This window comes from Lontra canadensis, unplaced genomic scaffold (assembly GCF_010015895.1).
Source record: "Lontra canadensis isolate GAN:19392208 unplaced genomic scaffold, GSC_riverotter_1.0 scaffold80, whole genome shotgun sequence".
In the NCBI taxonomy this organism is placed as follows: Eukaryota; Metazoa; Chordata; class Mammalia; order Carnivora; family Mustelidae; genus Lontra; species Lontra canadensis.
In genome coordinates this window covers 9,279,967-9,568,324 of record NW_022631074.1, presented here as the reverse complement: position 1 = coordinate 9,568,324, position 288,358 = coordinate 9,279,967, and the positions used below count along the sequence as shown (strand labels likewise).

At 38.4% G+C, this 288,358-nt stretch overlaps 7 protein-coding genes and 1 pseudogene across 11 annotated transcripts in view; 2 read left to right on the top strand and 6 right to left on the bottom strand.

Annotated features, from left to right (window-relative positions):
* Positions 1-539: 539 nt before the first annotated feature.
* Positions 540-1,469, bottom strand: LOC116882069 (olfactory receptor 5AC1-like). Its single transcript, XM_032882263.1, has one exon. The coding sequence runs from the start codon at positions 1,458-1,460 to the stop codon at positions 540-542; it is 921 nt and encodes a 306-aa protein (XP_032738154.1). The 5' UTR covers positions 1,461-1,469.
* A 9,591-nt stretch (positions 1,470-11,060) lies between these two features.
* Positions 11,061-11,984, bottom strand: LOC116882068 (olfactory receptor 5AC1-like). The gene has a single exon (XM_032882262.1). The coding sequence runs from the start codon at positions 11,982-11,984 to the stop codon at positions 11,061-11,063; it is 924 nt and encodes a 307-aa protein (XP_032738153.1).
* A 17,084-nt stretch (positions 11,985-29,068) lies between these two features.
* On the bottom strand, positions 29,069-29,983 carry LOC116882067 (olfactory receptor 5AC1-like). The gene has a single exon (XM_032882261.1). It carries the CDS (start codon positions 29,981-29,983, stop codon positions 29,069-29,071), a length of 915 nt encoding a protein of 304 aa, XP_032738152.1.
* A 26,963-nt stretch (positions 29,984-56,946) lies between these two features.
* On the top strand, positions 56,947-120,759 carry GABRR3 (gamma-aminobutyric acid type A receptor subunit rho3). Of its 2 annotated transcripts, none has more exons than XM_032882252.1 (9): positions 56,947-57,071; positions 66,387-66,505; positions 73,185-73,252; positions 75,589-75,812; positions 79,940-80,022; positions 81,692-81,832; positions 87,904-88,056; positions 97,301-97,497; positions 120,712-120,759. In XM_032882252.1, exons 1-9 carry the CDS (start codon positions 56,947-56,949, stop codon positions 120,736-120,738), a joined length of 1,137 nt encoding a protein of 378 aa, XP_032738143.1. In that variant the 3' UTR covers positions 120,739-120,759. The 2 variants fall into 2 exon arrangements, with proteins under 2 accessions (XP_032738143.1, XP_032738141.1); XM_032882250.1 differs by lacking the exon at positions 120,712-120,759 and adding an exon at positions 101,648-102,273.
* On the top strand, positions 120,720-145,141 carry RIOX2 (ribosomal oxygenase 2). The gene is made up of 9 exons (XM_032882253.1): positions 120,720-121,183; positions 131,603-131,722; positions 132,817-132,945; positions 137,104-137,207; positions 140,364-140,466; positions 140,898-141,069; positions 142,796-142,884; positions 144,175-144,261; positions 144,703-145,141. The coding sequence occupies exons 1-9, from the start codon at positions 120,746-120,748 to the stop codon at positions 144,859-144,861; spliced, it is 1,401 nt and encodes a 466-aa protein (XP_032738144.1). The 5' UTR covers positions 120,720-120,745; the 3' UTR covers positions 144,862-145,141.
* CRYBG3 (crystallin beta-gamma domain containing 3) lies at positions 145,073-254,679 on the bottom strand. Its single transcript, XM_032882249.1, has 22 exons — positions 254,342-254,679; positions 237,486-237,552; positions 220,255-220,682; positions 205,306-211,564; positions 203,971-204,015; positions 203,099-203,214; positions 202,006-202,153; positions 196,842-196,978; positions 195,421-195,535; positions 194,246-194,281; positions 192,081-192,214; positions 188,555-188,681; positions 179,487-179,629; positions 179,252-179,378; positions 178,349-178,381; positions 172,791-172,900; positions 169,119-169,245; positions 156,998-157,137; positions 154,216-154,339; positions 148,900-149,058; positions 147,502-147,661; positions 145,073-146,766 (listed from the first exon to the last, which is right to left on the bottom strand). Exons 1-22 carry the CDS (start codon positions 254,488-254,490, stop codon positions 146,678-146,680), a joined length of 8,973 nt encoding a protein of 2,990 aa, XP_032738140.1. The 5' UTR covers positions 254,491-254,679; the 3' UTR covers positions 145,073-146,677.
* LOC116882075 lies at positions 218,745-218,869 on the bottom strand (annotated as a pseudogene).
* Positions 254,680-278,328: 23,649 nt separating the features above from the next.
* Positions 278,329-288,358, bottom strand: part of ARL6 (ADP ribosylation factor like GTPase 6) — a 47,309-nt gene continuing 37,279 nt past the window's right edge. For 2 of the 4 annotated variants that reach the window (XM_032882246.1, XM_032882247.1), the window contains one exon: positions 278,329-279,433. In XM_032882246.1, the coding sequence (XP_032738137.1) occupies positions 279,400-279,433 (34 nt within the window). In that variant the 3' untranslated portion in view covers positions 278,329-279,399. Of the gene's footprint in view, positions 279,434-283,135; positions 283,372-288,358 lie in introns of those variants that run through there. The other 2 variants (XM_032882245.1, XM_032882248.1) reach the window with 2 other exon arrangements.

Sequence of the window (288,358 nt, the reverse complement as noted above, 5' to 3'; positions counted from 1 at the left end):
TCCACAATTTTCTCTAGAAATTTTCATTTTTTTTCTTAACTTTATCACCAAACAGTACATTTCTTCTTAAGAAATATTTTTCCAAGAAGCAGAATTTTATTTTATTAGTCAACTGAAGTAACTATGTGTGGCAGAAAACAACAAAGCCTTATTGATTTGCAAGTGCAGAGCAATGGGCTGGGCTCATTCATGAACTAAAAGACTAACTCTATATGCCAGCCTCTATTACAGCTATTTCTCTCCATAATTGTCTGTATCGTTCTGAAATTTTGGAAAGTCCTAGAAAATAACCAATTTGCAAAAGTTAAGTGCTTCAGATAAAAATAAAGCACAATATTTCTAATTAAGCAAGTTCTAGAGGTAATGTTCCCAAACTTTCACTGGACCCATTCCAAGAAAGCTTATTGGGAAGCTGGGATGCTTCACACACACTTTATTAACTCCTCTGACCATTAGCCTTCTGGTGGAATGGCAGTCAGGACTTGGGGTGTTTTTTCAGCAGATGATAAAAGAGAAACATTTTGAAAATTGACAACTATTTATTTCTTCATTATTCTCAAGGCACCTATAACTTCTCTGTTCCTCGAGCTGTAAATAAAAGGATTTAGCAGAGAAATTATTATTGTGTAAAATAAAGAATACATTTTGTCATGATCATCAGTGTGGTCAGAACCAGGACGCACATACAGGAAGAAGAGTGTGCCATAGAACAACGGAAGAGAGAGCAGGTGGGCACTGCATGTGGAGAAGGCTTTGCTCCTGCCCTTTTCAGACTTCTTTTTCATGATGGCAAAGAGGATACAGATATAAGAAACCATGATGGTCATAAAAGTAAAGACTTGTATAAAGGCCGAAAAGATTAAAACCAGAAGTGTATTAACTGTAGGATCAGTGCAAGAAATTTTGAAAAGTTGTAAAATTTCACAGTAGAAGTAATGTATTTCATTGGACCTGCAGAAAGTTAATCTAAATAACAAACCCACATGAGTTGCTGAATGTAGAAAACCCATGAAATATGAAACACCAATGAACTGAGTACAGAGGTTCCTGGACATTAAGACTGGATAAAGCAAAGGGTTGCATATGGCTATGTAGCGGTCATAAGCCATTACTACCAGCAGGAAACACTCTGTGGTGGCACTAGAACCAAAAATATAAAACTGAGCCATACAGTCAAAAAGTGATATCACGTGATTCTTGGATAAAAAATGTGTAAGCATCCTGGGAGTTACAGATGATGAAGTACAAGCATCTGCAAAGGCTAAACTGCTGAGAAATAAGTACATGGGGGCGTGAAGATGGGGATGCTTCCAGATGAGAAAAATCAGTCCAAGGTTGCCCACCATGGTGGTGAGGTAGATGACCAAGAACACCAGGAACAGGGGGATCTGCAGCCCTTGAAGATCTGTAAGTCCTGTGAGAACAAACTCAGCCACGAGTGTCTTATTTTCTTCTGCCATATCCAACCTGTCCAGATGGTAAAATAAAAGAAAGATATTATTGAAACAGTCACAAAATAATCATAAAAACTGTGTATTTTTTGTGTAACTGATGTAAAAGGTGCTTCTCATATGATTACCAATTTTTAAATTTTTACCTTTATATATGTCCTTTAATATACATTCAAAAATTTCCATAATAAAAAGTTTTAAGTGATAATTCACCTAAAGTAACAAGAAAATTAAATACAAATCCTTCTCAATCCAACAGAGGTTTTAAGAACTGTATATGCTCATCTACACATTATATGAAAGAAAGAAATTTCCCATTTTACCCAAGAAAAATGTAAATAGTTAAGAACAGTCAAGAGTACCTTAATTTCTACTGAACTACAACATAAAGATATAATAATCAAAACATTAAGATAGTGGAATAAGAATACACAAGAGGGTCAATGCAATAATAGGCAGCCAGCTCAGAAATAGATTCCATTATATACAGAAATGTGGCATAAGACAATACGATGCTTCAGTTCAGTAGGAGAAAGATGATGGATTTAATGGATTGTGCTGCCATTCTTGGCTATCTGTCTGGATATGAACAAGGTTAGGCTCCTAACTCACAGCATGGATATTTTCTAAGAAATTTGGGAGACAACAATATAACATAGTGATTAGAGAAATTCTTATCCAGAAAAGAGTATTGGACAGAGTCAGAGGGCATATAATAGGTTGGGAAATACATTTTACAGTGTATATGGAAGATACAGATTTATGAATAACATAATACGTAATATGAGAATAACATAAAAATAGATAAGAACAAGGCAAACAATCTAAAAGAAGAATGAATAAAGGATATGAACAAGCAAGTTTACAGATGAATAACCAACAAATAAAATGAAAAGATGCCTAGTTTTCTATGTGTCACACATAAACACACATGTGCAAGTCCAGGCATGCACACACAAACACATACACAGATACTTCCTTTCTCACATATCAGATTAGCAGAAATTAAAGTGAATAAATACTGCTGACTGAGGTGAGAAAAGTGCTCCTTTCATGTTAATTGTGGATCTATGAATTGCAACAGTCTTCTAGAAAGAGCAATTTTATATGATACCATTTAAGTTTTTAGTAAATACATATACCCTTTGACTTACAATTTTGCCTTACATATATACCCTAGAAATAAAAACACAACTATACAAAGATATATATACAAAGAATATCCAATACATTATTTTTCAAGGTGGCAAAGACCAGACACATCTACAGTGAGATGGCTAAATAAATCATATTTATGTACACTTATGTTTTGTAATACAATTCAGCCATGAAAAAAAGAGTCATTCCACTTGAACTGGGAATTTTCATGATGTAATTTTTACCTGAGAAGAATATGATACAGAGAAGTGTAAATAAGATTTCATTATTGTAGGATGAGCAATGCATTTTTAAATCTTCTACCTGGAAAAAATGTGGATATTAGAAATTAAGTTGATAGCATTGGGCTTTCTAGAATAGAGGTAGAGGTAGAAATGAGGGAAAAGGAGAAGAGGAAAAGAGACAAGTCAAAATAAAAGTTCTATGAGAACAGCAGCATATATATTATGATCTCTTTCACATAAAATTATGTAATTGATTTATTTGTGTGTATGTCTATGTAGGCCTTTATACATACATAAAGAAATGTGTGAAAGAGTCTCCAACATGTTAATAATGGGGAAAAGAAACAAGAATGATGAAATCCTATTGTTTTCTTTTTCAAGATTTTCACTGAAAAATGCATTATAAAATTAGGATGCAATTATCTGTTAATTTTTGCATGTATATATCAGTTAAGGACAGAAATAGTCTTCAGAGAAATTAACATTTTCTTTTAGAAATTGTCAATGGGAGACAACTTTTAACCATTGAGTGTAGATACAATTTTTTTAATACCCCAAAATTACCTGTAATTGTATAAAATAGGGATTCAAATAGAAAAAGAGTTTTTTAGAGGGTTTTTTTCAATTTTAGTAATATTTTTATTAATCTTACTTCTCCATACTTACTTTTTAGTCACTGTTGTGAATTTAACATGTGATGTTTGTATGAAGTAATGACATTGATTTTTTTTTCATGATTTATAAATAGTCTCTGAAAGAAGTCTAAAAAGGAGTTTTCCAGTGAATACAGTTTCTTTTATATTACCATAAAAAGAAAATGGAAAACATTCAGATATACAGATTGTTATGGTATTTCCTGGGATGAAAAAAACATTTTTATAATTTTATAGTCATATCTCTCAGGACTGCTAGAACACAAAAAAAATTTTTTTACCATTAGAATATATTTGAAAAATTGAGTTTGTTTAATGTAGAAATAGGAACAAAGGCTCTTTTTCAATGAATCAGTGATCAGCGTAAGAGAAGACTGTGAGATATTATTCTACCCCCACTAAAAATAAAGGAATAATTTATGAGCTTTGGAATTTTTACTTTTGAGTGTATACCCACCAGGAACCCCAATATATACAACACAGACAAAATATTAATTGAAAATTTAGAACATAGGAGATTTTTGCTCTGCATACACTGGTCCAACTTTATAGTCTCAAATAACCAAATGTTGGTTTTCCTAGTTTTAGTTCCTATAGCGTGTAACTTGACCAATTAGTAATCTCTGTGAATTTTTTTTCTCAAGTTATGTGATAAATGAGACAAGGAGCAATTTTGAAGTTACCACCAGTGACTTTAGCCCATATTCTCGTGATTTCATGAAATTAAAGAATTTGTGTTGTACTCAGCAACAAACCTTAGACCAGAAGTTCCCAGTCTGAAAAAGTTACAAATAAGTTAGATTTGAGCTGCTTAGCTTATATCTCAATTAAGCAAACTTCACGTTATGAAATGAACTCTGAATTTTTCTTACCACAATTATTGAATTTTTCTATTTTTCTGTCTTCTGTTAACCAAAGTTTATTATTTAAAAACTCCCTCCAGGGATGCCTGGCTGGCTCAGTGGGTTAAGCCTATGCTTTCAGCTCAGGTCATGGTCTCAGGGTCCTGAAACCGAGACCCACATCAGGCTCTCTGCTCAGCAGGGAGCCTGCTTCCCCCTCTTTCTCTGCCTGCCTCTCTGCTTCCTTGTGGTCTCTTTCTCTCTCTCTCTCTGTCAAATAAACAAAGAAAATCTTTAAAAAATAAAATAAAAAATGAAAAATAAAAACTCCCTCCAAAATGTGTTAATCTATCGAGTAAAAATTCTAACCAAAATATACATGTTCAGACAGACATTTACTTCTGTCTGTCTAGATTTTAGTTTCTGATTTAAAAAGAAAAAAGTCCTTTCCAGGATGTTAATTTCTTACTTAGGTGTTTGTTATCATACAGACAAATTGCAACACTATATTAATGAAAATCTCTGCTCTCTCACCTACTTCCTGTATATCATGGGAAATTGGAAATGTTTTCTTGAAGTAACATAAAAGGTACAGAAATGAAGCAGTATTATTTGTGCATTGATTTTCCTTAGAAACTCCAAACTGGAAATAGATAGCATTTCTTCCTGCAATCTGCAAATCTATTCTTTAAAAAATTCTGAAATTCCCTTAATGCTTCAGAAGGATTCCCAACAGGATGAAGTCAAAGTTGTTCTACTGGGCCTTGTGAGCTAATCCTCAAATCATCTACACACCAATAGTTATAACAATTAAAACGGTACATTCTGTCCTCAGGGTTTACCATAGGGGCATGTTTATAAAATGTCACCGAATAGAGTTTAGAATAAGCTTGTTTTCCTTCCTCTTGTCTCTTTTAATGGTCCCACTACCCAAATACATTCTTGTCCACTTGAAAATCCCAAAGGTACATTAGAATTAACATATCCAAATCTGAAATTAAGATCTTCCTCCATTCCATCCCCAAACCTGGTATTCTTCCAATGTTCCCTGTCTCAGGGAATAGGGTCTGCAAACAAGTATTTGTGCACACCATAAATCAGGAACATATTCATGAAACTAACTTCTTCCTCAATTCCATTTTGACTACTACCTCTAGATGTTATGTACCAAAGATGTCTTAAGTCCAACTATTTGTACAGTTAATCCTAAAATCCATAATGCATTCATCTCCTGCCTGGACTTATTAAATAAATTCCTAGCAACACTATCTGTATCTGCTCACACAGTCATCCACTTCATTTTCCATTTTCCACACTGATGCCAGACTGATTTTTATAAAATGCACACCATTTCAACATCATCCCCTACACACTCTCCCCACTCGACATGTATAAATAACTTCTCATTCCACATAGAATAACAACTACAATTGGTAATCCTAAATATCCATTTCTGGATATTTCTGAGAAATAGACCCAGTAATTAACTGTATACAGTTGAGGAAGATTTTTTGTATTACATGCATATATTATTTACAGTAACACTAATTGAATTCACAAATAATAGCCAATATTTTACTGGATCGACATAATAGAAGTTTAGTTCTCCTTTATGTAAGTATGAAGTACATGTTCTTAACTGAACAGCTGTTCCTTCCATTTGATGATTCAGAGTAGCAAACTCTTTCCAACTTGTCACTCAAGCATTTTCCACACATGATTTCCTTCAGGGTTTGCGTTTTCATTTGAATCAAGCTAAAATGGGAAAGTTCAAGGGGATTCCAAATGTGAGGTTCTTATGACCCAGAAATGTAAGTGATATACATCACTTTCAATCCTAAACTCAATCATATCACTATAGTCAACTGAAAAGGGGGTCTGTGTGTCTAGGATGAAAAGAAAATGGATTTGGAGGTCACCTAACAGTTTCTTCTCCTGATTTGACTATAGTTTCTGATTCTCATTTACCTGTTTTACCCTCCTTCCCCTGTAGACAATACTTTCAACATCTTCCCAAGGGAGTCAAATCCAATTCCCATCTAGCCTGTAATCCAAGAAAAAGCTAGGATCTCCAGTTGATACTCTGGTCTCTCCATCAAATCCAGGTGTAGCTGTTCTGTGTCTGGAAACCAAGAATTTTTTTAGTATTTTGGCACATGTTATAATTACACATTGACAATATGCAATTTTTGTAGGATTTATCTGTCATCCTCTGGAGAACATGAACTTTGCACAATATCCAGTCTTTATCAACATAATATTGTCAATATAAATGAACCACCCTGTGCTCTACAAAATGTCCCCCAAATAAATATTCCTTCTGTCCTCTTAACCCATTACATTCTCTTCTTAGTAAACTTTACGCCACTAAAAAGACTTACTTTTTTTGAGGGATCTATCCACCGCAAGAAGACCTCTGTCCTTAATCTGATTTTCTGACTATGTTACAGATTAACAACATTTTGCTGAGTTAAACTGGATATTGGATGTTCAGAAGCTGTTCCCAACCCCAGTGTTTAGCCTGTCTCTATTCCAGGGATCTCACTATGTGGCCAGCAAGGCTACCCTTGTGTAGGCATAGATATAGGGTGGGTCTGAAATATCTGGAGATTTGGCAGTTGTCTCTGATCAGATGTCAGAAAGTGTAGAATGTCACCCCAACCCCAATTTCTCTGTGGGTTCTCTTCTCCTACATGCTCATTCCTACTCCCAATTTGTAGCCCCATCTCTGCCTTACCTGTCTGGCTTGAGTGAAAACAGGTACTGGATGAGCTGATTGTTGGAAGATTAATGACCTCACTTGCTAATTTCACAGGATTTCCCACACTGGCTTTGGCTGATGCCTGACAACCTTCAGGTTCTTTTTCACACTTGACTAGAGACTCTGGTCATGTCCTCCCACATCTGGTCTTCACAAATATATCCCAGGCTATCTCTCTGAACTGAGTTATCACTGTTGGAATTGGTCTGTTCTCAGGAAAAAGTGAGTCTCGAAAATTCAGAGTCCAAGAAGGGGATTTAATTCCTTGTCCCTCGTCTTGCTACCTCCCATTCTTTCTGTCATGTGATGTCTTCAGCCTGGAGATGACCTAGATCTACGATTCTAGTCAATGATTTGTTGAGCAATGCATGGAATAGGTACAGCAATATCCACTGCATTCTACATGGCAGAAAAGAAATTAATTTAAATCTTTCCATCTTTGCCTCTGAGATGGTATATGAAAATATGGGCATAGCATGTGAAATGTTGGAAATAGAAAGACAGTTCCTAAAATGGTTTGTCCTACTAATAACCTCACACTCTTATGGACTGTTCGTGTTTTCAGCTTTTGCGCCGAAGTCTGTTGGAACTTGTGATCTGGTCTCTTAAATGGAATAGGGCTTGTCTATCCTGAAAGGCTTTCTACCTCTTCCAGCTTTCTTTGGTCTGGTAACCCCTTAGCCCCTCTTTTATACTCTCTCTCTACATGCCCCAACCCATCCTCTACAGTCACTTTTGAGGAGTAAGTCTCTCAGCCACTCTCAAACACTACAGGAATTTCCAGGTGTTGGCCATGCAATGCAGTAATGGGAAGCATCCTCCAGAACTAAACATCAAGGCTGTCCTGCCTGCAAACTCTGCAGGAAAAAGTTCATTGTGATGTAGCCAAATATGGAAGGAGCACAGTGAGAAATAGTTTTTTTTCCAGTGACTGAAATGGGAATCTGGGCAAAAGTTCTTCTCTTCTCTTCTAAGGCTACTTATGATGGGCAAAATAACTGCCATCAATGACATGAACCTGAAAATACATTAGGTTGCATGAAAAGGAAGAATGGGGGTGCCTGGGTGGCTCAGTGGGTTACGCCTCTGCCTTTGGCTTAGGTCATGATCTCAGGGTCTTGGAATCAGCCTCCGCATCAGGCTCTCTGCTCAGCAGGGAGCCTGCTTCCCCCTCTCTCTCTGCCTGCCTCTCTGACTACTTGTGATCTCTCTTTCTCTATCTGTCAAATAAATAAATAAATAAAATCTTAAAAAAAAAAAAAAGGAAGAATGAAGGCTGTAGACAGAATGACAGTTGCTCATCAGCTGACCTTGAAATAAAGAGATTTTCCTGAATTATCTGGAAAGGTCTAATGTAATCACAAAGGTCCTTAAAGTGGAAGAGGGAGGGGGAAGAATCAGGGTCTAAGGAAACTGTGACAACAAAAGGCAGGTACCAAGAGATGCAACCTTGCTGGCTTTGAAGCTGCAAGAAGGGGCCCATGAGCCAAATGATGTAGACAACTTCTCAAAGTCAGAAAAGGGGAAGAAACAAAGTCTTACCCAAACCTTTCAGAAAGGAATTCACCCTACTTTGATTTTAGTCTAGTGAAATTTATGTCAGACTTCTGCACAACAGAACTAATATAATACGTGTATATATTTTTAAAGCCACTATTCATGGTTATTTGTTAACAGCAATAGAGAATACAATACCTCATACTATTAATTTGCCTCCCTGCCTTCCAAATACCAGTCCTCTCCAGAGGGGGAAATTAAAAACAACATATCTCATTCCTCCTCTACTGTTGCCATCCTCTGTCTTCCTTATAACCTCCCAGGGCCAGAAGAGGTAAACTTGTCCCCTTTTAGGACATGTCCTCCTTGTAATAGGGTAGAAAGTATAAGACCCTCTAATCATGGAAGAAAACAAGAAGAGGTGATATCACCAAACCTGGTATATCCCTAGTGAAAAGAAGGAAATAAATAAATTTAGATAGTCTCCATTTAAAGAATCCCTAAACAGCCAAGAACTAGCTTTTTCCAACTTTAAATACCATGAAAAGAAACATAAAATGGGATATTTATTTATTTATTTTAAAGACTCTATTTATTTGTCAGAGAGAACAAGCACAAAAGGGGGAACAGCAAAGGGAGAGGGAGAAGCAGGCTCCCTGCCCAGCAGGGAGCCTGCTGTGGGACTCAATCCCAGGACCCTTAGATCATGACCTGAGCTGAAGGCAGTTGCTTAACCGACTGAGCCACCCAGGTGTCCCTAAAATGGGATATTTAAATTGCATGGTTTAATATTTGCAAGAAATTTATCCCCAAGGACTAAGGAACTTCTGTGGTTGTTTCTCCAGGGTAACTGTGAAGATGGAATTTCACCTATATATCACCTGTGCTGACAAAAACATGGAGAATGTAACAATTTGCTACTGGATTACACCCCACCTTAGTAACAGTGTTGTTTTAAAAAATAAAGAAGACATTGACATATATTGACTATAGACAGATAACAATTATACATAGCCAATACCTAAAACAGTCTGCATCGCACATAAAGGGAGAAAAAGAGAAAGTTTTGCCACTGTTCTGGAGTGTAAAGTGGTGATGACAGAAAGTTAACAGAGACTTGGCACTCACAGAGAGCAACATGGTTCGAATGAGCCCACACAGCAGAAGCGGGGCTCGGATGCAGTGAGAAGAGCAGAGTCTGAGGAAACTGAGCCCCAAACACACAGTGCTGAAGCCAGTCAGCCCCACCGCCGGCTTTGCTGTTCCATGAGACAACAAATTGTGTCTATCCTCAAATCAAAATAATAGGGATGTGTCATGAATATGGGGATATCTTTTCCTATTTTTCACTACAGTATTCACAAGTCTATATGTAATAAAGTCAGAAAGCCAGACAGAAAACACAGAAGACTTTTGTAAGGAAAAAAAAATGGTTTAAGTTACATAATTATGAGATGATCAAGTACACCTGCTATTTCAGGTTGTTGTCAATTCTGGGGGCGGGAGAGGAGGGGGGGAATGTATTCAACTGGTATATTTGTGCTGGAAAGAAGGTGCCTAGTGAGATTTTTCAATAAATTAAAAAGTAGAAATTTTTAAAGAGCTCAGAATTATTCATTATATTGCAGGAAGTAATTATTTTAAGTATTTAATTGCTAAAGTGTTGTATCTTTCAGTGAATACAATGCAAATATAAGTTAATTTTCAAAATTACTTATAAACCTCCTAGATATATTCATATTAAATGAGGAATATATGTTGTCATATTTAGTCTAACAGTATTACTTTGGCATATATATTGTTTGCATCATTATAAACATCTATCAAAGATATTTATATCTACAAACTCTTGAAAATTAATTGTTCAAGAATTATCTAGGAGGGCATGAGTAGTTTCTAAACAGAGGATTTACACAAGTTAATTCTTCCTATAAAAGAATATAAGTTCAGGGCCCCCTGGGTGGCTCAGTTGGCTGGGTGTCCAACTCTTGATCTTTGCTCAGTTCATGATCCCAGCATCATGGTATTAAGCCCTGCTTTGGAGCCCATGCTCAGCAAAGAGTCTTCTCTCCTCTTGCTCTGCCTGTCTCCCCACTCATCTTCTTTCTCCCTCTCAAATTTAAAAAAAAAAAGAATATAAGTTCAAAAAGTTTTAAAATGTGTGTATCTGTAAACACAAAGCTCATTAAAGTTACAAAGATACAATAATTTGGATATTCTGTTTCATTTTTATCCTTGAGGATGGATTATAAACAACAAGAGCACAAAGTAAATGGAACCTGTCTTTACAGTGCTCATTAATTATTTTGATGATCACAAGAACTTAGGATAAAAACAAGTCTATCTACTCTGAATTTTTTATTCATTCATTTAACAAGTATATTAAGGCCCTACTATGTGCTAAACCCAAGGACCCATGCTTTATTTAAACAGAATAAAATCTAAGGAATAGTGAAAGTTTTCCTGAGAAATATTTATTTCTTTATAATTTTTCTCAGTGCCCCTAAAACTTCCTTGTTTCTTAGGCTATAAATAAAGGGGTTGAGCAGAGGGATGATAATCGTGTAGAACAGTGAATACATTTTATCCTGATATTGATCCGGGCCAGACCCAGGACGCACATACATGAAGAAGAGAGTGCCATAGAACAAGGAAACAGAGAGCAGGTGGGCGCTGCAAGTGGAGAAGGCTTTACTCCTGCCCTTTTTGGACATCTTTTTCAGGATGGCAAAGAGGACACAGGTATAAGACACTATGATGGTCATAAAAGTAAAAGCTTGTATAAAAGCAGCAAAAATGAAAACCACCAGTGCATTAATAGATGGGTCAGTGCAAGAAATTATATATAGCAGCAAAATTTCACAGTAGAAATGAGGTATTATATTGGACCTGCAAAAGGTTAACCTAAATAATAACCCTACATGAATTGTGGGATGCAGAAAACCAATTACATAAGACAAACTTATCAACCAAGTACAGAACCTGTTGGACACCACCACTGGATAAAGTAAGGGGTTGCATATGGCTACATAGCGGTCATAGGCCATCACTACCAGAAGGAAACATTCCGTGGTGGCACTGGAACCAAAAAAATAATATTGGGCCATGCACTCAAAGAGGGATATCATTTGACTTTTGTCTAAGATGTTGACAAGCATCCTGGGAGTCACAGAGGATGAGGAACAAGCATCTGCAAAGGCCAAACTGCCAAGGAGTAAGTACATGGGGGTGTGAAGATGGGGATGCTTCCAGATGAGAAGAATCAGTCCGAGGTTGCCCACCATGGTGGTGAGGTAGATGACCAAGAACACCAGGAACAGGGGGGCCTGCAGCCCTGGAAGATCTGTGAGTCCTGTGAGAATGAACCCGGTCACCCACGTCTTGTTTGTCTCCATCATATGCACAGGGGCTGATCACTACCAGGAGAGAATATGTAAAGGAAAATTTTTTTAATTATTTTCTTTTATTTTTTCAGTATTCCATAATTCATTGTTTATGAATCACAGCCAGTGCTCCATGCAATATGTGCCCTCCTTAATACCCACAACCAGGCTCACCCAACCTCCCACCTCTCCCCTCCAAAACCCTTAGTTTGTTTCTCAGAGTCCACAGTCTCTCATGGTTTATCTCCCTCTCCAATTTCCCCCAATTTACTTTTCCATTCCTTCTCCTAATTTCCTCCATGCTATTCCTTATGCTCCACAAGTAAGTGAAACCATATGATAATTGACTCTCTCTTCTTGACGTATTTCACTCAGCATAATCTCCTCCAGTCCCATCCAGGTAAAGGAAAAACTTAATCAAGGATCAGGAAAACTTGTATTATATGTCAATATCATATCCCTCTATTTCTGATGGCCCTTACTCAACAAATATTAAAGTTTAGAGTTACTCTTTTTTAGAACACACTAATGATGTTAAATATAAGTAGTTTCAGGAAGTAAAATTCATTAAAAAGACTTTTAAATGTGTGTATATACTAATTTATGTGTATCTGTGTGTGTGTGTGTGTGTGTGTGTGTGTGTAAAATACTTGAAGAGACACTGGTTCAGGTTCAAATGTATTTTCACCTTTTCTCAGGCATTCTTTCATATCTTTTCTATTGAATAAAAACTGGACTATATATTTGGTATTGAAATATATCATTCTCTCTCTCTCTAAGACATTACTGTATAGAATAATGAGAGAGTAACTTAAAATCCCATTTCAGCTATTTTCTGTCTATTACCATTATGTCATTTGAGTCTATATTCAACAAATTCTCCTCAGGTTCCTAAAAGACCCTTTTGACTTTACATTCTTCAAAGTTACTCCAAATTTCTAATAGAATCTTTAATTTTCCCAATAAATTGTCATATGTGAACATAATCATTCATTCAGTTAACAAATATTTATTTAGTGCCTTCTGCATTATCATTCTTAGCTCCATCACACGTAGATCTTCTAATTCTGGTGTCATACTTGAGAAACTAAAATAACCACTCTTTCAAGACTAGAGAAGAAACAAAAACACTAGCCAGCTTATTTGCACATTTGGAATGGATCTGAGAGCCCCCATTAAACATGCACATGTATACAATTATCATGTAGTTAACCAAAAATGTTTTTAACATTTTACAGGCTCATAATTTTTTTAGAGGCTCATAATTCTAAAATGATTAATAGGATTTTTTTTCCTGCTCTTCTTGAGATTGCAAGTGGGACTATCAAAGTCAGGGTGAATGAAACATTACAAATGGAACCACAGTTGAAAAAATAACCAGTGTTTTGAAAATGTGGATTTAATGTAAATAGTAAAAATTATAAAGTCTGTTTAAAAGGTAAATCAAATGAGAAAAGATGAACCACAGTAATAGGCAGTGACTAACATAAAGACCGTCAAGGCAGATAACAGCCCCTAACTACAAATGGATCCATGAGGTTTATGAGCCTGGGAAGCAAGGGAGAAGGCTGGGTCCTGTGGAGACCCAAGAGAAAAAAACTCAGTCCTCATCTGAACATAAAATGTTTTATGTCTCCCTTAGTATCTAAAGCAGGGTCTACCCATTTACAAACAGCTGATCTAAATATATAACCATTCAAGGGACTATTTACCACTCTTGGATTCACAGCTTCCGGGCTTTGATGACAAGATCATCCAAGTGGGTGTCATTCCAACACATACATTTACTTCTACACCAATTCCACATAGCTGAAGATTCCCTGTATGTGCTAGCCTAAAATATCTCAAACCTCCCATTTGGTAATTCAAAAGAAAGAATAACAGTATTTGTGAAAAATTCAGTTCTGAAAAAATAATCTTTGAACAGTAAAAATATAGAGAAGAATTGGGATATTTTCTATAAAAAGGCACCTGGAGTTTCTCTCTTTAAAAAGGAGGCTATATTGAGGAACAGAGTTCTTCATCTCCAGTTGAAAAAGACAAAATTTGGGATTGATTTTAGACACCAAGAAACACCAGCAGAGAGTCTGGTCACACTGGTAGTTATCATCAAATAAGCACATTGCTGTCAAGTCACTGCAAGTACCAGATTATCCTTATTCACACTCTTCTAAGAATACAACAGTAAGGTGTGGGTCTTGGCAAACACGGTGAATTCTTTTCTGCAGATTTCCTGACAAGAACTATGTAAAAAAGAGCCACACTGAAGGGGAAAGTATAGACTCTCTTTAAAAGTCTATAACTCTCTAATTCTTATCTATTTGAAAATTTCCCTACTTCTATGAGGTTTCCATAATAAGGTGAAAGAATTAATTTTACTTTCAAATCATATTAGGTTTATTCTATAATTCATTGTCCTGGCAAAGAAAATGTTAACAGAAATGTAATAATGTTTCGAAAGCTGGAGTCTCAATTCTGCCTCTAAATTAGTAAGTGAGGTGTCTAAACCATTTTATGACCTTCATTTTAAGGTTCTCTTCTGTAAAGCACTAGATTTGCTGAGGTGCATTTCTGCTCACAGTCTGTGAGATTCTAACTTCTAGTGTTATTCAGTAGGTAACATAGCATGGTGGTGAAGCACACAGATGCTTTAATAGTTTGAACCCTCATTCTACAATTATATAGTCTCTTGCCACAAGGGGGTTAAAGTAATCGAACATAATTTTTATTTAGCTGTTCAGTTAGGATTCCTTTCTGTTCCATTTGATAGATAAAACATCTCAAAAAAACTTTTCAGATATTTTGACAGCTCATGAGAAACTCTTGGTACTAAAATGATATGTTCTGTCATTTTTGGTGGAAAGAATAATGACAATAAAATAAAGCACTGTATTCTCACCCAGTTTTTATAAGAAGATGCAGAGATGTCATAAGAAATAAATTTTCATGAAGAACTCATAAGATACAAGAAGAAAGATGTCAAAGACAGCTACTTGTCTCATGTTAGTTTTCTTTGAAAAATGCAGTTTGGAAGGAAAGATATTTATTTCTTACCATCTTCAAACCTGTTTGCAAAGAGAATATTGAAATTCCCTCAATGCCACCAAAAGATTCCCTCTAGAATGAAGTCAACCTACTGGGCATTATAGTCTAGTCAACAAATCATTTTTAATGTACTTTTTTTAGCTATTATTTTTATAGCTTGTTTCTTCTGCAAACAAAATCAGATTAATTGGAGCAAAAAATTAAAATGTAGAAAAGCACAAAGAAACCAACTTGTTGTAATCTCACTAAACACTATGAATACAGTTAAGTTTTTGGTGTATATTTCTCCTATGATTTACCCATGTGTGTAGTTACTATTTATATATATATATATATATATATATATATATATATACACACACACACATACACATATATATATTATATTTATAGAGAGATACATAATTTTATATGAACATTTTAAAAATAAAATAATGCCTCTGTTATACATGGTTTTTCATAAACTACATTTAACTTAATAATACACCATTTATAATTTTATTTTCTTAACTTTATTTATTCATTTATTTGAGAGAGACAGTGAGCATACACATGCACGACAGAGAGAGAGCACACAAGCTGGGGGAGAGACAGAGGGAGAGGGGTAAAAGACTCCTCACTGATCAGGGAGCCCAACCTAGTCCTTGATCCCAGGACCCTGGAATCATGACCTGAGCCAAAGGCAGATGCTTAACCAACTAAGCCACCCAGATGCCCCCATTTATAGTCTTCTATATCATTACTCTTGACTCTTTTTTTTTTAATTTTTAATTTATTTATTTTTTAAATTTTTATTTTATTTTTTTCAGTGTTCCAAGATTCATTGTTTATGCACCACACCCAGTGCTCCATGCAATACGTGCCCTCCTTAATACCCACCACCAGGTTCACCTAACCCCTCATCCCGTTCCCCTCCAAAACCCTTAGTTTGTTCCTCAGAGTGCACAGTCTCTCATGCTTTCTATCCCCCTCCAATTTCCCCCAACTACTTCCTCCTCTCCATCTCCCAATGTCGTCCATGTTATTCCTTATGCTCCACAAGTAAGTGAAACCATATGATAATTGGCTGTCTCTACTTGACTTATTTCACTCAGGATAATCTCCTCCAGTCCCGTCCAAGTTGATACAAAAGTTGGGTAATCATCCTTTCTGATGGAGGCATAATATTCCATTGTATATATGGGCCATGTCTTCTTTATCCATTCTTCTGTTGAAGGGCATCTTGGCTCTTTCCACAATTTGGTGACTGTGGCCATTGCTGCTATGAACATTGGTGTACAGATGGCCCTTCTTTTCACTATATCTGTATCTTTAGGGTAAATACCCAATAGTGCAATTGCAGGGTCATAGGGTAGCTCTATTTTTAATTTCTTAAGGGATCTCCACACTGTTTTCCAAAGTGGCTGCACCAACTTGCATTCCCACCAACAGTGTAAGAGGGTTCCCCTTTCTCTACATCCTATCCAACAGTTGTTGTTTACTGTCTTGCTAATTTTGGCCAGTCTAATTGGATTGAAAGAATAAACATTGTTAAAATGTCTATACTGCCTAGCACAATCTATACTTTCAATGCCATCCTGGTTGAAATTTCACCGGCATTTTTCAAAGAGCTGAAACAAACAATCCTAAAATTTGTATGGAACTAGAAGAGACCCCGAATTACTAAGGAAATGTTGAAAAAAAAAAAAAACTTGGGAGAATCACATTGTCTAATTTCAAGCTTTACTACAAAGTTATGATCACCAAGACAGCATGGTACTGGCACAAAAACAGACACATAGACCAGTGGAACAGAGAGAGAGACCAGATATGGACCCACAACTCTATGGTCAACTAATCTTTGAGAAAGCAGGAAAAAATATACCATGGAAAAAAGACAATCTTTTTAATAAATGGTGCTGGAAAAATTGGACAGTTATGGAGAATGAAACTCAACCATTCTCTTACACCATACACAAAGATAAACTCAAAATGGATAAAAGACCTCAACGTGAGGCAGGAATCTATCAAAATCCTAGAGGAGAACATAGACAGTAACCTATTCCGCATTGACCACAGCAACTTCTTTCAAGACATGTCTCCAAAGGCAAAGGAAACAAAAGTGAAAATGAACTTCTGGAACTTCATCAAAATTAAAAGCTTCTGCACAGCAAAGGAAACAGTTAACAAAACAAAGAGGCAAACCATGTAATGGAAGAAGGTATTCACAAATGACACTACAGACAAAGGGCTGATATCCAAGATACATAAAGAACTCCTCAAACTCAACACGCACAAAACAGATAATCACATCAGAAAATGGGCAGAAGACATGAACAGACACTTCTCCAAAGAAGACATACAAATGGCTAACAGACACATGAAAAAAAGTTCATCATCATTAGCCATCAGGGAGATTTAAAACAAAACCATGTTGAGATACAGTTGACTCTTGAACAACATGAGGGTTAGGGGCACTGGTCATTTATGCTGTTGAAAGTCTGTGCATAACTTTCAACTCCTCAACAATGTAACTACTGTAATAGCTTGCTGTTGACTGTAAGCCTGACCAATAACACAGTTAATTAATACATATTTTGTATATTACATGTATTATACACTATATTCTTATAATAAAGTAAGCTAGAGAAAAAAGGTATTATTAATAAAATTATGAGAAAGTACATTTATAGTTATGTACTGTATTTGTTGATATTCTAAGCTGACATCCTTTGTTTACAAAATGCATAGTCTGTCAGTACCTACATTAATATTGTCTTATGATATAAAACACTATAGATGTTATATGTGTGACTAACACTAGACATTGAATACAAAAAGATGTGAAAAAGAAATTCATATTTATTTGCAAGAATACAATGCATGCACTGATACAAAGAAGTAGCAATATTATTGCTTTATGGTAGCCTACTATAATTAACATGACTGCTTCATGGTAGTCTAGCCTATGTTACTAATTTTTTATGGCATACCATATTATCACCATATTCATAATATAGTATTAGAAACATTGTTACATTTTTTAAAAACTACTTACCTGTGATGATAGGCTGAGAAGAAGTTTCTCCAATTATGAAAGAGAAAGAGACATATTATATGATAATGTAATTCTTTGAAAGCAAAGTTGTAAAACTAACAAGTTATTAATTTTATATTAAATATTACTTACCTTATTCCTGTGTAAGGATAAGCTGTCTTCTTCCACACAGGACTTGCACATGATGTTCTACAGGATGAGTACATAAATGATGATGATGACAGGAGAATATCTCACACAATTCTTGCTGTACAGCTATTAAGGTTTTCACACAAAGACACATAAAAAAAAAAAAACAGATTTTTTTAACAGTTTGGCATGGTGATTACTTACTGTCCATGAAGTAGAGGTTGGTCATCATACAGGTATTCATCCTCATCTTCACGTTAAGTAGGCTGAGGAGAAGGAAGAAGAGGGGGATTGGTCTTGCTGTCCCAAGGTCACAGAGGTGGAAGAGGTGGAGGAAGTAGAGGAGGTGGCAGGAGAGGCAGGCCCACTCTTATCAGATCTCTAAAAAGAATGTATAGTAAAATATCAATGGGCTGTGCAAGGTCTCTATCATTTTATTTCCCTTACTTTCCCCTTTAGAGTGATTCCCCCCCCACTCCCTCCCTGCATAGCCCACCCTCTGGCACCCACTGATGTGTATGGTTTATCTTTTTAAGGTTGTATATGTCTTTACAAATTGTACAGGGTTGCTTTGTGTATATGGTTTTAAAATTTGTGCTTTTTAATTAAAAATAACATTGTGTTATAGAAAAATTTTAGAATATATTGTAATTTCTTTCTCATTTTTTTGCTTTTTCATTCCTCTAAAAGTGTTGCTACCCAGTACCAATCCTCCTTCTACCAGTTGCTTTATTTTCAGTCCCCATATCATGGAAGGGTGCAGATCATTAAAGCCAAAAGCAGTCTTAAATAATTTGAACCCTTCTGCCAGATGGTCTAGTGCTAGTTTGTTTTTTGGCATTGTTTCTTCTATGTCTTCTTCCTCATCATCTGAAGCTGGTTCAGTAGCACTCATCTTCATCAAGTTGTCTTCTATTAATTCCTCTGGTATCAGCTCTTGAATTTCTCTAAGATCCATATCTTGAGACCCTTTACCTACCATTTTTTTTTCTTTTGCCATACACAGAATTTCTTTCATGATTTTCCTTGACTAGCTCTGTCATAAATCCTGTTGTGCAAAATAGCTGAACAGTTTTTTCCAGCAGATATTGTTTGGGGCTGGGTGGCTTTCATGGCTTTTTCTATCACAACGGTGCCATCTTCCGTGGTATAATTGTTCCAGACTTTTATCATATTTTCTCTTTAGGGGTTCTCTTCCAAACTGTTGATAATCCTTTCCATAGATTATTGTGTATAACAAGACTTAAAAGTTTTTTGAACCGCTGATCTAGAGGCTGAGTTAGAAGCACTGTGTTTGGGAGCAAGAACACACTTCAGTGCCTTTGGTGAAGAACTCATGGAGTTCTGGGTGGCCAGGGACATTGTCCATATCAAAAGAACTTTAAATGAAATCCCTTACTGTCAAGGTACTTTCTGCCTTCAGGAACAAAGCAAGAATGGAACCAATTAAAAAAAAAACAAAAACAAAAAAAAAAACAACAAAAAAAAAAAACTCTTCTCTTTGTCCAGGCTTTCTTTTACAACCAGAAGACAGGGAAGCTGGTGTTTCTCTTTTCCCTTCAAGAGTCAGGAGTTAGCAGCTTTATAGATAAGGGCAATCCTGATCATAAACCCAACTGCATTTGTGCAAAACAGTAGATTTGGCCCATCATTTATTGCCTTAAATCACAGTGCTCACTTCTCTTCCTTACTAATAGATATCCTTTCTGGCATTTTGTTTCCAGAATAGGACACTTTGATCTGCATTAAAAACCTGTTCAGGCAAATATCTTTTTTCCTCAATGATTTTTTTTTAATGGCATCTGGGAACTCATCTGCTGCCTTTAGTTGGCAGAGCTGCTTCTTCTGTTATCCTGACATCTTTTAAGCCAAGCCTCTTTCTAAAATTATAAAACCATCTTTTGCTGGCATTAAATTCTCCAACTTTAGATCTTTCACCTTCCTTTTGCTTTAAGTTGTCATATGACTTTATTTTTTCTGAAATCAAATTAGAGTATATAGGCATGCCTTTCTTATAGCACTTCTGCACCAACATAAAAGCTGCATTTTTAATATGACATAAAAAGGTATTTTGCAAAAAAAAAAAAAAAAGCAAGGTTTTTGTGTCTGCTGGCATAGCTGTAATGATGGTTTCAAGAATTTTCTTTTGGGGGGGTGGCTCCTGCATGACTCAGTCAGTTGAGCAACCAATTTTGGCTCAGGTCATGATCTCAGGGTCATGAGATCAAACCCCATGTCATCAAGCCTCATGCTAGGTGTGGAGTCTGCTTAGAATTCTCTCTTTCCCTCTGCCCCTCCCAGCTTTCACTCTTAGTTTCTCTCAAAAAAAAAAAAAAATTATTTTCTTCTTCTTTTTTTATTTTTTTTTTCCTGACAATGGTCCTTACACTGCTTTAAATGGTGGCAATCACAGCTGCAGACCTCATTCCACTGTACATTTTAAGCAATTCAACTTTGTGTTGTAGTGTCATGATTCTTCTCTGCCTCTTCGGGACACTAACAGTACCACTACTGGTACTTCATAGGAGTCCCATAGTGTTAGTCAAGGTTTATGGTGATTGCCTTAAACACGAAAAATACATGAGAACCAAGAGATCAGTTTGTACTGCAATATGCAATTTACTACAGAAACCAATTGCTCATGTAGAGATGAACATGGTAGGTTGTTTTAAGCAAGTACTCAACACTTGAGCTCACTGCAACAGCAAAAGAAGGTGACTATGAAATTATAGTAGTGCAGTATGTACTTCAGTTAATTTAATGCAGTTATGATTTAATGCTGCTTTCTCCTAACTGCCATTGGTTCCATGTACAGTCTCTAATGTTTGGTTTGGATAAACCTTAATTTTTTATAATGGATTTTTGTACATTTTATGGTAGTAAGTGATAAAATAGACTAGTATCACATATATTTTATGCATCTGTAACATATCTTTTTCTTAATTTTTTTGATACTTCCAGTCTATGAAGTTCATCTGAGAGTTTTTTCAAATTATCACAAATCTACAAAAAATTTTCCAACATATTTCTTGGAAAAATATATATATACATATACACATATGTGTATATATCTATGTATATGATTAAACTTGGCAAGAAATATGCCTGACCTGTATGTATTTGGTAGAAATGAAAATACTACTGAGGGGTATAAAAAATGTGTTTATTATGTGAAAATTCATCATTTTATCAAACAGAAAGACTTGGCTAGAAAAGACATTAATTTTTCTAAATTCACTTATAAATTTAATGAAATATTACATAACATCATAGAGAAATAGTTGAACTAGAAAATTAATTCATCTGTAAGAGCAAAGAGATTTTTTTGATGCCCTAAGAATTCTTCTAAAAAAATAAAGAAGGGAGATGTCCCATGACAGGTTTGCAATATATCATAAAGTTAACTGTAATAACTGAAACTATGCTTGATGTTACCAAGATTCACTATGGATACAAATTCACTAAAATTTGAATATCTACTTCTAAACATGGGGAAGAAGAGTAGCAATGTTGACTAACTTTGGAAAGAGACAGATTTTGTTTCACTGGGCTTTGTCTCTATGACTTTGATCAATAACAAACTTTCTAAGCTTTGACGTCCTCATTTGCAAGATGATATTAATAATGTGCCCTTACAAATCCTCTCACACTATTGGTGGGATTGCAAGTTGGTGCAGCCACTTTGGAAAACAGTGTGGAAGTTCCTCAAAAAATTAGAAATAGAGCTACCCTATGACCCAGCAATTACACCACTGGGTATTTACCCCAAAGATACAGATATAGTGAAAAGAAGGGCCATATACACCCCAATGTTCATAGCAGCAATGTCCACAATAGCCAAACTGTGAAAGGAGTTGAGATGCCCTTCAACAGACAAATGGATAAAGAAGATGTGGTCTATATACACAATGGAATATTACTCAGCCATCAGAAAGGATGACTACCCAAACTGTATCAACATGGATGGGACTGGAGGAGATTATGCGAAGTGAAATAAGTCAAACAAAGAAAGTTAATTATCATATGGTATCACTTATTTGTAGAACATAAGGAATAACATGGAGGACATTAGGAAAAGGAAAAGAAAAATGAAGGGGTGGGGGGGAATCAGAGGTAGAGATGAGCCATGAGAGACTGTGGACTCTGAGAAATAAACTGAGGGTTGTGGAGGGGGGAATGGGTTGGCCTGGTGATGGGTATTAAGGAGGGCACATATTACATGGAGCGCTGGGTGTTATACATAAACAATGAATCTTGGAACACCATATCAAAAACTAATGATATACTGTATGGTGACTAACATAACATAACAAAAAACAATAATAAATAAATAAAGTGCACTTACAAGGTTGTTGCAAGAATCAGATGAGAGGGTTAATGCCAAGCCCTTAGCACTATACTTGACAGATTTAAAAAAAAAAAAGGCTTATTAATTGGCAATTTTATCTATTTGTGATAATTATTTTAATTATGCAGAAGTAAAGCAGTTAAGCTCTTTTGCTAAAGAATGGTTTTGGAGAGAGAAAATTGAGATGTGTTTATAACAATTTATAACAATGGCAGTTTAATTTTTTACATAAAATACTTTTACAGTTAGCTCAATCCATCTGCAGGTTGGCACACAGACCAGTAAGTAGTGTGATTTATGTGGAGTCACAACTTCTAGAAGAAAGAACTTATAAGCATAACACACTTTAAAGAGAAACCTTTATTTTAATGAAAATTACAGATACATTTCATAATTAAACATTTCACATTACATCATGAAGAAAGGACATTTTTTTCCTAACCATGATACCACTTGGCCATCAGATAAAATGAATACTATTCTTTCAATACCATCAAATAACCAGTCTATATTCAAATTTCTCCAATTGTTACCAATTTTTTACAGCATTGCATTTGTTTATTCTACCTATCAAGATTCTTGTAATCCAAAACAGTGTCATTTCTTTCCCCTTTCTTTACTTTTTGGTTGTTGCTATTAGTCATAATGGCGTTCTTATTTTTTCCCCCTAATGAAATGACATGGAGAGAGTGGGCCCGTTGTATTATGAAATTTCCCACATTCTGGATTTTTCTAGCTTCCTTATTTGACTTGTTCTCCTACTCTTTGCCATTTTTCCATTCTCAGTGGAATTTATAGCGAAAGGTTTGATTAAACATTTTGGTAAGAATTCTTTATAAATGATGCTAATAAATTTCATATGGCATAACATCAGGAAGTGCAGGGAACCTGTTAGTTTCACTACTGGTTGCATTCAGTGTGATCCCTGGGTTAAGGTATTAATAGTCACATCTCTCCACTATAAAGTTTATCTGTTTTCCCTTACATCAGGCAAGTAACTCGTGATATGATACTTTCACACCTTCCAGCTATCCAGGTTCCCATCCATTTATTTAGATAAAGTTCTTAGCATTCTTTGATGACTCTTGCCAGAACCAATTATATTATTAAGGATTTTTAAATGGTAATTTTTTAATTATGTCATTTGTTCTACATTTTCTTAAAAATATTTTATTTGATGAAAAAGAGAGAGAGAGAGCAAGAGATCCCAAGCAGGAGGGAGCAGCAGAGGGAGAGGGAGAAGCAGGCTCTCCACTGAGCAGGAAGCCTGATGTGGGGCTCAATCCCAGGACCCTGAGATCATGACCTGAGCCAAAGGCAGACATTTAATCAACTGAGCCACCTAGGCACCCCCTGTTCTACATTTTCTTAATACTTTAACACAACTATAAAAAAGAGGAATGTAGGAGAAATGTTTTGACATTTATCATGAAAAATTTTAAACAAATGTCCAAGCATTTGTTTAGTTTTATTTGACCTTGCCAGAACATAGTTTCATAAGCCCACCTTCTTTCTTGGAGGCAAATTGTTAGTGATTTTAAAAGGCTTACTTTGAATAGCTTTGTAATTCATTCCAAAAATATATTTAAGTGTCTGGTATAGTAGACCCTAATCAGGAGTTTTCTTTGAAAGGAAAAATGTGAGTCAATAAAAATCCATGTTGGGTCAAGCTCTGTCTTGTCAATGTTTCCTATTTCTCACTTTGTAAGAAACTGCCTTTTCTCTCTCATGAGTGATCAAATTATTTTTTGCCAGAAATATTCCATTTGAGGCAATGTTACTTTTCAAAGCCTTCCTCCCAAAGAGGGATTTTACAGACACTTGCTTTTTAAGGTCTCCTAAGACTAATATTTTAATGTACATATTTAATAAAAATATAATAATAATTATCATAAGAACATATTTTTTGTACTTTACTTTCAGCAAAAACACATTCATACAAAATTTCTTAATTTCTCAACAGTATTGGAGCACCTGACATCTCTCACATTACCTTACATAATGAAAAGAATTCTGGTGTGGACACATTGACCACCTGTGACAGTGCAGTTTGTAACAGTGTTTCTTCTCTTAGCTTAGCCTCTTATTATTTATATAACTTTAGAAAAGTAGGACCTTAACTTCCTCATAAAAACAAAACCTATATTTGTACAGTGATTTGTGCTCTGTAATGTACCTTAACATATACTGTCTCTCCCAATCAGCTAAATAAGGCATATTATTATCTCCATTATCTAAATGAAGAAATTGAGGCAGTGCCTATTTAAATATCATCAAACACTCATTGTTTTCTCCTCCGTATGACCCAGAAGATTTAATAAAGACGCTTGTAGTCACTTTTAGCTTCACCTAAGACTCAGGAATAAAAGAACAGATCGTCTGATTTGACACACACTGCTTTTCTGTTAGTCCAGGTGGCCTCATCTGTAAAAGGGAGAAATACCACCTCCCTTCCATTTTTCCAAAGTGACTGAAAGGATCAATTAAGATGATTCTGATGAACGCACTCTAAGAGTCCTGAAGTAATATTTAAATAGGAGGTAGTGCCTTAGTCCATTCAGGCTTCCATAAAACATACCACAGACTGGCTGGCTTATAAACAACAGAAACTGATTTCTCATAGTTCTGGAGGCTGACAGTCCAAGGTCAAGCCGTTAGCATCATCACGTTCTGATGAAGGTCCTCGTCCTGATTCATAACATTGCCTTTTCACTGTGTCCTCACATGGAGGAAGAGGTTGGGGATCTGTTCAGAGCCTCTTTTCTAAGACACTGATCCCATCATGAGCTCCCCCACATGACTTCAGCAACGTCCACAGGGCCTACTTTTTCATATCATCATCTTTGGGGGTTGGGATTTTAAAATACAAATTTGGGGAGTACACAAATATTCAGATGAGAACAGGTAGGCTTTCCTATTAAGAAATCAAATTTCAAAATCTAAAGTGATCATTATGTATGTCTGAACAATTTTACTGCTTCGTCTTTCAAAACGTAGTCCAGGCCCACCTGCCTCAGAGGTGTGTGGGCTGCTTGTGAATAGTAAAGAACCAACCAACGATCTACTGCAACCAATATCTGTGGGCTCATGCACACAAAAGTTTAAGAATAAAAACCTCAAGTGAAAAATCTTCACATTGTTGGCTCTTCTTCTGCTTCACTAAACCAATTATGAATGTTATATAGAGTCTATACTCTCTAACCAAATAAAGTATGTAGACACTTTGTAATAGCTTCACTAACATTCAGTGGGTTGATTATACTATATGACAATATGGACAAGAATGGAGAACTGTCCAATATAAATAAAATACCTGCTGAAATATGAAACTCTAATAATGCAGGAGAAACATTTGTTAGGAAAGAATTGCAAGTAACTTTTTGTGAGCTGTCTGACTATGCATAGCCTGTCTCCCCAAACTGATTATCTGGTAGGAATTCGAAAGAAATTAGTGCTACCTACAACTTTTTTATGAATGAATTTGTTTTCAGACAGCAAAGTGCAGATCGCTGTTCACTATCCCATAGATAATTGTGTCAGACTTCCAAAACCAACTGAAGAAGCAAGAACCATACAAAGATTCTATTTTCCCCTTATGCCAGTAGTTTTCAACCTGAGCTATACTTTTATCACCTGGAGGGATAAAGGTCGACAAATAGCTGGGTCACATTTCCAGGATAGCTGAATTCACTGGTCTGAGATTGGATCAGAGAATTTTAATTTCTAAGGACTTTAGATGATTCCAGGAAGGATTGAGAATCACTGCCTTAAATTTTAAAAAAAGCACACCGTTGGGGCACCTGGGTGGCTCAGTGGGTTGAGGCCTCTGCCTTCGGCTCAGGTCATGATTCCAGGGTCCTGGGATCAAGCCCCATATTGGGCTCTCTGCTCAGCAGGGAGCCTGCCGCTTTCTCTCTCTGCCTGCTTCTCTGCCTACTTGTGATCTCCATCTGTCAAATAAATAAATAAAAATCTTAAAAAAAAAGCACACTATGCAATAAACATAATTTATGCATAATTATTCCCTTTGTTCCATCAAAATGGGGGGGAATAAAGATAAAAACGTTATCAAAAATTGCATAAACTATGATAAAGTAGCCATTTGGCAAAACAGTCATTGTAATAGTCATACAGGGAAGTTTCTATACTCAATTATCACCTAATCTTCATTGGAAGCTTGCCAAGTTTCACATGAGGCTTTTCCCTAGTGACTGTCAACACTTGCTGAATATTAGAATCACTCAGAGTGGTTTAGAAAACTACCCACTTCTTAAAGATCCTAGTTTGTTTGGTTTGAGGTGGGAACCAAGAGTGAGAACCATGGATCCATACCACCAGGGTGAGGAAGAAGATATGCAAGACTTGATTGGTGGCATTTAGTCACTAATTCTGCTACTTGTTATCAATAGGGCATGATGTATTCAGTTTTACAATATGTCATAAACCCAAGAAACACCTGAAACGCTGTCATTCTCATGGATTATGCAGCTAGTAGTTGGATTCCAAACCATCTTTTGCATAACATATAAAACCATGAAAAATAAAAGTTTCTGCAAAGAACTCACAGTACCCTATAAAAACCTAGCACCATGACCAGAGCTTCAGAGGAAAAGAAGAAGCCAGGAAGCACATCTAGAGGCTTACTTCCATTCTCTTAGCCACAGGGCACACTGGTGGAGCAAAGGAACATCTGGATTTGGCCAGTACCATCTCCTTCCAAGTGCCTCTTCAGCCAGTGTTGGGTTTCACATAAGACGTTATGATCTAATAGAAGCACCATAGGGTAGTGGTTAAAAGCATGGACTCTGGCACCATGCCGCCTGAAATAATAAAGGTGTAAAGAAGACAGAGAACATCTATAATTGACAGCAATTGTATGCAGCCAATACATGTATGCAGCCAAAACAGGCTTCATGGAAAAAAAGAGAGAGAGAGAGTTTTGCCACTGGCCTTGACTGTGGAGAGGTGGAGGTAAGAACTTCCACAGAGATTCTGCACCCACAGGGAGTAACCTGCTTCCAATGAGCCCACACATCAGAAACAGAGCCAGATGCAGCGAGAGGAGCAGGGCTCTGAGGAAACAGCCCCAAACACAGTGCTGAAGCCAGTCGGCCCCACCTCAGGCTTTGCCATTCCATGACTCAGCAAATTGTTTCTATCCTCAAATCAAAATAATAGGGTAGGTGTTAGAGGAATGGCCATGTATACAGAAATACTTTTTTCTTTTCTTTTTCTTTCTTTCTCTTTTTTTTTTTTTTTCCCTACAGTGCACCAAGGTCACTACCCATGGTTTATATGCTCCTTTTCCCTTCTATGGCCTATAAGAGACAACTAAGGGTTATGAGAATTGGCTCCATCAATAACATACTATGGATCCAACTACCTATTTTTCCTTTGTTTTTGACTAAAATATTCACAGAGCCATATATAATAAAGTCAGGAGCTCAAAAAATGCAAAAGGGCCAGACAGAACACATATATATTTTCTATAAAGAAAAAATCAGTTAAGTTGCATAATTACAAATTTACCAAGCACATCTGCTCTTTCAGGTAGATGTCCATTCCAGGAGAAAAACAAAATTCAATTTGTATATGTGGGTCAGATACAAGATGTTTAGGAAGATTGGTTATAAATTAAAAAGTAGAAGTTTTTAAAGAACTCAGAACTTTTCATTACATTGCAGGAAAACTAACTTTCTCTTATGTAATTGTTATGTAATTGTTAATTCTTTATACCTTTCAATGATTGCAAAGCAAATATAATTTTCAAAATTACTTCTAAACCTTGAAGAGAATGCCTCATGAGGTTATATACTGTCACAGTCAGTCTAACAATATTACTTTGATGTACATATTTTTTGGATAATTATAAATCCTCAAGAGAAGGTTTCAAAAAATTCCTTGCTCAAGAATTATTTAACAGGCATGAGAACTTTTTAAAAAACTTTTTAAAAAGAAGGTTTACAGAGATTGAGTCTTCCCTTAAAAAAACATAAGTGCAAAAGGGTTTTAAAGTGTGTTTAACTGGAGGGGTGACTGGTGGCTCAGTCAGTTGACCTTCTGCCTTCGGTGCAGGTCGTGATCCCAGGGCCCAAGGATTGAGCCCCACTTTGGGTTCCCTGCTCAGTGGAGAGTCTTCTTCCTCTTCCTCTGCCCCTCCCTCTGCTTGTGCTTTCTCTCTCAGTCTCTCTCAAATAAAAATAAATAAATAAAATATTTATTCTAAAAAGTGTGGGTATCTGGAAACACAAAGCTCATTAAAGTTACAAAAATATATAATTTGAAGATTTCATTCTAGTTTCATCCTTGAGAATGGATTTAAAACAACACAAGGTAAGTGAAGTCCATCCTTACGAGGCTCATTAATTATTTTGATGATCACAAGAACTTAGGATGATAACAAGTCTATCTACTCTGAATTTTTTATTCATTAACTTAACAAGTACATATTAAGGCCCTACTATGTGCAAAACCCAGGGACACATGTTTTATTAAACAGAATAAAATCTAAGGAATAATGAAAGTTTTCCTGAGAAATATTTATTTCTTTATAATTTTTCTCAGTGCCCCTAAAACTTCCTTGTTTCTTAGGCTATAAATAAAGGGGTTGAGCAGAGGGATGATAATTGTGTAGAACAGTGAATACATTTTATCCTGATATTGATCTGGGCCGGACCCAGGACGCACATACATGAAGAAGAGAGTGCCATAGAACAAGGAAACAGAGAGCAGGTGGGCGCTGCACGTGGAGAAGGCTTTATTCCTGCCCTTTTCGGACTTCTGTGTCAGGACGGCAAAGAGGACACAGGTATAAGACACTATGATGGTCATGAAAGTAAAAGCTTGTATAAAAGCAGCAAAAATAAAAAGTACTAATGCATTAATAGTGCAAGAAATTGTATATAGTGGCAAAATTTCACAGTAGAAATGAGGTATTATATTGGACCTGCAGAAAGTTAATCTAAATAATAACCCTACATGAATTGTGGGATGCAGAAAACCAATTACATAATACAAACTTATCAACCAAGTACAGAACCTGTTGGACATCACCACTGGATAAAGTAAGGGGTTGCATATGGCTACGTAGTGGTCATAGGCCATCATTACCAGGAGGAAACATTCTGTGGTGGCACTGGAAGCAAAAATATAAAATTGGGTGATGCACTCAAAGAGGGATATCATTTGACTTTTGTCTAAGATGTTGACAAGCATCCTGGGAGTCACAGAGGATGAGGAACAAGCATCTGCAAAGGCCAAACTGCCAAGGAGTAAGTACATGGGTGTGTGAAGATGGGGATGCTTCCAGATGAGAAGAATCAGTCCGAGGTTGCCCACCATGGTGGTGAGGTAGATGACCAAGAACACCAGGAACAAGGGGGCCTGCAACCCTGGAAGATCTGTAAGTCCTGTGAGAATGAACCTGGTCACCCACGTCTTGTTTGTCTCCATCATATGCACAGGGGCTGATCACTACCAGGAGAGAATATGTAAAGGAAAAACTTAATCAAGAATCAGGAAAACTGGCTTGGAATGGTAATGTCTGCTCCCTATTTCAGTTGTCAGTTTCTCAACAGATATGGAGGTATAGGTTTCTCTCTTTTAAAAACACACTTAAGACTATGAAGTATATAAAAATAATTTTGAAAAAGATTTTTAAAAGAGGGCTTTAAGCATATATATTTAAAATTGAATATATTAACAGTGAACTGTTTTCCAGAATTAAGAATAAAAAAATACATTTTAAAAGAAAATCTGTAGAAGCAGCAGTGGTTCAGTTTCAAAAGTGTCATCACTCTTTGTCAGAAAATCTTTTGCCTCTTTTCTATTGAATGAAAAATGGGCTCTATCTTTGATATCAGCAATATACATTATTCAGTCCTTTTAAGACATTAATAGGTTGAGGTATAAGATAGTAAATCAATATCCCATTACTGTTTTATTATCCATTATCATTGTTATTTGATTATATATTCATCAAAATCACCCCAAATTCCTAATCAAGTCTTTTGATTACACATACTATGAACTCCTCCAAATTTTTAATTAATTCTTTTTAAATATCCCCAACAAACTCTCATATGTGAACATAATCATTCATTCAGTCACCAACTATTTATGGAGTACCTCCTAAGTTAAAGCACTGTCATTCTGAGCTCATAGAACCTCTGTCATTAAACCAAGGATGATAAAATACCCCTCTTTTTTTTTTATAATTTTATTTTTTATAAACATATATATATTTTTCCCCCAGGGGTACAGGTCTGTGAATCTCCACGTTTACACACTTCACAGCACTCACCATAGCACATACCCTACCCAATGTCCATAACACCCCCCCCACCCCCCCTCCGCCCAGCAACCCTCAGTTTGTTTTGTGAGATTAAGAGTCACTTATGGTTAAAATACCCCTCTTTTAAGAGGAGTGAAGAAACAAAGACACTACTGTCTTATTTGCAGGTGTGGGAAGGATCTAAGGGCTGTCATTTTCAGGCCAAATAAGACATTTACCATCCAGTTAACTGAGAGTGTGTTAATATTTCAGAGGCACAAATTTTTAAAATGATTAAAAAAATTTTTCTTTTCCTGCTTTTTTTGAGATTACAAATGGGACTATCAAAATCAAGGTGAATGAAACATTACAAATGGAACCACAGTTGAAAAAATAACGAGTGTTTTGAAAAGGTGGATTCAATTTAAATACTAAAAATCATAAAATCTGTTTAAAAGGCAAATCAAATGAGAAAAGATGAACCACAGTAATAGGCAAAGACTAACATAAAGACAGTCAAGGCAGATAAGAGCCCCTAACTACAAATGGATCCATGAGGTTAATGAGCCTGGGAAGCAAGTGAGAAGGCTGGGTCCTGTGGACACCCAAGAGAAAAAAACCTCAGTCCTCATTATCACAGTGTATTTCATCAAAGACAAATTATGCACAAGTCTTAACATAAAATATGTTTTATGCCCTCTCTTACCATCTAAAGCAGGGTCTACTCATTTACACACAGATGATCTAATATATAATTATTCAAGGGACTATTTACCAGTCTTGGATTCACAGCTCCCAGGCTTTTATGAAAAGCCTACCCAAGTTGGTGTCATTCCAACACATGTTAACTTCTATACTTAGTCACCAATTCTGTACAGAAGTGAAGTCTTTATTCTCCAAGTCTCTGCTGGCCTGAAACATTTCTCTAACATGCCTGCTTGGTCATTCAAAGGTAGGAAATGTACCAAAAATTGAGGGAAGACAGGGTTTGTGAAAAACTCAGTTCTAATGAGACTAATGCTTGAACAATAAAAATATATGGAAAAATTGGAGTATGTTCTATAAAAAGGCACCTGGAGGTTTTCCCACCTGTAAAAGAGAAGCTAGTTTGAGCAAAACTGTTCTTCTCCTTTTTCACTAGAAATAGGAAAAGAGAAAATTTGTTTAAGACTTATACTAAACATGAAGGAACACCAGCAGTGAGGCTGGTCACAGTGGCAGTAATCATCGAGCAAGCACACTGCTGTCAAGTCCCCGCAAGAACCTGATTATCCTTTATAACAATGGGTGGTGCCTCTCAATACCTGTGGTGAACTTTTTCTTTTTTTGCTATTTCCAGCGAAGTATCATCTTAAAGATTCAAATTGAAGGGGAAGTCATAGACTCCCTTAAAAAGCCCCATAACTCTATGATTCTTAAGTCAGAAATCTTCCTCATTCTGTTTGAGTTCCAATGTAAGTTAAATGACAGAATGAATTTTAATTTCCAAAGACACAAAAAATACTAAAAGATTGTTTCTGTAATTCATTATCCTGGCCCAAAAAAAAAAAAAGTTAATAAAAATGTAACAAAATTTCAGATGCCTTGAATCTCAGTTCTACCTCTAAATCACCACATGATTATTAGCTTTATGACCCTTGTTTTGAGATTCTCCTCTAAAGCACTGTATTTTCTCAGATACATTTCTACCCACAGCCTGTGTGACCATGACTCCTCTCTGCTACTTAGTAGGTAAAATGACATGGTGATGAAGCACACGTGCTATAATATTTTTGCAAGGGTTCAATTCTTCATTCTACAAACATATATCTTCATATCCAAAAGTTTTCAGAGGAAATAAACATAATGTTTATTATCTATTTAATTCAGGATATTCCATTTGAAAGCTAAATCATCTGAAAAATATTTTTCATTAATTTTGTTACATCATGAAAAACTCTTGGTACTAAAATGATATTTTCTATCATGTTTTCATGGGAAGAATAATTGTAATAAAATAAAGCACCGCATTCTCACCCAATTCTTGTAAGAAGATGCAGAGATGCCATAAAATATAAACTTTCATGAAGAGCTCTTAAGATACAAGAACAAAAATGTCAAAGCCCACTATTTTTCTCCCATTATTTTTCCTTGAAAAATGCAGTTAGGGAGGAAAGATATTTATTTCTTTCCATCTTCAAACCCATTTATGAGGAGAATACTGAAACTCCCTCAATGGCACCAAAAGATTCCCTGTAGAATGAAATCAACCTACTGGGCATTATAGACTAATCAACAAATCACTTATAACATTCTTTAGTAACTATTATTTTTGTACTTTATTTCTTTTCTCTGCAAACAAAAGCATTACAGTTTAATGGTAGGAAAAAAATGAAAATGTAAAAAAGCAAAAAAACAACAAATTACTTTCATTTCACTAATCACTGATAAGTATAGTTAACTTTTTAGTATATATTTCTCCTATCATTTACCTATACATGTATTTATGTATACTTTATTATATGTAATTAACATATATTTATATTTACATAGTATATAAACATTTTATAGGTAAATATAAAAATAAAATTATGGCACTACTGTACATAATTTTTCATAAACTATTTTTTATTTAAGTATGACATACAATATTGTATTAGTTTCAGGTGTACAACATGGTGGTTTGACATTTGTATACATTATGAAATGAGCACCATCTAAGTATAGTTAACATCTGTGATCATATATAGTTATTAAAATATTATTGACTATGTTCCTTATTTATACTTTACATCTCCATGACTCATTTATTTTGTAATGGGAAATTTATAGCTCTCAGTTGCTACTGATTTAGCCCATCCCCCAATCCTTTTCCTTATTTGTTCCAAATATTTTTGGTGGGATCATTAGGATTTCTATGTATAGTATCTTTTCATTTACAAATAGTAAGAGTTTTGCTTCCTCTTTCCCAATTTGCGTGCTTTTTATTTCTTTTTCTTGTTTAATTTGTAAGGTAAACTTTCCTATTAAGAAAAAAAGAAGAATTCAAAATCTAAAGTGATGGTTATGAATATTTGAGCAATTTTAGTGCCTTGTCTCTCAAAATGTGACCAAAATCCCATTGTCAACAGAATCACCTGGGAGTCTTCTGAATAATGCAGTATCTCAAGCCCACCAATGATCTATTAAATCTAATATCTATGGGCTCATGTACACTGAAGTTTAAGAACAAAAACCTCAAAAGAAAATCTTTGTACCATTGGCTTCTCTTCGCTTAACTGGCCAGTTATAAATGCTAAATAGAGGCTATTCACTTCACTCCAACTATATAAATTAAGTAACTCATGTATGCTTTTAATATCTCAACTGATAGCCAATGAATTTATTTATATACTTCATTATAATAAAAACAAAAAAGGAGAACTGTCCCTCATAATTAAAATATCTGCTGAATAACAAATAGCATGGAGGACAAGGGGAGATGGAGAGGAGATGGGAGTTGAGGGAAATTGGAAGGGGAGGTGAACAATGAGAGACTATGAACTGAAAAACAATCTGAAGGTTTTAAAGGGGTGGGGGGATGGGAGGTTGGGGTGGTGGATATTAGAGAGGACACGGATTGCATGGAGCACTAGGTGTGGTGCAAAAACAATGAATACTGTTACGCTGAAAAGAAATTAAAAAAAAATATCTGCTGAAATATGAGACTCTTAGAAGGCAAGAGAAATATTTCTTAGGAAAGAATTCCAGTTAGGTTTTTGTGAACTGTCTATATATGTATAGCCTTCACCTCAAACTGATTATCTGATGACATACTGAAAGAAACTAGTGTTATCTGTAATTTTTTCGTGAATATATTTGTTTTTAGACAGCAAATTCCGGGTCCAATTCACTACCATAGAGATAGTTGTGTTGGATCTCCAAAAACAATAAAAGAATATTCATATGGGATTAAATGGTAATGCTATGTATAAATCTTGTATCATTGCATTTAAGATTTTATTTATTTATTGGAGAAAGAGACAGTGAGAGAGGGAGCACAGCAGAGGGAGTGGGAGAGGGAGAAGCAGGCTTCCCACCAAGCCGGGAGCCTGATGCAGGGCTCCATCCCAGGACCCTGGGATCATGACCTGAGCAAAATGCAGATGCTTAACAACTGAGCCATCCTGGTACCCCTATCATTGCATTTAAAACAACGAAGGTCATATCTTTCCTTTACTAGGCATTTATTTATTTCAGCACCTAAAATTTCAGCACTTACCAGGGCTATGCTCTGTGGTTTCATACATATTCAACTCACAATCACTGGTGGTTACTAAAATTTGTGAGTGATACGCTTGCTACATGGTCATAAGAATTTCAGGAATTGAAATGATAATGACTGAGAATTTTCACAAAATTAATATCAGACACCAAACCACAGATCCAGGAAGCATAGAAAACACCACACAGGAAAAATTCCATGAAACTATACCTAAGCATATCATTTCAAACTCTACAAAATCAAAGATAAATTTCCAAAAGAAGCCAGAGGAAAGAACACCTCACCTATAGAGAAATTAAGAGAAGAATTACATATATATCAATGCTTTGGCATTTATTTTGTGCAGCTAAATGCCTGCAGAGGCTTTGAACTGATTCTAGCCACTTTTTGAATACATGCCCTAGATAATACCCCACACAGTAAAGAATGTTAAGTTCCTCTTTGACTTCCACCATACTCCTGGTGATAAACAGTCTCTCCTAATTCCCAGCTACTTCTTGTGCACTCCTTAGATAAGACCCCTCAGAGCTTACCAAAACCTCAATATTTTTTATTTGAATTGACCAATCCAGCCTTAGGTTGGGGACCCCAGAAACACTTTAACCAAAGACCTCAATAAAGGCATAAGCCTCAGTTCCCTTTGCTAGCATTCTGCCTGTACCCTGCCTTGATATCCTTGTGTGGCTCCACAAGCATGTTGTATACTTCCTCCAGGACCTGTGAGTAATAAACTTTTCTATCTCACTTTCTCCTGTGGTCTTTGTTGACCAGTGACTCACCATCCAACACTCCACATAAGGCTCTACTAAACAAATGTTAATTTAACAAAATTACAACAACCCAACTTCTCCTCAAAAACCATGCAATGAATGAGTATTGAACGAAACATTTTAAGTGTTGAGAGAAAAAAACATCCATATGTACCCTGCAAAATATCCTTCAAATGTGAAAGACAAATAAAGACATTTTTAGGCAAATAAAAATTGAGGGAATTTGTTCCCAGTTGAGCTGCCTTGTAAGAAATGTTAAAATTCTTTAGAGGGAGGGGAAATGATATAGATAAGAAACTCATATCTACATAAAGTAAGGGAAAAGATCAAAGAAGGAATAGGTGAAGGTAAGATAAAAACTTCTATTTTTGTTATACATAATTGATCTAACAGGCAATAGTGTATTTAAAATAATAACACCAACAATGTATTTATATATCATCTATGTATTTCATATGTATATGAACTGAATGACAATAATTCTACAGGGATGAGAGTCAGGAATAAGGATTATTTTGTTATTGTAAGGTACTCACACCACCCATGAAGTAGTATAAATGTACTTGGAAGTGGACTTGGATTAGTTGTAAATGTATATTGCAAACTCTAGGGCAACCACTAAAAAGGTTTTTTTTTTTTTTTAAAGGAAGTATAATCAATAAGCTAAGAAGAATGGTTGGAATCATATAAAATGCTCAATTAAAACCACAAAAACCAGAAAAAACAATAGATGACAAAGTGGGAAGAACAATGGCAACAAATAGAAAACAGTTAATGACATGGTAGATTTTTTTAAATTTTAATTCCAGCGTAGTTAACATACAGTGTCATATTACTTTCTGGGCCCTCTATTCTGTTCTATGCATGCGTGTCTATTTTTGTGCCAGTACCATCCTGTTTTGATTAATATAGCTTTGTAGTTTATTTTGAACTCTGGGATTGTGGTACTTCCAGTTTTGTTCTTTTTCAAGAATGCTTTGGCTATTTGGGGCATTTTGTGGTTCTATAAAAAATTTAGGATTATTTATTCTAGTTCTGTGAAAAATGTTTTTGATTACTTTGAGAAGTAGGGATATTTTAACAATATTTGTTCTTCCAGTTTATGAACATGGAATATCTATTTGTTCATGTCATCTTCAATTTCTTTCATCAGTGTTTTATAGTTTTCAGAGTATAGGTCTTTCATCTCTTTGGTTAAGTTTATTTCTAGGTATTTTATTATTTTTGATGCAATTGTAAATGAGATTGTTTTCTTAATATCTTTTTTTGCTGTTTCACTACTAGTGTATAGAAATACTACAGATTTCTGTATATTGATTTTGTATTCTGTGAACTTAACTGAATTCATTTATCAATTCTATGATGTTTTGGTGATTTCTTTAGAGTTTTCTATATAGAGTATCATGTCATCTGCAAATAGTAGAAGTTTTACTTCTTCCTTACCAGTTTGGATCCCCTTTATTTCTCCTTCTTATCTGATTGCTGTGGCCAGGGACTTCCAGTACTATGTTGAATAAAAGTGGTGAGAGTGAACATCCTTCTCTTATTCCGGATCTTTGGGAAAAGCTCTCAGTTTTTCACCATTGAGTATGATGTTTGCTGTGGGTTTTTCATATATGGCCTTTATTATGTTGAGGTATATTCCCTCTAAAGCTATTTTGTTGAGAGTTTTTATCATGAATGGGTATCGTACTTTGCCAAATGCTTTCTCTTCATCAATTGAATTGATGATATGGTTTTTATTTTTTTTCTTGTTGATGTGATGTACCACATTGATTTGCAAATATTGAACTATCCTTACAGCACAGGAAGAAATCCCATTTGATTGTGGTGAATGAATTTTTTAATTTATTGCTGATTTGTTTTGCTAATATTTTGTTGAGGATATTTGCATCTATGTTCATTAGAAATATTGGCTTGTAGTTCTCTTTTTTTATAGTGTTTTTACCTGGTTTTGGTATCAGGGTAATGCTGGCCTCATAGAATAAATTTGGATGCTTTTATTCCTTCTATTTTGGGGATAGTTTAAGAGAAATAGGTTTTTACTCTTCTTTAAGTGTTTGGTAGAATTCACCTATGAAGTCATCTGGTACTGGACTTTTGATTGTTGGGAGTTTTTTGGTTACTGATTCAATTTCATTGCTGATAATCTGTCCATACAAATTTTCTATTTCTTCCTGATTCTATTTGGGGAGGTTATACGTTATATGTTTCTAGGAATTTATCCATTTCTTCTAGGTTGTCCAGTTTGTTAACATATTGTTTTTCATAATATTCTCTTATAATCTTTTGTATTTCTGTATTTTCGTATTTCTGTAGTGTTTGCTGTTTTTTCTCCTCTTTCATTTCTGATTTAGGTTATTTTAGTTCTTAGGTTATTTAGGTTATTTAGTTATTTAGGTTCTTTAGTTCTCCCCCCCCCCCTTTTCTCTGTCTCTTTTGGATGAATCTGGCTAAAGTTTTATCAATTTTGTTCATTTTTTAAAAGAACAAGCTTCTGGTTTCATTGATCTGTTTTAATACTTTTTCAGTTTCTATTTGGTTTATTTCAACCCTAATCTTCATTATTGCCTTCCTTCTACTGGCTTTGAGGTTTGTTGTTGTTGTTGTTGTTGTTGTTGTTGTTCTTCTTCTTCTTCTTCTTCTTCTTCTTCTAGTTCCTTTAGGTATAAGGTTAAGGTAAGTCTGTATTGCTATAAACTTCCTTCTTAGAACAGCTTTTGCTGCATTTCATAGATTCTTGGGCCATTGTGTTTCCATTTTCATTCGTCTTCATATATTTTTGACAGTGTAGATATTAACCCAGCTATATCAATAATCACTTTTACTGCTGGTGTTCTAAGTGCACCAATTAAAAGACAGAGATTACCAGAACAGATCAAAAAACAGAAGCCATCTATATGTCGTCTAACAGAAAACCATTTTAAACTCCCAGAACTACTAAGTGATTATACTAAGGTTTCAAGATATGAGGTTAATATACAGGATTTAATGTTTTTCCTATGTATCAGCAATGAACAAGTAGAATTTGAAAATAAGAACTAAATACTGTTTACATTATCACACAAAAAGTAAAATACTCAGATATAAATCTAATAGAATATGTACAAGATATATATGAGAAAATCTACAAAACTCTGATGAATAAAATCAAAAAAAGAAATAAATAAGTTGAATAATAAATAAATGGAAAGATACTCCATGCTAATGGGTAGAAAAATCAAAATTATTGAGATGTCAGTTTTTCCCAATTTGATCTTTAGACTTAATCAGTTATCTCAGAAAGTCATTTTGTGGATATCTACAAACTGATTCTAAATTTTATATGCAGAATCAAAGACCCAGAATAGCCAATACAATATTAAAGAAGAGCAAAGTTGGAGAACTGATGCTACCTAGTAAGCTACTTACTGTACTTAGTGCTTACTATAAAAGTGACAGTAATCAACACAATATGGTATTGGAGATATAAAAGACAAATAGATCAATGAATAGAACAGAGAGCCAGAAATATACTCACATAAATATAGTCAACTAATCTTTGGCAAGGTAACAAATGTAATACAATGAAACACAGAGAGTGTCTTCAACAAATGGTGCTGGACAAATTGGACATCCACATGCACAAAAATTAATCTGTTCACATACTTTACACCTTTCACAAAATTAAATCAAAATAGATTATAGACATAAATGTAAAATGCAAAACTATAGATCTCCTAGAAGATAACATAAGAGAAAACTTATATGAAATTAGCTATGGTGATGCCTTTTAAGATACAACACCAAAGGCATGATCCATGAAAAAATTGATAAGGTATCCTTTGTTAAATTTAAAAATTTCTGTGCTGCAAAAAGCAATGTCAAGAGAACAAGAAGACAAGCCACAGACTGGGAAAAAATATTTAGAAAAGACACAGTTGATAAAGGATAGTATCCAAAATTTACAAAGATCTCTCAAATCTCAATGATAAAAAAATAAACAAGTCAATAAAAAATGGGCCAAACATCTTAACAGACACCTCACAAAAGGAGATATACAAATGGCAAATAAGAATATAAAAAGATGGGGCAGCAGGGTGGCCCAGTTGGTTAAGCATCTGCTTTCACTCAAATCATGTTCCCAGGGTCCTGGGATCCAACCTTGTTTTAGGCACCTTGCTCAGCAGGGAGTCTGCTTCTCCCACTCCCTCTGCACCTTCCCCCCAGCTTGTGAGCTCTCTCTCTCTTTCTCTCTCTCTCTCTCTCAAATAAATAAAATCTTTTTTTCACTTTATTTTATTTTTTCAGTGTTCCAATTTCATTGTTTATGCATCACACCCAGTGCTCCATGCAATAAGTGCCCTCCTTAATATCCACCACCAGGCTCACCCATCCCCCACACCTCTTCCCCTCCAAAATCCTCAGTTTGTTTCTCAGAATCCACAGTCTCTCATGGTTTGTCTCCCCCTCTGATTTACCCCAACTACCTTCTCCTCTCCTTCTCCCAATGTCCTCCGTGTTAGTCTGTATGCTCCACAAGTAAGTAAAACCATATGATAATTGACTCTCTCTGCTTGATTTATTTCATTCAGTAAAATCTCCAGTCCCATTCAATGGAATATTATGCCTCTGCCAGAAAGGATGAATACCCAACTTTTGTATCAATAAATAAAATCTTTTTAAAAAAATATATAAAAAGATGGTCCACATCATATGTCATCAGGGAAATGCAAGTTTAAAAAACTATGAGATCCCACCACAAATCTATTAGAATGGCCAAAATCTGGAACAGTGACAACACCTGGCAAAAACGTAGAGCAACATGAACTTTCATTCATTGCTGGTGGATATGCAAAATGGTCCAGGCTTTTTTGAAGACTGTGTGGTGGTGTCTTATAAAACGAAAACATTCTTACTATATGATCCAGCAGTTGCACTTGTTGGTATTTATCAAAAGAAGTTGAAAACTTATGTCTACACAAAAACTTGCCCACAGATGTTTATAGTAGCTTTATTCATAATTGCAAAAACTAGAAAATAACCAGGAAGTCCCACATTATTGGTGAATGGATAAATAAACTATGGTACATATAGACAATAAACTACTATTCAGTGATAAACAGAAATGAGATATCAAGCCATGAAAAGACATGGAAGAAACTTAAATGCATATTACAAAGTGAAAGAAGCCAACTGAAAATCCTGCATACTCTATGGTTCTAATACATAATATTGTGGGGGGGGGACAGAACTAGTAAAAACATTGAGTTGCCAGGGTTTGAGGGGAAAGCTATAAATAGGTAGAGCACAGAGGATTTTTAGGTCAGTGAAAATACTGCGTATGATACTATAAAGGTGGATACATGTCATTATTCATGTATCCAAACCCAGAGAATGCACAACACCAAGAGTGAAACATAACATAAACTACTAACTTTGGGTAACTATGCTGTATCTACATTAGGGGTCTCAATTATAACAAATGTCCCTCTTCTGGTTGAAGATGTTGATAATAGGGAGATTACGCATGTGTAAGGGAAGTGACTATGTAGGAATTCTTTGTACCTCCCTCTCAACCTTGCTGTGAACCTTAAACTTCTGTAAAAAATTTGTCTTAATTTTTTTAAAAAACAATCTGGAAATGAACAGTGGTGATGATTGCACAATAATTCCAACATACTTAATAATTCTGAACTGTACACCAAAATATAGTTAAGATGGTAAATTTTATGTTTTTTACAACAATTTTTAAAACTGAAGAAATAATCAGTCATTTTTCTATATGCTAGCAATGTACAATTGGAAGCCAAAACTTTTAAATCAATGCTATTTATAATAACTCCAAAAACATAAAATATATAGGTGTAAAATAACAAAATATGTACTAGATCTATATGCTGCAAACTATAAAACACTGATAGACGAAATCATAAAAGACCCAAGTAGAGGCATAAAAGATCTAAGTAGGTGCTTGTTGATTAGATGATTGATTCTACCACATTGATCCAGGTTTAATGCAATGCCAATGAAAATCCTAGCAGAATTTCTTTTTTTGTAGAAGTAGAAAACTAACTCTAAAATTTGTACAACAAGGAAAAAAGAACAAGAATAACTAAAACATCTTTGAAAAGAAGAATAAAGTTGGAGGAATTTAAAATCTATTTACTGTGAAGCTACAATCATCAAGACATTGTAGTATTAGCAAAGAGATAACATAAGACTAACAACAGGATAAAATTTCTCCCGTAAGCAATGGGAAAACATTTTTGCCAGAGAAAGGATACTAGAGAAAGAAATATCATTAATATATACTATCAACTGCATAGAAAAGAGAGTAACTAGAAAGACTTGGGGCAAGGAGGCTAATTTAGTTATATATTTATATTAAAGGCAAAAAGGTCTAGTGCCAAAGGGAATACAAAGGAACTGCAAAAGAAATTTTGAAGGAAAAAACAATTTTTTTAAAAAAGAAAATCTTGAAAAGGGAAGGATCAAAGATGATTTCAAACTTTCGAGACTGGGAGACCGGGAGAATGGTGATAGCATGATCTAAATCATGATGTTGGAAATGCAGACTATATTAGTAGAGAGCAATAAGATTGGCAGCTAACATGAATTATGATTGCTATATTTCAATGGACTAGACATGGAGCTAAATGCAATTTATTTTGATAGAAAGTTTCTGTTCCACAGTGTTCACTTATTTTTTAATATTTTTATTAATATATAATGTATTATTTGACCCAGAGGTACAGGTCTGTGAATCATCAGGTTTAGACACTTTACAGCACTCACCATATCACATATCCTCCCCAAAGTCCATAACTCAACCACCTTCTCCATAACCCTCCTCTCCCCAGCAACCCTCAGTTTCTTTTGTGAGATTAAGAGTCTCTTATGGTTTGTCTCCCTAACAATCCCATCTTGTTTCATTTTTTCCTTCCCTACTCTCCAAATCCCCCCACTCTGCCTCTCAATTCCTCATATCAGGGAGATCATATGATATTTGTCTTTCTCTGATTGACTTATTCCCTAAGCATAATACCCTCTAGTGCCATCCATATCGTTGCAAATGGCAAGATTTCATTTCTTTTGATGGCTGCGTAGTATTCCATTGTATATATGTACCACCTCTTCCTTATCCATTCATCTGCTGCTGGACAACTAGGTTCTTTCCATATTTTGGCTCTTGTGGACATTGCTGCTATAAACATTTGGGTGCACATGCCCCTTCAGGTCACTACATTTGTATCTTTAGGGCAAATACCCAGTAGTTCAATTGCTGGTTGTAGGGTAGCTCTATTTTCAACTTTTTGAGGAACCTCCATACTGTTGTCCAGAGTAGCTATACCAGTTTTCATTTCCACCAACAATGTAGGAGGATTCCCCATTCTCCACATCCTCACCAACACCTGTTGTTTCTTGACTGGTTAATTTTAACCATTCTGACTGGTGTGAGGTGGTATCTCATTGTGGTTTTGATTTGTATTTCCCTGATGCTGAGTGATGTGGAGCACTTTTTCATGTGTCTGTTGGTCATCTGGTTGTCTTTTTTTCATAAATGTCTGTTCATGTCCTCTGCCCATTTCTTGATTGGATTATTTGTTCTTTGGGTGTTGAGTTTGATAAGTTCTTTATAGATTTTGGATGCTAGCCCTTTATCTGATATGTCATTTGTGAATATCTTCTCCCATTCTGTAAATTGTCTTTTGGTTTTGTTGACTGTTTCCTTTGCTGTGCAAAAGCTTTTAATCTTGATGAAGTCCCAATAGTTCATTTTTGCCCTTGCTTCTATTGCCTTTGGCAATGTTTCTAGGAAGTGGCTGAGGTCGAAGAGGTTGCTGCCTGTGTTCTCCTCAAGGATTTTGATGGATTCCTGTCTCACATTGAGGTCTTTCATCCATTTTTTGAGTCTGTTTTTGTGTGCAGTGTAAGGAAATGGTCCAGTTTCATTCTTCTGCATGAGGCTGTTCAGTTTTCCCAACACCATTTGTTGAAGAGATTGTCTCTTTTCCCTTGGACATTCTTTCCTGCTTTGTCGAAGATTAGTTGACCATGGAGTTGAGGGTCCATTTCTGGGCTCTCTATTCTGTGTCAGTGATCTGTGTGTCTGTTTTTGTGCCAGTACCATACCATCTTGATGATTACAGCTTTGTAATAGAGCTTGAAGAATGGAAGTGTGATGCCACCAACTTTGGCTTTCTTTTTCAACATTCCTCTGGCTATTCAGGGCCTTTTCTGGTTCCATATAAATTTTAGGATTATTTATTCTCCTTCTTTGAAAACTATTGATGGTATTTTGATAGGGATTGCATTAAATGCATAGATTGCTTTAGGTAGCATAGATATTTTCACAATATTTTTTTCTTCCAATCTATGAGCATGGAACGTTTTTCCATTTCTTTGTGTCTTCCTCAATTTCTTTCATGAGTACTTTATAGTTTTCTGAGTACGGACTCTTTCCCTCTTTGGGTAGGTTTTTTCTTAGGTACCTCATGGTTTTGGGTGCAATTGTAAATGGGGTTAAGTCCTTAATTTCTCGTTCTTCTGTCTTGCTGTTTGTGTATGGAAACGAAGCTGATTTCTGTGCATTGATGTTATACCCTGACACTTTACTGAATTCCTGTTTGAGTTCTAGCAGTTTTGGAGTGGAGTCATTTCGGTGTTCCATATAATGTATCATATCATCTGCAAAGAGTGACAGTTTGACTTCTTCTTGGCCGACTCAGATGCTTTTTATTTCTTTTTGTTGTCTGATTGCTGAGGCTAGGACTTCTAGTACTATTTTGAATAGCAGTAGTGATAATGGAAAGCTCTGCTGTGTTCCTGACCTTAGCAGAAAAGCTCTCAGTTTTTTCCCATTGATAATGATATTCGCTGTGGGTTTTTCATATTTGGCATGAAATTGAGGTATGTATCCTCTATCCCTACACTTTGAAGAGTTTTGATCGAGAAAGGATGCTGTAATTTGTCAAATGCTTTTACAGCATCTATTGAGAGTATCATATGGTTCTTGTTCTTTCTTTTATTAATGTATTGTATCACATTGATTGATTTGCAGATATTGAACCAAACTTGCAGCCCAGGAATAAATCCACTTGGTCATGGTGAATAATCCTTTTAATGTCCTGTTGGATCCTATTGGCTAGAATTTTGGTGAGAATTTTCACATCTGTATTCATCAAGGATATTGCTTTGTAATTCTCCTTTTTGGCAGGGTCTTTGTCTGGTTTTGGGATCAATGTAATGCTGGCCTCATAAAATGAGTTGGGAAGTTTTCCTTCCATTTCTATTTTTTTGGAACAGTTTCAAGAGAACAGGTATTAATTCTTCTATGAATGTTTGGCAAATTCCCCTGGGAAGCTGTCTGGCCATGGGCTCTTGTTTCTTTGGAGATTTTTGATGACTGCTTCAATCTCCTTATTGGTTGTGGGTCTGTTCAGGTTTTCTATTTCTTCCTGGTTCAGTTTTGGCAGTTTATATATCTTTAGGAATGCATCCATTTCTTCCAGATTGTCAAATTTGCTGGTGTATAGTTGCTCATAGTATGTTCTTATAATTGTTTGTATTTCTTTGGTGTTGGTTGTGATCTCTCCTCTTTCATTCATGATTTTATTTATCTGGGTCCTTTCTCTTTTCTTTTTGATAAGTCTAGCCAGGGGTTTATCAATCTTATTAATTCTTTCAAAGAACCACCTCCTAGTTTTGTTGATTTTTTCTACTGTTCTTTTGGTTTCTATTTCATTGATTTCTGCTCTGATCTTTATGATTTCTCTTCTCCTGCTGGGTTTTGGCTTTCTTTGCTGTTCTTTCTCCAGCTCCTTTAGGTGTAGGGTTTGGTTGTATACTTGAGACCTTTTTTGTTTCTTGAGAAAGGCTGTATTGCTATATATTTTCCTCTCAGGACCACCTTTGCTGTGTCCCACAGATTTTGAACAGTTGTGTTTTCATTTTCATTTGTTTCCTTGAATTTTTTCAATTCTCCTTTAATTTCCTGGTTGACCCATTCATTCTTTAGTAGGATGCTCTTTAGCCTCCATGTATTTGGGTTCTTTCCAAATTTCCTCTTATGATTGAGTTCTAGCTTCAGAGCATTGCGGACTGAAAATATGCAGGGAATGATCCCAATCTTTTGGTACCAGTTGAGACTTGATTGGTGACCCAGGATTTGATCTATTCTGGAGAATGTTCCATGTGCACTAGAGAAGAATGTGTATTCTGTTGCTTTGGGATGGAATGTTCTGAATAGATCCGTGATGTCCACCCAGTCCAGTGTGTCACTTAAGGCCTTTATTTCCTTGTTGATCTTTTGCTTGGGTGATCTGTCCATTTCAGTGAAGGGGGTGTTAAAATCCCATACTATTATTGTATTATTGTCAATGGGTTTCTTTGATTTTGTTATTAATTGGTTTATATAGTTGGCTGCTCCCATGTTAGGGGCATAGATATTTAAAATTGTTAGCTCTGCTTGTTGGACAGACCCTTTAAGTATGATATAGTGTCTTTCCTCATCTCTTATTATATACTTTGGCTTAAAATCTAATTTATCTGATATAAGGATCGCCACCCCTGCTTTCTTTTGATGTCCATTAACATGGTAAATTGTTTTCCACCCCTCACTTTAAATCTGGAGGTGTCTGTGGGTCTAAAATGAGTTTCTTGTAGACAGCATATTAATGGGTTTTGTTTTTTTTTTTTAATCCATTCTGATACCCTGTGTCTTTTGATTGGGGCATTTAGCTCATTCATATTCAGGATAACTATTGAAAGATACGAACTTAGTGCCATTGTATTGCCTGTAAGGTGACTGTTACTGTATATAGTCTTTGTTCCTTTCTAATCTACTACTTTTAGGCTCTCTCTTTGCTTATAGAACCCCTTTCAATATTTCCTGTATGGCTGGTTTGGTGTTTGAAAATTCTTTTAATTTTTTGTCCTGGAAGCTTTTTATCTCTCCTTCTGTTTTCAATGATAGCCTAGCTGGATATAGTATTCTTGGCTGCATATTTTTCTCATTTAGTGCTCTGAATATACCATGCCAGTTCTTTCTGGCCTGTGAGGTTTCCGTGGATAAGTCTGCTGCCAATCTAATATTTCTACCATTGTATGTTACAGACTTTTTGTCCCGAACTGCTTTCATGATTTTCTCTTTGTCATTGAGGTTTTTAAGTTTTACTATTAGATTATGGGGTGTGGACCTATTTTTATTGATTTTGAGGGGGGTTCTCTGAACCTCCTGGATTTTGATGCTTGTTCCCTTTGCCATATTAGGAAAATTCTCTACAATAATTCGCTCCAATATACCTTCTGTCCCCTTTTCTCTTTCTTCCTCTTCTTCTAGGATCCCAATTATTCTAATGTTGTTTCATCTTATGGTGTCACTTATCTCTTGAATTCTCCCCTTGTGGTCCAGTAGTTGTTTGTCTCTCTTTTGCTCAGCTTCTTTTTTTTTTTTTTTAAAGATTTTATTTATTTATTTGACAGACAGAGATCACAAGTAGGCAGAGAGGTAGGCTGGATGGGGGAGGGGGCAGGCTCCCCGCTAAGCAGAAAGCCTGATGTGGGGCTTGATCCCAGAGCCCTGAGATCATGACCTGAGCTGAAGGCAGAAGCTTTAACTGACTGAGCCACCCAGGCACCCCTATTTTGCTCAGCTTCTTTATTCTCCATCATTTGGTCTTCTTTATCACTAATTCTCTCCTCTGCCTCATTTATCCTAGCAGTAAGAGCCTCCATTTTTTATTGCGCTTCATTAATAGCTTTTTTATTTCAACTTGGTTAGATTTGAGTTCTTTTATTTCTCCTGAAGAGCTTTTATTTCTCCATACAGATTTTCTCTAATATCTTCCATGCCTTTTTTGAGCCCAGCTAGCATCTTCAGAATCATCATTCTGAACTCTAGATCTGACATATTACCAATGTCCATATTGATTAGGTCCCTAGCCATGGGTACTGCCTCCTGTTTTTCTGTGGTGAGTTTTTCTGCCTTGTCATTTTATCCAGATAAGAATATATGAATGAGAGAATAAAATATTAAAATAAATAAAATAAAATAATAATAAATAAAATTTTAAAAAGGGTGGCAAAGACCCCAGAAAAATGTACACTAACCAAATCAGAAGAGACCCAAAGCATAAGAAATAGCATGGAGGACATGGGGAGATGGAGAGGAGAAGGGAGTTGAGGGAAATTGGAGGGAGAGATGAGCCATGAGAGACTATGAACTCTGAAAGACAATCTGAGGGATTTGAAGGGGCGGGGAGTGGGAGGTTGGGTGAGCCTGGTGGTGGGTGTTATGGAGGGCACATATTGCATGGAGTACTGGGTGTGGTGCATAAACAATGAATTCTGGTACACTGAAAAGAAATTTAAAAAATTAAAAATTAAAAAAAAAAGAGAGAGAGACCCAAAACTAGGGGGAGACAAAAGTGGGAAAATATATATATAGATAGATATGTCTATCTATATATATTAGATTGATGAAAAGAACAGAGCCACCCACTTGATTTTGGGTATATTTTGTTCTCTTACAAGAAATTGCCTCCCAAAATTTTAAAGAAAGAAAAACTTATATATCTACAAAAATAAGGGTAAACATGATGAAGGGTTGGAATATGACTGTAAAGATGAAAATTTTAAAAAGTTCTAAAAAAGGAATTGATAAGTTTGTTGGAAAAAGAAAAAGAAAAAAAAAAAGAGGAGAGAATGTGCTTAGGCTGACTAGAACAAAGCCATGTGCTAGACTCAGGGTATATTTTGATCTATTAGAAGAAATTGTATTCTAAAATTTTTTAGAAAAAAAAATCTGTTATACAAAAATAAGGTTAAATACAATTAAAGGATAAAATATGACTATAACAATGAAGGTTTAAAAGGATCTTTTTTAGAATGGTATTGTTAAGATAGACTAGTTTAAAAACATTTAAAGAAGAAAGAATAAAAGTTAAAAAAATAGAATAAGAAAAAAAAATTTACAAATTTAACTTTGCAAGACTAAAGGATCATGGAGGGAAAGCCACAAATTCTGTGTTGCTTTCCCCTAGCTCTGGAGTTCAGCTGTTCTCCTTGATCAGTGAGTTTGGTCTTGGCTGGATGTTCTTGCTGATCTTCTGGGGGAGGGGCCTGTTGCAGTGAGTCTCAAATGTCTTTGCCTGAGGTGGAATTGGACGACCCTTGCCAGGGGCCAGGCTAAGTAACCTGCTCTGGTTCACTCTCGGGAGCTTTTGTTCCCTGAACGCTTTCCATACAGCTCTGGAGGACAGGAATGAAAATGGCGGCCTCCCAATCTCCAGCCCAGAGGAGCCAAGAGCTCAGGGTCCTACTTTTTAGTGTGCCCTCAGAGATAAGCAGTCAATCACTCCCATCTCCCTGGTCTCTGTACATGCTCTGTGCTCACCTGGCCTGTGACCCAGCATTTTTACCTCTGGCACACAGCCCCATTTGGAGTCTCCAAACCCAGCAGACTGCTGCCACACAGCTCCTCCCAGAAGAGGAAGGTGAGTCTCCCCAGATCTGCCACTTGTGGGGTCCCTGCTTGAAGAGCAGTGGCCCGGCAGTGCCTTGGATCACAGTTCAAGGTAACCCCAATCTGAGAGCTCACTCCTCAGCTCTGTCTCTGTAGTCAGCTTCCCCACTCTGATACCTGGGAAATCTGTCACACTCAGGCACCCCTGGTCTTTCTGTGACCCCACAGGACCTGAGACCACACTGTCCCCAAGAGGGTTCCATCCCCGCTTTGCCTCTGAAGTGATGTCTCTCAGTGGAGCAGACTTCTAAAAGTTCTGATTTTGTGTTCCGCTGCTCCACTGCTTGCCAGGAGCTGGATTTTTCTCCCCCTCAGTCTATCTTCCAGTCAAATTGGAGTCACTTCTCTGCACATCCTGCCTTTCAGGAAGTGGTCAATTTTCTGTTCCTAGAATTGCTGCTCTTCTTCTCTTCTATCTCCTGTTGAGGTTGTAGGTGTTTGAAATGGTTTGATACTATCTAGCTGAGCTCCTGGGACCTGATGTCATATCAGTCTGCGAGTCCCTACCATCTTGCCTCCATTCCAACCACAGTGTTCAGTTCTACCTCCTAGCAGTCCCAGAGATAAAACAAAGTGCCATTCTTACATGTAAGTAAGAAGTGAAACCTTCAAAATACGCTCACTATTCAGAGAAACCACATCATTAGTCGATCTACATTCAAGGTAAATAACTGCCTTTTCCTCCGATAACAGGGACCTTTTTTCTTTGAGTCATTTGGCATTATGTTATTAATCCTTTCCTTTAATTTTGTCTGTGCTGTTAAGCGCAAATCATTGAGATTCCCCTTTCTCGAGGGAGAGGACACGAATAGTGGGATCTGGATGAGTATGTGTAGTCTATGCTGCCATCTAGTGATCATATTGTACTATTGCATGGTGGATGAAGATTGCTCTGCTTTATTTAATGTCACCCACTTTCCTCTAAAGCTGAGCAAGATTCTTCAGTCTCCTCTCCTTCCTCAGCTCATTCTGTATCTCAGAATTGAAGTTTGGAGGGGCGAATAAAATGGTGGTAAAAAGGATAGAAGCTTTACTGGGGCTTGGTATTTCAGGGAAACAGAAGAGAAAACACCATTTCTGAATGAGAACAAAGATTCGGGGGGGAGCAAGTGCCCCCTACTGGCTGCTCTTGGCATGGCCAGGTTATATTTCCAAAGAACCAAAGTAAAATAAATGAGAAAACAGATGCAAATGAAATGTGTATAATCTCTCCAATCTCAGTTTCTTCATATATTGAAAAGAGGAGGGGATAGTCTAAATGATCTCCAAAGTTTTTTTTCCATAACAACATCCTACAACTCTATGATTTTCATCTCAGGATATTCACGCAGATACATCAGGAAATTTCTGGAGGCTTGGACTTTATGGTTGTTTTTCAGATGTTCTTGACCCAGTCTAAATAAGATTTTCACTTCACTTTCCTTTTCCCTCTTCACTTTCCTCACCGATGATGAATATATTGAGGACACAGCTAGACTGAGTTTTCTCTTTGGCTCCCTGTCAAAGGGATAGTAACTGGCTGATATCATCAGGGTGGACAAAGAGTGAACAAGAGGCAATTTATTCGAGGGGAACTTAAACCATTACACAATTCTCCAGTGACCCTGTGATTCATTTTGTTTCCTTGTAGTTGCCACTTTCTAATTTTGACAGATGTGGTTTTCTGCTTTTCTCTTAAGAAGCTTACTGGGCTTTCACAGAAAGTACTACAGGGATAATGTTAAGGAGTCAATTCAGTATCAACAGAGACAGATGTCATATTGTAATTGAACTGAAACCCTAAGACCTTCCATAGGCCAACTTTTTGTAGCCTAGGCCAGTGCCTTATTTTTATTTTGATGCAAACCATTTCCCACTTAAAATTCATAGCTGACAAAATATAAACTACTTTTATTCCTCCCTTAATGTTACTATTGATATGGGTAGTTGGTCTAGCAAAGATAATTCAGCAAAGTGGTCAGAAGGATTTGCACCATTGATTCATCCCTACAATGTGGAGAGGGGCACACCAATGTGATTTAAGTGGTAGTGGAAGGCATATGATCTGCCAATGTGTCTAAAAAACATGTGCTCCAAAATAGCTCCACTACCACCAAAAATGTAGACAATTTCTGCTTTAGTGCCTCATTCCTTCAGGTCAAAATACTGCTTCAAAATCCCCTTTTAATGTCTTGCTTGATTTTTTTTAAGATTTTATTTATTTATTTATTTGATAGAGACAGAGGTCACAAGTAGGCAGAGAGGCAGGCAGAGAGAGAGGAGGAAGCAGGCTCCCTGCTGAGCAGAGATCCTGATGCCGGGCTCAATCCCAGGACCCTGAGATCATGACCCGAGCCAAAGGCAAAGGCTTTAACCCACTGAGCCACCCAGCTGATTTTTTTTAATCAGCTACCACTATTATGCTATGAATTCAAAAGTTCAGCTGTCAACAACAACAACAACAAGTCTAAAGATGATGGGACATAACATTTTGATAGGGAGGATGTGTAAAGCAGAGCCTATAAATCAGAATTTCCCAATGGGTGTTCTAGAGGAGCACTCTATTTGAGGAATATTAGTAAGTCCTGTAGATTGTCCCCTCCTGACGATGCATGGGGGAAAAATGAGGCACAAACAAGTCAGCTGTAAGAGAATGGGAACAGGGGACAACAGTAGAAAAGACTGTCATCCCGAACAACTCCTCAGTCTCATAGTTACTAGAAAGTGAGTAATAATCAACAAAGCCAGAGTAGATTACACATTGACCTCATGGTACCTGGTCTTGTACATATGTAAGAAGAAAGGCAAAACATGTCTGGTCATGTAGTACATGACCTACAGTGAGCAAGCTCAAATGAAAGGATTGTCTGACTAACTGCTGATGCTCTCTGGGGAAGGGGAGATAACAGAAAAAGGAAGCAGGCAGCATTCTGCCCTGAGTGAGCTGGGCATTCCCAACTGCTCGGTTTCAAGGATGTATATTGTCCTCTCCCCCAGAGGCCTGTTGCCAGTACATGTTTTTCTTAAGGCTATATCTAAGTATGCTTGGTAACTAGTATAATTTCTCATAAGTTATATTTTAAGCAGTACGTTGTTCTGAGGGACGGTTACATTAGATTTTTTTTTAAAGGAGATCTGAGGCCAACCAAGTTTGGGAAACAGAATTCAGGAAAACTTAACAAGCTCTTTTAATAAGGCTTTTGATGTGCTAATAATCATTCAACAAATATTTATTAAACACAAACTATTTCCCAAAAATCGTTGTGTTTGGAATACTCCAAGGTACAAAGAAAGATTGCTCTCTTGTACAGCTTACATTCTAGCAAGGTTAGACAGAAAACAAACAATAAACATAACAATTAAGCTGTATAAAACATGCTAAGGCCATAAAAGGTCAACTGTAGCACGGGTTGTTGGAAGAAAGGGAACGTACTACATTTTTTTTTTTTTGAAGAGTGGTCAGGGTACGTTCCATTGAGTAAATGACATTTGAGCAAAGATAAGGAGTTACCTGGATACCTGGATAAAGAGTGTGTCAGTCAGGCAAGTGTAACAACCTATTTCCATCTCAGTTTCCTGAGGTGGCAACATTCTTGCTAATGTTCAAGGAACAACAGAGGTCTGTGTTTGCAGAACAGCTGATGGGAAGGGAAGGAACAGTAGGAGTCAGAGAAGCAAAGAGGAAGAGGGAGTTGTAGATTATGTGGTGCTTTCCTAGCCATTGTAAAGACTCTGTAAATTGAGAAAAAGGGGAAGCCATTCCAATTGGGAAGAGAGAAGTGACTTTACTTGATCTTTATTTTGAAAGAATCACTGGTTGTCATGAATTAAATGAAACAGAGCAAGGGAAGAAGCAAGCAGACCACTTAGGTCACTGTTGTAAAAATTCAAGCAAGATGGTGACTGAAGACCAGAGAAGTGGCTGAGGTGGTAGTGAGAAGCATTCGGGTCCTGGATGTATTTTTAAGGTGGATTGGACATGGAGTGTGGGAGAGGAGTCAAGAAAGGACAGTATTGTTATAAGTTGAGATAGAGAAAGTTGTAGGTGAATCAGAACAGAAATATTAATGAGCTCACTTTTGGACATGTTAAACTTAAGATACTTATCAGACATCCAAGTAAAAATATTAAGCAGGCAGTTGGATGTGTGTCTTAGTCCATTCAGGCTGCTGTAACATCAATGGGGTGACTGATAAATGACAGAAATTTGTTTCTCACAGTTCCGGAAGCTGAAAGTTCGAGATCAGGGTGCTGGTGTGGTCAGATGAGAGTATCCTGGGTTGCAGATTTTTCATTGTACACTCACATGGTAGAAGGGGTGAGGATCTCTCTGGTGTCACTTTAATAAGGCCACTAATCCCATTTTTTGGAGGGCTTCATCCTCATGACCTAATTACCTCCCAAAGGACCCACTTACTAAAACCATCACCTTTGGGGGTTAGGATTTTAACATATGAATTTTGGGGGCCACAAACACCGAGACCATAGCAATATGAGATGGAATTTTGGAAGAAAGACCAATGATAAAAATTGGGGAGTTGTTGGTATGGTTTTTAAAGCCTTGGGACTGGATGAGATCCCTAAAGAAGTGAGTTAACAGGAAAGACCAGTGCTACAGTACTGGGGTACTGAGGGTGGCACCTTTCCAATATTAGGCAGTCTGATGCAGGAGAGAGAATCAGGTAACAGGACTACAGAAGAATGACCAGAGAGGAAAACAGGAGAGTACAGAATTCCAGAAAGCAGGTGAAGAAAACGTTTCAAATAGGAGGGAGATCAGGTGCGTCAATACTTCTAATAGACCAAACAAGATAAGGACTGAGACTAGGGACCATGGAACGAACAACCTCCAAGTTGTTATAGGACAGGAATACTTCCACTGTACCGTGTAATGTGAACTATAAATCCCTGAAAGGGTAGTAAAAATCTATTTCCCAAACTCACCTAGCACAAACCAATTTTTCACAAAATATCTCGTGTAGCCATGAACTACTTTGGGAAATACTGGTGCAGATAATGGTACTAAGTGAAGAGAACAGACCTATGTAGCATAGAGTGGTAGGCTCAAGGGGTCAGGTCCTGCCTCCCTCCAGAGCACTGAGGGGCAGAACAAACTGTGACCACAAGGAGGTCCTCCAGCAGCCAAAGTGACAGTAGTTTAAGACCGACAACTCTTCTGGCATGTCTTCTGTTGACAGGCTCTTTGCAGAAGAGGAAAGCTTAGTGGCCCAGAAATACATGAGAAAAATGCTGACAAAAGAAAAGGAGTGAAAGGAAACCGTCTGGTGAATGGAATCCCCAGGCCAGCAGGGGGCGTTCCCACGCCAACCAGTCCTTGTCAACGGCGGACCCAATAGGAAGAGAGAAACCATACCAGAGGATCCTGCTGGAATATCCCCGTGGGAGGAAGACAGGCTCACTTGTCGCTGGCCAATGAGAGACTGTCACAACTCTGGCAATGAGAAGCCCCTACACTTCGAATTCTCAGTTGATTCCAGTGGACTGTTCATAACAGCCCCTCCCAACGTTCCCCTTTCCTCCACAAAGGTGAGTTCGTCCCCTTTTTCTACGGACTTGCAGATACCTTGCTGGGGTTTGCTTGTCCCGGACTGCAATTCTCTCCCTGTTCTGGAATAAACCTGTGTCTGACAGTAAAATAACAGACAGTTTATTTCTAAGGTTGACACTTCTCTAGCCAGTAGGGAAATTAAAATTAAAACTACAGCCGCGGGGTGCCTGGGTGGCTTAGTCCTCAACCAGCTGCCTTCTGCTCAGGTCATGATCCCCCAGGTCCTGGGATTAAGCCCCAAATCGGGGTCCTAGGATCAAGCCCCCACAAGGGGTCCTGGGATTGAGTCCCACATCCACATCCCTGCTCAGAGGGAAGCCTGCTTCTCCCTCTCCCACCCCCCAGCTTGTGTTCCCTCTCTCGCTGTGTCTCTGTCAGATTGAAACAAAAACAAAAAACAACAACAACAAAAGAAAAACTACAACAACCATTGGATTAGGTAATATTTAAAAACCTGATAATACCAAGCTTAAAATAAGATTTTTAAAAATGAGGACTCTCGTGTTTCGGGGGTCAGGGTGTGAATTGATATATGGGTTTTATGAGCAATATAGTAGTATCCAGTAAATTTGAAGGTGTGAAAATTGTTCAGCCTCCCAGTTTTACTTCTAGGTATGTACCCTACATACCTAGAAACTCATACACGTGTGCACAAGGAAATATTTACAAATATTCACTGCAGAATCGTTTATAATAGATAGTTTATGATAGCAAAAGAAATAATGTCTGCCAATAAAAGAATAAGTTAAATGTTAGTTATTCACACACACTGAAATGCCATATAGCAATTAAAAAGTGACTTAACTAGAGTTACATCTATCAGCATAATAAATCTCTAAGCAAAATGTTAAGAGAAAAAGTAGGTTGCAGAAGTAACAGTATAACAGGTGACCATTTTTTTAAAGTTTCTGAAACATACAAAAGGTTTGGAAATATTTTGTATTAAGCACATATTTTCAAGAGAAAAGGCATGGCTAAGAAGCTTACAAGAAGGTTTTATGACATTGGCTAAGAGAAGATGTAACCTAAGTAAAAATAAATTAATGTGCCAAAGCAATAACATAGGATATAAGGTGTCAAGGAGACAAAACAATTCCAGGAAATTTAAGAATTTCCTTCAACTCCAGCTCTGAGAAGAAAATGGTATTCTTCCTCAATTCTGGTAAACAGGTCAGCTATTGCTATCTGCTCACTTTGTGATATTCCTGTTGGAGAAATTTAATTTCACTGACATACTCATTCTTTGGACCTTTGCATACATAGAGGAAATGTTTCCAGGGAATATTTCTACTCTTTGGGTGCAGAGAACTTTTAGGAATGTGTATGATCACAATTTAACAGTGACAGTGTTCCTTACACATGGCCCAAGTCTAATTTCTTTCTTATTTATCAGGCTGCTTAACATATTAAATCTTAAATTGAACCACTTATGCTTTCAACGGAATACACAATCATCTTAAAATATGATTATTTGCCCAACAAAAATAATAATTTATTTTTTGTATGCGCTATGGCAATCTGTATGCATTTAGGGAGAGAAAGATTAATTTCTGGTTAAAAGGGAGCCATGAGAAAAAAGGTCTTCAAATGAATAATTAAAATTAAATTAATCATCTTTGTTCTTTTTAAGCATATTATTTTGCTGGATCATTAAATATATTCAAATGATATTGTGTTGGATTAAGGGGATTTAATGCCTAACCTCTCTTCTTTGTCTGCTGAGGACTGCGGCTGAGGGTTCATTGAGTAGGGGATCAGGCATCCCACTAAGAACCTTTCCTGGAAAGAGGAACTAAAGGATGGAAACTGAAAATGAAAAGATCTGCTTTGTTCTCCCTAAACTGCAGATGAGCCAGACAGATGTTTGCCTATAAGTGATGTGAACCTATTTAATCTACTAAAACAAAAGACACCGCATTGAAGGCAATGCCTCTCCCTTTTCCTTGATACCTTTACTTTGCCCTCTATTTCCTTTTCCTTTTACTTGGCACTCTATTTCCTTTTAAAGAGACGCATGAAGAAGCACTACGGATCGCAATATTGGCAGCATCCATCTACATTCCTTTCTTTCGGAAGAGATGATCCTGGCTTCCCCGTTGGTCTTATTCACCAGCATCTGGATTGCACTGATGCCGGATAATTGTGATGCTTCTGAAATCACGAAGTCCCACCCGCAGTGCTCCTCTTCAGTGAAAAGATCCCGGTAAGAGAGTCATAGTATATCCTCTCCTCAGTCATTGCCCTCCTGCACCAGCTGCCTCAGACCTATGGGAAACCTAGAAACAAATCTCCACAGGTATCACACATTTGTGGGTGACTGTCTCTAGAGATAGCATTCACCCATCAAAATAAATCACTTCTGGGTAGCATCAGGAAGAGCAGAAGCCTGGGTCTCTCTCTGGCAATTGTATGCTTATTTTTGAAGAAAACAAGGGCTTGCATAGAGATCTTCTTTCAGGGAATGTATTTCTTCAATGAATAATGCATTTATTACTACTGATAATGACACAAGTTGAAAGTTTCCCCAAATTTGTTTGAGTAGATATTGGTCTAAGCAACAACTTCTAATGTCAAGGACTTCAAGAGTAGATAGTTCCATATATCGATAACATAGTAATGGAAAGCATTAAAGCCATTTGTTGCCTTCCAAGGTGAGTTTTCGTACCTCTGAAATATTACCCTGAATGTCAATATATTATCATTATTATCTTATCATGAATAATTGAGAGCATGTGCGCACACGTTAGCAAAGGCACATGAGCTGGTAGAGTGTTCATCCTGCTTCACCCATGGGTTTTAGTACTAGGGGTCCCAGGCAAAAGGAATGGTTAGTCACCCTCCCACGCAAGTGCCTTTAATAGCCAAAAAGTGACTTCTTGCCTTGAGGGAAGTCTCTCCTTTTCACCAAGCGCAATACTTTGAAAAATACCCAGGAGGGGAAATTGAGGAATTTAGGTGAGTTACATCACCCAGCCAACCTTGGCAATGAATGAGGTGACAGCTGTTTCAGCCAGATTGCCCTCTCATCTTGAATATTTATGAGGCACTCCCAATAAGATCAGGAAAATGAACATGAAATTTTAATAAATCCTTGTGAAGCCTCAGGTTTGATGACCAGAAACAAAGGAAGCGGCGGGGAGCTAAGGGGGTAGGCAGGAAAAATTTACTAGACTCCTGATTTCTGCTCTGCTCTTAAAAATCAAGGGCCATCTTTCACACTCTTTTTCCATGCTTTTTTTCCCACACTCGGATCTGAGATAATATGAAGTTTTGTCCAGTTTAGCCACTTTCTGAGTCTTCTTCAAGGCAGTTAGGCAAGCAATATTTGGGGAGCATAAGGTTACACCACCAGACTGAGGAAAAGAGAGATTGTCATAGGAGCCAACCCATCACACAGACCCACTATGAATGGCAGAGTTGCTGCAGAAACATCTACTATGTGTGGTCTTTTAGGTGTTCTTTAAGAGGCAAGAGGAGAACGTCAGTTCTTTGTGGTGAGGTGCGAATTTTTTTGTTCTTATATTGGAGGTCTCCTTGTTATCTATATTTAAATGAAGAGGGAATCTCAGGGTGTCTGCTTCTCGGGGCCAAACATGTCTGTTTTCACTTCTCCATATCCTAAGTGAGGTACCCTTTTCAGCAACAAGCTAGAATATAACTCATTGAAATTTCTATTAGTGTCTTTTGTTCTTCAGAGAAAAATCCTCTCGGGCAATATAGATTGAATAAACCATCAACCATGGTTCAAAAGTAGCCACTTAGAACGAAAGCCATCATTTTCCCTGAGTGAACCGAGTAATCCAGCCAGCCAATTTCTGAGCTGTCACTTGCCAGTCTCTCATGCAGATTTGAAGGCATTTTTGACAAAAACACAGAAGTTACTCTATTAGGGTAGTTTCTGGAGTAAGGAGCCCAGGATTCTTCAGACCTTAGTATGTGAAAAAATACTGTGAGGTTCTTTGCCCCTCACCCAATCTGATTATCAGTAACTAAGTAAGTAATGAATTAGTTAATTAATAATCCATTCTTTTATAACACAAGAGAACTAATAGAATGAACATTGAAGAAAGGCATGATCTTTCTTTAAAAACTATGAAGTGGATGTATTTACATAACCTGGCATTCCTGTGTATTATTTTGAGCTGGTTTTCATACAATCAGTCCCTTAAATGCTTTGCTATTAATTATTTTCTTTCAGAATATCATCTTACTCTTTACCCAAATATTCCTCTTTTTATCCAAATATTGTGAAAATTGTTTACCTAAAGATACCTTTTGTTTCTTAAAAACAAAACAGGAAGAGAAGGGGAATTGGCGAATAAAGTAAATTTTGGCTGGTGATAAATGTCCCTGTTTTACCTAGGGAAGAGATTTGGCTCCCTGGTGATACAAAGAGGATTAGGCATATAGACTCATTGAATATTTATTCATTCTTCCAACAGTTGTATTGAGTGCCCTTTTATATGCCAAGTGCCAGTCGGGGATTAAGGATGCTAGGGGAAAGATGCAGTGTCTCTGGCCTCAAGAATAGTGAGTAGAGTGCAGAGTCAGCCTATATTGGCTTGCAAGAGCCAAGTGTTACCATTTCCAAGAAATCTGTTTGCTAGCTGTTGAAAATAAACATCATTAAAAATTAAACTATGTGTATAATTTATAAACATACAATTAAATAATTAGTTCTTAAAAAGGTAATAAGGGGCACCTGGGTGGCTCAGTGGGTTAAGCGGCTGCTCAGGTCATGATCTCAGGGTCCTGGGACTGAGCCCCACATTAGGCTCTCTGCCCAGTGGGGAACCTGCTTCTCCCTCTCCCTCTGCCTGCTGCTCCCCCTGCTTGTTCTTTCTCTCTCTCTGTCAAGTAAATAAGTGAAATCTTTAAAAAAAAAAAAAAAAGGTAATAAATACTTAAAACTCACCACTTCCTTATTCCTTTACTATATTTTACTATTTCCTCATTCTTTCAGTTATTTACATCTATCCTGTCTGTAAGATAGATATCCTATCTATTACATTAAATCATGTTAAATTACATTATATTATGTTATATTTTATAGCACTACACTATGCCGTATGCACATCTCTGTCATGTCAGTACCTTGAAATCAGCCACATGGAAGTATTGACATTATGGAAATCAGCAAACACTACAAATAGGGCTGGGTTTTTGTTTTTGTTTTTGTTTTTGTACTCCCGGAGAACAACTTGCTAAACATTTACCAGCACATCTGTGAATCTAACATAAAGGGATGGTCCTAGGGATGTCAAATGGAAGTGCTCCTGCAAGGAAGACAGAAGGCAGTGGTAGAGGTTGGGCCAACTACAGACAGAGTGCTCCTCTGAAGCCCATAGCTGGTCATGTCCAGCCTTTTCTTGTTGCAAGAAAACTTGACCCCGGTGTTGCCAGATTCTTTGATTTTGTAAAAGATGCAGGAAAGTAAGATTTTCATGTGAAATTTTCCAATTTAATGTAACATATGGGCTATGCAAAAAAAAATACCTGCAGACCAGCTCTTAAACTGGTCTAATTTGCTTATTTCACAAATAGGGAAACTGAGGTCTTATCACAAGAGCTCATGATTAGATAGAGACCCAAGTAAGATATAGAAACTGTCGTGTCTCAAATGGGGCCTTCTCTCTCGGTGGCTCCTCCACAGAAATGTTTCTCTGTATGGATTTTTTTCCTTTATAAGAGACGGTATGTTGACTAAAGTCAGGTATGTCTTCCCAGAATTGGAGAATTCAAGAACAGCTCAGTCAAAGCCACAAGATTTGCTCTATAAAATGCACTATATCCTCCCTAAGAAAGTGCAAAAGCCTCAGGGACCTAGATATAAGCATCAGATCCAGAAGTATGAAGGTGGTCCTAGTGATCAAAAACTGGATCACCTAATGTTCCTACTTTATTGCATTCATGGATTTGCATCTATGTAGCCCAATAGGACATTTTTGCTTCATTTATATTTTTAAAAGGAAAATAATAAATTTATGCAAGGAGTTTTTTAAATGTTGCCTACACATTATTTGAGACTACTGGATTCCTTTGGTGTATTGGTTCGTAACAGAGCTCCAGTGAGAGAGAAAAAACAAACAAACAAACAAAAAAAAAACTCCATGTTAAGCAGCAGGACATGCTTCTGGAATGACAAGGAGAATGGAATGATAAGGTGGAGAGTGGTGCCTGAATCCTTCTTTGGAAAAGATCCAAGATGGCAAGTTCAACTTGTTCCAGATAATTTATAAAGCATTTATTACACAAATTCAATAACGGAATTTTACATGGAAACAACAAAAAGAATCTCAATTATGTTTTCCCTTTTCCAAGTTCTAATCCTTATTCATATAGCTCCATGATTTTTCATGTTTAAAATTATAGTATAGAAACTATTTTGTATTTTTTTAACTTAATCACTTTCTACATTGTTTCACGGACATGATAATGGTTGGTAATTTTAATCACTCCATAATATTACTTTGAATTAAAGGATCAATTTTTTTTTTAATTTTTATTTATTTATTTGACAGAGAGAGAGATCACAAGTAGGCAGAGAGACAGGCAGAGAGAGAGGAGGAAGCTGGCTTCCTGATGAGCAGAATGCCCGACGCGGGACTTGATCCCAGGACCCCGGGATCATGACCCGAGCCGAAGGCAGAGGCTTTAACCCACTGAGCCACCCAGGCGCCCCTAAAGGATCAATTATTATTGAACATTTGTTTTCAGTTTTGCACTGTTGTGAATCACAGCAGTAAATATTTTTATGCATGTAGTTTTCCCTGTACCAATAAAAATTACGAAATTCCTGGAAATGAATTATGAGTCAAAGCATATGAATTATCTTCATAGCCCTTGAAATTGATTTCTAAAAGGGTTTTGCAAATATTTGCACTGTCACCTACAGAGTGTAAATGTTTCCATTTTGTCATATCATTTTAACATATCATTTTAACATATCGTTTTAACATGGTTGGCTACTGAGATTTTGTGTTTGGGGCTCATTTAATAGGTATAAAATGGTATTGTTCTTAATTGATATCTTGCTGTTAACTCTCTACATTAAATGTTTTTTATTTTTATTTTTTAAAGGTTTATTTAGTGTAGAGAGAGAGAGAGAGAGTGCACTCACACACACAGGAGGAGGGGCAGAAGGGGAGGGAGAGAGACAATCCAAGCAGACTCCCTGTGAGACCAGAGCCTGATACTGGGCTAGATCCCAGGACCCTGAGGTCATGACCTGAGCTGAAATCAAAAGTCAGATGCTTAACCGAATGAGTCACCCAGGCACTCCTAGATTAGACATTTTTTTTTTTTAGTATGCTTGTTAATTATATCCTTCCTTGGGTAAATAGTCTATTTATGTCAGCTTACTTGTTTTCAACTAGTTTCATCCTAGCAAATTAATCAAATATATAGACCCTTGGAAAAGCAGCTTTGTAAATTACCTGCTGAGTGTTAGTGACTCAATTAAAATGAGTTTTTGTCATTCCATTTATTTAACCCCAATGCCTCAGAATGACTTAGATGTATTTATTTTTCCTCATCTGGCTCTAGTACTTTTTAATTCTTTGCATAACATATCCTCCTCAAAGACTCCCTTAATCTCTCTGAATCCACTCAAAATCCAGTCTTTTCTTCCCCCACTTTCTTAATCACAAAATTATAGTAGAGTTTCTGATACCAAGAAGAGGGAGAGCATGGAAATAAGTTTCCTTTTGTTTCATCCAGGAAGGAAAAGATTCTAACTCAAAGCGAAAAGTGATGACTATTACAAGACTTACACCTACTCTTCCTCAGTATTTGTTACACTTTGTGGGCAAAGACAAAGAATGAGAGTTCTCATGTAAGACTCTTCCGTGAAATGAGATTTCTTTGCTCAACCCTATCAGCACTGAGCCTTTTAGAAGACCCTCTTCTCAGACAGATGTTATCCAAAAACCTTCTTTCAGTAGCTCCTAAAAATGAACTTACTTTTTCTAGAAAAGGGGAGAGGGCAGGAGACACAAAGTGGTTTAAAGTGATATATAGATATATCTATATATATATATCTATATATAGATATATAGATATATATATATAGAATTAGACCAGAAAGTTCTGAGCTAAACCTGGTGCTCCATCATATATTAACCCCCTTATTAAGCATATTTGCTTCTCTTGCCTTTGTCCTATTTTGGTCTTCACTTTATTAATTTTTATGTATATCTTATTTTATAAGCCAGGGTCTTCATGCCAGGACACCTATACTCCTAAAGGTACATGCAAGCTATCAGAGGGGCATGTGGGCACAGATAGTTTTAAAACAATCAATTTCTGGATCTTTGACTTCCTCTGACCTCTTTCTTAGAATTAATCTACCTGAAAACTTGACTGCAGTCTCCTTCATGATGGCTCTGTCTCATTTGGCAAAATAAAGGCATACCTCTCCCTCTTCCTGAATATAAAATCTTCCTAGGTACAAAGAGATCATTATAAATATTATTGTTGATTGGTAGTGCATGACGCTAGTGTAAATAACACATGGTCTTCCAAACTAGGTGACTTTTTTTTCTTTGTTTTCAATAAAATCGAAGAACCTAATTAATTTGTCAGGTTACAAATCACTAGAAATAATTATTGATGATAGATCACAATGTGAGTTTTGGAAAGTAAAGAATTTAATTAACTTATAGCTGAAACAATGTTGAAATAGAATTTCTTCAAAATTCATGTATGTAAAAGTTTTTTTTAATAATTTCATCTATAAAGTAAAGAATGGGAATATAATTTATGCTAGATCTGATTTCATTATAGCAAGGAGTAATATCCATATACATGATGTAATTAGGGAAAACATACAATAATTTCATCAAGAAATACCTTTCTAATAAATTTTGTTCATAATTTTCATAAGTATCAACATTTATATGAATTATATTTTGCTTCATTTGTAATAGTCATAGATGCTAAAAGAGTTCATTTTAAAGTGAATGCATATATTCTTGCAAAGAAATATATGAGGTGATAAAATTCTATGAAGAAAATAAAATGGAAATACAAGTTCAAAGAAAACAAAGAATGATAGAAAATTTCTTATTTTTAAAGAGAAGTTTGTTTCGTGTATTTTTTTAAAGATTTTATTTATTTGAGAGAGCGAGAGCAAGTACAAGTGGTGGGGGGTGGAGAGGAGAGGGAGCAACAGACTCCCTGATGAGCCCAGTGTGGGCTGGCATCAAGACCTGAGCCAAAGGCAAATGCTTAATCAACTGGAGCCACCCAGGCACCCCATTTCATGTATTTTAAAATGTATAATGTGAATATATAGAGTGATTGAATACATTAAGGGTAGGAATGTGAGTTTTCTTTTAAATTATCAATATTAGTCGATATTTGAGTAAATTTAAATTTTATAATGAGAAAATTATAGACCTCTTTTTAAATGTATGAGTACATAGGTTTTCAAAATTCTTTTAGAGGGTATATAAGCCACACAATCCTTTTTGCAAAATAGGTAAGGTAAAGATAAAGTAAAAGATAAATAGGTATGAGACATCTCACTGTGTATCAGAAGAGCCCTTGAGGTAAGAACAGGTGTGTGTCCTTTCGGTACAGCCAAGAGTGGGCTTTTTAAGAGGCTCTGTGTTCAGTGTTCTTGGGATTCTTAATTAAGATTGATCCTTTCCAATCTCATGATGCTTCTGAAAATGTATGCTCTGAAAAGACACATGAGTGATGACCACTTAGTTGTATTATATTACCAAAGTAGTTCACAAATTTTCATGAGTTTTCACCAAATTCACATTTCATTTTTCCTAAGATAGTAACAATTAGCTAGCTTTGATTAAATGTCTACTATTTTCCAGACCAGTGGTTCTCCTAAAAAATTGTTATAAATGCAAACTCTGGGCATGGGTCCCAGCAAACCAGGTGATTCAAATGCATGCCAAAGAAGATAATATTTATCAAATATCCTGGCATGAGACCTTGAACATAGTAGGCTTTTAATAAACATATTAGCTGCTATTACTTTTTCAATAAATAGCTCACTCTTGCTCCTGAAAAGAAATGTTCTAACTAATTTGAGATCCTTGGAAGAAATAGTTCTATGTATTCAGTTATTTGTAGGATATAATGACTTCATATGTATAGAATCAAACTCATTGTCTTCTACCCAAGACAGATTTCATCTTCCAACTTCCCCCATTTCTCTCAAAGGCAAAAATAAATCTCTAAGGGTCTGTACCGGAAACTTTCCTATTGAAAAACCATTCTGGATGGTGATAGATGCCCATAAGCCTAGACATATTTCTTCATCCAGCTGTTTCAGGATGTGAAATTCTCACCATCACAGGCACTTTATTGAGCTAAGAAATTGCATCTACAAGTCTTCCATTAAAGTTCACCATGCTTTCTGGAGAAGACATTTATGAATGCAAAAGCATATCAGGAATTCAGAGTAACTGAAATTCACTTAGTAGACCCCTCGGTGTCTGGCTTGTTATTGCTTCAGCTGCTGCTGCTGACAGTGAGGTTGGCAGGCATCTTTCTCAGGGAGGAGCTGAGCAGAGTTGCTAGCACCTGGGACAAGAGGATTGCTCCACTTCCAGAGGAGCTGTGTTTCCGCAGACATCCTGCCTCCACACTTAGCAAACCACTGCGAAGTATGGATCACAAGACCAAAAATGAGTCAAGGAGATTCAGCAACTTTTCCAAGTTCACAGACCCAGGGAGTAACAGAGTAACTCCCAGCTCAGACTCTGGGGGTGGGAGGAGGGAGTGTTGCAGGGAGGACACGCAAGAAGCCACACCCTACTTTGCCTTTACCCCAGAGAACTGTAGATGAAAACTGACTTCACCTACTTCACAACCGTACCAGACATCAAGTACAATCCAAATACAAAAACAAGCACAATGCCAAATCCATCCATTTTCGCTCTGGATTCCTCTCCATTCCCATTGCCACCCCTCAGGTTCTAGAACCTCCTACAGACATTCTGCTCTAATCTCAACTTGCACGCACACTTTCTGCTTATCTTGTCTTTGTAAAACACTATTTTCATCAGTTTACAATTTTGCAGTGTTTTTTGGTTTTGTTTTTATCTTTGTTTTTGTTTTAGTGTCTTAGTGCAGAAGTTGTTTGACTTTGGTGGCCCCAAGAATCACTTAAGTAACATGTTTAATGCCGATTCCTAGGCCCTGTTTCCTCGGGTTCTGGTTTAAGTGATCTGGGGTGGGATGCATGAATCCAAGGTGGTAGTGACAAGGTTTTCCTGGTCTAAAAACCTATATTCTGAGAAACATTACCTGCCAGTGCTTTACATCCAGACTTGATCACCTAAGTTGCTCCAAATTTTGGGTTACCTTACCTGCCCACCATTATATAAATAAAGAGTAAATGTTGTCAGCTCTTTAGTTATGTGTAGTATAAGCTGAGAAAATGAGCTTTAATGGTTATATTTCAGAGGATACCAAGTTGAATGCAGAAGGCTAATCTAAATTAAATTACCCAGAACATGTATATCTCAAAAGTATTTTCCCCCTTTTGGAGGGATAACAAACAAGAAGCCAGAATGAGGAAAGATGACAGTACCAAAGCATGGCTCCTGCAATACAAGCAACTTCTCCATATAGAGGAACACGACTTTGCAATGAGACCTGGATTTGGAGGTAAGTATTATCTTTACAAAACTCTTATGCCGCAATCCCTTGCACTGTGAAAATGAAGTAGAAAATTGAAGCAATTAAGACCAAAACACAAGACCATCAATTAAGAAATAAAGCTTACAATGATATTCTCTTGAATGAGAAAAATTGATAAATTTTAAATTGATCAAAAAAGATAGATAAATGTCTCTAGTATGTATCCACACTATTTACTAATTATAAATAGTGTGTGTTCGGTAAATAGTGAGTGGGTAGATCATGCCTATACAGCAACTTATTCTCCAATTAAAACCTATAAAATGGATTCTGTGATGATAGCCATAATATCTTATTGAATAACTTTATGAGCTTGAGTGCCTGGCTTTGGTGAAAGGACTAACGCACCAAATGCCATGGCTTCCTATGAAAACCTCTGTCCAGATTTTTCTTTTTATTACTTCCAGCACCTTCCAGATTGTTGGAGTGTCAGGCACTGGGCTGAGCCTATTAATGCCCTATTCCACCTTCCCAGTGCCTCGTGAGTAGGCACTATCATGATCCCTAATACTCCAGTGTGGGAACTGGGGCGTAGAGAGGTTAGGAGATTTGCTCAAAGCCATGGAAAAACCAATATGTGGTGCACCCAAGATGCAAGGGCAGGTAAACAGGACCTAAGGAGTCCATAAAAGGACATACTCAGAACAAAGTCTTTCCTGCCCTCAGATTGCTTAACGTGAATCCAGCTATATCCCTGAGGGTACCAAGTTTTCCAGAGATCCACAGGATGTGGTGGAATCAAGCAGTGAATCTGAACTCTCCGCCTTACTGCTAAATCCATCCTGACACTTCTGTCATTGACCTAAGTCTCCACTCCCACCATTCCCAAGCTAACAACTTTCCAGAATATCAGGTGTGGCTATAGCAGAAGTGATTATGAGGCGGGGGGGAGGGGGTGTCCACTCAGCTATAGAACAGGTGCAGCTTTTTCATAAACAACTCATACTTTAAGTTTTCAGAGTGAGGTAACACCTGTGGCACTGGCTTTCTTGTGGTTATGACCAAGGGAAGCGCAGCAGGCATGCGGGTACCTCAGAGAACTCACTTGTTAGCAGGTAAAATAAAACAGCAGGTCAGGGAGTTGTGATGTTGAGGGATGTTTGTTGTTTTTTAATTTCGTGGAATCCATTGGGTTGTAATTCTGAGGGTCTGGCTTTGATTTTATTAGGTTCCTGACTAAAACATTAACAAGAATCAAAGTCACAGAGGGGTTCTTAACAACAGATTGCAGAGCCCCGCCCCCACACCCAGGTGGCAATTCCCAGATCTGGGTGGGGCCAACAATATGTTTTTCTAATCAACTCCTGGGTGATGCTGATACAGCGGGTCTGAGAACCACATTTGATAATTGCTGAATTAGATTCTCAGCATCACATTAAATCTTGGGGCATTTCATTTTGTGGTTTTCCAGAGTATTTCTAACACTTATTAAAATTAATTTAAGCTTTTAGAAGCCTCGCAATTAATCAGGTTTAAAGATGTGTTTGTCTTTACTTCCAGGACTGCTCCTTTATCTTATTTTCTTCAACATCACTGCTCCTCAGACATGTCTTCTTTACTGGAATTCTCCCCAAAATGCCTGAGCCCTCAGCTGCCATTCCCAACAGACCGTTTCTTTCCCACAACAAAAGTTTGCCCAAAGTTTGGAACATGTACTCTACAGCCATCACGCAATAATTCTGTTCCTTGGTGTCCATGATTCTATAAAAAGTTTCTAAAGTCTCTCCTACCAACCTTTAGCTGGAGAAAATGTTACGAAGATAAACTTGCCCCGCCGCGGGCCTTTCAGGCACTAGAGGGCGCCAGTCGCACAGAAATAGCTTGCACCTGGCCTCCCCGGAACAGCAATTAGAAGCTCAAAATGATGTACGCTCTTCAACACCAGTACATAAAACCGCTTTAATTCCTGTCACTTTAGGTTCCTCAATTAAATGAATTCCTATCGTAGAAGAAAGGGTTCTGTGGGTCTATTTGAGACCACTGAAAGCCAGAAAGATTGAGAGAAAAATGGCTGTCCTTGAATTTGGACCTTGAAACAAGCACTCTAGAAAGGCTTTATCACTCAATGTAGTTCAAGGCCTGGCAGCAGAATCACCTGGGAGTTAGCTAAAAATACAGAAGCTCAGGCCCCACACTCAGGCTTTCTGAATCAAAATCTGCATTTTAATAAGATCCCCAGGTGATTTGAATCCACTTTACAATTTGAGAGACACTGGGACAGAAGACTGGGGGAGGACTTTCTGCTCTTACCTTAAAACACTTAAATCTTCATTCTCCCTCCCCTAGATCATCCCAGTCCCCCAGAAAAACATAAAACTGACCTTAAATTTCCACTTCTTTTGATCTGTTTGAGATACATGTTAAGATTTTATTTTGAGTGGGAATGCTTTATTAAAAAGCAATTATTTTTCCTGAGGCTACATTGTGGGGTTATTAAAGATGCAATTGAAACGTGCGACTTAGTGGCAGGTGGCAAATCATCCCACGATGAAGAAATTTTTCTGACAATCATGGACTGGGGCTAAATGGTGTCCAAATGTCTTATGTGTTCAGTCAGCTCAGGCAGAAAAATCCATAAATTCAGGCAGAATTGTCAGCCTGGTGGTTCTGTGAAAAACAGTCCTTAACCATATCTTGTCTTGGTCAGAACAGCTTCTACCAGTGACCCATTTCTCTGTTCTCTTAAAGCTGCCTTCCCAGGAAATCAGGCTGCAGGATATACAAGCCAGGCTTAATTTATCTTCTTCTTTATACGTGTCCATAATATAAACACACGCACATACTTCTTTCCTCTTGAGCTAAATGTAACTTCAGCACTTCTCCTACCTTAATGTGTTTTCCTAATTAGCTTTAACATTAAAACCAGCTGCTACTGCAGTGTTTTTTACTTTTATAAAGCATTAGAAGATTAATTGACTCATTATGTGGAAACAGGAGGATATAAATTTAGGGGAACTTTTTGTTTAACTTGGGTTATAAATTGCAACTCATTTTCTTTATGTTTTTCCTACCCTTTACATCTCTCATCACCGAGGGCTTTTGGTTTCAGTCTTAGAGATGATGATTTCTTTGTTCCTTTAAAATGAAATCAATTGAGCATCTAGATCCTGGTTCCTGAGTCAGGACAAAAGCTAACGTTGTGAAAGCCACCCATGGAATCTATGTTTGTCAAGCACAAGGGCTAGTCTGGGAGCCAGAGGGACCTGGCTGTGTTCCTTCATTAACTAGCCTTGAGTTTCAGGCAAGGCTGCTAACATCTCCAAGTGAGTTACGTCATAAGTCAGAGGGAGCTAACATGGGTTCTACCTACCTACCTAACAAACGGCTGTAATGATAATATGAGATAATATATTGTATCATGTATTTTAAGTGCACTATACACATAAGATATATGACTGTTATTTAACAATCTTTATCCCAGCATGGATAAAAAAAGACTGATGGTCTATCTTTTTGTATATAAAAAAGACTACAAATGTGTGTGCCACTACCTATGTATTGATCCTGGGTAATTAACACATAATGATAATGGCTAATGTTTCCTTATTTACACTATATTCCGAATGCTTTATATATGGAATTAATGTGAGTATTTGTGAAATTGTTATTGTTGGTGGTGTTCTACACATTACTGATCCAACCAATGCTAGACAGTTTGGTCAGTAAGGTGTTTGAACATGTAGTCTCACAGCAAGGCTATTAGGTAAGTACCATAGATTTATTTCCCCTATTTTACAGATAAACAAACTGAGACTTGGAGAAATTAAAGGATTTATGGAAGTTTTGGCTTTAACTCAGGTTTAGTAGCTAGAAATTCCATGATTTTTAATCCATGCGCTTTATTACTACCCTCTCTCTGAGACTCAGCTTCTTATCTGTAAAAGGAATGGTATTTGCAACTATAGCCTGCTGCAAAATTCTGTAATTTTACATCTTGCTTTTACATAGCCCTCCCCCTCACACTGTCCTTGAGAATATATAGATTCCTAGACCCCAAAGTAAGGTACACTTGGGCATGAAGTCCAGAGGAGCCAAAAATGAAGTCAGATGGCATCTGAGGGCAAACGCTTTTCTTCAAAACGGAAGCCCTCATTCCCCAAGAATAGAATTGAATGGATGAAGAAAGAAATCAATAATGTTTCCAGGAATCCATTCCTAATAGACAAGCCATGTTTTTGCCCCACTCTTTACCCCAGACCAGTCTTCCAACAACCCTGAGGGTCTAGTGCTTTCCAGTGGTGGCGTGAATATCTCCGTGTGTGGTGACTTTGTATGACTTCCCCAGCCTTGCAGGAACAGTCATTAGCAATTGGGCTCTGCTTACAAGTCACAAGACTTGACATGCAAATTGTTCGCAGGTTTTTTCATAAAATAAGTGCTCTGTGAGAAGCACTGAATCATTTTCTCGTCAGGAGTAGACTGATTATCTAAATGTTTGAGTGCAGGATTGGGACTAGTAGCTTGTGTTCCTATGAACAGGTTTGCATTTTTGCTGAATTGCAATAGCAATAACATATATTTTGTACCATTTATGGAGCACCAATTAAGTTTAGTAACTGTATTTTTCTAGTCCTCAAAAAGTCTCCACGGTGAGTACTGCTACTAGGATTTTATAGGTGAGGAAACTAAGCTTAGAAATGTCACTTACCCTGGATCATGGATGAGGGGTAGAGCTGGGTTCAAACTCTACTCTGTGACTCTATTGCCAGAATTTTAACCAGGACATTTCTGCTACCTCTCTAAGACTTCGCCAAGCCTTTCAATCCCTTGGACTATTGGAGTTAATGGGAATATTTACTCATCCTGAAGCCATCCTGAAAGGCCATGAATTTTTATTTTGATATCTCTCCTAATTAAAGAAAAAAGTAAACAAAAGCATCAGAGCTGAACTCAGTATGTAATAGAGTAATCCCCAAAGAGTTCCCAAGTTAATGCATAACCATAATTATTATTAAACAATTCTTAAATAGAATTGTCATAATTAATGTATAGAAAGTAATTGATCTAATACTGCAGGAAGTCGTTGGTGGTTAAGATGCAAGCAAAGTGTTCCTAAAGCCCAGAGTGAGAAATGTAGTTGGGTGACAAGCCTAGGGCCTCTCCAGCTGGAACCACTGTAAGTAATGATATGAGGGCATATTATGGAACATAAAAGGAAATCTGTCTTGATAAAGTGACGGTAACTTCAGCCAGTTAATGAGGGGAGTCCTAGATGGTGAACAGAGACTGGTGAGGCAGAGCTCATTTTATAATGTGTTGTGCATTTATTTTTTATCTATTTTTTAAAAAGATTTTATTTATTTGTTTGACAGAGAGAGTGAGGGCTCACAAGCAGGGGGGAGCAGCAGGCAGAGCGAGAAGCAGACTCCCTGATGAGCAAGAAACTATGACTCAGAACTGGATCCCAGGACCCTGAGATCATGACCTGAGCCCAAAGCAGCCACTGAAATAATTGACCATGTGTTGTGCATTTAAAACACGATCATTAGGCACTCTGTTGAATGATCAGCACATGTATGTCCCATATCACAAATCCAGACATTAGTTAGCCTCAAGGAGCAAGTTTTCTAGACCAACCGTGTCAATCTTAGAATCTTGACTAAAACAGCCATCTGGAATCCACGTAGGCAAGATGTCTGTTTCTTCAAAAATAGTTGAAAGCATTTTTTTAAATTCAGAATTCTACAGAGACAATAAAATTTCATTGAGAATTGGTTACTATGAAAAGAAAACGTATGAAGACTACATGTATAAACATATAAATTATTTAACATATATACACCAAATTCCATGCACGGTACTAAAGAAGAAAGTTGTTATCATCGGTTTACCCTCACACAGGAACTAATGAAACCCTTGGTGAGGTGTAGCAAGGAAACACCTTGGTCTCGGTCTGGTCTAGATTCTCTTATGGCATTGTCAAACTTGTTCTCGGGACCCATGAACTGGATTCATTGAGACCCAACTTCAAACAAATCTTGGCACTTATCTGAGTTTTCTCCAATTCTGACTTTCAATACATTCTCATCAAACACATTTCTAAGGATGTTTGCTTCCTCCCAACTGCAGATTATGGTTACCGATGTCCTGCAAAGAGACAAGTGTGAATGTGTGGCATCCGTGCTTAGCACTGTTGTATCTACCGTCTCTTGTCTAGCCTGCCACGCCCTGCCAAATGAAAGAAGCTGATTTTCTGGCAAGGGAGAAAAGGCTCCAACATTTTCAGAGTTATGAGTTCCATGACTACTCCAGTCCCTGACTATAAAATATGATCCTTACAATCGAGAATACATAATTCTATACACTCTTAGACAGAGTTTTGAAACATTGTTACATTTTAAATCACTGCTAGCTAAAACAAAAAACAAAAATTGGACTTGCTACTTCTATACTCTAAGTATACTATAAGAAGGAAAATATTGAGTTGTTTCTAAGCAAATGTGCAATGCTTATTGAAATAACATTTATTTACACGTGCCTTTTTATTGTAATCGACTATATAATAATATATCAATAGATAATGGAGAAGTTTATTGTTAAAAATTTTTTAATTAATTCACTTATAACATTGTTCTATCTCTGCTTTGAACATTTCCAAAATAATTTTAATGATTTCTCAATATATCATTCATTCTTCTTTCTGAAGTGTCTCCAGTGCCAGTAGGTATAGATGTCCAGGTTGAAAGCATTGACAGCATTTCAGAGGTTAACATGGTAAGTTTCTCTGAGATACTGGTCTTTTCCTGAAAGGATAGAGAATAGTGTCAAAATCACTGGTGTTTTAGTAAACCAATTTAATCATGTATGTTACTAATATGTATTTTTCACAGAGTTAAAGTTACTTTGCTCTCTATTCATTTCTTTCTGCTTGAATTTAGATTTTATATGTTACTTTATGCAAATACTACAGTTAAAGATAAAATGTAAAAAAAAAAAAAAAAAGGTAGGAAATCTCTTTAGGAAACCAGACCTAGAAAATATAAATCAATTAAATTGGAAGATCAGTAATCTTTTTATATATGTACTTAATATTTTTATTTATAGTGATTCCTCCAACTAGTCATTGACTAACTGAATGAAAAATTATAGAACATATAAAAATTCCAGCAAATTCTAAACAAACTTTCTGTGATTTGTTATATTTGTTTCAACCTTCAGTTAATGTTTTCCTAGTGCTTATTATTATCGAATTCAGTATTTATTTCAAGTTTCACTATGAAACTTCCTTCATTTTAACCACCCTACTCCTAAAGGGAATAACACCAATAGTACTCACTACTCAAAAATACCTTGTTTAGAAAGTTTTGGCTCTTCCTTGACCAAAACCACCTTCCACCAACATTTTCTTGAGTCTGTTGTACTCCAGGAACAAGTACTCTTTTCCTCTTCACTGGCATAATCTCTAAATTATCCCTGAATGACCCTGTCTGCATCTAAAATCTCATTGTCTCCACCCCAGTGCCCCTAAAACTAGGCCTCATCCTTCTCTCCTGAATAAGATGAACTATGGGACTCAGTATCAGCTAAAATGGCACTGGATTCTCCATGCCCAAGGTGAAAATGCTTTCTAATTATCAGTGGCCCCCAGTGTTGGCTTCTTTTTCTTCTTATTTCTCATCTTCCCACCCTGAATTCACTTTCAGTTCCTTGAAGTTTTACCCCACTCTCCTCTCAACATGGTGTTCAGCCTGATTTCTTGTGATGGTGCCCACTAGTAGTGGTGTTGATGTGTCAACTGAAATGTACTAATGTCTGCTATTTGACTACATAAGCTCAAATCAGATTGAGCACCTAATTCTAAATATATGCTTACTAAAGCAATCCATGCAGTAACCCACACAACTCCCTATAGAGCAGTGTTATGAGAATGAATGAATCATTCTATTTATTTGCTCTCACCCTAATTCAAAATTACACATGTCTGATGTTCCCAGATTAACCTAGAGCAGTAATACAATGTACCTCTATTCTGAACCTTAAAAAAAAAAAAAGCTCATCATTAATTGGTGACTTATCTGTAGTTTACTGAGTTTTGTCTTTCACTTATATAATAAATGTCAAAGTTCTGTCTCAAGTGCTAGTTCAAGAATAATTTGAGTATTGTTGGGAAATAAATGTTAGAAGTAAACAGTTGTGCAAGGTGAAACATATCGTCATCATCCACACCCAATGACTTGGATGTAGCTGGGGGAGTTTTTGTTCAAACAAACAAGATGTTAAATGTAGCATCTGAGAGCCAAACAAAGCTCAAAGTATTGACCAACCATTTTTTTTTTCCTAATAAAATAATGCTAATATTGCTCTGCCCATCCACCATCTTTATCTCTTCACAATTGGGTTACACACTAAGAATCCAGTTCCCTGAGCCATTTTGGCTCAGAATCTCAGAATACTAGCTTCTGGGGAATGTGCTGTTTTAACAGATTCACAGATAAGTCTTTTGCACACTAGATTTTGAGAACCACCATTTCTTGGTATTCTTTCTCTCTCTCTCAAGCTGAGGAAAATTGTCTCCCTCTTGGGATCTCTGACAGCATGCTTTCTATGAACAACTCTAATAAATGCTGTATCCATTTTTGTGGGACTGTAGTTTATTTAACTTGGGGTCAGGGCTTCTTTAACAAAAAAAAAAAATGAATTTATGGATAGAGAAATCATTATAAAGGTAAATGTTTATTTACAAAGAAACAATAAGTCAAAATAAAATACTGGGCCATGTAGTTCCAAACCCTTTAGTTCCAAGATCTCTTTAGGTGATTTACCAGTGCTTATGTAGAAATATTTCCTAGTTATAACCTGGCTTCCCTTCCCCAATTTGAATTCTCTCTGGTTCCTAAAAATCCAACATTCACCAGATTCCAGGTGAAGGAGAGGCTTTGCAATTCAAGCTCACTGGCTTCATCCTAAATCTTCCTGAAAATACAATACAAGCCATTCACTTTATAGGTCATTAATACCCGTGCCAATCAGTCTAGGACTAATAGTATTAATTGATCATCCTGAACCATAGTCCTACTGGCTTTGACTTGTCTCTTTTTCTCTCTGCCTAGGACTTTACAATGACTTTTTATCTCAGACATTACTGGAAAGATGAGAGGCTCTCCTTTCTTAGCACAACAAACAAAAGCATGACGTTTGATCATAGATTGATCAAAAAGATTTGGGTGCCTGACATCTTTTTTGTCCACTCTAAAAGATCCTTCATTCATGATACAACTGTGGAGAACATAATGCTGCGCATATACCCTGATGGAAATGTCCTCTTCAGTCTCAGGTAAGGTGGGCTGTGTACCTTCTTTGGCTTCCTGGGCTGTCTACACCAAAGCTTAGTGGATCTCGCTTCTGACTAAACTCACAATATTACTGTTTGTTTAGTCATGTTGAAGATTGGGACACAAGCAGAAAATGTGATTATTCCTTGTTCTAACTTTCACATTTTAAAAACTAGTTTTCTACTCTACTCAGCATATCGTTGGAAAATAATAGAAAATAAGGTTGGACAGATTGGAGCTGGATTATGGAAATCCCTAAGAGTCTGGCCCACGATTTTATAGGTGCACAAAATTGCTTTTCTTTTTTATCAACTGAACATGACCAAGCAGTCTTGGAACCTTGGGTTAATCAAATAGTTTTCTTAATTATCTCCTTCATTTTTTACAAGAAGGTATAGTCATCATTCAAATTACCACACATTTGTTTACTCCCTTTTCATTTTTTTAATTCAAAACATTGTTTTCTGACACTATGCTATAACAGCCCTTCATCTTTAATTCACAATATGTTTTTTTAGCCTAATGATCCTGTGCATACTGAATAGCTTATCATTGGTAATTCTAAAAATGTCTAGTAAATCCAAGTAATTCAATGTTTTTCATGTCTTAGAAATCCCAGAAAGTCTCCAGTAAGACTCTGAAGGAAAAAAAAAAAAAAAAATGGCTCCCCAACGGATTCCACATCCTAGTCCTTGGAACGTGTGAAAATTTCTCTATTTGGGGGGAAAACAAAATCTTTGCAGATGTGATTAAGTTAAGGATCTTGAGATAGGAAAATTATCCTGGATCAATTGGTTGGGACCCAAATGCTATCAATCAATCATAAGCCTCTTTGATCAAGAAAGGCAATGTGACCATTGAGACAGAGATTGGAATGATAAAACCACTAGCACAGGTCTGCCAACAGCTGCCAGAAGCTATAAAAACCAAGGAATGGATTTGTCCCTGAGAGCTTCTGGAGGAAGAGACCCTTTCTGACACCTTAATTTTAGCATAGTGATACTAATTTCAGACTTCTGTCCTCCAGAACTGCAAGAGAATAAATTTCTGTTGTCTTAAGCCACCAAGTTTGTGGTAGTTTTTTACGGTGGCAATAGAAAATTAATACAGATTCTTTTTGTTCACCAGAAACACCATGTTCACTTTAGGACAAAGATGCTGTTGCCATATTGCTGTCAATGTTTTTAAAAATGCAATGAAAGGAAAGTATTACTTTTGATAGAACTTTTAAGTCAGGAGTACCTTGGGACTCGAATACGTACTGGAGTCAGGCCTCACTAAGAATCAGAAGCAGAATGGCAGCTTCTGGCCATGGAATCAAGTGTTAAAAACTTTTAACTTTTTAAAATTAATTATTGTGATGAAAGAATTAACTCTAGTAGATTGTCCTTACCCTGCACATTCCAAAGAATGATTTCTGGCTCAGTCTCCAAGCCCTTGAAATATCCTGCCTGATAAGAGGATCTTTGTTCACCCTGAGGCTTTGGGCCATAGCAGACAGTCTATGCTAACAACGGGATTTATGGAGGAGGTTTTGAGCTACTTGGTATCAGCTTGACCTCTGGACCAGCTGGAGACCAAGGTCAGCTAGACCTATGGAACCAACTCTCAGTTAATACTTTGGACCCCAGGGCTCAGGTAACTTCCCTGGTTGGCAGTACCCCACGGTCATACAGCGATGTTGGGACAGTAGCACTGCCCACGTAACTCCACTAGAACAGGACAGCTGAAATTTCCTTTGGTCTCTACTGGACCCTGTTCTCTGTGACTTTTCCATTGTTGATTTTTATCTATGTCTTTCTCATTGTAATAAACCATAACTGTGTTAGTGTTAACAGGTTTGATGAGTTCTGTGAGTGCTCCTAGCAAATCATGGAACCTGAGGGTGGCCTTGGGGAATCCCCAAACATAGAAGGACTCAAAATTGTTGTCCACACAGTTATTCTATTTGACAGTACAGCCAGTCCAAGCCTGGAGCCAGGTTACCTGGTTCCAGGCTTTGTTCTGACACCATTGACTGACAAAGCTTCTGTCTTTGGCCAAACTCTGCTGGGCTCCTCTGAACTTTCTTCTCACTTAATCCCTGACTTTTGAGCATCTGTGTTTGTCTCTCTAAGTGCATTCAGCCAGAATCTTCCATCCGCAATATCCAATCACCCTTCAAATCTGATTAGATTCCTCATCTTCCACCACCCCAGGCAATGTCTGATCACCCTGGCCTGCCATTAGCAAGAATCCTTTTAGGAACTTTTAGCCAGAACTCTCCACCCCCACCAACTACTTGTGATGTTTCCTCTGAGTAATGTTTCTGTTCATTGCCCCTGGTTATAACCCCGCTCCTTAGCTATAATTTCTACTTTTCCTTGTTGTATTTGGAGTTGACCCCACTCCTCTCACCCTTGTTAATAAACCAAATTACAGTAGTCTCCCTAAATAAAATCGCCCTTACTGTTCTTGAACAAGGGTCATGAGTAGTTTTTTCTTTTTTTTTTTTTTAAGATTTTATTTATTTATTTGACAGAGAGAGAGAGAGATCACAAGTAGGCAGAGAGACAGGCGGGGAGGGGGGTGGGGAGGAGGCTCCCTGCTGAGCAGAGAGCCCGATGCGGGGCTCGATCCCAGCACCCTGAGATCATGACCTGAGCCGAAGGCAGAGGCTTAACCCACTGAGCCACCCAGGTGCCCCATGAGTAGTTTTTTCTTTACCACCACTTATTTAACCACTGTGGTTGTTAACTTATTCATATCTACTATGAAGGAGGTAGACTCAAAGATTTCACAGGTCCCTTCTGTACATGTCTACTTATATGTGGATTTTTTCTGTAAATACAATATGGTAATGTGAATGTATTTTCTCCTATGATTTTCTTAATATTTTCTTCTTTCTAGCTTTACCGTAAGAACACAATATAAAATACATATACAAAATATGTGTTAACTGACTATGTTGTCAGTAAGGCTTTAATAGTTAAGTTTTTAGGGAGTCAAAAGTTATACATGATTTTCAACTGTGCAGAGGTTGGTTCCCCCAACCCCTGCATTGTTCAAAGGTCAGGTGTACCAGGAATATACCAAAATGAGTATGTTTTGTGACACAGTGTCTTCCAGATACCTCCTTGACTTTCATTTTGCTGCATGACTATTGAAGATAAATTGGTTCAACTTCTCTGATTAGCTTGGGGGCATGGGGGTACCTGGGTGGCTCAGTAGGCTAAGCGACAGCCTTCAGCCCAGGTCATGATCCTGGAGTCCCAGGATCAAGTCCCGCATCAGCCTCCTTGCTCAGCAGGGAGTCTTCTTCTCCCTCTGACCTACCCCATCTCACACTCTCTCCCTCAAATAAATAAATAAATAAAAGCTTTAAAAACAAAACAAAACATAAAAACAACTTGGGGGCACCACAGGTAAGAGCAGCTGTTGCCTTTGTTTTGTGCAGACTTGCTCAGGGGCCTTTTGTAAACCTCTGATCTGCTGTTGTGTATACCAGAGTCTGTACTTTGAGGCAGGATCATAGCATAGCAGCCTCTGCCTAAAGCCAGAAAAACCTAGGAGAATATAAAATTTGAAAAAACAATTCTCATCAGTATGCAAGCCTTAATGGCACCTGAATTATGCATTGTGCACATAAATCTATAACTGAAAATGCTCCAGGCTTTCTCCTTCCTGCTGGAAAAAGAATTTTCTCAAGTAAACTTGTTTTGTGAGAGAAACCTTTACCCATAGGTTTTTATTACCACCATTCCAGCCCTTTATGACTAGAAACAAAGTTTGGATCTTCCAAAGAGCAGAAAATATTTAAATCTACTTAAAAGTCGTCTCCCTTTGAAGTATGTTTTTCTGAAGACATCAGAGCCAAATAATACAGAGGGCATGGACTAGGACACGATGAGATCAGGAACAATCTTTAGAGCAGGAATTCCTGCGTTAACCCTGTGTTTTCAGCAAACCACACACCTCCTGGGTTCGTCTCCTTAGATGTTACTTCGATGGAGGATGGCAATGCCTGTTTCCCATTATTTTTGAAAGGCACACAAAACAAACACCACAGTAAGGAAGCTTCAATATTGCATGTTTATTTGGCCATATGGTGACATGATCTGCACTTTTTGTTCTCTCTTTCCTTTTATAGGGTAACTGTGTCAGCCATGTGCCTTATGGATTTCAGCAGGTTTCCTCTTGACACTCAAAGCTGTTCCCTTGAACTGGAAAGCTGTAAGTCTTACTTCCTGATGGAGTGAGTACTCATGATCTGAACATACCATCACATATCTGCATGTATATAAGCATGTACTTACCAAGCATTTACAAATCTTGATATAAGTTAAATATATTGATTCAAAATAATTACTTTTTTCTTTTTTAAACCAAAGATGATGCAGATTTTCTCTCAAAAGAGAACACCCAGGGAAAGGATGTTTTCATAAGTACGTATCTGTAGTTTCCACCTGATTATAAAGGAACAAGTTCCCTAAAAGGGTATATTCTTGCTAATGTTATTAACATAGACTGACATACCTTCCAAATTTGGAAAGCTCTGGAATTCATTTTCCCAAATAAGTTACAATCTTCCATTAAATGTACGTGGGCTCCCCAGAAAAAAAGGCAGCTATAGACATAGACCCTCTAATCAAAGCTGTCAGGGGGCTTCTGAGCTGTCTCCTTGTCAATCACCGGTGCTGAGCCTCAGTGGTTTTGACACCACATTTTAAAAGCTGACTGCAGATTTTTATAATTTGGCCAAAACAATGGGAATCTCAGTGGATGCTCCTCCCCAAGTGCATGAGGAGCTTTCTATAACACTATTTGATTTCAGAAGAAAATTCATTTTTGTTTTTGTTTTTGTTTTTGTTTTTTCTGGTGAAAAGTTCCTTTTTATTGACACATTCAGTTTTTAAAAACTGTCCCTTGGTCTCTCTTCATCCCCTCATCCCTCCACATGACAATCTCCATTCTTTTTATAGATTTCTTGTCAGCTAGATATTAAGTACCTTAAAACAAAAGAAACTGAGGTTAAATGAGCCTTTCTAAGGGGATTTTTTAAATTAACATATACTGTATTTTCAGGGGTACAGATCTGTGAATCATCGGTCTTATACAATTTACAGTACTTACCATGGCACTTACCCTCCCCAGTGTCCACTACCCAGCCAACCTATCCCTCCACCCCCCTCCCCTCCAAAACCCTCAGTTTGTTTCCTGAGATTAGGAGTCTTTTATGGTTTGTCTCCCTGTCTGGTTTCATTGTGTTTTATTTTTCCCTCCCTTCCCCTATGATCTTTGTCTTGTTTCTCAAATTCCTCATATCGGAGAGATCATATGGGAATTGTCTTTCTCTGATTGACTTACTTCGCTTAGCATAATACCCTCTAGTTCCATCCACATCATTGAAAATGGCAAGATTTCGGGGTTTTTTTGATGCTACATTATATTTCATTGTGTGTGTGTGTGTATACACACACACACACACAATGAAATATATATATATATATATAAAATCACATCTTCAGAAGAAAATTCTTTATCAATTCAGCTCATTTTGGAATTTCATCCAAGAGAGCTACAAAACTGGAGGGCCTTGATGACCTGGGGTCAGGCCTCTGGCTTAGAGCAGGTGGTTCTGTGTGTGACAGGAGTGAGGGCACACAGGGAGGGGAACAGTGATTTGGAGAGTTTTAACAGGATGTGTGGGCACAAGAAAGACCACCACACTATGCCAGTGATTAGGGCCCAAGTTTTGGAGATTATTCTTTTCTTTTTTTGGTATGGGTATTATTAGTCTATCAGCAAACATTTTTCAGGATCCCATATCTACATGTCACCGGACCAGTCATCTCATGATTCTGGTGATTCCGGTGACAGGAATACTATTCTCTTGTTTTAGATGCCTACAATGAAGAGGATCTAATGCTGTACTGGAAACAGGGAAACAGGTCCCTAAATACTGATGAGCATATTTCCCTGTCTCAGTTCTTCATTGAGGACTTCAGTGCATCCAGTGGATTCGCTTTCTACAGCAGCACAGGTGCCTTATATTATGTGGACAGTTCATCAGCATTTACTGAACACCTACTGTTTGCAAAGCACCACAACCTGTGAAGAGACCTGAATCCAAACGCATGTCCCGTTTGGCCAGCATCCTCTTTCCTTCTTCACAGGCAGCCTCCTCCTCCTTTCCAGTACATGACTTCTCTTCCTTGTGCAGTCACCTCTGAATAAATGGCTTGCTTCCACGCCTGGCCTCCGCAGTCTACTCTGAACACAGCAGACTGAGTGATCTTTGAAAACATAAAGACCACAATCCTTTCTTACTTAAAACCTTCCAGTGTGTTTCCACCATACTTACAACAAAACTCAAGTTTCTCAAATGGCCTATAAGGCCCACATGATCTACCTCTGACTTCACCACTACACCCGCCCCCTCCGCTCTCTGCACACTGGCCTTCTAGCCCGTCCTCACACACACACCTATCTCATTCTCCCCACACAGCCTCTGCTTCGGCCTTTTCCTCTCTCTGCCTGGAATGATCTTCCCCCAGTTTTCTCATGACCAGCTCCCTCCTCCCATTCAGGGTGTTGTTCAAATACCATCTCACAGAGTGCTTTCTTAACCATCGTGTCTAAACTAGGCCTCATTCCTCACCATTCCCTGTCTCTATTTGTCTTCACAACACTTAACACTACCTGAAATATCTCTCTAGTTGACTGCTTTCTTTCCTGAGGGCCTGACTAGAAAGAGTGCACGAAATCTGTCTGCCTTGTTCACCATTTCTTCCCCAGCACCTGGAATGGGCACGGCACGTGATAGATACTCAATAAATATCGCCATGCTTGCTTCAGCAGTAAATATACTCAATAAGTATGGCTGGGGGAGTCAGGCAGAAACACAGAAAGTCTGTTCAATATCAGGCCTATATTGTATACTCTTCACTATGACAGATATACTTGCCATTTGGCAACATGGATTCTTGGTACTTTTTAAATTATACTTGATCCCTGTTGATTAAAGTTGGAAGTAGCTTCCTCTTCCCTGTTTACTCTGGGTCATTTAAGGAAGAATCCTTATAAAATGCCATTTCAGATTTTTGAAGCCTGGAAAGTGTATGCTGCCACTGAGTTTCAGAACCGTCCTGCCTAGAATCTTTTTACCTACTGACTTTTCTCCCTGGAGGTGCTCTATTCTGCCCTTAGACTCTGGAGCGGGTTATCCGGGTGTTATCTAAAAACCTGAATCATTAAGAGAGCAATAAAAAATGTACATCACAGGGAAGGTAAAGGTCTTTTTAGAACCAACAGCTATGTAACCATTTAGATCCAGAACAAATGCTCTGTTTCACTTACTTGTCTATAATGCTTGGGATACAGCAGGTAATGCTACTAACTGTAATAATGCTTAGGGCCTTGTCTTATTATATAAGTAACACACATATTATTTGTTTTAATCATTTGTATACCCTTGGTACATAGTGGCTGCTCAATAGGTAATTGCTAAATGAATGAATGACAGGTAAATAATTTGAAAAAAAATTCAGAGACGTTTAAAGAAAAAGCCTTCGTAATCCTACCTCCTAGAGAAAAACTGTTATTATTTTTATAAATTTCCTTCTCCTTTTTGTTTTCTCTCTTTGTATTTCTCTATATAGATAGATATAGTTGACCCTCAAACAACACAAGTTTGAGCTGCACGGTCCACTTAAATGTGAATTTTTTTTTTTTTTAGAATTTATTTATTCATTTGACAGAGAGAGATCACAAGTAGGCAGAGAGGCAGGCAGAGGGAGAGAGAGAGAAGAGGAAGCAGGCTTCCTGCAGAGCAGAGAGCCCGATGCGGGGCTCGATCCCAGGACCCTGAGATCATGACCTGAGCCGAAGGCAGAGGCTTAACCCACTGAGCCACCCAGGCGCCCCAAATGTGAATTTTTTTGATAAATACAGTATGGTTCTGCACATGTATTTTCTCTCCCTTATGGTTTTTTTTAATATTTTTTTCTCTAGCTCACTTTATTGTAAAAATACACTGCATAGTACATAAAATGTACAAAATATGTTTTACTCAACCGTTATGTTTACTGAGGCTTCTAAGCAGCAGTAGACTGTTAGTAGTTAGGTTTGGGGGACTGGAAGTTTCTATGTAGATTTTCAACAACACCAGGGCCAGCACTCCTAACCCTTACATTATTCAAGGGTCAACTGTGTGAGTATTTTTTATCAGGATTTTTAATGCTCTGAGTCCTAAATTTAACTAATATTTAAACAAAGGAATGCATACAATGAACAATGATACATACCAAGTATAATTTATAACTATTTTCATTTTGCTGTTATGATGAAATAACTTTGGCACATGATAAATTATGACTAAGTCTCTTCAGTGTTTGAAGCTATTACAATGTCATATATATGAAGCATAGAAATTCAAGAGTATTGCTTCCTGCACAGAATATATGCTGCATATATAAAATGGCAATGTCTCTTCAGATTTTGAAACACAAGTATCCAAAATATACATCCAACCATCCTCTTAAAAAGAAAAGTTTAATTTTCATTTCCAAATTCTTATTTCACCAGTATGCCATTCCATTGGCCTCACCATCTTTTTATTTGTCCTAGTCAGGCTTTTTAAGCCCTACCAGACAGGTCCAACACTAGCTGATTTTTTTCTTCTTCTAGTCATGTTTTAGAGTCTACCTAAAGCCACACAGAATACTTATATCATAAAGCTTATATTGTAAAACTCAGAAAGATGCTTTTAAGTGTTTTAAAATCCACTAAAAATTCTTAACAGTCCAGTATGGTTACAATTTTAAGAAAAAACATTTTTATTTCTAAGAAAATTTTTAAAAAGAAAAGAATTAGGTTTAAATATACATGGTTTGTATGGCATGACAGAAAATTATCCATAATAATTGTTTAAAAAAGTTTAAATAATGTTATAGAAGAATATATATATAATCCCATATTTGTTATTTTAAAAAGCACTTACTTATATAGGGGAACCTGGGTGGCTCAATCAGTTAAACGTCTGCCTTTAGCTCAGGTCATGAGCCCAGGCATATAGACCTGGGATATAGACCTGCATCATTCTCCCTGGTCAGTGGGGTGCCTGTTTCTCCCTCTCCCTCTGTCACTCCCTCTGTTTGTGCTCTCTCACTCTCTTTCTGTCAAATAAATAAATAAAATATTTTTAAAGGATTTTTATATGTGGTTTTTGAATGTCCAGAAAGATTAACAATTGATACTTCTGAGAGTTGAGTATAGAGTGGCAATATTTTCAATTTTATTTCAACACATCTGTATTTTTAAATTGTTACAACATATACATTTTTAATAAGAAAGATTAAAATGTGTTTTAAGACTATAAAAATATAAGAGTAAAGCATTTTGGAAGTTGTAGTCAAATATCGTTTTTTTAAGATTTTATTTATTTATTTGAGAGAGAAAGAGTAGGAGTGCAAAGGGCAGAGGGAGAGGGAGAGAGTCTTAAGCAGACTCCTCACTGAGTGTGGAACCCGACATGGAGCTTGATCTCATGACCCTGAGATCATGACCTGAGCTGAAACCAAGAATGGGATGCTTAACCAACTGCACCACCCAGGCACCTCCAAATATCAAGTTATTAATCATATATGTGTTTATTCAGTGATGCTTAGGTTTCAGAAAGATTAACACAAATTTATTTTAGCTTACAAGTATATGATAGTTCTGCCTCACATTATCCACGGATTATTAAATATGGGCTCTTGAGACCTAAACCCAAATGTTTTTCTTAGATTAGTATCCTTTTAAACATATGAGCTTCATCAGAAACAATCTGTTTATATTTATATTCCTAACAACCCCCATAACTTCTGTATAGCCAAATCAGCTATACAGAAAAAACTGCACTTCTGGTTCTGGTTAGAAGAGCCAGAAATAGAGTTATAATTATACAATTTTAGTTTCCATTTGATAGCTGAACCATCAGTTCCCACTTTTTCCTTGGCATCTTTACCACCTCCTGAGAACGTTAACAAGCAGGGGAGGGCTTCTGCCCTTTCTTGACTTTCAATGTCCCTCACAATCATGCACTATAAATTTACAAAGAAAAACAAAAATGACTCCTGCCCCTAAAGAATGCATTGATAATTACTCTTTGTTGCAGCATAACATAGTAGCTAAAAGTTCAAGTTTTGGAGACGGACTGCATGAGTTCAAATTCCGCCCCTGCCACTTACTAGAAATGTAGGCAAGTTGCTTAGTCTCCCTAAGCCTCAATGTCTTCATCTTTAAATTGGTTTTATAACACTCTCTACCTCATAGAGTCGTGAAGATACATGATTTAATACATTTAAATAATTTAGAATTCTGTCTGCCATAAATACCTTTGAATACTGTCTGCCATATGGTAAGTGCTCAGGAAATATTAGCTAGTAGAGCTAGTATTAGCTCGTCACTGTTTTCATCAACAACATCACCAGGATCCTTTCAAAACAGAATGAGGCTTTTAGTGTCACAGGCCATTGAAGGTGAGTCTCCACATATAAAAACCTTCTCGAACATTGTCTCGAGACTGACTCCTCAAGTCTCCCTAGGGGAGACTAGGGATGGTATTGTGGTTGAAGCTATAGGCCAGGAAGAGCTCAACCACAATACCATCCCTAGTCTCCCCTGCCCTGAAGAACCACACAACAGAACAGGATTTCTCTTGCTCGGTTGACAAAAACAAAGTTATTATTCAGAAAATTATGAATAAAGAAAGGACCCTGTTCATAGTTAAAACCATATAAACTAACAGTGTCTTTCTTTATGAAATTCTTCCAGAACTTTTCCTTATCTCCTTTAATCTCATGATAACTGTATGAAGGTATAATATCAGAGAGGCTGTTATCCCACTCTACAGCTATAATCAAGATTCTCAGCTGCACACAATAATGGAGTAGGACTGTAACATGGGTAATATTAGACAATGAATAGTTCAAAAAATAGTGTATATTCTGACTTTACAGTGCATTTACAATGCACTATGTAAAGTGTCTTTTATTTCCCTTGGGAATGAAATTTTTTGTTATTCCTGGAACATATATCAGCTGGTGGTGAGAGAGAACTCCAGAAAAGATAGGGACAAGAAGGGTCATCAGCATGTAACTGAGAATAGAATACTAAGAGGAGAGTCTGCCAATTCAGGGTGGGTTTGCTAGATTTATGTTTGGGCTGAATGCCTAAAAAGTGACCTGATCCATCTAATAAGTGTGCCATCTTGAGTTTCCTACGAAACTACTACTGAGACTGGTACAAAATGTTCTCTAAACCCTTTTGCAATGCTCATGATTTTGCTTTATAATTTTTAACCTAGTCTCTCTCTTTTTTTTTTTTTTGGCTTTACACTTCCTTCCAGCCAGTGTGAAAAAGGAAACCTGACAAAATTGTGTGAATGTGACCGCAATTGTTGCTTCTGATCAACATGAATCAATCGATATTACCAACATGAGTTTATATAATTCCAACCAGAAGCAAAGAAACATCATGATTTGATTACTTTTTTCAGATTTATTATAGATAAATTAATGGTACCCACCAGCCTCTGAAATAATACTGTTTACAGATACTCCTTTCACCCACTCCCATTATGAATCCCTTGCTATCAAGATTCCAACTTGGAATCCAATGACTCAGTAGCTACTGTGAATCTTTTCCTTCAGATAAAATATTCCCTTTCATCCGTTAAAGCTAATAAATTGTTTATTGGCTATTGCCCCAGTCATTAGTCATGTATTGAAGACTTGCCCACTTGCAGAAACAATGCAAACACAATATATTTTGGAGAAAGGTTTTTAAAGGCCATTCCACAAAATATAATTACCAGGCATTCCTGAATAACAGCTATGAAATTTAAGGGGAATCTTCGAATCACATAACGAAGCAGACTACAGGTCAGTTCAACAAGCACTGATGGAGCGACAGGCTCAGGCCCTGTCCTCCTGCTGGGTAAACAAGAGTGAGTGTGTTCAGTTCCATTTTCCCTTCGAGCTTAGAGTTTAAAGAAGCACATGATTTCACTTAGTGTGATGTTTACACGAGGACACCTGTTCTAAGGAAAACTCTGAATTTTTCTCATAGGTTGGTACAACAGGCTTTTCATCAACTTTGTGCTAAGGAGGCATATTTTCTTCTTCGTGCTGCAAACCTATTTCCCAGCTATGCTGATGGTGATGCTTTCGTGGGTTTCATTTTGGATTGACCAGAGAGCTGTTCCTGCAAGAGTTTCCCTGGGTAAGTAGCTTTGTGAAATGTTAATATCAGAGAAAGTTCAAGAAGATTAAAAAAAAAAATAAGTGGAGAGGAAAAGAGTCATGGTTTAGTAGGGGTGGTTAGAGACACGCATTCAGGTTACAACATTTACCTTCACAACCTCAGGGGCAAACTGTAATTGGACTCTTTCCTTGGGAACTGAGGCATTAGGTACGAAGCCTGCACCAGCTGACCAAAAGGGAAATAATAAGGAGAAATTATGAAACTACGGAGCATAAACAGCCTCACTTTAGAAACCTGTCTCCTCACTTTCAGGGAAACCTCCTCATCCTTGCCCCAACCTACTTCTCTTTGTGTGATAAACTTTTGCATCATAAAAAAAAAAAGATCCTTCAAACTAACTCACGCTGTACTATTGGTATTTTAATACATGACTTCTTGGGTAGGGGGCAATGTTCATTAGAAATCAGGGCTTAACCTAAACACCAAAATCAGAACCAACCACAGTGAAATTCCAGTTACTGTGGTTCTCTACTTGGCAAGAGATTCAGGGGCGGGGGGTTGGGGGGAGACATTGCCAGCTTCATTAAGTCATCACACAGGTATGATTATCTACTCCATCTAGCATGCCACATGCCACTGTCACACATACTGATTTATGGGAACGATTTCAGGCCTGCTTAGCGGTGACTGAGCTCTTATAATGTGGAAGATGCCTGGCTAAGCACTTGGATAACCTGTTACTGAATCAGAACCCGAGAGTCAATCCCACTTGCCTTCTCAGTTGTTTTAGGGCAGAGCTCCCTCATTTCAGCTGATTTTGTTCTTTGACCTGTAATGCTCTAGCCAGACAGAAGATTGTTATAAGTGCTTCCCAATCATTGTAATTATCACACAATTCATTCCAGAAAGGGTGATTTCTAAGCTAATGTTCACAAATTATATGCATACTTCAAAAGATCATTTGAAAGACATAAATTGTCATTAATATTAATAATTTGTTCACCTCTTTCCCCTATTAAAAGCTTCAATCTATAAGCAGTTGAGGCTTGACTATCTTCATGGGAAAAAGTACCACCTGAATGAGTAATTAAATTATTGCAGCTGGGCCTTCACATCGGAGCAATCGCGCCCTGACCTCGCTACGCAGTGGGGCAGGGGAGAGTTGCACAGGAGATGAGAGGCACATTTCCAGCCCTCAAGACAGAATGAGAAAGACGTTCACTCTCTAAAGGTTTATGAACATGATTTTCAATCAGATTCCTGAAGCTGACGGCTCAGCTCTTACACTTTGAAAATGACAAGTAATAAAAGCTGGTTCCAGTGCGGGCTGGGGAGAATGGAGAATACTAAAGTGCCTTTAAGTGGCCCCTGAAATTCTATGCTTCTTGCATCTACATCTGATTCCCTAAGGTGTTGGGAAATTGCTATGCAGATTTATGTAAAATAATATATAAATCAGAACTGTCTCTCTCCCCTCTTAATAAAGGGAACTGTAGTATTCCTATTCCACTGCTATCCTCTCAGGCTTTTGCTTCCTAACACCCTCAAGTTTTCTCAAAGATATTTTGTGCTCTGGGGGCACCTGGGTGGCTCAGTCTGTTAAGCATCTGACTCTTGATTTCAGCTCAAGTCATTAGATAGAGCCCTACATCAAGCTCTGTGCTGGGCCTAGAGCCTGCTTAAGATTTTCTCTCTCCCTTTCCCTTCCCCCCAGCACACATTCTCTCTCTCTCTCTCTCTCTCTCTCTGTGTGTGTGTGTGTGTGTGTGTGTGTCTCTTAGAAAAACAAAATAAGATAAAGATATTTTGCACTCTGCTTTACTGGCTGTTTCCAAATACTGGGCCAACTGATTCTCCAGAAGTTCCTTCTAACTGTGTATCTCATTTGCCTTTTCTCAGTTGTTTCCCCTTCATCACACCCTGAAGTATTTAATACTATTAAGCCTCCTCACCAAATTCAGAACCAAGGGTAGTGGTCAAAACCCCAGCCTCCTTTTTCTCATCTGCAAAATGAGATGATTAATACAGCCTTCTAAGGTCACTGTATGAAATGAATGGGAGCTTTCGTCTCAATGGCCTGCCCATAGTGTTTGATAAAACTAAACTAGCAATAAATTTGTTTGCAGTACTCTGCGCTAGCCTACATTTTCTCCTCTTTTGGACTTTTCTTTCACTTGTCTTCCTTGCACTCCTTGAGTCTGGGATAACTCCCTCCCAAGGTTTTGCTTGTTTTTGATTCTCTCATCAAACGGAGCAAGCCTCTTGTTTCTGATTACTCTCTCTATGGAAAAAAAGAAAAAAAAAATCCCAATCTAAGTCTTTATCTCAGATCATTCTCTCAGGTTCCAGATAGTATTCCCAGCTGCCTGCTGGACCTCATCTCCAGGTACTGCAAGCGCGCCACATGTTCAAAACCCAGCAGATTGTTATTGCCCCGGCTCCACCATCCTTGCCTTAACTCAATTTTTTTCTCTTGGTTTTTCTTGTTCTTTTAAGGGCCCCCAAGGTGTTGAATCTTTCATATCTGGATCCTCAATTTCCTTCTTAGTCTTTAGCAGTCATTCTTAGGTATTATCAGGAACCCCAGAGAGATTTGTTTTTGTGGGTTATATCTATCATTATTAGCCATGTTGGATATTAAAACAGAATTGTTTAAAATATGTGTTAGTCCATATAAAATAACAATAATCATCTCATTACAAGTTAACACATTCTATGAAAAATAACTTTTTTCTAAAACAAAAAAATTAGTGAGAGGAGAATTATTGTTTTACATTTTTGCAGATCTTTAATATCTGGCCTTCTGGAGAGCAGTTGGATTCTCATCTCTGCTTCTTCAATCTGTTGTAAAAGTTTCAGTTGAAATACAGGGGGGAAAAAACTGGCCTTGCTCAGATATGTGGTTGGAGAAAAAAAGCCACATTTCAATAGTGTTTTCCAATAATTGTGCATAGTCTTCTGTGACACTGTACCAAAACTCAGCAAGTGACAGTTTCTTAAAGGTTAGTTACAGTGTGAAATCTGAAACCATATCAATGAATTTTTTTCTATTCTATTAGATTAAAATGCATTGATCTACCTTGCATTTGACTGGATCTTTTTACCTAGGCATCAATCATTTGAAAACTATTAGTGCACTGAACTATATCTTCCCAAAGCTCACTTAATTCACTATACAATGTTAAAAAATCATATTTGGGGCACTGGGGGGGGTCAGTCAGTTAAGCGTCCAACTCTTTATTTTCGCTTAGGTCATGATCTCAGGGCCCTGTGTTGGGCTCTGTGCTCAGTGGGGAGTCTGCTTGAGATTCCCTCTCTCCCTCTCCCTTTGCCCCTCCCCCTGCTCACACTAAATAAACAAACAAACAAATAAATAAATAAATAAATAAAATATTTTAAAAAGTCACATTCATTAATGTCACCATTAATCTCATGAAAAAGTGTTTGAGTAGTGGGAAGCTCTCAAGCTTATAGTGATGGATAGGTATTTAACATCATTCGAGTTTTGATTTGAAAGCTCAAATTTTATTATTAGATAACAAATATCAGGGTTGTTTTACTTCAAGTGAGAGGCTTACATTACTCAGTTTTGAGAAATGTCTGCTAGATACCCAAATCTGGACAACCATAATTTGTCTGTGAGTTGTTATTTTAAGTGAAAGTGGTGTTCCATTTTTCAGAATGTCTGGTGTTCAGTGTGTAACTCAATGGCCTGAGTCCTTTTCCTCCAGATAGCCATTGCTCTTTGGTATGCAAAAGTGCCTTCTATATATCTCTCATTTCATTAACCAGAATATTAAGAAGGCATATACACAAGGGTTATAATGTAATAAAATTAACAACTTTTCCTGATTTTTTTATTGTGATGCTAAAAGCTAAAGAACGCAGTGACTGTTAGATTAGTTGGGTGCTTCTGCCTTAATTCATGTGAAGGCAACAATAGCTTTTCTCACCAGTGCTTCACACCATTGCAAATATCAACATAATGAAAAAGGTAAATAATATCTTAGTGTGAAACCCATCTTCACTACACAGACCCTCTGAAAATGTCTTGGAGAGCCCAAAGGGCTCACTGACTACACTTTGAGAACTGTGGCTATAAGGTATCTAAATCTTCAGAATCAGCCTTCTTTATAATATCCTTGTGCTTTCTTTTCCATTCCTCTTGCCCTGACCAGACCTGGGACCCTTGTTAATTTTCCCTGGATTCCTCTAACCTCTACCTGCCCAGGGTCATCTTGCAAGGCTGTGAAATCTGACCCAGATGGGAGTAGGGAGCAGAAGTCCAGCCCAAGCTCCATGGGACATGGTTTGGGGTGACATCCTTCAGAAAAAGCAGGTGAAATCCACCAAAAAATTTATTAATTTGCACAAAGCTGTAGTCTGGGCTTGTAAAGGCCTTATAGTTGCTCATTTCATTTCCTACTCTTCTTCCTGCAATTCAACCCTACTACCAGAGTAATATCTCAGAACTCAACTGTGATCACAATATTCTCATCTCAAATGCCATTGGAATAAATACTCTCAGTTTGGAATCCAAGGTGTCACTTGAAAATTGCCAAATGAAATAAGGGACACTTGGTTAAATTTGAGTTTTAGACAAGGATCAAATAATATTTTATAAAAGTATATCCTAAATATTGCATGGGATATACTTATACTAAAACATTACTTGTTGTTTATCTGAAATGCAGATATAACTAAGTGTCCTGTATTTTTATTTGCTACATCTTCAACCATATTCCTGCCTCAGTAGAGTTGCCCTAAGCTTCAACTAGTTTGAATATTCAGTGTTCTCAAACAGCCACCCATGCCTAACTGTTTATCTTCCCTATAGTACTTCGGTACTTTTATTCTTGTTCTTACTCTACCTAGGATGTTCTCTCTACCTATCGTTCTCTGTCAAAGTCTTGCCATTTCTCAATGGCCACAAGCTTTTACTAATAGCTCCAGGCAGACATGGTGTCTCCCATGTTTGAACTACATGGTGCTTTGTATCTCTCCTAAGGTGTCTCTTCTACTTCCTCTATTTTGTATGTAGCCATGGAGTGCCTTGGTAGCTTATCTTGTGTCCTCTATTAGAAGGTGAATTCCTTAAGGACAAGGATCATTATGACCACCTTTTTTGTTCCTGAGTGACTAACACAATACCCTGCACATATTTGTGCTCAATATATAGTTGTTAAATTGCCATTGTGTAGCCTACCATGTTTTTAGTTAACTATATTTTAGTTACTAACTGAAAACAATGATGATTCATTGCTGGCTAAGACCTTTCCACATTTGGACTCATTTGTGAATTAAGGATGAATCATTTGCTGGTTAAAATCCTTTCACATTTGTCATGTTTCAAATGAAAAACGATAGAGGCTAAACAGCATCTAAGTATCCCTTGTGACTTAAGACATACTAGCTACCGTAATTTGGAATGTGAGATGGGTTAAAATACTAATCTATCTTTCTGTTTGATTTGGTATAGAGAGGAAGTGAGACTATTAGAAAGCTGTCCAATGGTGTCCTAACCCTCATGGAAGGATGAGTAATATTGTACTTTCATCTCTTCCTTCTATGTCCTTCCTTTCGTTGACTCCATTTTCCACATTTGGCCCCTCTGCATGGGGTATGCCCCCTGTGTACAGCATATTAAATCTTGGGGTCATTTAATGACCCCTGTTTGTCAGGAAACAGACAACTAAAGTGTTCAGGCATGTCATCACTGATAAAGAAAAATGTCTCCTAACAGGGAATATGACATATAACTGAAAAAGTAAGTACTTAGGAGCAATTCATTTAACCATCATAGAGGTTACCAGAATTCCAGGCACTGGACTCTGGCACCACCTTCGTGGGATAATGGTTGTGGTTTCTGGCCATAGAGCGGTGGTAGTAGGATATCCAGCCTGCCTTCCTTTCTCTCACATCACTTAATATTTTCTTTCTGCTTAGGCTTACACGGAAAGTGTCTTTACTCATTTAAAGGCGAGTGTGGATACCTATCCCTTCAAAAGAACTGCCCACAACACAACTACTGAAGGGATGAACTGACTCAGTAGTTCTACAAGTCATGCCTACATGCCCTGCTATCATCACACCAGCCAATGAACCTCTCCTTCATATATGGCCCAAAATGGCCAATGAAACACAAAGAGGAGTAACTCTTGACAGACCAAAGGGTTTTGTAGGGCCCTGGACGTGTCCTTAAGAGTTAATATAGTGAAACACTGTGGGCTAGGGGAGTTAAGTCCTATGTACCAGACTAAATATAGTGTCCTAACATTTTCCAGACCACGCCCAGCAATATCAGTAGTTGAGAAAATAATTTTCTAATTCCAGCATAGAAACTTTGTTTGACTAAACGGTCACTGTATATATTTAAAATGCCTTTACTAGGGTATTAACTTAAATGGATTTGAAAGGAATACATTTTGTTAAGATCAATGTATTTTTAAGGAGTGGCTCAAGATGTAAGTGTGTTTAATTAGTAGCTGTAATACTCCTGACTCAAATTCTTTTGCGTTAAGAATTTATATATCAGCTTTTCCATCCTTTACTTGCAAACTCAAAAAATCCCTCCTCCCCACTCTCAATTTTTTTTTATTGCTCATTTTAAACAAGGAAAATCTAAAATATTGGTTTCAAAAGAAATAAAGCTATGGTAAATTAGCTGCACTAAGTACCCTTTGAAGGAAAATGACTGATAGTTACTGCTCTCTGGCAAAAAAAAAAAAAAAAAAAAAGATATGTAGTTTCCTTTACTGGCCCCATAATCATCAATTTAAAATGCATGACAAGACCTGCCTGGCATATATACTCACATGTTTGTTCTAAATCCTTATTTTGTCCACTAAGCCCCATGTTACTGTCCATTGAAAAAAATTAAGTTCTATCTTAGAAGACCAGTAAGAAAAGACATTGAAAATTTTTCGAACTAATAAGGAAAGCTACTGAATATGAATGTTAATGTAGGATTCAGTTTTACCAGTAGTGTCTTGAAAAGAGTGAGACTGTTAGCTTTTTGAAAAACACAAAGTACCTTCATGCTTCCTGACATAATTGTACCCCGTTTTGTTTTGTTTTTTAAGATTTTATTTATTTATTTTGAGAGAGAGAGAGCATGAGCAGGGGTGGGGCACAGAGGGAGAAGGAGAATATCTCAAGCAGACTCCACATTGAGTGCAAAGCCCAATGTGGGGTTCGATCATGATCTTGAGGTCATGACTTAAGCCAAAAACAAGAGTCGGACACTTAACTGACTGAGCCACCCAGGTACCCCTTTTCCCTCAGGTGTGTAGTGTCTTCTCTCAGAGATGCTTCATGTAAAGAGATTGGTTTATAACCCTTTTTAAAAAAGGTTTTATTTATCTTAGAGAAAGAGAGAATGAGAGTGAGTAGGGAGAGGGGCAGAAGCAGAAGGAGAGAATCTTAAGCAGACTATGCTGAGGGCAGAGCATGAGATGGGGTTCAATCTCACATGATCATGAGATCATGACCACTGTGGACATCAAGAGTGAGATGCTCAACCAACGGTTGAGGCACCCAGGTGCCCTGAGATTGGTTTATAAGACTAAAAACAAAAAGAGATTCCCTTTACAGATCTAGAATAAGAGGCAGCAGCTTTGCCTGTAAAAAGTATGGGTTCTACATTCAAACAGAAATGTTCCAATCCTGCTCCTGACAAAACTCAGGCCAGTTACTTACCCACTCCCAGCTCACATTTTTTTCTGCACCGTGTGGCTAATATTTACCTAGGCAGTGGGTAAACATTCAATAAAGGCAAGGAAGCTTTATTTAATAATCTTGGCTTCAGCTACATGTACACCTGTAATGGGAATAAAAATTTCACATCTCCACGCTTATGTAGCAAGGACTGCAAACAGCATCCCCCGATACGCGGACTATTGATATTACAGAATCCTGTGACTCAGTGAGACCGTGGCCTGCATTCAATGGTATGAGCTAGAACGGCACTCAGGTGTCTTCTCCCGAAGTTCAAATCAGGGTGAAGGTGAGATCCCTGGGCCCTCCTGTGGTGACTGCCAAATTGCCACGTCTTTGGTCTGGATCATACAAACACAAAAACTTAATTTGAAATTGAATAGCTCTGTAGACTCGTCATTGTCTTTGATATGAGCTCCCTCAGACGAGAACCTTGAAGAATTATTGTACAAAGGGTAGAAATGTGTTGGTGAAAGCTGTCCACATGCTGTGTCTGTACATTTAGGAGTAAATCACAGCATTCTTCCTGCTGTTTGGGACTGTGTCTGTTGACACTAAAATGTCCTCACAACTTAGAAAAATCATTAAGGACTCCATTTGCGCCTCCCTGGTGGGAAGTTAGGAAATAAAGCCATGCCAGCTAGTGTACATTTCAAATATTTACAATACTGTACTTTCTCTCCAGGCAGCATTCTCGCAGCAACCCTCTGAGAAATTAGTGCAGACACAGACTAGCCCTCCCCCAGGCCAGCATTTTATTAAGGAAATCTCAGAGTCAGTCTTTCTCCGTTGTCCCCCAGAACGCTGATCTCATCACCTCTGTAGCTTATGCCAGAGAATAAAGAAAGGAAAGGGAGAAAGGGAGGGGGAAGGGAAGAAGAAGCGGGAGGGAAAGGGAGAGTAACTGGCATTTCACAGGTTCGTAGTAAGTATTTACACTGAACTGAGTCTCTGCCAGCACACTTCCATTCTAAATCTCAATTGAAATATAGTTTCAGTAACAAAGGACAGCATAAGAGCAGTACTGATGGCTCGTAAGTATTCTATTCGAAAGAAAAATATGAAACATGACAAGATGACTCCCTGATGAATGAAAGATAAAAGACTGACTCAAAGACAATTTCTTTAACAGGAAAAGTGTAAAATGATGGGAAAGGGTAGTAGGAAAGGTTTTATAATTTTCTTCCCAGGAGATTTTTAAAATTGAACACATTTTTATTTTTCTGGGTTGGTTTAAAGAGGCCCAACGGAGACAAAGGAATGTATCCTTAGAGACATGTATGAGCCTGTGAAGTCCTTCCATGGAGGGAAGGAAACACTACGGACAGTTGGGGTAAGGGCAAGAAAAAGATGGAAAGACAAATCCAAGGAGAGCTTCTTGCTAAGGCTCATGGTGTGTATGAGGGTAATGTGCAGGGATTCCTGCCCCCCTCCCAACCTTGCTCACCAGATATTGTGGGCAAATACATCCACTGGTATAATCCAGCACCAGATCCCAGAACGGAATGGTTATGTCTCTGACCTTGTCGCTACTCTCCAATGGCAGGAATCACGACAGTGCTGACCATGTCCACCATCATCTCTGGCATGACCCCCTCCATGCCCCAGGTGTCCTACATCAAGGCCGTGGACGTGTACCTGTGGGTCAGCTCCCTGTTTGTGTTCCTGTCAGTCATTGAGTATGCAGCTGTGAACTACCTCACCACCATGGAAGAGCGGAAACATTCCAACAAGACAGGGAAGGTACTGCCTGGCTTTTGGAATGTGAAAAAGACTATCTTTACCTATAATCCTCTCCTGACAGTGTTGTAAGCCCTTTTATTAAGTCTCCACGCCTTGGCCAGATACAAGTTTACAGGATTTAATATTGAACCTTATTCTATCTGTGCTGGCTACTTTCCTCAGCATCCTTACTCACCTTAGCCAGGAGTTTTTTTGTGTGAGGAATTTCTCTCAGTGTGCCCTCTCCATTGACTCTATCCTTTGAAAAGAAGTGTTGATGTGCAAACTATACCTTTCAAGTAGGTGATGATGATGATGACAATGATGAGAAGAGCTACCATGTAATGTATTGGTATCATACTAACCACCTACCATACAGTATGTCATTTAATTCTGAGTAACCCCAAGAGGTTATATCTTTCTATATCACCTTCATTTTACAGAGGGGAAATGGGAGCAGATAGGGAGTAACTTGGCCAAGGTCACACAGCACAAGAGGAATCAGGATTTGTTTCTGGCTCTCTCTCACTCCAATGGCTGTGCTCTCAATCCCTAAATGATATATTTCTCTCCACCAGAGCTGGGATTTCTGTTTCTCTTCTTGTCACTTGGAGGAGTGGTAGAACATAAAGAGAGGTTCTCCTCTCCACAGTATACTGGGAATAAAAAGTGTCTTTTGGGTTCTAAATGTCATCATGTGTTTCTTGAGCCATTGTTTAATAAATATGGATAGATTGACATCTTCCTGCTTCATTTCACAAAAGACTGGGGCACAAGTTCGCTGTTATTATGAGAACTGATATAAGATACTGTACTTCAGAAACCTAATTGATCATATCAATTTCTTTGTAGCCTACACTTGAGACTATATGTGTGTGTGTGTGCGCGCATACACACAGATATGCACATAATTTTAATGTAATATATTCATATTGGCTTAAGAAATTCTTATAAGCACAATTATACACGCCCAAAACATTATTTAATATTTGTTACACTTGTAGTGAGAGCATTTCTTATTTTCAGAGTGTTTTATAGCCTCTTTTCAAATTAAACCTTCATATCAGCTCCATGAGGTAGGCCTAGAGATTAGTATCTCTATTTTTAAAATGAAGCAGCAGAGTTTGAGTGAAGGAAAGTGATTTGCCAAAAGATTCACAGCCAAGAGAGAGGGAATTGCAATTCAGATCTCCTGTAATGCTACTTCATTCTTCTATTATATATCCTTTGAGTTAAAGCTGTAATAGGAGCTGATTTTGCTTTATTACTGATGCTTCCATTTCTTTTGTTGACAACGTGTGAGTATGTGTCCCTGCCACATACATACCCACGGTGACGGTTTGGCACGTGTGAGGAAACCAGGAACTTTTAGAGAAGTATGCAGTAATAGGTGTGTACACATCACCTGGGATTTGTTCAGATTTTTGTTCAGTAGATCTGGGGTGTGGGATCAGTGAGTCTGCATTTCTAATGAGCCCCAGCTGCTGTTGGTCCATTACCCACACTGCAAATAGTCATGACTTAGATAATCCATGAAGTAAAAAAGGTGACAGAGAAAAAATGTGTGATGAGGAAAAGAATTTTGTTGTTGTTCTGTTTTGTTTTACGTGGGAAGAGGTTAACCTAAGTAAGAGGCACTTTAATAATCCAGGCCCACCTCTCTCTAGTCTTTTGACTCCAAACTTGTCTACATCTCCCCACACCCGCCGGCCACAGAACATATGTGTTCACACTACTGAATTTCCTTTTTCATTAGATAGGGTTGTACAAACTCTTCTTGTATACCACTAAGAAGAAAATCTTTCGAATTAATAAACATCATATGTTTTTGAAGATTTTTTGTATTGGGGTAAAATCCATATAATGTAGAAGTTGCTATCTTAACTGTTTGTAAGTAGTGTTAAGAATACTTACCTGGTTGTGCAAGCAATCTCCAAAACTTCTTCATCTGACAAAACTAAAACACTATGCCATTACACAACTCCCCATTTTCCCCTTTCCCCAGCCTCTGGAAACTACTAGGCAGTACCTTCCCTGTCTTTACAAGGTGAGTCCTGAATTGTCTAGCTTCACCAGTGACCAAAAGAATAAGTAGGTTTAGTACAGTGATGAAGTATTAGTGAGACCTCCTGCTCACATATCTGAGGCACTTCCTCCCCACTGCTTTATCAACAACAAAGCTGATGTCATCCTCTCTATCTGTCTGGCCCCTACATCTTTCTCTCTCTAAAACTCAGGTATAGAGGAGAGAAGTGTCACTGGTTATCCCCCAAAACTATAGACATGTCTTTCCACTCTGCGCCTCACCAGGGCATCCTATCCCTTTAACTGTTTCTCATCTCAGACAGCCAGTCCCACTATCCTTGTTAAAACTGCTGTTCTTTCAGAGCCTCTGCTCTGGGCACTAACCGCAAAAAGAACTTAGCATTTGTGTAGCATTTTATAGTTTGCAAAAGTTTATACCCATTTGTTACACCATTTACAACTGCCTTGTGAGATAAATAGGAGAGAAATGCCAACATTCTGAAAATTAAGAATGATGTTTAGGAGACAACCTAAAACACAGAGCTAGGAAGTAGTGGCGTTAGGTTTGGCATCACTTCTTCGGACTTCAAATCTTGCGCTCTTTCATTTTGCCCCACAAATATAGGAATGGCAGGTAGGAAACTTCTTTGAGATAACTGTGCCTTTGAAGGAGGTGGTTTCACTAGTGTGAAAAATTAAAGACCCATTCTAAAACTGTTTCTACTAGAACAACTAAATTACACATTTGTGGAAATTAGCACCTTACTGGTAAATTGTATACTGTAAGATTTAATCAATTATATAATTGTTCTAAATTATCATAATGTACAGTAGGATAAGCCAGCAGTGTTCTGGGTGACTATAGTGAAACCACTGAATAGACTGTATTAGTTATTCTATCCTCAGATCCAGAGTTCAAAGTATTATTAATGTTATTTCTGCTCTCTGAAGTTAGTTTTTGAGTCTTGATCCATTTTCATTTTACTATGAAAAGTTTCTATGGCTAAAACAAAAAAAAAAGGACAACATAACTTGAATATGGGTCTTTGGTTAGTTTACTGACTACAAAAAATATTCTCTGTCTCTTGAATTCAGTAGAATATTGGGTTTTTAATTGCTATGAACCAAATACATGTTCTGGCAGAACTCACTCTGTAGCCTCCAATTTGAATTCCAAATAATTTCATCCAGTGGTAGCCTGTTCATATTTGTTTGTTTCTTAAATTCACTATAGTTCAAGAAGTGATTCAATTTTCTCAGAAAGAAATTAGTAACAGCTGCTGTGTAGACACTGTTCTGTATCAGCAAGAACCAAGATCTCCTTCAAAGTAAAACCTTAAAGAAAAATGGTAGTTCAGATTCAATCAGGCACTAGAGCCAGAAAGCACTGATAATTCTCTCATTCTGAGAAATAAGCCAGTTTCAAGTTGTTTAATTGGGCCATGATAGTATCATTTATAGGTACTTCCCAGCAAAAATGGGAAGACTTGGCCAATTTGCATTTAAAAAGAGCAGCTAAAATAATTTCTGTCCCGTACTCCAAATTTAAGCATAAATGGATCACCAGATGATATTGTTCTGGTTTTGGGAAAAAAACAAAAAACAAACAAACAAAAAAAAAACAACCCTACACTGACTGGGTGTATTGCTATGTTTTCTCTAAAGAGAAAAATATGTTGAAAAGCAAATCCAACTGGCTTATATTGCTCTTCTGATAAATCATATTCAATTTCAACTTAAACTTAGGGCAAATAATTCATACTACTCAGAAACAAAGGGGATACCTGAAACAGTATTCCTTTCTGGGGAAACATTTGAGTGTTCCAGTCTACCAGGCCAGAACTAAATTAGAAGACATTGACATTATAATTGTGAAACATTTATTTGTATAAAGTTCAAATATCTCTATAGAGATAATAATAAACCTTGCTAAATCCTTATTAAAAACAAATCTCTGTGATGATGTTTTCCATTTATTATTTAAATGACTTTTAGCCAGATACGAAAAACAAAACTGGAATTCTATTCTCTAAAATAAACAAGCATTTTTTGGAACTATTTTAAAAATCTGAGTGTTTAGACTTTTACTGTAATTCCTACATACAAAACCATATTCATGACTTACTAACAAAAGTCTTTTTGTCAGCCTTCTGGAATGTATAATATTGATAGAGTTCAAGCCATGGCCTTCGATGGTTGTTACCATGACAGCAAGACTGAAATGGACCAGACTTCCTTTTCTCTACACTCAGAAGAGGACTCCGTACAAGAAAGATCCACAGGCAGTCCCAGCACAAATTCATCTCAGATAAAGAGAAGGCAATCCTTAGGAGAGGATGTTGGTGGAATCATTCTGGAGAATAACCATGTCATCGACACATATTCAAGGATTTTTTTCCCCATTGTGTATATTATATTTAATTTGTTTTACTGGGGCATATACATGTGAGGAGAAATTCCCAATATATAATACTTGTTTGGGAACAGATTATGTTAAAAACAACAACAGCAACAAACAACTCTTCACTATCAGTTTGACAGTACTAGACTAAACTGGGAGTCAGCCAGTCAAGTCTCCTGGATTACAAAAGATTTGAAAGTTGACTGATTTACATCCAGGCAAGAGTTTAAGGTCCCAGAAGAATTTGACTCCATATATAAGAGTGACAGGCGTGCATATGACAGAAAAACAATTTCCATAAGGAAGGACTTTGTAACTACATCTCCTAGATCGTCCTTGCTTTATAAATATATATTTGTATTTACCTGAGGAATAAAGCTAGGACAATAATTTGAGAAACATTTATTCCTTAGTGCTAGTCAAGTACCAGATTTCCTAACAGAGTTGAACCCTTGTAAGGAAGAACATGAGCATCAAGGCGGTTTATGGACACTCACACAACTGAGATGCCCATGAAGAACCTCCCTGTGCATCTCCAACCAAGTCTTTTATCTCATTTCAGTATTATGTTTCATAGATTGTTGACTCCAAGAGCAGAAAATCTAAACTTTGCTCCTATCCTAATATTAAATTAATACATCAATCTTCAATAATAGGATCTTGTATTTTGTAGTTGAGTTATAGTTTTATAGCTTTGAGGAGGCATTTAATTAATTAGTTACTATATTCACCAAATATTTATTGACTTCCTACCTGTGCCAAGCACTTTATTAGGTGTTATGTAGTTAAAAAAAATACAAAATGACGTTCCTGCTGTCAGTGAGTACACAGCCTATCAGCAATAGTGAACTGGTAGCTTTCATAAATAATAAATGCAATAGCTGTAAAAGTAGAAGTTTATACACTATACTATCTGAGTTCTGAAAAGCAGATAGCAAAAGAAGGAAAAGAACATGCATGAAGGGTTGGACTCTCAATTTATAAGCAGCTAAAAATGTTTCCAGACATGGCATTGAGTGAAAATTGAATGAAATTTATGTAACCCACAGTAATCCCATAGTAACTTTGGTTGAACCAAATAAATTAGGTCTAGTGGGTATTAAATAAATGTATGTTAAGTAGAAAACCTCCAATGATCAGCATTCATTTTGTAGACTGGGAGTGTGCATGCTTTTGTGTTAAGTATTTTGTGAAAAAATTCCATTTAGAGATCAGCCTTCAGTAGGAAGTATGAAATAGCCCCCTTCTTATTTTGATTTCTGGCATTGAATTAAGGGAAATAAATTGAATGGTGTGTTACTTTCAGTGTATTGCCATTTATTTATCCATAAAGTGAACCAAAATCATTTGAATTATTTTGTGCCAAGTGAAGAGATAAGTAACTAACTGCTTATTTACCAATAACATTGATTTTGGTTCTTTGCTGTGAATAGACATAAGGTACTAGAAAACTTATTTTCCTTTTTGGTGCAAAAGATTTTAAGGCAAATTCCATCTTTATCATAACTTCTCTAAGTATCTGGGATACTTCATTCTACTGTTTAGTTTTTCTTTTTTCTTTTTTTTTTAAAGATTTTTTAAAAAATTATTTATTTATCAGAGAGAGAGAGACAAGCAGGGGGAGCAGCAGGCAGAGGCAGAAGCAGGCTCCCTGCTCTACAGGGAGCCTGATGTGAGGCTTGATCCCAGAACCCTGGGATCATGACCTGAGCCAAAGGCAGAGGCTTAACCGACTGAGCAACCCAGGTGCCCCCTCATTTTATTTTCTTTTTTAAATTTTTATTTATTTTTTTAAATTTCTTTTCAGTGTTCCGGAATTCATTGTTTATGTACCACATCAAAATACCCACCACCAGGCTCATCCCACTTCCCACCCCTCTCCCCTCCAAAACCCTCAGTTTTTTTTCTCAGAGTCCACAGTGTCTCATGGTTCATCTCCCCCTCCAATTTCCCCAACTCACTTCTCCTCATTCTATTTTCTTAACACAACTTCGGCAATTCTTTCAAAAGTTTTCAAGGATTATATTTTTCTAAGAAACTGCCCCAAATTTAGCTAATATAATTTATTAAAGCCCTTCTCCATATAATTGTAGATAGACCATAAATACATTTTAAAACTATTTATCTAATAGTTTGAAAGTTTGACTTAAAAGGAATAGTTAATTTTGTAGGATTATATTTTCAAAATACAGAACTGGTTAATATCCTGGGTGGTTCTTTGAGAATGTGTAGCTATTATTTGAGCAAAGCACTACAGTTGGGTTAATACTTCTGATTCTGCAATACTCTGTATATAACTGATGTTAAAAAAAAAAAAACAGACAAATCTATAAATGAACAGAACAAATCTACACTGTTTGCTTCTAACTCTCTGGTTCTTCAGCTATGACTGTTTTTCTTCTACTTTGAACTATGCCATTCAGGATGTCTAAAGCTTCCCCTGCACATATTCGCTTCACAATTTCAAATCAAATGGATCCCTGAATACATTTGGCAGTCTAGGCTAGAAGAATAGGTCTCTACCACACTACCCATACACTCGGCGTTCCTCCTGAGGAGCATTAATGCACAATTGTTAGCCAATCAAATGTAGCTTTTGTTAATGTCTAGAAATGGTCTTTACACTCTTCCATAATATCTAAAATATGTTTGCTGCTCAAGAGAATTATTAGCATTCAGAATGAGCCCCTGGGACTTTGGCCAGTTTTCATCTCCTCAAATCAGTGGCTTGTGAAGACTGTGAAGAGAGAACTGTTCCTGTGAACTTGATTTCTACCAGGGAGCACCAAGGCTTCTGGTTCTGTTATTTCAGAAAGAATGAAATCACAGCTACCTGAGAAATGTATGAGAGACAGCATATAATAGTTACCTCATTTTGATTTTCGCTTCATTTACTGATCACAATCCAGAACAGATTGCGTGTGATTGTTCAGTGAGAGATAAGCTTGGATAAAATGTGAGGATTTAAGAAAATAAGCTGCTTTCCAAGATTTAAGGAAAAGCCAGCCAGCTCTGTAAACTGCTAAATATAGAAATGGGGTATTTTATAGGGACTGCTCCAGGAAAATCTATGCAAAGATATATTTTTAACTTATTTTTTATTGTTTTCTGATTATAAAAAAATATAATTTCATTATAAAAATTTAAAATAGCAAATGGCAAAAAAAAATCCACTCAGAATAAATTACATTTCAATACATATTCTTAGAGTTTTTCTATGACAACATACATTTTTCTAATGGAATCATTTTGTATACACTAGCATGTATTAATTTAAATCCTTATATCATACCAAACACTGTGTTGGGCAGACAGGAAAGATGGACACTCCCTAACCTATTGAACTTACATTCTAATTGGGAATGTGTCTAACTTATGCAATTCGTAGCCAGATTTTCTTCTTTGGATCATAAGCAACATTTCTTTTAAGTTATTTAAATTTTTTTCATAAACAACTTTTTATGTTATTTTTTTCCTCCAAAATAATTTTTATATGCAGCAGACCAGCCCACTGAATGAGTATACTATAGTTTATTTAACCCATCTTTTCTTGTGGAACATTTGCTTTATTTCCTACTGGCTGTGATTATAATGGGCTGCAATTAACAACATAAAGAATATTTAAAAGTAGGGGTGCCTGGGTGGCTCAAGTCAGTAGGTTCAGTGGTTAAGCATCTGTCTTTGGCTCAGGTCATGATCTCAGGGTCCTGGGAGTCCAGCCCCATGTTGGGCTCCTTGGTCAGTGGGGCATCTGCTTCTCCCTCTCCCCCATCCCTCCCCTTCCTTTGTGCACTCTGTCTCTCTGTCTGAAATAAATAAATAAAATCTTTTTAAAAAAGAATATTTCAAAGTAAAATTATTTTAGAAACAAATACAATTTTTAGCCATATCCAAATTTCAACGTTTATTTCCTTTATAAGAATTCCTATTTGCCACTAGAATCTGCCATATCAGACTCACTTACCTATCTGTTTAAATGGGTATATATTTCATTTAGACATTGTATAAAACATCTATATTAAACCAGTCCTATTTATTGAAATTCTACTTTCTTCCATGACTGTGATTTCCATCACAAGCCCTTTTTGTAAGTAGGAAGTAATTGAGATTGCAAATATTTGTGTATGACTTGTTACATAATCATAATTTATGGTACATTGTCTTAGTCCTTGCAAGTGGATTAGTTTTCATGAGTCAGGTCTATCATTTTGTATTGTGCCACTCATAATCCCATTCCAGTTACTCACACCCACACATATAATTTTTTAACATGGAGATTAAGGAGGAAAGGAATCATACCTAATTCTATAGTCATTACTAAGGTCAAAATTCCACTGAGATTAACAACACCCTCAAAAAAGTAGGAGAAAAAGGTGGTAAGGAAATTGTTATTTCAACCTCAATCCTATACCTGGTGCTTCTGTTACTTCCTCGCAGCATCTTAAGCAACACAGTCAATGTCACAGCCCATCTATCTCATTTGTGAAATGGAGCCACCTAATCGCTCTTTGTAAAACACTGCTTTAAAAGAGCCAAACTGTAACGTCCTGGTCATTTTACTTATTTATTTTTTCATTTTATTTTATTTCTTTTCAGTATTCCAGCATTCGTTTTTTATGTACCACACCCAGTGCTCCATGCAATATGTGCCCTCCTTAATGCCCACCACCAAGCTCACCCAAACCCCCACCCCCCTCCCCTCTAAAAACCCTCAGTTTGTTTCTCAGAGTCCACAGTCTCTCATAGTTCGTCTTCCCCTCCAATTTCCCCCAACTCACTTCTCCTCTCCATCTCCCCATGTCCTCCGTGTTATTCCTTATGCTCCACAAGTAAGTGAAACCATATGATAATTGACTCTCTGCTTGACTTATTTCACTCAGCATAATCTCTTCCAGTCCCGTCCATCTGATACAAAAGTTGGGTATTCATCCTTTCTGATGGAGGCATAATATTCCATTGTATATATGGACCACATCTTCTTTATCCATTCATCTGCCAAAGGGCATCTTGGTTCTTTCCACAGTTTGGCAACTGTGGCCATTGCTGCTATGAACATTGGGTTACAGTTTACCCCAAAGATATTGATGTAGTGAAAAGAAAGGCCACCTGGTCATTTTAAAATTATATCACTCTCCAACTGCAGTTTGACTTCCCTGAACTTGACAAAGAACTTGAACATTTTGTTTTCTCTTGTGAAGAAACTGAAAGACAAAATGCGCTGGGAGGATATTTGTTAATAAGCAACATCTCAAAATAAAGGAAGCGGGCCCAGAAATCCAAAAAACCCCAGAAAAACAAGGGAGTCTTATCCAGAGGTGGAGGTGGAAGTGGTCGAGGCAACCCTTACTTAGAATATATGACAGCAGCATGGTCATTTCTCAGAAGATAAAATGGTTGTGGAGGGGGCAGATTTTTTGACTCTTGCTTCTTTCCAGGAACCAGGGGCTTCAGATAAAGTTCAACATTGTCGCTTGTTTTTCCAATTCTAATCTACTGCTGAATCACAACGTTTTTTGATCAATAATGGGGCCAATTGCGGAAAAGAGATTTCAGTCACTGAGAAAAATTACCATAGTTTTCTTTTCAATATATTGATACTTAATGTGATGTAGGAAACATTGAACTACATTTTGTTATCAATTAGGTCACTTGATGGATGAGCTATTATTTTTGGTCCCGGGATCGATACAGTTCATTATAGAAACTTATTTTCTACAAGAGTGCTCCAAAGGCTTTCTACAAAATTATGCAGCTAGTTGTTCACTCCTTGCCTTAGGCAATCAACAGGAGATGAAGTTATAATATCATTAGCTAGTATTCTTAAACCTATTGGGAAGCAATAACAGTTTCTCAAGTTTGATAGATAAGCTCAAGTCCTTTAAAAGGGACAGATAGGTTTTAATATTTCCAAGAAGACTAGCTACTGAACCAGACGCCCTAGGAAACAAACTGGTTGCACACATTCATTTCTTCTCTTCTTCCGAGAACATTAATGCAAGTGTTTCAAGTGTTTTACACTTTTAAGAAGTGTTACGAACACAAACCTGCATAGCAGATAAATTTTTAGAGCAATCAGACCACCCCAGAATAACTTAAAATGGGTTTTGTTAATTAGGTTGTAGCTTGGATGAAGTCATATTTAAATTAAATGCCGAATCAGTGTGAAAGAAGCCTCAGAACCTGCAAAAGAGCTTTTAAATGAATATGCAGTTCAGGAGCACAGTAAAGAAAGAGATGGTTTTGTGAAAATGAGCTCTAATAATTTAATGTGACTTATAAAGATAATGTGAATTTGAAGCAGGGTGAAAAATAAGGCAAAAGAAAGAATGGTAAGGGGGCGCCTGGGTGGCTCAGTGGGTTAAGCCTCTGCCTTCGGCTCAGGTCATGATCCCAGGGTCCTGGGATCGAGTCCCGCGTCGGGCTCTCTGCACAGCAGGGAGCCTGCTTCCCTTCCTCTCTCTGCCTGCCTCTCTGCCTACTTGTGATCTCTGCCTGTCAAATAAATAAATAAAATCTTTAAAAAAAAAAAAAAAGAAAGAATGGTAGGAGCAAAAATTGTGGTTGATTCATAAAATGAACTCAGAGTTTCATGGTGTGTCTTAAGGGAAGATTTGGAATTGAAGGTAGAATTAATTATATTATATTATTTTGGATAATATCCTGGTCTAGATTAATGCAATCAGATGATTATTGCTCATTTGTACAAAAGATGGTGTTCTTTGGGCAATCAAAGTAATTAATTGCATGTTGGTCCCCAAGTAATCAATGTAATATGCCATCCTGACCGAAATAATCAAATTATTCAAGTTATTAGGTTCATTTGATTCTCTCTTGACATTATCTCTTACCCCTTTTATGCAGTATATTTAGTGGTAAAATTTCTACTTGATTCTTGTGGATTAACCATTTATTACATAGCAGAACCCTATTTTGTATGAAATAGTCTGAACTTGTTGGGGGTACAGATAGAATGACTTTATTTTTAATATACTTTATTGGCTATTACTTCTCTGCCCTTGCTGGCATCTCAGGTAGATCCCACAGCTTTTTGGATACTTTTGAGTTATTGGTCAACCAGCCAATCAATCAGCAACCATATATAGACACACATACATGCATACATACATACAAAACACTCACTTTGATGATGGAGATTCAAGTATAAAGTATAGACTGATTTAAGTGTGTCTTCACTTTTCTCACCTCAGTCTTAAATCCTGAATTGTGGAAACTGTCCTAGGAAAAAGGTAAAATCTGCTCTAGTACATGCCTCTCTCCTACCCTCCTCCATTCCACCAGGTTCAGGGAAAAGAGATGGATGGGGAGGATTAGGGAAAGAACTGGCAAAAGTCTTTTCAGTGATAACATGTTCTAGTTCTTTTGGTTGGTTGATGTCCATTGGGTGGCAGGTAGGCCTGGTGTCATGGGCATTAAACCAGTATCCTTACACAAGGCCTCACCCATGGGTTTAATGCTCACAGTTGCCATCTTGAATTTCTTAATAATGTAATCTTTGAATGTCTTTTGTAAGCGAAGTCTGTTGAACAATGGCCCACGTACCAAGGCCCAGGACATGCAGTTCTGCTTCTGGCCCTGTGGGATGGGTTCTGGACCTTGCTTTCATGCTCCCCTCTTCCAGCCCCACCGGAGCCCCACGCTACCCCCGGCCCTGATGGGGACCTATATACCAATCCACACATCCCACAGTACTTCCCTGTCCTAGTCTGATGGTGCCATGCTGTGTTTAAAGAAGTCCTGGACTGGAGCAAAGCTGTCACCCACCCCCTATGCAGGGACGGTATGAGCCCTGGCTAAGAGGTGACAATTTCCTAAGTTTGGCCAATCTGCTTTGGGTTGGGGCCCTGACCAGTACATCAGGAATATTTATTTCCCCATCCCTGGCCTGGGCACAGCAGTATTGGTCCAGTGGTTAGCAGGAGGGGGTACTCAGTAGCCTGTGAGCCATGTGCTTCTGTGCGAATGTGGATGCTGAGTGCCACTACAGGGCCATCCTATGCCTGTGAAGGTACGCACTCACCTTTCAAGTAGTCCTGTGTTTGCTAGAACATGAGATTGAATACCAAAAAAAAAAAAAAAAACAAGAAACAAAAACAAAAAACACCACCATTATAGTGAAGAGAGAATCTGCAAAGGAAATAAATCATTCTATATTTTAGTACCTTTAATGGCACTTCCCCTTACCTTTGGAACAAAGCATTTATGTTTTCATTTTTTACACAGCCCTGCCAATGATGTAGTCATTCCTGGTGGTGGGTCTTTAGAGGTCCACACACTGTGGTTCCTTGAAGTTAACCCTGAGATCTCTGACTGACCTCATGTGATTTCATACTCCTTTTCCATCCATGCCAAAGTTTATGCATCTATTTTTATAAATAACAGGAGTCTATAATTTTCTTTTTTTAAGAGTTATTTTCCTTTTCTATATTCAGAAGCAGTTTATGTAAAGTATATTTTTCTCTTCCTTGAAAGTTCAAAAAGATTCATTAGTAGTTCTGTCAGTTCCCAACTACCGCCACCTTAGAGATCAAGCAATTGGTCATTATTAGGTCATTATGATAAAAATTTTAAGGAAAGATAAGTTAATGAATGTGCCATCACAGTGTGAGTTTCTCTCAACCATCTCTACATGCTGTGCTTGTGTCCCAGGAAACATTTTCAGTAGGAGCCTGTTTACTTTTTTTTTTTTTAAAGATTTTGTAATTTATTGGACAGAGAAAGAGATCATAAGCAAGCAAAGAGGCAGGCAGAGAGGGGGGGGAAGCAGGATCCCTGCTAAGCAGAGAGCCCAATGTGGGCCTCGATTCCAGGACCCTGAGATCATGACCTGAGCTGAAGGCAGAGGCTTAACCCACTGAGCCACCCAGGCGCCCACCTGTTTACTTTTTAACAAAGCAATCCAAGAAACATGAACGTAAAGGACCTATGTGGGAGCATATCTTATTTTTATAAGAATCATGGACAAGGGGCACCTGGGTGGCTCAGTGGGTTAAAGCCTCTCCTTCCGCTTGGGTCATGATCCCGGGGTCTTGGGATCAGGCCCTGCATCAGGCTCTCTGCTCAGCAAGGAGCCTTCTTCCTCCTCTCTCTCTGCCTGCTTCTCTACCTACTTGTGATCTCTGTCTGCCAAATAAATAAATAAATAAATAAGTAAATCTTAATAAAAAGGAATCATGGACGAGTTTGTTTCAGGGTTTATGGGTAACATATTTAGTGACAAAACTCTGAGGAAAACAGTCACTGGTCAAAACCCAGTGTGTACTTTATTTATTTACTTTTTAAACTTTTTTTAAAAAAGATTTTATTTGAGAGAGAGAGAGAGCACAAAAAGGGGGAGGAGCAGAGGGAGAGGAAGAAGCAGACTCCCCACTGAGCAGGGAGCTCAATGCCGGGTTGAATCCCAGGATTCAAGATCATGACCTGAGCCAAAGGCAGAAGCTTCATCAACTGAGCCATCCAGGCATTCCCCAAGGGTGTATTTTAATCTGCAGGTGCTTGGCTTTTGAAGAAGGGAGGTCTGAAGTATCATTTATTTAAAAAGTTAAACAGCCTATCACTGACTTTCCTGTAGATGTAGGCTGTAAAAGAAATTAGACTGTAAGCAAGACAAGAAAATGGGAATACTAACCCAATCCAATTTTGTAAGCATTGAGTTACTACACTGTGCAAAGCTCTGTCCTAGTTTTCAGAACAAATGAAAGCAATTTCCTGGCTCCAAAGAGTTTATTTATTTATTTATTTAAGATTTACTTATTTATATTTAGAGAGAGAGAGGGTGAGAGAAGCTTCATCAGACTCCCTACTGAGCATGGAGTCCAATGGGAGGCTTGATCTCAGGACCATGAGATTGTGACCTAAGCCAAAACCAAGGGGTGGATGCTCAACAGACTAAGCCAAGCAAGTGCTCCGTAGCTCCATGGAGTTTAAAACATAGTTATAGAAATATGTAAAATATAATTCCAAACAGTAATTGTGTATTTTTTCAAGTCAGTTGGATTGATTTCAATGAGATGTATCACAACGATAACTTTGGAATACTTCAGCTTAGGTCATTAAAAAAAAAAAATGTGTGCTTCTGAAGTTACCATAAGTCCAATCAAGATTATTCCATGGTAATATGGCTATGTTGGTTAGAAGGTGACTTGCTGGATGAGTGTAGTCAATGAAGTGAAACATATATGTGTAAAAGGCTCAGTTGCATTTAATGCATTCTATGAATCATGTTCAAGATGTTGTAGTGGATTTAACAATAATGCCTCTGAGAATAGCACTTGAAAGTTTTTTTCTAAAAGATTTTATTTATTTACTTGACAAAGACAGTGAGAAAGTGAATACAAGCAGAGGGAGCAGAAGAGGGAGAGGGAGAAGCAGGCTCCCCGCTGAGCTGGGATCCGGACCTGGGGCTCAGTCCCAGGACCCTGAGTTCATGACCTGAACAGAAGGCAGATGCTTAAGGACTGAGCCATCCAGGTGCCCCTAGCATTTTAAAGTTTTAACATTCTTCTCCCTGCCTTATCTCACCTGAGACTCACAGCAGCTTTGTGAGTTGGACAAATTAAGCAAAATTAACCATTTTTACACATGCAGAAAATGAGGTCCGAAAGAGTCGATAGCCTGGGGTTTTGACTTAAGTCCCAGATCTACTCCCCAGTGGTTGTATAACTTTGAGCAAGTTATTTAACCTTGTTATGTTTTGGCTTCCTTATATTATATAAATTGTTTCCAAAATTAGGATGATAGTAATTATGGCACAGATATTTAATAAAATCATATATAAGATAGAAATTACTTAAATCTTTTCTGAACCAAAGTGAATACAAATACATAGGGGGAACTATTCATACAGTTTAAAACAATGTCCGTGCTTTCTGGAATTCTGCAATGTCATAGTCCTATAAAATAAAAGTAAGTTTGGAAACAAAAATTCCTAATAGAAATATTAGTCACCTTACAAGCTCCTCAGTGTATATAGACTGAATGAATGATTCCAGTCAGACTGATTTTTCTTGTAATATCCTGTGGAAATTGGTTCACAGACCCTTAGGATTATAGAATCTGAGAGCCAATAGGGATAAGCATCGTTTGGTTCAGTCTCACTTTATAAGTGAGGAAATTGAGCATTAGCAAAAAGAGAAAGCTAAGTTCATATACTGGGCATCTCCTCCCCTGAGTTAGATCCAGTAACCTTAAAAAGGACACTCACACACCATGATTCTAAGATTCTTCATGCCCATCCTGAGTGGAGGTGGAGGAAGGACAGAGATGTGCTGGTGCAGCCTGAAGCCCAGGCAGGGCTGCCTCAGTGGGGAGCAGCAGTGAGGTGCTCCCTAGGAGGAACTGCTTAGGAGATCACAGGAGAGGATGACAAACTTGGCTTTTAAAGGGCAACACAAAGGTCATAAACACAAAGCACCCCTGCAGGACTGCAGTTTATTTTTTTGTAAGAATCCTAGACAAGTCTATTCAGGTTTATGTCCAAGACAAGATAAGGATGGAAACCTCTGCTCTCTCCTATCATCTCAGCATCTTGCTCCCAGGCTCCACAGGAGGATCACCAGGCTATTGGATTCAGATATGTGGGGGCTTCTGCAGGCTTTTCTGGGCAGGGTTGGGTCCCTAACCATCGATGACTCGGCTATCTATGACATTGTTTTCATGTCATAGATATGAAAACATATTTTGTTTCATTTTACAGAAACAAAATAACCGACTTCTTAATAACTCTGGAATAAATAAGCTGGAGAAGGTGGAGCAGTCTGCTGCTTGTCCTCTGGAAGAACTTTAAACTCAAAGGACTAAAAGCAAAAGATGAACAAACCAATTACTCCCACAGTAGGTTAGGAAGGTCATAGATGCTGGAAGCTCTTCTCTCTCCTCCTCTCCTTTTCCTCACTTTCTCTCCCTCCTCCTTTTCTTTATAGGCATGCCAGCTGCCGTGTTTAGATCTAAAAGAATGAGCATGACTTTCGTTTCATTTTGTTTTGTTTTGCCTGTCATGTTAAGAAATCTGGATTATAATGAAAATATCAGAGAGAACATACTGAAAGACAAAATTTGCAACAGGAGAACTCCTATACACAATGAATGATTTTCCCCAGCAGAGCTGACTTCAATATGTACTTTGGTTCAGTTAGACATCTTAGGGGCTATTCTATATTCTGGGAAATGGCTTTTTGTGTTGACATTGAGACTTTTCTTTACGACAAACACAAAGTACTGCTTTTCCATGTAATGAAGATGGGTAAGAATTTACCATTTTTTGAATCCTTGTAACATCAATACTGTTCTTACATTATCTTGAGTGGATGTTTTGTAGTCAAAAAAAAAAGGAAAGGACATTACCAATATAATGTCAACTGGATTAGAGGGATTTTTTTTTGTAGTTTTTTTTATGAAGACAGATCTTTCTGAAAAAGTCTTTCCTGAAAGACAGATCTTCCAGATCTAAACGTGATCTTGTGCAAGCTAACCTCTCCAGACTCCGCTTCCTCTGCTGTAAATGGAGGTGCGCACAAGGTTGAAGAGAGGATGAAGTGAAGAGCAGATGAAACACTTGGCAGGTCCTGCTAGCAAGGACTCAATTCAAGTTTTGCTATTACTGTTAGTTTTGGACAACTGTTAGACAAGGATATACTTTGTTTTCATTTGCTCACCTGTCAGAAATAGGCATTGGTCTTAGTCATTTTGACAGAATGAAATAATTTCCTTTGGGTCTTCTTTGGCTGTCTACAGAGCAAAGGAAACACGCCAGAGCAGAGATGTGCCCTTGAACCCGGTGTCCGGTTAGTCCAGCCTCCCCACCCAAACGTTTCTAATACTGAGACGTACAGAGCCTTAGGCCGAAATGAAAAATTGCTGAACTTCCAGTATCCTTTTAAACCAAGATTAATTCTCACTGCGGGAGCAACGCGATATAAATTACCGTTGACAATACAAAACAGCACATCATAGCATAGAGAGCCCAAAAGAAAGCGATGGGAGCACCTGGACCTCTAGCTCCCTAAACTTGGACCGCTCACCTCGCCTCTCTGGGCCTCAATTTCCCCATAGTAAGAACCCGGTCGTACTAAAACTGTTGCCCCAAATCCAGAGGCTCATCCGCCTCCAACTAAAAAAACAAAACACAAACACAAACACAAGAACCATCTACGTCCTTTAACACTAAAGGGAAAAACAGGCTGGCGTGAACACCGAACCCGCACGGATAACCGGGAGCGAGAAGCACGCACCACGGAATCCAAGAGGAGGGGCGGGAAGGCGGCGGCGGGAGCAGGAGCCTGAGCGGGCCGCCCCCTAGCGTGCGCACGCCAGCCCAGCCCGCCCCGCCCCGCCCCGCCCCTCCCCTCCCCTCCCCACCCCCAGCCACCGCCCCGCCCCGCCCCGCCCCGCCCCGCCCCTCCCCCAGCCACCGCCCCGCCCGCTCGCGGCCGCGCGCAACAGGCCGAGCTGGGTGAGTGCTGCGGTGTCCGCCTGCTGTCCCGCGCCGCCCCTGGCGGGGTCGTGAGCGCTCTTCCGCCGCCAGAACGCGGGTGCGGGTGGGGCCTGGAGGGAGACCTGAGAGCCGAGTCCCCGGGAGCCTCGGGGGCCCGGGCTGGCGGGCGCTGGTGCTTTCGGGACCGGGGACGCGCGCTGACGCGCTCCGTGATTACGGGGACCGGGGCAGGGAGGACACGCCGGGTCTGGTGCTGCCCGGATGGAGGGAGGGGTCGGGTCACGAGTGACCTGGGCACCGAGAGTGGCCCCCGTGAGCCGCCGGTGGTCTGGAGACTGGGACGAGCGCTCGGAAAGTTTGGAGGCTCGGCAGGGAGAGTGACGCTCGCCCTGGCCCCGGCGGCAGGCTGCCTGGGAGCGCGGCCTCCACGTGGGCTGTGCTCCTGGCGTCTGGTCGGGCCTAGGAGACAGGCTTCCCAGCTGGGGAACCAGCAGCCCGTGCTGCCGAGCAGGGCAGCCGGAGCAGGGCAGCCGCGGCCCTCCGCCCCGCCCTAACTTTAAAATTCCAGCCCCCACGTGCAGTTCACTCAGCACGTGTGACTAGCCTGGTGGCCCGACAGTGGGTTGTCCAACAGGTTAGTCAGGCCAGGTTGCTGACTGTTTTCAGGAAGCAGGGGCCTGGGAGTCACAGGATGTGATTAGTCCACTAGTTAATTGTAAATTCGGCGCCAGGCCATTGATTTCACTGGACTCGCCTTTAAGTGGAGGAGCCTGATTTTCCCAGCCTCTGCCACAGTCTCTTGGATGGATGCTTTTGCCTATCCCGCCTCATCCTTTTGAACGTCCTGCGTCACCAGAATACATGAATGTGGTATAATCCATTTTCTTCTTGAAATGCAGCAAAGAAGATAACTGCCAATTACAGCCTTAAGTCAACAAGAGAATCAGTTTTTCCTCTGGATAAACGTTTCTGTTGAGCAAAAAATGGTTTAGGTCAGCCTAGGCGACCTCCTTACAGGTGATATTTCTGTCCTGTGTGTGTGCTTTTGAGCAGAATTTGACTATCCTCGGTGTGAATGGATCCAGAATTCCTGTGGGGAATTTACTACATTCATGTGGATTTCTAGGCCCCAGCTACCAGAAGGACTAATCCAATAGGCTTCATATGGGGCCCAGAAATGTGCATGCAAACAAGTGTTCCTGGTGACTACCCTGTAAAACACACCTCTGGAGCTGATAAAGACACACCACTGAGGGCTAATGTGCCATTCAGCTCTGACTATGCAGTGGAAAACCCAAGCTACAACTGCCATCAGAACAATCCCCACTGAATAAACTGTTTCCCTCCAACCCTGTTTTGTGTAAGGGTTTTGAGGACTTTTCTCTAAAATTATATATAAAAGATGAAAAAGGAGAATTCTGCAGACATTTCTTGGGGATCCATGTGCCACGTTCTGTGCTGGGCTCTGGGAACGTGCAGATAGCTGTTGCCTTCAAGAAGCTGTGTTGACTTCTTGTCAGGGAATATTTCTACAGAAAAGGAGGTTAGGACACTTAAAAATATAAAGGCTCTGTTTATATTTATCAGCCGTGGAGTGGTTATCTATTGATTTTATTGTAGAGTTCATTCTTTAAAGTTGGTTAGATTAGTTTTTTTTTTTTTAATTTATGGACAGCTAGTAAAATATGAACTGAGTTTTGGTTTAATCTTTTTACACTTTAATGTTTATAGTCAACTCAGATTGGGAGCATTTGTTTTAACCTTAAAAATTGAAATATAATTGATATATAACATTACTTTCAGGTATATAACATGATTTTCTATTTGTATACATTATGGGATACCAGTTGCTGTTTGTTTTTTGTTTGTTTTAAGATTTTATTTATTTATTTATTTGAGAGAGAGTGAGCAAGAGAGGAGAGAGCATAAGCCAGGAGCGGAGAACAGGGAGAGGGAGGAGCAGACTCCCCACTGAGCAGGAAGCCCACTGTGGGACTATATCCCAGGACCCTGGGATCATGACCTGACCCAGGGACACCCCCCCCCATTACTTTTTCTTTCTTTTTTTTTTAAAGATTTTATTTATTTATTTGATGCAGAGAGAGAGAGATCACAAGTAGGCAGAGAGGCAGTCAGAGAAAAAGGGGGGTAAGCAGGCTCCCTGCTGAGCAGAGAGCCTGATGCGGTGTTCATCCCAGGACCTTGAGACCATGACCTGAGCTGAAGGCAGAGGCTTAACCCTCTGAGCCACTCAGGCGCCCCCTCATTACTTTTTTAAAGCTTTTTTTTTTTTTTTTTTTTTCCTGTAGCTTTATAAAAGTATTTACTCTAACTTCTGTTTGGGTGGTCTTTGAGGTTTATGGTCTGGCTTGTGTTGGCTTTACTTTTCTAGACAAAGGTTTTTCTTGTTTAATTACTATATTTTTTAGATTCTGAGATAGTCTCTTTTTCTGAAATTGTGATGCATCTTAATATTTTTACATGTTTAATGTGGTAGGGTGTGTCATCTCTTCTCTCCTCCACCCCCAAAAGGTGTTAAAAAGAATGGTTGTCTTACAATATGGGTAGTGTGAGAATCAGAGAAATAGTATATTTTCCCAGTAACTTCTTAGCCAGTTTCCAATTAACTGAGCCTCAAATCATTTCAATATGAACATAGAAAAACAAGATATGCTGTAACTTTTGGCAGTGTGAGTAGTGAAATTTATATTCTAACAAAAACATTTGTTATGCAGTCAGTGCTGGGTTTATTGGTGATTATAGATGGGAAAAATGCTTTAAGTGATTTTATTTTCAGCTTAAGTATTTTGTGTACTTTGTTTAACCACACTTCCTGGAGAATGTGCTTTTCATAAATTTATATTTATATAATATAAATTTTATAAATATAAATGCTTATATATATAATATATAAGCACAATTTATAAATTGTGCTTAAAGAAAAGCCTTTTATTGTCCTCTTCCTGCTGTCCACATCCCTTAAATAAATTTTAAACTGACCAATTGTGAGAGATAAGAGATGTATGGCTAACTATGAAATTACTTTTTCATTATGGGATACCTTAATGATACAAACCTTCTGAACCAATTTAACACTTTTTAAAAATTGGGAGCAATGTGTTGGGGGTCTCTAAGACCATCCCTAGGTTCAGTCATTTGCTAGGACTCACAGCTGATTTATTAAAGCAACAGACTAGGTGCTTAATTGGCCCAGCAACTAGTTGTGACTATACATGTGAAATATTGCCAACCAGGGAGGCTCATCAGACACTTCAGAACTCAGGGTTTTTATTGGGGGCTGGCCATGTAGGCATCCTCTGCCTGGCACTAAGCCCCAACCAGAATTTCAGACTCCCAGAAGGAAAACTGGTGTTCATTATAAACCACAGTGCATAAACAATATAGGCACAGTGAGTTACTTTTATTAATTAAAGGTGGTGGGAATGCTCCTGAAATCTAAGTTCTCAGACAATAGCCAAACATGGGGCCTTTCGAAGGACAGGCAGTAACTCTTCTGCACTGGTTGTGGTCTTTACTGAATCTGTCTTCATAGCTCGTTGTCTCTATACCACATCTGGGTTCTAAGTACTAGCAATACTTTGTCTCACTGAAGCCTTGATCCTTCAGTTGAGAAATCAAACTGGTCTCGGGAACTTAGGAGGAATAGGGAACATTTTCAGAAAATGTGACTTATGGATGACATATCCTAAAACTCCGAAAAAATTTTTCCCCCTAAGCTTAAGCCCTTACTCCTCCGATGCAAGCTTTTAGTGTCGATTTGTAATCGTTTTCCACCTCAGTCCTGTGTTTTCCTATCAAAAGCACTTGATTTGAGCTGTTTATGGGTACAAAGTTTAGAAGCTAAAATAAGGCCACTAGAGTTGTTGTATATTTTGATGTTTCCACTTCCTAAATTGCTCCATTTACATTTGGGTTGCATTCATTTATAAATTAGTTGTTACAGTGTGTAACACGTATTTCCAGGGTACTTTTTTGCCAGGCCAGACCACTAATTCTACTTAGTTCACTGTGTAGCTGAAATACACCTTAGTTATAATAACAAAGGAGCAGAAAACAGTGTCTTACAATTCTGCTAGCCCTACAAAACAGAAAACCATAATATCTGTAAGTTACTGTACTTTGGGAAAAATTGTTTTTTATAAACATAATGGTTCTTAGCCTTTTGGGGGGCCAAAAACTCCTTTAAGAATCGGCTGAGAGCAATGTGCCTACCCCCCAAATATACAGATACACATACACTTTGAAATAGAATCTTGCAGTTTCTGGAAAGTAATTTGAAATACCATCCTTGAATCCCAGGTGAAGGACAGCAGCATCATAAATGTGACAGTAGTTGCGGTTTGGGGGCAGTTCTGAGAGAGGCTCAGCAAAGCTGGGGGTGTCGCTACTCAGATGTGGGCTGTGGACCAGCAGCAGCATTATTACCTGGGAGCTTGTTAGAAATGCAGAACCTGAGCCCTGCCTCAGCTCTAGATGCCCAGATGATGGGCGTACGTGTTAAAGTTGGGGGGAGCACTGTGTCTGAGGTTACTGATGTTGGTATTTTATTGTGTCTTCTCTTAGTTTAAAAGTTAAAACTTTTTAAAGATGGGATATACCTATCTTTAGCTTTTACTCTGCAGCCTCTAACTCGTGTTTTTTTGTTTTTGTTTGTTTGTTTGTTTTTTTAATGGGAGCTGGGTTTCTCATAACGTAGCAATTTTCAAGAAAAAGATGCAAATCAAAAGTGAGGAGGTTTATGTGGTGAGGAAAAGATTTGGGAACAGGCAGCTTCTCGCTCCCGCCACCAGGTGACGCTACTGGTCCAGGGCACATTGGTCACCTTCCTGAACAGCAGTTGGGGGTGGTGCTGTGCCGAGGAGCAGTTGGCAGTGGGCCCCTCTTGGTAATTTTCAAGGCAAGTGTTTGTAACTCAAGAATACATCTAATTAGGTTTGGGACCTGGTGATGACAGAAGCCAAATTTGGGATTTTTGACTGCCGTGTCAGCGGTTGCTGGATGAACCTGTGACCCAGAACTGCCCAGATAGCAGAACCATTCATTTGGGATCATTATACCTCCTAATAAACAGACAACGAATTTCACGACTTGCTGCTGATGTACAAGAAAAACATGCTTTCCTTTAGATGAATATGTAATCGGAGTGGTTGAGGCTGAATCCTATCTTGGGACTTGTGGTGTTGGCTGGAGGCTCTGTCACATCCCAGAGGAGATGGCATTGACTTCCAAATTCTCCTGAAAGTGTCATGGTCACACAAGCTGTGTGTGTATGATCTGCTAACACAGACACTGGCACTCCTAGTTAGCCTAACCATGTGTGTGCTTTGTTCTTTGGTAGGTCCATTTCCTCACTGCTTTGTCTTGAGGACGCAATGATGCCGAAGAAAGCAAAGCCCACAGGGAAGGGGAAGGAAGAGGGATCTGTTCCCTGTAAGCAGTTGAAGATGGAGGCAGCTGGTGGACCCTGCTCCACTTTGAATTTTGAAAGCCCCAGTGATCTCTTTGAAAGTTTAATCTCCCCCATCAAGACAGAGACTTTCTTTAAGGAATTCTGGGAGAAGAAGCCCCTTCTCATTCAGAGAGATGACCTTGCAGCGGCCACATACTACCAGTCTCTGTTCAGGCTGTCAGATATGAAGATTCTCTGCAGCCGGGGTATGTACTATGGAAGAGACGTGAATGTTTGCCGCTGTGTCAACGGGAAGAAGAAGGTTTTAAATAAAGATGGCAAAGTGCACTTCCTTCAGCTGAGAAAAGATTTTGACCAGAAAAGGGCAACAATTCAGTTTCACCAACCTCAGAGATTTAAGGTAACAGGTTCTCCCCATCACAGAATCATTTCATGTGTTAAAGTGCTAACATTTGGCCCCAGATCAGCTCAGGGATGAACCTGGGATGATTAGCGTCCTACCAGTTTGAATGCTTTTTAAATACATTCCAAATTAGGAGGTCTTGTGTTATCTTTTGGCTAAACTGTTAGAATCGTGCAACAAGTCGGGGGACATAATTTGGTGTCATCACACTGCAAGAACTGTATTGCAAGTTTATAAATTAACATTAAACCTCCAGGACCATGTTCTGTGGGTGGTTTATGTTTCGGTGTGTATGGTAGACATTTCTATTTGGTTTATCCTGTCATTATAATTTAAGACATGATAGTGTCAGGGTGATCATTTTCTCCTTGAAGTTGGTTCCCTTTACTGCTCACATCGAGCTAAGTAGAGGCTTTGGAGCTGTGACCAGATAAAGTACCAGATGCATGTTTAAGAATGAGACCCTTATTAACAGCCTCCAGGTAACTTGGAGGGTGTGGGTCGTGGAACTACTCCTAGGGAGGCCATCATAGGTGGAAAGTAGCTTTGATTTGCAAGTCTGGGAGTCTTGGCTCACTTTTTATTTATTTTATATTTATATAAAATTTTATATAAAACATTTATATAAAATTAACATTCAAGAAATAATTGACTTTCTCTCTGCTCAGTTTCTGCTTCATAAAATGGAATCTTAGCTAATCTGCTTTTATAGAGGTTTGAGATCTTTAGATGACAGGTGGCCCGGAACAAATGAGGGCCTCTTTTCAGTTCAGAAATCCCCTTTCATGACCCATGGCTGAACCAAAATGGCAGCATGGGAGGAGGAGGAGAGCTGTCTTTGAGGTTCCCTGGTGAGGATTCTGGCTGTGTGATGGCTCCTGGGACTTTGTCATCCGTTATCAGTACTGTTTCCTGTGACTGAATTTAGTTGCTTTGTTAGAGCCCATTGGCCAGATCTAGTGAATGCCTTTTCCTCTCTTATCCAGAGTAACTTGAACCTATTTGTGCTCTGGATAAAGTATAAGTATTCTTAGATGTTTCAGTACAAGTCCTGATTTCAGATAGTCCATCTCATGCAGTCATAAGAAGTTGAATTGTTCCTGGAATGCCAACCTTTTGGCCCAAACACTGAAAAAGAATTTATTAATAACTTGCCAGACTAAGTCATGATTTTAATTCAGGAAATATGGATACCATGGTGCTTCTCTCTGAGCTAGTCCTTGACTCTTTCCTTGGATAGAAGCAGCACTTTTTTTAAAAAGTGGGTTTTAGACACAATAACTATGAACATAAAAGGTCAACGAAGTTGATTATATGTAATTTGGTAACAAACTAGTAAAAGGTTATATCATTTGCCATATGGGTGGTGTCCTTAGTGGCTGTCATTACTCTACTCTAGAATCATCTTGGGCTTTTCCCTGCTCATCTCTTAAGTCCTGCACATTTCTCCTCTGATTCCAGGTGGCCAAGAATGTATTTTCTTTGCCCTGTTAACTCAGCTCTTTGGCCAGGTTTAGGAAAGTGGGAAGGATGAGCTTTCTCGGTCTAAAGTCAGCCCCCTGGCTAGACTGGGATGTACCCTGCTAATTTTCTCTTTCCACCACTTGAGAGACCTATAGGAGCTCACCCTCTTACAGTGGATGCTGGGTTCTAAATAGTTTATTATGAGGAGATTTAGTGTGTGTGTGTGTTTAGGAATGTGCATATTAATATCAGGATAGTAAAAGTCTAGAGGCAGTTCATCACTGGCTAGGTTGAGAGACTGTTAGAGTAGACAGTGTCTTATTTGTTGAGTTTCAGGATGTGTACAAATTCTTACTCTAGTTGGTCTGGAATGAATAAGGAGGTAATCAGAGAGCCCTAAGTTGTTCCCCACCTTCTTTGGATAATCCATATGGCAGAGGTCTGAGTCTGTTTACCAAATCCACATGTGTTCACTTTTGAATTGTCTTTTTTTATATTATTTATTTATTTGAGATAGAGAGAGAGCAGGAGCAGGGGAAGGGTGGAGGAAGAGGGAGAAGTAGACTCTCCCCATAGAGCACAGAGCCCAATCCCAGGAGCCCAAGATCATGACCCAAGTTGAAGTTAGATGCATAACCTACTGAGGCCCGCAAGTGCCCCACTTTGGAACCTTCTAACAGACATTTGAAATGAGGCATTCACTGTGGTCTCTATTTTGTATATGAAAACATTGGAGTTCAGAGCTATGGACCTTTTCCATAACTGCCTAATAAGGACTTCTGACTCCAAATCTGAGGCATTTTCCTGCCATACTTTTAAAGATGTTGATTGCTACGTAGCAGGGCTTTGCCATGTTTGTTTTTGCCTTTCTTTAGGTGTACCCATGGGCTTCTGGTTCCACAAGCAGTTGCATTCAGTTTTGATTTTTATGAGTAGGTCAGTGGAGAGAGAAGGTTGTACCTGGCTAGGGGAGAAGCTTCCACCTTCCCTTTTCACTGCTCTGAAGTCCTCACTGGCATCTCCAGACAAGGTTGGGAAGCCTGACTTAAAGAAGACAGATTTTGATTGCCAGGGTGGCTCAGTCAGTTAGGTGTCTGCCTTTAGCTCAGGTCATGATCCTGGGGTCCTGGGATCGAGTCCTGCATTGGGCTCCCAGCTCTGCAGGAAGCTTGCTTCTCCCTCTGCCTCTCTCTCTCTCTGTCTCATGAATAAATAAATTTTTTAAAAAATCTTTAAAAAAAGACAGGTGTTTTGTTTTAAGATTTTATTCATTTATTTGACAAAGAAGGCAGGAGGAGCAGGAGAGGGAGGAAGAGGCCCCCTGCTTGGCAGGAAGCCAGACATGGGGCTCAATCCCAGTACCCTGGGATCATGACCTGAGCCAAAGGCAGACACGTAATGACTGAGCCACCCAGGTGCCCCAGAAGACAGGTTTTAAGAGCCTTGTTTGTGCCTAAGTAAGTCAGTGTTGGTGAGGCAATAACACTTGTATATTGCCTTGCAATTAAGTTGTTTTATCAGTCTTAGTGGGGGAGTACTCATTTTACAATAAAGATGCTAAAGTCATTTAGTTTGTAACTACAACTTGGATTAAGGTGGTTTGACTTCATATCTCTTTCTACTAGGCTATACTTAGCAGAATCAAAAACTAAAGGTCCAGGAGAAATGGAAAAATTATGCAACTGATAGGCCCAGGTGCTTGAGCGGGGAGCCATAAAGTCACCCATCTGGTGCTGAGATGCCTCTCAGGCCATCAGAAGGAATAGCCCTGGTTTTCTAATGGTTCCAGTTATAGTATGCGTGTAATTACAGAGCCAGATCCTGTTGGCCTCTCCCTGGTATAAATTAGACTCTTTGGGGGCTCTCTTAACTCCTTGGAGCTACTCAGAAGCCATTAAGTTATTCTTCCTCTGTTAAGTAGAACCCTTGATCTATAAATGAATCAGTAGCCCAGTGGTCTTTATAAAAGTGTCTCCCAGAGTGCTTTTCCTACTGACCTAATTCTTTCCCACTTGATACTTTTAATACTGTAGATCCTTTTTCAGTCAAATGGTAAGACCCACTCCCAAGCTGTGGTGATTGGCTGACTCCCTAAATTTTTAGAAATACATTTTAGTGTCTTTTGTATGCCAAGCACTGTACATTTGTATCCTTGAGACTGAATGTTTTTAATATCCGTTAGTGTCCTCGTAGTGACTTGTGTTTCCTTTAAGATGATTCCTAAAGAGGCAGTATGGGGCCAGGGCTAAAGGGCTCCAGCCAGTCTGCCTGGATTTCGATCCTGGCTCCATCGTATGTTAGCTGTGTGTTCTCGTGCTTTGGTTTCCTCATCTGTGAACCGGACATTAAGACATTGCTCCCCTTACAGGACAGGGTTGTTGGGAGGGTTATATAACCAGGGTACGTAAAGCACTTAGGAACAGGGCTTGGCAGAGAACGGGGGCTAATACCTGCCTGGCCTGACTGCTCCCCACCTCTCCTCATCTGCTGGGAAAATCAGCATTCATAGTCTCTCTCTCAGGAACTACTATAGAACTCTCCCTGCACACCCCCACACCACTCCCCACCTGCAAAAAAATTCTTGTTCTTTAACAAGTCTTTCCCATTTCAGTAAGGTGAAGCAGGTGCTAATTAATTACCCAGCCAAATCTAGAAGGGTTTTAATCCCCTTCCCCTTCCCAAACCCCGTCGTACTTCGTCATAATCCCTCACACTCTGTGCTACTTCCAGGGTGCATCTCCACCTCCTCTTCCCCCCCACCACCCTGTTCATCTCTGGCCTGGGCTCCTGCCTTAATAGCTTCCTGACTGATGTCTCTTCATTTTCTCCAGGCCACTCTCCACACAGTAGCCAGAGTGAGCTTTCAGAAATATACATTAGCTCTCAACTCTATGGTCAACTAATCTTTGACAAATCAGGAAAGAATGTCCAACGGAAAAGAGACAATCTCTTCAACAAATGGTGTTGGGAAACTTGGACAGACACTGCATAAAAATGAAACTGGACCATTTCCTTACATCACACATGAAAATAGACTCAAAATGGATGAAGGACCTCAGTGTGAGACAGGAATCCATCAAAATCCTTGAGGAGAACACAGGCAGCAACCTCTTCGACCTCAGCTGCAGCAACTTCTTCCTAGAAACATCACCGAAGGCAAGAGAAGCAAGGGAAAAAATGAACTACTGAGACTTCATCAAGATCAAAAGCTTTTGCACAGCAAAGGAAAGTCAACAAAACCAAAAGACAACTGACAGAGTGGGAGAAGATTTTTGCAAACGACATATCAGATAAAGGACTAGTATCTAAAATCTATAAAGAACTTATCAAACCCAATACCCAAAGAACAAATAATCCAGTCAAGAAATGGGCAGAAGACATGAACAGACATTTCTGCAAAGAAGACATCCGGATGGCCAACAGACACATGAAAAAGTGCTCCACATCACTTGGCATCAGGGAAATACAAATCAAAACCACAGTGAGATACCACCTCACACCAGTAGAATGGCTAAAATTAACCAGTCAGGAAATGACAGGTGTTGGCGAGGATGCAGAGAAAGGGGAAACCTCCTGCATTGTTGGTGGGAATGCAAGCTGGTATTCCCCTCTGGAAAACAGTATGGAGGCTCCTCAAAAAGTTGAAAAGAGAGCTACCCTATGACCCATTAATCGCACAACTAGGTATGTATCCTAAAGATACATATGTGTGATCCAAAGGGGCACGTGCACCCGAATGTTTATAGCAGCAATGTCCACAACAGCCAAACTATGGAAAGAACCTAGATGTCCATCAACAGATGAATGGATAAAGATGTGGTACACACACACACACACACACACACACACACACACACAGACACACACGAATACTATGCAGCCATCAAAACCCCAAAATCTTGCCATTTGCAACAATGTGAATGAAACTAGAGGGTATTATGCTAAGCGAACTAAGTCAGAGAAAGAGAATTATCATATGATTTCTCTGATATGAGGAGTGTGATAGGCAGGACAGGGGTTCGTGGTGGGAATGGAGGGAAAAATGAAACAAGATGGGACCAGGGAGGGAGACAAACCATAAGCGAGTCTTATCTCAGGAATCAAACTGAGGGCTGCTGGAGGGCGGTGGGCAGTAGGGACAGGGTGGCTGGGTGAGGGACACTGGAGAGGGTATGTGCTATGGTGAGTGCTATAAATTGTGTAAGACTGATAATTCACAGACCTGTACCCCTAGGGCAAATAATACATTATATGTTAATTTAAAAAAATAAAAGAAGCTTCCACCGTAGTGCAGAATACTACAGAAAACCGAAAAAATCAGCAAGGCAGGGAATCAGGAGTCATGCAGGATTTTACGCAGGGCCATGACAAGATCTAATGTATATATATTTTTAAAATTTTTTTTAAATTCTTTTATTAACATATAATGTATTATTAGCCTCAGGGGTACAGGTCTGTGAATCGCCAGGTTTACACACTTCACAGCACTCACCATAGCACATACCTTCCCCAGTGACCATAACCCCACCACCTCTCCCTGGCAACCCTAAGTTTGTTTTGTGAGATTAAGAGTCTCTTATGGTTTATCTCCCTAACAATCCCATCTTGTTTTATTCTTTTCCTACCCCGCAAACTCCCCATGTTGCCTCTCAACTTTCTCATATCAGGGAGATCATATGATAATTGTCTTTCTCTGATTGACTTATTTCGCTAAGCATAATACCCTCTAGCTCCATCCACGTCCTCGCAAATGGCAAGATTTCATTTCTTTTGATGGCTGCATAGTAATCCATTGTATATATAAACCACCTCTTCTTTATCCATTCATCTGTTGATGGACATCTAGGTTCTTTCCATAGTTTGGCTGTTGTGGACATTGCTGCTATAAACATTCGGGTGCACGTGCCCCTTTGGATCACACATATGTATCTTTAGGATACATACCTAGTAGTGCGATTAGTGGGTCATAGGGTAGCTCTCTTTTCAACTTTTTGAGGAGCCTCCATACTGTTTTCCAGAGGGGAGTACCAGCTTGCATTCCCACCAACAATGCAGGAGGGTTCCCCTTTCTCTGCATCCTCGCCAACACCTGTCATTTCCTGACTGGTTAATTTTAGCCATTCTACTGGTGTGAGGTGGTATCTCACTGTGGTTTTGATTTGTATTTCCCTGATGCCAAGTGATGTGGAGCACTTTTTCATGTGTCTGTTGGCCATCCGGATGTCTTCTTTGCAGAAATATCTGTTCATGTCTTCTGCCCATTTCTTGACTGGATTATTTGTTCTTTGGGTATTGGGTTTGATAAGTTCTTTATAGATTTTGGATACTAGTCCTTTATCTGATATGTCGTTTGCAAAAATCTTCTCCCACTCTGTCAGTTGTCTTTTGGTTTTGTTGACTTTCCTTTGCTGTGCAAAAGCTTTTGATCTTGATGAAGTCTCAGTAGTTCATTTTTTTCCCTTGCTTCTCTTGCCTTCGGTGATGTTTCTAGGAAGAAGTTGCTGCAGCTGAGGTCGAAGAGGTTGCTGCCTGTGTTCTCCTCAAGGATTTTGATGGATTCCTGTCTCACACTGAGGTCCTTCATCCATTTTGAGTCTATTTTCATGTGTGATGTAAGGAAATGGTCCAGTTTCATTTTTATGCAGTGTCTGTCCAAGTTTCCCAACACCATTTGTTGAAGAGATTGTCTCTTTTCCGTTGGACATTCTTTCCTGCTTTGTCGAAGATTAGTTGACCATGGAGTTGAGGGTCCATTTCTGAGCTCTGTATTCTGTGTCAGTGATTTGTGTGTCTGTTTTTGTGCCAGTACCATACCATCTTGATGATTACAGCTTTGTAATAGAACTTGAAGTCTGGAATTGTGATGCCACCAACTTTGGCTTTCTTTTTTAACATTCCTCTGGCTATTGAGGGCCTTTTCTGGTTCCATATAAATTTTAGGATTATTTATTCTCTTTCTTTGAAAAAAATTGATGGTATTTTGATAGGGATTGCATTAAATACATAGGTTGCTTTAGGTAGCATAGGCATTTTCACAATATTTTTTCTTCCAATCTATGAGCATGGAATGTTTTTCCATTTCTTTGTGTCTTCCTCAATTTCTTTCATGAGTACTTTATAGTTTTTTGATTATAGACTCTTTGCCTCTTTGGGTAGGTCTATTCTTAGGTATCTTATAGTTTGGGGTGCAATTGTAAATGGGATTGACTCCTTAATTTCTCTTTCTTCTGTCTTACTGTTGGTGTATAGAAATGCAGCTGATTTCTGTGCATTGACTTTATATCCTGAAACTTTACTGAATTCCTATATGAGTTCTAGCAGTTTTAGAGTGGCATCGTTTGGGTTTTCCACATAAAGTATCATATCATCTGCAAAGAGTGAGAGTTTGACTTCTTCTTGGCTGACTTGGATGCCTTTTATTTCTTTTTGTTGTCTGATTGCTGAGGCTAGGACTTCTAGTACTGTGTTGAATAGCAGTGGTGATAGTGGACAGCCCTGCCGTGTTCCTGAAATTAGTAAAAAAGCTCTCAGTTTTTCCCCATTGAGAATGATATTTGCTGTGGGTTTTTCATACCTTTGATGATATTGAGGTATGTACCCTCTATCCCCACACTGTGAAGAGAAGAAAGGATGTTGTACATTGTCAAATGCTTTTTTAGCATCTATTGAGAGGTTCATATGGTTAGTGTTCTTTCTTTTATTAATGTATTCTATCACATTGATTTGCAGATATTGAACCAACCTTAAAGCCCAGGAATAAATCCCACTTGGTTGTGGTGAATAATCCTTTTAGTGTACTGTTGGATACTATTGGCTAGTATTTTGGTGAGAATTTTTGCATGTGTGTTCATCAGGGATATTGGTCTGTAATTCTCCTTTTTGATGGGGTCTTTGTATGGTTTTGGGATCAAGGTAAAGCCTCATAAAATGAGTTTGGAAGTTTTCCTTCCATTTCTACTTTTTTGGAACAGTTTCAGGAGAATAGGTATTAATTTTTCTTTAAATGTTTGGTAGAATTCCCCTGGGACGTCATCTGGCCCTGGGCTCTTGTTGGGAGATTTTTGATGACTGCTTCAATCTCCTTACTGGTTATGGGTCTGTTCAGGTTTTCTATTTCTTCCTGGTTCAGTTTTGGTAGTTTATATGCTTCTAGGAATGCATCCATTTCTTTCAGATTGTCACATTTGCTGATGTATAGTTGGTCGTAATAATTGTTTGTATTTCTTTGGTGTTGGTTGTGATCTCTCCTCTTTCATTCATGATTTTATTAATTTGGGTCCTTTCTTTTTTCTTTTGGGTAAATCTGGCCAGGGGTTTATCAATCTTATTAATTTTTCAAAGAACCAACTTCTAGTTTCATTGATATGTTCTACTGTTCCTTTGGTTTCTATTTCATTGGTTTCTGCTCTGATCTTTAGTATTTATCTTCTCCTGCTGGGTTTAGGCTTTCTTTGCTGTTCTTTCTCTAGCTCCTTTAGGTGTAGGGTTAGGTTGTATACTTGAGACCTTTCTTGTTTCTTGAGAAAAGTTTGTATTGCTGTATACTTTCCTCTCAGGACCACCTTTGCTGTGTCCCACAGATTTTGAACAGTTGTGTTTTCATTTTCATTGGTTTCCGTGAATTTTTTCAATTCTTCTTTAATTTCCTGGTTGACCCATTCATTCTTTAGTAGGGTGCTCTTTAGCCTCCTTGTATTTGAGTTCTTTCCAACTTTCTTCATGTGGTTGAGTTCTAGTTTCAAAGCACTGTGGTCCAAAAATATGCAGAGAATGATCCCAGTCTTTTGGTACCAGTTGAGACCTGATTTGTGACTCACGATATGATCTATTCTGGAGAATATTCCATGGGCACTAGAGAAGAATATGTATTCTGTTGCTTTGGGATGGAATGTTCTGAATATATCTGTGGAGCCAGGCTAAATAATCTGTGTGGGTTTGCCTCTGTAGCTTTAGTTTCCTGAATTCTTTGCATACAACTTTAGAGGACAGGAATGAGGATAGCAGCCTCAAATTTCTAGCCCATAGGAGCCAAGAGCTCAGAGCCCTACTCCTCACTGCACCCGCAGAGAAAAACAGTCAATCACTCTTGTCTCCCTGGTCTCCGGTTGCACTCTGTGCTCTCCCAGCCTGTGACCAGGTGTTTCTGTCTCTGGCACACAACCCCGTTTGGGGTCTCCAAACCCAGCAGATTCCTACAGCGCGCTCCCGCACTGCTCCTCCCAGAGAGGGAAGGAAGGGGTCTCCTCGGATCTGCCACTTGTGGGGTCACTGCTCGAAGAGCGTGGCCCAATGATGCCAGAAATCATGGTTTATGGCAACCCTGAGGTGAGAGCCCACTCCTCGGTTCTGTCTCTGCAGCCAGCTTCCCTACTGTAATACCTGGAGGCTCTGCCACATTCAGGTACCCCCAGTCTTTCTGTGACCCTGAGGGTCCTGAGACCACACTGTCCCCATGAGGGCTCCCCCCCCGCCCACCGGAGCAACATCCCTCATGGAGTAGACTTCTAAAAGTTCTGATTTTGTGCTGTGCTTCTCTACTGCTTGCTGGGAGCCGGCCCCTCCCCCCATGGACTATTTTCCTGTATGTTGCCTCGGATTCACTTCTCCGCACATCCTACTTTCCAGAAAGTGGTCGCTTTTCTGTTCTTAGAATTACTGCTATTCTTTTCTTCGAGCTCCTATTGAGTTTTAGGTGTTCAGAATGGTTTGATAACTATCTAGATGATTCCTGGGACCCGATGAAATTTAGATCTCCTACTCCTCCACCATCTTTAGGATGGAAGTTTCTTGAGAGCAGAGCTATTGGCTCTTTCACTGCTGAATTCTCAGGTATCTGGAACATGATAGCTGTGCAGTAAAGACTTGCTAAGTGAATAAGAACATGTTCTTGCTCTTGTTTCTGACATATTTTTCACCTCTTCTCCCACCTTTCTTCCTTACTTTCTTTTTAAGGATGAGCTTTGGAGGATCCAGGAGAAGCTAGAATGCTACTTTGGCTCCTTGGTTGGCTCAAATGTGTATATAACCCCTGCAGGATCCCAGGGCCTCCCACCCCATTATGATGATGTGGAGGTAAGAGGAAGAAAATTGTTCTGCTCAGGGAAGGAGTCACTGCGAGTGACTGAGTTAGATGTTGGGATTCAGTTCAGCTCCCTGTCCTTCTTGCTGTGTGGTCCCAGAGATCTTAACCTCACCTAGATGTTGGGTCAGATCAATTCCACCAAACTGGTTTCCTGCTCCTTCTCAAAGGGGAGAGGTGGTTCCTAGGTTTACTAATATAAAGAGCTACATACTCCTATGAACAGGTATTTATTGAATCTGTCTGTAGAAAAGCGTGATTGGCTTTTTCTCTAATTTCACAATGTAAGGGTTTAGTAAAGTGAGGTCACAAGTAATCCTTACATCTGCTTTCATTTTGTCCTTTTTCTGGAGCTGCCAAAAACAGATAATTTTTTCCATTTGTGAAAATCTCAGGGCAGCTTGAACGAAGGTCATGGTTTCACTTAAGGTCTGGCCCCTTGACAAGTGTTGGTTCACTGTCATGTGGCTGCCAAACAACAAGTTAACTCTTTGGCCTGGGGAGTCTGTTGCTTTCCTTTTTTGCTAAAACAGGTTATGAACACAGAGTTTTTAGTAAAAAGCCCCTTTTCGCCCCTTTGAAAGCACTTTCATACCAATACATTGCCTAAAAGTTTTTGGTTTTGTTGTTGATATTTTAAGCCGAACTTTGAGATACCTTTGGCTGAATGAAGAATAAAAAACTTGAAGTGTTCCTGTCTGCCAAAGATGATATTCAGGATTTTAGGCCCTGAGGAATATATGAAGCTTGGCTTTTCCGTCAGAGATTATGGGCTTTCAGCTGTCTGATGGAAGATGTAAAGGCAGGAGATGGGGGGATATAAAGAACCCAGTGAGGCTTTATTATAGTGAAGAGAATGAATGTCCTTCCAGTATCGGGGCTCATGATTACCTGTTTTTAAAAGTGGAAACTGGCAGTGGCAACTTTTAAGTGTAGAGTGAAATGCCTCACTAATCTCTCATTTTTATTTTTTATCTGAAACTTGTAATCCATCTGAGCCTTTGGAGGGCTAATCCTCTAGCACCACTCTGCCACGTGAGTTGTCAGGAAGCTCACTGACACTCCTGGGCCCTGTGGCTCTCTGTAGGTCTTCATCCTGCAGCTGGAAGGAGAGAAACACTGGCGTCTCTACCATCCGACTGTGCCCCTGGCCCGGGAGTACAGCGTGGAGTCCGAGGACAGGATTGGGAGGCCGACCCACGAGTTCACGTTGAAGGTACGGGACTTCCGCCGTCCTGGCTGCTGCTCCTGACACAGGTTTCAGTTTGGGTTTTAGTGTGTGTTCAGTGGTCCCTGTGAGAATATATGCAAGAGTGTGGGGTCGGGCTGGCTCTCGCTCATTAGCACGGGCAGCTTCTTTTTTTTTTTTTTTTTTTAAAGATTTTATTTATTTATTTGACAGACAGAGATCACAAGTAGTCAGAGAGACAGGCGGAGAGAGAGGGAAGCAGGCCCTCTGTTGCCTTTTTTTTGAAAATCAAGTTTACTGGAACACAGCCACATCCCTTTCTTATTTGCCATCTAGGGCTGCCTTCATATCGCACCTGCAGAGTTGGCTGGTTGCCATGGAGATCACGTGACCTGCGAACCACAACTATTTACTATGGAGCCCTTTACAGAAAGAGTTCCCCAACCCTCTCTCTTGGTGAAGCATGTTTAATAGGCTCTTGGTTGATTATTTTTAGGCCATAGACTAAGCTTTCCATGGTGTCTGAGGCCAGTGCTGAGTTACCTAGCCTGATGACTGGCTACTCGCTATGCCCAAGAAAGTTGGTCTTCCTTGTGGTCTTCAGGTATAGATGGTGTGGGTTCTGGGAGGCAGTTCTGGGAGACTGGGAGGAGGTGTGGTGATGCCCATTAATCACACCCATCCTGTCTCAGTTCATTAAGAGCAGCCCTGAGTCTCCTGGGAGGAGAAATAAGCATTGTGTACCATGGGTTTTTATTCAAGTTGCATGTCTGTATACATGTGGGGTTTAAATCAGTGATGCTCTTCAAATGAAATCTTGTGTAAATGCCCATTGTATGAAACAGAGAAACTGAGTCACTCTGGGTGGGGAGGGCATGAAGGCCACCAAACCCAAGGTCTCAGGATGAAGACCCCCTCCTACAATGGAAACACCACTCTGGTTTGGGGATCTGACACACCTAGGTTTGAATTCAGCTGCTGTTACTTAAGAGCTGTGCATTCTTGGGCATCTTATTTATCTCAGTCTCAATTTCTCCTTTTTTGAAAAGGAGATCATAATAGTTACCTTGTAGGTTGTAAGAATTAAAAAATATGTTTCAGTGCCTCTTTGTAATGAAACTCCTTGGAAGAGATGGCTCTAAGTCAACATATTTATTGCTACTTATCAAATTCCCACAAATTCTCACAAATTCAGTGGCTTAAAACAACACAGATTTATTAACTTACAGTTGTGCAGTTCAGCAGTACAAAAGGGATTTGGTTTCACTTGGCTGAAATCATGTGTTGGCAGGACTGATTCCTTCCAGGGCCTCTAGGGGATAATTCATTTCCATGCTTTTTCCAGCTTCCAGAGGCCGCCTGCATTCCTTGGCTCATGGCCCCTCCTCCATCTGCAAAGCCAGCAACGCAGAGCCTCGCCTTTCTCCCACTGCCATCTCTGGTTCTCTCTTGCCATACCCTCTTCCACTTTTAGGTAGCTGTCTGGATAATCTGGAATAATTTCCCTGCCAGCAGCCTTCATTGGCCTTGTCCATGTGCCCTAAATATTCCTAGGTGCCCGGGGTTAGGACGTAGATAGTAGTGATCCTGTCACCATTCTTGGTCTTCTTTTCTGCTCTTGGGCACTCCTCCCACCAGGCTTTCCTCCATTCCTCCAGAACCATTCTCCCCAAGGTTACTGGGGGCCTCCATGTTGTCAAGACCAGTATAGTGCTTACCTCCGAATCTGCATCCAGCAGCCCCCTGTCAGCCTTGCTGGACACAGTGGGTCATTCCTGCCTTCTTCACTGGGCTTCTGGGATGCCACCCTCTCTTCTCTTGCCCACCTACTGGCTGTTCTTCTTCATTCTCCTTTGCTCTTTTGCCCTCAGTCTTTGCGTCTCTGAAAGTTAGGGGGCCAGGGCTTATTTCCTGGACCTCTTTCCTCAATTCATACCTACTCCCATGGTTTTAAATTCCCTCTAGACTGTCATATTTTCTGTGCTATGTTCTGTCTCTAGCCTACATATCTAAACTCTAGACTTATATCCAGCTACCTACTTAATATCTTCACTAAAAAGGTAAAAGATATTGCCAATTTAATTTTCTGCAAAGTAAACTCCCATTTCCCACCCTCTCCCTAGCCTCCTTTCCTGTAACTGGCTCTCCATTTTCCTGCTTGTTCAAGATAAAACCCTTGGATGTGGATCTATACAAAAGCCTCCTATTTGGTATCCCCACTGCAGACTTTTCTGACGTAGCAACCATATGATCCTTTCAAGTTCCATTGAACCCTTTGCCCAGACCTCCTTTTGGGAGCCATTGAACCCTTTGCCCTTTCTTTTAAATCTAGAATAAAAGCCAAAATCCTTAAAACAGCCCAGAATGCCCTGTCATCTGGCTCCTCTTCTGCCTTCTCACTTCATCGCCCATCATTTCCACCCTCACTACTCTCCTACCACGTTGACCAATCCTTTTCAAAGATGCCAAGCACTTTTTCAACCTCAGGACCTTTATGCTGCTCTTCCCTCTCCCTGGAATCTTTTCTGCCCAGGTAGTCCCATGCTGGCTTGCTCATTTCCTAAAGTCTCAATTGAAATGTCATTGTAGCAGAGTGAGGTTTCAGTGCCGATCCTGAATAAAAATGGCACCCCTTACCCCAGGCACACCCTGCCCCCCCACTCCCATATGCTTCATTCCTCTCCTTCCTGCTTCTTTCATTTTCACTGCATTTACCACCACTGGACCTTGTTTATTTACTGCTTTATCTGCCTTGCTCCACTAGAATGTTTTTATGGTATCCGTTGACTCTTCTTTCTCCTCAAATGTTTGCTCTTTGTCTTGAATGGACTACCAAAGGGCAGGCCTTGTTTTGTTTACCGCTCTATCCCCAGTGCCTAGCATGGTGCCTGGCAAGGGAAGAGGATGGAGATTGGTTAATCAGATGTTTGTGGTATGAATAAATGCACAAATGAAGGGCCTATTCGGAGGGGTGATGCAGAGACAGTGAGTGAGTGATAGGTATAATTGTGAGTAAAGCATTTGCTTGGAGTAATTTCCCTGTCATCTTGGTGTCATTCAGGGTGCATGAACCACCAAGATAGCGCTCATGAATATGTTTAATTGTATGTTGTTTCTTGCTTTAAGGAAAATCTTAACATTAAGAAAAGTTTTGTTTTGTTTTGTTTTGTTTTGTTTAAATCTGCTATTTCTTGAGCTGCCTCTGCAGGGCCCATGCTCTTCACCAGTGAGCTGACTGCTTCCTGTGGTGGCAGGTTTTTTTTTTTGTTGTTGTTGTTTTTTTTTTTTTTTTTTTTTTTTTATCCAGGTGGGATTAGGGAGGGTGTAGCCTCTGGAGTGATTTAGGAAGGATACTTCTGTCCCCTGGCTTGGGCGAGACCTGGGACAGAGTAGAAGAGGTTCATCTGCCCAAGAGAGTGACTAATCTTCCCTCACATCTAGTTTTTAGGTTCAAGTGAAGGGTTAAACATTCATTGAGCCTCTGTTGTATACCTGATGCTTTGGTGGCTTAGGCTCTGGGGAATACATAAAGGACCTTGACCCTGCCTAGAAGAGCTCACCAACTTGCTGGTGGGGGCGGGGGGGTGGCAGGTAGAAGAGTAATTACAGTACAGCCTCCTGCCGTCATGGCTCCAGGAACTCTGGAGATGGCATCTCCTTTAATCCTGAAAATAAGTCTGTGATTGTTGGGCCAGTGCCTCTCTTTTACAGGTGGAGGAGCTGAGGCTTAGGGGGGTTCAGTAATCTCCTGGGGCCACTAGCCTGTAAGCGGCAATGTCTGTTTGACTGTAAGGCTCCTACTGTTCACTCCACCACTTGAAGGGTAGACAGGGGAGGGTGCAGGCTTCCCAGGGTGTCACCTGCTTAATCCCTGGATTGGGGCAGGGCAGTTTCAGTGTACCTGCTCTTAGCTTGTGAGTAAAGAAAGTGGGTACTGAAACCCTCTCCAGGTTTGGGGTTCACAATGACAGGCTCACAGGCATGGTGAAGCTAAACTAGTGGGACCCCAGGAGCCCAGCACACAGACCACCTCAGGAATCACAAAGTAGGTTTCTAGAATGGAAGACTGAAACCCAGAGCCTATTTTTGTCTCTTTAAGACATGGAGGATTGAAAAGACACCCTCTTTATTAACTCCCTTCTCTCATTTTTTATTTATTTATTTATTTATTTTAATTTCCTTCAGCCAGGTGATTTCCTGTACTTTCCCAGAGGGACCATTCATCAAGCGGACACTCCTCCAGGGCTGGCCCACTCCACTCACGTGACCATCAGCACCTACCAGAACAAGTAAACACTCTCCTCCCAGCCGTCCATCCCAGGGAAGCTCAAGTTGTGGCCCATGGTAGCCACATGCAGAAGGGAATGAGGGGGTTGGCCACTGCTGTCCTGTTTTTTCCAACCTCAGAGGTTTCCTTTAGGCTCCCTTGCTAACTTCCATTTCCTTTATAGAGTCCTGCCCATGCTGTGGGTCTGTCTGGGGTTCCTCCTGGGTGTTCCCAGGAGGCTAATCGTATAGAACATTGGGAGCTGTCCCATGAGGCTCCCAGAGTTCGGGAAGAAAGAACCACAGCTGCGGTGCTGTGTTAGTGAAGCCAGGCTGGGCTTGTGGCCTCTCTGACATTTTCTTATTACAGTTAAATATTTATAACATAGAATATGCCACTTTAACCATTTTTAACTGTACAATTTGATGACATTAATTATATTCACACTGTTGTGCAACCATCACCACTGTTTCCAAAACATTTTCATCACCCCACACAGAAACTCTGTATCCACTGAAACCTCCAGATCTCTTTTAAGGGTTCCACTTTTTATAAAGTTCATGAAATTGAGTAGGAAAGGAAGTCTGGAACAGTGAGACCTAAAAGCACATGTGCTGAACACAGTTCTAATTAAAACCGTGTTCCATCTTGGTGAGTGCCGCCTCACAGGACAGGGCAGCGGCAGCCTCCCTGTGAGCAGTTTCCTGCCAGCAGCCACCTTCCTAGCACCTGCCAGTCGTCGCCGCCCTGCAGCATGCAGGCACCAGACCCTGTGCAGTTGCTGGGAATGCGGCCTAGGACTGAAGGCGCTTGGAAAGAACTTGCGCTCTGGAAGTGGTGGTGGGAGGGGAGACAGACTGGGAAATAGTTAGCAGTGGGATAATTCCATCATGGGTGTGCAGAGGAGACTCCTGAGGAGCACAGGGAAGGCTTCAGAAATGACACCCAGGCTGAGTGAGTCTTAAAGGATGAGGAAGCAGAGGTGGGTCAGATGGTCAGGGTAGGAGAGGCATCCCAGTCCCAGTAGACAGCAGGTCCCCTCCTACCTTCAGAGCCATAACTTGCAAAACAAGTAAGCATGACTTCTTCCTCATCTGGCTTTTCTGCATGACATGAACCCATGTGTTTAAGAGGCTGACCAAAGCAACTAGCTGGAGCCTGGCCTATAGTTAGTGCAGTCGCTGCCCACAAGTAGGCCAAAGCTTGTGTTATGCTTCCTTTATGAAAAATGCTCTTTTCACTGTCACTAGGCATAGCCAGGAACAGAAGGTCATCGTGGCAGGCTCAAGAAGAGCAGGAAAAATTGGGGGAGTGGGGTCGTAAGAACTGGAGAAGGGACAGCCCCAGGGAGGCTGGAACCAGAAGTTCATAGTGGGTGTCAAGCAGCTCTGGACCTTGGCAGCCAGTTTGGCCCTGTGGGTGTCTGTGTAGCTTCTGGTGTCCTGCGTTAATGTGACTAAGCTACTCCCCCATTCTGGGATTCTCTGTCTTTTGCATTCACTTGATGCCTCCAACTAGTTTTCTAGTCAGTGGCTTTTCATGCACTTGTTTTCCTTCCTCATCTCCTATTTACTCATACCATTGACTCATCCATAAGCCGTCATCAGTTACTTATCTGACCTCCCTTTATCTCCCTGAATCTAATCGCTTCTACTTCTGCTAAACTATTTTCCAATCCCAAGAGCAGAGATCTGGTGGGCTGCCCCTGGGTCCCACACATGCCTTCTCTGGTCAGCGGGGGACGTGGACAGGCACCATAATTGAGGAGTCTCAGGTCAGACGCTGACCTGTGCCTTTTCAGTGGTGCTGGAGCTAGAATGGGACAAACTGGAACTCAAGAACCATTGCTCCCCAGAGATGTCCCTGTGCCGTGGGCCTGGTACCCCTGATAGCACTGGCACGGTGAGGACTGGGGCCTTTCCCTAAACCCTCTCAAGGGTCAGTTGCTGGGAGTGTCTGGGATCTGGGACAGCAGCAGGTTAATTTGACTGTTTTGCCAAAGTGAACCCCTCAAGAGATATTAATCTCAAATTTTGGCCCAAGATCCATTCTGACTCTAACAAGAGCACAGAGTTCAGTTTAACTGCAATGACCTCTCTTGATGAGCAACTGCCACACAATTTCACCTATGACCCTGCAAAAGAAGAGCTTCTTTTTGTGCTGGTAGAAGATCTCCAGGAGGCGGCTCATTCAGTCAGATGTGAGGCTGGGTGTAACATTAAGTTGCAAAGTGTGAGGACACCAAATGGTATACATCTTAGGGAAAGTGTCACTGATGTGACTTTTGTCTTCTGACACTTTTTTGGAAGCATAAAAGTGTTAATTTTGCTTACTGAGTGAGAAGCAAAAGTCATACTGTGAATTCCCATTTTTGCACATAGCCAGCAATTTGAAATCTGGTGATACTGAGGGAAGATTTTAAACAGCTAGAAATATTTAAAGAGAGCAACCCCACAGAGTGTTTCTACAGTGGCACACATTTAGGAGTGCGCCAACTGTAAATGGCCCAGACAAATTCAGGTAATTGAACACTGATGCTCATCCCTAGATGTTATTTTTGGCCACTGGATTCTACCCTTCTAGGCCTGCTAGGGTTTAACAAGTTACATATTGACTGTTTTGAAATTAATTGATGTTGGATATTTCACTGAGGAAAAGTGCCCCTCTTTTATAAGGGAAAAAGGAAAATGTAATGTCTAACAGTTCAGATAATGTATAACAGTCCAGGGATTTTGCTGTTACCCTAAACGTATTTCTTTTGGAATTTTTTTAACATAAACTATTTTTTAGGTCCTGTGATTGTTAAAAATTTCCTACAGAGCTCCTCTCATAGACATTTTTGTGTTACAACTGAAAACATTAAAAATAAATTGGGCCCTTGAACTTCCTACTTACACCTGTATAGGATTGTGTGGTATCTTTTAAGAGAAGTCGTAAATTAAAGCCTAGCTTCCCACCTTCTAACTTTCCACATGAGTGTCTGGGAAAGGGGAGGGGGAGAAGCAGTGTGATTGATGAAGGCCTTCAAGTTTTTTTGTGCTGAGTAATGTCCAATTAATGGAACTCACTGTGCCTGGGGAGTCAGAATGTAGTTTGTAGCTTTGGGATTTACTAGTAATCAGTGTTTTATGTAGATTCCGTGGGTGTTCACAGTTTTCTTTCTGGGTGCATGTTGCAGTTCGTGGGGAGATTTCCTTTTGGACACCATTTCAGGGCTTGTATTCGACACTGCCAAGGAAGATCTGGAGTTCCGGGTTGGCATACCCCGGCAGCTGCTCCTGGTAAGGAGTAAAGACTTGGGTCGGGGGGTGGGCAGTGGCAGCCCAGGCCAGCAGAAGCTGTGGCCTGCCTCCTCTGGACTCCAGGATCCTTCTTCCCACTGGAGTCAAACTCATCTCCTCCTGCGCTGCCTGCATCGATGCGTGGTTTGCAGAGACCGTGGCGCTGCATGTTATGTGGGAGCTGAAGGGCTGAGACTTTTGTGTAGACTGCGCGGGGGCGCTAGAGGGCAGGGTGGGAACGCTGGCTGAGGGAGATGCTGAACCTGAGTCCCGTGACAGGGAGAGTAGTAGCTTCAGTCCACTGGTGTGAGACCTGCGTAGGCGCCCCACTGGCCATGCCGGCTGGTGACGCTCCACGGGCTGCTCTGGAGACCAGGACATGTGCGGGAAGCCCTGCTGGAGTTCGGGCCAGGACTCACTTCTCCTTCCAGCAGGTGGACGCCATGGCTGTTGCGAGGAGAAGGTTAAGTGGCTTTCTGAGGACCCTTGCCGACCGGCTGGAGGGCACCAAAGAGCTTCTTTCAGCTGACATGAAGAAGGATTTTGTTATGAACAGACTCCCCCCTTACCATATGGGTGACCCAGCGGAGCTTTCAACACCAGGTGTGGTATTTCAAGGCTTTCCTGGATGGGCTCCTCTTTGGACAGGTGGAAAGTGAGCAGCATTTTAGAATTAAGGTGGACCTAGATCTATCTTTAGCATGTTATGTTTGGATGAGATGTGCTGTTGCTTTAGGGATCGTGCATCTCACAAGTCTTTTTGTAAAGAACCTGCATCCCAGCATGATGGGGGAAAGAGCCCTGTGATTGTGGGTGAGAAATTTGTGTATTTATGGGCACTCTGGTATTCACCATCTTCAGGAAGCTTTAAGAACTTGAACACTAAAATAATTCCAGCAAGATTATCTCAAAGATGGGTGAAATGTAAGAATGCCCAAGGTTGTCACTAACATTCCCAGAGTTCCAAGTGACTATTTTGTGACCAGTTTAGGCTGCAAATGACCTAACCCTTCTGGATAGGTGGTGATAGCAGGCCATCAGTACAACACTCCTGCAGTGGGACAGATGAATTTAGGACTTGTTACAACAGGGAAGACCACACACTGCTCGGAATTGTGGGGCATCTCAGTATAAGATTTTTGAAGGGATTTATATTTATAGCTTGAGTTAGATGATTTTTCAGGAGGGTTGAGAAAGCAGGGCTTTGTTCAGGGATGGATGCCATCAGAAAATAAGGAGTCTGGTTTTGTGTAGGCAGGAGGGATGAAATGAGGCTGAGGTGGCAGTTAGTAAGGGAGAAGATCAGCAGGACAGGGGCATTGGGTCATTTTTGAGGTTTGGACAGTATTCTTGCTTTCACCTGAGTTCTGACATGATGGACTGGTCTTGCTTCTGCCTCGCCCTTTCAGAGTAGCCTTGTTGAATGTTGGTGTTCTGTGGAATGGTCTGTGTTCAGCAGGAGAACACTGAGACAGGGCTGTGAGTGCCAGGGCACCTCTCCTGCTTTTCTCCTTCTCTGTAGAGTTGAGACAATTATTTTTACTAAGGTTTATAAACGCTTCCTTTCTCATGGTTGAAACCCACTAAAATAAGACAATCTGTAAGGTCACCTTTAACATTGATTCCACTTTATAATTTTATAATAATTGATTCCACTTTATAATTTCATCTTTCGGGGAAGTTTAGAATTTGTTTTTGCACCTGTTCAAGATAGATTTTTACCAACGTATGTATTTTAATCTTTAGTAAAACAGTTTTCTGAGTATCAGCTTATAGCACAGAATATCTTACCAGAACTCTTCCTTGTCTTAGCCGTTAGAGTCTGTAACGCTATGTTCCCTCAAGACTCCTTCAACCAGATGACCCCGTAAGTCTGGTCTCTTTTTAGTGGGTAACTTTTGTATGAAGTTAAATCCAACTTGGAAAAGACTTTTTTTTCTGTGAGCTTAATTAGGTGGCTCTCATAACAGTGCTTGACCTCCATGGATGGGGTAAGTTTCTAGGATTACACAACTAGTCCTTGGTGAGGTGGTGTGGTATGGACTCAGTTGTTGTACTGCTGGGCTTGACACACAGAGCAAGCGGCAGACGGAGGCTGGAACTTGGGGAAGCCAGTGTTGGGTGCAGCAGGTATAGCTACTCTGCTTCTGTGGCCTGGTTTAGATCTGTAAGAATGAGCTCCGTAAGGTTGTAAACTGTACTTCAGTATCATAAATATGGGGTAAGCCAATACTAGAGTTGGAGGGCACCCCACATTTGGATTCACTGCACACAAATTTGAGCCTGGGTTTTCTAGTGAAGGCTGGCTTTCCCCCTCTGGGTCTTCTAGGTGGACAGTTACCAAGGTTGGACAGCACAGTGAGATTGCAGTTCAAAGACCACACCATCCTCACAGTAGGGCCGGATCAGGATCAATCTGTGAGTATCCAGAGGGGAGGAGGTCTCCTCTCCTCCCAGGACATTTCCATCACAGACCTCAGGTTATCAAACTAACAGACAGCCCCTACCTTTTCAGACCCTCTGGGCAGCCATCTGTCCTCCTAACGTAGTGCCCTGACTTTACATCAGAGGGTACCCAGATCTCACTATGCCAAGGATGCCTGCCCATTAGGCATTGGTGGTGGGCCCGCATGCCCACAGATCCCTCCTTCACTTCCCTCATGCAGTGATGGATGCCTGGTCTCTGCCTTCTGGTTCAGGCCATACTGCACTTGCTCAGACAACTGCAGACCCTTCCTTGTTCACGCACCTCCCTCACACACTCTCCCATCCTGTACCTTGCCCAGTCTGTCATTATGTACGATTTTGTTGATGTTCTATCTTCTAGACATGGAGAAGAAAATTTATATCCATAACCTTGCCACCTAGCCCCATGGTTCCTAAAACTGGCATACTGATCCTAGACTCGACTCAACTGGAAAACTTTTAGAAATGATAAATTCCTGGGCTTCACTTGATCTGGGTTACAGCTTCCGTATTTATTACTAAAGCTCCCTGCACAATCCTAAGGACCTCGAGCTATGGCTTCACCCTCTTCTTCTTGGCCAGCCATCTTGGGAGGTACTCCATGAGTGACTGGAGGGGCTGAGAGTTAGGAGAGCTAGATGTGTGCATAACCAGACTGTCACAGCCATCAGGGTCACACCTGGACAGGACTGGTTTATAGTATATATAGAAAACCTCAAAACTCTCTTGTATTCTTAAAAAAAAAAAAGTCCTAGTAACCCTTATCTGAGGTGACAAGGACTGAGGTTCTGGTCACTGTGTGAGATGGATGGACAGGAGTCTACAGTAATTGGAAGTTTTTATAGATCCCACAGCTGGTATTTCTCAAGAGGTAGCATTCACTCTGTGGTGTTCATAAATTGCCAGCTTATAACTGGGAATATCATATATGGATATAAAAAAAGTGCTGGCTGGATTAAATGAAACTTGAATGTTTCATTGATAAGCTGATATGTAAGTAGTTGCTTTTTCATTAAGCCACATTTCTGATGATGCTCTACGAGCTACACTGCTTCATCTTAAAAAAGACCAGTGCCTATTTGCTATACACAAATAGAAATCCGAGGGATATAGTTTGTGTATATATATATATTCTAACTTTGTGCCAAAAAGATTCTTAGTGTTGAATTTTGTTTTGGAGAACCCTCCTTGGTTTGACCTCCTCAATACTGTGTTGTTGACAACTCTTACCTTTTATTTAAGGATGAAACTCAGAAAAAGATGGTTTACATCTATCATTCCTTGAAGAATAGGAGAGACACACACATGATGGGAAATGAGGAAACAGAGGTCTGTTCCAACCTAAAATGTCTTTCCTGTGATTTGATGATGGCTGGGAAGAATGTGTTAACCTTTAATTTATGGGGGATGTGCTTTCTTGTGACTGCAGCGTGGGCTTAATGTTTCACACAATTAACAGAGCCCTTGCACAGGGATGATTAAGTCAGACAGTTCTGTGATATACATACACATTTATCAGCTTTAAAAGATACGAGCTGGGACCCGGTAGCCTGGTAGGAAATGTGTAATATAAATATGAAGCACTTCAAATGACTAATTTCTTAGGATATAAACTCAGAGACCTTTTGTGAAATCTGAGTTTTTATGTGGGAATTGGCAAATTCTATACATTACCTAGTTGTAAGGGTACCAAAAATACTGAGAACTGTACAAGTTTTTATGAAAATACCACTTTAATATTTTTCATCTGACTAGTTTATCGTTTTTCAGTCCCATGGACTTCGCTTCCCTTTATCACATATGGATGCACTGAAGCAACTTTGGGACCACTCAGCTATTTCTGTCAAGGACCTGAAACTTACCACAGATGAGGAAAAGGAAAACCTGGTGTTATCCCTCTGGACAGAATGCTTAATCCAGGTAGTCTAGTGCCTTCCCAGAATCCAGGATGTACCGTCTCACAGATACACACATGTGCAAAGAAGAGCAATGATTGATGTGGTGCTTTGAGTCAGTCGACTGGGACTGACCTGGTCTTACAACAATTTTCCTCACCTGTGTTACTAATAACATGAGCCGTACCTGTTTCAGGGAGTTAGGCACACAGAAGAAAGGTGTCTCAGTAACAAAACCGTACTTTTGGCAAACTCATTTATTCCAGTGTGATAGAAAAGGCACAACTCCAATAAATGTATCATTGAAAGTTAAAGGTCATTACCTGGCTTTGTCATTGTTCTTTGGAAGAAACAACTTCTTTAAAGAGCCTCATTGGCCCTACAAAAATCTTTTAAACAATTAACACAAAGAAAAATTTTAAATTGGTTTTTTTACAATGAAAATATACATACCTTCATGTATACACAAACCCCTCCCCCCCGTTAAAATAAAGTTACCCTGATAACATAAGTTTCATTAAATACTGTCACACCAATGAAAGGACTCACATCTATGGGCATATGTGAATTTTATAGATGCTGCTTCAGAGATGACAAAGAGCCTGAGACTGAAGGAAAAACATTCAGTATTTACATGGAAAGACCAAGTCTCTATAAAAAATGCTCAAAATAGTGGGTCTTTGCATTTAAACAATTCACTGTTATTTTACATTCTAAAGTGCTCATAGGCTGATATTTAAAAATATCACTGGAGTATTTAATCTTTCTATATAAAAATAGAGCAGTTTTCTGCTTTTTGGTAAAAGTTTGGGACAAAGGGAACAGTTGTCTCAAGTATTTTTCCCTCCTGAGTCGGTTTTAAATGTAAGAACTGTATAATTTTTAAAGGTGGTAATGATTACTTGATATCCTACCTGATTTTGCTTAAAAATGGAAATGAAAAACTGAATTTTCAGCCATTAAGTAAAATGGTATAGTCAAGGCTCAAATACTGCTTGGTTTTAATTTAAACATTTTGGAATTTCCCTTTACTACTTCAGGCAGACAAAGAACAATGTGACTAAACAACTCCTTGAGGGCAGGATGAGGCAAAATCTAGGGTGAGGTCTCAGCACCAGGACAGGTGACCACTGGTTAGTCTTGTCACCCGAAGGGCGTCTATTACTAAAGAGAGCAAGGATGGTCACAAGTTATTTGTGCTTTTTTAGTTTGGCCATAGAAAATATACCAGTATTCGAACCTTTTTCCTGAACAAAGCTGAGGTCCTTCCCTGGGGTCAGTTACAAGTACGAATACTTAACGGTGCTTCAGTTATAAAAGCCTCAGTAGAGAAGAACCTTTAAGGCTTATCTAATACAGCAGCTTAATAGGAAGCTTTATTAATAAATATGTTTTTAGGCATTGCTAAAAAAAATATTCATCTTCTTGCAAAAGGATGACTTGACCTAAAGGAATTTGTTTCCCTGTGCTTATTAGCACTCACATACCGTCTCCTAGGATATTAATAGTTAATACAGGCTGACAGTCACCAGTGTCCTACAATGACAGTCAGGAATAGGACTTGTGTCTGGTGGATAGGTGAGAAAACACACACTTGAGGGAACTTGCTCACCACACACTGGAGACCAAGCAGGACTAGAACCTTTCACAGAAATCAGAACATGCTTTTCACAGGACACTACACAACTGGTAAGAATACTTGAGTGTTTCCATGGTTAAGAGCAATAGTCTTAGAAGCTGGAAGAAAACATCATTCTGCTTAGTAATGTAGGACCGTGAGGATAAGTAACTTCCTTTCTGAGGGATGTGAGGTTCCTTCTTTGCTCTTTCTAGAGATGGTGCAGATTCTCTCATAATATTTCAATGTCCCATTTCTGTGTTTCTTCTCCCTCCAGGGGTTGATTTACAATTACATGAGTCTTGTCATAATAATTTCCTCCTAAAATGGGAGTTCCAAAAGAAAAGATTGTTCACACAGATGCTCAACAGTATTCAGCCCACTGTGTGGTGGATTAAGACTTCATTTCCAAAGCAGCCTGAAGTGGGAAGCTGAGTTTAAATAAGCTTAGCTATGATTAACCTCAAATCAGACCATAGTATGATTCAAATTGAAAAACTATAACAGTTAACTGCAAAAACCGTGTGCCCAGCAATGCAATGCTGGAGAGCAAAGTGCATGGAGAGAGCAGAGCTCGGCCTGAATGTCAGGCACTGTTTCTGTTTCCACAAGGACAGTGGCTGTGACAAAGCCAATTAAAGCAACAGCCCAGACCTTGCTCAATTCCAAACCAAGTTTAAATGATACCTACCATCAATTTTAAGTGAGGGCTTTTGAGGACTACAGCAATTCATGGCAAAAAGAGACTTCTAAGAAATGAGACATTTTATGGCTGATGAAGCTTTAATTTTAGAATTGTTCTCAAAGATCATGTACCAAATGAGAATTTTACAACTGTCCTAATGAACAAAACCTCAGATTTTGTCCTTAGGCTTTTCCTGCTTGATCCAAGTCACTGATTGTTTTGTTTGTTAAAATAGCATATCTTTTTTCAAGAGTAAGTAGAAATGAATTAGTATTTCTTTTGTGCATCAGGATTTCTTTTACCCAGGAGGAGTTTTGGAATTTAAAATTCTACCCAGGGGCACAAAATTTTGGGTTTCTTCAAAGGCCCACCTTTAACATCCAGGACAAGTTGATCGCTGAGATAGGAGCTGATGGTGCCATTTCTGTTCAGCCTCCACTTTTGTCGGAACTGTCCGTGTTCGGTCCACAGAGCCACTTTAGCCCCGGGGGTGTCCCGGCCTCCAATCACATCGAGGCATGTGTCACTGGCCTAAAGGTTAGGAAGCAGATTGGTGATACTGTTTTAGCTTCAGTCAAGTGTGCCCAACAATGGGTCCCTTTACACGTTCTGATCTAAAAGAGAAGACTATCCAGCATAGTTAGAATTTCACCAACTGCTTAAGTTGTCTTTAGGGCTACAGGAAGGAGATGGTACAGATATAGACCCACGGAAGTTGAGGTGCATCTGGCAACAGATGGTAAATGAAGGTTTGCTGAATTACAATTAAATATTAAGTCTCTGTTAGCATAAATGTATCAGGTGGACCTTGGTTTCTTTTTTTTTTTAAGCAGGCTTTACACCCAATGGGGCTTGAACTCACGACCCTGAGTTCAAGACCTGAGCTGAAATCAAGAGTCAGATGCTTAACTGACTGAGCCACGCAGGCATCCCTGAGTGTGGTTTTCTTTTAAAACCATTGGATGATGTGCCAGATAGCCATATAATACTTTGAAGTGCTTTTCATTTGTGTTGATGAGACAAAAGGAGAAAGTCCATTGGTGACATAATAAAACTGGTGTTCTCTTCCCCAGAACATCAGATGTAATGGAGGCATCATAAAGAAATGTAAACTTTATTTTCTAAGCTTTTTAGTAACTTCTATACTACTACTTCACTAGGTAGTGTGAAACTGAAAGTTTCAAGATGTTTAGAATCAAAAACAGCTGACTTTATCTGGACCACAGAGAGGAATGTGTCACAAGAAAGAGCACAGTGGCCAGTTGGATCCAGTTAGTTGTCACTGGTTTTAAAGCACCATTTAGGCAGAGCCATAGTATGTGATAACCTTAGTTTTTACTTTGAAACAGAAATTGAATTTTCTAGATGAATTTTCTAACATTCTCAGTTAAAAGCTTTAGTAATATGGCAGGTTTTTTTTAATTTAATTTTATTTATTTATTTGACAGAGAGAGATGCAGCCAGAGAGGGAACACAAGCAGGGGGAGTGGGAGAGGGAGAAGCAGGCTTCCCGCCAGAGCAGGGAGCCTGACGTGAGCTTTGATCCCAGGACCCTGGAATCATGAACTGAGCTGAAGGCAGACGCTTAAAGACTGAGCCACCCAGGTACCCTTACATGGCAGTATTGATATAATCATGCAACAGAGTGTTTCTAGGAAGTTGCATTATTTTATAATGCCATTTGATTAGGCAAGATTCTGGCTTCCAAAAAAAAAAAAAAAATCGAAGGCCAAAAGGTGGGGTGCAGAGTCCACGGGGTGTCTGCTTACCTTGGATTTAAAGAGTCCTCGGCAGTAGTGCCAGATCTGAGTTGTCTTCCCGCTGTAGGGAGAAACGCACACGGAGGTGGCCCTTGTGTCAGCAACATTGCCAGTGACTGTCAGATACTCATCCTGGGCCCGGTTCTTTATCCTGATGTACACTGCAGGCTAGGACAGGGGAGAAACAGCCATTTAGAAGGACTTGTGAACCTGGAAATCAGGTTTCATAGAAGGCAAGCTTAGAGGCAAGAAGTAAGGGGGTCTAGCTTACACACTTTCACTCCTCCTCCCTTTAGCCAGTATGTGTGAACTGTTGTTTTTCTATTGATAGGCCTTAGACCACTGAACACGTAGGTTAAGTTGTACAATAATCTCTATTCTACTTTTCTGAAAAATGCCCTTCTGGAAGGGGAAAAGGTAATAGTTTCATCTACTGAATGCCACATGGCAAGGGGTGGTGCAGCGTTTCGGACTTGCTGAGTTTCATTCAGGAACCACTGTGCTGGGGGAGGGAGAGGACCCCGAGCAGGAAGGCAAGGTACAGCCCACCTGCAAGGCTCTCACAACAACCTAGCCAATGCTGCAGTAATCACACATACCATTTGAGCTATGGTTAAGTGCCAAATGCCTTCTCTGGGAGGTCTTGTAAAACCCAGGTGAAGCTGAGGGCCTGAGCAGCTGTGGTAATGTCTCTTTGCCTTTATACTTTGTGGACCTTTACACTAATTTAAGGGAAGAGCCCATGCATGTTTAATCACTATGTAGGTATTCAAAAATTGGGTAACAAAGAACTTTATCCCCTGGGCCTGGAATATATACCCAAAGTTTTCCAATAAAATATTAAATCTAGGACTTGCCTCTAAGGATAACAGTTAATATTTATTGAGAGCTTAGTGTATGTCAAGCAGTGTGCTAAATGCTTTCTGGGCCATTGTATTATCTAAGTTAATAACCAGAAGAACCCTTTAAGAAAGTCCACTTATCATTCCTGGGTTTCAGCACCCCAAAACACACACACACACACACACACACACACACACACACACCCTCCAATTACGATCTGAATTTTACAAAGTTACCACAGATGTGGAGAAGCTGGGTCAGCCTGCACCAAAACCATCCCTCTTAAGCAGGATGCTCTAAATAAAGTTTGCTGAAATATACTAGTTACCCTCAGACACAGGGAATAAGAGACCAAGTCCAAAGGTGGCAGTGTGAATTAAGTCAGATAATGAAAGGACATCACACAGGTTGGAAACTCCCAAGAAACCATTCTTTTGGCCTTAAGCTTCCAGTCTTGATGAATTAAAAGACAGGGTATTCAACATCCCCACCTTGGGTCATATGTTGGCATCCTAGGGGGAACTTTGCTAAATAACAAACTATTTACTAAGGAAGTACTTTCACTCTGAGAAATTGTTAGGGAAATGCAACAATGTAACATGGTAAGCCCACCATATTCTACACTCTAAACCTTAGATCAACAGGAAGCCAGTTGAATTTTGGTGCACTGCTGCTATGTGAATTTTTTCCTTATTTCTATGGAAATAGACACTCTGGGACAAATTTTTATCTGGTAATTTAAAGCAGGTAAAAAAAGACCTCTACTAGGCAAAATGTTTTAAATGTTTTTAAAGCACTACTTCCACATTCATAATGCAACAGTAATGTACTTAAATATCTGTGACTGATAGTACGTCTATATAATTCAGTAAGTCTCCCACTGCAATTATTAATTTCTTGAGGCTTCGGTACATCTTTATTAGTTTCCTTACCTTATATGTAGAAGAAAACAGGTGTGACCTTCACAGAGGACAGAGTTCCAATTATGTTAGGACCAAACATCACAGTTTTAATCAATTAACTCAAGTAAAGTACTAATTACCCTTATTACACACTTGTAGTCTGACTCTTCTGTAATTATACTGTAAAATACTGGTTTGCATTATAAGTGCCTTAGTGACTCCCTAATTCCCAAACTCAAAGAGGATCGCATTTTAATTATTACTGATTTCCAAACAAGAATATGAACTACAGCAGTACCAGCAGCCTTACCAAAAAGAAAATGACCCATAGTACCCTTTTAGAAGCGCAGAATTCCTTTGCTGGGTCTTAAAGCTGTGCCCTAAATAAACAAAGGCAAAATAACCTATAAAAATATTATTTTAAAATAAAATGTTAAACCAGAATATGAATCAAATGGTTTCTAAAGCATAATGAAGAACAGCACAATGTTAATGGCCAAAAAAACTTTTACATAAACTTAGAAGCTATTTTTCTAGTTCTCCTTTATCGCAGGACCCTGAACAATCTCAGAGACATCCTTCCCCAGCAAGGAAGCACAAAACAGATAATCATGTCAAAAAATGGGCAGAAGACATGAACAGACACTTCTCCAATGAAGATATACAAATGGCTAACAGACACACAAAAAAATGTTTATCATCACTAGCCATCAGGGAGATTCAAATCAAAACCACATTGTTATACCACTTAGAATGGCCAAAATCAACAAGACAGTAAACAACATGTGTTGGAGAGGATGTGGAGAAAGGGGAACCCTCTTACACTGTTGGTGGGAATGCAAGTTGGTACAGCCACTTTGGAAAACAGTGTGGAGATTCCTTAAGAAATTAAAAACAGAGCTTCCCTATGATCCTGCAATTGCGCTACTGGGTATTTACCCCAAAGATACAGATGTGGTGAAAAGAAGGGCCATCTGTACCCCAGTGTTCATAGCAGCAGTGGCCACAGTCGCCAAACTGTGGAAAGAACCAAGATACCCTTCAACAGACAAATGAATAAAGAAGATACTGTCCATATATACTATGGAGTATTATGCCTCCATCAGAAAGGATGAATACCCAACTTTTGTATCAACATGGATGGGACTGGAAGAGATTATGCTGAGTGAAATAAGTCAAGCAGAGAGAGTCAATTATCATATGGTTTCACTTATTTGTGGAGCATAAGGAATATCACGGAGGACATGGGAAGATGGAGAGGAGAAGGGAGTTGGGAAAATTGGAGGGGGAGACGAACCGTGAGAGACTGTGGACTCTGAGGAACTAACTGAAGGTTTTGGAGGGGAGGGAGAGGGAGGTTGGGTGACCCTGGTGGTGGATATTGTGGAGGGCACACATTGCATGGAGCACTGGGTGTGGTGCATAAACAATGAATTCTGGAACACTGAAAAGAAATTTAAAAAAAAAAAAGGAACCACCTTTCAGAAGTGAGGAAAATCGTCTCAGCATCCAGCTTGGCTTGTAGAGTTCCTAGCAACGTAGGATTAGGCATTACTATATAGCTGATAAAAGCTAAACTGAATTCCCACTTCTGCCTTGCTTTTCCCCAGGGCTTTTCAGTGTGATTACCCCTCATCCCATGTGACAGGAGTGAGGAGTAAGCAATACGTGAGGGTCAGGAAATCCCACACCATAGCCTCTGCCAGAAAAGCCTGCTAAACCTTAGCACCCTCAGAAGAGCATCTCTGATTCTCTCAAGGGACACTATGAATAATGAACTTTCAAAATAAATGTTACCACAGTAATAATATAAGCCAGATGTTGTGTCAGACTATTTGTATACATTTTTCTTATTCAATGTTCAAAGCAATACTGAGAGGTAAGCAGTGTGATCACTGTTCCACTAGAGGAATTGGATTCCTCACACAGACTCACACTGCTTGCAAGTGGCAGAGCTAGAATTTGAACCAACAGAACCAGAGAGGGGTGGGAATGAGCATGGTGCACGTGTGTGTGCATGTGAGAGAGAGAGGAGGGCAGCAAGACCAATTAGGTTAATTTTTTATTGGCTACTATTTATTTAACACTTAATATGTCCAATGTGCACGTCAGAGCCTCAGCACTTACATCCACTCTGCTACCCTCAGCTTGGGGTCTGCAATATATGGTGCCACTCTGCAAATACTGATCTTGTTTTGGAGGAAAGTAGGGTGTGGTTGCTCAACACAAAGTTTAGAAGATAAATCTGGGTTCAAGTCCTGGTTCTGACACTTGGATGTCTTTTGCCTATTTGCTTTTACCTCTCTGACCCTGATTTTCCCATCTGGAAAATGGGAATAACAACTCCCACCTTAAAGGGCTGTTGACATCAAGTGAGAAATGTTTCTAATTAGGCCTCAAATGGCGTATCCACAGACCACTGCACCCAACAGCCAGGCATGGGTTTCTCACCTTCTGTGAAACCTTCCACCACTCCATACATGCTCATACTCCCTTTCTGTAAACCAGGCATTGCCTGTAGCTTTTTGATGGCTATACACTGTTTTGCATTTTATGGTACCATTTTGAGTTGGACTTGTTTTACCCAACGAACACGTAAAAGTTCCAGTAAAGCAGAGATCATGTCTATTCCTTAAATCTTCCACAATTCTTAGCCTCATGTCAAACATCCATTTATACCTTTATTCCTTCATTAAACAGCCCCTGAACTCTTACAATGTGCCAGACACTGTGCCAGATACTAGGAGTAGAACTACAAGCAAAACATGCACAGCCCCTGGCTTCCCGGGCATGTGGTAGAGTAAGAACATGCCCTGTCCAACCACAACTGTGTCGTTACAGACTTCATGCCTCATCTTTGTAGGAAAAGAAAGAACCAGGTCTTTTAGAATCTAATTCAGACTAGGAGAGAGGGTGAAAGAGGCATCCTGGAAGATGGGACACAGAGATGAGTAGAATTAGCCAGGCAAAGAAGGAGGGAAGAAACTTCTAGACAGAGGGCACACCCTGTGTTAAGAACCTGAGCAGGAAAGCAATTTGCACATTGGTGGCTGTGTCACGGCCCCATCTGAGTGAGAAGGAGACCAGTGAGGGAACAGGCTGGAGAAGCAAGGGGGCCATAGCACACAGGCACATTGAGAAGATCAGCTCATATCCCAAAGGATACAGGAAGATTTTGAACAGAAGACCAACAAGCAGTAGGTGTGTTATAAATACCAAGATTTATCCCGAGTTTTACGTAAATAGAGGAAAAAAGTCCTAATACTTAGAAAGTAGAACTAGGGCAGACTCAGAGTTCATTGTTTTCTTTGCTTCCCACAGAGCTTATGCTGCTCATTTTTCCATGAAAAGTCAGTAGGGTCAATAAGACTTTGGACTCAAAGCTAAAATCCAACACTGACCTTAGATACAACTTAACAAACTGGTTAATGTCTCTAAGATTCCTCATCCTAATTGGAGCCCCTGTAACATAAACGTCAAACTAAATGATCAATATTCCAGTTGCTATGGTTCGTGACATTTCTACTAAAAAATCAAGCTATTTTGGGTCTTACGGGATTTTTTTTTTTTTTCTCCTTACCTGCTTCATAGGACGGAGGGAACCAATTGTTTTCCATCCGCTGAATGCTGTCCAGTTGGGGATCTCATTAGGCTCAAGTAAGATTTGTCTTCCTAAGAAATTGGATCCTTCATAAGCTATCCACCTATATGAGAGCAGGAAAAAAATTAGGGTACTTAAAAATAAAACACAAAACCTTGTCAAAAATACCTTCTTTTATATAAGGTTCATTCTTTAAAACTCCTAGGCTTATAGATTTTTAAGGGAAAAGAAGTATAATGGAAAAGCAGGAAGGACTAGGTGAAAGCCCATTGCACTGGGGGCGCAAAAGATCTGCATTCCAACTAGGATTCTGGTTTCTAACCTGCTAAAACAAGGTTCCTTCCCACCAGGTCTAAAATTCTGTGTTTCTTTGATAATACTGTCTTTTTTCATAACTGTTCAACCTTCAAAGACAAACCATAGCGTCTCACTGTTTCCAGTTACACAGCTCTAGTTCCTGCTCCCATGCCTAGCTGCGTCCTCCCCTGCGCTCCAGGGCCCCTCCTGGGGGCTTCAGAGCTCACTCAGACACACCTCCTCCTATAATTTCCCCAAGGCCACCAGGGACAGCTTCATATGACCCACAGAAATCCCTGTCTTGCTTCAAGGCCCAGGAGCTTTTGCAAATCCTCAATACCCCTGGGGCCTTCCACTTGGACCAAGTGAGAGCACACAGAAGCCTGCATGGCCCTGAGATGAGTCTTGAGACCTCTGGGGCATGCAGCCGTGCCCATTCCTTTACTGACTGACACCAGCTGCATTCACCCCACAGCAGCACCCCGAATAGTCATGAGGGAGATGGGAGGGCCAGCAGACCGAAAATGCCATCTCGTCCCTTCCAGAGAAAGTTTGCTGAGCCCTGATGGAGGTGGTTATCAAGCTGAATAGTGAAGGGGAGTAAGCTGGGACTACCAAGAAGATCTAATTCTCAGGACTCCAGGTCACCACAAACAGTGCCTTCGGAACTTATGTGTGGAAGACAGGGTAGCTACCTTGCTTGGTTCAGACAGAGCACCCTGCCCCCACAGTCAAGATCAGGCTTGCCCTGGTTTTTCACAGATGGATGATAGGACAGATGACCTTCCCTCTACCCCTTCTCACCTACACAAATCTAAGCCACCAGACTGGTGCAGAGTCAGGACAGCGTGACCATAGAAATGCTTATCTATCTCCCCAGCTGTGTAGACTTTTTAAATAGGCAGCGAAATTTCAGTTATAAAACCTAGGCAAGACTTTATAAATTGCACCTCTCTCTATAATAATTTCAGCAAATTTCACAACCAAAAGGCATTAAAGCTTGACTGTTATTATAACCACAAATCAGAGATATGCGATAATATGGGGATTAAACAAAACTTGTCACTGAGGGTAGCTGGCTGTGCACTGTCATATTCTAAGCCATCTGTAGCCTAAGAAAATCTTTCGACAGCCTTCCCTATTCCTTACTCTGTGTTCCCATTCTCTTACGGAGAATCCAGAACAGGGAGAGTAGGTGGATAATAAGCTAAGGAGAAGAAATAAAGTCAAGGTTAAAAAGTGCCAGTTTTCTACAAAAGACTGAAATAAGTTGGTAAGAAATTACAACAAGTGAATCAGTAATTATCAGTTCCACGTAGGAGCATAAAGAAAAGTATAAAAATGCTGTGCAAGTCCTGTATCACAGGGATGTAGCTTTCAATTCCAACAGACTTAGTTCAGTGGTAAATAATGTACTGGCATACAGTACGGGGATTATTATGCTTAGAGACAGTGAGTCAATTTACATTTAAGAAACACCAATGTCAAATGCTTTGAAGAAGAAAAATTGCTATACATGTGAATAATTCAAAAGCCATTTATTATAATAGTTGACTTATTTTTCAAATCAATTTATATTCTTGGCTATGTTATCCCCAAATATTTATATGAGCAGAGTTGATTATCACATAATGTAAAAGTCATAAGAAATAAAAACAATCATCTTTACATTAATCTTGGTGAGCTATGTGTTTTCTCTGAGCTGACAAACAGCAGCAGTACAGGAGGAGGGGCGGCTTCCGTGCCCACACTCCAGAAACGCCCTGAGAGGCAGATCCCCCAGGAGGCCTTCCAGCCTTCACCTCAAGGCCTCTCACTGGCAGGCCTTTACCATTTTTGTTCTAAATAAATATGCAAGTTCATACCTAATTTATGTAACCATAATCGTTCATATCTTTTTGTAAAGCAGTCTCCCAAATTGTGTAAGTGCAGGCCCCACACACCCCGGATACACCCTGACAATCTATATGAACAGCAACACTGGTGGGTGGGCCGGGTCCACCAGAATCTTCAGTGTGAAGATAAGTACCTGGAACAAAGAGTTCTAGAGCAAACAAGATGCCAAATCAAAAGACAACAAAACACTAAGAGTCTTACAAATAGTTGTCTTAGGCAGGCAATGGTGTCAACCAAAGAAGTTACTGATTTCATTACATATGTCCTGAAAGGGAAGTGGGCTCAACTGGTTAAGGTCATCTGGTCCACCTACACTAAGAAGCAGGCTCCAAGCACACGGCCGCCCTTCTCCCCTGAAGGGCCCTTCTCTGTGACCTCCGCGTGCCACTACATATTGGACCTGGTCCACAGTCTCATCAGAACAGAATCTACCATTATTACAGTGAGAGAGTAAAGAGTGGCAGTATCTTCAGATCACGTAACAGCAGCAGTGGGGAAATCAAAAGCAACTGTGCAACTCTCTCCTAAGACACTGACCGAACCAGGCCAAGCACCGTCCCATACTTACAGTCCACTTTTTACCCAGACGGACTGGGTGTAGAAGTGCAGGTCCTTGTTCAGAACAGAGTTCACAGCATCTTCTAGATGCAGCTCTCTTCCCTCACAATGTTCCAGAGCAAAAAGGCTAATGGAGGGTTCTTCAAAAACCTAAGAGCACAAAAAAGTGCAAGCATCAACATACATGGTGACCCCATTTCAGTGACCTCCGAGGCAGCCTACCCAGTGTCCTCGAATGCAAACAGTCCACTGGTCTACCCTCTAATGACGTTACAGTCAAAACTGCACTGGTGAGATTAAATCCTATTCATAATTTTTGTTCACTTCTTCAGTAAATTAAAATTAAAGTTCTAGAAGAGCAATCAATCTCATAATGAAAATGGACACTTGGTTCCAATTAAGGTCTGGTTGTGCTGTGATATGGACCTCGTGGCCCTGCCAGTGCTCGCAGCTGGTAACAGAGTAAACATGGGATGGAATGGCACCCAGGTTTCCCCAGAAGGCCACAGTAGCTGTCACTGACAATGCAACACTTGGTGACTCTAGATTCTTAAAAACATTCCTAGGAGGAAGAAAAAGGCATTTTTAATTTACAGGAAAAAAAAAAAAAAAGCCAGAATGCCCAGGGACAGGACTGCTTTTTACATTAGAAGTTAATATTTCTCAACCTCTTGTGTCAAAGAACACAATCAACTTTGCTCTTTTCCATTCATTGGTCTATGCAGGACACCACGCTAGAAGGCTTTTCAGGTATGAGAGGACAAAGCAAGGTGCTGTTCCTTGGGTTCGGGGCATTAATAACTGAGTTAGGAGAACTGCACAGACACTGAAATGGAATCCAGGGTAGAAAAGGATATGCCCTGAGAGTACTCGGAATCTAGAAGACTAGATTCTTTTTAGCAGAAGGGAGCAGGAATCAAGGAAGCTCCATGGATGTGGATGCTGTGGTATGTGAGTTCAGTCTTCAAGGAGGCAGTGGGTTTGGACAGGCCCAGAGAGAATGGAGAGAAGGCACTCTATACAAAGGAAGGGAGACAAATGCACAGAGGAACATGTGAAGGGAAAGGCAAATAGATTCACTTGGCCAGATTGAGTCCGACAGAAAAGTGTGTCAGGTGCCCCCACTGTTTGCTATGGGTATTGAATTGTCTGCTTCTCCTTGCCACTGACAGGCAGAGACAGATTTACTGCCAACAGGGAGTCCCTGAAGGCTCTTGAATGGGGACCTAAGAGTGGGCTGGTACATGAGAAGCAGAGCACTGGTGGCAGGGACTGTGGATGTTCAAAGAACTGTAAATAAACAACTAAGAGCAAAATGAATTACGAAAGCCTTATTCTTTGCTGAAGTGTTTGGAATAACAAAGGATGGGAAATGACTTAAATGTCCATCAAAAGGAGACTGGCTAGATAAGTTATGGTCCATTCAGAGAGATATGGCTGTAAAAAAGAACGAGGAGATCTTTATGAAAAATCTCCAAAACGTTTTCTTTAGAGGCGAATACACAGTGAAGAGCAGTGTGGAAGGAGGTACTTCTTATGCTTCCACTTTGTAGGAAAGAAGGGAAAACTCAGGTACATGTACACACATAATTCGCATGTATATACAAGAACAATTTTCTAAAACAAACAAACAAAAAAACCCCATGAAACTACTCCATGACTACCCGTCAGGAGACTAGGATCTGAGAAGATAAGAAACAAGTGAGAGCTGAAGTTTTGACTACATGCCTTTTGTACTTTTTGATTTTTGAACCATAGAAATATATTCATTCAGAAATTTAAGTTGGTGATTATTAATGTACATTTTGCACGTTTGTTTTGTGTGTGTTTTTCTTTAAATGGACTTCAAGAAATCTATCATACAACAACATGAGTGAAGAATAAAGAATGGAATAAATGGGGGAAAATACTCTAGTCCAAATAAAAAGAGGGCCAGACCTACAAGTATGTTTTGGTGGAGGAGGCTGCTGGAAGGTTAGGACAGGTGAATAAGGGATGCCCAGAATTACTATCACAGTGATAAAATAGATAGAATAAGGCAAACATATGGAAGGAGTAAATACAGAAAAAGATGCGAAAAGATGTGGCTGGGACATGGTGGTGTAATTTATTATATATGAGGAAATCTGGAGGCAAAATGTACCCAGAAGCTAAGAACTTCTATTTAGGACAGAATGTTTTAATGCTGAGGTAGACACAGGATAATCTGAAGAGAAGTATCCACCAAACACTGGACTGTTTGATCTGGAGGTCAGGAAAACAAATCTAATGTAGGCATGGTAAGTATGTATGGCAACTCCCCACAGCTGGGAAACACAAGCCAGAGGGGCAGCGGGGGTGGGGGTGGATATGGAGGATGACAGACCTGTGAGGGGGCGGAGTGTACTAGGAGAGGGGAGCCCAAAGACAAAACACTCCAGAAGACAAGGAGAAAGGGAAGGATGAGGAAGAGTTGCCTACAGGGTCAAATTCTCCCATAGTGAGGAAGAGGGCGGCTGTGACGAGGCTGCTGCAGTCTGGCGATCGATCAGGAGGCATCTGGAAACCTGTAAGAAAATTCTCTGAGTGGCATGGAGGAGAGGAGGGTGGAATCTAGGCTGTAAGAATCGTAGATGGGGTGCACAGGTTATTTTTCAGAGATCTTTGGTGAAGAGAAGGAGGGAAATGGGCTAGTGGCCTAGGCCCATGTTTGCAAGCACAGTGGAAGGTGATGGGGCAGGGGATTGGGGGTGGATAGAAAGAGGCTGACTACTGCAAGAGAAGAGGGATGGTACTATGGAAGAAGTGAGTGGTCCAGCCCACTGTTTCCCATCAGTTCAGAACCTCTGACTGGAATCAGTCCATGAGGGAAAAGAGCACTTTGAAAGGATGAAATACAAAGCAAGATAGAAAAAGAATGCCAAAGAAATGTCCAGGTTTTTAAATAGGTGAGTCATTTTCTCTTTACATTATGTGGCGAAGGTTCCCTGCTGACTAGGGAAGGTCTGAAGTGGTGTCCGACGGAACCATCTGCAGTGAGAGAAAGGTTGCGTATCTGTGCTCTTCCACATGTGGCTACTGATCATGTGAAGTGTGGCTTGTGTGTGTGGCCATGGGACTTAAATTGTTTACTTTATTGAACTAAATATTAAATATAAATATTACAGATATAAATATTAAATAACCACATGTGGCTCCTGCTGTGGTAATGGACAATACAGATTTAGGAATTAGAGGATACTAGAAAAGAATGTACCAGTCACTGTGTGAAGTGAGACAATAAGGCAGGCATAAATGGGCTGCCCAGAAGCATTGATTTTCCTTCAGTAAACACCATAGACTAGGTCAGGAATAGAAATTCATCTCTAGTCACTGAAAGACCACAAGCAAGATTCGGCACCTCCTCTGCTACCTATAAAATCAAAATTGGAAGCATCCCAAGAGCTTATAGAGGAAATATCCTTATAGGAGTCCAGAACAGCAGGTTAGAAATGTAGAAATGTAGCCAACATCAGACTCTAAATTACCCACTAGAACTGGTAACTGAAGGTGGACAACCAAAATTCACACATAAGCTCCTGACTTTATTGTTGGGACTTTCCCCAACATCCTCACCCTTAAATTTACTAACTAATTAGATAGATAGATAGATAGATAGATAGATAGATAAATAAATACATGCATTTTGGCTTACCACTTTACACATTTGGTTGAGTTATTAATTAGTAAGGAAGGGCAGACAGGCAAGGAGCCTGGTCAGGGCTCACAACCATTAGCAACATTCTCCCAGGTAAAAAGTTCACTGTGGTGGACTGACAGATGCCTGTATTTAAGACTCACATAATGTAATTGTTTTAAACCCAAGAGGGAAAAAACTAAAAGCTTACTATGAGAATGTAATTTAAATGCTAAATGTTATTCTGAGAAAAAAAGGACCTGTGTATATTTTATTTCTTCCTTTTGCAAAATGCCCATAAAGGCATTCTTTAAAAGACTGCCATTATCACTCAAATGGCATCAAATTCACTCCCTAATTTAAAGACAATCTAGCAATTCTGTGTCTATAAATTTATCTTTAGCATACTATGTAAAAGTTGATGCTGGGGATCACAGAAGATAGGTTTTAAAATGATGACGTGAGGAGACTGGGAATGAAATTATAGAAAATAACTGAGACAGTATTTTTTTATGAGTTTATAGAAATCAGTAAAAATACCTCACTCCTTCATTAACAACAATGGGGTCATCATGTGGCTCAATCCATCAAACTTTTCATCTGAGAACATCAATTATTTCCAAGCTTAAAGTCATCTACCCTTTAGAAGTTTAATACATATTTAACTTGATCTTTCTCTGATTAAATTGTTTAAATTTAAGTGGTTTTAATTTATAAAATATACTCAAATTTATAAATGCCCTTGATTTAAAAATGTACGTAAAGGTTAGGAAGGTCAACGTAAGTGCTAATGTGGACAGGATGATGGAGGGAGACTGGCAGGTCATCAGTCTGAAATAAAGAACCCTGAAGACCTATCTTAAAAATCACATTTGTTTCTGATACATTTTCCAGACATGAAAGTAGGAATATAAACTATTAATAGTCTTCAAAACTGCAGACTATAGAATAATCTGAACTTTGCAACGACAATAGGAAACACCAGAACTTAACTACAATCTGAGCTCTACAAATGTCTTGGCCTCTGTCCATGTTAACTTAAAAGACAGCCCACCATTTGGGGCCAAAAGCTCTTCTTAGGTGTCAGCACTAACAGGACATTCCTGCTGTGTCAAGTCTAAGCCAGGCAAAGATCAGACACCTTTTCTAAAAAGAGGACATAGTTAAGAAAGAAAAGGAATACTTGAACAAATTGTATAAAAGAACTTTTAATAAGAAAAAAAAAAACCCTACACATCCCTCATCATCCCATCAAGTAAAATACATTTTAAATGACAATACCAGTAATAACTAAGATATATAGCACCCTCCTGTGTGCCAGGCTTTATATATAAAAACATCCACCCATAACTCCTCCCATCCAAGCACCAACTAGGCCCAACCCTGCTTAGCTTCCGGCATCCGCCGACCCCTTATCCATAATCCTGAAACCAAAGAAGCTCTAAAACCAATTTTTCCCCCCTAATTCAATTGGCAACAAAACTTGACCAGAATAAGTGGAAGGCTACTTATAATATTTCTCCAATATGTGTAGCTATAAATATATTTGCTATAGTAATAGGAATGAGTTTAATTATGCAGGGCTATTTCAAACCCTTTGGGACCCTTTGGGAATATTTCCTTAAAGGCTATGTGTGAATCATACCACTATTCAAAAGGAGAAAAATCCCAAATCCCCAAATACATTGAGATTAGGGAACTGTGAATTTGTTCACTTTTTAATCCATACAAGTTCTCACTGATGTGGGTGGTATTTTTATCCTCACTTTACAGATGAAAAGTCAAGGCCCAGGTGACACAGAGCAGTGGAAGAGCTGGCATTTGAATCCAGAGAACAGGACCTCAGAGGCCATGTTCTTCACTCCTACACTATGGCTCTAACAGATTCTAAAACCAGTGATTATAACATAGAATAGTATTTCTGATTGGCTTCTGTTGTCTGGAGCACTTGACTCCAACTTGCTTGGCTGGGGGATACATATGTCCCCTATTCTTACCTCCCTCTGTGGCTTGAAAAGTGTGTCAACCACCTGAACTGGAAGTTCTGAGATCCTGGTACAAGTACTCTGCTACAAGGACCACATTTACATCTACATACTTTTAATATAATTGGATAAATCTAATTTTTTACTTGAAACTACAGATCTTTACTTTGGCAACTGTATAGTTCTTTTGAGTTTCAAATCACCACTTATCTGGAAAAGGTGTTGATAGTACCCTCAGGATTACGTTACTTGGTTAGACTCTAAGTATAACATACACTCTTCAAAATACTCAGCCATCAGCCACTGAAAACAGCCATATCTGTATAGCCTGACAACATCGCTTCCTCTCAATCTTTGCCAAAGAACCATGGCTAAAACACTAAGTCCAACTTAAGTGAATTAAAGAAAAATAACCATAATGCATACTTCTAATACCACTCTGTTCCAGACCAGTACGAAATAGTGTGCTGGAAAAAGTTATGTGAAATGATATAAATTTAACAGAAGGCTCAGAAAGCTCTCGTAAGACTCTAATCTGGAATCTTTTAAATCTGGTCTATTAAAAACAAAAACATATAAATCCCTTCAGCCTCACGAGTTCATGGTAGTCTTGATGTTGCCTAACACATATTAGTTATTGTCTGTGAGCTGTTCTAGTACTGCGTGCTTACTATGAGCTAAAGGCTGCACAAGTACTAGCTTGTTTAAACCTCACATTTTATTAGATAAGAAAGTTGAGACGTAGGTAGTCAGAAACATGCCCAGGTCCACTCAGCTGATAAGTATGGGTCTATCAGGCTCTTAGACTAGACTCTTCAGTGAACTATAATCCTCCTCAGAGAACTGCTTTCATTTGGCTTAGAAAATCGGTTTCATCATAGATCTACCTTTCCTAATTGGTTTCCCTTTAAAAATAAATTATGCTACATTTGAAAAAGAATATATAGATGACCATGTAACCAACACCCAAAAATAATAATTTTTTTATATTTGTATTGAATTTTATAAATACATAAAACATAACAGGTATGGCTAAATTTGAACCTCTCTTCCTCTGTAAAGGTAACCACTATGCTGAAGATGTGAATCCTTCCAGCTCGTATTTTTATACTTCACTAATGGTCATGAATCCTTTGTTTTTAAATATCACTGAAATGTATCTTACAATAACACCCTTTAGTAATACCTGGATCTCACTTTTCATCCATCAGTGCTGCAACAAACATTCTTGTTCTACCACCCTGCTCCATTTAACCAACCCTCCTTCCAAAAGCTGTGCATGAATAATTCCATTTCTTTTCCACCCCACCAAACCCAGGTGTTGTCAGACACTTACATGTTCATATCTCAAGTAACGTAATGTTACCTAATTATTGTTTTATTTTTCATTTACTTGATTACTAGGGAGGTTTAACATTTTTTGCATATCTTTAGCCATTTTCCTCTCTTCTACGAACTGTCTTTTTGCCAAGTTTTGAAATAGGCTTTCCTTTTTTCTCAACCGATTTGAAAGAGTTCTTTTTATATTCTGTTCACTAAACCTTTGCAGGTTTTATAAGGGCTGCAAATATATTCTCCCAGTCTGAGGCTTGCTGTGATAGGCTAAAAAATTAATATTCCCCCACCTCCACACCTCCCACCCCCACTCCACTCCCCAAATGTTCACATCCTCATCCCTGGAACCTGTAAATATGTTCCTGATGTGATAAAGGGGACTTTGCAGATGTGGTTAAAAATTAAAAATCCTGAGGTGGGGATATTAGTCTGGATTATCCAAAGAGGCCTAAAATACAATCACAAGGGTCCTTATAAGAGAAAGGCAGAAGGGTCAGAGGACAGAGAGAAGTTGGGGTGATACACTCTGAAGACAGATAATGGCCATGAGCCAAGGAATGCTGAGGACCTTGAGAAGCTGGAAAATTCAGAAGGAAACAGATACTCCCCTTAGCATTTTCTGGAAGGAATGCAGTCCTACCAGCATCTTCATTTTACCACACTATGACCACTGAGATCTCTAGAACTGTGAGACAGTTTGTTGCTGTAAGCCACTAAGTTTGCGGTAATTGGTTACAGCAGCAATAGGAGATGAATATACTTGCCTTTTACCTTTCTTCTACTGACCTGCACATTTTTTTTTTCCAAATCCATCGTACTCCATTATCATTAGGTGAGTTTCCATATTTTCTTCTATGTTTTAAAGCTTGTTTTTCACATTTAGATGGCCATAATCCATGTGGAACTTATTTTTGTGTTTGGAGTAAACCGAGATTCTAACTCTTTTTTTTTTTCCCCATGTAAAGAGCCAACTGTCCCAACACTATTTATTTAATAGCTAATAATATCCTCATTGTAATGCTATTTCAGTCAGCTTCCAATTCCATTATTCATGAAGGTCAGTTTCTATGCTCTCCACTTCCACTCTTCCATTGTCTCTCCTTCCATGTCTACCCACCATCTTAATTATTATTGTTGTAAGTGCAATATATACTTGGGAAGACAAATGATCTTGCCTGTTGTTCTTAAGAATTATCTTGGCTATTTTGGATCCCTGTCTTCTCCAAATCTAGGATAAGTTTCTCATGTGTTCCCATCCCACCCTAAAAAGACACTCTCCTAGAAAGACAGAAGAGTCTATAAGCATTTTGCCTGAAAGTGTATTAATTTGGAGAGGACCACAACTTCACAATATTGAGTCTTCTCAATCTATAAAAGGTTACATCGGTTCATCTTTTACACCCTTCAATAAAGTCTTCTAAATAATTTTCTGCATAAAGGACTTATTAGCACTTTGTTAGATTCTTAAGTACCTGGTAGTTTAATTGGCATTTTCTTGATACCCAGAAACTTTCTAAAACTTCTTATTAACTCTAAGAATTTGTCTGTACATACTCTTGACAATTTTGTTTCTTCTTTATGTTTTGGTTTGGTTTGGTTTGAATCTTATTCAAGTGGCTGTGGCTCCAGAATACTATTGAATAGAAATGGTGATTATAGAGACCTTGTTCTTCTGCCTGAATTTGAAGGGAAATGCTTCAACTGTCTCACTAGGAACTGTGAGGTTTACTCTGCAGGGTTTTGCTAGCCTTCCTTTTTTAAAATGTACAAAAGAGTTAATACTATTAACTCAGTATGGATTCAGCTGAAAAATTTAATAGTAACCAAATTCTTCTACACTTTATGAACTCATTGCTTCCTTTCATTCTGGGGCTGGCCTGACAGTCATCTACTATTTCTAGCTGGGGCCCTGATTCAGCACCCTTGCGCGGCCTTGCCAATTCTTATTCTACCTCTAATATTATGTATGTCATCACAGTTATAATTTCATTTGAAGTTTTTCCACAGCCTCTTGTTACAATGTTTCTTTTGCTTTGGCTGCTGCTAGCAGCCAGGACTGGATTATTACTTCAAAGGAGGCCATGTCCATGCCAGGCTACCACGGAGACACTACAGAAGCAGTGGGTTGAAGGCCACTCGCATGGAAACACAGTAAAGGCAGGTTACCCCACACACTACGAGACCAATGCCTCAAGCATTTATGTGGGCTCCCCACTCACCGGGGACTGTTCTATGGCATAACCTTACTGAAAGCTAATATACTACGTTATTCCCTCAGATCACAGGAGTCCTAACACTGGATACCATGTTTTTTATATTCAATTAGAAATATATCCAGATACTTATTTGCAACAGAACTGAAGACAGACAAGGGTTTGAAAATACCTATTCTAACAGTTTCTTCACAGATGAGTTAATGGAGGTACAAATAAATTAAGTGATTTTTCCCAGTGTCATGGTCAGTGAGAAGCAGAACTATCAACTATGCTCCCAAGGTCCTGTCACTGTAAAATGACTGCAAATTATCCATGGGTCTCTAGAATGTAACGTAAGTCTGGGCAAACAAATCAGCCTGGAGCAAACAGTCATTTGCAAAACATACTGATCTTGTATGAAGATGGGATCTTTAAAACTTCTCAATATTACTCCGTTATGACTTTTCAACAGTAATTCATAGTGTGTCTAGAAATGCCAGCTATAGGCAACACCTTCATAATTCTGCAGTTGTAAATAATTAACAGAATCATGAGGTTGGCTCATGTATATATGTAAAGGCAACTCAACTGGACAGAAACATTTCCCAGAATTAATCCAGAAACCCACTGGACTGTGGCTTATGTTATAGCATTAACAAATCTGGAGAAAAAGGCCAGGGGAGAGGGACTGAATCAGAGAAGCAGGATAGGTAGAGTGTGTCTCGCATTTTCCAGGGGAAGACAACACAATTTGGAGCACGCACACAACTGAGACCCCTAGGAGTCTCTTTTGTGGGGAATGTTAGCTGAGTTAACTAATCTCAAGATAACTAACTTCACTTTGCCTAAAGCTTATGCTCAACAAATAACCTTCTGAGGACTAATTCAGTTTCCCCTGTTCCCTTAGAGGAAGAAAAATGCTCAGGACAGAATTCTCAAGCATTGCAGCCATGAGAATCCACCTACTACAGATTAGTGTACTGACCTGGTTCACATATCAGTCTCCTAGGTCTGATCAACTCAGGGCATCAGAGCCAACAGGGGTAGCATGGTTGACTTCACCAAGAAAACGTTACCTCTGTTAAGGCTTTTTCATGCTCAATCTGGGTGTCTCTGCTGGGATGCCCACCCTCACATCACATTCCCTCCAGTTCAAAACCAAACCTACTGCCTAAATGTATCCTCAACAAAGACTTTTCCAAGATTTAAAACACTCCATGTAAAGGCATTAAGAAGATAAATGTGTTGCCCTTACATAACCTGACTATATTCAGCTTTTTAAATCTGTTCTTGGAGTGAAACTGTAATCAGTTCTTGGAGTGAAAAGGTTCTGTCTATAGCTCCCCGGCCCTTCCAAAGAGACACCTTCACTTACACTGCTTGGGTTCCATGGAACCCAAACAGTGACATGCAACTCTGCAATAAAACTTAAAAACATTTTTCTATTTTCATTCTTCATTCTTCACTTTTGACTTCATGAATGTAAAATTGTAATTCTTCAAAGAAAAATAACACTCATTCATTTTGACTTTTTCTAAAATTAGCTCACTAGAAATTTAGTTGGTTTAGCTTGCTGAATGGTGAGTGCTGTGAAGTGTGTAAACCTGGCAATTCATAGACCTGTACCCCTGGGGATAAGAATATATGTTTATAAAAAATAAAAAACTTAAAAAAAAATCACACACACACACAACGAAAGAAGTCCTACAAAATCCTTTCAAGATGGTACTTTCATATTGAGAGCTCTCTATTTTGCTTTTAGTTAATACCAAGGAAGTATCTATCTGCTGGTTTGACCACGAAAATTGCTAAGAAAATTCCTTTCCCAGTAAATATGGACTGCTTTCCATGCCTTTTTCAGCCTTATCAATACTTGGGAGAGACTGACCAGACCACATTCTTTTTTCTCCACTGGTTTTTGTCCAACAGACAGGAAGTATCAATAGCCACTTAGTCTTTCCCAGTTGGTGTCTAAAGGGCCACTGAGAGGACCACAGACTGTTCCTATTTTTGTTCCTCACCCAAGACTATTCTTAGCCTGATACCAAGAATACTCTATCCAGGAATGTCTTGTGAAATCAGACTACACTGCTTACGTTGGGACCAAAGTTTCTGAGTATGATGGTCATCTCTGGAGTCAGCTCTGGTTGAAAGGTCTCAGTCGCTACTACCGTTACACAGGGCTTCAAATCACCTCTGTATAAACCTCAGCTCTGACTAAATGCCCTGATGAAATGATCATAATCAGACATCTTGATAATCCCAGATCCTCATTACTTCCTCTGCATAGACCCTATAAACATGGAGTGTGAACTAATGCTGCAAAGCAGTGATCCCGTTTTGCTCCAATTTAAAATTCTGAGTAAATACAATAGAAGGGAGAAACTATCAACCTTATAAATGTGGGTCTCCAAGGTGACACAGGTAACTCTGCACAAACCAGGCAGGAAATCCCTAGTTCCCCCAAACGAAGGTTTGAAATCAGTACCAGTGGCCATATCAAGATCCATGCCTTAAAGTAACACAGTACACGGGACTAGCAAATTATCGTGTGACTTATCTAGTAGAGTAATAAAATGAACAGGTTATAATTGTTATCAAGCAACTGCTACAATTATGGCCAAAAATTTACTGCTAATTAATAGCTAACATTTAATAAGTGCTCACCACGTGCTAGGCATTTTATAAGCATCATCTCATTCGATATCCCAGTGGCCTTACAAAATACTATTATTTTTCATATTATTCTAGTTCCTGTGTTTTGAATTCTCACTTAAATATATAAATCAGTCTACATTTTGGTTGGATTTCATGAGTGAATCCCAACTTTACAGTCCATGAATAAATTATTCATATTTTTATATTTACCCATGTGTCACTTCTTCCAATGTCACGTCATTCATGGTAATTAAACTGGACAAGAAAACATCTTGTAATTATGCATTCAAGCAAAGTACTTACATAATCAATAGGCTTGAGTGATTTCACCCTTGATGTTGGACAGCCACAGGAAGTGAGGTCAGCATAGAGGCCTTCTTCTAACACACACTGATTATCAGAAATGTCCTCTGGGTAATACAGGAGCCAGCTTAAAAACAGGCCGTGAGACAGTCAGTCAAATTGCATCAGGTGGGAGGGCAGGCTCATCACCGTGCTGTGGGAACCGGAGGAGGAGTAGGACACAAACAACCAAAACTATCCTTTACTGACTGCTTACCTACCCTGTGCCATACGTGAGTTAGATACGTAACCTGTATTACTACGTTGTGTCCTCAATTCTATGAAGTAGAAACACATCCTTATTTTTATAGGCAACAAAACTAAGGATTAGAAAGGTTAGATGATTTGCCCAAGGTCTTCTCAACTGCTAAAAGTCAGAGCTGAAATTTGAAACAGGACATCTGCTTTAGGCTACCAATATTAGCTTCATTTAGTGTCTTCATGTACAAAACCCTGGGATCAGATTATAGTGATTATTAAGTACTTGAACAGATTAGAAGTTCTTTTAGGGAAAAAAATCACTTCTATCCTCATTTAATGATGGGCTTGCTGTCAGTCTGGGGAATACAGAAACTAGACTCTAAAAATCACACAGCAGTATATAAAATCTGTCACCTATACATCTGTTAATGGAAAAAAATTTTTTTTTTACAAAAGAATTAAGTCCATTAGAATCTTTGATAGTGGTTATCTTCAATATATCACTCATCAGAAGTTTGCTTAGGAAATGCCTTTTTGAAAAGAAAGAGCCCAAGGGAGAAATGAAGGGGCTCTTCCTACTTCACGTCCAGTGTGTTTAAGTCCTAGCCCGACACTCTAAGACCACCAGAACTGTCTTTGTGCTAGGCCAGGTTCACTCTGGACCACCAAAGAGATGCTCTGTAACATTATAACTTACTGTCATATCTCCTATGTAACTAGGCATTTTATCAAATATTTCTAATATGTCAGGCATGGAGTTTCAGCCCTTCAGCAATATGCATCATTTATTTGGCCCTTATAAAAATCCTTCGAGGGGCACCTGGGTGGCTCCATAGGTTAAGTCCTCTGCCTTCAGCTCAGGTCATGGTCCCAGAGGGTCCTGGGATCGAGCCCCACATGGGGCTCTCTGCTCAGCGGGGAGCTTGCCTCCCTTTCTCTCTCTGCCTGCCTCTCTGCCTACTTGTGATCTCTGTCAAATAAATAAATAAAATCTTAAAAAAAAATCCTTTGAGGTAGGTACCATTATTATCCCTCCTTTACAGGATGAAACAACTAATTTTGGATAGTAATCCAATTTGTTTAAGGTTATGTATCTAGGAAGTGGTAGAACTGGGCTTCAATCCAGGTCTTCCAAGTACTTACACAACTGCCAGGGTTCCTATATTCTGTTATTAAACTGCAGTTTAATAAACTACACATAGATATATACATATATAAAATGTATATTCTCTATATAAAGTGAACATATGGCTAATTTGTCCTAGATTTCAGTGTCAAGAAAAAACATTTTCCACCAGAAAACCTTCAATATTTCCCTTTATTAGAAAATGCAAATATATCTTATAAAACAACTTCTTTTATCTTAGTGGAGAAGAAACTCAGAGCCAAATACTAGTAACAGAGTTATTTCAGGTGCCCACTATACATTTCTCTCTCACTAAAAAGTTGCAGATAGTCTAACTTAAGTTATAGTGTCCTATTTTATGTGTTTTAATATTACAAATACCTTCATATCCTTTTAACATGCAGAGACAAGTTCAAACTAGTAAGAGCTATAGAAAATCTGGGAGAGAAAGACTGGTGGAATTAGGGTTAATCAAGAAGATTGACAGAGGGAATGGGGATGGGCTGACCCATAAAGATATACTTGGTTTAGTATTAAATGGGGGCCACAAGCTTACATACCTATAGGAGGCCAGGCAGTAAGGTACATGAAGAATATACCAGGTTAAAAAAAAAAACAAAACCAACTTGGAATATATCCTATAGCACATTGGAATCACATATGCCATTTAGTTAACACTCACTAATTACTCCCAAAGGTGAATGTTTCTCAGTTTTCAAATCTTCTGATTTTTTTTTTTTAAAGAGGTGAAAAAACCCTAATCCAAAATGTTGATATATTTTTTTAACAGTTTGTGTAGGCCGAACAAATAACATCTGCTGGCTAGGTTTTCCTGAAACTTAGAGCCATTCATAGGGAGCAGGGTTAGCAAAGTACAGCCTGTGGGCCATCTGTCCAACTGCCAGTTTCAGATCAGAAGCTAAGTCTGCTTTTCATGTGCTTAAATAATTAAAAAAAAAAATTAAAAGAACAGCTTGTGATATGTGAATATGCTATATGACTGAAATTTCAATGCCCATAGAGTTTTACTGAAACATAGTTGAGCCGTTCATTTGTGTAATGTCTGTGGCTGCGTCTGTGCTCGTAACAGCAGTACTGCGTAGCTGGGACAGAGCCTGCAAGGCTCACAAAGCCAAAAATACTTACTACCTGACCCTGAAAGAAAAGGTCTATGGACTGACCCCTGATATAGAGGGTAAGGCAGAAAATACTTGGCACAGTAAATGTGGGAAGGGGGGAAGAGGGGAAGAGAGGGTGACACTGGAAGGACAGAATGGGGAATGGGTGGGGCAGATAAGACTGACAGTAAATCTGGAAAAGGACGCATCTGAACTCGATCTGACTGGTAGTAGAGGAGGACTGGGGAATGTAAAGCAGAGTAATAAAAATAATAAGCTGGATTGTGGGACAAATAATTGGGCTATGACCGGTTTCTGGTAAAGGATGGAAGGAAGATAATACTGGAGTGAAGCTAACCAGGAGACTGGAGTTCTGCAAGTAGAAGAAATGATTCAAGAGGAAAAGGAGAACTAACGAATCCAAGACTCTTGAAGAATGAACAGAAAATTCTTATGAGTTATTAGGTAGATACCTGAAACAGACCTACCACTGAACTGCACACTTCAAATGGTTAATATGGTAAACTGTATTTTATGTATATTTTACAATTAAAAAAATGAGGAAATATGTATTAGTCTTGGGAATCACACACAGTTCATTTACATCTGAAAAAGATCTAGTATACAGCTATAGCTCAAAGAACATAAGATTTAATTTAAATTTATTAGAATTAATTAAATTTTAAAAAAATGACTAAAGCAATCATGGGTCTGACATTTGGTATGTGATCATGTGATCATAGGAAACCCTAACTTTGAAATCAGGAGTCCTCATCTATGAGATGAGATTGATACATACTTTAAACAATTTTTTTTTAATTTCAGTGTAATAGGTCTACTATGGACAAAACACTAGTTTTTATATAACATTCTATTATGCTATCCAATAACATACAATATAAGCATTCAAAATATTTAGGAAATAATCTAAAATAACAGTAAGAAAATAAAATGGCCACAATGCTCCCAAAGTTAGCTAATCAGCATTTTTTCCCTCTGTATTACACAATGGCCCATAATACAAGATAGGCAAAATTAATATAGGCTAATTAGCAACTGACCAAAGACTAAAAGACTTTAAATCACTGTCAATCAAAAATAATAATAAAACAAGTTAAATATCTGTAAATTTAAAGGAAATTTAGTTACTAAACATTAGTAGAAAACACTCAAAACAAGCATACTTACCAACCCCGAAGAACTTTAAAAGAACATGGCGTGAATGAAGTCAAATCAGAAATTTCTTCTGTAAAATCTACGCATTCACCTTGGAACCCTGGTTTACTGAATGCTTTGAGCTATGAGAATAACACAACTAATTAACAGAAAACAACTGCTTGACATTATCACAAAAGCAAATGATAACCTTTTATTTCTTATATTTGTAAAAAATTCAGCAAAATTGGGGCGCCTGGGTGGTTTAGTCAATTAAGCATCCAACTCTTGATCTCAGCTTAGGTCATGATCTCGGGTTCATGAGACTGAGCCCCCCATCAGGTTCCATGCTCATGGGGAGTCTGCCTGAGCATTTCTCTCCCTTTCCCTTTGCCACTCCTCCTGCTATGCTCTAAAATAAATCTTTTGGAGGTGCCTCATTAGCGCAGTAGGTAGTGCGTCAGTCTCATAGAATAAATCTTTTAAAAATTAAAATTCAGCAAAATATGAGTGTCTTATTTATTACCAATGGATCCTTGTTAAGGATAATATTCTCTTTAAACTCCCATTTTTGTTTCCTTACCCATTTCTGGAAATGTCACAGTTAACCATTTTCATCCATCTTTTCCACCAGATTCTGGGCACCGAGGCCCAGAAAACAGAATTAAATCAGAATCCCTTCTCCACTAATATGTGGTCCCTGCCCATTGTATCAATTATCCCTTGTGCTGAGACTACAGGTTTAAGATAAGAAGCAATTTAGTTCTAAATATGAAGGCAGTTTCAGTTAGTATGTGGAGTGGTTGGTAAGCCTTTTCTCTTCCCAAGTCTCACTGATCCAGTTAATAAAAGGTTGCAGGACAGAGTATGAGTGCATGCAGGCAAGTGGGCCTAAGAGAACAAAGGGGCAGATGGCAGAGAAGATAACGACAATGAGATTAGCAGAAGATTTATGGTGAAAAAAGAAAGACATCCATGTATTTCAGCCAACAGGCTCCTTTTTACTGTTAAGACTATCTTAAATATAAAGTTTACAGCTATATATAAGCACATTTCTACTTTAGTTCCTTTTGTTGAAAAATCCATGAAATCTCAACTATGATTCCCTTCAGACCAGATACACAATGATCTGCAACTCTAGTAGCCTTGGATCTATATAATAGGGAAGAAAGAATTAATGAGCCCTATAAATATTTCAAAATACACTGGCGCTTTGAAATAAAACGGCCCACAGGTTCATCTTGCACAGGCTTGCATTGTAGCTAATAATCCATCATACTGAGGGCTGGACAGCACTGTCCTTTCTCCTGCTCGTGTTGTATCAAGAACAAAGCAGCTTTGAGCTACTGCTGTTTGCCTCCTTCATCTTCCCAAGAGTCCTCTTAGAGGCTGACAGCCTCTAAGTTCTGAGGAACCGCTTCTTGACTATATCCTTCTGCTCTGACATCAAAGACCACCAAAAATCAGCAAAGGGGAGAATCAGCTCCCCTGGACCAACCATGGCGTGGTACAACCTTAAGGAGATATAACCAGCAAGTTTCCATCATGGTCCTTCTGGTGGATACAGAGGCTAGCAACAACCAGGAAGTCCAAAATGAGACCGACTTCTGAAACAATTCCTTGTAGAAAAACAACTCCATGTGTCCAGGGAAACTGCCCCTCATTTTCTTGATAAACACATATTTTGGTTAGTCATTTTCCAAACTATGTGTTTTAACTTAAAGACTTATAAAACAAAAGACTGAGAAGTAAATCACAATTTTACTTCCAAAAAATGCAATTTCGTCTACATGCCAATATCTTAATTCATGATTAAGAGTTGGAAAAGCCACATGAGAACAGAGGTCACAGCTGTTTTGTTTACTCTGCAACTACCCAGTTTGTTCATTGTTTTTATGTTGCTGAGCATAAGATTTATACTTCACAATTTCACCATAAATCCAGACAACTGACCATGCAGGTTAAGCATATTTTGGATGGCATATATATAGTAGCCAACTATAGTGTTTAGTCTGTCTTTAGTCCCAGGAGCATTAATTACAATATACACAGACACACAAACAGAAACACATTTGCCATAAAATACTTTTTGGATTTGATGGGTTAATTCTTTGCCCAAACCGAAAAACCAGGCTTAATGCTGATCTGAGCTTTTTTTTTTAAATTTTTACTCCCCAAATGATACACAGTGCCAGAGGGTTCACCCAAAATTTGATCAACCCCAGAGAAGTAATGCCTCATTTTGATTACCCGACAAATGTCTTGGAATAGAATTCTCATAATAATGCTCTGAGAATGGTCCATACAGAAACCAATTCTGAAAAAAAATTAAAAAAAAACCAATTCTGTGCTTATTAATTATAATAATTTGATTGCTACTCCTAGTGAAATTAAGTAACAGTGCCTTGGTAAAATTAAGACCTGGGAAAAGCTAGGTGGAGAAGTTATATTCTGGTTTCCTTTTCAATATCTACCAGCCTCCCCAACAGAAACAGAATTGTACAGATAAACACACACACAAACACGGTACCTCGGTTTTGCATTGCCAACTGCCTTTTCATATATATTACTTCTTGGAACTACCAGTTCAGACAGAAACTACCACCATTTTATGAGGAACTTTTTGCACAGAAGCTTATTACGTACTTTTCATTTATGATCTATATGAATATAAATGTAATAGCTCTTTAATCGTACAAACTGAGAACTCAGAATTTTAATTACTGACCAAACACATAAGTTGTGCTTAATTTCACAATATCAGAATAATTTCTTCAAAGTAACTTTATTTTTTCAAATGCTATGATAATTTCTATGAGAAACTTTCTATTGCATATTTGACTTTCTGCAGCCCTTGGACTTTCCTCACACAAATATGTTAATTGTTAAACAAAGAACAGTCTTGTTTCTATCAGTTTCTATCAGTTTCTATTCTTCTATTACATCATAGTGTCTCAGGTGGTAGTGTTATGTACTCCTCACATCAAATACTTACTACACAATAATTTTACTTCCCTGATTACTCATAGAGGGCTTTTTTTACTTAGAAAAGTAGCTATTCCTATTTCTGGTCTTTGAATTCTATAAAAATGGTCAACACCACGAAGAAGTGTTTTCCTTTAGTATTCTTTAATCTTATTGATATTTGCCTAAAACTGTCACTTTCCTATCCCCCATACATGGTAACTGTTAAAGATCCTATGACAACTCTAAAATTCAATGTGGCCAAATTATGCAATATAAAAAATATCCAGTTGCTTTTTTCTCAACTACAATCACATATAAAATGGGAGGGGCTCAATATCCAAAGAAATCAAAGTTTGTAATAACATTTGCCCATGGATTTGAAAAATATTCTAAGGGAAAAAAAGTCCTTAGTTGTATCAAAGGGAATAACTTGTTAGAATTTCTAGAGAACTGTGCCTGACTACAACCTCCCTGAAAACTAAACTCAATTTTATAGGATTTAATCTAGTGAGATGTCTGATCTGCTAAGATAAAGAGATGATGACATTATGAACATAATCCATATTGTTTTTGTTTTCTTTGGAGAAAGTAAAAACAAAATTAAATGCCAGCTGCTATTATGAAGAACTATATAACGATGCTGTATATTTTGAGTTGTCAGTTAGACTTGGTGATTGGTCTTCAGCCAGAGGACAAATAAGAATCTTTCAAAGGAGGTGTTCTGGGTCTCAAATAAGACATACCTCATTATAATATGGTGACACATCAAAAAATGATATATTTATCAGAGTAACACTCATGATGTTTATTTATATCTATACATATGCATATTCTGGCTTTTCCCTTCTTATGTTCCTTGAGGTTTCCTTTAAAATCAACAGCATTAAAAAAAAAAAAAAAAAACCTCCTTGGACTTGAACTCTGAGATGTCATTTCCTTCTTAGTCCTCAGGGAAAATAACTATCCCATCTGAGCACAGCATCTGAATAGTCAATCTGACTATGACAGCTATTTGTGAAGGAGAAAACACTTGCTAGTTACTGAATGGAACCAGAGTTTGCCAAGTCAGCCAAGAACCTCTTTCTCTCCCCAAGTAAAAATAAGCAAAACATACTGAAAATTTGGTCCAGTGAAAATAGTGCAAACTTTGATACTAGGTAAACTAAGGAGGCTTTGTCTGCATGTTATTAAATATCTGGCTATCATACACCTGTCAGAAACACTTATTTCACAAGGCGATGGCTGAGTCAGATCCAGAAATATGAAGTGGGGCTGATTTCACTCGGCATTTTCTGCTGCTTCCTCTCTCTTCAAGTCGGACTGGAAATACTATAAAGAAAATCCTTCAAGCAATCTGCCCCAAACAAGGAAGTCCGTAAAAAGGAACAGGAATGTAGGGGAGGAAAAACAGAACTTACAAGAATGTGACTTTTATCTGCACTTAAAACTCAGAAAATGTGCAGTTAGGAATTATCCCTGCTTAACTCTTTAATTGCTCATGTTATGCTGATTCATGTACAAGTTCTTTACAAGTTCACCACTGGAGTTTTCAAAGATCTGAAATAAAGATCTCGCAGGAAGCGTCTCCAAGTATAACAACTTAATTATATTCAAAAAGGAAATGTTCCCAATAGGCCTGAGCTAATTAGAAAATAAGAAAACCTGAAAACACTATAAACAGAAACATGGTTACAACTAAGCTAACTTGAAATAGAGAAACACTGACATGAACATGAAAAATAAAAACACTCAGAGAAAAAGATTTAGCAATATCTAAAGCCAGCAAATGTCAAATATTTAAAATTAATCACTCAATTGGGTTTTGACAGAAATTTTTCCAAATTTGTTAAAATAAGACAGAAGAAGCAAGGTCTCTCATTCCCTCTTACTCCTGTGGATGTACGAATTACATGATAGGTCTTTCTCTGATGCAAAATCCTGAAAATGCTTTAGTTGAGTGGAGTCAGATGTTAAAAAATGCCTATTTGCCTACTTCTAGCTGTGTGAAATGACACTTACATTCTAAATCTTTGTTTTCTCATCAATAACTAGGGTTAATTTTGACCTCACCGAGTTTTTAGAAGCATAAAGTAAGTGCAATTTGTAGCCCTCAGTGGGTAATAAACGTCAGGCTCCAGAATATTGTCCAATCCTTCAAACAATTAACACACTAAAAACAAACAAGCAGGGCTGCAGTTTTACTCATGCTTTTAAGAAATGTTTGACTTAGGTATTAAAAATACATTTACATAATAAGCATGCCCAGACAGCCAGTTCTCCATGTTAAGTTTGCTCCTCCAAAGACAGCAGAAGGTGCTGTGCTGAACGAGAATGTGACACTGAAGAATGGACAGGCAGGAGGAAAGGAGGGGCAGAGGTTCAAAATGATCCCCAAGTGGTCAGAGCTAAAGCTCTAAGGGGAGAAAACAAAAGGAAATGTGACAAGTCTAGGCCAACAGAACCTGTCATGGAAATGGGTACTCTGCTGCCCACAGGTATCAAGTACCAAATAAACTGCCCTGGTTTATAGACATAAGAAATTTATCTGATGGAAAGAGAAAAAACTAAGACAAAGAGCACAAATGCTTTTAATAATAGTAAATTTAAAAAATTGTGAAACATACCAAATGTGGAGGCTCATTTATTCCAAGTGGTTCCTGAAACATATATGAAAACATTTTAAAAACCATCATCATGTAATCTTAGTTGTCTTTTTGAAAGTTTTAAAATACCATTTTAAAAAATGGGGAAAAAAGGTCAAATTTACTAGATTTCTTGAACTGATTATGACCCTCAAATAATTTATTGATTATAATAATTTTAGTATTTATTCCTTACTAATTCATTTTGAGTAATGTAGTTGGGGGAAAAAAATATGTGTGTCAATGACCATCAGAGAGAGAGAGTCTGAGCTTCTTGCCCTTACCTTTCCCACACTGTATCATGGGCACCCTTCTTGGGGTATTTTCCACACTGGCCACACTCTTTCATAACTGCATGACTCTGCACATGAGGAGATTATTTCCCTCTTTGAGGACTGCCTTTTCTGCCCCACTCCATTGTCTAGCAAAAATGCTTTTATCCATTAAGATATCACTTAATGCAGGAGTGGCATGAATCCCAACTCCCAGGCTCTGAGGGCTCCTTCACTGGCTCCCGCAGTGCTGCCTACACACTCCACCTCCTCACTAATCATACCACAACCACCTACACATCAATCTCCTCTAAGAGACAGAGGCCCATCAGGGCAATCTTATTCATCTTGTATCTCCAGTGATGAGTAGTGTCTGACATATGAGGCATGAAATAAATACTGTTAAAAGAATGATCAAATTATAGTCATTGATGAGCTCATAATAACTACTACAAGCTCCCTATAGAGTCTAAGAAAATTCACATGTTATTTCATTTTCTCTATATATTTACATAACATAATCCAGCAGTTTTGCTTTTAAAAAGCCTGTTCCACATAGTCAAGTGTATGCTATTATATGCTCTGGAATTGGTTATGGTCATTCTTAACTCACCAGTTGGATAGGTCGTATTGACATGATTATACTATTCGATCCTCCCCAGTCAAAAAAGCATTTATATTTCCCTTTCTCTAAAATGTACTGCTCTCCACAAAAGAACTTCTGCTGGTAAGCAACCCATCTAGTAGGGGAAAAAAGGGAGAAAGAACAGAGGTAATTCAAATGAGAGCAACCGACATTTTTAAAACCAAAGAACCTCTCAAAGTTCCCAGAATAGGAGACAACTTACACGCCACTTTTAACATGAATGGATCTTGTTTCACTGCCAAAGCCGACTTCTTCCAAGTCAGAAATTTCCTGATTTGTAATGTCAATAAACTTCCCACTTTCTAGGTCAGAGTCATATAATGTGATAGAAGATTCTATAAAATTCTAAAAAGAGGAAGAGAAAAGGTAAGGAAAACATATGGATTTTGTTTCTTAGGCTGCTGTATCTTAGCACAATTTCCCCATGGGATAATTTTACACAAATAACTCCAGGAAAAATTTTAAATGGAACTGGAACAATTTTAATAGTTGCTATACTTCAATAGTTTAAAGAAAAAATGAGTTTTATACATAAGTGGGAATTAACTAAGTGGGAATTAACCAAGAGTTGGTAAATTTCTGGGACTCACAAACTATTTATTATATGTTACACTAACAATAAAGGAAACTAAAGTTTCACTTGTGCCTGAAGAGTAAAAGCCACAGCATGAAATAGAGTTAACATACAATGTGCAATTGGCATTTTGGGGGAGAGGATTTTATTTTATTTATTTATTTATTTATTTTTATTTATTTATTTTTAAAGATTTTATTTATTTATTTGTCAGAGAGAGAGAGGGAGAGAGAGCGAGCACAGGCAGACAGAATGGCAGGCAGAGGCAGAGGGAGAAGCAGGTTCCCTGAAGAGCAAGGAGCCCGATGTGGGACTCGATCCCAGGACGCTGGGATCATGACCTGAGCCGAAGGCAGCTGCTTAACCAACTGAGCCACCCAGGCGTCCCAGGAGAGGATTTTATAAGCTTAAATGTAAAAGAAAAAATGATGGGTATTAAGGAGGGCACATATGGCATGGAGCTCTGGGTGTTATATGCAAACAATGAATCATGGAACATTACATCAAAAACTAATGATATACTGTATGGCAACTAACATAAAAAAATGAAACTTCCTTGACAAAAGATCAAAAAAAAAAATAAAAAGGGAAAAATTTTAAAGCCTTTACAGTTAGATGAAATATTTAAAACAGAAAAAAAAAAAAACAGAAGAAATTTTAAGACCCTAGTTGATAAGTCAGCAAAAGATATAGACAATTCATGAAAAAGATAAGCATCAAAAACAAATAAGCAGGAGCGCCTGGGTGGCTCATTAGGTTGAGCCTCTGCCTTCAGCTCACGTCATGATCCCAGCGTCCTGGGATCCAGCCCCGCATAGGGCTCTCTGCTCAGCAGGGAGCCTGCTTCCCCCCTCTCTCTGCCTGCCTCTCTGCCTACTTGTGATCTCTCTCTGTCAAATAAATAAATAAAATATTTAAAACAAAACAAAAAACCAAATAAGCTAATGCCAAATTTCACCAGTAAAAATAAAGAAATTCAAATTAAAACCATTATACAATTTTCACTTTTTAAAGTAAGTTAAGAAGAACCTAAAAATCCAGTTTTGTCTGAGAACACTGCTGGTAGAAAAATAAATTGAATAGCTATTTTAGAAAATAATTTAGAAATACATTTAAAAAGACTAGTGTTTTTAAACTCTCCGATACTGTTGAAATTTTTTTAGGCTAGAAAAAATTTCCTGAAACTAAACGATGGGCAATTTATATGCAAAGATGCATTTTTTTATAATACTGAAAAGCTATAAACAGTGTAAATGCCCAAATGATGTATAAACATATACCTTTATGCATCTTACCTACGGCTTGATGTAATATAATTAAGAAGAAGCTAACAGTACATTGAATACTACCGGCCAAGAGCTTTATGTGCCTTATTTTCCAAAAGAACTACCACATGAGATTATATTACTATCATTCTCATTTTCCAGCTAAGGAAAGTAACTAATTTGCCTGAGGTTAACACAGCTACTGAGGGGCAGAGATTGAATTTGAGTCCAAATTTATCTACCTATCTACTATCCTAAGCTCTTAATCCCTGTCAGAATGAAAGAACTTAACTTACATTTTTTTCAACTCTTTATAATAGACTTCATAGTTGGAAAACACAGAATACATTATTTTTTTAAAATATATATTTATATATATATATATATATATATATTTTTTAAATTTATTTGACAGACAGAGATCACAAGTAGGCAGAGAGGCAGGCAGAGAGAGAGGAAGGAAAGCAGGTTCCCTGCTGAGCAGAGAGCCCGATGCAATGCAGGGCTCAATCCCAGGACCCTGGGATCATAACCTGAGCCAAAAGCAGAGGCTTTCACCCACTGAGCCACCCAGGCGCCCTGAATACATTATTTTTTAAAAAAAGAAACATGGGTGCCTGGGTGGTTCAGTTGGTTAAGCATCTAACTTCCACTCAGGTCCTGATCTCAGAGTCCTAGGATGGAGCCCCCATTTTGGGCTTTCTGCTAAGCGGGAAGCCTGCTTCTCCCTCCCCACCCCACTACCACTTGGGCTCTTTCACGCTCTCTCTCAAATAAAACCTTAAAAAAATAAATAAACAAAATCTCTTCTTCTGTCCCTACTACTTTGTTGTAAGTTTCAGATCTATGGGAAATGTTATCAACTTTTATAAGTCTCAATATCAGTTTTTCTCCCCCCTTTAAAAATATTATAAATTTGGGGTGCCTGGGTGGCTCAGTTGGTTAAGCATCTGCCATTGGCTCAGGTCATGATCTCGGGGTCTTAGGATCCAGCCCCACATTGAGCTCTTTGTATCTGCCCCTACCTCTGCCACTCCCCCTGCTTGTGCTCTCTCTCAAATAAATAAAATCTTTATATATATATATATATATATACACACACACACACACACACACACACACACATATATATATTAAATGTAATCTAAGAAAAGATTTCTAGGATAAACGTTCACTTTATATGAACTAGCGAAACAGTGTCAGAAACAAAAACCAAAGCATCCGTAAGAAGAGGGAAAATACACTTAAAATAATTTCCTCATTTACTAATCAGTTGTCAAATTCCAAGGATTTAAAGATTGTTCATGTAACTAGATCAAATTTCATTTGAGACTTTTGGATAAAAGATAACAAAGGATTTTTACCTGAAATCTTTATAATTCATAACACATAATTATATTTTTAATTGCCCCTTGACAGTAAACCTTTGGAACCTGAGGATATGTGTTCCCTTCGTTACCTTCACAGGGTTCTTAAAAAAAAATGAGAGCTGTTGGGGCACCTGGGTGGCATAGTCAGTTAAGTGTCTGCCTTTGGCTTGGGTCATGATCCTGGAATTCTGGGATTGAGCCTTGCATCAGGCTCCTTGCTCAGTGGGTAGCCTGCTTCTCCCTGTGTCCTTCACCCCCCTCTTACTCTCTCTCTCAAATAAGTAAAATTTTTAAAAAAGAAAAAAATGAGAGCTGGGTGATTTTTTTTACCTCATTGTCCCCATCCCCCCTTCTATTAACATAACACGTTATTCTCAAAACATTTGTACTTTTTTATCATTATTGAGCTCCCTTAAGCCCTGAAATTTTACATGTATGTGTAATATACATGCATAAACATGCACATATATACATATATAAGCACACACATTATTTTGACACAGATTTGCTATTTTGCCAATATAAATATACATAAATGTAAACATATATATATATATATATACACACACACACACATATATATATATCTCAAAGCAAGGCTTTTATAACCCATGAGTGATTTGCCTTAAAGTCCTCAGGGCAAGCCTTCCAACTGAAATACATTTACAGCCTGGGTGGCACACTAGCAAATCTGGTTGTCCTGACAACATAAACTTCCATCATCTGAAGAACCAGAACATGACTATTTCACATGAAAGTACGTAACTAGCTCAAGGTGGCCATGAGGATACAACGTGATGAGCTGAAGGGGGCCCTGTCTGGTCCTGGGCAGGAACCACTACCAAGAGCCACTAACCAATCAGGCCCAACCATAATGGGAGGGTCCTCAGCAGTTCTCAAAAATTATATGGACCTCTCCTCCCCTACTCTGGTGACTCTGGAATGTCCCATCTCTGCCTCTACTTCTGCCCCTACAACTGTTCTGTACTCTCCATGAGGGCTGCAGGAATAGGGGAGCGAGGATAAGCTGAAATGACAAGGTTATTACTTTGTGTTGGAGTAAAACAGGACAAGACATTAAGAAATAAATATGGACATGTGCAGATGCGCTATGTCTGTGCCCTTTCATTAACAAATAACTTACGATGTGATGTACTTTACTTGAGCAATGATTTGCACAAGTCCTACCGTGTGGGTTGTGGGAGAGTGAGCTGGCAAGCAGGCTGGGGCTGCTTGGCAACAAGGCTGGAGGTGAGCAGGGAAGGAAGAAGGGATCTGCTATCACAGAACCCAGGAGCTGGCAGCATACGATTTCACAAACAAATGTACTCGTGTGACTTGAGTTTGTGTCCTTTCTACTCTGCCTGCTACTCCCCGAGACCTGGCCGAGGGCCACAGGCACCTCTTAAGTGGCATCACTCTCTTCTTTACATTTGCTTTTGTGCATTCATGGCTTTGCTTGCCTTACAGCTTTTACCTTCTATCTTATTTCTAAGCACCTTTCTGAGCCATTCTTCTGGTTTTCATACTCCGCATTTTGCTCTCAAACCTACCAAATATACAGTGTCTGATCTGGTTGACTAGTTACCATCGATACGGTGTCCCTGAGCTCTAACTCTAAGCCAAATCCAATCACCTGGGGCTAAATGTCCAGGGATCACATGTATGAAGGGTGATATAAAACGTGCAAAAACCTACAAAACGCAAAAACCAAAACCTCTAACTGCCTTGTTCAGAAGGTGACTGCAACAGGCACTCAGAATCACGTCCATGGTAAGCACTATGAGGTTTCCAGGTTACTAGCATCTTGCTTTACCAGGCACAATTAAAATAATTATGAAAGTCTTAAGTGGAGCTCTGTTGCTTAAGAGTGAATAATGATGAAATGAACTCAAATCTGTACTCTGCTTTCCATTTTGAAAGCATTTACATCCAAGGGAAAATCTGGATAGCTTACTATGGTCTCTAGTACAGAACTCCCCACTGTCAAAAACAAAAACAAAAACAAACCAAAAACCAATGAGCAGATGCTTCAGGACCAAAGATATGCCTTTTTAAGGATTTATAATTTGGGTGTTCTTAAATTCCATAAAATCCCACAGCTGAACTGCCCTGGAGCCCTTGTGCTATAACCCTCTGGTGGACAAAGTAATATGAGACACCAGTGGAGATCTGGTACACCCATTAATTCAGAAGAAATAATGATCTCCATTGCATACCACCTGGTTTCAAAGATCTGAAAAGAGGTCCCAAGACTGAAAATCTTAATAAAAGCAAATCCAAAAGTTAAGCTAGTATAAAACTGAGGAAAAATAAGCATACCAAGAAAGTTTTATCCAGGAAGCCAAGGAAAAAAAATTCCTTTTTAATCCCTGGAGCCTAATACTCCTATATTCTTCTGGACCTCTCCTTTAAAAAAAAAAAAAAAATTAACTCAAAGTCATTATGTATCTGCCTGACTCATTTGGAATTAGAAACATATTTCCTGTTGTCTTCTCCAAGTACTCTGTGACACAGATTATATTATCCCTAAGGAAAATGTCCAGAATTTGACCTTAGTGGATCCAGAGTGTTCTGCATACTGAAGCCAAGACATTAGAAAATTGCATTGTATTGTAGAGTTTCTCTATCCTTTTGTTTATATTATTTCAACTTAGATCTTACATATAGCCCTTCATTTCTTCCCAGGTTAGGAACACTAGGAGAACTGATATGAAAAGATGTCACATGTCAACTCTACCAGTTACCGTCAATAGACTATGAGAACCATAAGAGGTTTTTTTTCTTTTTAAAGATTTTATTATTTATTTGATATAGGGATAATAGCAGGGGGGGGAGGCGAAGCAGATTCGCCACTGAGCAGGAAGCCCCTCTTGGTGCTTGATCTCAAGACCCCAAGATCATGATGACTTGATCCAAAGGCAGACGTTTAACTAAGCCACCCAGGCACCCCAACAACCACAGAGTTTTTAAAATCCTATGCCTAACTACATCATAAGCTTAAAATTTTCAGAGGTAGATCTTATGTTATGTCTTATCACAAAAAAATTAATAAGGGGCAGAAGGAAACTTTGGGAGAAGATGGATACGTCTGTCACCTGATGGTGATGATGGTTTTACAGGTGCACACTTATCCACAAAGTCATTGAATTGTATATATTAAATATGTACAGTTTTTGTAAGTTAATATCTCAATAAAGTAAAAAAAAAACCCAGACTCCTCCCCAACTATATGCTATATCTGGAGAATATAAAATATTTCAACTGAAAATAATTTAATGAACATGAAATTACAAACTGTCTGAAAGCCATGTAAATATTTACCATACATATGTACTGGTCTGCAATGTGACCATATATTTATAGCTACAGATAAAATGCTAATAAGCCTTTGGTTGAATGAAATCCAGTTTTCTGCTAAGATTTTTTTTAGTCTAATCATTCTACAACAACAACAAAAAAAGGATAATTTGACATGGGCTCTAGAGTAAGATATCACAGCTCTACACTTGGGCATGGTACCTAACCTCTCAGATCCTCTGTTTCTGTACCTGTAAGATGAAGATCATAAGAGTATCTCATGGTCTTTGTGAAGATTAAGTACAAGTATGCATGTAAGGCCATTAATAAGTTCTTGATAAATGTCAAGATTATAATGATGAGGAACATAATATCTTTATAAGCTAGCAACTAGTCTTTTAATTGTTAAAAAATCTTATTTTAAGAGAACAGAGGATTTTCTAAAAAGGGCATTTTCATTTACTTATATAAAAATGGTACCATTATTTTTGTAAATGCCCAAAACTTTTCTGTGTAACAGTAATCAATGTGCCAATTCCTGCCAATTTTTCCAATGTATATTATCATACTGTCTATACCAAATACCCTCTAATTATTTAACTATATAGTTATAGTTTTTATATCTCTTCACATTTTTTACTATTGGGAGACTTCAGTGAGTGACCTGAGGTTTTATTATTTGTTTGCGTGTTTTAGTCACAGTCATCCTGGGAAGGTGCCATCACATTCACTGTTGAACATTTCTAGAATCAGCAATGCTTCTGTTCAACTGTTTTTTAAATAAAGAGGGAAAATTTAAAAATTATTCAATATTAGGTGGAAGACACTTTGAATCATGACCCATAGTTCCCTGAATGCATGTGGTCTTGAAGACCTAAAATAAAAGATGAAGGTTCTATCTTGTTTTGTCTTGCTTGCCTTTTAGTGGTCAAGTAAGCAAGAGCTAGGTAGAGAAAAACCCTTGCAGAACAGGATTGGTGGACTAAGTACCTCAAAAGTTATCCATTGATCAAGCAAACTCAGTATCCAGTCTTCAGTGGACTGTCCTATAGGTCTTTTAGGTAGAACGGATTTCCAACTCACGTTCTTACTAAAAAAGATAATTCACCCACCCCACCCCCCCAAAAAAGCTCCCTTATTCCCTATGCTATTTTTCCCATTCTGGCCCTTCCTGCCTGACTAGGTGAAGGGCCCCAACAGATAAAAACCTGAAGGACCAGAGCACACTACCAACCTATGCTCACTCAAAGTCCATACAGACCCCATAATCACTCTTCATTTTAATATCAATTCCTTCAAAAAGGGCTTTGGAAACCATTCCAGACAGTTCAGGGTTTATATGGATACAGATTACTATGGAAAGAGACTACAGTGGTAAATCTTAAGAAAGTATGTCCCTGTGAACACATTAAAAAGTCTCTAGAGCTGGTGAGAAAAATGAGCAATGTTTGATAAACCCTGATATCCTACAGAACTCTCTAACATTTATCTCTTTTCTGTGAACTCATCAACTTCCACCTGGAGTCCTATGGTGTTCAGACTTACCTTCTTCACCCCAAAACTTTTCTCAAGAGTTACCAAGAAGATCTTCTGAAACTTCTAATCTAATCTTGTTCACTAGGCCTAAAATCCATCAGAGGCTCAAGGTCAAATCAAGAAAAAAAAAAATCTGAACTCTTCAATATGCATAAAATACCCTTCATTATCTGGCTCCTGGTCTCATTTTCCCGAAGTTCTGCTTATTAACATCCTGACTTAATTGCATTTGCCAAACACACCAGTTTCACTTACATGAGGGTTTCTTAATCTCTGCACTATTAACATTTTGTACCTGATGACTTTTTTTTTTTTAAGGTTATTTTTACAGAGAGAGAGAGTGAGCACACACAAGCAGGAGGAGCAGAAGGAGAAAGAGAATCTCAAGCAGACTCTGCTGTGCTCAGTGCAGAGCCCGATGAGGGCCTCGATCTCATGACCCTGAGATCACGACCAGCAGAAAGAAACCAAAAGTTGGACACTGAACCAATTGCGCCATGCAGGTGTCCCTGGACCCAATGACATCTTATTGTGAGAAGGCTGTCCTGTGAGCTGTGGAGGTTTGGCAGTACCCCTGGCCTCTACCCACTAGATGTCAGTATCACACCCCACCCAGTACCTCAAATCATAACAATCCAAAATGTCTCCTGACACTGCCAAATGCAGTGGGGTAAAGTCACCAGCTGAGAACCACTGACTCACATCCTTGCCTTTTTATATGTTAATCTCTTGCTAAAATAGCACCTACACCTTTCCTCTTCAGTCAGTCCTGGAACCTCTCCACTTGGCCAATTCTTGAACCTGAAATTTTGTTCAACTGTTATCTTTTCCTATTCCCAAGTGGGAGCAGTTGACCTTTCTCTGGTGAGTACTTTGTGCCTAATCCGATCATAGGCAAACATTATCAAGCATTTATGAAAGTACTAGTTTCCCGATCAGAATGCCAGCTCTCCGAAAGCAAGGACGGAGACTCTGGCCACTGTTTCACCAGCATCTGACACAATCCGGCTCATGAAGCAGGTACTCAACAAATACTTACGGAATTGATGGATCAAAAGCAAACCTCAATATTTCATTAAGAAAAGCAGGCAAGCCATATAAGCAGGTCAGCGTAATGCTTTCAGGTATTCCAAACATTTGATAACCTCATGTTCTATCACAACTTATGTTTGGCTTTCATGGACAGAAAACCAACACAAAATTAAGAATAATGATGGTAACTCACAGCTTGTAAGAACCGGAAAGACAAGATGGGGCCACTTAATGCCCCACAGGCATTACTATCTTCAAAATCTCCTTCTTCAAGCAAGAATTGCTGGCCTTTAAAATGTTCTTTTTCATAGGCAACCCACCTAGAAATACAAAGGACATCCAACTGAGCCATTAATAAGATTAACTTTAAAAAAAAAGAGAAAATCATGATAAAGCACCTCATTGTATATCATCGTATTTTAAAAAGCAACACATTTGTTTTGTTACCATTTATAAAGACAGACAGATGTTGTATGCTTCAAGGATCAACAGCTTTATAGTTTGGAGGATTTTCCCAACAAAAGTTTGTTACAGGATTGTGATAGAGCAATGCTCATTAAATGTTTGTGGTATGACTTGATACCACATCTCAATGTGGAGAAAGGATAGTCTGCCAAGTAAAAAATGATGGAAAGCACCAATAGCCAATGAGTAAACTTATAAACCCATTTTGAGATTCAAAGATAATTATCCTTATTTTACTGACAAAGCCCTTCTGGAATCACAGAATGATTACTGTATTTAGCATTTATTTAGGTTGTAAATCAAAGGAACCTCTCACTGAGTTTCCCATCAAAAACTCATTACTGGGGGTGCCTGGGTGGCTCAGTGGTTAAAGCCTCTGCCTTCGGTTCAGGTCATGATCTCAGGGTCCTGGGATCGAGTCCCGCATCAGGCTCTCTGCTCAGCAGGGAGCCTGCCTCCTCCTCCTCTCTCTCTGCCTGCCTCTCTGCCTACTTGTGATCTGTCAAATAAATAAAAAAAACTTTAAAAAAAACAAAACAAACAAACAAAAAAAAAACACATTACTGGTGGGTTTAGCAAAGAGAAATGCAAATGGGCTGACATTAGCCCTGATGGCCTACACAATTAGAATACTTCTGTAAATATTTACAGGTGGGCAGTGTTGTTCCCACCATTTTATCAGTGGTGATAATGGCAATGGGTAGCACTTTGGCAGAGTACTTTCCAGGGGCACAAGTTTTTTTGGTTTTGTTTTTATTTATTTTTTTTTTTTAAAGTAGGCTCCATACACCCAGCATGGAACCCAATGCAGGGCTTGAACTCCAGTGACCCTGAGATCAAGACCTGAGCTGAGATCAAGAGTTGGACACTTAACTGACTGAGCCACCCATCCAGGACACTTAACTGACTGGACACTTTCTTGACTTCTAATCAAAAACTGAATAGAACCCTGATAAACACCATTAGTCGTTAAGTTCCTCCATGAAACTTACCTTTTTAATGGACTAATTCACAGTAGCTAATGAATGTAATGTGGGCATAGATGGTTCATCACACATGCTGACCTGCTTCAATCTGCCTTTTGAGGCACTTTGTTGTTAGAATGGGACCCCCTCCAATGGGGCAGATTCTAGGATGACTACTTTGAGCTCCTAGGTTGGGGACTTCTGAATTCTGGGGCTTGACAAACAAAGCTGGGTAGGGCTGACTACTATTGTTTTTCATTTTTTCATTTGAAAATGAAAAAAACTACTCCAAAAATTGTTTCCATAGGGTACAAAATAACAGTAACCACTCAGCAATCATGAATTCATCTTTGCCCTCACCATATAGGTATGTATGTGACTGGGGAAAAAGAGGTCCACATGCACTGGAATAAACATCTTATACATCTTAGTGGGTTTGTAATATGTAAAAAGACCAACATTATTTTATTCTTAAACTATTATGTGAAAATAAATTGCACAAGAAAACTTTCAAATTCTAAATGTGGCTTTCATTTATATAAATGTGGCTACTCAGAACATGCCTTTAATATATCTGAATGGGAAAAATAATAAAATATATAGAAGACCTTAATATTAAAGACAGATTAATAAATTATTACATGATGATAGTTCAAAAATCTGCCGCTTTAAAAAAAATTTTGTTTAAGAATCAATTTGTATATCCATCTGGAATATTTAAAAATAGATGTTATCTGAGAAAAATGAAGAAACATCAACCTCACTTTCCCTAGATTCCTCAAGATGGGACAGAGTTCCTACTATCTGCAGTTAAACAGTTAAAAAAAAAAAGTGAAAAATGGTAGAAATAGTGGGAAAAAAATGGAAGTTAACTGTTCTTTTTTTTTTTTTTTTTTTTTTACATTTTGCTTATTTATTTGAGAGAGAGAGTGCACACATGGTGTGAGCCAGGGGAGAGGAAGCAGAGGGAGAGAGAGAAGCAGACTCTGTGCTTAGCAGTGAGCCAAACACAGGACTTGATCCCATGACCCTGAGATCATGAGCTTAGGTTTATACTGAGAGGTTCTTGAGGGGTGCTTCCTCAAAAACAGTACAGGGCCAGAGGGTAACCAATGTTAAAAATCCTTGACTTGGTCAGGAAATGACAGATGCTGGCAAGGATGAGGAGAAAGGGGAACCTTCCTACATTGTCAGTGGGAATGCAAGGTGGTACAACCACTCTGGAAAAGAGCATGGAGGTTCCTCAAAAAGTTGAAAATAGATCTACCCTATGACCCTGCAATCGCACTACTGGGTATTTACCCTAAAGATACAAATGTAGTGAACCGAAGGGGCACATTCACCCAAATGTTTATAGCAGCAAGGTCCACAATAGTCAAACTATGGAAAGAACCTAGATGTCCAACAACAGGTGAATGGATAAAAGAAGAGGTGGTGTATATATATAAAATGGAATACTATGCAGCCATCAAAAGAAATGAAATCTTGCCATTTGTGACTACATGGATGGAACTAGAGGGTATTATGCTTAGCGAAATAAGTCAATCAGAGAAAGATAAGTATCATATGATCTCCCTGATAGGAAGAATTTGAGAGGCAACGTGAGGGGTTTGGGGATAGGGAAGGAAAAAACGAAACAAGATGGGATTGTTAGGGAGACAAACCATAAGAGACTCTTAATCTCAGAAAACAAACTGAGGGTTGCTGGGGTAGGAAGGATGGAGAGGGTGGTTGGGTTATGGACATTGGGGAGGGTATATGCTATGGTGAGAGTGCTGCGAAGTGTATAAACCTGGCAATTCACAGACCTGTACCCCTGGGGCTAATAATACATTATATATTAATAAAAAATAAAAAAAAAATTTTTAATCCTTGACTTGGGAAACACACAACCTAGGCTACTTCTTTAATGAAGGACTCACTGCCAAGATCCTCAGCACAGAAGGTCAACTAAGATCCACAGAATAGAAAATAAAAACTGGGGTTCTCATTCATGTCCAAAGTTTGTAAATATAAATAAATTTTTTTTTGGTAATTTTTATCTTCTATATTGTGTTTAGAATACTGTTTTAAGTTTTAGAAACTGTTTTCTACACTTAATCTACCTCAAACTCTAATAAAACAAGAGTTCACAGAAAAGCCAGTAGTGACTATTTTTTTAAGAGTACCTTCCAGAAGGGAGGTAATATTTTTAGATTAAGACACATTGTTTATGCTTGGCTTGGCACATTTTTTATGCTGATCTATAAAAACTGACTATTAAATCAAATTTGTAAATATAACACTCACACTCCACCGATGACACGAATTGATCCAATTCCATGAAAATCCCCATTATTTTTTAAAAACTTAGGGACAGAATCTATGTGTTCACTAAACTCTTTGGCCTGTCCACGGAAGTGAGGTTTTTCATAAATAATAACCTGAAAGATATGAAAGAAAATTACTTAACATGCTTGTATTTTGGAATAGACACAAAACTCATTTACTTAAGTGAAACTAAAGACTCCGACATAGGGACCACTGTCCTTTTTATTAATATTTACAATATAGCATGCTGTCTGATATTCACAAGGAATATGTGAGTTATCATCATAAAGATAAAATATCTTAATAGCATGTTTCTCTCATAATAACAATCAAATATGATGCCATTGTTCTGGTTACCCAAATCCTAGGACCATCTCAAAGGGTAAACTGTCTTATAATGGACACTTAAATTAACCAAACTTAGCTCACTGTTTGGAATTTAATACAGACCTGCCTTATATGTACTGAATTTTCCCTATTAGAAAAAAAAAAAAAAACCTCTCTATAGAGGTTCTATGGCACAATAAATTATCTACTGGATTGAGAAAACATGGCCGCTTTTTTTTTTTTTTTTAACATGGCCGCTTCTTATAACACTAATTGCTTTTATGGCAGTTGCTATTCACTGATAAAAGATATGCAAATTCCTGAATTTGAATACAAAACTTTCTAATAAAAAGAAGTGATTGAAAAAATTATGGGTTTTTTTTTGGATACTGGGTTCGTATAGGTGGGGGCTAAGTACAGCGGGAAATCCATTCCTAGCATTTCATTTACTTCAAATTTGGATTGGTACAAATATTTCTCTTCCACCATTTTGGTGCTCTTTACTTCCCAAGTATGACCCACCTGCCCTTAGTACGTGGAAGTGACAATGGTGACAACAGCACTCATCTATCCACACTTTATCACCTGGTTCTATTTGTGGCTGATGGCATACGTGGTGTACAACCGGCAAAATAAGGCCCCATGCTTAAAAGCACTGAACAAGTTATAGCTTCCCTGTTTCCAAAAATTGATAACATCAAACAAGCTGAAAAAAAATACACAGTATGGCTCCTATTTTCCAAATTTTAAATTTTCACAGGGTGCTATATTTGAAGTTATATTTAAGACTTTCTACATATGCTGAACCCAATCAGACTAAGAAGCAGTAATTCTTTGATGAGTAAGCCATCACTATATGATACTTATTTCATTCATATACCTCTACAACCTGTCAAACTGCAAACACTGAAGGAAGACCGAGTCTGTCACACCTGAAGAGCCTAAGACAGGAGGAGCTGAGAAAGTGTCAGAGCTAATCCTGTATCTTTTTAGATCACTGGTTCGAAAACCTTGGCTGCGTGTTATTAGAATCACCTGAGGAGCTCTGACCATATCCCAGACCAATACAGGACTAAGTATTTTTTTTAAACTTGGGTATATATGACTCCAACAAGGTTACTAAGTCTTAAAAGATTCCACCTATGTGATTAAGAGAATGGTGGTCAGTTCGATCAATTAAGAAGCCTCCAGAAATGGGAGGATTGGAGGAGCTGTGTCTTGTTGTCTTGTTTTGCAGGACAGGAAAAGGATGGATGAATCCTTCCCACGCCTGCCTCTGGAAGTGCTATAACCTAGACAAGCAGAGGTCTGTTTGCATCTTTGATCACTGCACTGGTTTTCTTTCCATCTCTTTTCACACACATTTTGTAATTCCATTTCCTTTTCTTTCCCCAAATGTGCTTAATCCTGGTGCCACTACTGCTCCAATTTTCACTGCCTCCCTCGGCTGTTCCCTTCAGATACTTATATTTACAATGTTGTGAGCATTATTCCCAAACGTCTGCTAGATACCGCCACTAGAATGTCAAGCTGCCACCTCAACTGCCCCCTCCCCACCAATCAAAAATCAAACCTATGCTTTCCATCCTGTATTTGGTGTTTGCTGTGCTTGACCTCCATCCTTGCACACTGACACAATTTGCCCTCACAGCATGCGTCCTCACTTGCCGTTCTGTGCCCTCACCTCACTCCAACATTCACTAGCTAGATATTATTAGCATATATTCAGCTTTTTTTTTACTTTAATAGTTCAAAATACTTAAAGATCAACACTCGAACATTTTATCCTGCTATAAAAGTCCATTTTTAAGACTTACCTTTAAGTTCATAGGCATTTCCACTTTTAGTCCACCCTTAAGATAAAAAATTTTAATATTAGATACAGAAACATTTAGAACACTTGAAAGTAAGTGACATATGTAGGTTATACAAAAAAATCTGATTAGTTCAAGGTTATATGCCAGCCAACTTTAAGTTGTGGTAACTTTTAAAATTTAAGCACAGAACTCTATGGTAGTCAAAACCAAGTCAGCTCATCAATGTAGAGGCAGTAAGAAATCTTTAAAATATACTTTCCAGATTAAAACTAGTACAAAGAAGGAAACTGAGAGCTATTTAGTCCTTAAGCACACATGACTGAGTAAAGATTTAAGCCCACGGCAGATTGTCCCAAGAAGCAGAGTGGAGTTGCTAGATTTAAAACATCTCATTTGGCAGAGTAGATTTCCAAACCACTGACCCTGCATTTCCTCCCGACAACTGCTCAGGCTTTCTAAATTAGAGTGCTTCCCCTTCCAAGTTCCATCAACACTTTTTATCATTAACTATCTTTGTGACCTCAAGGTTGTAGAGCATAAAAGGTAACCTCTTCCTCAACAAACTAATTCTAGAATTTCCTGTTTTTAATGCTACTCCACACTGTGGTATTTCTTAAAATTTCTTAGTTTTTCCTAGTTTTTATTTTTTAAAGGTACAGAACAGCCAAAAATGGTTTACCACATAGCTAACATTTATTTGAAGAGTTTTCCCCCAATTAAAAATGTTTGCGACAAAAATACTGTATACACTTATTAACTTTAAGAAGGCAACCAAAAAAAAAAAAAAAGAAAGCAACCACTGACAGAACTGTCCATGCTGAGCTTATCATTCATTACTCTGATGGAAAAGCATAATTAGATGAGTAGTTTTCTAATAAGCATCAAAAAAATTTCAAAACTGTATTCAAAATTTTCACAGAACAGTACTTATAAGGAAACTGCATGCATTGTAATAACTCGCAGCACAAAGTAAATTCAGACATTTGTCTTCTAGAAAACGTTAAATGTTTTTATACAGATATTCTCTATAATATAGAGGCACAGAAAAATAATGTATAGGTTGCTGATCCAATAGTACACATATTCATTTCTCAGGATAGACAGCATAAACAATCACCACAGTTATTTTAGATTCATGGACACTTTGGAAAATGCCAGTTCTTAAATTTGCTTACCATTTGAAGTGGATGCAATGATTTCATTTCTGTGGCAGAAATCTCAAAGAGTCCATGGTCTTCCTCCAGAACTGTAGCTTGTCCCTTAAAATTAATATCTGGGTAGGCAAGCCAACTAAATAAGAAATGAATGGTTTGTTAAAGTATAATAGGAACACTTTAGTCTGGTACTGTAACAGTTAAAAGTATAAAGGGCTATGAAACATACAAAAACGAAAAGAACAAAACAAAAAAACAGAAAACCTTCATGGCAGAATCACAACCAATAAAACACATTTGAAATGACTTCACTTGATAGCATATAACAAGAGTTAATGTATTTTTCAGTACTCATATTCAAACACTTTAAGTCTATTTTACATACTCCAAGCAGTATATATTACTTTTCTTAGAATTTTCTAGTATTTAGGAGGTGTGACACCCTTGACTCAAGCAGAACATAACTGGAAGAAAAAAAAATTCCACTATATTTTTTTTTTTTTTTTTACAGTGGGGCAATCAAAGGTGGGATTCCATAAGGCCTTTTATATCTTTCCCCTCCTCCCCCAATCAAGGCATTTTACATCTTTGACCCACATTTTTAGAATCAATAATCAGTTCAATTGCCTGCTGCAGGAACAGTATCTGAAATGAGATTCCCGAGAGACAGACCTACCTTGTAACTAAATTTGGTAATTACAGACTTATCTCATGGGCAGGGTCAATTACTGGGTCTGCCCACAGTTCTAATCTGTGGTTAGGAGAGATGAAGAAAGATGTCCTACGGTGACCCCCAAATATCTACACCCACCATCATCAAAGCAAATAAAAAAGAATAGAAGATAGGAAAGAAATCCATGTTGAACTGGCATCACAGAGTTGTGATTCGCGCTAATCTGAAACTAAATTAAGACTCAGCTCAGTCATACCATAGTCTAAAAGACACCTTTGGAATCAGAAAGGTTTGGTAGCAGATGCAGGCTGAAGCAAATCATATAATTTCCTCATTTGTAAAATGAGTCGCTCCACCTACCTTACAGGAATACAACAAATAAAAAAAGTACCGCGTGTCCGCGCTTTGGAGGCACTCAGTCACTACTGGCACCGAGACACCCTTGAAATAGTTCAAGCTCCAGATTTTTAGGCCGGGACATGCTTTTATTTCTCAGTCCCAAAATCTGGTGGATGAAAACATGATGAATGCATCTATCAAGAACTATGCCTGAGAATCTATCCGCTCCTGTGAGTCCTACATCAGAGACTTAATTGGATCCAAAGGAAGACAGAATCTGTTTTAATCCCTGCAACGGTCTTTCTTGAGTATCCAGGAGCATAAATAAAATCAAAACTTCACAAATATACAGGTCACCCACTGAAATTTGAAGTAAAAAGTTAAGTTTGGGGGCCATCAATCGCTGTAATAAAGAGAAACGGATACATACACTCCTGACTTCACAGTGAAGGACACAGATTTGGGGATATTCAGCTCCTCCAAATTGGGGACTGCTCGCTGTATATGGATGGGACAACATGCTGGGTCAGCCTGTGGGCAAAGTTCTATCTCTGGAATGCTGCAATCCTGATAAAAAAGAAAAAATTGGCTTTGAAATCATCTGGAGACACAATTCAGTATTCTCAATACCCTGGATACACAATTAAAATTATTTTCATTGTTCAGTTGAATTTCTTCACAAAAACAACACAAAGGAAATACCGTTTCACTTCACCAGTTTTTTAAAATGAATTTTTTTCTAAGAAGTTACATTGATAACATGAAAATTATAAATATTATCAATTAAAAAAAATTACTCATTTTTTTCTGTTTTGTTTTTAAAAGTCTTGTTCTATTAAGCAATCAATGTTCAGTTACCAAACTCTGTGAGTGCCAAAAGTCTTTAAGCCTTCCTTCTCAGAAGCATAACAAAGCCATAAGGAGGAAGGGAGTTGAATAAAAGCTGATCTCATGGGGGATATAAAAAATAAATAACAGAGAGGCACACTACTCCCTCAGTGTGTTATCTAATTTACATTGACAAAAGAAGTAGGAATTAGAAGTGAGGGTAAAGGAAATCTGTTTTCCTACTTATGAGATTCTGTTTATTTTAGAACAAGTTGGTCTGAAGAAGAAAGGCATTACGAAATTTCACCCCATCCTCCATCCCAAATTCACTGCCACCATGTCCCGTCAAACCTTCCCTTAAAATTTCACTTATGTATCTCTCTTTTCTATTCCCACTGTCAAGGCCATTCATCAAGGCTAAGACTTTGGATTATAGGCCTATATCACCAGTCAAGTACCAGCCACGCTTTATACAGTTGGGCTTGTTAGAGAACACTACTTTCCTCATGACACTCCTTGGCTCAAAACCCAAGCATATCAAATTTACATTTGTAAAAATAAATAAATAAATAAATAAATAAATTACATTTGTTTGCCTTTTTACAACATGATACCAACCCAGTGACCCTGAGGAACTCCACACACCTCTTCAGCCACACTGGTATCCATACTTTCCCCACCCCTTCTTTATATGACTTCTCTTTGTAAATGTTTTCCCCTATTGCAACTAAAGGGAGAATTTTCTATATTCTTACCACTGAAAATCTTCTAATAGTCAAGTTCTAACACAAAAAAGACTTCATCTTTTTCTTAGGGAATCAAAGCTACAATTATTTTTCCCTTCTCTGAAATTACGGATGTGTTTCTGTCTGAACACACCAACTCCGTAATCATGAGTGTTTAATTATACAACTCAATCTTTCAGTAGCATAATTCTCACCTAAGAAATTGCAAAATTCAAGTGATTATGCTTTAATGAAACAGGTAAATGCGGTAACAATCAGAGGTGACATTAGGCTGAACAATTGTATTTTTTATTATAATCAGTTTTGCAATCTATAACTTCAATTTTGTGATTTTTTAACCTTCTAAACTGACTTTTCCTATTAATCATTCTTAATCATTCCTATTAACATGTATAAGCAAATTAATATATTTTATTTTTAGAAAGCTAGTTCTAAAATGCAATACAGTAAAGAGGCATAACCTAAAATATCCTTTAAAGTTTAAAAGTATATATCTGTTTAAAATTTCCTTCCAAAGATAGTCAGGGGCGCCTGGGAGGCTCAGTGGGTTAAGCCTTTGTCTTCAGCCCAGGTCATGATCTCAGGGTCCTGGGATCGAGCCCCGCATCAGGCTCTCTGCTCAGAGGGGAGCCTGCTTCCCCCTCCCTCTCTCTCTGCCTGCTGCTCTTCCTCCTTGTGATCTCTGTTCTTCTGTCAAATAAATAAATAAAACTTAAAAAAAAAAAAAAAGCCAGAAACATCCACAACAGTCACCTGTCAATCTTCAAGGCTTTTGTTTGTTATTAATAATAGAGTTCTAGTAACAGTATTTAAAATGCTGCCATATTAATGTTCCCCCAGGGATGGTAGGCACAGTAACAGAATACTTAACTAAGTGTCTCACACAAGAAAGTTTCCTCTGCATTGTGTTATACAAACAATGCATGGGCGGTGTGCTTTAAAAGGGAAAAAGCTAAAAGGCAATTGAGTCTGCCACAATGCAGAAGGAAACAGCATAATGGAAAAAAGTATAATGATGGCTAAAAAATGGAAAATAAACAAAAATAAGAATGTTTATGTCCTCAGCCAGAGTATCTGTTTTTTCTCTAGTTAACTAAAAAAAATTTCACCGGTTAAGTTTTATCTTCTTCAGGGTGGCTATTCTCAAAGAAATAATGTCTCTTGCAAGACTTGCCTAATTCTTGATAGACTAGTGTTAGTAAACACTAACAACTGAAGGATACTTTATAGTAACCTAGCAACAATGAACAGTTCATTCTTAGCAGTTTGTATGGCTTCCTCCCCAAATTTTCTAGTCACAATATACTCCACAAATATTTTGATGAAACTTGCAAGCTTAGACTATGAAAGCCTTTGTAGGCATGAAGGCAAAACTACAGGAGAGAAATAGGCAAGAATGGATTATAGTTAACAAAACCAGTAAGAAAATCAAATTGACTTCACCTCCCATAAAACACCTTCAGTCCCTGATCTAACAACAGATCTCTCTTCTCAGCAAATTAATGAGGACAAAACCGAAGTAACTGCTGACCATAAGAAAAATGTCATTCCTTTAAAAAAATATTAGCTGCACCATGAACAGTAATTTGCAATATTCCCTTCTAATTTTTGAGAAAAGAAACATCTGACTCAAGAATTACTGCAATGCTACCTCACCCCAATTATCTCTGGGAGCAAAGATGGCCCTTGAGCAGAATCTACAACCACTGCTAACTGCTGGCATCCTCCACAGCTCTTCACAGCAAACTGAAGACATGATCAAAGTATTATCTTTAGAGAACAATGAAGTTTTGACTACTCAGATTAGAGCAAATGAAAGATGATGAAGCAAGATAAGGTTAGTTCTGGGCTTAGGCCTAGGTGAATTTGAAATGGTAACAGTCCCCATGAAAATGAAGCAATCAATAGGGAGAATTTTGACAAGGCTGGAGAAAGGAAGCAGTTTGATGCCTGATTCTTAACTTTGTAAAACGTTTAGAACAATGCTAATGCCTTTTCCATTAGATGCTCAATAGTTTTTCCTTCCTCACTGAAAGTTGCTGGCCCGTCCAAGACATGTGGGCACTCACACTGCGATTAAAAAATGACTCCAAGAACAAACATTGGAAGAAGGAAAGAATACAAGCAACACTTATTCTTTTAATGTAGTCTAAGCAAATAGCAGGTGTGCAAATACCCATTTATATATCCATATTCAACAGGCTTGAGTTTTTTGCTTGATTTTATTGTAGGTGGATTTCTGGGTGGTGAGAAGGTTGCTGTTTTCAACAACTTATCTTTTTTCCCCACTGGGCTTGGCATGATGCCTGACATTCAGAAGAATAGCACAAAACTGTAAGTTACTTAAATCTTAGAACATTCTACCTACAAATTATTCATATCAATTTCTAGTGAGTTAGCTAATTAAATGAGACTCAAATGCTGCTTGCTGAGCTGAACTGCTCACAGTTAAATTTTTCAATGAAAACGAACACTGCCCTCAACAGTGCAGCCTTCTATCCCCTTGTAGTACCACCAACATTCACCTCTGCATCGAACACAGGCGGCTCTGCCAAGAACTTGCTCATATTTCCCACCCACCTAACCCTTGTTTACTCTCTCGAGATTCTAATCAGGTGTAACCTCCTCCAGGTGAGGTACCCCTTTTTTGTGCACCCCTAGGGCCCTGCAGAGCATTTTTACTTCACATGGTTACGTGATTCAGCTGCCCTTCCCCTCAACATTAAGAGATCTGGAGTATGAGATCGTATCTCATTTGTATTTCCATTCCCCATGCCTATCACAGTGCTGGGCCCAAAAGCAGAACACAAATTTATGAAGACACAGGCTTGTTTGCAGTTTTCCAGGAAGGATAAATCCACATAAAATACATGCAGATACCCCTTTCATGATGGCTTTTTCTGTACGCTATCTTTAATTTTTCTCTATGCCATCTGCAGCTATCAAGAATTTAATAACATCAACCCAAATCATTGTGATAGGGTCCACCTTAATTTGTATTTTTAGGCATATAAACAAAATCTCCATAACTTGAAAAAATATAGGGGACCCTGGGTGGCTCAGTGGGTTAAGTATCTGCCTTCAGCTCAGGTCATGATCCTAGGGTCCTGGGATCTAGCTCAGCAGGGCTCCCTGCTCAGCTTGGAGCCTGCTTCTCCCTCTCCCTCTGCCCCTCCCCCTGCTCATGCTCACTCCTGCTTATGTCTCTCTCACATGCACTCTCTCGGACAAAGTAAGTAAATCTTACAAAAAGTAAAAAATATGTATCTGTGACTGTCATATTCATAACTGTAGTAAACCATGTGCTATTTTCTTGCTGAGGGAACTCTTAAGAATATACTGGGAAAATTCTGTCCCTATCTGAGATCTTTCCTAATCACTAATTCACCTCTCCCCTAAACCACCACAGCACTTCCCATGAAATGTTTTATTATACTGGGAGACCTTCCTCATGTAAGTATTAAATGATATTTTCTAAACAGAATATAAAAAAGCAATATACCTACCCTTTGTCTCGCCACTCTTCCTTCTCTGTTTTTCCCGTAACACTCATCACTCACACACACACTCACTCACTCTCTTACACTCAGGAGAGGAGATTACTTAAAAAAAAAAATTATATATATATATATATATATATATATATATATATATATATATTTGGAAATATCAACTCTTTTCCTAAAGATGCCTGGATGGTATATTCCTATCACTATAAAAAAATGTATATATATCTAAATATTATTTATACAGATATATATATATATATATGTTACCTATACATATATATCATGTACCATTTCACTTTATGGCCCAGATTACAGGTAACAGTTTAAATTATCATTCCCTCTAATACTTCATATGTATAAATTCAAAAGATTATCATCAATATAATAAAAATTAGTAAAACTACCACAAATATTAGCAATCACTTCTAAATACTGCTAGGCCGAATTATAGCTTTACTACATGACAAACGAAACAATACAGAAATTAGGGGAAAATCAGTGATCGTGCTACCTTTAAGACACGTTTGATAGAACCCAATACAAAGTCTCTCTGTGGATGCTTTCTGTTCTGAAGGATCCAGTCACGATTTAACACCTTTTCCCCTTCTTCCAGCACACATTTCTGACCCTGGAAATGTGGCTTCTCATATAAAATCCAGCTGAAAAAAACATAAAAGCATGGTTATTTATAATTAATTTTCTAAGAAATGAGGCATAAAACAAATGATACTTAGTCCACAGACTATCTCACCTACCTAACTTTTAAAACCTGAGTTATTTTCCACCATTAGCATATAATTCTATTTGAAACAATGATATATGCTAATTTAAGTATAGACAAATAGCATAAGAATAAAAGGACATACAACTTGGAAATATTCCTGAACATAACCTATGCCTACACATATAAAAGGACACATGCACTTTCTAGATGGTGTATAAACAAATCTATACATTTCTATTAAAACAGCAGCTTAACAATTCCAAATTTTAAATAAAATGGGAGCACATGTATCCCATTTTATTACATGAAGACAACACTACACCATATCACATACATCATGAATACTGATCAGTGAGTAACTGAGACACTGGACAAAGAAATCTTGGCTCCAGCATATCCAAGGATAATGGCTGATTGAGGTTTTCCCTTATTTTTACACCACACAAAGAATCCTTCACTTCTTAACTATGTCAGCTATACAAATGACCCTAAGTATGTGCCCTTCACATTCCTTAGCATCCCACAAATTTTGAACTCACTTTCAAAGTTATGCTTCCTTCAACTCACGCCTTTAACTCAACTTGCCAAATCTATCCTGCTAACAGCACAGGTTCAGAATGGTATTGATTGTGTATAATATATATATTAGGTCTTGTTATGTATAGCTGGCTTTAAGCACTGAGAACAACCTATACTTTCTGTCACAGTAGATAAAGAGAACAATTAAATTATAAAGCAGTAATAAGATTTCAAAATATTCTGTCAAAAACTAGACAAAAGGGAATGTGACTTCAATAAAAAATACAAAACACATAAACAGTAAGAAAACAGACTTAGTTGGGGGGGGGGACACACTACAAAATTTTAAGAGCTCTCTTACCAGCCCCTTACAACTTTTATCAGTACCCCATTCGGAAAGGACCATGATGTAGCATCAGGAATACTACAGTAGATCTCTTGCTTATATTTACTTCCATGGAGATCATAGATAACCATCTGCAATATACAGTAAGTAGGCACAATAACCAATTTTAAGAATGCATTTAAAATTTCAAAATGTCCTAGAATGTAGAAAATAAAAGATCCTAAATACAGAAAGAAATTTTTACTTTAGATGTTAAATCTGTGAGTAAAATAATCCCTTTTAAAGTTAGTTATGGGCATCTGAGTGGCTCAGTTGGTTAAGTGTCTGCCTTCAGCTCAGGTCATGATCCCAGGATCCTGGGATGGATCCCCATGTCAGGCTTCATCAAATACATACATACATATATACAAACATACATAAATATCTCAAAAAAATAAAATTTAAAAAAAATGTCAGTTAAAAGTATTTAAACTCCTCAAATCTGAAAGTAACCTTACTTTTTTTGTTGTTTGTTCAGTCAACTCTGTACCCAGCGTGGGACTTGAGCTTACAACCGTGAGATCAAGAGTCACATGCCTCCCAACTGAGCCAGCCAGATGCCCCTAAAATAACTGTGCTCTTCATATTTTATCTCTGTCTATAAGAAACTTATGCTTACTGGGCGCCTGGGTGTCTCAGTCATTTAAGTATCTGCCTTCAGCTCAGGTTATGATCTCAGAGTCCTGGGACTGAGTCCCACATCGGGCTCCTTGCTCAGCGGTGTCTGGTTCTCCCTCTCCCTCTCTCCCTCTCTGTCCCTCGTGCTCTCTCGTGCACTCTCTCTCAAATAAATAAAATCTTTAAAAAGAAAACCAAACAAACAAACAAGAAAAGAAACTTAGGCTTACCTTCCCAGGTCTTGGGTTACACCTCAAAATTTGTTTGTTAATATTCTGAAATAATAAAAGTGTAAAAAGGAAGCCTTAAGAAGCATCAACAGAAAGTTATATAATAGTTCAGTTTCTTAGCACTCACAAATTTAATTTATCACATATATACTTACGGGCCATTAAATGCAAAGCACACCTCTAGGTACTACAAGGGCTGTAAGGGCAAATATAAAGGAAAATAATGTGTTGTTTGTGCCCTCAAGAAGCTTAGAGCTACAAAGGGGGAAACGGATCACATTCACATGACTCTTCTAAGTGAAGGGCTAAGTTAAACTACAGGTAAAACACAAAAAAGATACCAAGTGATGGCCATAAAGGGAAATGGCACCATCATAGAGGTCAGACGATAGCACAGGGAGGGGCCCAAAGGCTTGTCTGAGCAAGTGATATGGAGAAGACCTTGAAAAACAGGATTTCAATAAGCAAAGCAATGTGCCAGGTTGGGGTCAGGGAGTAGAAGGAAAAAAACTTTCATGAAGAGAACATATTGAGGAAAAGTACAGTGATAGGAAACCCATGGTACATGACCAGAGCATGAGGAGACAAGGCTGGACAAAGAGGACCTGGGTGTGTTGTAATGCAATGAAGATGTTCCACGTGACTTGGTGATGGGGAATCATCAAAGAAACACTTCTTCAAATCCCACCCTTTCTTTCAAAAAGACTTTGCCTTGCATGCTACTGGTTGAAAGTCCCACATAAGGGCATATTCTCTGTTAGACATTTAAATATTTCTAAGGCAAAGAATACATATAGCTGGATTTCAAGGCATTTCCCAACTATAGTGATTCAGCTTTTTCTTTGAATTAGGCTGCTCATTGCCCTACTTTGTATAAACAACATGAGCAATTACAGTAAGAGGATACTGTGAGGCTGTCACTTAAAATATTTTAAAATATTATGAAATATTTTACTGAGACACATAGGCTCAATGGTTCCAGCAGCAAATTCCCCATATATAGTACCTTCAGAAATTCAGAATGTTGTCACTTAAATTAGCTTGAAAACTAAATTTTAACAAAGAACTAGGAAATAACATGCTTCACCCCATGCCTCTTAAATTCTGAGTAGACAAATTTGTTTTTTCAATTTAACAGTCCAGCTAAAATACAGGAGTTATGACACACTTTGATTAAAGGATAAAGTAACCTCTGATATATTTTTAAAACAATCTTTACACAACCTCAAAACACTAACTTTCTTAATAAGCTTTCATATCATTTCATGACCCAAAGCACTACCTCACTAGGTAACTAGTTAACTACTTCACTAGCTAATAATCAAAATAACTTACCTCTGTGAATGGGCTTAATCTGCCTGAGATGTCCTGAGCTTGGAAATATTTTGACACTGGTTCCTGAAAAATCCCACCAAATCGGGCTCCTTTCTCTACGGAATGGGTTTTAGAAGTCTGCAAATACTGATGATAAGCACTCTTTAAAGAAGAATGTAGTTTGGAAGTAAGGTCAGATTTTTGTAGAAATGAAGTCTTTTCTGGCCACAGACCAACTTGCAGGGTGGAGGTAGTAGGTTCATTTGACATTACATATGAATTCTTAGAAATTCCAGTCCTTTCCTGGCTATCATCTGGGTAAAATGCCATGGAAGGGTCTGGCCGTTTGAAGGTTTCCTTCCTCCTAGTTCTCAGGCTTCCTTTATGTAATGGCTCCTCCTCCTCTTCCTCTTCTTCCTCCTCCTCTTCCTCTACTCCCTGTCTGTCTTCATCAAAATTCATCTTTAAACGCTCTGATACTGACTGTAGAAGGGATAAAACGGAAGAGGGCTGGCTTGCACTCTCTCTTGATTTTATGGAGCCATGGTGACCAGGAGAGACTTCGCTGGACAGAACGTCCTCCTGAGAACTGTCATCTTCATAAATGGGAGACAAAGCTAAGGGATAAATTTTGTACCTTTTGGCCTCCACTGATAAGAATGAGTCTGAACTATCACTATCAGATGTCTCACCTAATTTAGTATCCTTTTCAAAATGATGGACGAGGTCAGTTCTGCTCTCAGACCTCTCGCATGCAAAAACAGGCATGCTGTCAGCGGATGTCTCAGGAAACAAGACAGAGTCTGTTCTTCTTACTTCTGCAGTAGCACACCTATCCTCATCTTGAAGGGGTTCTTCATATAGTATAGTAAAGGAAGAATTTTCTTGTTCATCCTGAGAAACAAAGGCTAATTTAGATTCTTCTTTTTCACCACTATAATTATCATCTCTTATTTGGTTATCTATTGCAGTAACAGATAATCTTCTGTTTAGCTTCCCGATGGTACTCTCAGGTTGAAAATCTGGCGTTGCTAAAGCTGGGTAGCCTTCATAATCCTTACTTAATGTCGGTGATTCATATCCCCTGAAATAGGAGGAGGCAAGTCTGTTGTCACACACTATCAAGCCTTCCTTTCTCTCAGGGGGATCTCTCTCCATTTCCCCAACACTCTGTCCACCAGAATCTTGCGGGGTTTCTTCAGCTTCATATATGGGAGGCATGGCCTCTGCTTGTGTAACAGGCAATTCCAGATCTGTTCTGTATGTTTTCTGAATGTTTATCATGGTGGATAACACTTTGTGTTTCCTGAGAGCCTCATCAGAATCTTGTAGAGATAGTCTTTCCATTTCTCTTGGAGAGGGCGTGGACACAATCATGCCAAGTATCTCTTTAGCCTCTCTCTTACATGGTTTTTCCATTTCTAAGGAGGCAGGGGCTGCTGCCTTGTGTGCTTCTTCCACTTCTATCATTTCAGTTTTTTTAATACCCTCTCCAGCATCCTTCTGATAAGGTATTTCCAACACAGGTCTTACAGTCTTTCCAGTGATGCCTTCGACATCTTTTTCGTAGATATCTACCACTTCTAACATAATGGGCAAAACCTCAGCTTTGTCCATATCCCCTTCAGCATCCCTTAGGTAAGTATCTTCCATTTCTAATCCAACAGGTATCACCTCAGTCTCAATATCCCCTTCAGCATCCTCTGGGTAAATATCCTCCATTTCTAATGTGGCAGGTATCAATTCAGTCTTTTCAGTAATCCCCTCAAAGCCTTTTTGGTAGAGATCTTCCATTTCTGACACAACCGCTGTAATCCCAGGCTTGCCAACATCACCTTCAGCATGCTTTTGGTAAATATTTCCCATTTCTAATCCAACAGGTGTCACCTCAGTCTTTACAATATCCCCTTCAGCATCCTTTTGGTAAATATTTTCCATCTCTAATGTGGGAAGTATCATTTCAGTCTTTCCCATAATTACCTCAGCATCTTTTTGGTAGATATTTTTCACTTCTGAAATAACAGGCAGAATGTCAGTTTTGCCAAGATCACCTTCAATATCTCTCTTTTTATAAGCTTTTTTCATTCCTAAAATGGCAGGTAATCCCTCAGTTTTTTCAATATACCTCTCAGCATCTACTTGGTATATCTCTCTCACTGTAAGAATGTCAGCTATTGGCTCAGTTTTTGTGATATTTAATTCAGCCTCCTTTTCATATGCTCTTCCCATCTCTGACATAGGAGGGACTGCCTCATATTTCATAATATTCAACTCAGCATCCTTTTTGTTTGTTTCTCCCAGTTCTAACATGGAAGGTCTAAGCTCCATTTTCCCCATATTTACTTCAGTATCTTTCTTGTGTACTTTCCCTACTTCTGATGTAAGGAGTGTGCTTTTATTACTGTGTCCCAGTGAGCTTTTTTCAGATATACACACAAGACTATCAGACAAACTGCTTTTGGATGTCCCGGGTACATGAAGGTCATCATTTGCAAATGGAGGCCATTTGAAATTTAATACAAGAGTCCTTGTATTCTCTGTCCCAGTTTTGTGATTATCCACACACTCTATTTCCACTTCCTCTTCAGAGTCCTCTTTGAAAACTAAATGCATTTTTACCTTATTATCTAACCCTGTATGGCATGTGTCTTCCACTAGCAAAACAGTATCTGATTTCAGCAAATTTCTACTATCAGACTGTCCAGCTCCATTTCCAGAAAAAGGGGACTTTTGGTAGAGAACAATTTCTCTTCCTTTAGTTGACTCTGGGTCATTAACTAGGTCACTTACGGAGAAGAACCTACCTAATACTTTATTTTCACTAATTTCACACGTGCCTTGATTTACTGCCTGTTCGGACACCAAGAACTCCCTTAATGTATCGTGTGGCTTAACACTATCACTGTTCAGAATTTCTGAAGTATTATCCTGAAGTTCAGAATCCCAGGTATCCTTAGTATCTTCAAAAGGATCATTTGTCAAATTTTCTTGGGCTGAATAAATAATCTCATTGACTAATTCCCTAGCTTGATCTTCTAACAAACAAGATAAATTCATTCTATCAGAATCAAAAAGGAGCTTCTTCTCACCAGCTGTAGGTGAAACACAGACCTTTTCTTCCCCTTGGACAGCTGACCTGCTTTCCATACCCTGCTCTTCCAAATGCTCTGTCAATTGGGTCCCTGTCAGTGTCCCTTCTGATGGGTTATTCTCAGGGATGTCTTCTTTCGGAGTACCTGGATTCATTACGCCGTCTGTGGCTATATGCTCCTGGCAGGTAGCAACTATGTGTTTAGATTTTAATTCTTCCCTGACAGAGGTAAAAATTTCACTAATCAATGTATCAGCCTTTTTTAGTAAACCACTTTTGAGGTCCAAAAGTTGGTCATGTGCTCTCCTCCTCGCTTCTATGTGCTCAGCAGATGCTTCAGAACACTGCTGGCTTGAGCTGTTAACTGACGTTGGAGCCCCAGCAACTGCCCCAGTCTCTGCTTCCGTGGGATTGCCAAATTGGGCAGCAGTTGGAAAATCAAGAGATCCCTTCCCAGTAGGATTCCCAAAATGTTTCTGAAATGGGGTCACTTCTGACCCTGTTGGGACAGGTGTTTCCAATTCCAAATAAGAGCTCTTAGGGTACAGCAGGTTAGTTAAAGGGGCACCTTCATGTGTGGCATCCATGGTAACTTTTACAGAACTGAAATTATTTGGGGGATTATGTGAACTTAAAACTATGCTAAGTTCTTCAGAGTTACTGGAGGAAGACATGCTATCAATACTATCACTTAGGAAATGAGGATTTGCTTTCTTTCTATGAAATAAGGCTTTCTTTTCTGATTTCAGCACAGGAGCATTATGAAAGTGTGACTCCTCAGATGCAAAGGCATTTTTTTCTGAACTTTTATCAGAATCCAGAAAAGGTGAATTTACTTTTGTGCTGTCAGTTTCTTGGAATTGTGGGGAAGCACTAGTTAGGCTGAGTTTTGCCATTTCTGAGAAACCAGACATTTTTCTAGTCCCACAAATATCTGAAGATTGATGAAATACACAAGCACTAGCTTCATAATTCTGTGCCATTTGCCTAGTGACTTTTTCATTAGGAACAGGAGGTAAAATCTCAAATGTATTACTTTTGGGAAAAGCAGGAAGATAAACTAGGGCTTCTGCCTCTGTTTCCTGAATACCTTGGTATTTGGAGGCAGGAAGAGAAACTTCAGTTTGACAATTCTCTTCAGGGCCAGAAAATGAATACTTCTCTTTGCTCTCTTTACAGTCCATCAATTGATAACTTTTGCTCTGTTCAACCTCTTGGGAACTTAATTTCAATAAAACAAGCTTTCCTGGAAGATCTGTAACTTCAAATGGAGAAGAAATTTTATCCTGAGAAATGTCTCTGGGCTCTGTTTGGGAAACAGCTATCTTGGAGAGGGCTATAGTGTTCCCTCTTCCAGAATGCAGCTCAATAGGAACACTGTTCTGACCATCAACTTCCACTTTTGATAAAATGTTGGCAATGTCAGGTTTGGTTTCCAAGGAAAGAGAATAAGACTTTATAGTGCTCTTACTTGGTCTTGTGTTTGAAAGCATCAATTCTGCTTTAGTAGGGTCTTGAAATGAAATGGAACTGTGGTCCTTGAAGAAGCTTTCAGACTCCAATCTTGAGTCTGCTCTAGTTACACGAACATCTCTGGCTTTAAGATCTAGTGGAAACTGGCCTTTTTCGCCTTCAGGAAGAATGTCCTTGGATTCTAGAGCTGCAGAGGCATGCATAAGATGAAGGCAAGCAGAAAGACTCTTCCCATCTGCTGCCTCAGCACGATTTGCCACATTTTCTTCTTGACACTGACCGGGCTGAATGGAAATACCAACAATGTTGACATCCCCTGTTTCAGGGAGCACAGAAGAACATTCGTCCTTTAAAACAGGAATATCTAATTTGCTTCTTGGAACTCTGGAAACAAAGGTAGGAGATGAAATACCTAAATCTGATTTTTTACAATCAAGGGTAAGAGATGTTCTGACACCAGGAGATGCTTTGGCTTGTTGAAGACTCTCAGAATCAAGAAGAGATTCTGAAATGTGCTTTCGGGTAGGTTCAAGATCCAGTTCAGGTGCTATTTTACTTTCTAAGCATGCTACAATGGCTGATTCACTGATCTGTTTTACAGAAGCAGGGTTGTTTTGATTTAATCTAACCACGTGAGACATTTTGCCATGTGGCCAAAAATCAGGCTTTTTGGCTTCTGTTACAAACAACTGGTCAGTATCTTTGGGTAATGGCTCAATTTTATCTTTTGGAGCTTTTACGAGACTTGAAGCTGTGGGTTCACCAACCAAGGTGCTTTCTGTTTCTTGTTTGATTCTTATAGCAGCCAGTTTTTTCTGTGAGTCTTGAGCACACAATCTGTCTCCTTCATATACAGGTTCTGTCACAGCACTTCTCTGAAGAGTGGGGATACTGGTGTGATTGGCAGCCTGCTCTGCCGAGTTGTCTGCGGTTTGCTTGTCAGAACACTTACTCTCTGGCAACTGTGGATCTTCAAGCCTAATTGATTTATTTGAATTCGGCAAATCTGTACTTCCCTGTTTGGTAGTGTTGCTCCCATCAGATTTCCTACAAGAGAAGTCAGAAACAGCAGGGCTCACAGGCTCAACATGTTCTCTTTGCACCAAGGTCCCATCACTCATCACCGAGCTGGCTTCCTTCACTGGAGTTTCTGTTACCCCCTGAAAATCTGAACTGGAAGGAATTTTACTACCGTTACTTCCTGTAAACAACACTGAACATAATACCAAATTTTTGTCAGTCTGAGAAACTGGTGCACCATTTAAATGGTGCTGTGAGTCAGATTCTGTAACAGGGGAGCTGGAGTTAGTCCCAGAAGAAGGGAATGACCTACTTCTCACAGGTCCCCCAGGATCATTTTTATTTAAAACATCCTTAGAAAAAGCAGTATTGGGCAATTCTGGGTTGTTTGTCAGATGGCTTTCTGTGTTAAGATTTATTTCACTACAATCAGAGTCTTCTAAAAGGCCTTCGATCAAATGTCCTTTCACAGATACGTCTGTGCTAGCTGATGACAATGACAATGCCATCCTTGCCTCTGTCTCGCTTCCAGGGCCAATATGGATGCTTGTACTAGAGTCAGAACTTTCATTTTCTCTGTCCAAGGGAGTCACAGTTTCCAATGCAGTCTGGTGCTTCAAATATTTCCTGATTTGCCTGGGGCCTCGATATGTTGCATACGTTACTGAAGGCCTCTCTGGTTTGCCATCCAGTTGTCTGTAAAAAGCAACAGCACAATAGTATCAGGAAATATATTTAGTAACACTTAGTAGTAATCCTAGAAAGTGTGGGAAAGTCTATCTTTCCAATTACTCCAAATTTTAATACGTATTAATTGGAGGAGGAGATCCTAAAATGTTTTAGGTTAAACCTTTGTTAAAAAAAATAATAATAAAGATTTGACAAGCAGCATGTGAATGTCAAGGCAGCATGCATGTCTGAGCTCCTTAGAACCCTTCCCCCTTACCTGATTGTACATCTCTCTCACTGTGGTTAATGGAGAGAATGTGGACTGACAAGTCCAAGGCTTGGGCTTTAGTTATAATCTCAAAGGATTATAATCACAAAGGAGTGCTTCAGTGGAAGGAACCACACTGCCTGTATGTCTCATACTGGCAAGTTCATGGATACAGATTTCTCCACCATATCAGAGGATCATAGTAAGCTTCTCTTCCTTTACTCTTAGATGTGAATTTAAACAGCAACTTTGAGCACACAGGGAGAGAACTTTTAAAGGAAAACAACTGGTGAGATGTGTAGCCCATGTCAAGCACTCAGTATACATTAGTTAACTCAATGACAGAATTGCCTTAAAAATCCTCTCATGTTAAGGTCTTCGAATATTTGATCAGTGTAGTGAGTATTAAAAACTGCTTGGGTAAGTGCAGGGACTTCTGGAAAAAGTTCTCTACTTCTTCTCAGAGCCAACACAAAGTTCCTCGGCTCTCAGCATCCCACTTCCTTTGAAGAATCTGTCTCTGGAGTGCTCATGCTATCTGATGCTGCCTACTAACCCTTTATACATACCATTCTCTCCCCTTCAATTCAGTTCCGGCCTGAGAGAGAAACTCTATCATCTTCTAAGAGTTCACAAGTTATCTCCAGAGCATACCTATCCCAGGGGCCCTTTCCTAACAGGGCACTTAGCTTCTGATCTGTGGGTGCAAAGAACCCTGAGCACAGCAACTGCCATATTAAATTATAAAGATCTAGGCACTTACTAATTTTCCCCCTGCTCACCTGGTGGCTATTTGAAGGAAGGCACTGTGTCTTAATCATCTTTATATTTTTAAATGCCCCCTACAAAATATGGGAAACGTGTAATAACTTTCTGTGAATTAACGAATGACTAAATAAAGCAATGACAGTAAATAACAGTAAATTTTTAGTTTGCAATTTATTCCAGACTGTCTTAATTATAACAGAAGATATAAAAGTGTTTTAAATTCTGAACTCTAGTTTCATTTTAGTGTCTTGACTCTAACAATGGATGGTAGAAAAATTTGATGTTCTAATTTTTTCAGATTAAACATATAATTAACAAAACATGATAGAATCCATGTGAATAAGTAATCCACTTACCAGTATCCCAGTATCTAAAATAATATTCTCCCCAACTTTAAAGCAGCAACGTCAAGAACACTAGACTTGTCTACATGATAAAAGAGAAAGTAAACCTCCTTTGACACAATGTCAAATTTTCATCAACTGTGCCTCACATGTATTTCTTGAATTTTAGCTGAAATAATGTATTTCAATCTATTTAATTGCTGGCCCCTCAAATACTGTCACACCATTGTAAAACTTTGTATGGTAACATGCATGTTTTTACTGTCCATCAGAAAGCACCTAAAGGAGAAGTACAGAGAAAGACTTTGCCTTACAAAAGTGGTTTTAGCTTCAGCATGTGTTAAGCTAGATCAAAGTCTGTTATGAAACAAACTCAAAAGTAAATAAGGTAACTGTCTATGGAAATATCGAAAAAGAAAAATCCATGTAGGTAAATTAATGTTACTGGTGAAATCTGGTATCAAACTGTACTAATTATTCAGAAAATACAAAAGCCTACAGAACAACATATGAAGATCCAGAAGCCTGAATAAATTACAAGAAATTTTACTGTTTGGTCAGTTTTTCTCTCAAAGCTTTAATATTTTATACTTACAACCAACTTCCAACAGGCTGCAGTATTTTTTTCCTCAAAAGACTGATAAAATAAAAATGTCTACACAAAGAAATATATGTAACATACAAAGAAACAGGAAATGAGATAGGAATCAGAATTTTATTCTAGGAACCTTCGTTCTCTTACTACCAATTCCCTCCTGAAAACACCTCAACACATTTTATCCTGCACCAATCCAATAATGCACCTTTCCATCTAAAAGATCTTCCAATAAAATAAACCAAACAGAAAAATCCATTAAATTTCAACTCCCTCTAATAATGCCGTTTGGTAGTTTTGGAGTCCTTTCAGGGGTGAGGGAAATCATTTTCCTCCATTTTTTAGGACTTGTTGGGTAGTTTCAACTGAAGTGACTGATTTATACGAACTAGTTTAAATTTCTAACTAGATAATCTCCTGCTGTACCTGGGTGGAAATGTTATATAATTGTAACTAAAATATGCTCTGTTAATACTGAACAACTATATTATCATGTTTAAAGTACTGAGCATCAAAGTTTCAAGCTTAGCTTCATATACTATAATTAGTTCTGTCAGGTACTGATGACCTGTACTCCCTCTTTTTAAAAGGTTAGTCATGCCAATGTAGTCTATTTTCTACATCATTCTTTCCCAGGATGCAGTTGAGCTCCATAATTGAATAGTATTAAGAATATAAAACTGTTCTTTAATTGCCATTTTCTCTAGTAAATAAACTGGAAATGTCAAAAACATGCAACTTTAAAAATAGACTGAAGATGGGAAATTGAAAAGATTTTTCATAAGCTGAAAATAATATTTAGAGAATATAGAGAAAAGGGAGTATTAATTTCATGTATTATGTAAACTGTGTATGGCACCTACAGTTCATCCTATATAACCAAAGGTATGTGATCCTAACATAGTAAGAACAAAGTAAAACAGGCTCTCTACTCCTCCCCCCTTGACAGAGAGCAATGTCTTCTTGTGTAGTGCCAGCTGCATTCCCAAGACACCAGGGTGAAGGTCAAGTCTCAGATGGACTGGTGTCTGATCTCCAGGGCTGCTTTAACTCTGGCAAGGTGGATACCATTGCCACCAATGATCCCTTCATTGACCTCAACTCTATGGTCTATATATTCTGGTATGATTCCACCCATGTCAAACTCAATGGCACAGTTAAGGCTGAGAACAGGAAACTCGTCATCAATGGAAAGCCCATCATCATCTCTCAGGAGCGAGATCCTCCCAACATCAAATGGAGTGATGCTTGTGCTGAGTTTGTTGTGGAGTCCACTGGTGCCTTCACCACCATGGAGAAGGCTGGAATTCTCCTGAAGGGTAGAGCCAAGAGGGTCATCATCTCTACCCCTTCTGCTCATGCCTCCATGTTTGTGATGAGTGTGAACCATGAGAAGTGTAACAACTCCCTCAAGATTGTCAGCAATGCCTCCTACACCACCAGCTGCTTGGCCTCTGTGGCCACAGTCATCCATGACAACTTTGGCATTGTGGAGGGACTCATGACCACAGTCCATTCCATCAGTGCCACCCAGAAGACTGTGATGGCTCTTCTGTGAAGCTGTAGTGTTATAGCCAATGGGCTGCCCAGATGATCATCCCTGTTTCTACTGGCATTACCAAAGCTGTAGGCAAGGTCATCCCTGAGCTGAATGGGAAGCACCCTGGCATGTTGTTCCATGTCCTCACTCTCAACATGTCAGTTGTAGATCTGACCTGACACCTGGAGAAAACCTCCAGAAATGATGACATCAAGAAGGTAGTGAAACAAGCATCAGAGGGTTGTCTCCTGAAACTTTAATAGTAACCCCTACTCTTTCATCTTTGATGCTGGGACTGGCTTTGACCTCAAATACCATTTTGTCTAGCTCATTTCCTGGTGTAACAATGAAATTAGCTAGAGAAACCAAGTGGAGGACCTTAAGGTCCACATGACCTCCAAGGAGTCTTAAAGAGACCCCTGGACCACCAGCTCTAGTAAGAGCACAAGAGGAAGAGAGAATCTGTTAACTGCTGGGCAGTCGTTGCCTCTAACTCATCCCCAACACACAGAGACTATCCCAACCTTGACATTTGTGTTTCCATCCCAGGCCCCCTAAAGAACAGGAGGGGCTTAGAAAGCCCTACCTTTTCATAGAAGAGATAAAAATACTGTATCCAGACAAAAAAAAAAAAAAAAAAAAAGGTGGGGGCGAGGGAGAACAAATAACATACCTATACATTTCAAGTATTTAAGTAAACATAGGTACATACTGGAAATCTGAAAAGGTTTTATGCATTTTAGCCCAAGACATACCTAACATGTAAAGATTTATTAAGCCCCTAAATACCACACAGGGCTGTACTCTTTTTTGTATATATTTGATATGCCAAATATTTCAATGGTCAACCAAAGACATGTGTCATTCTTCAAAGAAAATTCTAAATAACAGCCTAAAAATATTGCCTTAGAGCAAAGTATCTAACTTATTTTTAGGAAAGTATGATCAAGCTACCTTTTCAGCATTAAGACATATTTCATTTCAAATACATAGTTAACAATATCAAAAAAAGCTTGTAACTTTTCCATGTAAAGAAAGTTGCAAATCCAGCAATTTTTAAATTTTATTTATTTATTTGGAAGATAGGGGCAGAGGGAGAGCAAGAAAATCTTAGGCAGGCTCTAATGCCTAACACAAGGTGGGTGATGCAGGGCTCAATCTCACAGCCCTAAGATCATGATGTGAGCCAAAATCAAGAGCTGGACGCTTAACCGACTGAGCCACCCATGTGCCCACAGCAATATTTTTTAAATCGAAATAAAGCTTTGACAGAAAAAATGTTCATTATGGATAGGAATCTGTTGAAAACAAAAAACCATAGAACTTTTTAAAATTTCAACCCAACAATGAAGTAGCTTCCTAATTATTCTGGAAGCATAAGTTAATGGATGGAAGACACTCTAAAAAAAGTTGTTACCAAACAGCTTTATGGATATTAAAAATGAATTCTGCATAGTGAACTATACATAAAAATAATTATAAAGCTGTTTATTATTTTTAAGTGAAGATGAAATCATTTACAATGACTATGCAGTAGGATTTTTTTTAAAACTCTTCAAATTATAGGTCATAACTTGTCCAAATTTTGAACACTGTAATAGTGATTTCAAATGTATATTTGATATTTTAGTAATAGCATTATACAGCACAGAATATAAACCTGTCTAAATTAAGCTAATTATTAACCATTTTTAGTACATTCTAACTATAAAAGATCTACAGAGGAATAAGAGTAGGGGCATTTTTATGTGATAAAGATGATGCAAAAACCTCAGTTAATTCACTCTTATATTAAAAAACTGAAATATTTTGTGATCCAGAACTCTCCTACTAATTTCAGAAGTATAGACTTTGATGAGAGAAAACACTCTCTAAAGGCCTGAGATACAAGAGAGGCCATTTCACATTTCTTTCTGAGTCAGCATGACTGTATGTTAACTTTGTTTAATCCAGAAGCCTGATTTAAGGCTCACCAAGCATATACTGTACAACTGCTTTATAAATGAGTGGCTAACAGAAAACCATCTTGTCCTTAAGACACTGATCAATGCTTCTACTCCGTATATTCCTTGATGTTAAAACCTGTGATTCCTCCCTATATCCTAATTTATAATCTTTTGATGTCAAAAAGTATACAACCCTGTAAAAACTGTTCGTTCCCCAGAGCATTTTCTTCCCTGTGAAGTATGTGTTTTACAGCCAGCTGTTCTAACTTGGGCTTGAATAAAACTCTTATTTTCAGAGCTTCTACAGGTTTGTTAATTTTACATCAACAAATCTTAATTTTAAATAACATTTTATATTAGGAATATTCCCATGATTTTGATTAAAAAATTAAATATATCCTTGCTTTTAGTAAATTTGTATCACAGAACTAAAAGAACTTTAATACTTCTAGTACAGTCTTAAAATTATTAGTAAATACCTTCCCCAGATACAAATTTCTAAAACTGGTTATAAGTAGTTCTTAATCATATTGTCAAGATAAACTATTAAACAAAATGGTATTCAACTTTTATATAATTCCTAAATAAATTGACATATGTCCATAGGAAGTTACTAACTGCTATTCTACACCTGGTAATTTGTAGGGCTTCTGAAGCTGGGCCAGAGGAAGCTTGTATCTTAGTCAAGACAAAAGCTTTGTGGAGCTGGTTCTGGTAATTGCCTTAAGCAATTGTTCTATTAATAAGGAAGGCTTTACCGACAAGAAATAAGAGGCACAGTATCATCTTCCATTTTCTTCTGTCTAGTACCAAAGAAATAAACCTGACCTAATTAAAACCAAAGGGGGATTAAAAAAAAGAAAAAGGAGGAAAAAACCACAAACTTTCCAAACCACCTAATTCCTCAACAACCTCAAAATCCCTACCACTTTAAGTTCTCTGGTACAAAAAGCTCTCTGGAGAATTTGTTAGAAGACTGCTGAGCCCTGCTCCCAAGGCAATTTGCATTTCTGATGATTCCCAGGTGATGCTGATGCTGCTAATCCAAACCCCACATTTTAAATAGCACTACTTTAGACAATCCTTTATTACAGAGGTACCTCAATTTAACCATTTCTGCTGTTGGACATTTGTTTCTAATGATATGTTCCCGTAAATAATGTTTCAGCAACAGTCATGTATATCATTAGAAATAACTACTACTTTTTGAGGTTCTTGACACACATTGCTCTGAACTGTGGCCTCTACTCTGAGCACTTTATATGGAGCATCAGCTGGATCAACTCAGTAATACTGAAAATCATCATTTAGTATTACTGTTATCAATTCAATAGGAGAAAGGTTACTCCATTGTAGTTTGCATTTCCTTGACTGCTGGTGAGAATAAGCCTTTCTTCCACTTATGTATTAGCCCTTTATATTTGTTTTATTTGTTTATATCGGTTGCTGTTTTCTTCTATCATTGAGTTAGTGTCTAAAATGCTTATCAGTTAAAGCATTCTGACATTTTTTGTACCTAATTTTTTCACTTGCCCATATAATGTATCATTGTTTATTTTGTTTGACATAGGAGTTTGAAAATTAGAAGTAATCCAATCTACTAATCTCCTTCCTAACACTTTCCATTGCTATCATGCTTAGAAAGCTGTTTCTCACCAACATAGAGTAATTCTCATTTAGCTACTCTCAGTTGTGTATTTTTAAAAAAACATTTGTTCCTCCATTTTGTTTTAATATACCAATGAGTTAAGTATCTAGCTTTCATGTTTTTCTCCAAAGTGTTAACCAATTTCACAAAGTCCTGTTTTAATTAGCAATAATCACGCCTCGGATAAACCTCATTGGCTATGATACTGCCACTGCACAAAGCTCAAAGTCCTCTTTTATATAAACAGGAAAAAAAATTTTAAAATTTTAAAAAGTTTTTCTCCAAACTGTTAACCAATTTCACAAAGTCCTCTTTTATGTAAACAGGAAAAAAAATTTTTAAAATTTAAAAAGAACATAAAAATGCCACCACATCCATCACATATATACAAGGGTCTACTTCTAGACAATCTATTCTGTTCCATTTAAATGTTTAGTAAATATTACATTAGTATGACACTGTTTCAAATTCAGCACACCGACGTCTCTTAGGGCAAACCCTACCCCCCCATCAATCTTCATGGGCAAACTGAAATCTTTTTTTTTGTTGTTTTCTTTTGTTTGTTTTTTTTTTAAAGATTTTATTTATTTATTTGACAGAGAGAGAGAGATCACAAGTAGGCAGAGAGGCAGGCAGAGAGAGAGGGAAGCAGGCTCCCCGCTGAGCAGAGAGCCCGATGCGGGACTCGATCCCAGGACCCTGAGATCATGACCTGAGCCGAAGGCAGAGGCTTTAACCCACTGAGCCACCCAGGCGCCCCGGCAAACTGAAATCTATCTGCATTTCAGTTTCTCACAAGTATCAGTTGGATCTGTGTCTACTTCTGGAGCTTGCTATGAGGAATTACCTCAAAATATATACATGAAGACGCTCTGAAACTATAAAGAACTACACAGATATATTTACTGATGACCTCTTCAAATATAATTCACAGGTAGAACTTAAAAATAAAATATTAGCTAAGAATGAATACTTCTGTGTTACACAAAATGGTTAATGGACTAAACATTGTCATACATATTTCCTGTGTAGAAAATAATCCTTAAAGCTCATTTGAGCAAAAGAAAAACAAGTTGGTGCCTGTTTGTTAGTCAAAGAAAGAAAAAAGGGATGGTGAAATAATCTTTATATGTTTGTAAGATTTTAGTTTTTCAGCTGTGGAAATGGATCACAAGGCCAGTTTTACAAGTAGAGTCAATTTAACATTTCTAACCCCTCTAATTTCATTCCACAAAGATATTAACAGAATGTGAATACAAACCTTAGAATCATTTTTGTTCCCAAAATGCAAATCCTGAACTCACTGCCTGTCCTAATACAGGAAGAATTCAGACAACAGAAAACACTCTCATTCAAGGAAGTCTTAAATTAGAAATAAAACTTGCACTATAGCAAAGTTAGCGCCTAAAAGATATCAGTACTGCCCCTTAAAATAGGTCCTAAGGCCCTAGATGATATGTATGATACACAGAATCATTAATTTTTTTTTCTACCTAGTAGCAGGGATATTACAGAATACTTTTTCCATTCCCCTTAATTAATAAAAGTAGAACTGAGGCTTAAAAGTTGGGTCCAAAAGCTCACTTTTTTGGCTAGCTGTAAACTTACTTTAGTAAATCATTGGTTTCCTGTTCACTGTCTTGTGTTGTATCCAAAGAAAAGGCATCTGAGGTTTCATCTGAGTTCTCTGCTTCTTCTGCTGGAAGTGCCTTTGTTCCCAGGGAGCCACTGAAAATCTCCCTCTCCCTTTTGACGTCTTCCTCAGGATGGTCACTGGGATTTTGTAGATCTTTTTCAGTTCTGTCATGGTCACCTTTGAAAGAAGACTGCTTGGCATCACTAAGAGATGCTTTTCCTGAGATATTGAATAAGTTACCAAGAAACTGAAAAAAGCTTTCTTTTGGCTGTCTATCGTTTTCTCCTATTTTGGTATCTGAGGTGGAACGGGAAAAGTCATCTGGCTTTTTGGAATCTTCCTGCGTTGGAAGAGTGATTAACTTCTCAGCATGGTTCCTTTTGTCCTCACTTTGGGGAATCTTTGAAAACAAAACAGAGAATAATAAATGTCATCATTTAAAAAAAATCACACAGATCTACTAATAAAGTATCATATGACACATTTTGGGCCAGATGCCAGGGATACATCTGTGAGTAAGACTGATGGCTTCTGATTCGTCAGGCTGTTTACAGTCTAGGGAAGGGCACGGTCAGCACAACTTAAACAAGGCTATATAGTAAATGTCATGAGGCGAGAAATACACCCCATGTGGGAAGCCAGAACAGGAGTAACTGGTCCAGGTTTGGTGTCAGTGACAGCAGAGGACGTAACACAGAGGAGTATTCCTAGAAGTGCCCTCGGAAGGACACCTACTACGTGACTATGTGATGCTTGTTCATCCCGCTCCTTCCCTAGCTCTCTTCCTCCCTCCTCTCCGACTCTATTTAGTCATGTGACAGCTTCTAAGAAGTTAAAGATGAATGGACGTTAGGGTACAAAATGAGAAGAGTGAGAGATGCGTAGGGAGAGATAAATAAAGGGACAGATCATGGCAAAATTTATGTATATTTAAATTTAGCCTTCACTACTCAGAACTAATGGACAGTACTTTCAAGTACTCTGTACAATAGGTAAACCTAAATAGACCTCATTTCAGCACTGTCCTAACCCAAAAAGAAATGCCGCATTGTGTAAAATTGTTTCTCAAAAAGACGAGAAAAGACAGCAACATGGTGTATCAATTCAGAGGAAAAGCTCATTATCCTTAATAGTAAACTACCAAATCCTCAGATGTGCATTAACACAAACCACACAGTACTGGGAATTCCTGCAGATGTTCAACACTTCCCGGGTGTGTTTTACTGCTCATAATGAAATTACTAGCAAAACAGACTCTCTGTGAGGCAAGACGGAGCTGATCTATCAAGGAGCTTGCTGGCATTCCTTGTCACACTCTTCCCTGAAGCTTCATTAACCTTAGGCCCATGTGCCAACTCAGCCTGCCTTCCAAACATGCCTGCTCACCTACTTGTAGAAGGAATGCCTGCCTGACAGTATCTGTCAGATGTCATGCTCACTAGTCCTTATAAAAGAAAAGCTCCAGTGTGAGTCAGAAAAAAGATCAGTACAGCAAGGTAAAGTCACCTTAGGCCACTGTGAGTTCACATGACAGTTTTATAAGAGGCTGATCTTCAAGCAGGCAAGAGCATCATGATCTCAATGTTATTTGTTTACCTCTTTCCATATTTTAATTCAAATTCAAAATAGTTTTAATTCAGTGTTCCATTAACCACTAACAAAACTTAGCATATGAAAGCTTGAGAAAAGGTTTATAACCCATTACCCCAGGAAATTAATTTCAAGCACTATTATTTTTTTTAAGATTTTATTTATTTATTAGACAGAGATCACAAGTCGGCAGAGAGGCAGGCAGAGAGAGGGGGAAGCAGGCTCCCCGCTAAGCAGAGAGCCCGATGCGGGGCTCGATCCCAGGACTCTCAGATCATGACCTGAGCCTAAGGCAGAGGCTTTAACCCACTGAACCACCCAGGTGCCCCACAAGCAGTATTATAAGTCTGTTCCCTACCTTCGGAGTCAGAGGGTATTTTTGAGGAAACACACAGCATTTTTCTATGTGTTAGGAACTTAATAAAACTTGTGAGTCTCTACATTTAGAATATGACCAACCTTCTAGAGTCATTCTAAGTCTCACCTTTTACTGGTTTCAACTGCAACTCACTCCCACTTGTCTCCATCTCATCCTTCCAAACTTGTGCTCATTATTGGAGAATGCACTATAAATTAGCTGTGTCCTCTCCTGACATAATGGCCCTCTCAGTTTAGCAAAAGAAATGTTAGTTGACATCCTGAAAATATCTTGATACACATAAATATTTTTTGTCCTTTAACTATGCCATTTAATTTGTTGTAATTAGCAGCCACAACATTTCTTCCTGAGTCAAAATGAATTAAGATTGTAACATGAACAGAACAATGATTTTTTTTTTCTATAGCTAGTATGAACAACTGCTCTTCCTGAGTAGCTTTCTGAAGGAAGTAAACTATAGGCTAATCATTAGAATATCATAAATATTCTTAAAATTTTTCAGAAATTCCTAAGAGTCATAAAATTGGGGGACGCCTGGGTGGCTCAGTGGGTTAAGCCGCTGCCTTTGGCTCGGGTCATGATCTCGGGATCCTGGGATCGAGTCCTGCATCGGGCTCTCTGCTCAGTGGGGAGCCTGCTTCCCTCTCTCTCTCTCTGCCTGTCTCTGTCTACTGCGATCTCTGTCAAATAAATAAAATAAAATCTTAAAAAAAAAAATTGGGCAATGGTTTACAAGAAGGGGAACATTAAAAGAACATGGAAATTACATTTTTAAAAAGATTTTATTTCTTATTTGACAGAGAGAGACACAGTGAGAGAAGGAACACAAGCAGGGGGAGTGGGAGAGGAAGCAGCAGGCTCCCCGCTGAGCAGTGAGCCCTACGCAGGGCTCAATCCCAGGACCCTGGGATCATGACCTGAGCCAAAAGCAGACACTTAATGACTGAGTCACCCAGGCACCCCAGGAAATCACATTTTTTGACATCAATAAAATCTCAAGATGATTTGTCAAAAATATCATTTCACTGCCTCAACTATTTTTTATAATTCCTTTCAAAACACAATAAACTGCTTTCTCAACAAAAGAGATACATTTTGCTAAACAACTGAAAACCTTTACATTTAACATTTTTATTTCTTACAAGATTTTATTTATGTATGTATGTATTTGAGAGAGACAGAGTGAACAGGAGAGAAACAGAGGGAGATGGACAGACTCCACTGAGCACATGGAGCATGGGGCTTGATCTCATGACCCTAAGGATCATGACCTGAGCTGAAATCAAGAGTCAGAGGCTTAACTGAGGCACCCAGGTGCCCCCAGATTTAACTTTTATATATATAATTTGGGGTGCCTGGGTGCCTCAGTTGGTTAAGCGACTGCCTTTGGCTCAGGTCATGATCCTGGAGTCCCAGAATCAACATCCCAGGATGGAGTCCTGCATCTGGCTCCCTGCTCAGCAGGGCGACTGCTTCTCACTCTGACCCTCGATAGTTCATGTTCTTTCATTCTCTCTCTCAAATAAATAAAATCTTAAAAAAAAAAAAAGAATTATACATATAATCTTTTTAAAAATCACTTTTTCCTCCTTCCCTTTATTTTCAGCTTCTTTGCTATTCCAGAATCTTTGTATCTTCAGTTTACTGAAGAGCACTTTTTGTCCTTGGAGGTCTTCATTTCTTAACTTTTCCCTAATACTCTTCTGAGAAACTTCTATCAATGAAATACTCCCAACAAGAAAAAGATATCTAAAATAGGAACAAAAACTAGCAGAAAAGAGCACTGCTATTTGAAGTAAACACAATAAATTTTTAATTTATAGAATTAAAATTTTAAGTCTGATCTAAAACAGCTGCTCTTTCCCCTCAGCCTAAACAACAATAAAATTCAGCCTGCCACAAGCGAGGGCCAATGCTGCCTGCCAACAAGACTGCCTGCCAATGTTCCAACAAGGAGAATGAAAGCAGTCAGGATTCAAGCAAACAAAACATCAATTCCAGTTGCTCTCAAAGATGTTGGTATTCCACATATAACAACAAAGGCTACTGAGAAGGCATATGTAACTGGGGGATTTGAAATTTTTTCCCTTCATCCTCAATATGCTATAATGCACTGCCCTTAGGTCAATTTCATCCAACTATCTCCTCTATTTGCTATGTGCCTAATAGCAGGAAGCACAGGTAAGCATCAGAGACACTGATTAGGAAGATGCAGTTTCAGCTTCAAGGAGCTTATAGTCTAGCAAGAAGCTCATTGCTGTATCACTGTGTGGGGCTTAGAAGAGAATCCACTGCTAGAAGACATAACATTTGAACTTGCTCCTGAAGGATAAGAAGAACATCCTAAACACTCAGTATAACATATCCAAAGATACAGAACTGTGAACTCTGTTTATCATGGCAAGGGTGTGGTTGAAGATGAATGGGGTACAGGGAATAGAGAATGAGGTAGAGAAGATGACTAACAGAAGCAGATGCTGAGGGATAAAGTCATGGATAACTAAGTTTTCTGAACTGGCTAACAATTTGAGTAAAGTAAAAAATGGACATGGGAAATAGGAGAGGTAAGATCAGGGCCTTTGTGGGGATGGGAGGAGGTAAGGCAACAAATTACTTAAGATGTCACTGAATGTTTGGTTCCCTGCTGTTGTACAATAGGAGATGTCTGGAAAGCAGTCAGAAGCACAGTTTAAGAATGCAATTTGGCCATACACATTGTACACAGGATATAAAGGGGACCAACAAAAAAGCTCTAGGGGAAAAAAAAGAGAGAGATTAAAAGGAGGTGCAAATTAGAGAAGGAATCAGAGAGAGATGGAGAAGGCAAACACCAGACCAGGTCATACCTCCAGAATACTGGTCTCCAAAGGCAAAGGACAAAGAATATTTCCGAAAGCAAATGGGGAGTAAATGCCAAATGCCATTGTGAGGTCTAGAAAGATGACTATCCTACCCCACTGTTCTTCAAAAACATCAGGCACACTCATGCCTCAAGAATTGTACATCCACTCTTCTCTGCTTAGAATTTTCTTCTCCCACGTAGCAATATGACTCACTCCCCCTCACCTCCCTCAGATCTTTATTTACAAGTCATCTCTTCATTGAAAGCTTCCCCGGTCACTCCAAAATTGCCAATTCCTCCACTCTGAAAGTGCCAATATCTTCTTTTTCTCCTTTGTACTTGCTAGTGTCAAATACACACACACATACACACATTTTTTAAAATCTGTTTCTTCCTCTAGAAAGTAAAAGCCGCAAGTGCAGGGATTTTTGTCTATTTTATTCAGTGCAGTATCTCTAGCACCTCGAAATGTGTCTGACAATAAGAGGTGCTCCAACAGTTGTTAGATTAGTAAATAAAGAATAAGGACTACACAGAAGCACTAGGAATGCAGGAGAAATAGTCTTAACAGCTCAGGAATTTTTGAGTACAGCCCTAAACTGAAAGTGTTAAGCTGTGAGTAGGTAGGCGAGGGGATAGAAATAGTTGGTAAATAGACAAAAGGCAAAACTTAGAGAAATTAGAAAAAAAAAAAAAAAAAGAATATGACAGTTTAAGATCTAAGACAGAATGGCTTTTTGTTCTTGTTTGGCAGATCAGCTCTACACCTATTAGAGAATAACTGTTGTACAAGAGAGAATGAAAAGCATAAATTGAGATAGAGAGGCCAGTAAAGCCTCTAATACTTTTTCTAATAAGAAAGGGAGGGGCGCCTGGGTGGCTCAGTGGGTTAAAGCCTCTGCCTTCGGCTCAGGTCGTGGTCTTGGGGTCCTGGGATCGAGCTCCGCATCAGGCTCTCTGCTCAGCGGGGAGCCTGCTTCCTCCTCTCTCTCTCTCCATCTGCCTCTCTGCCTACTTGTGATCTCTATTGGATAAATAAGTAAAATCTTTAAAAAAGAAAAAAAGAAAGGGAAAGTATTAACCTTCAAGAGGAGTATGGACACGTCCTCTTCCAGGTAAAGAGGTAAGGAAGTGACTGAGGCCTGAGCAATTCTGTAAATAAGAAGACGAAGAGCAAGGTCCAACAAGTGGCTCTGACCTCAGTAAGTGAGAGGAGAGATGGCAAGCTAAAGGAGGAACAGGCAGGTGGAACTGGGAAACAGAGAAGACTTGGACTAATGTCTCTGGGGAATGCAGTAATAGGCTGAAATGGGTATAGCAAGTAGTAGGTAGAGTCTATGCAAGCTCGAAAGCATTCACTCATTCATTCAGTAAATAACGAACAGCACCATACCATTCCAGGTGTTTTGATGCAACAGTAAAAACAAACAAACAAAACCCCACAACACCAATAGCCCTGCTTTCATGAAGCCTGCATTCTAGTGATGTAAGAATTTATTTGCAAGTCCAACTGGTATTAGTTTGTCACCTCCTCAAATAGCCTAGAGCAGGTGGCAGGTGCTGTGCCAACATGGTAAGTGGCACAGGGAATAAGATCAAAAAGTTCACAGGATACAGACGGTTACCAAAGATCCTGTTGAATGGAAAATAATGAAGAGTCAGGTGACTCTTCTTCTACTGTGTCATGCACTGGGCCTGTCATCCTTTCTACCTCAGACTCTGCCTTTATTGGGCGTAGCAAGGATAATCCTTAAGAATACCCTGACTTCTAGTTCCTTAACATCCTCAACTCCGGTAACTTCCACTTCCTCTCTTCTTGCCTCTTTCATAAACTCTGACCCTAGTTAGTCCCCCATAACTGCATCCCCTCGCAAACTCAATCTCAGGCATTCCCCGTGTGCACACCCTCTCCCCGTTTCAGCTGTTTTACCCCGCTGTCCCAGGTATACCCACCATACCACTACTCCTGCCCCAATACAGCTTCTGCCTTCCCTTACACTGTCCCTTTCAGTTCCCACAAAGTTTCCTAGCTTCTCTATCCAGCCATCAAATATAACCAGTAACCTCAAAGTGTCAGTTGTACTGCTTGGTCGTCCCCACTCAGAAAAATTCCAATTTTATCTTTTTCTAACTAAGTGAGTGAGTCTTGCTTTAAAAAGCCACAAGGATATGCACACTATGCAGATTTGGGCTACGAACAGTTCACAATTTACAGCCCCAGCTGGAAATCTCTCTGTAACCTTTCCTCATTTTCTACAGCAGCTCTTTCACCTACCAGCCCACTCCCATTCCACTATCCCACCACCTTGCTCAGCAGAGGTCCCTACTCTCCATTTCATGCAGACATTCCCTCATAGCCCTAACTCCCAATAGCATCGGCAAGCCTCCTTCACTCACTGCCATGCTTCACCAGGAAGGATGGACTCCTCCCAAGGTGAATTTCCCCACCAGGACACCAGTGCACAATCCTTGATGTCTCCTTGAGAAGCACAGTTCCTCATCTGTCCCTTCCAGAAGCCCATCATTCAAAAGCAAATGCACAAGGATAGCCCTCTCATCTACCAACCTCCTCAAAAAAGGGTTCCTAATCTTCACCACCTTCTTTCCCTTTCCTCCCAATCACTCTCTAATCACTTACAATCTGGCTTACTCCCTAGTTGTGCTGGTCACCGTCTCTAAGAAACACTGTCCCACTTGCTAATTCAATACACTTCTTACATGGTGCATCTGCAGAATGAGACTGAACCTCATTCTGATAACCAGTCTTCTATTCACTTCCATGACATTACTCTGAGATTTTCCTCTTTCCTCTCAAACACTTTCTCCATCTCCTTCAACTTCACATCATTCTAGCCATTCCTTACCAAACATATTTCTCCAATTTCTAGCCTGGGCCTGCTTTAGCTTCATGACCTTCTTAAAAGGTTTTATTTCCCACAGATTAATCAGATGATTCCTAGGTTTTTATCTGCAGCTCAGACAGTAAACCTACTGTCAATCAGGCGTCCATAGCCACTTGGATACTTCACTGGAATCCCAAGCTCAGTACATCCAAAACTGAATGTGACCATGTTTTGTCTCCATTCTTTCATTTTCTGCAAATCTTAACATTTCCGCTTATTAAAAAGTCAGACAAAACATCATCTGTTTCCTTGCTTGCACTGTCCCTATCCATTCTCCAGACAAAAACTAGAGCAATCTTTTAGAATTCAAGTCTGACTATCCTTAAAGGCCTTTAATCACAATCACAGCTCTGCTTTCAGGATAAAATCCCAACTCTCAAGCATGGCATTCAAGGTGTTGGTGGGTCTAGTCCCCTGTGTCTTTCCCCAGTTTCATCTCTTGCCACTCACTATGCTTGCAAATCATCATACCCAGCCTCACTCATTCTTTCCCCTCTCTCTTCTCCTCTCTCTCTCTTTGTACAGAACATCTTTGCAATAACACTATTCCCACTGCTGAGACCACTTACTCTTTGGCCTCTTTGTCTGGGAAATTTCTACTACAACAGAAGTTTTTTCAGAATAGAAATTGCCTATGTACATGTTTCTCTAGTGAACATTCCTAAGACTGTTTTCCTTGTTATCACAAGGTGAAGGCAAACAATTGTATACATTTTCATCCTGAATATGACTATCACCTAAATTATTAATACATACTAAAATCTGGCACTCATAAACTAAAACCAGCTGCTTACTTGAGAATTCAGTTAGTTTTCTCCTTAGACATCTGGTTGCAACATATTACTTGGCAAATTTGTCAATATTTGAAATTCTACCACCAACAGTTAAAATTTCCTCAATTTTGAGGAAAATAACTATTATCAGATTATTGCCAATATCCTGAGGTAAGCTATAGTTTAATTTTAAATCAAAATTACTGTTTACCTTCATCCTAATGGATTTAATTTGTGGTGAGATGCCAGATTAATTCCATATAAACTACCAATACATATTTGCATGAATGAAATTCTCAATAAATGGATTTCAAGACTAATGGTAAGGTGCAAAGATGAGTGATTTATACCCCCACTGTTAAAGTAATTTTGCTTGAAAGATAACATTACATTTTTATCACAGCATTATTTTTCCACTAAAAAATTAGAACAGGCCAGCAAGTTGGCCATCAACTATTTTGTTCTAAGCTGGTTATTGTTTAACATAACAAATTACCTGCAACTTTAATGTCATGATTCTGTGCTGTGATCAGCTCTGACATGTCACAAATAATTTGTTACTAAAGTTACTTAAAAGTTGAAATTTCACTTTTTAAAAATGCTCTAGAATGGAATTAAGATTTTAGCTGAGGTGTTACTTTCAGTTTTTCATTTCCATGTAATTTCTGATAAAAGGATGTAGTTATATATGGTATACCAAATAAGGGCCCTTAACCATAAGTGACCCAGGACAGTCATCTGTTGTATGTGCCAGAACAAACAACACAGAAGTAAAAACTGTTGATGTGAAAGAGAAAAGTCTGTGGGGTGCCTGGGTGGCTCAGTCGTTAAGCATCTGCCTTTGGCTCAGGTCATGATCCCAAGGTCCTGGGATCGAGCCCCTTGTTGGGCTCCCTGCTCAGTGGGAAGCCTGCTTCTCCCTCTCACTCTGCTTGTCTTCCCTCTCTCACTGTGTCTCTTTCTGTCGAATAAATAAAATCTTAAAAAAAAAAGAGAGAGAGAGAGAGAGAAAAGTCTGAACTATAGAATAGCAAAGGATATGGACAGGAAGAAAGGGCTGTTGATGGTCCGTGGCACAATGGGGATGGAGACAAAATGATAGAATCATTTCCAAACATCAAGACTGGGTAATTGGTAGCACTTTTTAGCTGGACAGGAACACAGAAAGAGAAAAAAATTAGGATAAAATAGTCTGAGTTCAACTTTGAGTATGACAAATCTTATACCCAGCAACACTGGCAGGAAAGGTATAAAGAATTGGTTCTATTACCCTGATGCTCAGCAAAACATGTTGGGCTGGAAGGACAGGTGTGAGCTTTGTCACAGGCTATGATGCAGGTAGAAATCAAATCAACCAGGGCAGGTGTGGAAAGACAGAAGAAAAAAGGAACAAAATGACACAAGATAGGAGAAAAGCCACTCCTTTCTGTTACCATAAAAAGAGATCTCCAGTGAAAACACTGGGCAAGAATGATAAATGTTTTTGTTTCTAGGAGAGCTTTTCAGAACCCCCTCTAATGTTCTTGAGTCAATATCTGGCACCCATGGAGGTCAAGGTACTCACAAAATCTGCAGTATGTACATGACCTTCCTTAGTCTGTTTCCATTTTGACAAGGTATTCCATGATACCATAAAGTAGGACCACTACAGTTCTATGATAGAACAAACCACTGCAAATCAAACCAGGTACTTCAAAACACCTGCAACACCCAGGAACTCAAAGATATCGAGGCTCCAGACGGACAGGCTGCAGCCCTGCCAGTCCCTTCGGGCATATGCACCACTGAGTGGCATGGTGGGATCTCTACTTTAGGATCCCTTACACCACTCAGTCTTTATAGAAGTTTGATTGGTCAAGGGGTGAAAATTTTTGACTTCTAGCTAAATTTCAATATGTGCATCTCCATGTATGCCCTCTTTTCAAATGTGATAGAGAATCAATGTTTTTAATAGCTTTTCTATACTATTCACCCAGAAAAAAAAGCACCATTCTCAAACAAAGAGTTATTTCTAAGTTTCTAAGCAGATGTCAAGCTGCTGAGAACAGACTTTATATGGCAAGAAGGCACCTCTTTCCCTGAGTACCCATTGTGTGCTCAGCATTGTCTACTGCTCTACAGGTTATCTCAGTTATTCCAAAACACTTCCATGAAACAGGATTGAACACCCCCCCCACCCAATACAGATCAGCAAACCAAAGTTTAAATAAGTTGAGTAAATTTTCCAAGATTACAAAACTACCACATGGAAAGCTGGGATTTAAGCCCAGATTTGCCTGATTCCAAAGGCTGTTCTTTCCATCACTGCATATGTTAATTTTAAAACATTTCCAAGGGGGCTGGCTCATAGTTGGCAGAGGCAGAGAAATAGTGGCTCACTATGAGACAACTCATTCCCCTCATCAACATTCCCATCAATTAAAGTTAATCTATTTATAAATGGGTTCCAAATGCAAATAAGTAAAAAATTTTTTAAAAGGAGTTCCAGTTTTTGAAAATCTTTATAAGTTGATGTCATACTGCTGCTATTATCTATATCGATGAGAAAAAAATACAGCCAAGCATTTATTAAGGCCACAATTTATTTTAAAAATTAGTTCAATAATCAATTTTCCCCTAGCCTAACCAAGAAAAAATTTAATGCATTTAAATTTGACTATCATTTCACTTTTGGCCAAGAGAATGTTGAAAAACATCAGTAAGGAAAGAAGAGTTACACAAATCAAAATATGATCAGATGTATAAATTTAATATATCCATCTTCTAAACAGCACTGTTCATTCAATATAGTATTAATATAAAAAACAATGAGTGACTATTTTTCTTCAGTAAGATATTCTTGAGCTACAATTTTCCATCTTTACCTATCAGTAAACAGAGGTAACAGTTAAAAAAAAAAAAGTGTAGCTCTTTGTTGTAAATTATTTGCTTCTAAGATTAAAAATAAGTGTTACAGGGCGCCTGGGTGGCTCAGTGGGTTAGGCCTCTGCCTTCGGCTTGGGTCATGATCTCAGGGTCCTGGGATCGAGTCCTGCATCAGGCTCTCTGCTCCGTGGGGAGCCTGCTTCCTCCTCTCTCTCTCTCTCGATCTCTCTCTGTCTGCCTCTCTGCCTACTTGTAATCTCTGTCTGTCAAATAAATAAATTAATTAATTAATTAAAAAAAAATAAATGTTACAAATCTTAAGTAAAAATAATACACACTAGATTGATACTCTTCGATTATTCATAGAACATCATATGCATCTATCAACCACTGACTTTTAAAAACCACTCCAGAACTTTCATCAGATTTGTAGGATTAGTTATAAACAACAATTCTAAAATGGAACAAAAGTTAAATTTTATATAAAGCAGATGTCAAGCTGCTGAGAACAAGCCTAATGATCATCAATTTATTTAGGTCTGGGTTAGAGAATCTACAACCTATGATCCAGGTTTGATTCATTTATTTCGCTCATGGCTCACTTCTGAAAATAGACTTACTGCCATAGCTCTCTTAATTTTATAATAAGATTTCTTTTTGGTAAATTTAGTTTATGAATATCTTATAAATTAAGTTCACAAATGGAAAACATTATACAGAACTGCATCTGAATTCTCTTGTCTCCTCTCACTAACTGTGGGTTTTGTTAAGTGAAAATCTCTGAGATTCACTTTCTTCAATTACAAAAAGATAAAAATTCTGATTACCACACATACTGATTGCTTCTTCTGTACAAAACATTCTAAAATGACAGTAAAGGAACTGTTTCAGTTATAAATACAAAGAGAGGGAGAGAGTAGATACGAGCAGATAAGAGATTTCAAAAAGGGTTTAGAAGGCACAGACAGATGAAGGCAGAGTAACTGACCACAGGAAGCTTCTACCCAAGTGTCTGCAAGGGGTAACTCTGATCATGAGGGAAACAATCTACTCCACAGACAGCCTGAAAAAGTTCAGGTTTTGAAGACACTAGGTACCACTTAGGACAGTGTGAGACACAGGATTAAAAGTAAAGAGTTTGAAAATCTCTAGATGGAAGGGCACGTGGGTGGTTTAGGTGGTGAAGTGTCTGCCTTCAGCTCTGGTCATGATCCCAGGAAACGCTGGGCTCCCTGATCAGCAGGGAGTTTGCTTCTCCCTCTGCCCCTCCCCCTGCTCATGTACTCTCTCAATCTCTCCCCCCACTTTAAAATAACTTTTAAAAAGAAAAAAAAAAATTTCCAGATGGAAGGGCTCTTCTCCCATCCCAAGCAGTTAAATGATCCTTCCTACCTCCCACCACCTCCACCTCCCAACCAAATATATGTAGAAAGAACATCTCTGAAGATACTGAGAATTTTGGGCAGACTGAATTTGAGGTATTAAAGGCCATCCATACAGAAATGTCTGGAACCCCAAAAATCAAGCTTAGAGTTCAAGAAAGATGTCAAGAAGAGATCGGAGAGCCAAAAAATGAAGCAATATGACTGAAAGATATAACTTTGGAAGACTGACATTGAGAAAGATGGAGGACTTTGAGAAACATCTATATGAAAAGTAACTTAACCAGAAAGTCAGAAGGAAATGGCCAGAGGCAGGAACTGCAATGAAGTACAATATTAATGGAAACAAAGATAATAAAGCATATTTCTGGAAAGAAGACAAGACCTGGAAAATCAATGTCTCAACTTTTTAAATAAGAACTAAGAGAAGACTATTGACTGTGGTTAGCAAGTGATCATTGGTTTCATGGAATGACTTTTACTCATTTAACTACTTACTGAGTACTTACGACACATGTACCAGGCACAGTACTAAGTTTCCCATGTCTGAGGGAACTAGAGAAGAGCCAGGAATCAAATTAGAAAGGATTAAGAATTAAACAGTGATTGAAAAAGACTTTCATAAGAAATTTTTGGGTAAAAACGGGGAGTGATATAAAACGATAGATTGAAAGGAAACCTGACCCACCAAAGGGGAAAAAAAACAACTGATTTATTTGCTTATTTTTTAGAGGGGGAGAAAGAGGGAAGTGGGAGGAAATCAGGGTAAGGGAGAGAGGGGAGAATCTTAAACAGACTCCACTCCCAGCCCAGAGTCCAACACAGGACTCAATCTCACAACTGGGCGATCATGACCTGAGCCAAAATAAAGAGACAGACACTTAACCAACTGAGCCACCCAGATGCCCCCCCCCCCGCCCAAACAACAGTGTTTCAGAAAAGAAATAGAAACCAGTGAAGACGGAGGGATGGATAATCAAGACAAGGTCAAAGAGAAGACAGGAAGTAAGAGACCAAAACCAGGAGGATGAAAGCTGGATCAAAACCAAAAGCACGGGGCTTTTGGGAGTTTATCCTAGGAAGGCAACAAGGGATGAAAATTCCTCTGAAGTAGGTAGATGGCAGCAGGAAATTAGAACACGCATTCCTACTCTTTTAAATAACAACAGACATGAATGCAACAGGACCAAGTGTCTAAGACTACAAGACAAAATTGTAGAACCCACAGAAAAACAAAGGTAGAATATGGACTAAATATTTAGAAGTTTTGCCAGCTTGATACAAGAACCTAATTCAATAAAAATAAATTTATCTATCATTGGAATGATAAATGCTAGCATTAGAAATGGCTACAATGTTAAAAAACAGCAAACCTTGTATAGCATGTAAGTGATAACTAAGAATACAAGGATGTCCAAAGATAATACAAAGCTTCTATAGTCTTTAACTGTTTGAAAATATAATTGATTTTCATAGTTTAAACTTTTAACCAAACAATCATCAACATCTTGATTTGGCTTCTCAAAGTCAAATACAAAAAGAAAAGGATAAGAACATTTATTATATTTATTATTCATAAATCTGTTATGTTTCAGACTCAACAGGAAAAATGCTGTATATTTTTTTCTTATCATAGAAGGCATTACCATAAAATTCAGATTAACAAGATGGAAGCATGGGAACACAAATATCACATTACAGTGGAGTGCTGCTACAGAAAATTATTCATTAGAAAGAAAACAAATGCACATTTTATTCCACTTGCTAATGAAAATACTTGAATTGAGACTATTTAGAATAACAAGACCATAAATATGGTTCTAACCCATTTTCCCCAAGGTATGGTGCTACTGGTGTTATCAAAATATGTGTTTCTGATGCCTGACAACAGGTATCTAAACCACTGGGGTCTATGTGGCTAGACTGAAGAAATCTCACTAGTAGTTTCTGGACGATAAAGCAACAACTACAAGGGCCAAAATGCTCGGGCCACTGCAGTGAGAGTGACATGGCTCACTCTACATTACAAGCTAACTGCGCTGCCCATGTTTAAGTAATGCAATGGGCCTCAAATCCTAAAAGAAACAATCTCATGACTATGAGCCATATTTGCTTGGGGACCTAGATCCCAAAGTGAAATTAACTTGGGCAATCAAACCAAGATATTAAGAATGCATAGAAAAGACGAATCATGGAGGCCCAGACACTGTATCTTCCCAAAGTATACATTTACTGCATCTACAAATGTGTGACTTTCTGGAACAAATCTCTGCAGGTACAAAGTAGGACTACAGGAAAGGCCAAGTCTGAAGGCTGAAGGTATTTTTTTTTTGTTGTTTTGTTTTTTTGTTTTTTGTTGTTTTTTAGTAAGATCAGAGCCGAAGTAGTATAGTATCAGTTACAGGCTGAGTGGGGAAACAAGTGGAGCCTCAGAGGGGAGAAGGCAGCAAGGAGAGCAGAATGTTTGGTGAAGGTCAGAGGAAATAAGGGATTAGGAGATGGAGTGACAGGAGCCAAAGAAACATCAAAGTTTGAGATCTCCAAAGAAAATATTTCCCGTAAAACAACTCAAGAAAAAGGCTACATATATACCATTAGAAGTAAAAGTCTTGACATAAGGCAACTGAAGACATGCAAAAAGCCTTGCAGTGGTAAACCAGTAGGCTGGCTAACAGTTGGCTAAATTGATAGAAAAAGAGTAGGTAGAGATGTTATAAAGCCTGAGAGCAGGATTTTTTAATTTTATTTATTTACTTGAGAGAGAGAGAGCATGGGGGTGGGGGCAGAGAGAGGACGAAGCAGACTCCCTGCTGAGCAGGAAACCTGACACAGGACTTGATCCTAGGACCCTGAGATCATGACCTGAGCCAAAGGCAGATGCTTAAAGGAGTGAGCAACTAAGGTGCTCCTGAAAGCTGGATTTAACAGCCAAACTAGCAAAGGAATGAAAAAAGATAAGGAAAGCAAGGTGATCTTGATTTTCTTTCTTTTGATAAAGTCAAATAAATCAGATCCCTGCTATTTTCTCCCAAAAAAAATATTTATATTGTTAATTATGATAGGGGAAGAATGAGAACAGCTTTATCCTCACTATACCTAATGCCTTTGGACCTTATATAATGTTTAAAAGTCCCCTTATCAGTGACGAAGAATTCAGAAGACTTTACGGTCATTCCATTGACCAAGCTAATTTACTCTGAAATTCATGGAAAGCACAAGCATTCTGCTTTACTGATTGTCACAAATCATGTAAAAAGAAAATTGCTGAGTCCAAACTCTATGACTTTGGGACAGATACGAAAGCTCGATCACATACCTGGCATCACACCACTGAACAACACAAACAGGTTCTAGAAAATCACTTATGAGTGAAAAGAAATGGTACAAGGTTCAATGATTTTTCAATGATTTTTTTTAAGATTTATTTATTTTAGAGAATGGGAGGGAGCAAGAGCAGGGGAGAAAGGGAGGGAGAGAGAGAGAGAAAAAGCAAGTGGAGGGGAGAGGGGCAGAGGGAGAGACAGAGAATCCCCACCTGACTCCCCACTGATTGGGGAGCCCAATGCAGGCCTCCATCCCAGGACCTTCAGATCATGACTAGAGCCAAAATCAAGAGCTGTATGCTCAAATGACTGAGCTACAACAGGCACCCCGATTTTCAAGGATTTTTAACCACACTTATCAGTAAATACCTAGGGAGGTAACTACCTAGGGAGGTGTGTAGCTTATACTCTTTTCATGCTTGTCCTGTAGAAACTGGTTCATATGTGAGCTGACCAAAATATCCATCCCATACTAAGAACATGTTATTAACTTCCACCTGCCAAAAGCACTATTAGATGTTAGCAGCATTTGAAAAACACATCATAGGGGCGCCTGGGTGGCTCAGTGGGTTAAAAAGCCTCTGCCTTCAGTTCAGGTCATGATCTCAGGGTCCTGGGATCTAGCCCCGCATCGGGCTCTCTGCTCAGCGGGGAGCCTGCTTCTCTCTCTCTCTCTCTACCTGCTTCTCTGCCTGCTTGTGAACTCTGGCAAATAAATAAATAAAATCTCTAAAACACACACACACACACACACACACACACACACACGCACAAAAAAAAAAACAGAAAGAAAAACACATCATAAATCAAAGAACATCCTAGGGAAAAGAAACTATGGAGGTCAGACAATCCAATTCACGGATCAGAAAACTAAGGACAAGGACATTAAATTCCTCAGGTGAAGGCCCCAGAGCTGGTTAGTGGCAAAGCTAGAATAAGGACACCCCACTCTCCAACTCTCCCCGATGACCTTCTCCCTCACCCGATCCCACCTAAATTCTATGTCCAACAGAGCTAAGCTGGATTGCCATAAATAATATAGTGCTCTTTTTGAAATGTAAAATATAAAATGAGACAACAGAATCTAAAAAGTAGGAACAGAAATTAAGAGAAATATTTTTTTAATATAAAATATTAAAACTATACCTTTACTGCTTCTGATGAAAGTACATTTTCCTTTTTCTGACTTGTGCTCATGGGCTCATTTTCAACACTGAAAAATAAAAACCACAGTTTCTTTGAAATTAAAAGAGAATTAATAAAATCATACAGCTTGAGTTTAAAGAAAAATCGAAAGGGCTTTTATATGCAATGCTCAAAAGATTCATGTACCAAATGTAAAAGAATATGCCAGGTGGTGGGTATTAAGGAGGGCACGTATTGCATGGAGCACTGGGTGTGGTGCAAAAACAATGAATACTGTTACGCTGAAAAGAAATTAAAAAAAAAAAAAAATGTCTCTTGCAGGGCGCCTGGGTGGCTCAGTGGGTTAAGCTCTGCCTTCAGCTCAGGTCAGGGTCCAAGGTCCTGGGATCAAGCCCCACACTGGCTCTTTGCTCAGCGGGGAGCCTGCTTTCTCCTCTCTCTCTGCCTGCCTCTCTGCCTACTTGTGATCTCTGTCTGTCAAATAAAAAAATAAAACCTTTAAAAAAAAAAAAAAAAAAAAAGAATATGTTGATTTGAACCTCCACAGTTGAAAGCACATTGGAAAATATTCATCCAGGCCTCAGAAATTTTGGTGAGCCTATTATGTGCTACATTTTCTTATGCTGATAATCAGCATCACAGCAATGATGCACCCGAACAAAGAAGCAACATTGTACAACTATCACAACCTTGAAAATGATTAACACTTTACGATTTTATTTATATTAAGGTTCTCCATAGCCTTATCTTTTTTTTAAAGCCCATAGTGAGTACTATACGAGTAGAATCTATTTCTCCTTAGTAAGTCTTTATCAACATACAGGATCATCTAGTGAAGTTTGGGAATAGTCAAATGTAAATGCAGGCTTATCTAGCCCCAAATGTGTCCCAGAGGGCACCTCAAGATCCTGATTTTCCAGACTGCCACTTCTAATTATCTTGTCTAGAATACCTTCACAGATGCCTTCTGAGAGGTCATAAAAAATTATGCTTCCTATTAGGCACACATACATTTCAAATACAAAATTTTGTATTTCTAGGTTTATACATTATCTTGTTTTCATACTTTTATGCTAGACAAACTGAACAGCTCCCCACTGAAGATTATCATGACTGTCTGCCATGCCCCAGGGATCACGCCTGGCCTTGAGTATGTAAGGACAAGTAGGTCAGAGTCTTTATAAAACTCAGGCTGGTAGGGGAGACTGATACACAAACTAATAATACAGTTTGGTAAAAGTTACAGCTGCCAAATGAACAAAATACCATGGAGCACAAAGGAAGCAAGGAACAGCAATTCTGCCTCCTCAGGAAAGTGCCCACAGAGGAGACAAAGGAGGCAGGAATAGAGAACATGGCATTTTCAGGAAACCATGTTTTGTTTGTTTTAATATAAGACTGGAGCACAACAACTTGGCAGAGGTGACTCTGCTAGATATGAGAATGATACCAGAAGCAGTGCCTGCCAGACTCTGGAGAACCTGCCTGACTCGTTTCAGAACTTGATCTTTGTCCTACAAGCACTGGGAAGCCCTGAGCCAGGGGATAAGCATAAAGCCGGCGGAATGACTGAGAATGGGAAAACACAGGCAATTGTGGTGGCTGTGGCAGAGCAACTGAAAAGGAGTGGTCTCAATAGTTCAGACTGGACAGGATAGGAAGAGAAGACATGATTTAGGCTACTTTTAGGTTTTCTATCCATAACGCCCAGTGCAATGATGTAGAGTAACCAAGGAACAAATGGTAATGGTTAAAACACAGAAAGCTCACAAGCATGTGGAAAATACAATGAAATTAAAATTTTATTAAGTCTCAGACTCTATGCAGAAATACACAGACCAACAAGACACAGTCATACTCACAAGCCTTTTAAATGTCAACAGCAAATGCAACCAAGTAAAGAAGATGAACACATGAGCTGTGTGCTTAACAGGTGAACTCCATGTGAAACATCAGGGACAAAAATGGGAAATATTGTACATTTCAGAACTGTAACCAAATATATCTATATATCTATAAAATAAGAATGTCTCCAACACTGCTACTTTAAAAGTGAGTGGGTTTTTACCTCCATTTTCTATTTTAGCTTTATTTTTTGTCACAAGTTTGTTTACAATTGTTTTAAATTAAATGTCAAATCTGGTCTATTTAAGCTCAAAAGAAAAAGAGAGAGAGAGACGGGTGCAATACATGTAAAAAGAGCACATCATAAGAATCTGGAGTATAATCAAGGATAACATTGACCTTAGTGATTTTATAAGTATATTCTCTAACTGTAATCTATTTTGAATGACCCATCTAAAAACTAAACATACAAGGATTTTAGTCTCCTAATTTTTGTGCCTTTTTAAGATTTATTTATTTATTTGAGAGACAGAGAGCGAGCGAGCACAAGCAGAGGGAGGAGAGGGAGAAGCAGGCTCCCACAGAGCAGGGAGCCCAATGTGGGGCTGGATCCCAGGATTCTGGGATCATGACCTGAGCCAAAAGCAGACAACTCGACTGACTGATTCACCCAGGCGCCCCTAGTCTCCTAGTTCTTTTCAAGATTCCTGAAATTGTACTTAAGGGTGTTTACAGCACTTTCTGTAAACTTACTGCCTTAGTGAATTGGAAATGAAAATGGTAAAAGTTTCCAGTACAAAACCTCTGTAGAAAATGTAGCTCCAGGTTCATGGGATTAACATAGATATCAGTATTTTCAAGTAGCTATAATTATATCCACTCTACAAACACACACAAAATGCCAGAAAAATATATTCATAGATCAGCACACAAGTATTCCATATTGAGCAAACAACTAAAAGAAACCCAAAAGAATATCTGACACTTCATAAAACGTTCTAAAACTTATAGCCTATGTTTAAGTCTCATGAATCTTACTGTTAAACAAAAATTTCAAAATGTGTTGGGTTCTAAAGTAAACAACACATTTTAAAGTTTTGGTTTAGCTATAAAAATCGGTGTTTCAATTAAAGCTTTCCCCATCTCTTTTCTAGTTTACTAAAAAAAAAAAAGAGTCCTTCTTAATTGATCTCTGGCATCTTCAGGATTGCTCTGTTTCAACACCTTCTTCCTGTCAAAATGATTGTTAAGCTGATGATCCCACTTTGCAGTTTAAAAATCCTTTCAGTAAATCTCTTTCAGTTGATGAATAAAATGATGAGTCCTCAGGATATAGAAAGTTATTCACATGGCTCCAGATACACCTGCCACATAGAACCACTTCACATTCTCCGAACATGCAAGGAAACCATTTTCTTCTCCTGCCTTCTACATCCTTCAACACCTTGCCCAACTCTTAGCCCTTTACAATTCAATCCTAGCTTAATCTATATTTTGGGGGGTTCTTATTGAACCCAGTGATACCATTCACACAATTCTGCTCTGGCTAACTAGAATTTGAACTCAAATTCAGAAATTGTATTATTCATGTCTGTATCCCAGGGCCAAGCACTGTGCCTGGTACTCAAATATTTGTTAAATTAAAAAAAAAAAATGATATCAAACAGGCTCTCCATTTGCGCCTGCTTAATAAAAAAAAAGTTGCATTAGGAACAATGTAATGCAAAACACACACAAAAATAAAACAGAGTAGATGAAAATACTGAAAACACTATACTTAGATGTCTGCTTAGTTAAAAAATATGTAAAGAAAAAGACTCAAAAGACTTGGAATAGTGTTCTCAGACTCTTTAATATATGAGAGAAAGAGAAACATGTTCAAATTCAGATTATCTCAAACCTTAAGAAAGTCGACAATCTGTTCTTATTGTTCTTTCACAATTTAACACCCTTTGGGACCTGGGGAATAGTTCACTAGCAGTATTTTTAGAAAGTACACATTTTGCTCATGGCAGGGGGTGAGGGGCAGGGATCATAACCACACGTAGGCAAGTAAGACTACATTGCATTTCTAAACAGCCTCATCTTAGCTAACAGAACTCTGGAAATTAATCCTTCAAAACAGCCCAGAAAAATATCAAGGTCAAAGTAACACTGAAGTTCCTCATTTTTGAAGCAACTTGAGTTAAACTATACCTGAAAACAAGGAATCCAATGTGCAGCCATTAACGTTTACTTTCCAGACAAACTAAGACAAACCTCTGGGCCAAGAAAAAAAACGGAGCACGTTAACATTCTAGAGTCCGAATAATTTACAAAGAGGAAAGCCCCCATCCTGTCAATGTATCTTACAGTCTTATTTTTAATTAAATTATAAGAAGGTTCCCCAACCCATAGCAAATAAGAAGCAGAAACTCACTCACCAGATAAGTACTGACCCCTCTGTTTTTAAATGCCCTTTAAGTGCTAGGCACTGTTCTTGGCGCTGGGGTGCAGGCAACACACCACATGAAATCCTGGCCCTCACTCCTTCAGAATCCCTACCTAAATGCACCACAATCAGCTGGGCAATCGTATTTATAAAACAAATGTGTGTGCCCAATTGTCAAGGATTCCAGTTGGAGTGGGTCCCAGGAATACACATTTCAATAACTGACTCCCTCTTCTTGTGGTTGTTCTGAAGCAGCTGGCCCTCTGACCACACTCTTGATAAACAATGGTCTGAGAGCCTTTCTATGTTCAGCAGAAGCCAACCACTGAGAGTTGTGTAAAGAAGAGAATGATCTAGTGTGAGAGATCTCCTGTTAGTACTATTTAAATGTGTTAAGTGTTGATAAAGGGTAGGTATCCATTATATAGAAAACTCAGTCATGTAAAACATCACCGATTTTCCAACACCCGGGCCCTGCTGAGCTCCTGGCCCCCAAAAAGAGCTGTTGCCCTAATGAGCATGAGAAGCATCGCAAAGTCCAGAGTGGGACCAACGAGAAAAAGTACCCTCTTTCAGTATATACCACAGACTGAAGCACAAGGGATGCTGCTGGGCCTCTCCCAGATTCAGTTCCTCACATGGTAAGAACGCAACTTCCTAGATGGTCAACAGATAGACACGCAGGAACAGCACACAGACTCAGAGGATGGGGTGGAGACACAGTGAGGGAGAGGATGGCCCTCCACTCCTCCCTCTCCTGCAGCACGGCTGCTGGGCATTGCCTTTATTCTGCCTTTTCTCTCACACATCATTCCTGTGGCTGGATCAAAAAAATCTGGAAATGTTAAAGAATTGAATACAGCTTTCATAACTGTCTTTTGGAGGCTTGCCCATTCTCTACAGATGCAGAAAATCTATTACTTCTTGCCATTTTTAGAAAGGAGGCAAAGCTCGGTGCTAAAGACATCTGAATTACTGAACTACTGGCAGTAATTCTGACCATTTCTAAACACAAAGCCACTTAATAAAATGTAGTCCCCCTATTTGGGAACGCCCTATACATCTAAACAGTTCCCCAGATTCACTGTCCACGGGGACTTTCCACTGTCCCTAGGGAAATGAAGGATTTCCCTTCTCTCCTTCCTCTTCATCCCACTCAGCCTGATGCTGCCTGAAATCATTTTCCCACTGATTTTCACTTCCATTGTATGAGGTATGGTCTGCAATAGAGGAACAAGCAGACCTAAGGTCAGGGAAAGAGAGTCAAGGCATATCTTGTTTTCTCATCTGCCACTAACCTAAACCTCTTCTGGGTCTACTAAACAACATCACCCTCTCTACCACAACTCCATCAGGCCTCCTGCCTGGCATGCTGTTCCTCACCTCAGAGCCTACTTGTCACCATTCCTTTGATGAAACTCTAGAAGCAGCCAGAATCTGGCCTTCCTCTGAAATGTGATCAAATCATACGTGGTCCTCCAGGTATGACTTTACCATGGAGAAATGAAAAAATAATAGAGAACAAGAAGGGGTCTTTTACCTATCCACACCCTTTCCTGCTGTCATTAGTAGTGAAATGCTTTGCAAAATGGACTTGTGTTTCAGGGACAGACCTTAGGGACAAAGGTCATTTCAGTCAAAATGCACCTTTCTGAATCCGATTTTTCAAATATGTGAAATGAAAGCATCAGACCAGCTCTCTGCCAGATCTAAAATCCCGTATGATCCTCCAGTTGAAGGGAAAATGGAAAAGGAAACAGACTAACCTTGAAGTTTTTGTAGTGAAGGAACAGAGAGACTCTAACCAAGAAACAAGCTCGGTATCAAAATTAACGCTGGGACATTCTGAGAAAGAGACAGAAATTTGTGCAGTCCTTGTTTCCAACCTACTGAAGCCACCCCCGGGGCCTGTTCTGTATTCCCTTAGACTACCCTCTCCGCCCACACTTGGGTCCTTAAATACAGTATGGGCTTTCATCCCCACAAACTTTCAAAGGGTCTGCTTCTGCCTTGGGGGCATCTATACTACCTTGGAATTTTTTCTTACAAACACAGCTTCATAAGGCAAGCTTAGAGGTTCTCTTTGTTCAATATTTGACTGCAGGCATGTTATGGATTAAACTGACTTTTGTGCACTGGCCTGGTGCGGCCATCTACCATTTCCAACCCTGCTTCTAGGGGTACAGAATTCCACACTGGCGATTTACAAACATCCATCTGGAAAACTGTCCATTCATAAACAGTGACTGCCAGTGGTAGACTAGTACTTGTATTTTTCAAGTGACCATTAACAGAATATAAAACAGGTGGTTAGGCACTATTTCTGGGCTTCAAATTAAAGGTAACTAAAAGCTGCAATTTTAAGGCAGTCGAACAGCATGTATTTTAGCTCAGACATCTGGCAAACTCTTTGGAGAAAAACTGGGAGAAGGGAGGAAAGGTAATAGACATGATTATGAAGCTCTGCTGCTCTGTAGACTTAGCCTCTTCTGACAGTCCCAATCCATCATGTCCGCCTTCTCCTGTAAATTATGTTTCCACTTGGAAGCTGATTTACTTCCTGTCCCCTATTCCATGCCCCCAAAACAAGACCCATAATTGCAGTTCAGTCACGGGCTAGAGAGGACATTGGTATGTTTGATGTGTGCCTGAGCTGTCTACAGGGGACACCAGTAACTGCTCTCCTCTCCCAAAGTCCTCTACCCCATACCCTCCAGATTCTGAACACTGATGACCTACCCCACGTGAATCAACACCCTCAATCTTTTGCTGTGACATGAACTCAAAACAGTGTTCTGGCTGCCCTCTAAAATGGGCACCAATTCATGTAGTATTCATCAAACTGTCCTAAGGAAGAGGCACTGGAGATCTAAGGACAGGCCAGACTGTGCCTTCCCAGAGCCTGACCAAGGCTGACCTCACTTCTAACCTCCAACTCAAATTCTTTCTCACTGCAAATCTTCCAGACGTCAACAAACCAGCAATCTTTTGAGAATATATAAACATACACACATACATAAACATATATAAATCTGCATCCAAATGATACTTTCAAAAAGTAAACATCTCAACTCCCTACCTTTGCCTACCTCCTCTGGCCCCCAACTCCCTTCCCCGTGTCATTGACAGCTACTCTTCCTTCCATTCTGTTGTCTCTGCTCACTTTGGCATCTGTGCCAACATGATCCTGCCCCAGAGCCCTGGAATTGGCTGTTCCCACTGCCTGGAAAGTGCTTTTCTCAGATTTCTCCCCCACTCCCAAGTATCATCCAGGCCTTTGCTCAAATGTTATGCAAGAAAGGGGTTTTTCATGACCATTCTCTCTATACCTTACTCCAGTCTCATTACCTCCATCATGTCCCATTCCCTCACCCTGCTTTATTGTACTTCAGAGCACATTATGTATTATAGACCTTGTGAATTTTCTACCCTCTCCCGTTCAAATGCAAACCCTACACAAGCAGAGGCACATTTAGATATTCAAACTGAATTCTGAAAAGTAATGACAAAACAAATTTTTAAAGGACTAAATTTAGAATTATTTTATAATTTGTATAAATATACTACTGCAGAAAATGTTAAAGCATCATTGCTGAGCGAAAAAAAAATAAAGTTCAAAATCCTGAAGAGAACTTCCACTTTTTGTAAAAGATATGTATATATGTGGAAATGTACATAAGAACAGTATTTGTCTGAGTGGGTAGGGTTATGAGTTGTACTTCATTTTTGATTTTATAGTTTCATACCTGTTTTATAATAGCATATATTACTATTAAAAGGACAAAAAAAATACAAAGTATTGTAGTTGATTTCAAAAAGCAAACAAATGCAGGTTATTGGAAATGAATTTAGCATAGACAAATTACAAAATACTAATACCACAAATTACATAATGGTAATTCCTTTGTATCAATAATACATACAATATTGCCAAATGAGATCCTTATTTGCCTTCAGAGAACAAAGAAATAATCAAAATTATTATAGTACATATTTCTAGTTCAGACTAATAGAGCAGAGTGCCACCTCTCCAACCAGGGTATATTTCTTGGTGATCTGACAAGACAATAAAAGGCTGAGAATTTACATCTTGCCTAACCTGTCCTCAGTTAATAAAATGGAAAACTCACAGTATTCCATTCCTTGTCATAAGAAGCATGGCAATTATAAAGAATTATCCTCTGCCACTAAGGTAGTATCCATGTTTTGTATAAATTTTAATTCAAAGAATAAAGCACAAACTTCTAACATATATCTTTAGAAATTACATGAAACTACTATTTGTGAGGGCACTCAAATGCCATTTTCACATCATTTCTCGCATTGCCATCTGTGCTACTTGTCTTAAGGAAGATAGAGAAGCTAGTGTGTTGTGTTAATGAAACCAAAATTGTATTTCATAAAAATCTAAAGACTGGCTTTTCGATTTAATCCCAAAAGTATAACGATTATATAGGTTGGATGAGTAGCTAAATAGCTAAGTCCTCATCTAACATAACCAGAAGTCAGTATAAGTTATCTAAAGCTTGTAAATCCAGAAAGAACAGTACGGCATTATTTAGGCACATGTACAAAAATATCAGAAGAAACAGATTAAGCAAGATTAAAACTTTCCACTAGGGGCGCCTGGGTGGCTCAGCCCGTTAAGGTACTGACCCTTGGTTTCAGCTCAGGTCATGATCTCAAGGTGCTGATGTGGGGCCCCCAAGCAGGTTCTAGGCTCAGAGGGGAGTCTCCTTGAGGTTCTCTCCCTCTGTCCTTCCTCCCACTCACACATGTGAGCAGCACTCTCTCTTAAATCTTTAAAAAGCTTCCTCTAAAAAGTGTGTCAAGAATGGGCCCAAACCTGTCAAATGCTCCTACAGCCCTGACAGCTACCTCAGCACTTACTTTAAGGGAAGGAAGATTTATGCTATTATCTGCCTTCCCCACTAAACTGCATGTATGCTTTGAGCCAAAGACCATGTTGCAGTGTGCTCACCACCAGATTCGCAGAGCCTAGCACAGTAACTTGTACACGGGGCACTGAATGAATTCTTGGTAAACATGGATCAAGTTTTCATCCGTGACTTCTCCAGTAAAACAAAAGTCTTCCTAATATACAGGCGTATTGATTTTGTACACACCTATTATTCCATGGAGTTTGGGCTGGTATGCTAAATCTGAAAGAGACTTTAGAGATGAGAGCCACCTGTCTCGGTTTTTCACAAAAAGACTGAAAGTATTAATGAAATGCCAGGATCATGCTGTTATTCAAAGTGTATGATGGGTGATCTCACAAAAGTGAGGTGATAATTAACTACACCCAGTTTTGCATTACAGAGTAATAATATAGAAGCCTCACTCTTAGAAAAATGTCAAAATACCAAATTTCTCTGCATATAAATATTACTTTATTTACAGCCTTAATTGTAACTTTTCTCATCTGAACAAGTTAATGTAGTTCATTCTTTCTTTGGAAGATCTCTGCCAAGTCAGGATCCTAAATTCTCTCAATTTTTACTCATTTATACACAGATATTCACCAGGTCTTAAATTAATGTTTCTTTCCTGAAGTAGGTAATTCACATAATTTTTTTACATATAAAAAGGTATAAAATGAAAAGTCTCCCTCCTGTTGCTCATTTCTTAAGCAAGTCTCCCATCCGCTCGTTAACACAGCCAGAGCAAGACTTATTTCACACTCCCTCATTTATATAGGAACGGGAACATACTACACACAGTGATTTCCAGCTTGCTTTTTCTTCTTCTTAATGAATCCTGGAGGGATTTCCTTATCAGTACAAAAAAAAGCTTTGTCATTCTTTTTGGCAGCTGTGTAATATTCTCTTACACGATTGGACCATGATTTATCCCTTCGTCTACTTGATGGCACACAGGTCTATTTCTTCTTTTGCTATTACAGTAACACCACAACGGTTAGCCTTGCATAGGCAATGTCGGGCCTGTCTGTGAGCTATGTACATCTGATGGAATTCCTACAGGGGAAGTGCTGAATCAGAGTATGTGAATATGTAGTACTGAGAGAATCTGTCCAGGGCTGGGGACCAGTTTATTCTCCCACCAGTCACCACTTCCAGTTTACCCACCTCTAACTCAAGTTTTGCTTATCAATTAGATGGAATATGGTATCCTGCTAATACTTCCAGTTTGCATATATTTTGAAGGAGATTGACCCTTTTCATGTGATTAAATGTAAATTTGTCATTTGATAGATACATACATTTGTTTTCCTTTTCTCGGTTGTCAGGACCACAAAGTCTTTATTGTACAGAGTGCTGACCTGAGCCATCTGGGCAGATGGCCAGCTGTACGCCATTGTTTTTTATTTCCATTCGAAACTATTTTCTAGGGCCAGCTTTCTTTTATGGGTTTTCCTAAGTTTAGCAGAGGAAGCAATCACATAATGCTGGAGACTCTGAGTTCAGGAAGGAGAATTTGACTCTACCACAGAGGCTGTGAGACTTCTGACTAACTATTGGACCTCTCCAAGCCTTAAATTATAGATCTGTAAACGTGTAAAGATACCTCTTTCAAAGGCTGCTAAGGATTAAGCATATATGTATATTTAAAGTCCCAGGCACAGGGCTTGGGTCTAATTAAGATCTTAATAAAGGACGATTTAGTTTTTGTCATCTCTAATCTGTCAGGCAACAACACAACCCCCCCCCCAGAAAAAAAAAAACCAAGGGAAAAAACACTCGACTAAGCAAACAGTTGTCTCACTGCTTTGGGGGTACCTGCAATTAAATATCCCCAAGAGATTACACTTTGAGGGATAGTCCTGCTGGAGCTATACCACTGGCCATTCACAACTGCCAACCAAACATTAAGACTGAGCTGTTTCTGTTCACAAAGCTTCAACCTGTTTTTCTATCAACATCAAGCTATTTTGTGTAAGGATCTCCACTCATGTGAAGTATTAATTCCCAAGAGGATGTGCTTTTCTGCCTCCATCTAGAACTTGCCAAAGTTGTGGAGTCTAGGAAGAGCAAGAGGAGTAGAAGCACTTGCCACTCACCCTGCTGGTCCAGTTACTGTCCCATCTTCCCGGTATTCTGGCTAGCAAAGGATGTTAAACTATGTTCAGAGAAAAGTTAATAATGTGGGAAGATATTCTGAAAGCCCAAATAAAGCGCTCATACAATATTTGATAGTCATGAAACAGTAAGTATGTTCTGAAACAAAAAAGTCACAAATGCCAAAAACATTTTTGGCTTATAATGAGCTCATCTTGAGAACAGAGATGTACCTCTTTGTCTCTTCCATTAATTTATGAACTCTTCAAGAGCACTTTTGGTTATTCACTGATCTTTATCCCCACTGTGTGGTATCATATTTGACACATAGTAGCTATTCAAATTTATGGAATGAACAGAGTCCAAATAAATGATGTTTTAAGCTTTTATTTCATGATGATCTTTTCTTTTCAGGAGATAGCCCAGATTATTTTTCTGAGTTTAAATTTACACCAACCTATGTTTTCTCACTACAACAGTTGTATCAGCATTTCTAGCATATCTAGGCTACAGTGTGTTTCATCAGAACTCTAGTTAGGAAATGAAATATTTTATCTTGAAGGGAACATTATTTTCCTCTTCACAAAATGTTAATATCCCTTTACATATTTTCCTTTGAGATGAAAAAAATGCTATCATTGTTTCAATACAGTTAGAAGTTCTGAGAAGATAAGCTTATTATGGGACGTGAGGTACTTGCTACTTTAACATTTAGAATGTACAACTGAGTTAGTTTACAAGGAATGCCCTAACCAAGAAACAGAATCCCCAAATTAGTCAACTGGAAGACACCTTGTTAAATCCCAAAGATAGAAATCTCACTTGAAAGAGGATATAGTTTCAATGCCTTAAAACAGACTATATTTCTACTCTACTTCCAAAGGTAGCTTCTGTGCTTTCAGTCAACATGGGATTTCAAGATTCTCATTACATATATACTGCTGAGGACTTCTGGAATTTTCCAGTCATCTTTATTACAATGGATATGAACTGTTGATGGGGGGTCCTTCAAGATCACAGAGGTATCCCCTATTCAAATAAACTAGTTACCAAGTATTTTCTACACTGCTTTCAAATCAATGAAAATACAATCACCATGAAATTCAGAGGACACAGCTCCTTTTCCTCACACACCTGATGCTGTGGTCAGCACTGGTTCTTTAAGTTGAAGGCCAGCAGCTCTCACGCATCAGGGGCACAGCTGACATTTTTTAATGAGAGTATCTCCTACACAGCAAGCCACTAGCAGCCTGGCTCCACCCATTTAACACCCTCAGCCATAGTGAGAAGCAAAAATTCTCTGAACTTTAACAGAGAGCCAAACACTGTAGAATCCTTTCAAGATCCCTCACATCTCTAAATGCCCAGCTCAAGAGGGAGGGTACTACTGGCTGAAACCCACTAATAAGTGCTTTAATACTCTATCAACAATGATACACTCCTCACCTGAGCTAGGTAAAAGAAATAAGACACAGTTCCCATCTTTGGTCTAATGATTGTCTTACCTTTTTCAATAACAATATACTAGAACACTGAAAGGAATAGTTAAAAAAAAAAAAAGATATATCTGAAATGGGCCACATTTCTGCCACCCATTCTGGAACAGAGTATGAAAAATTCCAATTGACTTACATATTCAAATGTGTTTTGAATGAGCCTAGTTCAGAACGGTGGTAGGCAAGATGATGTGGAAAAAAGAACCAGAGCTTTAGAGTCAGAGAAACAGAGGTTCAAATCTCTCCTCTGAAACTTATTATTCTCATGATTTGGGGTAAATATTTTTCTATTGGGAGAGGTATCCTAACTCCCATCCACCTGGGTGGAGGTGTTTGGATTATCCCAATTACTAGAGGATGCTACTGGAAATTAATTAGTGGGTGGGGTCATGGATGAAAAAATGTCTTGCAAAGGACAGCAGAGTCCAGTTCCACCAAGAATTGTTCCACCCAAGATACCAACAGTGTTCACCATTAAGAACTTTTCACCCGCAGTTTCCTCAATTATCAGAATAGTGATAGGCATACCAACCTTCAAGGCTAAAGGTGAGGTTTAAATGAGATGCTGAAAGTAAAAGTACCCAGCCCAGCAGTACATGCACAATTTGCCCTTGATAAATGCTGATCTCACCTTACTATCCCCTCTCCTGAGTTAAAATGTCACACAGAGCTCCTTTTAAACAGGTCTATCATGTGTGATATAGCAAAGAAACAAAAGTGAGCAATCATTTTCTCTAAGTGGAGAACATTAATAGGTAGGTATCCTCCAAATTTCACATTCTAGCAGTGTCTGTTTAACAGGCTTTCCCAATAGTCTAAAATTTAAATTGAGAACCAAATACTGTCTAGAGAATCCGGTGACCCACCTCCAATCTTTCTTATTGCGTCTTTCACTCTTTCCCACTAATGTATATAGTCCCCAACAGATCACAACCTCCTATAGGCCTTTGCTCAATGTAGAATACCTGTTCCCTATTTGTCTTCCTGACTAAGTTCCCTCCTAAAACACTACCAATGTCTTGAAGAACCAGGTAAAACTCCCTCAACCGTGAAGCCCTCCCTGCTGACCCCTACTACTTGTAATGAGTCCTTTCCTTGTGTGCACATAAATTGGGTTAAACATTATAGCAGTGATTCTCAAATTGGGATCCACAGAACTCAGAGTTCTCAAGTTTCCCATGAAAGCTTCAGTCACATATTTCTATATGATCTAAAATATAAGCACCTCCTGGACCTGGTCAGTCATCCAAGGAAAGTACTAACAAGCAATTCAAGTGTCCATACCTGAATTTGCAGTGTTGATGTAAACAGACTTAACTGCCAAAGATTAATGAGAATAGAATAGTAGCAAACTCAATATATAAATGATGTGTTCACACCAAATGAAGCCCAAATAACTTAGAGCACATCATAAAAGCAAAGGTTTTCCTATGGTTCAAATAAAGAAATATTAGAAGACCTGAATCATGGCACAGTACAGAGCTGTCGAGTCATGGCAACCACCAAAGACCTCGGGTTTGTTTCATTTGGTACCATTGCATTGTGTGGGTAACCAAAAAAGAGTTTAAATGCTTAAAAACTGACTTTTATTGGTCTTATGGTTATGTTTAGTTTTCATTCTGTTCTTAAGGAATTCCGTTAAATCCCATTTCGTATTTGTACATGCATAAATTATATAATAAAATCACATAAGCAACACTGGGAGTGTAGAAAAGGAGACCGTACAAGTTGGCAGTCTGAGAAAATGCATTTTAAGTACACTGAAAAATCAGAAAGCAGTTACCAATCCTTAATGTATTTTAAGGGGTCTCAAAGTTCTAGGCCACAGCATCCGACTTATTACTTGTTCACTGACTGAAAAGTAGCTATGTGCCTTTCCGCAAGTTTAACTCTGTTTTTTACAGTAAAATGAGGACACTGATCACAAAGGTTTGTCCAACTTCAAGTGTAATATCCTTAAAACTACTTTTAAGTTGTTAAGTGCTAGATATATGCATGAAATGTACTAGTATTTGTTTTCAAGTGGTCTTTTCATCTTACTGTTCCTTGAGAGAAAGTACTTTTTTTCAGTCATCTTTACATACCTACCACACTGCATTTCTGCTGTTGGGGTTACCAGTGTAAAAGGTAAACTGGGCTCCCATTAAAACTACAAGTTTTCACTGCCTCTAAGAGAAACAGCCAAAATACCCTTTCATTTTGAAAGAAGAACACAGTGACAGATAGCAGTTCTGTTCCCAATCCTGTTAACACCAGGGTGTTGTGTTACTAGGACACTGGGTACTACTAAGAGTTTCCATTTGTTTCATTAAACTTTCAATAAAGGCTTTGTGTGTTTATATTCTTGAAAAGAAAGATTAAAGCTCATTTAAAAGGTAAAACACCCACAGAAAGGATTACTGCTATCCCCTTAACAGCTGGCAAGTTCTAAAAAGGTGAGGACAAAATTAGTGTTCATATGAGCACAATTAAAATTCTCAGTGTCAAAACGCCACAGCCTGTGCCTATAATGAGAATGGAGAAGTGCTAAATAGAAAAGAGGCTAGTTGCTAGAGAGGTTATCCAGAGAGAGAGATTAGATTTGGTAAGTGTCTGAAGAGACAAATTAGGGCAGGAAGGTAGGCAGAGCTTTCTGCACAATCCTGTTGTGAACCTGAAATTGGTCAGCTTATTCCTTTCTAACAGTGTTAGAACTGGCAACTTTTGCTGAGTCTACTTGGAATTTCTTTTAAACACTGCTTGCATATTATCCAAGATGATTAGTGTTGTTGCAGGGATGGCAGGCACCTCGGGCTGTCTGCCCACGTGAGCAGATCTGACATTCTGGTTGAACCCTGTCAGACTTCAAAACTATTTTTAACTACCATGTAACTTTGAATTTTAAATTCTCCCTTACCAGGGCAACAACAGCTGAAGCTTCCCAGGAAAAGTTTACCAGTTACAGGTGCTTTCTTGGAAAGATGGAGCATTAACAGACTTTCATAATGCAAATGTTTCACAAGTAGGGAAACTGAGGAACACATAAACGCCTAGAGTCAAATCACAAGACCTGAATACTAATGACACCAGCACACTCACACAGTTCTGCTTCCTATCCATTTTCCTCTGAAGTCCTCCTGAAGTCTTTAAAATCTGAAGTAAACATAGCTTTCTAGAGAGCGGCCTTCTAATCAAAACGGATTACACAATTCCGGTGCAATTTGGGAGAGGAGAGTATAAGCCTGTCTTCTCATCAAAAATTTAAAACAGTGGGATATATTTCATTTGACCCCTCTTCCTTCCTCAAAATGGATGAAAAGACTCAGAAACCGGCATTTTAAGGAGACCTGTCTAAAAAAAAAAAAATTATATATATATTCGATTTCACAGCAGGTGGAGGAAGGAGCAATGACTGCAGAGAATGGGCACATTTTCCACGCTGAAACCAAGACAGGAGTCGTCCTGTTTTTTTTTTGAAATCTGTTGGGGAACTTGAGGCAAAGAAACAGGGGGAAGGAGGGCGGCATCATTTAAATAAAACTAGCGAGGTTTCTGTATTTTGACGAAGTCCTGGGAACTCATTACCACAATTCTTTAAAAAAAAAAAAAATCACTTCGAGTGAATTTAACTAGGCTAGCAAAAAGCTGACGGGGTGGCGCTCCGACGCTTTACCTTTCCTCCCGAGTGGTCTGGGATCACGCCCGCTCTGCCCCGGCGGGTGGCTCGGCTCGCTCACAACTGTTTTCCATTACTGCCGGCAGGACGCCGGGGGACTCGCTTCTGCCACACAACTTGGGAGCGCAGACGCCAGTGTGGAACGGGAACAGAATCACGTACCGGGAGAGGGAAGTGGGAAGGAAGAGCACCGCGCCGCTTGGGCCCGGTGGGAACGCACCCCGCCGCGGGTCACGAACTTCACCCGGATTTAACTAACCAAAGAAAAGGGAGTGAAGCGGCACGGGAACTGGGCGAGGAGGAGGAAACTTCAGCAAAGGAGAACAGAAAGTGGCGAGCGGAGCCTGGCCCCAGAACCGCTGGCTGCAGGCGGTCGGGCTAGGGCCCCCGACGTCCCCCGCGGCTCCCACCTGGCAGTGCCGTGGCCTGGAGCGGGCGGCTGGCTCGTCCCTGGCCTGTCCTCCTCTTCCTCTTCCTTGTCCCGCGAAGGGCTTCGGGGAGCGAAGAACCGGGAAAAGGTGTGCCAGGGGGCGCCGCCCCTCCTTCGGCCGCCTGACATCTCCCCGGCTCGGCTGCGGGTTCGGGACAGTCCGCGGGGAACCGGCAAGGCACTTGTCCTGTGCCCGGAGCCCGGCGTAGCGCGACCCGGCAAAGGCAGGACGGACTCGGCACCGGCCGCCCGCGCGGCTCAGTCCATTCCCGGCGGGACGGGCGCGGGCGCGATGCGCTCCCCGCCCGGCTGGCGCTCTAACCGCGCGCTGGCTCCTCCTACTGCCCCCGACTAGCCCGCCCCCGGGAGGAGCCAGAGGCTGCGGCCCCGCCCGGAGCTCAGGCCCAGCGGCAGTCCGCGGGGTTGGCGGGGTCCTCACGGGAGGCGGAAGCAGGAGACCCCGGGTGGGGGAAACGCTGAGTCCGGAACGCCGGGCTGTCGGTTTCCCGCCCAAACGAGGTCAGGCTGCAGCCCTTTTGGCTTTGCGCTCAGTTTTTACTGTGTATTACTGATTTGTTTTCCATTCTCCGGCCAGTGAGCGAAAACAGTACTCAGACTTTTGAAGGAAGCCAATGAACTAGTCTGTGAAAACACCTGGTAAAGTGTGGTATCAGAGTGCCTCCGGCTGTCTTTCAGCTAACAGCTACTCCAAAAACACTTTCCACCAGGGTTGCAAAAGAGGTGGTACCCCACGGCGGAGTCCCAGAAGTGAAGGTGGGGGCATAGGAGTCCTGTAGGTCTGTCAACTCCCTTAAGTTTGCGGTAACTTTTCGTAACCTAGACGCACTTTAAATTTCTCACACTTGGGGCGCCTGGGTCGCTCAGTGGGTTAAAGCCTCTGCCTTCAGCTCAGGTCATGATCCCAGGATCTGGAGATTGAGCCCCGCATCCGGCTCTTTGCTCGGCAGGGAGCCTGCTTCCCTCTTTCTCTGTCTCTGCCTGCATCTCTGCCTACTTGTGACCTCTGTCTGTCAAACAAATAAATACATACATACATACATAAATACATAAATAAATATCATTAAATTTCTCACACTCCATGTTCCCTACTACTCTGTGAACTTCCTACAAAAACGACACTGATCAAAAACAAGAGATTTAAATTTGTACGTGTTGAAACCTATTTTGTAGTCGTTACACAGACTTGACTGAAATCTGGAAGCCAGTCTTTAAGAATGGTTTAAAAAGGACAGTCTAAATATGGTACTATGGAATTTTTTTCATGTTTTATATACAGAAAGCCCTACATAATTAATGTATATATCTTGATGAGTTTGGAGATATGCACCCGTGAAACTGTCATCACAATCTCTGCCATAAACGTCCAGAAGTTTCCTTCTGCCCTCTTATTGTTTGAGAACACTTAACATAAAGTGTGGCTTTTTCGGAAATTTTTAAGTGTACAATACAGTATTGTTAACTATAGGCACAGTGCTGTACAGTAGAACTCTAGGAAGTACTCATTTTTCAGAACTGAAACTGTACCCTTTGACTAAGAGCTCTCTGTTTCGACCCCCATTCCACTCTACAACAATTTTGTCTATATTAGATGGATCATCTAAGTGGTATCATGTAGTATTCTTCTGTGTCTGACTTATTTCACTAATAACAGTAATACGGATTTTCTTAGTTTCTTCATACCCTACTGGCTAGCACAAAAAACAATGAAGCCCCTTCACCCCAGGTGTTTTTTATTTGCTTGCTTTAAAACTAAATTGCTCCTGAGACCCTGAGACTGTGGAAATCAGAGATATCTACAGAGCTATCAGACATTTACTTGTATAAAAATTGTATACAAGTAAATGAAATGCCCAAGGCAGTTTTGTCTTGGGGAAAAGAAAGAAAGGTACCTTGGGGGTCATCCCTCCTCTATTTTTTTTTAATATTTTATTTATTTATTTCACACAGATCACAAGTAGGCAGAGAGGCAGGCAGAGAGAGAGAGAGGGGGGAAGCAGGCTCCCTGCTGAGCAGAGAGCCTGATGTGGGACTCAATCCCAGGACCCCGAGATCATGACCTGAGTGGAAGGCAGAGGCCTAACCCACTGAGCCACCCAGGTGCCCCCTCCTCTATTTTGCCGTGCTAGAGAAGAGAAGGTTGTTTATGAGTAAATTATCCATCTATAAGCCAGAGTCATTTCAGCATCAGCTGGTGACTGTTGAGCTTCCCTGCTATCCTACAGCTGCCTCCTAGAGGCACTCTTCCCCTACTAACTGCAGTAGAGCCCAAGGCACGCATTCTAATTTGTGCTTTGATTGAACCCACCAAATCTAAATCAGCAGTTTCCTTCCGCCTGGATTCAAGACTTACCAGTGTTTTCTCACTTGGGAATATTTCCTCCTCCTCTGTGAGTCTGAGAAAATAGGAAAAAGCTGGAATAATATATAGGACAAGTAAAGTTCCCAGTTCTTGCCTTATTATTTTGGGGGGAAATCTCCGTTAAATGCCAACTTACTAGAAAGCCCAGAGAACATGAGAACAAAGAGAAAACGAAGCAAACTGTTCCCTCCCACTAGAAGGCCTACAGAATAATTTATCTCCCCAAAGAAAGGGGACTATAAGATGTATCCCCCATTTGTACTGTGAAAAGTGGGCCCTATACCCTAATGCCCACCCAGCAGGCGAATTGTTTGGGAAGTCTTTCTGGGGATAAAATTGGGTGGAACCCAGCAAGATTTAGTACTGAATTTTGATTTTAACTAGTAACAGTTTTCTAATAAGAATTTCTCTGAAAAAGAGCTCTCAAGGAAATGCTGTGATAGTCCTATTTCTTCAATAGTCAATACTATCCTGCCTAAGTGAGAAGGCATCAGAATCATAATGTGTAATATCCATCAGAAAAAATTTTCCAGTGTTGGTAAGGATAGTATAAGTAGTGGAAATAATGCTACTCCTCCTCCAGCTAGAATCCTTTCTTTTGATGAACAGCTTATAAAGGTATAAGATATTGTAGATGTTATTAAAGGTGCCTAAAGTGAACAGTTGGCCCAATTCATATCTATGACAGATTTTTTTTCTCCAAAGCAACAACTTCATGAAGGAAACGATATCTAATGATACTCTAATCTACTCCATGTTAGAACAAAGCAACATTCTGAATGAATTGTAAATACGAATGGTGTCCTGCCTCCATTAAGGCAAACTTTGTACATGAAACATTAGTTTAAAACCATAAAACAATGACACCTACATTTTCATCCATTTACTTTTCTAGTATTTATCGGTTTCTAGATATCTTAAATCCTTATATTCTGACATATAACTTCTGAATACTAAGTTATTAGTATTCCTTGCATTAGGAAGTCGGTAAAAATGTTGAATTTTAGAGTTGTGAGGATGTTAGAGATGAAAATTTAGCAAAGTTGTCTTCATTTGATAATTCAGTTGTTCCACAGACATTTAGTGAAGGCCTACAGTACCAGCAGTCTCTTCCAATATGAACCTGGGAATGTGATCACATAGTCATGTGTTTTTGCGAAATTTATAAAAGTAACTGTTTCAACTGCAATCCATTTAGATCACCATTTCTTTCTGCCTGGATTCCCACACCCCTGCCCCCAGTATCCCACTTCTCCTAAAGTCAGTTGGTGTTGAATTTTGGGGGGACATTTTGGCATCTTCTGGGGAATTTGAGTAGAAAATATATTTACTTTAGATTTAGTGGGGTATATTTATGTGGTTGTCAGTGTCTTCAAAATTTAGTTAAGTTATTGCTTAAATTCCAGTTTGTCTATCATGCAGCCTGCCAAGCATTATATCCAAGATGCAAGACCAGAGGTCCTATTAAGATATGAACATATCCTAAGACCCCTGACACTGAAAATATGTGGATAGTAGAGGTGAAACAAGATTGGAAATGTATAATAGCAAAAGGGGACTGTGGAAAGTTACTTCAGGCATCCAAAGACAAAATGCAAGAGGAAGAACCACTTCTAATTGATGTTATTTCTCTCATAGCAGTAATATGTTCAATAATGCAGAATAGGGGCACGTGGGTGGCTCAGTAGGTTAAACATCTGCTTTTGCCTCAGGACATGATCCCAGGGTCATGGGAATCCCTGCTCAGGGGGTGTCTGCTTCTCCCTCTCCCTCTGTGCCAGCACCCACCCCACCCCCCACCCAGCCTTGTGTTTGCTCACTCACTCTCCCTCTTGAATAAATAAAATCTTAAAAAAAAATGCAGTGTATACAGTTTTTATAATTGTAAATGTATCAAACTTTTTAAATGAAAATCATGTAACCTAGAATTTATCAGAATTCTTCATCGTAGGGCACAAACCTATAGCAGCAGTACAGTGGGTATATGTGTGAAAGTATTATATGTTTACATAGCCCTTCCATCAATAATACACTCAACCAAATGTACAGAAAATGATATTAGAAAATCATTGTCAGGGTGCGTGGCTGGCTTAGTAAAGCATGTGACTCTTGAACTCAGGGCCATGAGTTTGAGCTCCATGTTGTGTATAAAAATTACTTTAAAAAATCAGTGTCATATGAAAGGCTATCAAAAAGTATACTATAAAAATTAAAAGAAAATGGTATTATAGAGGTATGCCAAGGAGTTAATGGAAACTATATTGGTTTCCTAGACTTTGTGATGTTTGTTAAGTCAACTTTTTAAAATTGGTAATTCACATTATTTACTTTTTCACTCATTTATCTAATTTTTATTCTTATTTTAAACCATTTTTCTTTAAAAAGAACCGCTCAAGTTGTAAAAATCTTCAGGTGCCTCTGAACCTGGATCTGTCCCTAAGTGCCAACTATTATGTCAGATGCATGCTCATTCTTAGAGATACAATGACTTCGATACTTTCCCTCGAGGGGCAAGTTTGATGGGGTAAACAGATGAGCAAAGAGGGTATAAGAGGGGAAAGCTTCCTATGAGCATACATACAGGATGGACCCCCCATTATAATCTAGGAGGTTGCAGTAAGGCTCATAGAGGAAATAACTATCAGTATGCTCTCTTCTTCTCACCGGGTATAAGAGGGGAAAGCTTCCTATGAGCATACATACAGGATGGACCCCCCATTATAATCTAGGAGGTTGCAGTAAGGCTCATAGAGGAAATAACTATCAGTATGCTCTCTTCTTCTCACCTCCTGTGGCCATGATGACTTCCACAAAAAGACTGTAATTCAATAGCATATATCATGAGAAAACCTGAAGTTCATCACACTGCGATTCCCAAAGCATAAGCCCTAAAGTCCTCAAAAGTATGAGAATAGACTACAAGTGCTGATCCATGAAGCATTTAAAGAAGGATGCAAGTGTAGTTTAGAAATGCTAAGCTTCTTGTTCTGAAAAGTCCACCAGAGGGATAAGCTTCTGTCTATATCTTAGAGCACAGTATTTACTATGTGGCAGGTGGCCCAGGAACATTAAGACAGCTGTCAACATCAAGGAAAGCACCAGCCCATGAAAAGCAAGCAGATGGATTGGGGCACTTCACTAGCTGCCTCCTAGAATAATAGCTGTGCATGGCCAAATGAGGCAATGTCATGCTGCCCAGGGCAGCAAAAAGCTATAACTGGATGTAAGCGCTCAATTAGGAGATGGGGCGGGGGAATATCCTCCCCTTTCCTTTGTTTGCATAGCTCAAGTTTTCATTAAGAACAACAGCAGCAAATAAAAAAGGGAGGGAAATGATGTTAGCATTTTTCATCCTGTTATATTCTGATTATCATGGTTTATAACATGGGAAAATGCCTCAGTCTTGCTGCTTCAGTGAGAGCAGATGGTGAAATTTTTAAGTAATTGGTTATTCAGACTTCTATGGGTTGCATGAAGTTTTATTGTATTATTTGCCTGGCTTTTATTTCTAGAACATGTGGAGATTGAGATCTTTCAAATACACATCTTTCAATGTTTAAATTAAGATGTGTTAGTCTGACCTAAATTACACTTACTCTTTTATTCTCTTGATACGATGATAATTGCAAAAAGAAATGAATTCTATACAAATATATAACATTAACAGTTCAATATTTATTTCTTAAACAGTAAAATTATTGATAATACTAAATTATACTCTAAAAAGTATATGAATAGAAGAAGGATTTCTTTGGCAAACATAGATTACGAGATGTATTCCAAAAGAGTAATTTATACCAATTCACTTTGATGTGTCTTTTGAATCAAATGCTGTCTAAAATATAAAGTCATATGTATAATATTAACTTTTATTAATGCAGCTTCATCAGCATGACACACATAATTGCTCAGAATAAGAATTTACTATTGTATAAGAAATTCAATTCCTGTATTGTTTTCCCTAAATATTTCTTCTAAGTACATAATCTATATACTATATTGTGCATATCTGATACACAATTTTAAATGGAGCTATTCTGTGAAGAATAATTATAAAGTTCTGAACACTATATTAGTGTTGATTGCAAATTTTATTAGGGCTTCATAAAACAAAGCTTTAAAGTACAATGATAATTGGTTTGTGAACTGGCTTTCCTTTTTTCTGATTAGGAATATACATGTCCCAGAATCCTGAATTCTCTTATTATGGACATGTTATTCCCAGTTTAATTTGTTACAAATGGTTTAAAAACAAGACATAGAGGCAGCTGTTATTGTGAACAAATGTTTTGATTAGAGAGAGAAAGCAGCTGGAAATGATACATGTTGTCATATAAGATGGACCACTCTTCACATAGGGACTTTACCTAACTTAAAATTGAGATTAGCATTAGTTCATTTACATGAGTTTTCTTTGATAGAATGGAATAGAAATCTATTTACTTTGCTTATAATCTGGGGTGATGACATATACAAATAAATTTGACATACTTATCTATGGAAATCTTACATAATTCATTATGAAATAATATCAATGATAAACTTTCAAAAAATTTCATTTAAAAGAAACATTAAAAAGTTTAAAACATTAAAAACATTAAAATTCATTTAAAAGAAACATTAAAAACTGCTCAATGTAGTACCAAAAAACTCTGCGTGGAGTTTATAAAACCAAGTATACTACTGCAATGGATATAATTTTGATTTTTTAAGAAATGTAGCAAATACATTTCTCAATAACTCCATTTTGAAAGATCTCTATGAATTTGTCAAACTATAATGTAAGTAGTTTTGCAAATAATGAACAAAAATATCAAATATTTTAATCAGTCTATCCTTGCAACTGAATTCCTTCTTCACCTCTTCCAGTCAACTTTTCACTGGTAAAGAGAAAAAGGAGTAACCTATGACAAAGGTAAAAGAAGTCAAGAAGTTACAATAGAAATATTTTGACTCTATGATTACATAAGTAAAAAGATCATTCTCATAATTGACCTCAGAGTAATAACCATTCTTTTTTTTCTTGTCCTCCTTTTGCATTTTTTTAATTTTATTTTTTACAAACATACAATATATTTTTATCCCCAGGGGTACAGGTCTGTGAATCGCCAGGTTTACACACTTCACAGCACTCACCATAGCACATACCCTCCCCAATGTCCATAACCCCACCCCCCAACCCCCCTCCCCCCAATAACCATTCTTAAATATCAATCATGCCTATATTCTATCTTCTATTTTATTTTTCTTTCAGCTTCTCAAATAAGCAGCTCTAGGTAGTTTCCTTATAAATCATTTGGTTTACCTCTCATACATATAAGCATATTGACATACTTCTTTGAATTTCCAAATCTGGAAGACAATTAAATAAACAAATGGTTTTTTTGAACTTCACAGTTGGTATTAACAACAAAAAAAAAAATGATGATTCCATTTCCATCTGGTTCAACAGGAACTCCACTTCAAATGATCAATCAGGTATATCATCAAATGAAGTAGCTAACCACACCACAGTAGAGAATTTGTCTATAAAACTATCACCCACATGCAGCTGAGGGGAACGGATATTAATTTACTCATTTTAAATTCTGCCATTTTCATTCCAGTTCTTCCTACCACTTAAGTACATTCTGTAGGTATTTTGGGTCTGGATAGCTTAAATAAAACAGAATCTAGCTTAGAAAAAAAATGTATCTTTTAAATAAAATTTAACAAGTAACTACTTGTTGGCAAAACTCCTTCTTAGTTGGTCAGAAAGGTATCAGAGAACTTAAAAAATTTACATATTTATAGAAAAATCTATTAACCAGTCTACATTTTGGAAAGACGAAGCAAACCCCCCGCAAAATAGGAAATTCTGAAATTTGTAAATAGAATCTAAAGATCATTGACCTAGTATTGATTACTCTAGTGTTACCTGCTTCAACCCTGATTAGGAGATTTGGTGGGAGAAATACATATCAAAAAAGTAAGAGAAAGAAAAATACTATCTCACTTATATAAAGTTACTTTATAGTCTTCTGCCCACTCAATAACCTTTGGTTGAATACTTCCAGGTCTTGTGTTTGGTGATGGGAATAGAACACTGTGATCTACCATCAAGAAGCTCAGTCTCAGAACTAAGCAAAAGTTACAGATTATGACAATGCAATAATGGAGACATGTACAGGAGCAAAGGGAGAAGAATGTGACTAACTGTATCACTTGGGCAGGTTATACTTGGGGTCCAGGATAGATTTCACAAATCACAGCTCCAGAAGTGTAGATTATAAAGTCCTGCAACTACAACCAGGTAAAACACCTATTGACATATATTCATATTAGAAAGCTCTATTAGATAAAATTAATAAACTTATAATCAATCAAATTGATAATTAGATAAAATCTGTATTAGATGAAAAAGCAATATCGAAGCCCAGTAAGAGTGCACAAAATACTGGGCCAACAATAGACATATAATTAATATGTACTGTCTGATTAGTGAGAAAATATTGCAATAAAATGGGTGCTACTACATTGTGAATCATCAAATACTATGTGTAAGAAGAATATTCAAGGACTTTGGTATGTTAATATGAAACTACCTTTAAGTGAACTCTGCTACATTATTTAAAATAATTGCATAGTTAAAAGTAAATGACAAAGATAAGGTATGAGAAATATGCAGGTAGAAAAACTGCTACAATGATTCTAACATGACCTACATAATTTGAGTTTATAGCTACCAATTATTGACCAAGGCAGGTCAGACCAGTACTTCAGGCAGAAGTCTTACTACTAACCAAATATCTAATTTGGGGCCAAAATCAAGTACATGCAAAAACTAGTTTGACACATTTGACATTCTTATATAAATTGTCTTTCTTATAGCTATTACCTTGGATTCACTCTAAAAGTTGTCAGGTTAATCTTCTTACTACTGTGAAATCCAGAAAGTCAACTGGTCCATCTTTATGATTATTAAAGATGTTAAAGATGTTAAAGATGTTAAAGTGTCCCCCCAAAACAAAAATTGGCAGCAGTACTGTATTTTCTAATATTATATCTGTAAATTTCAAGAGTTCTGTAATTCATATAAGTATATCCGTATTCACATAATGGTTGCAATTATCAACATATTCAGGTAGTCAATTTTTATATGAGCAAAACAATTTCAGACTCTTTTTATGAAAATAAATTACTCATCTACTGCATTCTGTTCTGATTTTTCTCATGGAGAATGCCATTTTCTTTACATTGTTATTTCATCTAAAGCTATTTTTATCTACAGATAATTTTTATTTTGAAATTATTTCATACTTATTGAAAAATTATGAAAGTACAAAAAACCTCTTTCATTTAATGATTGAAAGTATGTTTTCAAAATGATGTCCTATCACCCCTAAATAACTTATTGTCACTTAATAAACATGACCATTGTCCTAAAATCCTGAATAACCAAAATATAACCCTCAAAATCAAGAAATTAAAGAAGTACTACCATCTTATTCTCAGACCCTACTCCTGTTTTGTCAATTGTCTCATTTCGTGGCAAAGTGAACCAATCCAGAATCACATATCACATTTATGTGTCATGTCTCTGTAGTCTCCTTCATTCTGGAAAAGTTCCTCAGTCTCTTCTTGACTTTCATGGTTGTGACGCTTTTGAATGTTAAGGGCCAATTTTTTGTTTGTTTTGTTTTGTTGGTTGGCAGTAATGGAGACATCTCTCTATTTGATGTCTCCTTATGGTTAAATCCTTAGGTCTGGTGTTTTCCTTATGGTTAAATTCAGGCTGTTTTTTGGCAAAAAATACCATGAAAGTAATGTTATGTTCTTCTTGTGTCTGGTGGCACATGATTTTCACTAGTCCTATTATGGATGATGTTTACTTGGATCAGTTGATGAATTCCATTTTAATGTATTGGCATTTTAACATTTCTCTTTACATTTTTAAAATAGTTGCTATAGGGATTTTAATATACATTTTTAATTTACACTGCCTACTAGAAATTGATATTCTATCACTTCATGTACAATGTAGTTTTACAACTGTTTAGACCCTTTATGATCTAACCTATCAGTTATACTGAAGTTGCCATATGTCATTTGTATTACACACACACACACACACACACACACATTACAAACCTCATAAGAATATGCTCACTTTTTGTTTTAGACATTTACATGTACTTCAAGAACATTAAAGCAAAAAAAAATCTTATATATTGACCCAAATATTTGCCATTTCATTGGTTTTTATTGTTTCCTGAAAATTAGATTACATTTAGTATCATTTCCCTTCAGCCGGAGGAACTTATTCTTACAATAGTGCAGAGCAGCTGGTAAATTTTTTTCTAAGTGTTCTATCTTATTATTCTGGATAATTTTTTTCTTTCCTTTCAATACTTTAAAGATATCGTACTATAGTCTTCCAGCATAGAGCTGGAAATATAATAAGAAATATAATAGTAAGAAATATAATAGTTTATATCACTCAGTATATAAATATATTTCCTCCATCCGATCCCAGGTATTTCTGAAATTTTCTTTAGTTTTCAATGATTTGCTACGATGTACCTAGGGGGTTTGTTTTGTTTTGTATTAACTCTGTTGGAGGTTTGCTGAGCTTCTTAAATCTATAAATTATGTCTTTCATTCAGTTTGGGAAATTTTCAGCCATTATTTCTTTAAAAATAATGCTCCAATCTCTTTCCTTTCCCCGTTGGACTCCCAACTACATATATGCAAAAAGTACTTCTGATATTATCCCACAGGATCCTGAGGTTTTGTTGTTGTTGTTGTTTTTTCCCCCATATTTCTCTCTCTCTCTTCTCCAGATGGGAAAATTTCTATTGATCTACATCTTCAAGTTTGTTGATTATTTCCTCTGTCATTTTCATTCTACAGTTAGTCTATGCAGTGATTTTTAAATATCAGACATCATATTTTTCAGTTCTAGAATTTCATTTAGTTTTAATATTTTCTATTTTTCTGCTGAAAATTTCTATTTATAAGCATTTTCCCCTTTATCTCATTAAGTTACTACAGCTGCCTTAAAGTCCTTTTCTGATCATTCTAGTTGCGTCATCTCAGTGTTGACCTTTTAACTTTTCCTTTGAAAATGGTTTTCTGGTCATAGTTTTCTGGTTCACCATATGTCAACTAAATTTGGATCATCAGGTATCTTGTCTCTTAGATATTTTGAATGCTATGGTGTAGAAGACGGGATTCTATTACATAATTCCAAGTTCTATTATATATTTCCATTTTTATTTTATAGAGATACTGTTTAAACTCACACTGCAAACTTGGCCTTACTGATTGTTGACAGCAGATCAAATCTCAGTTCATTATTTTAGCCCTAGCTATAACCTGCTTTGAGTCTGCCTTGTTTGCTTCTGGTTGGGGACATAGCCAGACACTTGGGAATGTCTATACCTAGAATTTTAGACTCCCATTCTCTGGATCTATCCTTTATTGAATGTTCTTCCCTTCACATTGCAGTGGCTCTGGTTGTCCCATGCCCTGTCCTCTTTTTTTCAGGGCAAAAATATGGCAAGTTTTTTGCCAGAGGCTTAGCAGCCCAGAGTTTTAGTTATGACTGTGGCTTGTTCTCAGTCTAAAAGCCTCAAAATGAAGAGGCGCTTGGCTGGCTCAGTTGGTAGAACACATGACTCTTGATCTCAGGGTTGTGAGCTCAAGCTCCAAGAGGGACACAGAGTTTACTAAATAAAAAACAAAACAAAACAAAAAACCTCAAAATGGGAAACTTACCACATTCAGTGCCACCTTCTAAGTTTCAACTCCCCTCCAAAATATGCTTGCTTTTGTTCATTCTCTAAAAACTTCAGATACATGGAATTTTTTGTTGCTGCCCAGAATTTATAGTTATCTGTAGGAGGGTTGGTCTATCAGAAATTTATTCCACTCTTTCAGAAGCATAATTCAGTCTCAACTTATTTTTTTTAAGATTATATTTATTTATTTGACAGATCACAAGTAGGCAGAGAGGGAGGCAGAGAGAGGAAGGGAAGCAGGCTCCCTGCTGAGCAGAGAGCCTGATGTGGGGCTTGATCCCAGGACCCCGGGATCATGACCTGAGCCAAAGGCAGAGGCTTTAACCCACTGAGCCACCCAGGCGCCCCTCAACTTATTTTTAAAATAATGAAAAAGATAATATATTACTAGCCCAGTCCTCATGGCTAGAAGCTTAAAAATATCTTTAGGAATAGAAATGGACGTATAAAAAGTTAATTACTGAATAATTTAATATCTTGTTTAAATTAATACAGTATTAACCTTCACTAACATTCCAATTTTATTTCCTTATTATGCTCCCAAAATTTGTGGGCCATGCAAAAATTACATGTAATATTGGCTTACATATTAACTAATTCGATAAATATGGGCCTAATATGTATACCATGCAGTGTCCTAGCCCCTTGTAATGCAGTGTGAACAAATTTTCTGCACTCATGGGGTTTATATTCTAGGGTGAAAGACCAACAATCAATCTCTCTCTCTCTCTCTCTCTCTCTCTCTATATATATATATATATATATATATGTAATAATACCAGGTCATGATAAAATGCAATAAGAAAAAATATAGCAAAATAGAATAGGAGAGAGGTATAGATTCACTAGTTTGAATACAATAGTCAGAGATGACATTTCTAAGGGTGTGACTTGAGTGAAATTAGGGAGTGAGGCATGCAAGGATCCAAGGAAAGGCATTCCAGATAGAGGAAAGAATATAATGGTCTTACAGAGGAAGAGTTTGCCTCATTCGAGAAACAGTAAGCTGGAGTGCAGTAAGTGAGGCCAACCAGTTATTGGGAAGGAGGCTAAAGATAGAGTTAGAACACGTTAGTTAGAAACATCTATAGTTCTGGTAATATTTTGGATTTTATGTGATGGAAGCTATTAAAAGGTTAAGGATAGAATGACAGGACTTATTTTTTAAAAACGAAAATGACATGGTTGCTGTGTAAGGGAGAACATTGTTGTTAAGGTAGAAGGGAAGCAGAGGGACTAATGAGGAAATGAGTTTAGAGGTCCAGACAGCTTACCATAGTTTGGACCAGAACAGTACTAATGTGGGAGGTGGGAGGTCAGAATCTGGATTTCTTTTTTTAAAACAGAATTTGCTGATGAATTGCAAAAGGGTTATGAGAAAAGAAATTTTATCTCTTCTTCATATTTTAATTGTTATGATTATTGATTTTTTGGCATAATGGATAATTTGCATTGTGTTATTTTTATTACTTTGCTATCAATGAACCCATTTTTAGTCGCTGATATTTTAGTTGGCAAAATGAACTAATGCAAGTTGATACATAACATATAGGATATTATTACTTTCATTTGCAAATGAAATAGAATATTGATTATAATGGATAAATTCTGATTTTGACAAGCTTATATAACTTAATACTGTGATTATTCAACTCTCCCACTTGTTTATATACCTTAAATTTAGGACTGGATACATGATGCCATTTACCTTTACTTAATAGCAGGAAATGAAATTGATTATCAGTACTATTGAAATACCGCCACCCCAGGTTTCTAAAATGTGCGTAAGTGAAATTTAAAATTTTGTGGAAACCTCACTAACAGTTTTAAATATATTATCTTGGTATTTTCAGACAATGAATGTTCTATGAAACTTTAGGGTATTACTTGTATTAGTAAATTATGATTTCTAAGTAGAAATACAAAGAATATTCTTTAAAACTAATTTTATAAAAGATCATCTATTTTTTCAGTGTTCTAAATGTCTTGATTCAAACATATAAACAAATGTGTGTTTATATTGGTATCTACACACACCCATGTGGTCAAAACAGTAGATTAAGAAATAATACAATACTGTGATGCACCACCTGTTTTATTTATTTGGATAAATACCCAGTAGTGCAATTGCTGGATTGTAGGGTAGTTCTGTTTTTAACTCTTTGAGGAAACTCCATACTGTTTTCCAAGTGACTGCACCAGTTTGCCTTCCCTACCAACAGTGTAAGAGGGATCCTATTTCTCCACATCCTCCCCAACACCAATTGTTATGTTGTTGATTTTAGCTGTTCTGACGGGTGTGAGGTGATATCTCATTGTAATTTTTATTTGCATTTTCCTGATGGTAAGTGATGATGAGCATCTTATCATGTGTTTTTTGGTCATGAGTATGTCTTCTTTGGAGAAATATCCGTTCAGGTCTTCTGCCCATTTTTAAACTGGATTATTTGTTTTTAGGTTGTTGGGTTTTTTAAGTTCTTTATGTATTTTGGATACTAATGCTTTATTATGTCATTTGCAAATATTTCCATTTCACAGGTTTCCTTTTAGTTTCACTGTGCAGAAGCTTTTCATTGTGATATAGTCCAAACTGGTTACTTTTCCCTTTTGTTTCCCTTGCCTCTGGAGACATATGTAAAAAAAAAATTTGCTATGGCTGACGTCAAAGAAGTTACTGCCTGTGTTCTAGGATTTTAATGGTTTCAGGTCTCACCTTTAGGTCTTTAATCCATTTTGAATGTATTTTTGTATATGGTGTAAGAAAGTGGTCCAGTTTCTTTCTTCTGCTTATTGCTATCCAGTTTCCCCACCATTTGTTAAAGAGACTTTTTCCTATTGTGTATTCTTTCTTCTTTGTTGAAGATTAATTGACCATACAGTTGTTGGTTTATTTCTGATTTTTCTATTCTGTTCCATTGATCAATGTGTCTACTTTTATGCCCGTACCATATTATTCTGATTACTACAATTTTGTAATATAACTTGAGGTCCAGAATTGTGATGCCTCCAACTTTGCTTTCCTTTTTTTCAAGATGGCTTTGGCTTTTCAGGGTCATTTTTGGTTCAATACAAATTTTATTTTATTTTTTTTAAAGATTTTAATTATTTAATTAATTAACTAATTAATTAATTTGACAGAGAGAGATGACAAGTAGACAGAGAGGGAGGCGGGGGATGGGGAAGCAGGCTCCCCGTCAAGCAGAAAGCCTGAGGTGGGGCTCAATCCCAGGACCCTGGGATCATGACCTGAGCTGAAGGCAGAGGCTTAACCTACTGAGCCACCCAAGTGCCCCTCCATACAAATTTCAGAATTGTTTGTTTTAGTTCTGTGAAAAATGCTGTCGGTATTTTGGTAGGAACTGAAATAAATGTGTAGATTTCTTTGGGTAGTACAGACATTTTAATAATATTTGTTCTCTCAATACACAAACATGGGATGACTTTCGACTTCTTTGTGTCATCTTCCATTTCTTTCATCAATGTTTTAAGCTTTCAGAGTACAGGTCTTTTACCTCTTTGGCTAGGTATCTATTTTTGGTACAACTATAAATTGGATTGTTTTGTTAATTTCTCTTTCTGCTACTTCATTATTGGTGTATAGAAATGCAACAGATTTCTCTAGATTGATTTTGTATCTGCAACTTCACTGAATTTGGTTATTAGTTCCAGCAGTTTTTTTTTGGTGGACTCTGGGTTTTCTATATATAGTATCATGTCATCTGCAAATAGTAAAAGTTTTTCTTCTTTCTTACCTTTACTTCCTTTTCTTTACTTTTAATACCCCACTTACATCAACGGACAGATCATCTAAACAGAAAATCAAGGAAACAATGGCTTTGAATGACACAGGAACAGATGAATTTAACAGATATATTCAGAACATTCCATCCTAAAACAGGAGAATATGCATTCAAGTGCATATGGACATTCCCCCGAATAGATCACATATTAGCCCACAAAATCGTCTCAACAAATTCAAGAAGATCAAAGTCATACCATGCATCTTTTCTGACCACATGCTATAAAACTAGAAGTCAACCCCAAGAAAAAAATCTGGAAAGACCACAAATATACAGAGGTTAAATAACATGTTACTAAACAATGAATGGGTCAACCAGGAAATAAAAAAAAGAAATAGAAAAGTACATAGAAACAAATGAAAATGAAAACATAATGGTCCAAACTTCTGGGATACAGTAAAAGCAGTTTTTTGTTTTGTTTTGTTTGTTTTGTTTTAAAGCCAGAGGGTGAGTGGATGGGGTGGGGGTGCAGAAGGAGAGAGAGAGAGACTCTTAAGCAGTTCAACACCAGGCACAGAGCCTAATGCAGGGCTTGATCTCATTACCAAGATCATGACCTTAGCCAAAATCAAGAGTGGGATGCTTAACTGACTGAGCCACCCAGGGCACTCCACAAAAGCAATTCTAAGAGGGAAGTTTATAGCAATACAGGCCTATCTCAAGAAACCAGAAAAACATCAACTCAACAACCTAATCTTGCACCTAAAGGATCTAGAAAAGAACAAACAAAACCTAAAAGGAGCAGAAATAAAGGGATAACTGAGATTAGAGCAGAAATAAATAATACAGAAACCAAAAAAAACAATAGAACAGATCAATGAAACCAGGAGCTAGTTCTTTGAAAGAGGTCAGTAAAATTGATAAACCTCTAGCCAGACTTATCAAGAAAAAAAGAGAAAGCACTCAAATAAATCACAAAGGAGAGAGGAGAAGTAACAACCAACACTACAGAAATACAAACAATTAAAAGAGAGTATTATAAAAGACTATATGCTAACAAATTGGACAACCTACAAGAAATGGATAAATTCCTAGAAACATATAAACTACCATAACTGATACAGGAAGAAATAGAAAATTTGAAGACTGATAACCAGCAAAGAAGCTGAATCAGTAATAAAAAAACTCCTAACAAAGAAAAGTCCAGGACCAGATGGCTTCCCAGGGGACTTCTACCAAACATTTAAAGAATTAATACTGATTCTTCTCAAAGTATTAAAAAAAAATGAAAAAAAAAAAAAAAAAAGGAAAACTTCCAAATTCATTGTATGAGGCTGGCATGATCCGGACACCACAACTGGATGAAGATACCACTAAAAAAGAGAACTACAAGCCCATATCCCTGGTGAACACAGACGGAAAAATCTTCAAAATACTAGCAAACTGAATTCAACAATAAAAAACAATTATTCACCATGATCAAGTGGGATTTGTTCCTGGGTTGCAAGGGTCTTCAATATTTACCTGTCAACAATGTGACATATCACATCAGTAATATAAAGAAACATATGATCATTTTAAGCAGAAAAGGCATTTAACAAAGTATAACATCCATTCATGATAAAAATCCTCAACAAAGTAGTTTTAGAGGGAATATAGCTCTACATAATAAGGCCCATATATGAAAAACCCACAGCTAATATCATCTTCAATGGGGAAAAACTGAGAGCTTTTCCCCTAGGCCAACAAGGCAAGGATGTGCACTCTCACATTTCACAGAGTACTGGAAGACCATGCTAGAGTAGCCAGATAACAAAATGAAATCCATGTCATTTTTCTGTCTTAATTGAATCTATCCAGTGAGTTTTTATTCCAGCTATTGTATGTTTCAGTTTTTAAAATGTTCATTTATCTTTGTTGTTATATCTTCTGGTTCTATACTGAGACTTTATATTTCTCCATTTGTTTCAAGAATGTTCATCTCTACTTTGGGCATTTTTATAATAGCTATTTTAAAGTTAGATAAATATAGAGTGCCTGGGTGGTTCAGTGGGTTAAACCTCTGCCTTCGGCTCAGGTCATGATCCCAGGGTCCTGGAATCGAGCCCCACATCAGGCTCTCTGCTCAGCAGGGAGCCTGCTTCCTTTCCTCTCTCTGCCTGCCTTTCTGCCTACTTGTGATCTCTGTCAAATAAATAAATAAAATCTTCAAAAAAAAAGTTAGATAAATATGTTAGATAACTCCAACATCTGTGTTACATTGGCGTTGGCATCAGCTGCTTTTTCTTTTCCCATGTGAATGTTTTCCTGGCTTTTGCATACTTAGTAATTTTGCATTGTATCCTGGACATCTCAAATATTATGAGTCTGAGTATTCTTTAAATTCTATGGAGACTGTTGACCATTTTGTTTTAGAAGGTATTCAACCTGGTTGAATTCAGGTCAAAAGTTCCAGCCAGCATCATAGCAATTAGAGTTTCAATGTTATTTCTGTTTTCAAAAACCTTTGTGGTTTTATTCAGATCTAGTCCATGGCCAGATCTAGGCCACCTAGTGGTCATCTAGAATTTGGGTTGTTGTCCATATCCTCCAGTTTGGGTCTCAAAGTCTACACATTTATAATCAGACCCATAGTGAGGTTAAGGCTGAAAGTCCATAAACAACTTTATGGAGTAGCTTTGCTGATCTTCTGCTTCTCCCAATCTCCCCTACACCTTCCAGTTCTCTGGGACTCCCTTTTTTGATCCACCAGCTAGAAAGCTGATGCTTCATGAACTTTATTTTGCCATACTCTTTCCTTGAATGTGCTCTTGTCTGGGGCCAAGTGGTTGGAAAACAGAATAAAAGGAATGAGCATTTGCCACAACTTCTTAGAACCATAAGGACTCTCACTGTAGAGGATGGTTTCCCCCTTCAGAATTTTAGCTATGAGTTACCCACTGCCGCTGTTGCTACTGTTGAGTACTTGAGATTGGGGGTTCATGCACAACAAGGGGTAGAAAACAATGTAGTATTTCCTTAACGTTTGCTGATTGTTAGCGAACTCCTTTCCCACTCTGAGCTGGAATTTCTCCTGGAGCTATGTCTGCACAGATGCTTAGTTCTGGGTTTTAAGCTGCTTTAAGCCAAGGTAGTGAGGACACCACAGGGGGAAAAAATGGGCATAGTCACTGCTGGATGGTGGCACATTAAATTCCAGTCTTCTTCAATCTTCCCACTACTATTTACTTCTCAGTCCTCAAGTAGCTCCCAATGCATTCAAATAGCTGGTCTATGCAGGTTTTACCATTGCATTCAAAGGGGGGACAGGGTGGAGTATGCTTACTCCAAGTTACCCAGAACTAGAACTTCTAAGGTAGCTTTCTTTAAAAAAAAAAAAAAATATTTATTTTAGAGAGGGAGAAACAGAGTGAGCACCCGCAAACAGGGGTAGGGGCTGAGGGAAATTGAGAGAGAATCTCACTCAGACTCCCTGCTGAGTATGGAGTCCCATTCAAGGCTTGACCTCATGACCTTAGCTGAAACAAGAGCTGGATGCTCAACTGACTGAGCAGCCCAGACACCCTTCCAAGGTCACTTTTGATCAACTATCACTATGCTTACTTGAGGGTGTTCTTCAAAATCCTAGGGCTTTGGGATGTGTTCTTAAAAAATATTGTCCTGCTATGCATAAATAAAATTATTCATTGTATAGGGGTTTTAAATGTAAAAAGGGTAAGTTGTATTTTGTAAATGTATAAATTAAACTTACCGAATTAGCAGATAGTATTTAAGACATTAATAATCTAGCATCTAAAAATATATTAAAACTCTATCAAATAATAAGGTTTCCAGAAATGACAAGAGCAGATATGTCACATTTAAGAGTTATAAAAACAAATAACATTTTTTTTAAAAAAAAACCCTAAAAAATGGTATAAGAATAACATTTGCAAGATAGATCTACGAATCTGCCCAAGAAAGCCCAAGGAAAAAAGTTAATGATCACTGGTGAGTGAAGTGTGAGCATGCTCACACACACACACACAGAGTACACTAAGGCTAAGATAGAGCTTGAATGTAAAATTGGATTTAACTGTCAACATTAATGATTTCATTTAACTCGAAGAAGCATAAACCTACTTCAGTTTACTTCATTTAGGTATTTCATAAAATACCTGGAAGAATTTATAAACTTTTCCAAAAGAGAATGAGAAAGAGAGAGAGAGAGAGAGAGAGAGAGAGAGACACTAACTTGGGGCCTCAGACTTTATGGATGGATATATATCACCAGTCACATGGCAAAAATTTAGAAGATGGAGAGATAACCACGGAGTTTATAATCAAGAAAATATTTTTAGCTATAGTTGTTACTCGTGATCACTTAACTTAAAATGCATATCCACAGGGTGCCTGGGTGGCTCAGTCGGTTAAGTTTCCAACTCTTGATTTCAGCTCAGGTCCTAATTTCATGGGTCCCGATATCAAGCCCCACATGGAGCTCCCTGCTTGGCAGGGAGTCGGCTTGAGATTCTCTCCCTCCATCTGCCCCTCCCCCAGCTTGTGCTCTCACTAAAAATACATAAATCTTTTTAAAAAAATGCGTATCTACAAACTGAATCATAAATGTTCCCAAATTTTACCATATGTATTTCAAGACTATCAACACTACTTATCATTTATGTCAAAATATACTGGTAAAAGTCATAGGGAAATCTGGAAAGTCAAAGCATATGCTTAGGGATAACCTGTGTGTGTGTGGTTATACTTTAAAATATTAATGTGTCCCAGGGTGCCTGGGTGGCTCAGAGGGTTGTGTCTGACTCTTGGTTTTGGCTCAGGTCGTGATCTCAACATGATAAGACTGAACTCCACATTGGCCTCCATGCTCAGCATGGAGTCCACTTAGGACTGTCTCTCCCTTTCCCTTTGCCCATTCCCCACAATACGTGCACTCTCTCTAATAAACAAATAATTCTTTAAAATTTAACATGTCTGATGTTTCAGAATCTGCCCAATGTGTTGCTACTCATTTAAAGAAAAGGAAGGAAAAACACTTCAGAAGGCTAGGACATCAGTCTTACCAGGGAAGAAAAAAAGATTTCAAAGAGCATTACTTTGTAGGCATCTGAATCTAATTTTTCATACTTAATATAATTATTTAAGAAAGAAGTAATTTGCAAATTGTTCTATTCCATTTTAGAAAATCTTTAGCTTTTTGAAAAACCTCATAGAGGTTAAGAACATACATTCTGGAGACGGATTGTCTAGACTCAAAATCCAGGGTCCTGCTTATTTGCACTATAACAGGGGTCAACCATTTTTATGTAAAGCCCCAGAGTATAAATAATTTTATGCATTACAGACCACATTACAGTATCTGTTGCTCTTTTTTTTTAAAATTAATCCTTTAAAAATATAAAATTATTAGTTCAAGGGCTATACAGAACCAGATTGGTAGTTTGCTGACACCTGATCTATGTAACAGAGATGAGAACACCTATTTCATAGGGTTGTCAAGAGGATTAAATGAATTAATATATGTAAAGTGCTTAGAAAGTTTCTGGCACATACTAAAAGCTATAAAAATGCTTATTATTGGGACGCCTGGGTGGCTCAGTTGGTTAAACAGCTGCCTTTGGCTCAGGTCATGATCCCAGGGTCCTGGGATCGAGTCCCACATCGGGCTCCTTGCTCGGCGGGGAGCCTGCTTCTCCCTCTGCCTCTGCCTGCCACTCTGTCTGCCTGTGCTCCCATGCTCTCTCTCTCTCTCTAACAAATAAATAAATAAAATCTTTAAAAAAAATGCTTATTATTACTACTACATATCTAACCAAATTTTGTTTTCAAAATACCTACTATTCCTCTATGACTTGTATGTAGCATTACTTGGTGACTTCAAATTTGGAGAAAGATTTAATTTGTCCCTCTTGGTTTACTCTAAATCACCAGAAAAAGTTTAGCACTGTACATTGATGAAACTTCCAAGTGTGGCATTAAAATTGAGTGATCAGAAGGAAGAGTCAATAATGGTCCTGAGGAAGTCCCTTGTAAATCCCAGCAGGAGCATCCTTAATGAGAAAGATTCACTATGAATATAATAACTAAGTTACCTGAAACATTCAATTAAACACAATAACCAATTTTCTATTATTGTAGTATTTCCCCCCAGCCACAGAAATGGACAAACCTATTTTAAATCCATTTAAGTGAACATTTAATCTGTTTTATTTATTTTTAATCTAAAAAGTAAGAGACTAATCAAAAAGCAGAAAATATGCATAGTTAAAATGCTACAGCATTTTAACACACCACAGTTACATGTAGGAGGTATCTGCCTTAAGTATTCCCAAGAGTAATTGCATATATTTATGGAAATCACAACGTGTTATGCCAAGAATTCTAGAGAAAAAAAAAATAACTTAAGCAATCAAAAAATAATTCACAGTTTTTAGCAGACAACCTATAAATGAAAAACAAATTTATATAAAACTGAACTCTTTTGTGATTTACAAGGCATGGGCTGAATAGGACCACATATAAATACTTAAGTACAATACATACAATAAGTTTTGAACATTTTACGAAGTGTTTATATTGAAATATAGAGCTTAATGAATTAAAATTGCAACAGAGTGATATCTAAACATGAAAAAACACTTGCTTGAGTTTTAATGCAATAAATTTTAATTGTATACCATGTTAAATACAAATGCAATAACCTCAGCTTATTCACACTTTTATGGCATCCTATAGTCCAATGTGCTTCTACATAATCTTCACATGAAAATGTACAGTAGAATAGATGTTAATAGAGCATAAACTAGATTTGGAGATCATGGAAACTTAAGGATAAAGTACTCTTTTTCTCTTTTAAATATTTGCACAGGTATGAGTTACAGCAGTTTGTGCAGTACTCATTAATTTAGTATCAGCGTAGTTTTAAAAAGTATTTTTATTACTCATTTATACCCAGAGTTGAAAATCTGAAGTATTCAGAGACTTAAAAGAAGAAACAATCAAAAACAAAACAAAATAGTAGTCACTTTTCTCTGACTTTCCCACCCCCATCCTGGTCTCCCACCCCAATGAGGGCCTTTCCAATCCTTTTCGCTATCCTTGTGGCAGATTGCTCTGTATTTCTACTATCTGTAATACTCTTGTCTCTTGAATTCATCTATCTTAAACAGATGGTTTGGTTCCAAATCATAGCACCAGCATTTACTAGTGCCATTTAGCAAGTAACTTTTTCTGGTCTCTGTTTCCTTGTCTATGAAACAAATAATAAAACCTACCTACCACACAAGGTTATTGCGACTATTAAATAACATAAAATCCAGTATGTGTAGTAATATCTAGCTCAAAATATAGTGTTCATATAGTGATAGCTATTATTATTATTGTGATAGCTATTATATATTGTTCATATGGTGATAGTTATTATTATTGAACTATTACAGTCGTTCCGGTGGATAAGGATTTGAACTCTAATATACTCTTTCTTCATCCTCCTAAACTATTCTCCTATCCTCCAGAACAATAGCATATAAGTATTTTGTTAAACTATATTCAGTGTTTTCATGTCCCTTTTATATTTGAGGCAATGCTAGATTAATGAGAATCTCACTTTGTATCCTCATCAAAACAGAGGCCTGTAAGCTAGCTAAAATGCTGGACTATTCAAATATTCTGGGTAACTTTTAATTTACCAGATTCCAAACCACTGGGATTTTTGGCCTAAGAGAAACTGAATTACAGAACTTAACTTTTAAAATGATTTCAATTCAAATCTCTATGGCATATATACCAGTACCACCGTTAGGGTAACATACCTAGTATTACTCACTTATCTTTTGTCTCTTTTTTAATTTTTATTTTCTTTAAAGATTTTGTGTATTTGAGAGAAAAGGGCAGGGGCTGAAGGCAGAAGCTCAACTGACTGAGCAACCCAGGTGCCCCTTGCCTCCTGTTTTTATCATTTTCACAGCTAAGGACATGGTAAGATGTTTTACACATTATATATTACAGTTGTTCTTTATATGTAGTGTTTTTCAGAATTGACACCCTTGCTCTATATACTGTTAATTTAAAGTGAAAGCTTCTACTCAGAGGTCACAATTATAAGTGGTCTCTAAGTTTTGAGAACTAACACAATTTGCATAGAGTAGATGCCTGAGATGTGTCTAAAATTCTAAACAACATTTTTGTAGCAGTTTATGCTCAGGAAAAACACAGTTTGGTGAGTCACAATTTAAGAAAGTGCTATAGTAATTGGAGGCATTTTAAAGAAACAAGAAGTCAGTTAAAGTAATTATTTAAGAATCATTAGTTCATCTACATACCTCTTAATCTTAAAATCCAAGATATTCATGTAGCCAAAAATAAAATGATACTATGTATAAAAAGGTTCTCAAAATCACCCTCATTAATTTTAAGTTCACTATGGATTAAGAATATGTCTTGATTTATTTACCTTGTATCACCATTGCCTGGGACAATGTGGGACTAGTGTAGGTACAGAGCGGTTCAATACACATTCATTGGATAAATAAATTCAGCTTAATTTGGTCTCAGAAAACTTACAAATGCTTGACAGTAAAACACTAAATATTACGTTAACACAGCATTATTCTTTTCAGCATAAATGAAGTACACTAGTTTGTACATTGTATGTTTATTGATAGTGACATATAGTAAAAATTTTATGTATATATTAATTACCCATGGTCCCTTATAAATATTTAAAGTTCTTTTTCCAAACACAATCATACCTGCAAAGTCATACCATGAACTAAACTTTGTAAGACAATTTTAAAAAGATGCATTAAAGATATTATAAATCATGATGAGATATTGAGATGGCTTATAACTCTGAGTTTAAACATTCTAATTACAATCAAATGTAGACTTTTACTAAGAAGTTGGTAATTCTGGAGAAGGAGCCCTTCTGAGGAATGATTTAGTTTTAATATAATTAATGGTCAGATTAGCATACTTGAAGTCCTATGTTCTTAAAAAGTTCATTCAGAGTCCATAAATGCAAGCAGAAGATTATGAAGTATTCCTAGATGCACAAACATCTTTTAAAAAAATTTGAAGTATTCAGTGTGCCTTAAGATACATTCCTTGAATTGAAAACTGTTGAGGTTTCCAAATACTATCTTTTCATGTCTTCACAGCCTGGATCTGATCTGATAACAAAAACCAAACAAAAAATTATCAGTCTCCACAGGCAAAATCCATTTTCTAAAGTAATCCAAGAAAAATCTATAAAAACATTGTGGAAGCCTATGCACACAACTGTTTGTTTAAAGCACAAACACACTGTAGCTTTTGATTCTGTTATTGTACATGCACACAGTTAGGAGCCAACTAGTTCTCCAAGGCTTTATGAAAAATAGCAATCCCTTGGCTCATCTCCTCTTTCTTTCTTAGGCAACCATTTCTAACCCCTTTTAGGAAATTTACCTCTGTATCTCTAAGTAATATACTTTTTTTAAATTACTTTTTGAAATATCAGTTCCTTCAATGTAGTATGAGGCTTCAGTTCTTGCTCTGTGCTGCCCTGCAACCCTCGTTATGCATCCAGCACTCCCATTCTTCTACCACAGTAATCTAGTCATATGATGATTCTACATGCTACTCACAACTAAGACAGGTTGTATCTCCCTCCCTGTTATTCTTCCTTTCTTCTACATTTTGTTTTCCCTGTTTTAATAAGTGTGCCTTATTCTCTAGTCCTTAGTTTTTCAAGATACTTAACACTAATTCATTGCCACTATTCTCACGCTGTTTAAACCTTTATTACTATGAAGCACATTACATAGCCTATGAATTCCACTTTCTTGAAGAACTCTCCATTAGTCTTCCAAAACTCTTTAATGTGGACCAGTTGTTCTGTTTGCCCAGCCATCTTCATAAGAGATCTCTCATTACCATTCTAGGATTTCATCATCTTTTCTGATCATCCTGAGGATCCTTCACACAGGCTCTTATACTGGTTTTCCTGTTTCGTGGTCTCTTATTTTCTCCTCTTGGTTTATTCCCTTGTCTTTTAAGAGTATACCTCTCAACGGCTACTTTAGTAAAAGGTATAGAAAGTACATTCTTGAGACTGTGCATGGCTGAAGATGTTTTAATTCTATAGTCACAATAAACTGACACTGCCTGAGCATATAATTCCATTATTTTCTCCTTGGACTTTTCCAGGCATGGCCCAATTATCTTACAGCTTCCAAATTTTGATTAGAAATCTGATGCTATTTCTGTTTCCTTATCCTTAACATGAAACTTATTTTCTTCCCAGGAAGCCTATAGAATCTTCCATTGTCTTCAGTGTTGAAATTAAATAATGGTGAGCCCTGGTGTGGGAATGTTTCCATTCACTGCACTGGGCTCTCAAGAGGCCTTTCAACTAAATTCATCATTCAGTTCTGGAAAATACTGTTTGGTGATTTACTTGTAAATTTTTTCCCTTCTATTTTCTCTTCACTCATTCTAAAATTTGTATTATTTGGATATTGGGCCCCCTCTTTCTTTTCTTTCCCATTTTACCTTTTTGCTCTACTTTCTTGAGAGAAAGCCTTTATTTTATCTTCTTTTTATTGAATTTTCAATTTCTTCTGTTCTTTTATTTTCCAAGAACATTTTTCCCCCCATTGGTCCTTTTCAAGTAGTATCCCTGGTCATATTCATGAAAGTAATACCTTTTCTTATCTCTTTGAGGATACCCCAATAGTTTTTTTTTTTTTTTTTTTAATATTCTCCCTAAATAAATACTACTTCCTCTAACCCACTTTTTTGGTTTGTTGATGTTCCATTATTTTTAATGTTTTGGTCCTCAAATGCCTGATGATCCTTTGCCATCTTCTCGCAAGTATGAATGAACACTATAAAGCTGACCAAAATTTCAATATATATGTGTGAGGCCTATAAAATATGATCTTTATTCTAGTGTAGCTAGCTACACCATTTTCTTGGGAATCTTTGTTGTTAATAGCTTTAGATCTTTTCTCGCGCTGATCTGATTCCTCAAAGAGGACTTTCTATATTCTGCCTACTGACAGTGTCTTCTTGGAGACATAGGAGAAGGCGGAAGATGATTACACTATGTGGTATAAAATCTTTCAGTTATTCCTCATTTTCAGATCAGCACTGCCACACACAGTTGTGCTTGGCATTCCCCAGTCTGGAGATACTCTGACTCTCTCCAAGAATGAACCTCCAATCTTTCTGGGGGGCAAGAAAGTCTAACTCTCTTTTCAGCCCCACCTCATCCTTCTTTCCACCTTTCACCAATATCTGAGCTTTTGAGGGGATCTGCAATGTAAAGGAAGATGCTTTCCAGCTTTCCTCAGTGCTAGTTTAGAATTCACCTTTCTCAGGTCTCTTAAATCATTCAACATTCCTCAGACATCCAGCTTCTAAAATTTGGTTGCCATTTTTGTCACTTTTTTTTTTTTTGCCCCTGTAGGGTAATGTCTTTAAACCAAAGGCCCCTCTATTAGTTAGATTTGAGAAGAGGATGAAACTAAGTGTGTGTTCAGTCCTTTATGTTCTATTGGAACGCCCATATGCATATAAAAGTCTTGTTTTAAAATCTTGGAAGCATTAACTTTTCCCAGATAAAGTGATAAAGTGATAAAATGAGTATGTTTCATTAGTTGTGTGGAAATATTTCTTTTTATAAATATCTCATTTGAGGGGTGCCTGGGTGGCTCAGTGAGTTAAAGCCTCTGCCTTCAGCTTAGGTCATGGTCCCAGGGTCCTGGGATCGAGCCTCGCATTGGGCTCTCTGCTCGGCAGGGAGCCTGCTCCTCCCCCCCCCCCCCCCGCTTCTCTGCCTACTTGTGATCTCTGTCTGTCAAATAAATAAATAAAATCTTTAAAAAAAAATCTCATTTGAAAGTTTCAGAGCTAGAAAACAACTTATGCCTCTGCAATGGTTTCTGTATATTCTTTGGTGGTTTTAAAAAACATTTCATAGTCTACTCAGGGGTTCTTGTCTTTGGGTTATAAGATATAGGTAATTATTGAAAATCCTTTCAAAAGAGAAGGGGATCATGGCACAATATATGTCATTTAATATATCACTCGAAAATTTTCAACATTAAAATAGTAAGATTAAGTTGGTCCAAAATGAACCAGAGACTTTCTTGTTTATCATACTAGGAAATTTCACAATTCTGGAAGCAAAATGAAGAGATATAAATTCAGAATTATCTTTCATAGTTAAATTTACATAAAAATCGTTGGCTAATAAGTTAAATTATAGGCATGGATGGATTAGTCTTCTACATTTACTTCTACCTAATTTGCAAAATGGGCTTTTACCTTCTTTTTAAATCCAGAGAGACAGTCTGGAGAGTCAAAATGTAAACTATTTACTATTACATAGGAAAGATGAACAAAGGATCTCCTATTCAAAACCAAGCTGATAACATCTATGTACTAAGTTTCCTCCTCTCCTAAATAGAGAGCACTTAGGTAGAAGGTAAATTTAACATTTACTGGGGTTTTTTTTCTTATCGGAGATACTTTAACACAGTGTTTTATTTAATCCATACAATTTCTGACATTTTATTTTTTATTTGTATAGGTGATGAAAATATCTTCAAAAGAAAATAACAGGTAATTGTTAATAGTAAGTAGTAGAATAAATCTGCTAGACTCAAAAGCTCAAATATTTTTTATTGCTATTCTATATTCCCTACATAAGATAGGGAAACTGTTCACAGAAAACTACTCTAAAAGTTACACAAAATAATATGGTAACACAAAGGCTCAAAAATATTTCCAATAGTGTATCCTCCTTACAAAAAGGGAAGTAAGATACAAAGATAATAAAAGAGACAAATCAAAGACACAAAAATTAGTAATAAGACCACAGTGGAACTGTGATGTTAGATCGTTACTGACACCTAGTGGCCTTGTTATTACAGACAAAATATACCAACAAAAAAAGGAAGCGAGAACTACAATTTATCAACCTATTTTCAGTAGGTACTATGTTTTTATGAGCAACAGTAGGGTTTTATCCATGCAATATCTGCACTGTGAGCAATAAGGGCTGGGAAAATAAATCAAGGCTGAACATATGCTTCTGATCGGTAGAACATTGCTCCTTAACCTGTTTTATGGAGAATAAGTCCCATAAAGGCATCAGAAGTGTAAACCAGTTCTTTATCACCATTAAAGGTTCTCAATTATGTTTTACTTAATTGTAAAGTATAACTATAACATTCTTTATAGTTTAATGGTAAATGTCATGATGTCTACACAAAAACAACAACAAAAGAGTCTGTGCAGTTTATGAAAATACCATATTTTACTAATAACACATAAAAATATTTATCAGATATAAAAATATTTATCAGATATACATTTAATACTCTGAACCGAAGAGATAGTATGTCTCTTTATGCATGGTCAAGCAGGCTATTCTTAGATTCACCAGGATATGCATAAGAGAACACAAAATTACATATATGACTAGCATTAAAAGGTCAGTGTAGAAGAAATTAAACTTATAGCCACAAGACTACAAGTAGAATTAATAATATTTTGTTATTCATCCTTGTTCAGGGCTGGGAGATTGATAGGAATGATCCCCAGTTCTGCTCACAAATGGACATTTTTCAGCCTGACTCGGGTCCTGTAACAAAAGAACCTACAGGACTTGGTTTCATTCACATCTACGGCTCTGTGTGGGTCACTGTTTTAATCCATTCCTATGGTTATAAACAATGTAATCTTAGAGGAAATGATACATCTTAATTTATTCCTTGATAATGGTAAAACTGTACCAATCAATGATAGCTATTTTAGATGAATAACAAAACTGCAATATACAAAACATCAGTAGAACACTGGTATCTACAATACTAAATGAGTGTTAAAATTTGTGTAAACATGTATAAATGGAGCTATAAGAAGAGTTCAGCATGATTTTTAGGAGATATATGCCATTCAAACTTATTTTTAATTATTGACAGTTAAGGCCCGGAATTTGTCCCAAACTTCAAATGTGCTTCTATCACTAGATCTGACAGAAATTTGCTGCCATAAATTGAAATTTTCTAGAGTTGCCATGTATATTGATTGTAAAGATGCAAATTATTTAAATAAACCCTTCAGAAAAATGTAATAGAAGTAAATGTAGCCTGTTACAAGGAGAACAGATTCTTAGCAAACTTATGTAATTGACTATGATTGCCATGGAAGAAAGAATATTTACTGGGACCTTTTGAATTCTGGAGGATTCAGGTAGATAAAAAAGTTAAATGCTTTTATTTGTTTTATTATTATTTCTGTTCTTATAACAGGACACCATTGGAAACATTGGTTATTTATCAAGGCTTTGACTGGGATATCATATTTGAGAGAGACAGACCTAGACTCAGATATGACCAAACGGCTTTGAGGAACTAAGGCTGACTTCACGAAACACAGCACATAAAGCCCCTTGGAAATACCTTGCTTACAGAGTCACCAGGTGAGTAAAGAATGTCACTTCCTGGTAGGTACAGGAACCTCAGGCTATACTGGGCACCTTGTGAAGAGGAGTCCACCTAAATCTACAGGAATTGCAGGCATGTCCGATGGCAAGTACTTGACTTGGCTTCTGGCCAGGAGAGGCTACTTATGTAAATAATTAGGCCAAGTTTATTAAAATTGGACTTGTTTTTTAGACAAATTCATCTTGATTTGGCTATGTCTGGAAATGAGGGTTTTTTTAGAGAGAAAAATTATGTTTCAATAACCCACCTTTGCAGATGTTAAATCCTAGTTTTGATTGTCCTTAAATGTTGTTTGCTTAAGCTAGACAACTTGAGATAAATTGCAGAGATATAGTTTTTATATATTTACTATACAATAGCTCATATACAGATAATCTTATTGCTTGTTATGCTGTGGGGATAATATGAGGACCCCCATGTGCATATTATTATTTAAACAACTGGAAAATGGGATTAATCCCCGAACAATTGTATAACTCAAATATCACCTTGACCAATTTCCTTATTTAAGGAAAATGAAAATTTTTTTTAAAAGCTGGAGCCTATCTCATTCCATGAGGTTAATTATAGACTTGTGGAGATAATGGATGACCCCACTTTCTCTATGATTGGACTGGATGATGCACTTGGGGATGCACTTGCCCTAATCTCTTGAGACAAGTCTCTCACTTGACAGTGATTCCTTGTAATTAGGATATTGTTAAGGCTGGACCTCAAACAAAGAGGGCTTTTTTTTTTTTTTTTTTTTTTTTTTTCCTCTCTTTTTTTTTTTTTTTTTTTTTATAATTTTATTTTTTATAAACATATATATATATATATATTTTTCCCCCAGGGGTACAGGTCTGTGAATCTCCACGTTTACAAACTTCACAGCACTCACCATAGCACATACCCTACCCAATGTCCATAACCCCCCCCAACCCCCCTCTGCCCAGCAACCCTCAGTTTGTTTTGTGAGATTAAGAGTCACTTATGGTTTGTCTCCCTCCCAATCCCAACTTGTTTCATTTACTCTTCTCCTACCACATTAACCCCCCATGTTGCATCTCCTCTCCCTCATATCAGGGAGATCATATGATAGTTGTCTTTCTCTGATTGACTTATTTCGCTAAGCATGATACCCTCTAGTTCCATCCATGTTGTTGCAAATGGCAAGATTTCATTTCTTTTGATGGCTGCATAGTATTCCATTGTATATATATACCACATCTTCTTTATCCATTCGTCTGTTGATGGACATCTAGGTTCTTTCCATAGTTTGGCTATTGTAGACATTGCTGCTATAAACATTCGGGTGCACGTGCCCCTTCGGATCACTACGTTTGTATCTTTAGGGTAAATACCCAGCAGTGCAATTGCTGGGTCATAGGGTAGTTCTATTTTCAACATTTTGAGGAACCTCCATGCTGTTTTCCAGAGTGGTTGCACCAGCTTGCATTCCCACCAACAATGTAGGAGGGTTCCCCTCTCTCCGCATCCTCGCCAGCATCTGTCATTTCCGGACTTGTTAATTTTAGCCATTCTGACTGGTGTGAGGTGGTATCTCATTGTGGTTTTGATTTGTATTTCCCTGATGCCGAGTGATATGGAGCACTTTTTCATGTGTCTGTTGGCCATCTGGATGTCTTCTTTGCAGAAATGTCTGTTCATGTCTTCTGCCCATTTCTTGATGGGATTATTTGTTCTTTGGGTGTTGAGTTTGCTAAGTTCTTTATAGATTCTGGACACTAGCCCTTTATCTGATATGTCGTTTGCAAATATCTTCTCCCATTCTGTCAGTTGTCTTTTGGTTTTGTGAACTGTTTCCTTTGCTGTGCAAAAGCTTTTGATCTTGATAAAATCCCAATAGTTCATTTTTGCCCTTGCTTCCCTTGCCTTTGGCGATGTTCCTAGGAAGATGTTGCTGCGGCTGAGGTCGAAGAGGTTGCTGCCTGTGTTCTCCTCAAGGATGTTGATGGATTCCTTTCTCACATTGAGGTCCTTCATCCATTTTGAGTCTATTTTCGTGTGTGGTGTAAGGAAATGATCCAATTTCATTTTTCTGCATGTGGCTGTCCAATTTTCCCAACACCATTTATTGAAGAGGCTGTCTTTTTTCCATTGGACATTCTTTCCTGCTTTGTCGAAGATTAGTTGACCATAGAGTTGAGGGTCTATTTCTGGGCTCTCTATTCTGTTCCATTGATCTATGTGTCTGTTTTTGTGCCAGTACCATGCTGTCTTGATGATGACAGCTTTGTAATAGAGCTTGAAGTCCGGAATTGTGATGCCACCAACTCTGGCTTTCTTTTTCAATATTCCTTTGGCTATTCGCGGTCTTTTCTGGTTCCATATAAATTTTAGGATTATTTGTTCCATTTCTTTGAAAAAAATGGATGGTACTTTGATAGGAATTGCATTAAATGTGTAGATTGCTTTAGGTAGCATAGACATTTTCACAATATTTATTCTTCCAATCCAGGAGCATGGAACATTTTTCCATTTCTTTGTGTCTTCCTCAATTTCTTTCATGAGTACTTTATAGTTTTCTGTGTATAGATTCTTAGTCTCTTTGGTTAGGTTTATTCCTAGGTATCTTATAGTTTTGGGTGCAATTGTAAATGGGATGGACTCCTTAATTTCTCTTTCTTCTGTCTTATTGTTGGTGTAGAGAAATGCGACTGATTTCTGTGCATTGATTTTATATCCTGACACATTACTGAATTCCTGTACAAGTTCTAGCAGTTTTGGAGTGGAGTCTTTTGGGTTTTCCACATATAGTATCATATCATCTGCGAAGAGTGATAGTTTGACTTCTTCTTTGCCGATTTGGATGCCTTTAATTTCTTTTTGTTGTCTGATTGCTGAGGCTAGGACTTCTAGTACTATGTTGAATAGCAGTGGTGATAACGGACATCCCTGCCGTGTTCCTGACCTTAGCGGAAAAGCTTTCAGTTTTTCTCCATTGAGAATGATATTTGCGATGGGTTTTTCATAGATGGCTTTGATAATATTGAGGTATGTGCCCTCTATCCCTACACTTTGAAGAGTTTTGATCAGGAAGGGATGCCGTACTTTGTCAAATGCTTTTTCAGCATCTATGGAGAGTATCATATGGTTCCTGTTTTTTCTTTTATTAATGTGTTGTATCACATTGATTGATTTGCGGATGTTGAACCAACCTTGCAGCCCTGGAATAAATCCCACTTGGTCGTGGTGAATAATCCTTTTAATGTACTGTTGAATCCTATTGGCTAGTATTTTGGTGAGAATTTTTGCATCTGTGTTCATCAAGGATATTGGTCTGTAGTTCTCTTTTTTGATGGGATCCTTGTCTGGTTTGGGGATCAAGGTGAGGCTGGCCTCATAAAATGAGTTTGGAAGTTTTCCTTCCATTTCTATTTTTTGGAACAGTCTCAGGAGAATAGGAATTAGTTCTTCTTTAAATGTTTGGTAGAATTCCCCCGGGAAGCCGTCTGGCCCTGGGTTTTTGTTTGTTTGGAGATTTTTGATGACTGTTTCAATCTCCTTACTGGTTATGGGTCTGTTCAGGCTTTCTATTTCTTCCAGGTTCAGTTGTGGTAGTTTATATGTCTCTAGGAATGCATCCATTTCTTC

Coding starts and splice junctions, on each gene's coding strand:
- LOC116882069 (XM_032882263.1), bottom strand. CDS start 1,460: ATGGCAGAAGAAAATAAGACACTCGTGGCTGAGTTTGTTCTCACAGGA.
- LOC116882068 (XM_032882262.1), bottom strand. CDS start 11,984: ATGATGGAGACAAACAAGACGTGGGTGACCGGGTTCATTCTCACAGGA.
- LOC116882067 (XM_032882261.1), bottom strand. CDS start 29,983: ATGATGGAGACAAACAAGACGTGGGTGACCAGGTTCATTCTCACAGGA.
- GABRR3 (XM_032882250.1), top strand. CDS start 56,947: ATGATCCTGGCTTCCCCGTTGGTCTTATTCACCAGCATCTGGATTGCA. Junction 80,023..81,691: donor TTCCCTTGAACTGGAAAGCT/GTAAGTCTTACT, acceptor CTCTTGTTTTAG/ATGCCTACAATGAAGAGGAT. Junction 97,498..101,647: donor ATTCCAACAAGACAGGGAAG/GTACTGCCTGGC, acceptor TCTTTTTGTCAG/CCTTCTGGAATGTATAATAT.
- RIOX2 (XM_032882253.1), top strand. CDS start 120,746: ATGATGCCGAAGAAAGCAAAGCCCACAGGGAAGGGGAAGGAAGAGGGA. Junction 131,723..132,816: donor CCCATTATGATGATGTGGAG/GTAAGAGGAAGA, acceptor GGCTCTCTGTAG/GTCTTCATCCTGCAGCTGGA. Junction 132,946..137,103: donor CCCACGAGTTCACGTTGAAG/GTACGGGACTTC, acceptor AATTTCCTTCAG/CCAGGTGATTTCCTGTACTT.
- CRYBG3 (XM_032882249.1), bottom strand. CDS start 254,490: ATGTCAGGCGGCCGAAGGAGGGGCGGCGCCCCCTGGCACACCTTTTCC. Junction 172,901..178,348: donor TAAATGAGCCTCCACATTTG/GTATGTTTCACA, acceptor TTATTCTCATAG/CTCAAAGCATTCAGTAAACC. Junction 169,246..172,790: donor TTTAAAGTTCTTCGGGGTTG/GTAAGTATGCTT, acceptor CCTGTTTTTAAG/CTGGCTCCTGTATTACCCAG.